We start from the raw sequence: 238,112 nt of genomic DNA on the forward strand, positions 1-238,112 counted from the left end.
CGGAGCCGGGGCCGTTGGGTGCCCGCGCGTGCGGCTCCCCCCGCCCCAACCCCAGCCTTTTGTGTCCCAGCCGAGCCCGGAGCCCGGAGCCCCCGGAGCCCGGAGGAGCCCGGAGCCCGGGCGGGGGGCGGGCCCACGGCGGGAGACCCGCCCCCAACGCCCGCTTCACTGCCCTCCGGCCACAAAGCCTGCCTGCCCCCTGCCCCCTCCGCATTCATTCAGTCATTCATTCAATCCCCCCCCCCTTCTAGATCCCCCCCCCCCACACACCTTCTAGTCATCCCATCCCGCCCGGACTACTGCATCAGCCTTCTCTCCGATCTCCCATCCTCGTGTCTCTCCCCACTTCAATCCATGCTTCCTGCTGCTGCCCGGATTGTCTTTGTCCAGAAACGCTCTGGGCGTGTTACTCCCCTCCTCAAAAATCTCCAGTGGCTACCAATCAATCTGCGCATCAGGCAGAAACTCCTCACCCTGGGCTTCAGGGCTGTCCATCCCCTGGCCCCCTCCTACCTCCCGTCCCTTCCGTCCTTCTCCAGCCCAGCCCGCACCCTCCGCTCCTCTGCCACCACTAACCTCCTCCCCGTGCCTCGCTGTCGCCTGTCCCGCCGTCGACCCCCGGCCCACGTCATCCCCCTGGCCCGGAATGCCCTCCCTCTACCCATCCGCCAAGCTAGCTCTCTTCCTCCCTTCAAGGCCCTGCTGAGAGCTCACCTCCTCCAGGAGGCCTTCCCACACTGAGCCCCTTCCCTCCTCTCCCCCCCCGTCCCCCTCTCCATCCCCCCATCTTACCTCCTTCCCCTCCCCACTGCACCTGTATATATGTATCTATGTTTGTACATATTTATTACTCTATTAATTCATTTATTTTACTTGTACATATCTATTCTATTTATTTTATTTTGTTAATGTGTTTGGTTTTGTTCTCTGTCGCCCCCTTCTAGACTGTGAGCCCACTGTTGGGTAGGGACCGTCTCTAGATGTTGCCAACTTGGACTTCCCAAGCGCTTAGTCCGGTGCTCTGCACACAGTACTCTACTGGTACATATCTATTCTATTTATTTTATTTTGTTAATATGTTTGGTTTTGTTCTCTGTCTCCCCCTTCTAGACTGTGAGCCCACTGTTGGGTAGGGACCGTCTCTATATGTTGCCAATTTGTACCTCCCAAGCGCTTAGTACAGTGCTCTACACACGGTAAGCGCTCAATAAATACGATTGAATGAATGAATGAATGAATGGATGCTTCTCCCCGCCCCATTCATTCATTCACTCGTATTTATTGAGCGCTTACTGTGTGCTACGCGCTTGGGAAGTACAAGTCGGCAACATATAGAGACGGTCCCTACCCAACAACGGGCTCACAGTCTATGCCTCTCCCCGCTCCTCTGCCCCTTCCAGCTACTTCTCCCCGCCCCATTCATTCATTCACTCGTATTTATTGAGCGCTTACTGTATGCAGAGCACTGTACTAAGAGCTTGGGAAGTACAGATGATTTCCCCGGTCCTCTGCCTGCTCTAGATGATTTTCCCAGTCCTCTGCCCGCTCCAGCCGCTTCTCCCCGCTCCCTGCCCCATCCAGATGCCTCTCTCCACCCTCTTCCCGCTCTAGATGACTTTCCCGGTCCTCTGCCCGCTCTAGATGACTTTCCCGGTCCTCTGCCCGCTCCAGATGATTTTCCCGGTCCTCTGCCCGCTCCAGCAGCTTCTCCCCGCTCCCTGCCCCATCCAGATGCCTCTCCCCGCCCTCTGCCCGCTCTAGATGACTTTCCATGATTTTCCCGGTTCTCTGCCCGCTCCAACTGCTTCTCTCTGCCCTCTGCCCGCTCTAGATGACTTTCCCGGTCCTCTGCCCACTCCAGACGACTTTCCCGGTCCTCTGCCCACTCCGGATGACTTTCCCCGTCCTCTGCCCACTCCAGATGACTTTCCCCATCCTCTGCCCACTCCAGATGATTTTTCCGGTCCTCTGCCCGCTCCAGCTGCTTCTCCCCGCCCCCTGCCCCTTCCAAATTCTTCTCCCCTCCCCCCGCCCCATCCAGATGCCTCTCCCCTCCCTCTGCCCGCTCTAGATGACTTTCCCGGTCCTCTGCCCACTCCAGGTGATTTTCCCGGTCCTCTGCCCGCTCCAGATGCCTCTCCCTGCCCCCTCCAGATGATTTTCCCAGCCCCCTGACAGCTCCAGTGGATTCTCCCCACCCCCTGCCCGCTCCAACTGCTTCTCCCCATCCCTTGCCCACTCCAGATGATTTTCCCTGTCCTCTGCCCGCTCCAGATACTTTTCCCTACCTCCTGCCCCCTCCAGATGATTTTCCCAGCCCCCTGCCGCTCCAGTGGATTCTCCCCATCCTCTGCCTGCTCCACCTGATTTTCCCGGGGCCCTGCCTGCTCCAGATGATTCTCCCCACTCCTTGTCACTGCTGTCCTCTGCTCTGTGGGTGACAAGTGGGTATTAAACCAGGAGTCGACGTGGCCGAGGGGAAAGAGCGCCAGGCCTGAGCCAGGAGACGTGGTTCAAGTCCTGGCTACCCCCCGACCGGCTGGGTGACCTCGGCCAAGGCTCACATCCACCCTGGACTTCGGTGTCCTCTGCTGACAAATGATGCTCAGAATCCCCGTCTCTGCCTTTCCGTCCCAGCAAAGCAGAGCAGACACAGTCCCTGGACCACAGAGTGCTCACTTTCCAAGGCCCAGGAAGAGCAGTTGTTATTTTATCCCCAATTTAGAGACGGGGGAAAGTTAGAGTTTGCCCTTGGTCAGGAGCAGGCCTCCTGACCCCAGTTCTGTGCTCTCACTACCAAGCCACACTGCCATCATTTTCCCCTCCCTGGTGTGGGGTGGAGGGAGGCTGGAGGAAGGGAGAGCACTGAAAATGACAAGTTAAATGATGCCCACTTGGAGGCTGCCTTGGCCCATGAAACACAGCAGTGGCGGAGGGTTTTGATGCTGGCAGGGTGAGACACAACAGGAAAAGACTTGGAGGGGAAAAAAAAATCCTGCCCCTCACAACTAACACTGGCTTGTTCTGCCATGGTGGAAATATTCGTAGAGAAGCAACGTGGCTCAGTGGAAAGAGCTCTGGCTTTGGAGTCAGAGGTCGTGGGTTCAAACCCCAGCTCCGCCAAATGTCAGCTGTGTGACTGTGGGCAAGTCACTTCACTTCTCTGGGCCTCAGTTACCTCATCTGTAAAATGGGGATTAAGACTGTGAGCCCCCTGTGGGACAACCTGATCACCTTGTAACCCCCGCTCCCAGCTCTTAGAACACTGCTTTGCACATAGTAAGTGCTTAATAAATGCCATTATTATATTATTATTCGTAGCAATTAAAGGGAATCACCTTGGACACTTATTTAACATTGGCCCAACTTAGTTTTCCCACTTGAGAACCTAATGGAGCTGTGACTTCCCTAGCCAGGCTCAAAGCCCTTTGGCGAGCAAAGCCTCGCCTTTCCCATCTGTCCTCCCTGCCTGCGTATTAGACCCAGGCTCCTATTTCAACCAGAAGAACTCGGGCCTTTCCCCCAACTCACGTTAGCTTCATTTTCCAGCCCTCCGTCTCCACAGCTGATGGAAGATTTCCTTTCCTCCTGGGGGCACTGGGGAGTTGGTGTCTCGCTGCAGATTAAAGAAATGCCACGTTGGTTTTCTCTCCATTCTTGGGCTCTGCGCCCCTAGCAGTCCCCCCTCCCCAAAGCCGGGCCCTTCGCCCTTTCAGCAAAGGCTTGTGTCACGACCATGAGTGATCGACCATTGTCTCTTACCTTCTCAAGGGAGGCAGTGTGGCCTAGGGTGAAGAGCACAGATGGGGAGGGAGAGTGGCTGGGCGACCTTAGCCAACTCATTTAGCCTCTTTCTTCTCTTACACGACCTCACAACCAGTGGGCATTCAATAAAAGCTATTACCACTCCTACTACTGCCACTATTCTTTGGGCCTCAGTTTCCTCATCTGTAAAATGAAGATAAGATCCTTGCCCTCTCTCTCAGTCAACAGTATTTATTGAAGCCTTCCTGGCTGCAGAGTGGTCATTCATTCATTCAATCATCTTTATTAAGTTCTTACTGTGTGCAGAGCACTGTACGAAGTGCTAGGGAAAGTACACTACAATAATAAATAGTGACAATCCCTGCTCACAACAAGCTCACAGTATCGTGACGGGGGGCGGCAGCAGACCTCAGTACAAATAGACATCAATAAAAATAAATAAAATTACAGATATATACATAAATGCAGTGGGGCTGGGGGTGGGAGAGCAAAGGGAGCAAGTCAGGGCAACACAGAAGAGAGTGGGAGATGAGCAAAAGTGCGACTTCATCTGGGAAGGTTTCTTGGAGGAGATGTGCCTTCAATAAGGCTTTGAAGGCGGGGAGAGTAATTGTCTGGCAGATTTGAGGAGGGAGGGCATCCCAGGCCAGAGGCAGGACTTGGGCCAGGGGTCGGCGGCAAGATAGGAGAGAGCAAGCTACAGTGAGAAGGTTAGCCCCAGGCGAATGAAGTATGTGGGCTGGGTTATAGAAGGAGAGACGCAAGGCTTGAGGTAGGAGGGGGCAAGGTGATGGAGGGCTTGAAAGGCAATGGTGAGGAGTTTTTGTTTGTTATGGAGGTGCATAGTCAATCACTGGAGACTTTTGAGGAGGTGGGGTGACATATCCTGAACGTTTCTGTAGGAAGATGACCCAGGCAGTGGAGTGAAATATGGACTGGAGTAGGGAGAGGCAGGAGGTTGGGAGGTCAGCAAGGAGGCTGATGCAGTAATCTTGGTGGGACTAAGCCCTTGGAAGAGCACAATAAAATAAAGTCGCTAGCCATGACCCCTGTCCACAAGGAGCTTGACTGTGCACCCTGTGTGGGACAGGGACTGTGTCCAATCTGATCATCTTGTATTCAGCACGAGCTCAGAACTCTGCTGGCACAGAGGAAGTGGTCCATCACTCTTGGAACTCCCTGATGAAGCTAACGGCCCGTTTTTCCCAGCAGAGAAGCAGGCAGAGAGCCATCTCCTATAGACCACTTATTCCTACTTAGCCCCAAACCCGCTAAACCTGAAATTATCCTTTCACCCCCTTCTCCCCACAAAGCTAAGCAATTGAAAGAGCCCCCCACAAACCATGCCTGTGAACTGCAGGTGGGCAGGCATAAGTCCTGGCTCTTTTATTGGTGAGTTTCTAATGACCAAAACGGAACTGGAACTTTGTTAGCAGAACGGAGAGAGTCTAAGGGGTATTATGCCATTTTCAGAGAGGGGAGTTGGGGGAAGGGGCTGTCTCGGTGCTGGAGGAAGAAATTGGTTTTCGCCATCCCATGTTCTCTCCCTGGATGACTTTCTCCCAGCCTCGGGCAAGCTCCTGGGCCTTCGTGTTCCTCCTTTCTGGGCCTCTTTCTCCCACACTGCCCCTCTCAGTGTAATTCATTCAATCGTATTTACTGAGCGCTTACTGTGGAAGGGAGAACAAGGTGTAACCACACGCTTCTAGACTGTAAGCTCATTGCACGCAGGGAACTTGAGTGTTAACTCTGTTGGACTATACTCTCCCAAGTGCTTCATACAGTGCACTGCACATAGTAAGCGCTCGATAAATACCATCAATTGATCCATCCATCGATAGACTGGACTGGCCGGCCTACCTGTCCATGCAGCATTAGCCCGGGCAGAAGCAGCGTGGCTCAGTGGAAAGAGCAAGGGTATTGGAGTCAGAGGTCATGGGTTCAAATTCCAGCCCTGCCAATTGTCAGCTGTGCGACTTTGGGCAAGTCGCTTCACTCTCTGCGCTTCAGTTACCTCATCTGTAAAAGGGGGATTAAGACTGTGAGCCCCCCGTGGGACAACCTGATCACCTTGTAACCTCCCCAGTGCTTAGAACAGTGTTTTGCACATAGTAAGCTCTTGATAAATGCCATCATCATCATCATCATCATCACCATTCCCCGCAGCTGCTTTATACTGGAGTGTAGGTGTCAGAAGAATGTGTGCAGCAAAGTCTCTAGCTGGCTTTGTTTTTCAGGCCTGGCATAGCCATCTGGAAACTGCGCATTGTTCTGGAGCGAGAAAAACCTCGAGTTCCTTTCGTGGTGCGCTCAATGCGGACCATTCCAATAGCGAGTTTCCGGTGGAGATTTCCTGGAACTGACACCTTTTGGAATCCCAAGGGCCACCAACCTTGGGACGGCAGAATTATTTCATTACGATGCTCCCTGGGGGACCTGGCTTCATCACGGGACGGACAAGCACGTTTCCTCTCGGAAATGTCCCCTCCCCGTTTGTCTGCATTCCGTAGACCATAACAACCCCCCGGCTGCACCTTCATCCTGCAAATACCTAAAGGGAGCATTGGGTTTGGGGTGGACGTTTGGGGTCCAAACACTTGAGGATGACAGGATGGGGCCAAAGTCTCGCTCCCTCCGGCCTCCCTGCCTTCCTTCTAGGTGGGTGGAGGCCTTTTTGGAGCCACTCGGCTCTGGGGCTGTGAGGGGCCCTTGATGCCCAGAGCGGCTTGCCCCCTTCCACCAAGCCCAGGGAGAGCCACCCTTCCCTGGTGGCGGGGAGACACGGGGACCGTTGTGAGCCAGTTCTCACTGGCGAGTAGGGACAGTGAGCAGGAAGGCCACGGCAGTGTCGTGGGGAGGAACTTGAGGCCCAGTGCCCCCGAGGCCTTCAAAAAGCACTGTGGCCTAGAGAGAAGCAGTGTGGTCTAGTGACCTTGTGAGAAGTAGCTTGGGCATCGACCTGGGAATTAATCCTGGCTCTGCCACGTTTTGGCCGTGTGACCTTAAGCAAATCACTTAGTTTTTCTGGGCCTCAGTTACCTCATCATCATCATCAATCGTATTTATTGAGCGCTTACTATGTGCAGAGCACTGTACTAAGCGCTTGGGAAGTACAAATTAGCAACATATAGAGACAGTCCCTACCCAACAGTGGGCTCACAGTCTAAAAGACTACCTCATCTATAAAATGGGGATTAAATCCTCCTCCCTCCTACTTGGACTGAGAGCCTCATGTGGGACAGGGACTGTGTCCGACCTGATTAACTTCCATCTATCCCGGCATTGTACCTGGTAAAACAAGTACCACAATTATCATTCACCTAATTGTTTAATGCTCTTCATTTTGGATCATGGATAATTGTATTTTTAATTGTTCCCGTTGCCTATACTTTATTCCTGTTTACTTGTGTGACTGACTCCTATACTTGGATTGTGAATCCTTAGAGCACACAGTCTGCTTCCAAATGATCTTCTAATACCATTAAGCATCCACTGGATGCAATGGACTGTACTACATGCTTAGATAATAATAATAATAATGATGGTATTTGTTAAGTGCTTATTATGTGCAAAGCACTGTTCTAAGTGCTGGGGGATACAAGGTGATCAGGTTGTCCCACGTGGGGCTCACAGTCTTAATTCCCATTTTGCAGATGAGGGAACTGAGGCACAGAGAAGTTAAGTGGCTTGCTCAAAGTCATGCATCTGACAATTGACAACTGACTACAAAGCCCAGGCTCTTTCCACTGAGCCACGCTGTTTCTTAGATCTCTCCTAGCATTCAGTGTAGCACTGGGCACAGTATAAATTGCACTCAGTTCTCCTTTAATGTAGGGCTACATTCACTGCTCATGTTTAAGAAAACTCATATCACACAATCCAGTGGTGGTGGTGGTGGTGGTCACCATCTATCCAGACAGACAGGGGCGGTCAGAAAAACATACCCCAATTCCCCAGCAGCGTCTCTCCACAACACGGGGTGAACACCCGTGCTCTGGAAGAACCCCGGTAATAATCGGGACAACAGCAAGCCCAGGGTTTGAGATTTTCAGAACTACCAGGCTCCTTCCTCAGCTGGGCACTTGCAGGCACAAAGAACCAATCAATCAATCGTATTTATTGAGCACTTACTGTGTGCAGAGCACTGTACTAAGCGCTTGGGAAGTACAAGTTGGCAACATATAGAGACAGTCCCTACCCAACAGTGCGCTCACAGTGGTCCAGAGTGAAGGGAGTGGCTTCTGGGGGAAGAGGAGCAGGAGGAAGAGGAAGGAAATAGAGCAAAGAGAAGGACGAGGATGAGGAGGAAGGGGAAAATAAAGGCCAAAAGGACCCAAAGTTCTATTGACCTAAATGGAGCCTAAACAGTCTCACTACCAGGAGACACACATGCATCTTCAGTGTCTCAGTTAAGATACTTCTCTTTGTTGAGAAAAAAAAATTGAGCCAACTTAAAATCACTTTTGGATACTTGCTATGAATCGATTGTAAGCTCCTTGAGGGCAGGGAAGCTGTGGACTTTTTTCCGTCAACCTCTCCCCAAAACCCAGTACAGTGCAGATTACCCAGGAGGAAGCAATAAATACCATTGGTTGGTTGATCGATGGCCAGTCTCACAGACCGACTGATGGCAAGCTTTGCAAAGTGAAGATGAATCAATGGTTAGGGATTACAGAAGCTGCCCTTGCCTGACCCAATCTCTGGGATCTGGTCTTCAAAAGTGTAAACAAGGGATTTGTTTACACACGAGATCATGTTTTTGCAGAAAACGTGAACACATGACCATACTTCCGTGACCTAGCAACACATTCATGGTCACATTAATACACCAATAAAACATGAGAAGCAGCATGGCTCAGTGGAAAAGAGCATGGGCTTTGGAGTCAGAGGTCATGGATTCAAATTCCGGCTCGGCCACTTGTCAGCTGTGTGATTTGGGGCAAGTCACTTAACTTCTCTGTGTTTCAGTTCCCTCAACTGTAAAATGGGGATTAAGACTGTGAGCCCCACCCCGTGGGACAAACTGATCACCTTGTATCCCCCCAGCGCTTAGAACAGTGCTTTGCACATAGGAAGCGCTTAATAAATGCCATCATCATTATTATTATGACAGCCCATCTTAGGATAGTACACCAGTACACATTATCACAGTAATAACCTTCCTCCAGGAGGCCTTCCCAGACTGAGCCCCTTCCTTCCTCTCCCCCTCGTCCCCCTCTCCATCCCCCCCATCTTACCTCCTTCCCTTCCCCACAGCACCTGTATATATGTATATATGTTTGTACATATTTATTACTCTATTTATTTATTTATTTATTTATTTTACTTGTACATATCTATTCTATTTATTTTATTTTGTTAGTATGTTTGGTTTTGTCTCCCCCTTTTAGACTGTTGGGTAGGGACTGTCTCTATATGTTGCCAATTTGTACTTCCCAAGCGCTTAGTACAGTGCTCTGCACACAGTAAGCGCTCAATAAATACGATTGATGATGGTGATGATAATAACAATAATAATGATGATGATAATAATAACAATGTAGTATTCATTAAGCACTTACTCTGTGCCAAGCACTGTACTAAACTACAGTAGATACAGGATTGGCAGACCAGAAACGGTCCCTGTCCCACAGGGGGTTCACAGTCTAGGTAGAAGGGAGAGTGGATAGTTAATCCTCATTTTACTGATGAGGAAACGGAGGCACCAGGAAGCAAAGTGACTTGCCCAAGGTCACACAGTAAGCAAATCGCAGGACCGGAATCAAACCTGGGTCTCCTGGGTCTCTCTGACTTCCACTAGGACATGCTGCTTCTCCAGAAGTTCTTCTGATGCTAAAAACCTTCCTGGCATATAGCAGTTGGTCTGTACCAATAAACAGTTCACAAACAGTGCATGTGTGTGTGAGTGTGTATATGTAAACACGAGGGGGTGGCATGTATGCCCATAAACACTGTGCACCCATTGTTGTGTGTGCAAATAGGAGCATTAGCTGCAAGTCCTCACTGGAGTGGAATCTCACCAGTCGGCAGCGGGACAAAATCCTCCTTTGGCCAAGTCTGCCTCATCCCATGGGCCTGGCCCGCTCCCCCCAGGCCTCCCCGTCTCCCGCAGGGCAAGTGGAGGAGACAGAGAGAAGGGACAGGTGAGGGCAACTGCCTCGGGACAAGGACTGAACCCAAAAAAGACAACACACTCCCCAGTAGGCCTGAGGCCAGGAGGGACATGGGAAAAAGGGTCACCAACCCAGCCCAGCCGTCGCCCGTCTCCTTAGATCAGTTCGGGTTCAGTCTCTGGGCTCTCAACCAGGTCAATCCGTCAGTCAAACACCCAAACAAATTCCTTCTGAGTGTGGAATATTTCAACTAAGCACTTGGAAAGACCGACAGAAGAAAGATGATAATAACAATAATAATAATAATAACGGTATTTATTAAGTGCTTACTATGTGCCGAGCACTGTTCCAAGCGATGGGGTGGATGCAAGGTAATCAGATTTTCCCACGCGGGGCTCACGTTTTAATCCCCATTTTACAGATAACTGAGGCACGGAGAAGTTAAGTGGCTTGCCCAAGGTCACACAGCAGACGAGTGGCGGAGGCAGGATTAGAACTCATGACCTCTGACTCCCAAGCTAGTGCTCTTTCCACGAAGCCACACGGCTTCTCTTGCAAAACCTGCCCTAGAGGAACATAGAGTCTCATGGGGGAGATAGAACAGATACAATTAGTAATAATAATAATGGCATCTCTTAAGCTCTTACTATGTGCAAAGCACTCTTCTAATCGCAGGAGGGGATACAAGGTGATCAGGTTGTCCCACGTGGGGCTCACAGTCTTAATCCCCATTTTACAGATGAGGTAACTGAGGCTCAGAGAAGTTAAATGACTTCCCCAAGGTCACCCAGCTGACACGTGGCGGAGCCGGGATTAGAACCCATGACCTCTGACTCCCAAGCCCGGGCTCTTTCCACTGAGCCACGCTAGGGAGGGAGCAGAAGGAAGATTCAGGAAACAACGGGTAATCAGTCCATCCATCGTGTTTACTAGGATTGCACGAGGGTGTCAAGATGGAAGAGATGCATAAATAGGAGAAGTAGCATGGCCTAGTGGATAGAGCACGGGTCTGGAAATCAGAAAGACCTGGGTTCAAATCCCGGAATTGTCACTTGTCTGCTGTGTGACGTTGGGCAAGTCGCCACTTCTCTATGCCTCAGTTACCTCATCTGTCAGATGGGCATTAAGACTGTTAGCCCTAAATAATAATAATAATGATGGCATTTGTTAAGTGCTTACTATGCGTGAAGCACTGTTCTAAGCGCTGGGGTGGATACAAGGTGATCAGGTGGTACACGGATCGAGTCCAACCTGATTAACTTGTATCTATCATAGCGCTTAGTGCAGGGTCTATCACATAGTAAGCGCTTAACAAATACTATGAACGACAACAACGGGTATTTTCTCTCTGGGTCTCTGCTGTCCCTGTCCTCCCTTAACCCCCGGACTCAAATGGGGGTTTCACAACCACCGGGAGCCATCTACCCGTCTTGGCTCCGACCCAGGAAACAGCCGTCAGCGCTAGACGCGCGCTGTAAACACCACCGGTCGGGGCCCACTCCCGGTTCCCGGCTCCGGCCAAGTCCTGTTTTCTTAGGAAAGCTTCTCTGACGTCGGTGGTGGGGCTGGGGGAGGGGGCTGCAGGCAGCTGGGAGGAAGCGATAACACAGGGAATCAGAGGGGAAGGGGTGGCCGCTCGCTCAGACTCCCGCTCCCCGTTCTCTAGACTGCAGTCGCTCCGTCCGTTCTTTCAGGGCGAGGGATTTTTCAGGCTCTGGAAACAGTTGCTCAGCAGGTTTCTGCTTGCCAGAGACCTAGTTTTCCATACCTGTTTGGGCATATGTGGAAGCCGGAGAGGCTGGTGGCAGGGAAAGGAGGAAAGGACACCTCTGGCCGTCGGCCTTCCGCGGGAATTTCCCCCTCTGGATTCAGAGCTCACGTCTGTTCCCCAGACACTCCCTGCTCCAGAGGCTCCGCCAGCCCCGAGAGCGGCACAGGAGGGTGGGGAAAGGATGCTGTTCCTGCCTTAAGGGGGGCCCCGCTCCTGTTCTTACTTGGTCCTCTCTCAGTGGCCACCAGACAGAAATCCGTTGCCTCGCTATGTTGCTAAAGCTCAAGGTGAGTCGAGCTAGTGAGGTCGATCAATCATTTTATGTTATGTTACAACAATTATGTTGCCAATTTGTACTTCCCAAGCGCTTAGTACAGTGCTCTGCACACAGTAAGCGCTCAATAAATACAATTGATGATGATGATTTTTACTGAACACTGTACTAAGCACTTGGAGAGTACAACAGAGTTAAAATGCCAGAGCCCTCGGCATTTTAACGGTTTGATTTGAACCCGGGTCTCAAAGCGTCTCAGACCCCTGAAGGTCGAACTGACTGGAGGCTTGCTCACTTCCCAGCGGGACCCCCATCCCTGCACAGCCTGGCTCCTCAATGTTGGCATCTAATGGTGCTTGTGACCCACAACCCTCCCAGCCTACCTTTTCCCTGTGCTTTACCAGCCGACCTGTCAACTGACGGAAAGCAGTCTTCACAGCATGGCCTAGAGGCCAGAGTGAGGCCCTGGGGGGCAGGAGACCCAGGTTCAAATCCCGCTTCCGTGACTTGCCTGCTGTGCGACTTCGGGCCAGTCACTTCACTTCTTTGTGCTGCAGTTACCTCATCTGAAAAATGGGGATAAGATTCCCGTTCTCCCTTCCCCTTAGACTAGGAGCCTCATGTGGGAGACGGATTGAGTTCACCCTGATTAGCTTGTGTAATAATAATAATAATAATAATGATGGCATTTATTAAGCGCTTACTATGTGCAAAGCACTGTTCTAAGCGCTGGGGGGATACAAGGTCATGAGGTTGTCCCACGTGGGGCTCACAGTCTTCATCCCCATTTTACAGATGGGGGAACTGAGGTCCAGAGAAGTGAAGTGACTTGCCCAAAGTCACACAGCTGACAAGTGGCAGAGCCGGGATTTGAACCCATGACCTCTGACTCCAAAGCCCGGGCTCTTTCCCACTGAGCCACGCTGCTTCTCCACGCTGCTTGCATCTACCCTAATGTTTAGTGCAGTGCTTGGGCTATCGCGAGCAATGAACAAATTCCATTACAACTGACTTGCTGATTGATTGAAAAACTTGCCCCCCTCCCCTTATCGTCCTGGAGTTGAAGTGTTGGCTCTCCCACTGAGACCACTTCTTCTGAGAATCTGCTCTGTGTCAGTGGAGGGAAGTCCACTCCCTTGCATTCCTTCAGTGTAAACAAGCCTAGCACATGGCCAGTTTTCTCTTTAACTTTCTTCCCAGTTTCATAAACACCAGAAAGCAAACGTTCTGTGTGCGGCAAAATCAAATAAGAAGAAACGGTCTAAATCATTTGGCCCTCCCGCCACAGACAGTCAGGGGTTAGAAATGAGAACTCTCAGACATACAAAGTTAAACAAAAACATTTCTCACCCAGGCCAGGAGCAGGGCAATCTCTTCATGAAATGCAACTGTTTCTAACGTTCAGAGTCAGGAAAAAAAAATCCTGACCCATAGCAGTGAGCAAAGTTGATAGAAGACTTCACCTCTCAAACATAGGTTAGGTCAACTCTCTTGACATGTCTCAGAGCAAAGATACAAAATACCACCCACATCCATCCATTCTGACTCCTTCCTTCCTCTCTTCTCACCTTCCACTTTTTAGATGACTAATATCTCGGGCAACTGGCTTTCATTTCTTGCCCGATGGTGAAAAGGTTTTTTTTTAGGGTTAATGCAACAAACTCCTACTTATCTACATAATTATCTTCTGTCCTTAAATTCCGTTGTCTCCACCTGGTAGAACTTCATTGTCTTTAATTAAGTTGAACTTTACTATCCCTAATTGAGTCCTATGAATTCCTTGTGAAAGAGGACTAGGAGGGAAAATGTGGCCAGCCAGCCAGAAGCTGAGGCCCAACTGAGAATGGAATTGTTCCGGGGTCTCTCCCTCTTTGTCCTAATTTCTTCACAAGAATGAAATTTAATTTTATAATTTTGGGCTGCTCAATCAGCTTCAGGCATCATTTATTGGTCTTGAATCTGACTGTCCTTATAAAACTAAGTGTAAATGACCAACACATGACCCAGATGGCTGGCTGAAGTCAATATCTTTGGAGCGGGTCTTGGAGATTGTTTCCAAATTGACAAAACTCAAGATTCACAAGTCCTTCTGAACTCTATGTTGGCCCTACCTAAGCTCAAGGAGGCTTTCTTTGGGGTTAATAATAATAATAATGGCATTTATTAAGCGCTTACTATGTGCAAAGCACTGTTCTAAGCGCTGGGGAGGTTACAAGGAGATCAGGTTGTCCCACGGGGGGCTCACAGTCTTAATTCCCATTTTACAGATGAGGGAACTGGGGCACAGAGAAGTTAAGTGACTTGCCCAAAGTCACACAGCTGACAATTGGTGGTCGGCATTCGAACCCATGACCCCTGACTCCAAAGCCCGTGCTCTTTCCACTGAGCCACGCTGCTTCTCTGCTTCACGCTGCTGTATGCTGTGTGACCTTGGGCAAGTCACTTAACTTTTCTGTGCCTCATCTATCTCATCTGTAAAATGTGGATTAAGATGGTGAGCCTCATGTGGGACCGAACTGTGTCCAAACCCACTTTGCTTGTATCTACCCAGCACGGCTCAGTGGAAAGGGCTCGGACTTTGGAGTCAGAGGTCACGGGTTCAAATCCCGACTCCACCAATTGTCAGCTGTGTGACCTTGGGAAAGTCATTTCACTTCTCTGTGCCTCAGTTACCTCATCTGTAAAATGGGGATGAAGACTGTGAGCCGCCCGTGGGACAACCTGATTACCTTGTAACCTCCCCAGCGCTTAGAACAGTGCTTTGCACATAGTAAGCGCTTAATGAATGCCATTATTATTATTATTATTATTATTATTATTATTATTATTATCATTATTATTACCCCAGTGTTTAGTTCAGTGCCTGGAACATAGTAAGCGCTTAACAAATAATAGTCATCATCATCATCCAGACTCACTAAATATCAGTTGCTCTTCCTGGTCCCCCTCTCCCCCTCGTCCCCCTCTCCACCCCACCATATTACCTCCTTCCCTTCCCCACAGCACCTGTATATATGTATATATGTTTGTACATATTTGTTACTTTATTTATTTATTTCTTTATTTTGCTTGTGCATATCTATTCTATTTATTTTATTTTGTTAGTATGTTTGGTTTTGTTCTCTGTCTCCCCCTTTTAGACTGTGAGCCCACTGTTGGGTAGGGACTGTCTCTATATGTTGCCAACTTGGACTTCCCAAGCGCTTAGTACAGTGCTCTGCAAACAGTAAGTGCTCAATAAATACGATTGATGATGATGATGATGGTCCTGTTAGCCCAGAGGACCAGCCAAGAAAAGCTCTCAGAGGGAGGATATACACAGTCCCCCCGGGGCTGCCAGGGAGGAGCGCCCATTCAAATGGAAGGTCCTTGTGGGCAGAGAACAGGCCACTTCTCTGTCTCATACTTCCCCAGTGCTTAATAAGTGCTTTGCACCTAGTTGGCATTCAGTTAAATACTATTTCTACCCCAACCCCCATCACTACTACTAGAGAAGCAGCGTGGCTCAGTGGAAAGAGCACAGGCTTTGGAGTCAGAGATCACGAGTTCAAATCCCCAATCTGCCAATTGTCAGCTGTGTGACCTTGGGCAAGGCACTTAACTTCCCTGTACCTCAGTCCCCTCATCTGGAAAATAGGGGTTAAGACTGTGAGCCCCATGTGGAACATGGGCAGTGGCCAACTGAATTAGCTTGGGTATACCCCATGCTTAGTATAGTGCCTGACACACAGTAAGTGCTTAACAACACACACAAAAAAAACAAGCAAAACTCTAAGAAGGCCACCTGGTCCAATAAGAAGGAACTTCATCATCATCATCAATCGTATTTATTGAGCGCTTACTGTGTGCAGAGCACTGTACTAAAAGCACTTGGGAAGTACAAATTGGCAACATATAGAGACAGTCCCTACCCAACAGTGGGCTCACAGTCTAAAAGGGGGAGAACTTCATGAAAATATCAACCATTAAGTTCTGAAATTGGTTGCAAAAATCCCATTCGCTGGAGATATTCAAGCACATTATCTCAGCGTACTCTCTAGGATCCTGAGATGAGGTTCTCGTTGAAGAAAAGAGAAGTGTCTGTCTAATCTCCAGAGGTGCTGGTGACTGAAACGTTTCTGCTATTGTACGATGAAATGCAAGGGTCTCTTAATAAAAGTCCAGTCAGCTAGATTTCCTGAAGCCCGTATTTAAACTTTAAACTATGGAACAAAAAGACATTTGGTTCTGAAATATGTGTTATTTAGGGAGAGGACTCTCGTTTAAAAATAACAAATGACAACCACTTTGCTTCTGCAAGAAGGGAGTTACATCCCTTGGTAAAAGGCAGTGTAGAAAGTTCTTCTGCTGATGATGAACAAAGGGAGAGATTTAGGTCTCATGCTATTCTTTCCCTCTCCTAGCTCACGCGTTCTCCTTTCAGCTCCCGTTCCTTTGTTGAGTTTGAATAGCTGCCTTCCAGGTGGGTTAGGTTTAGTTGGAGGGGGAAAGTTACTTATGGAAAGTACTTGGTTGAACATACATCACATTGAAAATGCTTTACAATACATTCAATGCATTGGCCTGGATTGCCCTCTTTCCTCACATCCGTCAAAATAGCTCTCTTTCCCTCTTCAAAGCCCTACTGAGAGCTCACCTCCTCCAGGAGGCCTTCCAGACTGAGCCCCCCTTTTCCTCTGCTCCTCCTCCCCTCCCAATCGCCCCTACTCCCTCCCTATGCTCTACCCCCTTCCCCGCCCCACAGCACTTGTGTATATTTGTAATTATTTATTACTATATTTTATTAATGATGTGTATACACCCCCTCATCTTATCTCCTTCCCTTCCCCACAGCACCTGTATATATGTATATATGTTTGTGCATTTTTATTACTCTATTTATTTATTTTCCTTGTACATATCTATTCTATTTATTTTATTTTGTTAGTATGGTTTTGTTCTCTGTCTCCCCCTTTTAGACTGTGAGCCCACTGTTGGGTAGGGACTGTCTCTATATGTTGCCAACTTGTACTTCCCAAGCGCTTAGTACAGTGCTCTGCACACAGTAAGCACTCAATAAATGATTGATTGATTGATTGATTGAACTATAATTCTATTTATCTACTTTGATGCTATTGACGCCTGTCTACTTGTTTTGTTTTGTTGTCTGTCTCTCCCTTCTAGACTGTGAGCCCGTTGTTGGGTAGGGCTTGTCTCTATCTGTTGCTGAATTGTACTTTCCAAGTGCTTAGTACAGGGCTCTGCACACAGTAAGCGCTCAATAAATACGACTGAATGAATGAATGACAACGTGATCACCTTGTAACCTCCCCAGCGCTTAGAACAGTGCTTTGCACATAGTAAGCTCTTAATATATGCCATTATTATTATTATTATTATTATATTTTCCAATGAAAGCCAATGCGGTTAGAGGCTGGGATGGTCTGGCCGCCTGTCCGAAAAGAATGGGATTGATACCTCCATTTTGGTATTGAAATAGTATCAACATGGAAATTAAAAAATGAAGGTGCTATTTCTTTAACTGCATTTATTAGGCACTTTGTTCCAGGCATTGTAATAATGATAATAATAATTAAGTGCTTACTATGTGCCAAGTACTGTTCTATGCACTGGAGTAGATACAAATTAATCAGGTTGGACACAGTCCTTGTCCCACATTGGGCTCACACTCTTAATCCCCACTGCTGTACTAAGCGATGGGGTAGATAGAAAGAAGGTAATCAGGCTGGGCATGGTCCGTGTCCCACAAGGGCCTCACAGTCTTAATCCCCATCATTTTACAGACGAGGTAACTGAGGCACTGAGAGGTGAAATGATTCGCCCTAGGTCACCTAGCAGGCAAGTGGCGGATCTCCATCTCCATCTCCATCTTCCCCTCTCCATCTCCCCAACTTACCTCCTTCCCTTCCCCACAGCACCCGTATATATGTATATATGTTTGTACATATTTGTTACTCTATTTATTTATTTATTTTACTTGTACATAGCTATTCTATTTATTTTATTTTGTTAGTATGTTTGGTTTTGTTCTCTGTCTCCCCCTTTTAGACTGTGAGCCCACTGTTGGGTAGGGACTGTCTCTATATGTTGCCAACTTGTACTTCCCAAGTGTTTAGTACAGTGCTCTGCACACAGTAAGCGCTCAATAAATACGATTGATGATGATGATGATGATGATCTGGGTTTGGAGCCCCGGTGCTTCGACGCCCAGGCTCGTGCTCTAACCATTAGGCCACGCTGCTTCAGGAGTGTGTCTATCAACTCGGTTATATTATACTTTCCCGAGCGCTTGATGTAGTCCTCCTCACACAATAAGCACTCGATAAATATGATTGATTGATTGAGCATGAAGACTTTCCTTCCTCGGGTCAATTTCCACCCCATCCCTTGTGGACACTCTTCCAGGGATCTGGACTGAAGCAGCAGGAACATGTAGGTTCCCCTATTCCCCTCTTCCTGACCCTTATCACACTCCTCCACGCTGATCATTGACAGGGGAGGATCCCAGAAAATTGTCCATGGCGGCCAGCCAGCCGGCCCCATTTCGAATGACTTTTTTCCTCTGGTTTACGAGACTGGGTGGAGAAATAATGCCGAGGCACGGCTAGGGCCCTATCCTCCGCCCTCTGTTAATCAAAGCCAAGGACCTCAGCAATAGCCATGTGAGACTTCCCAGCAGGGCGGGGAGGGGAGTGGGCAGCTTCTGGATCAACGTGAGGATTTCGAAGCCTGAACCCCAAGATGAGAGTTGGGGTGATTCATGAAGCAGGCCCTTTACTCTCCAAAATGTCTGGAGATGGGGGTCTCTGAAAAGATTCCCCTGCAATTGAAACAGCAATATCGATTTTCTTTCCAAACTCTCCCCAGTTACAATGGACGAGCCAGATCTAACAGTCCTGAAAACCTCATGAGCAAGTATGTATGACCCCTACATGGGCATCTCACACATTTGTGAGAGAAGCAGCGTGAGCCCGGTGGAAAGAACCTGGGCCTGCACCCTGATCCTGGCTCCGCTACTTGCCAGCTGTGTGATTTTGGGCGAGTCTCTTAAATACCATTACTATTATTAATAATAAAAATAATTATTATTATATTTTCTCATGGTGTCAGTTTCCTTACCTGAAAAAAACCCCATCCATCAATCACTGATATTTACTGAGTGCTTACTGTGGGCAGAGCATTGGAAGGGAACGGTACTATAGATCTGATAGATATGTTCCTTGCCCATAAGGAGCTTACAGACTAGAGAGGGAGACAGACGTTATAAGAAATTATAATGTCATTTTTTTAATAGTATTTGTTAAATACTTACTACGTGCCAGGCACTGTACTAAGTAATAGATACAAGTTAATCAGGTTGGACACAGTCCCTGTACCTCAGAGGGCTCACAATCTTAATCCCCATTTTATAGATGAGGAAACTGAGGCAAAGAGAAGTGAAATGACTTGCTCAAGGCCACCCAGCAAAGCGGCAGAGCCAGGATTAGAACCAAGATCCTTCTGACTCCTAGGCTCATGCTCTATCCTCTAGGCCACACTGCTTTTCAGCATAGATATGGACATGTACGGGCTGAGGGTGGAACAGGATGCCCCATGTGGGACGGGGACTGCGTCCAGACTGCCTATATTTCATCTACCAGTAAGCGCTTAATAAATACCATTCCTACTACTGCTACTGTTATTGCAGAGAGTCGTTCAGTGCTTGGCACGGAGCAAGCGTTTCACAAAGACCACAGTTATTATTTTCTGTACTTATTTGGGGGTCTGTAGTTGTTCAGAAAGTCCGACTCCTTTTATATTAGCTTCCTGCTCACTGTGAGCCTCTGAAATCACCTGAGACTCTGGTCTACAGGAAAAGATTTAGAGGTGGAACTTGGCTTTGACAGGGCCTCAAAAAAGCAGACTGAAGAGACCCGTGGGCCCGCGTGCTCTGCTTTCTTCAGCCGGTGAGCCGCAGGCGGGGGTCTTTCTGGACCGGCCGCCCAAGAACATCACTGAGCAGCCTCTCCCTGGACAGCAGCCACACGGCGTCCGAGCATAGCCCAGCTTGGCAGGCGTGATCTCCGCAGCTCTCGGCCCCCAGGAGGGGCAACCCCAACTCACCACGGTGCGGGGGCCTTCAGCAGACCCGGGCTCTGGCCCTGATGAGGTGAAGCCATCCGGGCCGGGCCGAGAGGGTCGCCGAGACTCTTAGGCTGTTCCCCGTTCCCCGGCCCGGCCGACCGAACCCTCCCTTGCCTTGAGCTTGGGAGGGACCGAGCCCGGCTTATGCCCTGCCCCATTCAAGACTCCACACCTCACGCTGGCAGAGGCGACCCGAAGCTGCGTCGGATTACACTTTTTGCTGACCGGGAGACGCTTTCTGACCCGGCACTTGGCAAAAATGTCACAACAGCCTTCGACCGTGACCCGGAACTGCCATCTGCCTCGGGTGGCTGGGGCCGGAGGGGACGGCGGGTGGGCAGCTCTGAACCGGAGTGTCAGCTCTCAGCAAGCCTACAAAGGCCGAGGGCACGCATCAGCCCCGTGCTCCGGAGACGCGTCCCCAAATCCCTCGACCTAGAAGGTCACCACCCATAGATGCCCAGAAACCAAAACAGAACCAAGGAGGTCAGCGTGCACCTTGGGAGAGGGTCAAGGTTCAACAATATAAGCGACAAGTTTGTACATATTTATTACTCCATTATACTTGTACATATCTATTCTATTTATTTTATTTTGTTAATATGTTTGGTTTTGTTCTCTGTCTCCCCCTTCTAGACTGTGAGCCCACTGTTAGGTAGGGACTATCTCTAGATGTTGCCAACTTGTACTTCCCAAGCGCTTGGTACAGTGCTCTGCACACAGTAAGTGCTCAATAAATACGATTGATTGATTGGTCTCCAAAGATTCTCTGGGGTCATGAGGTCAGAAACGACCTCAGAAAACGTGCCAGATACCGACACAGCTTTGTTTGACGTCACCCTCGGGATCGGTTGACTCGGCGGGGCTCCCCCCGCCCCTCTTAGGGAGGCCCTGAGACACGGTCAGGCAGAGGCATGGGAGACCTAGCTCCCAGCACACGCTGCCAGCCTGGGATTCGGGATGAGGATGGACGGCAGCAGTTGGGAATGGAGAATGGGAACGGGTCCGTGCAAGCCTGGAGGGATGAGGGGAAGTGCACATAGCCATACTAAAGGCATAATGGTGCGTGCACTTGAACCGTATGGGCTAGCCGCAGACTTGTCGGGACAACTCCACAGCTCAGCCTGCTGCAGTCAGGAAAATGGTGTTCTTCTCGAGAGGAGTCTGAAGGACCATCAGGCTGCCAAGGGAGAGCTTTCTAAACAACGATGGCCACTGGAAGCAGAAAAATCACTGGCCCAGCAATGGCAGGTTTTTTAAAATTGTACTAATTAAGCTCTTACTGTGCGTCAAGCACTGTTGTAAGCAGGGCACGGTTCCTGTCCTGCATGGGGCACACAGCAAGCATTTAGTGGAGCCAGGATTAGAACCCAGGTCGGAGGACTCCAAGATCCAGGCTCTTTCCACTAGGCCAAGCTGTTTTCACATGCAACTGGCGGGTCATCAACTGTAGCTCGTACAATGAACTTTGCCTTCTTACTCATGTCAATGGCCAGGCTCTCCAGGACCGTAGGGGGTACTCTGAATGGGAAGGGTGCATGAAGGCACACACGTCTGCCCACACAACCACACGCATTCTCAACAGTCATTTATTCATTCAATCGTATTTATTGCGTGCTTACTGTGTGCAGAGCACTGAACTAAAAGCTTGAGAGAGTACAATAAAGCAATAATCAGACATATTCCCTCCCTTTAATGAGCTTACGGTTTAGTTAAGGCCCTACTGAGAGCTAAGGCCCTACTGAGAGCTCACCTCCTCCAGGAGGCCTTCCCAGACTGAGCCTCTTCCTTCCTCTCCCCCTCGTCCCCCTCTCCATCCCCCCATCTTACCTCCTTCCCTTCCCCACAGCACCTGTATATATGTATATATGTTTGTACATATTTATTACTCTATTTATTTATTTTACTTGTACATATCTATTCTATTTATTTTATTTTGTTAGTGTGTTTGGTTTTATTCTCTGTCTCCCCCTTTTAGATTGTGAGCCCACTGTTGGGTAGGGACTGTCCTTATATGTTGCCAACTTGTACTTCCCAAGCGCTTAGTACAGTGCTCTGCACAAAGTAAGCGCTCAATAAATACGATTGATTGATTGATTGATTGTGAAGGAGGCAGGCATTAAAATAAATAATATGAATTGCCCACCCAGTTGCGGGAGTGACTGCTGTGTCCACAGATTGCCTCCCCCTGCCAAAACACACACACACACACGCACTCACACTTATTCTCTCTCTCTTTCTCTCTCTCATTCCTTTTCTTCATGCTGCAGGAGCAGACAGCACCGACAAGCCTCTGATTCCCTGATGGAGTTTTCCTTTACTCCTCTTATCTGAAAGAGGGCTGGGACTGTGGTGACTACAGTTTTGGCAGTTGTTATCTGGAATCCATCTCTTCCCAGGCCCAATTTTTTTTTTATGGCATTTGGTAAGTGCTTACTATGCGCCAGGTAAAGTACTATGCGCTGGGGGACATACAAACTAATCAGGTTGGTTACAGTCCATGTCCCTCATGGGGTTCATAGTCTTAATCCCCTTTTTACAGAAAAGGTAACTGAGGCCTAGAGAAGAGAAGGCACTTGTCCCAAACCTAGTTCCTTCTCACTCCCAGAGCCATGCTCTATCCACTAGGCAACACTGCTTCCCAATTTGCAAGTTCCTTCTGGGGTCCGGACCAGTTAATCCCCATTCACCTTCCTTTCCCCCGCCTCCTCGGGGGAACCGCCTCTCTGCCATCTGCTCCGTTCAGGTCAGACGCCTCGCTCCTCACCCCAGCCGTGAGCTGCTGGGAGCTCCTTCATTCATGAATCACTAAATAGGATCCGACTCGTCAAACTTCCCTGCCACCTCAGGCCTCCCACCTCTAAGTACGATTTGATGCGTCGGCACAAGTGGCGTGTTGTTCTCTACCTCCGACTTGCCTGTGGACCCGTGACTCGGGCTCCCGGGCTTCCCTCAGGTTTTCGGCTCCTGCGATTCGGCCTGTTTCTGCCAGGCGGTCGTTCAGGCCAGGGCTGGGGGCTGGGACTCTAGGAGGTATTTTAGGAGATGCGAGTCGAGAGGGATCTGCTCCAAGGACTCCCTGTGCCCAGGCTTCATTTAGTAAGGGGCAAGGGCCATTTATTAGCCTAATATAGGCTAAGATCTTCATACAGGGACAGTCCGAAACAAGGCGGGGCTTCTGCAAAACTTCAATCAATCAATCGTATTTATTGAGCGCTTACTGTGTGCAGAGCACTGTACTAAGCGCTTGGGAAGTACAAGTTGGCAACATATAGAGACAGTCCCTACCCAACAGTGGGCTCACAGTCTAAAACAGTCTAAAACTTCAAAGAGGCTCCCCAAGAATACCCAGGAATTGTGATGAGGAGACACACGCACGCTCTCTTTCCTGTATATGGAGCCTCCAAGAGCCCTGAAACCTTCTCTCCTCCCACCACATGACAAAGCTTCCTGGAAGGCGGTGGACACCCCCCCGCCCACCCATGGTGCAGGGGTTTCAAAGCCCCCTCTCTCATCCCGCTCCTTGGAGTCTAGTTCTGGGGCTGAGCCGGCTGCCACTCCGCCACTGCCCGTGTTCTCGTTGGGAAGCATCTCCCTGGGAAAACGCTGAGCAGAATAATTATCAGTAAGTCCCGGCAACAGCCCGGGACCAGGCACACTGTTCCCCCTCCATTTCACAGACAAGCCCACTGAAGTCCAGAGATATAAAGTGATCTTCCCACACACCAAGTCATCGTCAGAAAACGTAAAAAATCCAGGACCGGTATTTCCAGTCTCTTGCTTGGTCAGTGGAGCGTCCCTGCTTTGTTTCTCACTTTGGCTGTATGTTTTGGTTTCACGTCCACAATTTTCATGTCAACAAGTTCAAAGAAACACAGTCTCATGTCCGAACACGGCTGGAAGGCCCACCCAATTTCACTCCACCAATCACTGCAGAGGCTCAGAGTTTGTTTTTGAAAAGCGCTCCCTAATGCCAAGAGCCACTGGAAGATGAGAGAGTTAGAACTGAAAACTGTAAGGAAATCCTATTAATCCTTCCCATCTGGGAATTACCGTGTCAGTAACCACTTCAGAGCCATGGGTTACTCCGGTCTGTCTCACTCAAAAATGGTCCCCGAGAGGATGGGGGCACTGCAGGATTGGCTACTGGGCCGGGACCCAGACCTATTCTGGTCGATGGCCACGGACCGCACCCGGACCCTAAACAACCGATCCCCAATATGTACTGTTGGGAAGCAGCGTGGCTCAGTGGAAAGAGCCCGGGCTTCGGAGTCAGAGGTCGTGGGTTCAAATTCCGGCTCTGCCAATTGTCAGCTGTGTGACTTGGGGCAAGTCACTTCACTTCTCTGGGCCTCAGTTACCTCATCTGTAAAATGGGGATTAAGACTGTGAGCCCCCTGCGGGACAACCTGATCACCTTGTAACCTCCCCAGCGCTTAGAACAGTGCTTTGCACGTAGTAAGTGCTTAATAAATGCTATTATTACTATTATTATTATTATTATTATTATTATTAATGTACTGTTAGTCCCTGGAGGTAGGACAGGGTGGGAGAGTGCAAATGGCGTGGGGCAATCCTTCACCAGTCCGCAGAAACAACACAAACGTATCTCCTCCTGAAGGTGGGATATTTCTCCTTTAGTGACATCTTCTTTGAGTACCAGAGGTCACCATGCATGCATGCACGCACGCACACACACACACACACACACACACACACACACACACACACAGAGACACGTGGCCCAGATACAGCCAAGTCCATTGCTTCCCACTGCTTCCATAGATGCCAGCTCCATGAAAAGCAGCATGGCTCAGTGGAAAGAGTCAGAGGTCACGGGTTCAAATCCCGGCTCCGCCACTTGTCAGCTGTGTGACTTCGGGCAAGTCACTTAACTTCTCTGTGCCTCAGTTACCTCATCTGTAAAATGGGGATTAAGACTGTGAGCCCCACGTGGGACAACCTGATTACCTTGTAACCTCCCCAGCGCTTAGAACAGTGCTTTGCACATAGTAAGCACTTAATAAAGGCCATTATTATTATTATTTATCTATTGCCACCATTTCCCCCCAGAAATCCAGGAAGAATTTTGCTGCTGGAGCTGAAAACACAGAACTCAGCTGGAACAGTGCCAAAGAACAATCCCCTTGGATATAAAAGACACGGTACATCAATTTGGACAGACTTGATCATTTATCTCGACACCAGGGGTTTGTTCCTGCTTTTCCCCTGTCTTTTTCAAGAAAGCGGAAAAGAATCTTTTCACACCATAAGTGGCTCTGAATGTCCCACCCCGTGATGGTAGACGGAATGGTTGAGGGCACAGTGGTGCCTTGGTGGCCACAGCCACTGAGGTCTCAGGGACACTTAGGTCTGAGGCTGCGGGCTGCGCCCATTCTCCATACTGGGGAGATGATGTGCAAAGCACTGTTCTAAGCGCTGGGGAGGATACAAGGTGATCAGGTTGTTCCACATGGGGCTCAAAGTCTTAATCCCCATTTTACAGATGAAGTAACTGAGGCCCAGAGAAGTTAAGTGACTTGCCCAAAGTCACACGGCAGACAAGTGGCGGAGCCGGGATTTGAACCCATGACCTCTGACTCATCATCATCATCATCATCATCATCAATCGTATTTATTGAGCGCTTACTATGTGCAGAGCACTGTACTAAGCGCTTGGGAAGTACAAATTGGCAACATATAGAGACAGTCCCTACCCAACAGTGGGCTCACAGTCTAAAAGGGGGAGACAGAGAACAAAACCAAACATACTAACAAAATAAAATAAATAGAATAGATATGTGCAAATAAATTAGAGTAAAAAAATGTACAAACATATATATATATATATATATATATACATATATATCATCTCTGTATGTTGCCAACTTGTACCTCCCAAGTGCTTAGTGCAGTGCTCTGCACACAGTAAGCGCTCAATAAATACGACTGAACGAATGGGAATAAATACCATTGATTGATTGAATCCTGGCTCTACCACTAGCCAGCTGTCTCACCTTGTCTGATACATATATACATATATACAAACATATATACATATATACAGGTATATATCCCAAGCCTGTGCTCTTTCCATTGAGCCACGCAGCTTAGTTGTCAGTAATCCAGTCATTAACCCAACCAACCACTAACTCTAACCCCTAGCTCCAACCCTCCCCTTGCTTGGCTCTAGCGAAGCATCACAGGAGCTAAGGTTAAAGGCAGATTCAGTTTGGGTTTTGGAAGCACTGCCAGCTGAACTTTGCTGGGGAATTCCATTTCCGGTTTTGTCGCTCCACTCGGAGAAGACATCCGTTTGATCCTTAACCTGAAGCACGTCTCTCTCTAGAGATGGAAGTTTCTGAAGGGTTCGACGTGCCAGATGAGGGTAGAAGGAACATTTCCCTCCACCTCAAGACTCCACCTCCACCTCGATACGATCGGCTTCAAGCCACTCCACCAAATCTCTCCTTTTTCCCTCTCCACCCTCTCCACCTGCTCCTCTCCCTCCCTCTCTTTGTTCCTCCCAAGCCAGCCTTCTAGTTGTACATCGCTCTCGACTCTTCACCAACCTCAGTGGAAAAGAGCCCGGGCTTTGGAGTCAGAGGCCAAGGGTTCAAATCCCGGCTCTGCCAATTGTCAGCTGTGTGACTTTGGGCAAGTCACTTCACTTCTCTGGGACTCAAGTACCTCATCTGTAAAATGGGGATTAAGACTGGGAGCCCCCCTTGGGACAACCTGATTACCTTGTAACCCCAGTGCTTAGAACAGTGCTTTGCACATAGTAAGTGCTTAATAAATGCTATTATCAATATTATTATACCACTCTCCCCATCTTCAAAGTTCTTTTAAAATCCCACCTCCTCTTAGCAACCCTTCCCAACAATGTGAGTCACATCAACCATCGGCCACCTCTAGCACTTAAAGTCAAATATAGTGTGGCCTAGTGCAGAGAGCAGGAGACCGGGAGTCAGAGGACCTGGTTTTCAGAGCATCAGAAATGCGGCCCCAGTGTCGGGGGGACGGTCACAGAGTCACTGTCCATCTTACCTGCCCCTTCTGCTTCCCCGGCCATTCTGAGGCAAGCAGCAGGAGGGAAGAAAAAGTGACAGAGAACTGTTGCACTCAGGGGTTCTCCTCCCTCAATGTCTCTGTTCCCCAACCTGTAATTTATTTTCATTTCTGTCTTCCTTTCTGGATTGCAAGCTCTTTGTGGGCAGCAATCATGTCTAGCAACTTTATTGTATTGCACTTTCCTAAGCGCTTAGTACAGTGCTCTGCACACAGTAACCACTGTGAGCCCGTTGTTGGGTAGTGGCCATCTCTGTGTGTTGCCAACTTGTACTTCCCAAGTGCTTAGTGCAGTGCTCTGCACACAGTAAGCACTCAATAAATCATCAATCGTATTGATTAAATTGATGATTGATTAAATACGATTGAATGAATGGGAATAAATACCACTGATTGATTGAATCCCGGCTCTACAACTAGCCAGCTGTATCACCTTGTCTGATGCAGAGAAGCAGGGTGGCCTAGTAGATAGAGCACAGGCCTGGGCGTCAGAAAGACCTGGGTTCTAATCCCAGCTCTGCCTCTTGTCTGCTGTGTGAACTTGGGCAAGTCACTTCACTTCTCTGTGCCTCAGTTACCTCATTTGTAAATGGGGATTAAGACTGTGAGCCCCATGTGGGACATGGACTTGTATCTACGCCAGCACTTAAGTATAGGACCTGACACATAGTAAGCACTTAACAAAAACCGAACAGAAAAACAAGCAACACATACACGCACACTTTAGAGTGTAGGCTTGTTGTGGGCAGGAACGTGCCTGGTGCTCTTGATATACTTTCCCAGTGGATGCTCAATAAAAAATTAAATTTTACTAATCCAGGCAAGAGGAGGTGGGTAGGAGAGAAGAAAGGAAATTGAGAGCAATTATCAGTCCTTTCTGCATGGGGAAACAGAATCGAGAGTGAACAAATTGAGACAAGAGATTTCTGGGTGGAAAAACCCACTTCTTCCAGCTCTGGCAAGCGTTTCCTGAAATACTGAAAAGGCGAGCTCCGGCTAGGGGCCGTCTATCCCAAGCTTTTCCTTCTGCCGCCCCTGGGAGCAAACATTACCTAACGGGCCGATGCTCACCCAGAAACCAGGAGATGTTTCTTTGGCTTTCTCTGAGCATTATGAGGCCTGACATTTTCATAAAAGAATCAGAATTTAAAACTCACTCGGAGCCCTTAGGTCGTCATTCAGAGGGAGGACTGGGGATCTCAGAAAGGCTTTAGCTATACCAACGCAGAGTAGAAAATGTGTGTCTGGGCTCCCCGGGGGATTTATCCTCTCTTTGGAGGATTTTCAGAGGTATTATCATCCATTTCCTGAAACGGAGAAAATCTCGTTCATTTCTCTTCCAACCATCCCTCGTCCCACAGAGCTGCAGAAAACCTCAGGATTTTTGTCCCTGGAAATGCCTCCCGCACCCAGGAATCCCATGACCTCTCCTCGTTCCCGAGCAGATGGGGTACCGGGAACACCGTGGCTCGCTGATGTGATTTTCAGGGCTGGGGTGGGGCCTGTCTCTCTGAGGAAGGAGATGGAGAGAACGACCAGCTAAGTCCAGAGTTGCTTGTGTCCCACATCCAGAACCACAAATCCACGTAATCTCACGGCCCCCGTGAAAGACACAGTGAGTCAGCCTCCTCAGGGTTGAGGCCGGGGCTTTTGCAATGTGGCAGCAGAGAGCTGACATCACCTCTCCAACGCAGCACAGTGAGTCCTGCTCTTTTTACTTTTTTTACTGGCATTTTTTAAGCACTTACTATGTCCCAGGCACTGTTCTAAGACCTTTGGTAGAAAGAAGCTAATCAGGTTGGACGCTGTCTCTGTCCCACGTGAGGCTCCCAGTCTTAATCCCCATTTTACAGATGAGGTAACTGAGGTCCAGAGAAGTGAAGCCAGTTGGCCAAGGTCACACAGCAGACAAGTGGCAGAGCTGGCATTAGGACCCAGGTCCTTGGGTTGTTTTTTGTTTTTTATGATACATGTTAAGCACTAAGTGCCAGGCACTGTACTGAGCGCTGGGATAGATAGAAGCTGATCAGGTTGGACAGAGTCCCTGTCCCACTTGGGGATCACAGCCTTAAATCCCATTTTTCAGATGAGATAACTGAGGCCCAGAGAAGTGAAGTGACTTGTCCAAGGTCACACGGCAGAGAAGTGGTGGAGCAGGGATGAGGGGCTGGGTCCGTCTGATTCCCAGTCCTGTGCTCTATCCACTAGGCCATGCTGCTTCTCTACAGCTGGGGGTTGTTTGTGAAGGCAATGAGGAGGCGTCACGCCCTCTGTTCACAGAGAAGCAGCGTGGCTCAATGGAAAGAGCCCGGGCTTTGGAGTCAGAGGTCATGGGTTCAAATCCCGGCTCTGCCAATTGTCAGCTGTGTGACTTTGGGCAAGTCACTTAACTTCTCTGTGTCTCAGTTACCTCATCTGTAAAATGGGGATGAAGACTGTGAGCCCCCCTTGAGACAATCTGATCACCTTGTAACCTCCCCAGCGCTTAGAACAGTGCTTTGCACATAGTAAGCGCTTAACAAATGCCATCATTATTATTATTATTATTATGGGCAAGCCTCGCTTCCTTTCTCCCGGAATGGCAAAAGGTGGATACCGTGTCTCCTAAATTTCCTGAAATTTTCCAACTCAATAAGGAGTATTGAAATCTCGAGAAATGAATGAGATTTTCTCCGTTTCAGGAAATGGATGATAATACATCTGAAAACGTCAGCATCAGCAGCAGAAGCAGCAAGGGCGGCATTCACCGCGCCAGGGCAGAAGCGAATCTTGGAGACTCTCGGAGCCGTTTTCCACGTCCACGGGAAATGGAATCGGGTGGGAGGGAGCAGCAGCAGGCCGGCGGGCCGCGGGACCACTTCCTCTGCTTCTGCAGAGGCTGAAGTAGCATCGGGTCAGGGGTCCGTGTCGCATCAGGTACTGCGGAGTGCAAGCACAGCAGCACCGCCAGGTCCGCCGGGCACACACCGACCGGCCATACCCACTGATAAAAATTCCACTCCGTGGGACCATCCGGGGATACACAGCGCAACTGTGTGTGCACGGGCCACATGTATCTAGAGTTGTCTGGTCCTTAAAGCGATGGAAAGATCATTAGGCTACGGATCTAAAATTGTGATCTTAAAATGGCTCGTTTGTTTTCCTAAAAACGTAATGAAAACAACACGAGGGATGCTGTGCGGAAGGAGACCCGGCTGGGAGGGGAGGAGACTTATGTACTTGCACTTAATAATAATAATAATGGCATTTATTAAGCGTTTACTATGTGCAAAGCACTGTTCTAAGCGCTGGGGAAGTTACAAGGTGATCAGGTTGTCCCACGGGGGGCTCAGAGGCTTTAACCCCCATTTTACAGATGAGGTAACTGAGGCCCAGAGAAGTGAAGTGACTTGCCCAAAGTCACACAGCTGACAATTGGTGGAGCTGGGATTTGAACCCATGACCTTTGATTCCAAAGCCCGGGCTCTTTCCACTGAGCCACGCTGCTTCGCATGTATGGATGTATCATATTCACTTATGTGTGTATCTATAAATTATATATTATAAATTATTTATATTAACGTCTCCCTCTCTAGACTGAAAGCTCACTGTGGGCAACTCTGTTGCATTGCATTCTTCCAAGAGCTTACTACACTGCTCTGCACTTGTACTTCCCAAGCGCTTAGTACAGTGCTCTGCACACAGTAAGCGCTCAATACATACAATTGAATGAATGAATGCACAAAGTTAAGTGCTTAACAAATACCGATGATGATGATGACGAGACTGATCCCCAGACCCCGCAAGTCATGAACCCTGGGAGGGTCCGGGCTCGAGTGGCAATGGCCTCCCTGGGCATCAAATCTGAGTCTGGGCCTGCAGGCAGAACTGGGGTGCGGGGGAGCATCAGCCAGCCGCCACTCGAGCCGACGAAGGAGCTACCACATTTGAGGAGCAGAGTGGCTCAGTGGAAAAAGCCCGGGCTTTGGAGTCAGAGGTCATGGGTTCGAATCCCGACTCCCCCACATGTCTGCTGTGTGACCTTGGGTAAGTCACTTAACTTCTCTGAGCCTCTGTTACCTCGTCTGTAAAATGGGGATTAAGACTGTGAGCCCCACGTGGGACAACTTGATCACCTTGTAACCCCCTCCCCCAGCGCTTAGAACAGTGCTCTGCACATAGTAAGCACTTAACAAATACCATCATTATTATTATTACTATTATTTGAACCGGCCTGCCTCCGGCCATGCCCCCTCTGCGGCCCGGGGGCTCAGGACGGGATGTGTCTCAGGACAGACCGGCATTGCTGCCCCCATGCCTGGGCAGCTACGGTGGCACAGGCCCAGAGGAAGGGGCCGGCTTGGTCTGGGTAACCACCGGGCAGAAGCAGCAGAAGGGAGATGCTGGCGGAGGTACCACCTCTCTCCCTTTCTCCATCTTCTCCTCTCTCTCTAACTCAGAAAAGATGTGTTGACTATTTGCCAAAATTTAAAAAAAAGTAGAACTGGATTATTTTTTCAAAGCCAATATTACCGGCAGTTTCTCATAAAACAAGCAAACGGAAAAATCTCTAGTAAGAATTGATAGTTCAATTACCATTGCAATTCCAAGACTTCACGGCTGGTCCATTCCTCCCGCTGTCGATCTGTGCTTCCCTCCACGCGCCACTATCCACATTCTCTATATGTTGCCAACTTGTACTTCCCAAGCGCTTAGTACAGTGCTCTGCACACAGTAAGCACTCAATAAATACGATTGATGATGATGATGATGATTTTGGCCACGTTTACCCTGATCTTATATAATTTCCAGGCCCTGCTCCCTTGACACTCCACGGCATTACTGGTGCCATTCAAAGTTCGTTTGACTATCACACTCCTCAGGCGCGCTCGTCTCCTGAGAAGCAGCATGGCTTAGCGGAAACAGCCCGGGCTTGGGAGTCAGAGGACGTGGGTTCTAATCCTGGCTCTGCCACTCCTCAGCTGTGTGACTTTGGGCAAGTCACTTCACTTCTCTGTGCCTCAGTTACCTCATCAGTAAAATGGGGATTATGACTGTGAGCCCCATTTTACAGATGAGAGAACTGAGGCACAGCAGTCTCGCATTTCCTCTTTAATCATCATAATAATTATTATACTTGTTAAGTGCTTACTATGTGCCAAACATTGCTCTAAGCACTGGGGTAGAGACGAGGTAATCAGGCTGTCCCACATGGGGCTGACTGAATCCCCTCCTTCCTCTCCCCGTCCTCCCCCTCCCCATCCCCCCCCACCTTACCTCCTTCCCCTCCCCACAGCACCTGTATATATGTATATATGTTTGTACAGATTTATTACTCTATTTATTTGTTTATTTTACTTGTACATATTTATTCTATTTATTTTATTTTGTTAATATGCTTTGTTTTGTTGTCTGTCTCCCCCTTCTAGACTGTGAGCCCGCTGTTGGGTAGGGACCGTCTCTCTGTGTTGCCAACTTGTACTTCCCAAGCCCTTAGTACAGTGCTCTGCACACAGTAAGCGCTCAATAAATACCATTGAATGAATGAATGTGGGACAACCTAATTACCTTGTATCCATCCCAGTGCTTAGAACAGTGCTTGGCACATAGTAAGCGCTTAACAAATACCGGCATTATTATTATTATTATCATAAGCCACCCTGCACAGGATTTTGGAAAAGGATTCTCCCTTTCCCGAGGTTCCAGAGGGGCAATTTCCACCTCAAATGCAAAGCTGTCTACAGGAAAGGCCTGGGAAATGCTGAACCATGCAGAAAGAATGTGAAAACAGTGGGAACAGGACAAGCCATCTTTTTTCAGGTGAGGTATGTGAGGATCGACTTGTTTTGTAGAGAAGCCACTGGGGTCAGAAAGGGAGCTCACTGTCCCCCCGGGTCAGCAGGGAACTCACTGCTCAGTGGCTCAGTGGAAAGGGGTCGGGCTTTGGAGTCAGAGGTCATGGGTTCAAATCCCGGCTCCGCCAATCGTCAGCTGACTTTGGGAAAGTCACTTGACTTCTCTGGGCCTCAGTTACCTCATCTGTAAAATGGGGATTAAGACTGTGAGCCCTCCGTGGGACAACCTGATCACCTTGTAACCTCCCCAGCGCTTAGAACAGTGCTTGGCACATAGTAAGCGCTTAATAAATGCCATAAAAAAAAAACTCAATGCACAGTGCTACGGTCCCCCCTGGGGGAGACCTGTGGGTCACCAGGCTTCAGGCTTGAGAAAAGGAAACCTCAAAATCACCAGGTGTTCGATAACTCACCCCTAGTTTCATGGAGAGAGTTCACAGAGCCGGCCCTGAATTTACCGTGCTCAGACAGAGCTCAGGCACAGGATCAGAGGGCACATTTTCTACATCCAGGATGAGAGATGGGAAATTCTGGTCTCACAGCCCTGGGAGTAACAAACAAAAGCTACATGGGAATTCTTAAAGCAAGAAAGACTAAAATGAGAAAATCAGAAGCCAGCGGGGTGATGAGCTGAAGCTGCTCAACATGTCGATGGGGAAATTGCTGCAAATCTCTATTGGGATAGGCATCTCCAAAGGGGTGCAAATCTCCACAGGGGTACAATCTCCAACAGAATGCAAATTTCCATTGGGAGGCAAAACTCCCATAGAATACGCGACTCCACAGGGATATAAATCGCCATATAGATTCAGGGTCTTACAAAGGTATCATCAGCCCATCTTATTCAATTTCCACTTCACACAATGAACAGGAAACGGGAAATCGCACACACACAACCTCAAGGGAGTACTGGTGGGAAAGCCCAAACCCCTAAAAATAACTATTTTTTATCACAGACATCTATCAAACTTCCATAAATTGTGTAAGATGATAAGCTCCTAGTGAGAAACCCATTTCTCACAGCTGTTTAAAATACAGAGCCGCCAGTGGACTTGGGGAAGGCATTTGAATATTTGAACCTGCATATATGTATATATGTTTGTGCATATTTATTACTCTATTTATTTATTTTACTTGTACATATCGATTCTATTAATTTTATTTTGTTAACGTGTTTGGTTTTGTTCTCTGTCTCCCCCTTCTAGACTGTGAGCCCACTGTTGGGTAGGGACTGTCTCTATATGTTGCCAACTTGTATTTCCCAAGCGCTTAGTACAGTGCTCTGCACACAGTAAGCGCTCAATAAATATGATTGATTGATTTGAATAGCATGTCGTCTCAAAATGTTGCTCTGGCTTCATCCTCTGTGAAATGGGGACGAAAGACTGCTCTCCCACCCTCTTATTCTCCGAGCCTCAGGGTCCAATCTGATTATCCTGTATCTACCCCGGTGCTTGGCACAGTGCTCCGCACATAATAAGCACTTAATCAATCCTATAAAAATGAGACAGCAGACAGAGCTCAGAAACATGGCTCTCCCCAGCCCACTGCTCTGGAAGAGGAAAAAAAAAAAGCACAGCCTGGGGTGGGGGAAGCCAAGGCAGATGGGGCATATCACTACCAAAGCAAGTCTTCTTTCCAGTGGAAAAAGGCCTCGTCTCCAAGGGAGGCATCTGCCGGCGCTCCTGTCGGAACTGAAGGGTCAGACGCGTCACAGACAGAGGAAGTGAACTCTTGAGTGGAGCAGGATGAGGAAAAGGACGTTTGACGAGAAACTAGGAGACTGTTGGAACTGCAACAAGAAAAGCAGAAAGCGAAAGAGCTGCCCTGGCAGAAGGGATCAGAGCAGAGCTATCCAGAGGGGGTTGTTAAGCTCTTCCCAAATCCCAGAATACCTAGAACTTCCCGTCTCATCAGTCCCACATGAGCCCCTCCCATGAAACAGGCTCAGAGGTTCCCTCAATCAATCAATCAATCAATCGTATTTATTGAGCGCTTACTGTGTGCAGAGCACTGTACTAAGAGCTTGGGAAGTCCAAGTTGGCAACATATAGAGACAGTCCCTACCCAACAGTGGGCTCACAGTCTAAAAGAGGGAGACAGAGAACAAAACCAAACATACTAACAAAATAAAATAAATAGAATAGATATGTACAAGTAAAATAGAGTAATAAATATGTACAAACATATATACAGGTGCCGTGGGAAAGGGAAGGAGGTAAGATGGGGGGATGGAGAGGGGGACGAAGGGGAGAGGAAGGAAGGGGCTCAGTGTGGGAAGGCCTCCTGGAGGAGGTGAGCTCTCAGTAGGGCCTGGAAGGGAGGAAGAGAGCTAGCTTGGCGGATGGGCAGAGGGAGGGCATTCCAGGCCCGGGGAATGACGTGGGCCGGGGGTCGATGGCGGGACAGGCGAGAACGACGGTGACGTCCTTCTGGTGGAGACTTGGGATGAAAGTCTACACCCGGAACCTCTTGCCCCATGACCTCCAGGGCAGGGAGGCCGGGCCTGAACACCCATGAGTTCAGAAAGACTCACTGGCGAGGGAAGTAAATAAGCACTTTACCAGCAAGAGGCCATAAGGCCTGCGCTGATAAGACAGGTTGAGTTCATAAATCAGCAAAAAAGCCGGGCTGTCATGAATGTACCCATGGTGATCGGGGACTGATAAGCCCAGCAGTCACCTAGTCTATTGCTCTCTGACAGGGGTGAGAGCTGGCTGCCAACCTCATTTTTTAGTGATACTTGTTAAGCTCTTCTATGTCAAGCACTGTACTTGGCACTGGAGTGGATACAAGATAGGCAGGTGGGAGATAGCCCCTGTCCTACACAGGGCTCACTGTCTAAGCAGGAGGTGAGTAGGACTGAATCCCGATTTTACAGAAGAAGAAACTGAGGCAGAGACAAGTTAGGTGACTGGGCCTAGGTCACACAGCAGGTAAGGGGCCAAGCTGAAATCAGGACCTAGAATCTCTGACTGCTGGGCTCATGTTCTTTCCACTAGACCCTGCTGCTTCAGCAGCCCTATCCAAAAGGCCAGACGTAGGAATAGCACTTTCCCCTCTCCCACATCATCATCAATCGTACTTATTGAGCGCTTACTATGTGCAGAGCACTGTACTAAGCGCTTGGGAAGCACAAATTGGCAACATACAGAGACAGTCCCTACCCAACAGTGGGCTCACAGTCTAAAAGGGGGAGACAGAGAACAAAACCAAACACACTAACAAAATAAAATAGAGTAGATATGTACAAGTAAAATAAATAGAGTAATAAATATGTACAAACATATATACATATATACATATATGCATCTCTACTTGATCATTTAGTGGGCAGTCAGACAACACTGGGACTTCGAGGAAGGACCATTTAGGGATGCGCATAGCACAACACGGTCTAGGAATTGGTCACGGCAATTGGTCCTCTCCATGGATCTGGCTGGGCCAGGCATGGATATTGTCCACACGACTCTTGTCCCAGAGTCTTGGGCTTTCCCCCAGCTTGGTGGCAGGGAGCGCTAAGAAAGTCCAGACCAATCAGAATGGGAACGTCGGAGGCAATATTTCCGGGCGCCCTTTCTACGACAAGAGCCCCCCATGACGAGGTTTTGGAACGTAGTCAGCTGACCAGCTTGGAGGTTTTTTGTTTTTTTTAATGGCATTTATTAGGCACTTACTATGTGCATTGCACTGTTCTAAGCGCTGCGGAGGTTACAAGGTGATCAGGTTGTCCCACGGGGGGCTCACAGTCTTAATCCCCATTTTACAGATGAGGTAATGGGCTCACAGTCTTAATCCCCATTTTACAGATGAGGTAACTGCAGCACAGAGAAGTTAAGTGACTGGCCCAAAGTCACACACCTGAGAATTGGCGGAGCCGGCATTTGAACCCATGACCTCTGACTCCAAAGCCCAGGCTCTTTCCACTGAGCCACGCTGCTTCTCTACGAGGTTCTGCTCATAGTCACACAGCTCCACTGGGCAGAACACGTGAGGAGGATGGGCAGCACAGGATTCCCCAACACAGCCGCACGCGCAAGCCGGTAGGCAGAAGAAGCGGGAGACGATAAATACGCAGCGAACAATCCAAAGACCCAGAAACACTCAATCTCCAACATGGAGCCGCCGCAGAGGGTAGTGGGGTGATATAGCAGGGGTCAGTGGGATGACCCACAGAAGTCGGGCCAGTCTAGACTACCTCCTAGGGCCCCACAAAGCTTCAGGCGCCAGGAGGAAGGCTGGAATCAGAGACGGGCCACGTACATGGAGCGACCATCATCCACTCTTCTGTGCCTACCATCGGTCGGCCACAATAAAGGTTTGGAAGGAGGCAGAGATTCGGGCAGCCAGGCTCCCTTCCACTCACCAACACGGATAATTGTGACCTCCTCCTAACAGAGGAACACACTTTGAACTCTGGTCAGGAATGACGTGGAGCCAATTGGATCAATCAGTGCTATTTATCTCTAGACTGTATGCTTGTTGTGAGGAATGAATGTGTCCACCAACTCTGTTGTGTGGTACTCTCCCAAGCACTTAGTACCATCAGTCGGTGGTATTTATCGAGTGCTTACTATGTGCAGAGCGCTAAGCTAAGCGCTTGGGAGAGTACAATACAGCAGAATTAGCAGACACGTTCCCTGCCCATAACGAACAGCACAGTGCTCTGAACATAAGTGCTCAATAAATACCATTGATTGATTATTGAGCACTTACTCTGTGCAGAGCACTGTACTGATTGCTTGGGAGAGTACAAGAGTTGGTACACACAATCCCTGCTCACAACCAGCTTACAGTCTAGAGGGGGAGACAGATATTAATATAAATAAATAAGGATAAGTGCTGTGGGGCTGAAGGTGGAGTGAATATCGAGGGCCCAAAGGGTACAGATGTAAGTGCCTAGATCAATCGTATTTATTGAGCGCTTACTGTGTGCAGAGCACTGTACTAAGCACTTGGGAAGTACAAGTTGGCAACATATAGAGACAGTCCCTACCCAACAGTGGGCTCACAGTCTAAAAATGATACAGAAGGGAGAGGGAAAAAGGGAAAGAGGACTTAAATGGAGGAGATGTGACCTTAATAGGACTTTGTAGGTGGGGAGAGTGGTGATCTGGCATAAATGGAAGGGAAGGGAATTCCAGGTCAGAGGGAGGATGTAAGAAGGGGGTTGGCCGCAAGATAGACGAGATGGGGTACAGTAGGTTGGTGTCAGAGGAGCAAAGCATGCGGAGTGGGCTGTAGTAGAACAGTGAGCTAAGGCAAGTTGGGGGGCGAGTGATTGAGGACTTTACAGCTGATGGTCAGGAGTTTCTGCTTGATGCTGAGGTAGATGGGCAGCGACTGGGGGCTTTTGAGGAGTGGGAAGACATGGACCGAAAGATTTTTTTGGAAAAAATGATCTGGGCAGCAGAGTGAAGTAAGGACTGGAGTGGGGAGAGAGAGGGGGCAGGGAGGTCAGCAAGAAGGCAGATGCAGTGATCAAGGTGGGATAGGATAAGTGCTTGGATCAGCATATCAGCAATTGGGATAGAGACGAAAGAGTGGATTTTAGCGATATGTGTGGGTAGGGAACAGATCTACCAACTCTGTGCTACCTACTCTCCCAAGTGCTTAGTACTGTGCTCTGCACACACTAAGTGCTCAGTAAATACCAATGATGATGATGAGACAGAACTGATTGATAGGATTTGGTGACAGATGGACTATCTGGGCTGTACGAGAACTATGAGTTGAGGATAACGCCAAGGTTATGGGCTTGTGATAAGGCACTGTCATTACTCTTACTGGTTCCCCACATAACAGAACGTCTCTTAGGTTTGAAGTCACGAACATGGAAGCAATCTGATGGCGAATGGAGTATGGTCACGAACTAGCTGGTTTTCAAGCCCCAGCTCCAGTCACCCAGCACAATCAAAGAGAACAAAACCCCACTAAAGTAATTACACACGGGGAACTTTGGACTTAGTGAAACGTTCATCTGAGGTCCAGGAAGAGCAGCAAACATTAACTCGTTTCTGGTGTCGGCCAAGTGAGGAAGCTACGTGGTCACCCGGCGCTTTATTTTCCTGGCTCATGATCAGGCCGGTTTACAAGAGGTGTGAGTTGATGTGGGAGGGTTCGTTGTTCCTGCAGTGTTTGCATTTTTTGGTGCCGGACTGGAGAGGGGTGGGAGCTTAGTGGTTCTGGATCGGATAGGGGTGGGAGTTTACTATTGGGAAACAACAAAGACCAGGTGAAGTCAAATCTCAGTGACACTTGTTCACCCTCTGCGCATTTGCTCTCAATTAGTCCCTGGAAGGAGGACCTCGTAGCTCAGTGGAAAGAGCCCGGGCTTGGGAGTCAGAGGTCCTGGGTTCTAATCCCGGCTCCGCCGCTTGTCAGCTGGGTGACTTTGGGCAAGTCACTTCACTTCTCTGGAGAAGCAGCGTGGCTCAGTGGAAAGAGCCCAGGCTTTGGAGTCAGAGGTCATGGGTTCAAATCCTGGCTCCGCCTCTTGTCAGCTGGGTGACTTTGGGCAAGTCACTTCACTTCTCTGGGCCTCAGTTCCCTCATCTGTAAAATGGGGATGAAGACCGTGAACCTCCCGTGGGACTACCTGATCACCTTGTAACCTCCCCAGCGCTGAGAACAGTGCTTGGCACATAGTAAGCGCTTAATAAATGCCATCATTATTATTTTTTGGCCCACGTCATCCCCCGGGCCTGGAATGCCCTCCCTCTGCCCATCCGCCAAGCTAGCTCTCTTCCTCCCTTCAAGGCCCTATTGAGAACTCACCTCCTCCAGGAGGCCTTCCCACACTCAGCCCCTTCCTTCCTCTCCCCCTCGTCCCCCTTTCCCTCCCCATTTTACCTCCTGCCCTTCCCCACAGCACCTGTATATATGTATATGTTTGTACATATTTATTACTCTATTTATTATTTATTTTACTTGTACATATCTATTCTATTTATTTTATTTTGTTAGTATGTTTGGTTTTGTTCTCTGTCTCCCCCTTTTAGACTGTGAGCCCACTGTTGGGTAGGGACTGTCTCTATATGTTGCAAACTTGTACTTCCCAAGTGCTTAGTATAGTGCTCTGCACACAGTAAGCGCTCAAAAAATACGATTGATGCTGCTGCTGCTGATGATGATGGAAGCAGTGCAGGGCCGCATAAACGAAAGCCATGTTCCAAGAGGTCTTTGAAGATTTACACACCTCTCTTCACTCCACGTGGTCCTAACTGAATAATTCTTCCAAGATCGCCAATCAGTCAATCCGATGGCTGCGTAGCAGAATATCGAAAAATAAACCCATGAACCCCAAATAAGAGGAAGGAGCATGGCCTAGTGGAAAGAACATGGGCGTCAGAGGACCTGGGTTTTAATCCCAGCTTCGCCACCTGTCTGCTGTGTTACCTTAGTCATGTCAATTGATCAATCAATCAGTCGCACTTCCTTGGGAATATGATGTAACAGCGTGGGTAGGCAGCTTCCCTGCCACAACCAGCTTACAGAGTCACTTAATTTCTCTGTGCCTCAGTTACCCCAACTGTAAAATGGGGATTAAGGATGTGAGCCCCATTTGAGACACGAACTGTGCCCAACCTGATTTTTCTTGTATAATAATAATAATAATTGGCATTTGTTAAGCGCTTACTATGTGCAAAGCACTGTTCTAAGTGCTGGGAAGGATACAGGGTGATCAGGTGGTCCCATGTGGGGCTCACAGTCTTAATCCCCATTTTACAGATGTGGTAACTGAGGCCCAGAGAAGTTAAGTGACTTGCCCAAGATCACACAGCAGACATGTGGTGGAGTCGGAATTCGAACCCATGACCTCTGACTCCAAAGCCCGTGCTCTTTCCACTGAGCCACGCTGCTTCTCTAGTATCTTCCCGCAGAGCTTAGTACAGTGCCTGGCACATAGTAAGCACTTAAAAAATGCCTTTAAAAGAAAAAAAAACCAACAACTCGCAAGACTGAGCAGGAGAGCACTTTCCTGAGAAACAACAAAAGTAAAGAGCTTTTTCAAAGGAGGTCTTTTTCTCTCTCGCTAATCTAGAGAAAGGCCTACGAATTGGTTGAGCGTGATGAAACTGCAACTCATTCCAAGAGAGAGCTTTAATAGATCAAACAGTCAGGATCCTCTGTATTGCAGCCAAGTGCGTAATGTTGCAGCTTGAGAAACCGGTCGGTGCTGGGGGAAGGGTCTTCCTGCCTTTGGATTCCGAGTTAGGGCTGTGAGTTATAAATCAAAACATGGACTGCAGATTGCTTCTGGGAGATTTTCCCCCAAAGTCAAGAAACGGAGCAATGGATCCTTACTCTTTTACTATGCTGGGCCCCTCCCTTGTGCGGATAAAAAAAATCCACGTTCATGAGTGACTGGGATTTTCTCAGATTTCTACAAGATGGGGGAATCTTGGGGCCTACTGGAAAGTTGACGGGCCTGAGGGACAGAGGACCTGGGTCCTAATCCCGGCTCCACGACTTGCCTGCCGTGTGACCTCGGCACTTTGCTTCTCTGTGCCTCAGTCACCTCATCCGTAAAATGGGGATTAAGACTGTGAACCCCATGTGGGACATGGACTCTGTCCAACCTAATTATCTTGTTACTTATCTTATTATTCCAGTGCTTAGTGCAGTGCTTGGCACCTAGTAAGTATTTAACAAATACCATTAAAAAAAAAACCTCTGGCTGGTTTGTCCTCCGCAGAGGTATCCATCCCAATCACTGGTCCCCCTGTTTGGAAAGTACTGCTCACTTTCCTGAATCTGGAAGCAAGAGGTACTTTGGGAAGCCCCAGATGCCAACCACCATCTTGGGGAAGAGGAAGGAGGGGTATCAATAAATCAATCAGTGGTATTTGTTGAGCACTTACTGCATACAAAGCACTGCAATAAGCACCTAGGTGAGTAAAATACAATTGGCAGGTATGATTCCTACCCTCTAGATGCTTACAATCTATCGGGGAAGACAGACATTAAAATAAGTTACTGCAAGGTGATGCAGCAAAGTATAAGGGTATGTAGATAGGTGTTGCGAGGGAGGCAGCTGGGTGAATATCCAAGTGCTTGGGGGTGGGACCCAAGTGCATAGGCAATACAGAAAGATGAATAGGGTGGGGAGGTGAAAGATTAGCCATGGAAGGCTTCCTGGAGGAGATGAGGATTGAGTAGGGGTTTGACGATGGGAAGAGTGGTGCTCTGTTAGATACGAAGTGGGAGGGAGTTCCGGGCAGGAGGGAATACGTGAGCAAGGGGTTGACGGTGCGAGATGGAGGCCTGGTAAGTAGGCTGGGTTTAGAAGAACAGAGTGTATGAGCTAGATTGTAATAGGAGAGGAGCAAGGCTAGAAGTGTGAATCCGATCCTTTTTATACTCGCCATTCCTGGGATAAAAACATAATCTTTATAAGGCTCTGCCACTTGACCCTATCTGATGCAGAGGAAGCTAATCCTTAAGGCTCATAAAGAGCAACTTACTCTGCAGCCAATTTTTTCAAGACTCCCATTTCCAGATGCTGTTTTTTTGAAATCAGTCACTGGCCGAGACAGGAAAGTCTACTAATCCTTTCCATTTTACTTTCAGAATTCTTGAAACCGTTTCCAGTACTTTCAAGACAACCCACCCAAGGTGGAATATTTGCAGCTTTAGCAGAGCACGTGCCGTGCACTACACAAACTTCCCCCAGTGTAACAATCTGGGCAGATTGAATTGAGGTCAATAATTCAATAAAGATTGAATACCTGTTGTCCACTGTCCATCATCTCTGTAGAAGTCTGAACTGCATCCAAGTAGCCCTAGTAGTGATAATGACGGTATTTGTCAAGCGCTTACTATGTGTCAGGCACTGTTCTAAGCGCTAGTAGTGGCAGTCTTTTCCGAGCACCTACTGAAGACAGCAATGTCCCGTGCTAAGCATTTGGGAAGTATAGCCCTTTAACAGGTACCGGGCCGCTTCATCCCACACTTGGCTCTCACTCTCCAGGAATGTGCTCATTCAATATGCTGAGTCCTCTGGTCGATAAATTCTCAGGCTGACGGGCCAGACTTTTTGCTAAATCTTAATAGTGTGAACAATGTTAATCAGCAAATACCCCAAGTCATGAATGGAAACTCTCTGGCACGAGAATCGATGCTTACAAAGTAGTTAAGTACAGCGGCACGGTGTACGCTTTCAACACGACTTTATTTTTTTCCCCCGCATTCTTCCTTTTCGGGTCTTTTGATTAAAAAAAAAATGCACTGCCGAATATCCGAGGCCCTGGTGAACCATGAAACACGAAGCTGGTTCTCCCCAGCAGAATCAGGCCCAACTTCTGAGAACTCCAGAGGATCTTGAGTGGCTTGGGCAGGGACAGATGGGACTGGGGGACATGGAGGAGGAAGAGGAGAAGGTTGAAAAGGAGGAGAAGGGTGCAGAAGGTGAGGCTACAGACTTGTGGCCCGGGGTTCCCCGCAGCACGGGTTTCGAGGGCCCCTTCCAATAGTGCCTGTGGGCCACGAGATGACACATCGGCCCCCGGCGCCGGAGCCTCCCAACGTAAGCCGGGTGCACAGTAGACAGTTTTCTCTAGCGTAAAATCCCATGGGGAAGAGACAACTGCTCCAAAACAAAACCTTAGTTATGTCGGGTCGGTCCTCGGACCGGCAGCAAGCATCATTCAAGCCTCATACCACCGTTGTTGTTTCGCAAGAAAGCCACTCCGGATCCCTGGCGTGTGCAGAAGGCCGCATTAGCTTGAATAATCTCCAACCAGGTTTCTTTTGAAAAAAGCTATGAAAAGGAACATTTCCCACATGGCTTCCCCGGTCCTGAATGAATTGGGTTTGCTGCCCCAGCTATTTGAAAAGTCTGCTAATCTGCACTGGGCTTTCTAGTCATTAGTGGGAATTAAAGTTCTACTTGGAGTCCAGAGAATTCCATCTCTCTATGGGAATTATGCCCCAGAGCAACTTTTATTTCACGCTTTTCCAAGGCCATCGCTTGCCACATACAAACAGAAGATGCAAAAAGGCAGAAAAGCGATGAGCAGAGCTGAAGGCCAAGTCCACGGGAGGATTTCCTGGCTCCTCCGTGGCTCGGCATGCCTGAGAAGGGCTGCCTTCAAAAAGCAGCATTCCAGGGATAAACTATCTGGGGGTGGTTGGGGGCAGGGAAGGATGAGGATTTTAGGTTTGGGGCTGAAACTTCACAGTTTAAAAATGTGCGCAGTTCCATTTGCTAGCAACATTCTTGCCGGACACTAGTTCTTGAGGTTCTCTAATTCTGGTCCTCTGGCTTGGCAAGGAAGTGACCCGTTCAGACAAGCACAACTCTTAGAAGAGGGTAACGGGCATAACGCATGGTCTCTGCATTTAAACAAAATATTAAGATTTGTCTTCATCGGATTCACTGAGAAATCAGGTATTCCCCGGTTCTAGTTTAACTCGTTTTTACTGCTCCTGGGACTCCACCTAACAGCAGGGGCCTCATTTGTTTTTTCCACAGATTCCCTCAGCGGCTGCGACGGTACCGGGCACACAGACGGAGTTCAATAAATATTATTGCCACTGCCGCTGCTGGGTGAAACCCAGTGGACCATGAAGGGGCCTATCACGCGATTACGCAGATGAAATCTGATGTCAAAACTGTTCAGTGGGCACTCCGAGGGGAAGTGCACATTTATTTTTAAACGCGTGCCCGTCTTGTTTTTTCAGGTGGTGACCCTGAGGTGTGGATTTTAGAAAATAAACATTTCCAGTACTGGGAACCAAAGAGCAGGCAGACTCCAAAATGGTGGCCCTACTCCGTCCCAGGCCTTGGAGGGAATGCAGTTGGCGGGGCCCCCGCGGCAAACGCTAGCACTGCCGCCCCCCGGGACGGCTACAGCTGTTCCGCAGGGCTCGCCCCGAGGTGAGCCGAGTGCCGGCACGTTGCAGTGCAGGATGCCGGCTGCTGGGAAGGAGCTGAGGCCCAGGGGAGAGATAGGGAAGATGCTAGTCAGGGGCCGGGAACGCATCCGCTTATTCTCTCACACTGTACTCTCCCAAGCGCTTAGAACAGTGCTCTGCACATAGTAAGAGCTCAATAAATACTATTGACTGACTGAAGAACAGGTCCCGGTGCTCTTCTTGGGTCTGTTGAATCCCCACTGGCAAGTTCACAAATTGGGCTCCAGGGCAGCTCAGCGGAAACTTCTTTGCCTGTCTGACCATCAGTCCCACTGTGGAACAGCTCTTCCTTTAAGCCTGTTCTCTAGCTTCCTAAAGCCAGGTGAATCCTTCCGTGGCGAGGCCGGATGATGCGCCAATCCTTCTTCCCTCCCAAGGGCTCAACAGGAGGACCAAGAGGAAACGAAGACCCCCGGGGGCAGGGCTGCTCCGACATCACCACAACCTCACATGAAATGGCGCTTGGCCTGCCCGCCGATGTGGATTTTCTTGGAAGTGAGCAGTTGTGCCAACCCACTCAGAAACACCAGGAAGATGGTCATGCACATGACGATGACATAGTGGCTGATGCTGGAAGAAGGCAGAGAGAATCCTTGGCTCAGATCAGGTGGCAAGTGGGGCGGACAGGGGCTTGGCAAAACCCAATATGACCTCCTCCCCATGCCCGGCCTCCTACTCTCCGGGCATTGGAAGTCCAAACCCCACTGTGGGCAGGAGCCCAATCCATGGAGCCTAGGTCCTCCTGTCCCCAAATCCTCAAATCCTCAGCCTCCCTCAGGGCTGGGAGAAGACCGCAGGTGATGACACTTGGTAACACTGAGGACAACTTGAAAAGGAAAAAGTTGTCAACTGCCCCGGGACTGACGAGGATTCACACAGAGCGGCCCCAAAACATGATCTCTGTCGGAACATTTTCATTTGTTGTTCCGGATATGGTGTTTTGAAAGGTTTTTCACCGTTGGCAGTACACTCAGCGCCCCAGAACTCAGGGACTGAACTCCCGATGAACCCCATGCTAAGGACAACTTCCGCTATGGTCCACGTGCCTACGTGTACACACCTGCCCGCTTCTTCCGCCATCACATATGGTCTATCCAGACCGACACACGTGACAGGAAGAAAGTCCCTTAATTCTGCCATCATGTTCTAACTGAATGGGTAAGGATTAAGGCGGAACTGCACGTTCTTGAATTTTCCGAGTTTGAAATATTGAATTTTTCCAAGTCTCTCATTCCCCCTCATAGAGTACGTGCCTCGAAGCAAAGGCAATGTCTTATACATCTTCTGTGACTTTGCCAGGGCTTAGTTTAGTGCTTGCTAAAGGTGAGCAGTTAACAAATGTCAGGGATGACAATCTCTATCAAAGAGACATGGACCACATAACTTTCCTGAAAAAAAAAGTGTGTTTATGTGTGTGTATCTTTGTGAGTGTGTGAATACATGTGCACACACCCATTCAAAGCAAGACAATGTCACCGAGGACTCCACGCTCAGAAATTATTCAGAGCAACAACTCATGAATACAGACTACTAGAAGCTGAGAAAGGGCAGAGGATCACCATGCTTGATCACCATCACCATGCAGAGAAGCAGCGTGGCTCAGTGGAAAGAGCCCGGGCTTGGAGTCAGGGGTCAGGGGTTCAAATCCCAGCTCTGCCAATTGTCAGCTGTGTGACTTTGGGCAAGTCACTTAACTTCTCTGGGCCTATGTTACCTCATCTGTAAAATGGGGATTAAGACTGTGAATCCCCTGTGGGACAGCCTGATCACCTTGTAACCTCCCCAGCACTTACAACAGTGCTTTGCACATAGTAAGCACTTAATAAATGCCATTATTATTATTATTATTGCTGACAGGAAAATGTCCAAAATATAATAAAGCTTGGAAAACAGCTTCCCTTCTGCTGGTGCTCAAAACTGTCCCTTCCAGACTTGGGCAGAATTGCTACATTGCTTAAGCGATGTGTGAGCTGTGAGCCCACTTTTAGACTGTGAGCCCACTGTTGGGTAGGGACTGTCTCTATATGTTGCCAACTTGTACTTCCCAAGCACTTAGTACAGTGCTCTGCACACAGTAAGCGCTCAATAAATACGATTGATTGATTGATTGATTGAATCTGTCCCCCTTAAGCACTTTAATACTCATCCTGCCCCCAGCTCCAGCATTTATATACACTACTCCATCCCTTTCCCTATCTGAAACTGAATGTCTATCACAGCCCACTAGATTGCATGCTCCATGTGGGCAGGGATTGTGTTTACCAACTGTACTGTGGTGGACTCTCCCAAGTGCTTGGTACAGTGCTCAGCATCCAGTAAGCAGTCAATAAATGCCACTGACTGAGTGATGCTCCCTCTCTGGCCCTGTGGCCAGAGACCACAATCTGAGACCCAATCCTTGTGCCACCAACGATCTGCGGGAAGGGGCAGGCCGACCTCAGCCTTTAGGACAGCGAGCCACAAAACCAAAACCCTTAGATGAAATGCTTCTTTCTGAGTGATTATGAACAACAGTGTGGCCTAGTGGAAAAAGCACGGGCCCAGAAATCAGAGGATCTGGGCCCTACTCCTGGCTCTGCCACTTCCCTGCTTTGTGAGCTTGGGTAATCACTTAACTTTCCTGTGCCTCAGTTTCCTCAACTGTAAAAGGGTAGACTGTTAGCCCCATGTGGAACAGGGCCTGTGTCCAACCTGATTAATCTGTATCTACACCAGCACTTAGAACAGTGCTTGACACACAGAAAGTGCTTAATAATTACCACACCAAAAAAGAACAAAGCAAAGCAGAGAACAAAAGGACAGGGTGGCAGACACCCTGTAGCATCGATCCTTTCCAGATTGAAAAATACTATTCGCCCAAAGAGGAAGCCACTGCAGTGGTCAAAATACAAATCATCCTAGCCCATATCAACACAATCTAGCCAACAGGCTGAAGGACATAAGCACTTTCTCCTGCAATGCCAGTGGACAGACTGCTTGCAATAAAAATGTTTACAAAGGCATAACCATTCAAAGAAGGAAATAAAAACAGAATTCTCCAAGCACAAGGTCTAGAATTAGAAGAAATCTTTACATTGAATTCCACGTTTTTCCCAGTTTGTTTTTCACCCTTCACGTCTGGCTAGTCCTAGTTTTTACTGATCTAAGACTGCTGAGCAGCTGCACGGCTGTTGGGTTACAAAATGGAAATTCAAAGCAGGAGCAGGAAGGACTTAGAAAGCGTGCAAGCGAAGACGACTTAGACCAAATGAAATCCAACAAAAGGAGGAAGCCCAGTTGGTAAAAGGGTGGCGGAAAGAGCGGGCCCACGAGTTACGTAAGGAGGAGGGAGGGGAGCCATTCCCGGAGGAAACAGCTCGGACTCGGCCGGGGTACATGGGATTCTGGAGGGCGGCCAAAGGTGTGCCTGCCGCCGGGAAAGCAGCCCCACGACCAGCTGGGCCACGGCTGCCTTTGCCCAGGTTCCCGGCCTCGACCCCTCCTCCCAGTGCCAGCTTCATCCCTGGCACTGAAATCTCTCTGGGTTTCAGCGGGGCCCTTTTCAGGTGGAAGGGTTGGATGGGGGCTGATCAGGGAGGGGCTTAGCTTCAACAGCAGCAGGGGTCGCAGCCGCCCCCAGCGTCTAGGTGGAAAGGCAACTGGGGAGGGTGGCATGGGTCGATGGCCTTTCTGGGAGAAAATTCACCTTCAGGAAAAAGGAAAGTCCCTAAAGGACAATCCAAGGATTTTCTAATGGAGATCATGAACAAGGGGGGCTTGAATCTGGCCAAAGATCAAGGGCGGGCCACCTTAGGGACCCAGCATATCATACCTGGTCCCGATATCCAGCCAGCTTCCATAGTCCTTGACCAAGAAAAAAAAGTGCTGAAAAAGAAAAACCAAAATGCTCCGTTCAGAAATATGGTAACAGGTCGCGTCTAAGGCTATAAACAGCAATGTTTTGGAGTCACCGGCCATGGAGGTGTCTAATTCTTTAAGGGAAATGAGGGTGAGATCTTTCGGCCAATGCTGATTTGAACTGGGACAGCATGGCAGACTAGGAGCCGAAAATAGAATTCCTGCTCCATCAAGCCCCCACCCACCAAAAGGATGTTCATTGTTGAGCCGGCAATGGACGAGAACTAGCCCGTTTCAAAAGGCAGGCCCTTGAGGACTTGGGGGAGAAAGGCGTCCACCCGGCCGGGGGCCAACAAAAAGCATGGCCTTCTCCCCACTGGTTGATGACACCCCTGCCCGAGGTGGAGCATCGGATCTTGAGAAGAAGTCACCGGCCTGAAAGGGCCCGGGGATCCCCAAGAAGAGAACTGTGCCATCCACTCTCACGGACATGTCCAGACCTCAAAAGAGGTGTTCCCATGCGGCCCCTCCGACTAGTCAGGCAGTCAGTTAATCCGTCGTATTTACTGAGCGCTTACTGTGTGCAGAGCACTTTACAAAGCACAATATAACAGTCACACTGCTACCAGGTGAGGAGGTGATTCTCAAAAGGGGCCCCGAGTCCCTCAGGCTTATGAGAAGGGTCACCGGCAGAGTAGGTCACAGACACAATGAGGCAGTATTTCCTGAAAATCCTCAAGGATGATGTTCCTTAATGACTCCACTTCAGAGTTTCCTCTTATCAGGGTAGCTGCTTTCCAGGCTCGTGGCCCAGAGCAGAAAACCCAGGGAATCAAAGCTTTTGTCCTGAAGCAATCATGAAGGTGAACAAAATCTACTCAGGAGAGGGCTGTCTGCTGTATTGTGCCGGACAACGTGTAAGGTAGAAAGAGATCCTGGTCAACCTCTTTGCCTCACTGCATGTCCACTGCTGTTCTCTTAAGAAGGTGGCACAGTAGCCCCCCAGTGTCATTACTCGTGCCTCACCTTGGATACTGGTTCCAGGCAGATTAAGTGGCATCCTTTCCCTGTATTCTGGATCCATCGTGGCTGGAGGATCCCGCCATGAGAGGGCCTCCCACCCACCCCAGCCCAGTGGGGGAACGGTCCCACACCCGCCCTTTGGGAAGGCCCTGGGGCCGTGAAAAGCACCCTCAAGGCCCCAGACCAGTATACTTAGTAAGAACAGGTCATCCAAGTTCCTCGAACCAATTCTGGCAGTGTATAAAATGGCATTTTTCTGATTCAAGCAATTTTTAACCACCAACTAGCAGCTTTCCATACGGGGTTCTTTTCCGCTACTGTATACACACAAAGAACATAATTGTGCTCTCAAAATATCCTCAGTACAGAATGACTGCTTGCCTTCGCCACCTCATACAGAAAAGTCTTCCAAAACATTAGAATGCAAGCTCCACTTCCCTATTTGTCTTGTTCTCTACTCAGGCATTACAGAAAACATAGAAGAGACATGGCAGTTCTTTTGCATTCTGGTGAATTTAAACTAGTCCGTTCCTTTAATGCAGTGCCTCATATGTTCGATTTGAAATATGCTTTCAGTTTGACAGAGAAGACAGTCAAAATTTTAAGAAGCATTCATTGCATGGGGCCTGGTGAGAAAACAAGCTATTTTTAACATATACACCCATATACATATATGTCCCCCTCTCCACCGTCGTCCCCCTCTCCATCCCCTCCTTCTTACCTCCTTCCCTTCCCCACAGCACCTGTATATATGTATACATGTTTGTACATATTTATTACTCTATTTACTTATTTATTTATTTTATTTGTACATATCTATTCTATTTATTTTATTTTGTTAGTATGTTTGGTTTTGTTCTCTGTCTCCCCCTTTTAGACTGTGAGCCCACTGTTGGGTAGGGACTGTCTCTATGTTGCCAATTTGTGCTTCCCAAGCGCTTAGTACAGTGCTCTGCACATAGTAAGCGCTCAATAAATACAATTGATTGATTGATTGATTGTGTGTATATATATATATTATACACACATATGTGTTTTATATGTTATACATACATATATACATATTACACATACACATATTCTAATTATTCTAATATTGGGCTTCTACTGAAAACATCTAAAAGCCTTATTAAGGTCTAAAATGTTTTCCTACTACTTGGGATTAACTGGGCTCCACCACAGTTTTGTCCCCCTTGTTTAGAACAATCACATGACAATTGCTTACCAGGGCCATAATGTCTGAAATCACCAGGACAACGAGGAAGAGGCTGCAACAGAGGAGAAAACATTTATGTCATGCGCTGTGGTGGCAGAACCAGTGACCAGGTACCCCAAAACCACCGTCCCCCTCCCTGCCCCGTCCCGTCCCGTCACTGGTCCACCTGGGAAAGCAGAACCAGGCCATGCCCCACCGCTGGCATACTTGCTCTCAAAGCGTGCCTCCCGCCGAGAGGGCATTATACACGTGCTTTGGTTTGAAGAAGTGAAGAGGGACAGTTCTGGGAAAGGACTGATGGAAATTTTAATGGTGAAAGCAGGATTGTCAGGTGGGGGCACCCGCACTGGGATCTTAGAAAGGATATATCTCCAATCGTCGGCTCTGCTGAAAATTCTGAAATATTTCTGGGGTGAACGCTCGAAGAGCAGAACCTTGGAATAAGTCTGCACGGGCAGAGATAATAATAATAATAATAATGGCATTTATTAAGCACTTACTATGTGCAAAGCACTGTTCTAACTGCTGGGGAGGTTACAAGGTGATCAGGTTGTCCCACGTGGGGCTCACAGTCTCAATCCCCATTTTACAGATGAGGTAACTGAGGCCCAGAGAAGTTAAGTGACTTGCCCAAAGTCACACAGCTGTCAATTGGCGGAGCTGGGGTTTGAACCCATGACCTCTGACTCCAAAGCCCAGGCTCTTCTCCACTGAGCCACGCTGCTTCTCCAGAGATGGGCCCATAATGCAGGGAAAACTAGGGACACTGATCTGTAACAATCAGTCGTAGTCATCGAGGGCTTACTGTGTACAAAGCACTGTTATAATCAATCAATCGTATTTATTGAGTGCTTACTGTGTGCAGAGCACTGTACTAAGCACTTGGGAAGTACAAGTTGGCAACATATAGAGACAGTCCCTACCCAACAGTGGGCTCACAGTCTAAAAGACTGTTTTAAGTTAGTAGAAATGATCCCTGCCCACAAGGAGCTTACAGACTAGAAGGGGAGACGGGCATTACTATAAATAAATTGATTACGAATACGTACACAAACACCATGGGGCTGAGGGAGGGATAATAATAATTATGGCATTTGTTAAGCGCTTACCATGTGCAAAGCACTGTTCTAAGCGCTGGGGAGGTTACAAGGTGATCAGGTTGTCCCACGTGGGGCTCACAGCCTTGGTCCCCATTTTACAGATGAGGTAACTGAGGCACAGAGAAGTTAAGTGACTTGCCCAAAGTCACACAGCTGACAATTGGTGGAGCCGGGGTATGAACCCATGACCTCTGACTCCAAAGCCCGTGCTCTTTTCCACACGGAGCGCAAAATCAGGGTGACACAGGAGGGAGTGGGAGAAGAGGAAATGAGGGTTTAGTCAGAGAAGGCCACTTGGAGGAGAAATGCCTTCAACAGGCCCTGAACCTTACCTGTAACCTTCCATTCCAGCCCTCCCACGCCTCTGGAGAGTAACTCCCTCTCGCTTTCACTCTCCTCTGCACCTTTCTGCTCCCCCCTTCACACCTGGGAGGGAGGCTGAGGCCTTTCATCCCAGGGACTGGGACATTTGGGGAACAGCGGCCTTGGAGGCGGAAAGCACGGCTAGAGAGGGGAGGGGAGTGGATGTAGCCGGGGACCTACTGGTAAAACACTGCACCATGGGGGAACCTCCAGCTTCCTGGTTTGGGTATAGGGGAGAGAGGGGAAAAAAGGGACAGACCCATTTAGATTTGAGGTTGGACTGTTAGTTGTTTCTGGGTTTCTCTTGCCCTCCTTATTACAGGCAACTTGGGGCAGAGCCTGTCTGCAATTTATTTCTTCTCTGTATGTTCCCACCTGCCTGGTAAAAGTGCTATGCACTGAGTGAGCGCTCACCAGTGTTAGTAATAAATAACAGATTAAACCTGCCTTCTCCTTCTCAGGCCCTCAGATGCCTTCCTCTCTGGAGTCACAATCCCATTTAAATGCTAGAATACTGATCCCCTAAAGAAAAAGTACAAGTTGACTGCCCGCAACTCATTTGTTAAATAACACCAAGGGGTATGGACCGAGAGTCTCTTCAGTATGTTCTAGACCAAACTAAGCCTCACTGAAAAATGCCTTTCAAAATAAAAATTTGGCATCTTATGATAGGGTGGTGATGAGACCACTGCTTAAGAATTTCCAATTCACGGGTAACACACAATAATGTGATGCAGAACCGTGGACTAGCTTCACCTCATCAAGTACAGAATGTAAATTAATGCTAATATTCATTATTTCTTTCAGCTTGGGATCCTAACAATGCAGCTTCAAGAATAACAATATTCTACAGAGCAGCTTAAAATTCCCTCAAGTGTCTGTCTTTCCTGCAGCAGGCTGAACAGCCCCTGTGCTGATGAGGTTATTTTCCCGGTCAAAGACAAAGAGTTGAGCTGACAGAGCCTCGGTTTCTGAGATGAACCACTCCAGACATCGCCCGAGGCTCTGACATAAAACTCGCAATTCCACGTGCCAGATGCAGGAAACTGAAAGAGACTGCACAAAGTAAGTGCTCAATAAAAACAACTGATTGACTGATTGATTGATTAACCTAGGAAGTTCAGGGAAGCAGCATGGCCCAAAGGTTAAAGCAAGGGCCTGCGAGCCAGAGGACCTGGGTTCTAATCCCGGCTTCATCACTTCCCTGCTGGGTGATCCTGGGCAAGTCATTTCACTTATCTATGCCTCAGTTTCCTCAACTTCAAAATGGGGTTTGAATACCTGTTCTCCCTCCTACTTAGACTGTGAGCGATCTAAGTTGTATCTTTCCCAGTGCTTAGAACAGCACATGACACAGTGAGTGCTTAACAAATACCATAAAAAAAAGAGTTCTCTTATGGTGCAAAAGGTGTTTGAAAGCAATTTGTACAGCCGGAGTCGCATTAATACAACTTCTCCTTTATCTTCTTCTGATCCATGTGGAGTAAATCATGCTAGCTCAGAGCAGCTATTACAATGAATTATTGACTGCCACTTAATGAACCCCAGGAATAGCTGCTCCTTTGCTGTGCAAGTCACTTTGCAACAAGACTTTAAATGTTCAGCTTCATTCTTTAAACTATGACCACGATTCAATGTAGATAACCTAGAGCTGCTGGGATTCCCAGTTGACTTATTTTTCTCCAGCGAGGAAACAGGCCTGCAGCCAAGCAGAGAGGGGCGTTTTGGAATATGAGCCTAATTGGGAGGCTTTCTTTCTCTAGTTCTCTCTCTCTCTCTGTCTTTCTCCTCCAGCACTGTGAGGTGGCTCACTGGCAGGGCCCGACCCAAGAACTGAGACACGTGCTCTGGGCACTGCATGGGGCAAGGCGTGGCTGTCTGTCTCAGCCCACTGCAAAGGGCAGGCCCCAGTGTGGGAGGGATGAGGTCTCGGAGGAGGCTTTTACTGCTGACCAGCACGGTAGCCGCTGAAAGGAAAACAGCAGCTGCAGGTCTTCCCAACCTGGCTCCCCAAGCTCATTCCCGTTCATCCGGGACGCAGCCCGGCCCCGATGCCCAATGCTTCGCTCGGGGGGGAGCGCATTTTATTCCGGGAGACCCTCGGTCATGGACGGAGGGGATTCCTGTTTCAGGACCCTCCTGACACTGAGGGTACCATTGGAGGGGGCCAGCAATCCTGTGAAATGCTGTGAAATGTTTCCTTTGGCAAAATGCAGGGCCCCGACAACGCTGGCCTTACCTTTTAGAGGATAACCGTGTGGTGACTTGAACGGCCTCAAAAGCACACATCACGAGGACAAAGGGAATTAAAATCTGTTCACAAAACAAAGAGGGCTCTGGGTAAATGTCTAAGCCATCCGGACATTCAGAAGCCAGTTAAAAACATATACCAGATTGATTTACGAGAACATCATCTAATTGTTTAACCCAATGTTACATTACATTGCATCAGAGCACACGGAGGAATAATACAAAGTTGTCCAGGGAAGGGGGTGGTTCGGCTAATCCATTTGGTATCCTGAACACGAGGCACCAAATCTATTCCGGTCACTTAAACGCAGCACAGTTCCACCAAGCGCCACAGATAAAAATTAGTTCTTAAACTTCTCTCGCTTCCTTCAGTCATCCCACTTAAAATGCTTGTCCAAACAGTATCACGACAAAGATCATTCCAAGGCAGGGCAGCACAAGCCATAATTCCCAGGCCGAAGAGACGGGAACGGTGGGGAGACCAAGAGACGCTTTGAATGAAACCAGTTTAACGAGACAGATCCAGCAAACCAAAAGCTTAGCTAGTTAGCCCAGGGTCTTTCTGGCTTTGACCTTGCTACAGTCCCCTCGATAAATATAACTGCTCCATTACAAGTCGAACTAGGTTTCCTACATAGATTTTTTTCAAAAATAATGGGAAAGAAGACACGCGAAGCGATTAGCGGCTCATGTAATTACTTTCTTATAGATTTTACTAAGCCCCTGCCAGACGTTAACTCTAAAAAGCCTTTGACACTCAGTTTAAAGCAAAAGTGGAAGAAAAAAGAAAATTACAGAGTCTATTAGTACTGCCGGAGCAATTAAATTCTCAGAACAATTCTGTTAATGTACAGTGGGACATTAGAGTTTCAAGGCCGACCACATTAGTTGGGACGGTTATTTGAAAACTTCCCAACTTATTTTAATCTCAGCGGTTAGCAGAGTTAAAATAAGAAAACTTCCACAGGGAAATCATTGGGGAATTAAAAAAATATTTTCCAACTTTCTCCAACTGAGATAAGGCTTTTGAAAATTTGAGGATTTTTCTGGCAGTTTTTCCACACCAGTCTCTATTAGTCATGCATTAAAACATAGATTTGAAGCCTTAGGGCTCTGAAAAAAAACTAAAAAAAAATAACAATAGTTAAAATTTTTTAAAGCTTTGCTCTAGAGGAAGCCTGCAAAACACTTGGGCTTCCTAGAATTCAGAGGGATTGGACAAGGATGTTTAAAGAAAAGCGGGCGACAAGACTTAGTTCTCCTCCAGAAAAAACAGCCAGCATTAATCTCGACATAGGCAACAAGATTAAGGTGATTCTGTGCTTGCAGTTCCAGGTGTCATTTGTTTGCTCAGCAGTAAATGGTCAAAAACCGACGTAGAGGTTGCTACGCAGGGAGTCACAGCAAAGAAAAGTGTGCATTACTCAGAAACTGCAACCAAGAGAGGCTGGTTTCAGCACACGCAAGGCAGGGGTAAGGCACGCGTGTGTGTGTCCCGGAGGGATGGGGGCAACCATCCCAAATAATCCGCTAGCGCCGTGAGGAAGCCAGCTGACCACTTACTACCCACTGTCGGGAATTTGGGCTCAATCAGCATCCTGCCTCTCACTGTCCAGGAGAGAGATGCTCGGAAGACTATGGGAGAGCACTGGCTACCCAAGAAGCCATTTGGAAACCCCAGTTCCCCAGCATGGCCTAGTGGAAAGATCACAGGCCTGGAAGCCAGGAGACTTGGATTCTAAACCCGACTCCACCACTGTCCTGCTGTGCATGACCTTAACACCTCTGGACCTTAATTTCCTCGTCTGCAAAATGAGGATTCAAATAACAATGATAACGGTATTTGTTTCGTGATTACTATGAGCCAGGCACTGAACTAAGCGCTGGGGTGGATTGAAGCAAATCAGGTTGGACACAGCCCCTACCCCACGTGGGGATCACTGTCTCAATCACCATTTTACAGATGAGGGAACCGAGGCCTAGAGAAGTGAAGTGACTTGCCCAGGATCACCCAGCAGACAAGTGGCGGAGCTGGGATTAGAACCCATGACCTCTTGACTCCCAGGCTGGTGCTCTATCCATTATGCCATGCTGCTTCTCAATACCTGTTCTCCCTTCTCTCTAGACTATGCGCCCCGAGTGGGACAGAGATGGTGTCTGATATGAATGTACTGTATATTCCTCAGCACAGCCCTGGTCAGCTCTCTGTTTGGCTTTCCTGCTTTTTTCCCCTTTCAAGCCCTGCCCATGGCTCTCCCAACGCCCTCTGCCTCTCCTACTGCGGTTTTCCTCCTCCAGTCCTCCCACTCCATCTGCTCCGGGCCTCATCCGGCCTCATCCTCCTGCCACCCTGTCTACTTGCATCTCTGGACCCTCCCCTCGTCACGTACCTCTCCCATCCTGCTCCCTCCTACACTGACCCCTTTCATTTGGTCCAGTCGTGCATGACATTTATGAAGCAGAAAATGTGTCCAGAATTACAAGAGGACTACTAGGTGCCCGAATGACTCGAGAAAGATGAATTGGTCTCCTTGGAGCACCTTGAAAGAGTTCCATTAGTAGAGGTGATGACGAACCTTCCACATCATCAGGGCTCCCATCAGAAAAGGGCTAAACACAGTCAGGAAGCAATAAACAGAAGCCGGATCAAAACTGAGGAAACGGGAAACAAAAACAAAAAAGGAAGACGGGGTATGAGAAGGCACCCTGTATTTACGGAAGTGCTTTCCACCAGAAAACACACTTCCCTCTGCACAATGCATTTCAATGATTTCACTACATAAAACCACATTTTAAGTCAAAAAGGCCCAACTACATCGGTGTCAAAACATCACATATCTGTCCTAACTTTCCCAACCTCCTTTTATTAGGCCTCATCTCAGAGCATTAAAACAGCCCACTCCACTCCTGATTGCTTTGCCTAAGCTTTCTTCATTGGGCATTATTTCCAAATAAAATGTTTAGACCATGTCCAATCTGATGGTCATCTTATCTACTGTGGCGCTTAGCAGAGAGTAAGTGCCTAGTCCGTACCACAGTTCCCGTATGGCCTCAATTTTTCTGGCCAGGGCTAGTAGGAACATCAATCAGCTAAGTTACCTGTTAATAGAAGCTATGTTTCCAGTCCCAAAAAAGGCCGTCACGATGAAGAAAACCTAAATCTGGCTAAGGAAATGTCCAAGCAAGTTAGCAATTAAAAACCCCCCACAAAAATGGTATGAACTTTTTTTTCCTCTAAAATGGTTCACTCACCAAAGCTGTCCTGCTGTTTCTATTGCTTGCTGGTAAAATGGAAAACAACATTCGAATGCTTCAGTTCACCTGTTCTGACCTGCCATGAAATGCTCTCGGAAAGAGGCGCCAAGCACGTGCTTGTGAGAGCTGCCTGGCTTCCTACAGAGGAGCCGTGCACTTCTCATCTGCACTTTTCCGGGCTACTTAAGTGGGTGATTACAAGGTTGGAGGAGCAAACAGGCGGCCCCAGGGTTAGGGGAGGAATAAGCCTGGCAGCTGGGAGACGAGGAGTGGAGGGTTGGTTACCAGTGCTGGGAACGCAGAGACGTGGGTGCCGGCTCTAAATCGCTTCCACGTAAACAGAGCACTGCGATAGGGCCACCGAACCTCTCGGGGTCTGTGGGGGGAGCGGCGGCTCCATTCTTCCGACTGGGCTACCTCGAGCAGCCGCTACGGCTGCCATCCGTTTTTCTCCTCTGTTTCTACTTGCCCCGCCGCAACCAGGAGCCAGGCATGCGGCTGTCCATCGTTCTGCTGCCACAGTGAGGATGGAGGGCAGAGTGAGGGCATGAGGCAGCACTGGGAGAAAGAATGGCGTGGAAAGGCTAGAGCGTCATCATTCTGCTGGGAAGGAGGGTCCTGTTCTGATCAAGGATGGAGGCCGAGGACCGGTCCCTCCCAGCAGGGATAGGCCACAGCTTTGCTTGGTACCGCCGTCATTGGCGTTTCTCTTCAGTGTTACTATCGGTGGTGTCAGATGATCACTCAGTGGCATTAACTGAGCATTTACTGTGTGCAGAGCACCATATTAAGCACTTGGGAGAGTACAAAACAACAGAGTTGGCAGACACATTCCCTGTTCACAAGGAGCTTACGGTCTAGAGGGTGTCTTCTTTTAATATGAATGACAACTTTATAAAGTTATACTTTATGAAGTATATTTATTTTAGTGAGTTTGCCAGGTTGCTTCTTTCTCAGAGATTATCTCCTCTGCCTCATCTCCTCCTTTGAGATGGCTAGTCCCCTGTGGGCTAGGCAGTGTCTGATCCACCATTCTTGTACCTCTCCTGGAACTCTAGAAATAACAACAATAATACTAATGAAGACCTGCTCCCTGCCCTCGAAGAGCTTGCAACCTGATCTGGGACTGCATTCTGGGACTTTTTTATGGTATTAAGAGCTTACTATGTGTCTGACACTATTCTAAGCGCTGGGGTAGGTACAGACGAATTAGGTTGGACGTAGTCTCTGTCTCGCACGGGGCTCACAACCTAAGAAGGGGGGAGAACAGGAGAAACGAGGCAGAGAAGTGAAGTGACTCGTCCAAGGCCACACAGCAAGCAGCTAGCAGAGCTGGGATTGGAACCCAGGTCCTCTGACTCTCGGGCCCGTGCTCTTTCCCCTAGGCCATGCTACTTCTCAGCATGGTCCATACTTCTCATGGACATGTACTGGAGAGTCCTCGCAGAAGGCTGGGAGACAACCCCACACTTCCTACTGTCCCCAGAGCCCACAGTGACGCTACCGAAGATGCTAAAAGGGAAGGGAAAATAGGGCAGATTGGGAAGCAGTTCCAAATCATGGTTTTCCAGGCAAAAAAATGTCAGCATGATTCCCCCTCCCTACAATCCTAGGGGGGCATGTCTGCACTGCTGACCAGAACATTTCATGCCGGGAAGCAGAGAACAAAAGACGGCTAAAATGAGATAGAGTACCTAGTGGGGCAGAGAGCTCAGCTACAAGAATTCATCAGTTCTGTTAGGTCTCTCCCCTCTGCTTCCTTTAATTGGATGGGGTTAAGAAGGAAAGACCGAGGCTAAATCAAAGCAACCCGAGAGGGATCTCTTTGCTCAAAGTTACCTGGCTGATGTTCAGCTGGGAACAGCCAAACCAGAGGCAGGGCCAGGCTGAAACTGGCAGAGGCACTGGGCATTGTAAGGACTCTAAAGCAGGGCTCCCCTCTCAGGATCGCACCTGGAGAGTTACCAGTCCTCTACCGGCCTCGGTTATGGCAGGGAGAGTCAAGCAGAGGCCTACCCATTCCATATCTAGCTTGGGCAGTGGCTAGCGAGTGGAAGGCAAAACTCTCCTGTGCTGGGCAGCAGTGGCATGGGAGAGAGTCGAGGGAGGAGATTCAAGCTGACTGTGAGGAAAAAGGCAACGGTAAACCACTTCTGGATTTTTACCAAGAAAATTCTTACACTACCAGAACGATTGCAGATGGCAAGTGGGGCGTTCTGGGAGAGCTGTGTCCATGGAGTTGCTAGGGGTCGGAGACGACTTGACTGCATAAGATGAGACAAGAGAGCAGGGCCACCTGTGTTCCCGAGGACTGCGTAAGCCAGAGTCTGAGTGTGGCTCCGGCCAGGGAAGCAGTGGAGATGGAGGCATTGGCCAGGTCTGAGTGGGCGGCTGGTGGGGCCCGTGGCACATGCCACGGTGGGCAGAGAGCTATGTTGGCTGCCTTCTGTGGGCAAGGCACTGAACTGGGTACCTTCTATGGGTACAGCACTGTGCCTGGTGACTTCTGTGGGCAGAGTGCCCGCCCGCTGGCCATGTTTTGTGAGGAGTACAAGACAGCGAGGGAGGAAGGGAAGGCTGCCTGGGTCTGGAGTGAGGCCCTTAATAATAATAATGATGAAGGCATTTATTAAGCGCTTACTATGTACAAAGCACTGTTCTAAGCGCTGGGGAGGTTACAAGGTAATCAGGTTGTCCTATGTGGGGCTCACAGTCTTAATCCCCATTTTACAGATGAGGTAACTGAGGCACTCACACAGCTGAAAAGTGGCGGAGCTGGGACTTGAACCCATGACCTCTAACTCCAAAGCCCGTGCTCTTTCCACTGAGCCACGCTGCTTCTCACACCACGGCTGCATCCACAGCCCCCTCCAGCCTGGCTCTGGCATACCCCTGCTGCTGCCCTCATCACCCAACGCTGATTCCAGTAGGGCTGGAATCCTCAACTGGGATTGGAATGCTTTTCTGAGGCCCCAGGTAAAGGTTGGAAGAACAGGTACATGAAGGTGTTTTCACCCTAAACTGAAGGGGAAAAGGAATGTAAAATGAAAATGATAAAGCAGTAAAGAGCCTGGAGAGCAGTGCGGAGGAAAGAGCCCAGGCCCGGGGATCCGAAGAACTGGGTTCTCATCCCAGCTCTGCTACTTAACTTATCTGGGTCTCAGTTTCTTCATCTGTGAAAAGGGGATGCAATATCTGTTCTCCCTCCTATTTAGGCTGTGAGTCCCATGTGGCAGAGGGACTGTGCTGGACCTGATTATCTTGCATCTAAAAGATAAGCTATTAAATGTTTAATCTGAAATTTGTGACTGTAGCCCTACTCAAATTAGACTGCTGGGCACAGAGTAAACATTTAACAAATACCACAATTATTATTATTATTACTATTATTCTTCAAGAGGGTTAAGATGAGCAAATGTAAAATGGTTTCCTTAGCAGTCCTGTAATCTGGCAGAAAACTGACTGGGAAGGGAAATGGCAAAGCTTATAATAATAATAATAATAACAATAATAATAATAATAATAATAATAATAATGGCATTTATTAAGCGTTTACTATGTGCAAAGCACTGTTCTAAGCGCTGGACACTGTTTTAAGTGCTGGGCACTGTTCTAAGCCAGCCCTCTTGACTGTACACTCCTTGTGGGCAGGGAACGTGTCTACCAAACCCATTCTATAATACTCCCCCAAGCACTTAGTACAGTGTTCTGTAAACCATAAGAGCTCAATCAATACAACTGACTGATCAGTGCTCCCCCCACAATGATTCCGGTGCTCCCCATCCTAAGCCTCAGGAATGGTGTGCCATCTTCTTCTGAGAAAGCTAAACTGTCCACCTTCTCTCTGAATCTCACAAAAGGATACGAAGAAAAAGGACCTGCGGATGTCGTCCAAGTGGAGTTGTCGAAACTGAGTTAGATCAGTATTATGGGAGAAACGGATGCTAGTGAGCTGGGAAAACAGCACAAGAAAAAGCAACACACAATGGCAGGGGGATTACTTTGATAGCAATAAGTAACTTTACTGTAAAGAATTCTCACCCCATCCACCATAAAATCCGTTGCTTAAAAGGTACTTAATTTATCTATATTTTGATGGTCTCTACCAAAGAAGCAGCGTTCATTTTCCATGGTGTCCTGAAACCAGGACAATAGAGTAGAGGATCTCTAGCATATTAACCTTTGACTATCCCCTCTATATTCTGAAACATATTCGTTCCCTGATTCGGCTCCCTGGCCATGGGTAGGCATGACGGCGCTAAGTATAGCGCAGAGTTAAAAATCTCTCGGTTTCTATGTTTTGCTCTCAATCTGCAACCACTCCACTGGGGAGAAACCATTTTTCTTTCAGTTAAAAAAATCAACACTTTTTTTTTTTCCAGAAAGAAAACTGATGGTGAAATGTAATTCTTCCATAGTGGTTTTGCATCACAAGCCACTATCAAAACTGCAAGTTCACCACGACCAGTTACTTCTTCAGCTCCATTCCAAAGTGATTCTCATTAGGTGGGTTTTCTAGCTGCTCCAGGACAGATAAGGAGGGACTGTTTTTTAGCAATGAAATTAAGGCAAAATGGTCTTGCAATCTAAAGAATCAATTATATTATTTGATTCTCAGTTTCAACCTTAAAATAATACTGAAATAATGTTATGCCTACAAGTGCTGGTTGCATTATATGTTTTACCTAACATTAATCTTATAATTAATCTTACAAAGAGGAAGTCTCATATTAACCATTTCATATATGTAGTAGGTACATGTGTACGTATATAATGTTTATACATAGTATCAATCAATGGTATTTAGTGAGTGTCATTTGAATAGCACTGTGCTAAGCCCTTGGAAAAGTACAATGCAACAGAGTCGGTACTCACGATCCCTCTCCACAATGAGTTTTACAATCTACTGGGAGGAGCTTACCTAATTTACGTAAAATCTGGCCACAAAAATATTTGATCTGAAATTTGTGACTGTAGCCCTCCCTAGTCAAATTACAGTCATCAGTCAATGAACTTTGGAAAAATCATCCATTCTCCTTTTTCTTTTCTCCTCAAATAAATGACTATTAACCTTTGTCTCTTAACTGGTAGGTACATGTGCTGTCTAGGTCTCTCCTGCCCAGTTCATCATAGAGGAGGTGAAAAAACAGGAATATTCGGAACACTGGGCCCTCCTGTTTGATGAGGGATTTTTTTTTTTTTTTTGGCCCATGATCTTGATTCAGTCATAAGATTCTAGTTAGGGAAAATGTGTTTCCCTTTTGTGTTAGAGCAGTTATCTATGCTGGGATCATCCCAGGACTAAATAAAACTGCTTTAATGTATGGTAAAATGTATGTACAAATTGGATTTCATCTTTACCAAATGCCTAACATCAGAAACACTAAGGGATTCATAGCCAATTAATGGTATCTGATAGGATCCATCACTGAATCGATTAAAGGCTTTTTGAATTGGGAGGTACTTAAAAATTTAAACATTCTAAATCTCTGTAAATAACTGCAAATCTTGGAAGTTAAAGATGTTTCAACTGTCAAAGGGCAGAGAACAAAAGAACTTCTAAAATTTCAGATCAACTCGGAGGAAAATTTGCTGGAGAGGTACCTTCTGTTTGCAGGAAACTCCAGAAAGTTGTAACGTTTCTTGTTCCACATGTATCCAAACAAACATCAAACAAGATAGCACTAGTGGAAAGAGAGCTTCATACCTAAAGCAAAAAGAGAATACCACACAGCTCAAAGAATAATACCAATGTTGTTCAGGCACACTATTGCTCAAAATGGTGCTAAATATTTAGGTCACCGAATCATTTATTTTAATTTCCCTTTTAAATTATTTAGGAGAAAGTCAAAAAGGTTTGAGTAGAATCAACTTTGTTGTATTGTTCTCTCCTAAGCACTTAGTACAGGGCTCTGCATAGTAAGGGCTCAATAAATACCGCTGATAGAAGGACTGACTCAAACTCATGGCCGCCAAGGACAAGGAAATAATCTCTCAGCTCAAAATTTTCTCTGAAAATGAAGTGTGCTATTTCACATTTTTTTTCCTATTCAGACCACATTTACTTTCCCATCAAATCAATCTGGTAAAACCGCACATTAGTGTTCTTATTTCAGTGTGGACTGTGAGCATCAGTTAATATTTAATGAGTGCTTACTGTGTGCAGAACACTGTATTAATGGCAGTATTTACTAAGAACTTACTATGTGCCAAGCGCTGTACTCAATACTGGGGTAGATACAGGATAATTAGATGCCATGTGGAGCTTACAGTCTAAGTAGGAGGGAGAACAGGAATTAACCTCCATTTTGCAGATGAGGGAACTGAGGCGCAGAGAAGTTCAGTGACTTGCCCAAGGTCCCACAGCAGGTACGTGGAGGAGCCGGGATTAGAACCCAGGTTCTCTCACTCCAAGGCCCATGCTCTTTCCACCTGGCCATGCTGCACTGAGAGTTTGGGAAGGTACCATACAACAGAGTTGTATCTATTCTATTTTGTACATATCTATTCTATTTATTCTATTTTGTTAGTATGTTTGGTTTTGTTCTCTGTCTCCCCCTTTTAGACTGTGAGCCCACTGTTGGGTAGGGACTGTCTCTATATGTTGCCAAATTTTACTTCCCAAGCGCTTAGTACAGTGCTCTGCACACAGTAAGCGCTCAATACGATTGATTGATTGGTAGATGCGATCCTTACCCCCCGAGGAACTTACAGTCTACAGTATCCGTTTTCTTATAAGCAACTGGAGGACAGAGATCATCGTCTCTGGGACTCAGAAGGTCATGGGCTCTAATCCCAGCTCTGCCACTTGTCTGCTGTGTGGCCTTGGGCAAGTCACTTCATTTCTCTGTGCATCAGTTACCTCATCTGTAAAATGGGGAGTAAGACTGTGAGCCCTATATAGGGACAGGGGCTATGTCCAACCTAATTTGCTTGTATCCACTCCAGTGCTTAGTAAAGTGCCTGGCACATAGTAAGTGCTTAACAAATGCCATTATTATTACTTACAGTTTACTGAGTGCTTAGTGCAGTCCTCCACACACAGAGGACACTCAATAAATATTACCTATTGATCGACTGTATTATTAACATATTAACATATTTTGTTAATATGTTTGGTTTTGTTTTCTGTCTCCCCCTTTTAGACTGTGAGCCCACTGTTGGGTAGGGACCGTCTCTATATGTTGCCAACTTGTACTTCCCAAGCGCTTAGTACAGTGCTCTGCACACAGTAAGCGCTCAATAAATACAATTGATTGATTGATTGATTGATTGACTGATTGGTGAACTAGAAAAGATGAAGAAAACTTAAGGCACATAGTCCACCATTCATGACATCTAGTTCAGGAAACAAGCATCAGCTTTTTCAGAAAGATGCAAAAGGACTCCTCAATTCAATCCCTTGCAAATAGCATCAAGCATCTCTCTATCTTTTTTGTTCTGCTGTCAAGAATGCAACCATCTTTTCAGTTACAAAATGAAAATACTTTTCATAACATAAAATAATCCCCAAAGTGTGTTTTATAATAACGAACCACAGCTACATGAACACTAGTAAAATATGATCACTGCATGAATATGCCAAAGCCTCCAATGAACCCTTTCAGAGACAGAGCTAAAAAATAAAATACGATGCTATATCCTGGTCCTTTTATTGTTCTACGCTTGGAACTCCCGAAGTTTTCAATGGGATATTGCTGAATGGGCACCAAGATGGCATTTAATAATAATAACTTGCATAAAGGGAAAGACAGGCACTGTGACATGAAGCTCAGAGTCTCCCACAGGAACAACAACAACAACAAGAGCCCCGGCCCTTAGACTTTGGGAAGGAGACCATGAGCAGAGGAACTGATTAAAGGGTTAGTCGTTTGTGCGGAGCTACTCATACTTTCTTGTGCCTGCCAGTCTTGTGCCCAGTGGGGCACAGCGTGTAGTGATTGAGTAAGTGTGCTGGGGTGCAGCCTGTTCCAAGTGCACGTTGTGGTCTCAGCCAACATTAGGCAACTAAAGGAAAGACCAGAACTAGACTCTAGGTCTTCTGTTTTCCAAAGGCCTATTCTTTCCACTGGACACACAGCCAGGCTAGGAGTTACAGGTAGAAACAACCAAAAAGGATGAGACTGATTACAATGCAAAAACCGCGGAAAATAATTCCTGTCATCATTGATCCATCATCCCTAGCAACTGCATTTACTGAGCACCTACTGTGAGCATGGTCCAGTTCTAGACAATTTGGAACATACAAAAGAAGTAAAAAAAGTGCTCCCTGCCCACCGGTAGTTTATAATCTAATGGGAAAAACAAGTAGACATACTGGCCAAATATACGAGGAAGAGTAAGTACATAGATACAATGAATAAAAACAAAAGTAGGCAATTCAATAAATAAATGAGTAAATATTTCTTTTCAGTATTTGACAGATCCAGAAGGAGAAGGTTAAAAGACTCTTCAGAGCCAGCTATCATCAAAGCAAGGAGATAAAAAGGAGTTACCCTGTGCTGAGCAGCAGGTAAGTTGACATCAAGGAGAGAAGTATGCTGAGCAGTCTTTGGAAGAGAATCGTGGGACTCAGTAACGGCACAACCAAAGAAGAAGCTGCAACATACCAAAGGAGAACAGGTGTCAACATGTTACCTCGTGCTATGGACACGGTCGTGGGACACGCGGAACCACGTGTCAGTGGCCCAGTCATGGGATGGGCCTGATTCCACATCATTGCCACGGGTGGGGGAAACAAGTCACCAAATGTCATTGCCGTTGCCAATGATGATGATGGCATTTGTTAAGCGCTTACTATGTGCAAAGCACTGTTCTAAGCGCAGGGGGGGATACAGGGTGATCAGGTTGTCCCACGTGGGGCTCACAGTCATAATCCCCATTTCACAGATGAGGTAACTGAGGCTCAGAGAAGTTGAGTGACTTGCCCAAGGTCACACAGCAGACGTGGGGGCGGAGCCAGGATTCAAACCCATGACCTCTGACTCCCAAGCCCGTGCTCTTTCCACTGAGCCACGCTGCTTCTCTGGAACTTTGGTTACTATTTGAACAATTTAGCCCTTCAACGCAAATAGTGTACACAGGCTCATGATGGCCCTCACCACTGCTGCAAGAAAATTTACGTCATAGGTCACTACTTTCCCTAAAAATAAACATTCAGCACTTAGCCACATTTGTGTTTCTAAAAATCGGTGGATTTGAGTGGAATGGGATTTCATCCTTTGCCTTTTTTGGCAGATGAAATTGCCAAATTGCCAAATCAAACTGAACAACATTAAAAGAAATTCAATGGCTTGGTGCATTTACAGGCCTTCCCCTTCGATGATGAGACTTTGACTTCATCTGAAGTGGGATGTTAACCTGATGACCAAGACGGCTTAGCTGCTTAGCCCACTTGGCTCTGCCTTCCGAGTTGGCCCCTTCCGGGGAAAAGGGACTCAACTAAAGTGGCTCTAGTTGAGTGACTCAACTAAACATGGGGGCTGTCAGTCCTTGACTAACTCCTCATTTGCCCTACTCCCTCTCAATTGTGCATCACCTTCGCACTTTGTTCTGTACCCTTCAAGCATTTGATAGTCACCCCGCCCTCAACCCCCCACAGCATTTAAGTACATAGCCATAATTTATTTTAACATCCGTCTTAGACTCAGTTCTTCATGAGCAGGGAATGTGTCAACTCTGCTGTATTATACTCTCCCAAGTGCCTGGCATAGTGCTTTGCACACAGTAAATGTTCAATAATTACCACTGATCGACTGGATTGTCAGTCTCCCTGCAGTGACCAAGAAAGACAGTATCAGGGATGAAAAATTAACCCAGCATATATAATCAAGAACTGCAGTCTCTGAATCACATAGGGATTACAAAGCCTGCCTATCCATCATTTATCATCATCATCATCATTTGTATCGGTTGAGTGCCTACTGTATGCTGAGCACTGTACTAAGTACTCCATTTAATTTGGGAGAACGGCAGGCACAGATCATAGACACCCAAAGGAAATACGGGTGAACATTCAGAAGGGTTTTGAAAGTTGTTCTTTTTTTTTTTTAAGGATTTAATCAGATTAAGTCAGCATGAACTAAGTGGGTGAGTTGAGCATCAGTTCACTTTATGCTTAATTAATCTAGCAAAAATCTTCACGACAATCCCACTCAACTGCCATATTGCTGCATATGCTTCCTCATCCCTCATAAAGTGCCTCGTTCGGCTCTGTACGTGCGGAGTGGAATAAATGCTGCCAATAATGATGAACTCTGCCAACCGCCCACCATCCCGTTGGAGGCTTAAATGTGGGAATGACCGTTCACCCGTGTGGAAGCTGTTCTGGCCTTCACGGAGCGGCAGCTGCATTTAACCTGGATATAAATACTCTCCCGACTCACAGGCAGAAATGTGTGAGCTATCTTTAGAGACGACTGCATGGAGCAAGTCACGTAGCATCTGGGCTTCATTTCACACATCTGTTAACGGAATTTGCAATAATAATCTGTTCTATCATGTGTGTTGTGGAGAGTAGAGGCGATGACAAAATGAAAAAGGTCATTTCAACTCCAAAACTGTGGGGGTCAGAAGGATAGGAGAAATGAAAGGAGGTTTGGGGGCTGGCCGTAAGACTCCTCAGGAGACACGACTCCGTGCCAGATGGCTTCCCTCGGCCAACGGGCCAGCTACTGTCCCAAAATCTAAACGGTCAAGTGGCGGGTGAGCCTCCTCCTCTCAGGCAGCGGACTGAGGCCAGGCCCGCTGGGGAGCTGGAGAGTGGGGTGTACTGTGGAAGTTAGATGGGGTTGTTTGGAGGTAGGCGTGCGCTGGGAACTCAGGTTGGGAGGATGGACGGGAGCTGGACAAGCAGGTTGGTGGGGGTGGGAGAGACCTGCTTCTCCGGTTGGAATGTGGAGCAAGTACATAAGCAGGGATTTAGAACTGAGTGTGGGAGATGAGTTGGAGGAAGGATTTACTCCCCTCAGCTCTGGTGCTACTGGGCCCCTTGCCCCTCAGGTTCTTTTTTTTTCTCTTTTTTTTTCCTTGGTATCTGTTAAGCGCTTACTATGTGCCAGACACCATACTAAACAGTGGGCTAGGTACAAGCTAATCAGGTTGGATACACCCACACTCTCGGAGCTCAGTCTTAATTCCCGTTTTACAGATGAGGTAACTGAAGCACAGAGAAGTGAAGTGACTTGCCTAAGGTCACCCAGCAGACAAATGCTTAGAACAGTGCTTGGCACATAGTAAGCGCTTAACAAATGCCAATTATTATTATTATTATTATTAAATGGCGGAGCCAGCCTTAGAACCCAGGTCCTTCCAACTCCCAGGTCTGTGCTCTATCCTCTAAGCCACGCTGCTTCTCAGGTTTGACTGGTCTCATTTCCAGGCAGGCTAGGAAATGGGAGAGGGAACGCCTCCGGGTGTGTTATGGGATTCAAGCTTTCCGAGAGATCCCTAGCGCTGTCAGCTCTTGGATTGTCTCTTCAGGACTGGAACTGCCAGGCCACTCAGTCATAAAGTTTGGGGTCAGGCAGCATTGGCACTGGGTGAAAAAACCCACTGCCAACTGCTGCCACGGCTTACCCCTCCCACCCAACCCACTGTCCTTCCCGCCCCTGCAGTTTCCGCGCCACAAATATCCCACGACTGCAAAGAGTAGATATAACATGAGCTTTCCACTTCTTTTCTACTGCTACTGTTTCCTTTTCCTGAAGCCTCTCCCAGGCCTTCAGGGAAACAAGTTATGGAGGAAGAGGAGGGAGGACTAAGGTGATAAAAGGCTCTAAATTCCCCTCCACAGACTGGTCCCTGTTCTCCTCAGAACTAAGCAAAAAAAAAACCAACTCCAAAAAACAAATTCCTGCAAATGAGACAAAGCTCAATTTAAATTCTAGTTCTTGTAGTCTAGAGGTGAATGTTGCTAGAAGCCTTCAGTGACTGCACGTTTACTCCAAAAACAAATTCCTGCACTGCTGAATTCCAATACTGTGTGTAAAAGAAACACTTCAAACCCTTTAACTGGTTTCAGAAGTGGGGAGTCCACAGGGAGGTGGCTAAAGAATGTTCACGTGCATCGAGGGTTGAAGACAGAATTGAACTTTGTTTCCCATTCCCCACGGTAATTGAAATGTAGAACTTACAAATTCATGTGAAAGTCAAACCCAACAACCGCTGTTCAGATTCAGATTTTTGTTTTCCCGTGGAACCGCCCCGGGGATTTAACAGATGCTGAATGTCCTCCGCTATTATGAGACCACAAATATTTTCTGAGATGATCCTTAGCAACACACATGCAGATTCCCAAAGAAATCACATTTTCTCTTTTAAGTTCCAGCAAGAACTGAAAACTGCAGCTGCTGGCCATGGAATTTCCCTTTCTCAAGCCCATCTACTTTTCCTTTAATGACATTTGGTGTGTGAACAACTGGCTAAAAAGCAAGTCCGAAAGGAAATTTCAGTTTTAATCCAAGGGCACCTCACCCTGGAATTTCTCCCTGTGGAAGAGGCTTCTTACCTAGGATAAGCCAGCTACCGACTTGGTTCAGGAGGGGCAAACCCTGTTTCAGGAGCAGACTGCTATGGGTACTGCTCACAATGTAGGTAGACAGCCCGGTACTCAGCACCTGGAAACAAATCAACCAAAAAATTACAACAAACAGTTGGGAACCCTGAAGCTAGTTCTGTCCGTACAACTGTGACTCATAAATGCTTAGCACGGTGCTCTGCTCCCGGTAAGTGCTCAAAAAATAGCATCGCTGATGATGATTTACCTAAACGTCTAGCCCAAATTGTGGAGTTAAACCAGCAGGCCCTACAATACCTTAGCCAAAGGTCTTGTCTGGGTGAACAGGGGCCAGATCTAGTTTTCCAAAGGAATTCTCCTAGTGAAAATTCTGCTTTTTGGCCTGAACCTGCAAGGGGCAAAGCTGGCATTCTGCGTCCTGAAGACTGAACCAACCTTTTTGGGGGGCCTGTTTTCTCCAGCCCCATTCCCCAACTCCACATCCTTCCAGGACTGCTGTGGATACTCTGCTCTTCAGTAGGCCCTCAGATTGACAGCCATGCTGCACTCACCCCACTGATGTGCTGCGGGTGAAGGAGTCGGGGTGATTCCCTGGTCCCAGGCCGGCCGGCACTGAGGCGAAGGGGAAGAGGGGCACGCACGTGCAGAGCCGACTGGCATTCCACATAGCAACTATTAGTGGGTTGGGCGAGTGAAGACCCAGACGGGGTTAATAATAATAATAATGATGATGATGGTATTTGTTAAGCGCTTACTGTGTGCAAAGCACTGTTCTAAGCACTGGGGGGATACAAGGTGATCAGGTTGTCCCACGTAGCGCTCACAGTCTTAATCCCCAATTTACAGATGAGGGAACTGAGGCACAGAGAAGTGAAGTGACTTGCCCAAGATCACACAGCTGACAATTGGCGGAGCGGGGATTTGAACCCATGACCCATTAACCTTCGGTTAATCTCACCGAAGGAGACATGGGGTCGGAATAAGCTTACTATGTCGCCCTTAAATTCTACCATGCTGGGTGGTGATGGGGCCCAGTTCCAGGACTTAGGTTTTCCTACCCACTTCCATACCCTCCAGGGCAAGGGAATGATGCAGAGTCTTGGAAGGCCCGAACAGACTCAACAACTCCGTCCAACACTAGTCCGAGCTTTGAAATCAGGTGATGAGCATTTTTCTATTTTAGAAGAATCAATCAACCACAGGATAGCTTTTTGTGTGCAGAGCACTGTTCTAAGTGCTCGGGAAAGTACAAAATAACAGAGTTGGGAGACACATTCCCTGTCTGCAAAGAGCTTACAGTACACAGGAGAAGAAAACTAAATGGTATAAAACAAAACCTTCAATTCTAAGAGGCCAAAGTCAAAAGGCTTTCTTTCCTCTGACACTCTGCATCTCATAAAATTCAACAGGGGAAGGGCTTCCTGTCCTACATTCCTGAATTCCCATGTCGATCCAGAAACCCTGGATGCAGTGGTGATTGAGGAAGCAACGTGGCTTAGAGGAAAGAGCACGGGCTTTGGAGTCAGAGGTCGTGGGTTCAAATCCCAGCTCCGCCACTTGTCATCTGTGTGACTTTGGGCAAGTCACTTCACTTCTCTGGGCCTCAGTTCCCTCATCTGGAAAATGGGGATGAAGACTGTGAGCCCCTCGTGGGACAACCTGATTACCTTGTATCTACCCCAGTGCTTAGAACAGTGCTTTGCACATAGTAAGCACTTAACAAATGCCAACATTGTTATTATTATTATTGAGGAAGTATGAGGATGTGCAACAGAGAGACCCTGCCCAAAACTACAATTCAATTTTCCACCAACTAGTAACTAGCACTCCCCACTTCTAGACTGTAAGCCCGGTATGGGCAGGGATGGTCTCTCTTTATTGCTGAATTGTACTTTCAGAAAGCGCTAAATAAATAAGATTGAATGAATGAATGAACTCTGTTATCAACAGTCCAATCACCTTGAAATATCAATCATGGCCAAAAGAAGTATGTGATAATCCAAAAATCACCGTAGCGCCTTGGCAAATAGGCTTTGACTAAAGATCAATGGGATGCTGTGTGAGTTGATATGCTCAGAAAGACTACGGGTTGGGGTAGAAAGCTGAAGTTTTGAGGTGATAGCTGGGTAAAGGGCTGGGGAGGGGGGAAGGTGGGCGTCGGGTGGATGGTTATGACCTGGGGAGATGAGAAATTAATCGGGGAAAGGTGATTTCAGGATGGTTTTGTAGATGGGGAGAGCTGTGGTTTGCCAGATTTCGAGAGGGGTAGAGTTCCAATCCAGAGAAAAAGCATGATCAAGGGGCCAGAGGCAAGAGGGCCCTTCTGCCAGCAAAGGAGGCACAGTGAGCTTAACCTGAGATAATGAAGAGTGTGACCTCTAGGGTGTGGGTGACAAGAGTAGATAAGAGGGAGGGAGCTGAAGGAGAACCAAAAGGAAGAAGGATTAAATTAGGGTATTTAAATATTCAAAGAAGTATGTTCTACTGTTCTCATAGCCCTAGGATCCAGTCGGTTGAGTTCCCACATTGCATTTAAATCAGGCTACTAGAGAGAAACATCTGAGAAAATAAAAAAAAGCCATACAAATTTCAGGGTATAAAAACATTTTATAAAATCCATGGTTTTCAGAAACCACATAAATATTCTATGGTCCCTAGCTACAGCACAAGGTACCTCCTCCCGGAACTACTGTCCTCAGGAAAGAAGACTGCTTATTTTAATGATTAATAGCACAACATTCAGAGCGAAACACTGAATTAGTAGCTGGCTCAAAGCAATTTCCAAATGGTCTCTCCATGGGTCCCAAAAGAGTTGGGCACGGGCAAGCAAGAGTTCTCATCCCTAATGTCCACTGCTGCTAAGATAAGCACTCAAGACCAAATGAGTAGTGAGTAGACCACAGGGAGAACCTATGTCTTCTAACTCCCACAACCGCCTTTTTCTTTTAGACATGCTTTGCACACGGCAAAGTGAAAGCACACCCCTGGATTACTGTATTTCTCACTCTCAAGGCATTTGCCCCCTTTCTGAAAAAAGGAAGCTGTCCAAACAAAAGCAACAGAAAAAAAGAGAGAAAGAACAAAAGAGCTAAACAAGCTAAGTCGGAGGCTCTGTCTCCAAAATTAATGATAGGAATTTCTAATCCTGATCTAACATCAGTGATCGCCTTTATTCTTGGAATGTCCCTGCGATACAGAAAGAGGAAGGGAGTGTCTCCCACTCTAGACAGTGAGCTCCTTGGGGGCAGGGAACATATCTACCAACTTGGTTATATTGTATTCTCCCAAGCATTTAGTACGGTGCTCTGCACAAAGTAAGCACTCACTGATCCTATCATATCATATCACTGTTGGCATTACTATTATTGTTATTGGCATTGGTATTACTAGATACCAACCAGCTTACTGGGTCACCAAGTGCACTGCTCTCAAGAGAGTCATTTTTCAGAAAGCATGCATTTAACATTAACTATTTGTCCAAGCTTGAATTCAGACAATGGATGAAAAATAATACTTAAATCAGTAGCTCCGAACAATATTTTTATTGGATCTGATGAAGAAAAAAATCACCTACTAGAATTTCAAAAGAATTTTTTCCTAGAGACAAAGGACAATGAGAGTCAGACTTTTGCTCACACACCATTTATCATTCAACAGAGCTATTCAAAGTGTGACTTTTTTCTTTTAAGGATGAACATGGAATAGCGAAACTAAACCAAATATTTGAACAGCTGTCATTTCCTTTCATATCAATCAATGATATTTACTGAGCACTTACTATTTGCACAGCACTGTACTAAGTGCTTGGGAGAGTACAATCTAAGAATTGGTAGACATGTTCCTTACCCACAACTAGCTTATAGTCTAGAGGGGGAGACAGGCATTAATGTAAAAAAAAAATTACAGGTGGGTACATAAATGCCATGAGGCTGACAGAGGGGTGAATATCAAGTGCTTAAAGGGAAAGGCTTTGGGGTTTTCCGAGCAGATTCGGGGAGGAAATTTAAGCAACTGGAGATATTATCAGTGTGTGCGGGCGGGTGTGGCTGATTAAACTGATGTGGAACTGAGATGCCTCATGTGCAGGTAAAGACTGCTACTTGCTGCACTGTTGCCATTCTTGCACAAGGCGCCCAGTTCTGCTTTTGATCCTCCTCCTTAAGGTCACGATCTTTTGGAAGGAAGTTTCTGCTCCAAGGCAGTTGCATGCTCCCCCTTCCATCCCTCCACCTCCCCTACCCCTTTCTGACTTCTGCTGGACAGGCTGACCTTTTTGCTGTTGCTGATCCACTGTCCACTCCTCTTCCACACGACTTGGCACTATTAGCTACTGGAGGACACTGCTTATGGGTGGCTGGAGGATTTTTGGTTATTTTTTATTTTTTCGGTGGTCCTTACTAAGTACCAATTACTGTACTAAGGTCTTTGGTAGGTTGGACAGTCCCTGTTTCAGATGGGGCTCACGATTTACCTAAGAGGGAGTGGGATTTAATCTCCATTTACAGAGAGACTTGCCCAAGGACACACAGCAGATGAATGCAGAGCCTGGATTAGAACCCAGGACCTCTGACTCCCTGGGCCATGCTCTTTCCACTAGGCTATGCTCCTTCCTTGGGTACGGACTGTCTCTATGTGTTGCCGACTTGTACTTCCCAAGCACTTAGTACAGTGCTCTGCACACAGTAAGCGCTCAATAAATACAATTGATTGATTGATTGATTCCTAGGTAATCTGTTTTCCCTTTGTCAGACATTAGAAGCAACTAATAGGGTTATATAAGCCAGAAATTAGAGTTCTGTTAGAGAAAAGAAAAATCCTATACGGGCAGCCTCAAAGCAGGGGAGCCAGCATCTGGGAATCTGATGGCCATAGTGGACTTTAGCACCCAGATGGGTATTAATGCCACAATATAGAAAGGAGTCCCCAAACCAACTGGGGATAGGAAGTTCAGCAGTCTTCTCCTGCTAAGTGAACGCAATATTTACCGGCACCAACTCCCACCTGCCAAATCAAAGACTCATGAATGTGCTACAGGCCCAATCGATGCTCTCTCACAGGTTACGTCCCTGTGGGAACAATGAGGCCTTTGGGAGGTGCCAAAAGCAGGAATGACCACTCCGAGGTACTTGAAACTCTTGTGGGCCCTAGAGTCAATGCATCAAAAACCATCTAAATGATCAGATGCCAAGGAGCTTCACGACAGAAATCTAGTAGGCCTGTCGGAGAAGGGAATCCCATTTATAAATATCATTGAGCATTAAACGCCTACTGTTCGCAAAGAACTATACTGAACACCGGTAAAAGAAATACAAGATGGAGAATTAGGCCTGGTCCTAGGCTTCCAAGGTACTCCCAATATACAAATAAGGGGAGGAGAAGAGTTGGCGATGGATCCGTAAGAAAAGAGAGAACAATAAAAACACAAAAGCAACACATTAGACAAAGACAATGATAACTGCAAAAAGTGCAATACTGTGGCTACAGAAGCATAGTTTCACTATCACGATGATCTAGTTAAAATCTATAACTGGGCACATCTTTCCTTGACAATCTTCCTCATAGCTAGGGGTCTGCCCTGCTGCACCCTCCTCTTTCCCCCTCATAATCTTGCCCACGTACTTACCAAAAATTCTTCAGCCTGAAAAACAATGCTAAAGTGCTTTACAAATACAAAAATGACACATTCTAGAATCAGCAAGTTATTGCCTGTAGACTATAAAATCCCTGTGCGGTCAGCGAAAGAGGATTTCTGAAAAGCAATGTTTGAAATCGGCCAAAATGATCGAGACACGGAGCCTGAAAACAAGGTATCAGAAAGCTCCCTGTCATTTATGTTTGATTACGCTTCTATAACAGAAGAAAAGAAATGTTCCGCTGCGCTGACACCTCCTATCCTAAGCATATTCTGCACATATCCAGTCTTTCTTCACGTTGAGTCTGGAAAAAAGAACTAGGTTAGCTAGACTCAAGTTATTTTTCAAATTCAAACCAGAAAAGAAAAAGGAAAAAGGAAAAAGAGAATTCCTTGAGGGTAGAAATTTCAATTCAATCTTCATCAGCATGCATGCCAGCGAGGACTTTAGTAGTCCTGGGACAAAGGAATTGAGGGAACAATGTGGTTCAGCTACTGAAATCCCCACACCAAATGTGTATGCACGGGTGACAAAGAGATTTATGCCCTTGGATGCTTCATTAGGTATATAGATACAATTTTCTGTCTTCCAAAAATATATGTTTCTAGAGAGTGTCCTGGAATAATAATCCCATGTTACAAGATAGGAACTGACCTGACAAAAGTGCAATGACAAATCCTCGTGGACATATTTATTCCTGCTTTTCCAAAGAGATGCCACAGATAACAGGGATATTAAGGCAACTGAGAGTCCGGCTCCTGTGCTGTTGGAAAGAGAGACATATTTTGAAACTCTATTCCTTAACCTACCAGCAATTTATTTCAGTGCCTGACTTCCCGAATTAACTGTAAACTCCCTGAAGGCAGGGACCATGTCTACTAATTCTGTTGTACTCTCCCAAGGACTCAGTACTGCGGAAAAACACTCAATAAATACTATCGATTGATTTTTAAAAAAAGTTCTCTGGGGACTCAAAGAAAAATGGAAAACAACATTACTTTTTATGCATTTTTTTTGTCTCAAATGTCTATCTTGAGCCACCCTCAAAATAGGTCTACTCATAAAGCTGCTTCTTCATAAAAACTGTGATTTTCCTCCATTTTTTCCTTCTTTGTGAATTTTTTTGGAACTCAGGTTTGTCAGAATGAACTCTAAGGATAGCAACCTAGAATTCTTACTTCTTTTCTAATTACTTGACTACCCCACTGTCAACTGTACAGGTTGGTGTGTTTATGCTTGCAGTATAGTTCAGCATTATATGTTATGGGGAATTGTTGCCTAAGAGACCCAATACATTTTACAGACCTTCTCATCCTTTAAAAATTACTATGTGGAGGGGATAGGATGTCCAGTCCTGAGTGGGGTCAGCTTCTAGAGCCAGGAGAGGGCAAAGGTGAGGAGACGGGACAGCCGGGGAGCAGCTTGAGTCGTGGAAGTTAGGCAGGAGGGCCGCATCCGAAGCTCAGCTCAGGTCTGAGGGGAGTTTTGTGGGACAAAGTGGAGTTGAGGGCACCATGAGGTCTGAAATGGAACTAGCCCTGGGTGAAACTTGCAAAATGAGAGTCCCGTGCATTCTGAAATTGCTTTCCCCTAACACAAAAAGCCTAATGAGCAATAATTGGTTAGCAATAACAGGAATGAGGCCCTGTGGCTCTCCCCAGCACAATCACACTTCCCTCACACACTTAGCCCAATCAGCGCTCCCACCTGAGCCCAAGTCGGGGGTGAGGGAGATGCTAGAGGGGCAGCTACTTGTTCCTTTCCCCTCAGTGCACCGCTCTCGCTCTCTCCTGCTCCACGGCCATCGCCCCGACTCCCAGACAACTCATGGGAGTGACAGAGAGGAGATTCTGATGACGCCAGACGAGACCTTTCCCCTCTCTTCCCCACAACCACATGCCGGTGGCAGCCGACACCTCTGCCTGACCCCGAGTGGCGTCGTATTCTTTCGAGTTTGTCAGATTCTTTGGTGATCCTCACAAAAACTGCGTCACGCAGGCTGCATTTAAACACAATCAGGTTGGCATCACCAAAGCTCTCTGGAATAGGCCCAGGCTGGCAAGTGAGCAATCCAGGCCATAAAACTCCCTTCTGCGGGGTAGAACCAAGGGGATTTTTTGCTAGCTTCATGACTTCGCTACCTTGTCTTAGGCCCAGGACGGCAGCAGGAATTTTTCATCAGAATCTCAGGTTAAAGGTCCAGGGAAGGGCAGGCCAAGTGACTTAGCCTATCTGGACTTACCCCAGAGGCTTTTCTATTGTCTAGCCCAACTGAGGACAATAATGCTGGACTCTCAATGACCTGGAATTCCTTCCCCTTCATTAAAACAAAACAAAACAAAAAAACCCACCCACACTGCTTTTTACTGCCCTGGAAATTTTGCAAAGATGGCAGAGTGATTAAGGGAAGGGAGGTGCTCTCTATGAATAATTCATCAGGAAATATTTGCACTCTCAAGCATCACATCACAGTCTGAAAGAGTGAGACTTGAAATACCGTCCATATTGAAAGGAGATTTTCGGGTTTCTGTGGCCTTTTTTGGTTTGGGGATTTTTTTTTAATATATTCTGGGTCGCGCTACCATCCATTAGAGAAAGAACTGTTTAGCGGCCATATGACAAGTCACTCCCGAGGGTTACCCACCCTACCAAGCTACCTCGGCATGGGACTAAAAGAGACGCCGGAGTCAACTGGTTTAAATGGAGGAGTGGGGGACTGCTCACTCATCTGAGTTGCTCTGTGATCTTTCATTCCAGGTGCTCTAGGTGAGTACTTCTATACACATATACACATTCAGTTCCAATCTGTCTGGCAGCACCAAACGGGAAAGAAACTATAATTTACAGAAAAAAAAATGAGGCTCTTACACTAGGAACACAGCTGGCTCTCGTCCTACAACAGGCATCAGGGGAAACACTGCCAGAAGCAGACAGAAAAAAGCCCAGCTCAGTGAGGCTTTCTGAAACAAAAGAAAGAAAATAATTTCTATGGATTCGTCCCTTGGAAGCCAAAGTGGATGTGCAGGCCATGGGGGTTCAGCTGATTTACCCCAGTTCTGTTGGGCTCTTCCCCGACACTGTGGCTCAAATTTATCCTTTTCACACAAAATTCATTACTGCAAGCATTTCAGAAAATAGAACAACAAGGCTCGAATGAACCTTTAGGGATTGTCGATTAGAAATCTGGGCAAAGATGAAATCAATGCCAACCAGGAGTCAAAAGCAATAACTACTTTGGAAACAGATGCTGGGGTTAAATGTAATGTGATTTTGAATTTTCATTCCTTCTTCCTATGCTTTCCAATCCCTTTATGTTCAGAGTGGGAGCCTGGTAACTGGGAGTCTACGACAATAATTTTATTTAAGAAGTAATGGAAAACATCCTGGGCTGGGAGTCAGGAGACATAGGTTCTAGTCCCATCCACCACTGACCTGACGTCCGACCTTGAACGACTCAGCTCCTCTTTCTATGCTCTGCCTTTGTCATCTGAAAAACTCGTCACCTCTGAGAATGTGGTCAGGAATAATCAGGCGATAAAAAAGCGATTTGGAAATACAATGATTCAAGGTAATCTTAGTCACAGCAGTAGTAGTAGTAAAGTACTACTTTGCTCTATTCATTTTACATATAGCAGAACTTCCCCCATGTGAACTGAGAGCCTTCTAGACTGTGAGCCCACTGTTGGGAAGGGACTGTCCCTATGTGTTGCCGACTTGTACTTCCCAAGCGCTTAGTACAGTGCTCTGCACACAGTAAGTGCTCAATAAATACGATTGATTGATTGAGAGGTGTTGTGTCTTTAGATATTATAATAACTATGACGGCATTTGTTAAGTGCTTACTATAAGTCAAGCACCAGGGTAGATACAGGCCAAGCAGGTTGGACGCAGTCCTTGTCCCACAAAGGGCTCACAGTCTTAATCCCCATTTTACAGATGAAGTAACTGAGGCACAGAGAAGTGAAGTGACTTGCCCGAGGTTATACAGTGCCAAGTGGTGGAGCTGGGATTAGAATCCAGGTCCTTCTGACTCTCACGCCTGTACTCTATCCATTAGGTCATGCTGCTTCCCAATATGCCTCGGTATGGCTTGCCATACCACTCCCAACCCAGACTATCCCATCAGCAAGTTCTATCTAGATCCTCCCACTGTCAGCTGGGAATACCGTGAACACAATCAAGCGTCACCCTTGAAGGAGAGCTTTTCACGGCTGGGTGTTCATTGGTGAGGTGAAACACACACCAAGCAGGGTTCCAAAGGGATGCATCCTGAAATCCCTGTAATTCAATCTCTTTGTCACTAATCTGGAATCGATAACGAGATGATAGTTGACAGGGACAAGGGATTGTGAATATAGCCACCAGACTGTCCATGGATACTAAATCGCTAAAACATCCAAATGGAAATCGCATTTAAGGTAGCCCAAAGAATTAGATAAATGGACCAGCCAAAACAAGGTGGAATTCCAAGTGGATTAAGTGTAAATCAATATGGTTACAAAATAACCCCACCGCCAAAATGATACAGAATAAGGAAAGACTGGCAAGATGTAAAGATTAGATGTGCCCTGGAGATTTGGCTCACTTTAAATGGATAGGAGCCAGTAGCATACCACCATCTTTAAGAGTCGCCAACAGGATGCTGGGATACGGGAATAAGAGCAGTAAAACAAGAACAACCATCCTTTCATCATACTCTCTGTTGACTGGGAACAGTTACATGCTACTACTAGCCCTGACCTATTTCTAATTTTGATTATGGCATCTTAAAGAAGCCAGGAGGAACTAGAGTGCCGAGAAAAACAACAAAATAACTCAAGGAATGGAAAATCAATTCTATGAAGAAAGTTTTGAGGAACCAGGGATTGGTAGAGCAAAGAATAAGGGATTATTCAGTGACTGCCTTCACAAATTGAAAGTGGACACTGACCAGCTATTCTTCATGCCCACGATGGCCCAAGCAAAGGGCAGTGCTCTCAAATTAAAAGGACAATTTGATTGGACTGCCAGAGGTGATTTGAACCCTGAACAAAGTGGACCTTTTTTTAAGGGTAAGAGTCACATGTCCTGGGTGGTTTGTCATTCACAGGCATCGGGAACCAGGTGACCTCTAAGTTCTGGCCAGCAACTTTATGCTTCTAGAAACCAAGGCACAGAGAGGGCTAGGTGACCAGCCCTGGGACTCACATCTCGTGACATCTAGTCCGATATTCTCTTCCCTCCTTGCCTGACTCTTTCGAATTGGTTTTATATATATGTATATAAATATATCTCTGCGTGTGTGTAAGTTTGTGTGCATGTGTATACATATAAATAGATACATACGTATCCACATGTAACACATATATCATCTAGTGAGTAACATGAAGTTGTTTTTTCAACATAGAAAATGACATGCCGGTAACCCTTGCATAATCAAATAATTCACTGAAAAGGAGTGAACTGAAGGTCACAAGAATTACTGGAGATGTTGGATGAAGAGCAAACCCTGTGTTGACAAAGAGCTTTCCAATTCAGTCACACCAGTATTTTTGACGTAAACTGAGGCCAGGGCCAGGTTCACTAGTCTTCTCTAGACAGGAAACTCCTCTGCGACAGCGGAAAACGTCAGACGTCATTAACCTTTAGTGGAAGAAAAGGTATTGCAAACTGATGGTCAATTCTTCGTTGATACGATACCTGTGCTCGAGTCCAGAGTTGGGTAAAAATGGGCCAGGCAGCAAGTGCAATCAAACCGACTGTAAGCATAGAGCGGTAGAAAAAGCCGAGAACCTAGCAAGACACGCCACAGAAGAAATGAGAAAACAGGTCATTTAATACTAGTCACATATATTTGACGATTTTAAAATTTGGCAATAGGGCTTCACTTACTAATAATTCAATTCCAAGGGCAAAGACTATTAGAAATCCAACAGAATGACTCACAGGGAAGGTCAACAGTGATGTGATAAGGTCTTGAATAACATGGAATCTGTTTAAAAAGATTACATACAATATTTAGAGAATAAATTAGATCACATCACATCATGAAAGCTATGGTCTAAAATCAGAAATCTGATAAGAAACCAAAAACTCAACTAATACCTGGTTTTAAAAATCTAATAATTCTAGCTGAATTTTTCCACAGCTGGCTTCAGTCCACCTGGAACTTTCTGCATAAACAGACAAAGATTTCTACCTGACTTGGGATAGTCATCAATCAGTTAATTAAAATGAGTGTGAAGCATGCTCATCCGATTCTTGAAGCTGTAGTTCACTCTATTTTACAAATGTTACCGGAGTTTTGCTACAAGATAGGTCTCAAGAGAGGCCTACAGATCCTTGAGACTTGCAGGTGGATATACACTGTAGTCTAATCTGAATGTGAACAATGGCATGCGTTTTAGATAAAAATGAAACAAAATGGACAAAAATCCACCATAAAGAGGCACCCACTCCAGATAAGCCAGGCAAACAACGGTGAATTTTAGTCACCAGCTAGGGATCAGGCTCAACCACTGTTTTCTATAGGAAGTGTTCACAAATACACTGGTTTCATTACAATGCAACTGATGCCTATTTGTAAGTAGGTTCCCATCATCTGGTCTACCAGTGCTCCCCAAACAAAGGCGAAAGCGGATGGATGCTAATATGGCTGCCAGCATGGCATATGAGTAACTGCAGTCAGCAGTCAGTCGGTCTGTGTGTAAATCCATGTCCACAATGAACAAGCCCTAGACAAAGGCACAGAGCTGATTTTACTAAACCAAGTTTCAATGAGGAAAAAAAAAGGAGAATCCCATGGTCTGACCACTAAAAATATATTCACGGAATAGGCTAGTTTGTGAAGTGTATTTTGGTAGGTACTTTGACTCCAACTATATGCTTTACTTTCTGACTAAACCTGCTTTACACAGACACTGACCCATTAAAAAGGGATGTGAGAAGGGCAGAGGATACTTCTGGCCTGAGCCTAGGGCTGGACCAGTTCTTCCACCATGAACAATTTCCTAAGGGAGCGAGCAAAAACAACAGGATAGCCCTTCTCCACAATGCCCATGTGGAATGAGGTCGTTTCCTCAATAATAACTAGCTACCAGGCACTGTACTGAGCGCTGGGGTGGATATATGAAAACTGGGTTGGACACAGTCCCTGTTCCACATGGAGTTCACAGTCTTAATCCCCATTTTACAGACCAGGTAACTAAGGCACAGAGAAGTGAGGTAACTTGCCCAAGGCTAAACAGCAGACAAGTGGCAGAGCCAGCATTAGAACCCAGGTCCTTTGGGGAAGGGGCACATTGAGAAGCAGCGTAGCTCAGTGGAAAGAGCACGGGCTTTGGAGTCAGAGGTCATGGGTTCGAATACCGGCTCCGCCACAAGTCTGCTGTGTGACTTTGGGCAAGTCACAACTTCTCTGAGCCTCAGTTACCTCATCTGTAAAAACGGGGATTAAGACTGTGAGCCCCACGTGGGACAACCTGATCACACTGTATCCCCCCCAGCGCTTAGAACAGTGCTTTGCACATAGTAAGCACTTAACAAATGCCATCATCATCATCAATCAATCATATTTATTGAGTGCTTACTGTGTACAGAGCACTGTACTAAGCGCTTGGGAAGTACAAGTGTATCATCATCATTGATTTGGAAGGGGAAGGATGGGCAGCTGTGTGTTCCTGTGGTCTAGGGAGGTGGTTATTTGGTATTTATCCCTGCTGTCTCAGCAGGTTGAGCCTCACCATCTATCTCCATGTCTAAATAATAATTATGGTATTTGTTAAGTGCCTACTATGTGCCAAGCACTGTTCTAAGCGCTGGATGCTCCCAGCACCCAACACGATGCTGTGCTAGGCTCAACTGAGCTTGGAATTTCTGAGCGTGGGTTTCAATACTGGCTAAGCAGGAGAGGTATCAGGATGCTGGGCAGATTGCTCTCCTAGGGCCCAGAGTTACTCCCCAGAAATGAGGTAGGTATTTTTTGGAGGGAGCGGGATTACCTCTTCTGGATCATTGGAGCAATGTGGCCTAGTGGGAAAGAGCAGGAGACTAGGTGTTAGAAGAGCTGGTTTCCAATTTGTGTTCTGCCAGTTGCTCACTGTGTGACCTCAGGCAAGTCACTTAATCAATCAATCAATCGTATTTATTGAGCGCTTACTGTGTGCAGAGCACTGTACTAAGCACTTGGGAAGCACAAGTTGGCAACACATAGAGACGGTCCCTACCCAACAGTGGGCTCACAGTCTAGAAGGGGGAGACAGAGAACAAAACATATTAACAAAATAAAATAAACAGAATAGATATGTACAAGTAAAATAAAGAGTAATAAATATGTACAAACATATATATATATATATATATACTTAACTTCTCGGTGCCACAGATTCCTCATCTGTAAAACAGGGAATCAATGTCTAATCTCCTTCCTCCTTAGACTGGAAGCCGCATCTGGAATAAGGACTGCGCCTGATTCAATTAACCTGTACCTACCCCAGGGCTCAGAAGAGTTTTTGACACATAGTAAGCGGTTTACAGGTACCATAATAACCATCATCATCTCCATCATCACTATGGGACTGATAGAGTGCTAGGCTGACCCCACTTTGCATGCTTTGCAGCAATGCTGGAACAGTGCTCTAGCCTAGATGGCTAATAAATAGGAGAAAAAAGGGTAGTATTGAAGGAGGGTGCCCGACATTTCACTTACTCTCTCAGAACTGCATACCATATTGGCACTGGTAACAAGCAGTATATGTAATAAGTCCAGGGACGGGATTGAATCAGCAGGAAAAACGCTATTGAAACTCCAAGAGCTGCAAAGCCCCATGGCAGAAGCACAGTTGATTTCTGCAAAGCAAACGAGCTGTAAAAACCCTTACTATGTAAATCGATCTTGTAAACTCAGACCAAAAACTGCATTTCCTGCCTGTTAGAATATAGATTCATGGGAAGGTTTTGACTCTGGGATCACTGTGTTTAGGGTTCAGAAATTACTGGGGTTTATCTGTACCGGCTCAGGAGACAGTCGCCAATTAAGACTGAAGGAGCCAACCAATATTGCCTGCCTGCATTACCCAAATTTATCTCAATGAAAGCCCATTCTAAAAAGCTCTCATCACAATCCTTATATCCTAAATCTACACCTCAGAATTCTCACATGAATCAATAGTTATTAAAAGAATAGTGAATTATTCACAAGCATCTTCTTTTAATGGGGTATTACTTGCTTTCAGAGCTGGTTAACCCTCCCAGCTCACCCAGCAGTTGGTTTCTCTTCGCTGCCAGGACAATTATAAAATTTACAAGGTGGCTGGCCCACCTTCCCACAAAAGCTTTCCTAGTCATAGGAAAGCAGCTAAACCAATCTATAGGATTTCCCAAGAAACAAAGACAAACACAATGAATACAAAAATCTAGCATTCTTTTTCCGTTCATTGCAGGTCTATGAAAAGGAATTAAATGCAGAGACCTTAGAAGTGGAAAACATGTGGGTCCTGAAAAGCCTGGTAAGAATGAGCTATCTGTCCCTCAGCTCTTGCCCCACTGGCACAATTGGATCCCTGGACTGTGGTCCTTCATAAATCCTGTTGATGTTTTTAATTTAACTGCTTATTTTTTTTTTTTGCTATGCTCTCTCTTGTGCCTAATACAGTATTCTACACACAGCAGGAGCTCAGTAAATACTGATGATGACGACGGTGTACTTACCTTAGTTCTTGCCACAACACTTGTTATCAGATTGGAGTGAAATTTGATTATTATCAAAGTAGCAAAAGACGTCCAACCGACAAACCCCATTACAACACTAACACCCAAGAAGAGTCTGTCGTAAGTGTGGTAATAGTTTAAGCCTTCCAATGCCAAGTCAATCAGCACCTTGCAAAGTGAGATCTACGGAGTGAAAAAGACATGCAAGCTTGTTACTGAAGGCACAGTCAAAAAGGGGTAATCCAAAACAGTTGAAAATAGTACAAATCAAGTTTATACAAACGATGCACTTGGGAAAGTACATTACAATAGAGTTGATAGACACAATCCCTGTCTTCACGGAGCTTATGGTCTAGAGGGGAGGCAGATATCCAGGTAAATTTTAGATGGGGGAAATGGCACAGTGAAGGATACAGATATAAGTGCTGAGGAACTGAGGGTTTGGGAATATCAAGTGCTTAAGGGCAATTGATTTGTTGATGCAGAGGGGAGGTACTACAGGAAATAATGATTAAGGGAAAATAATTTGGGGGAGAGGAGAAAAGAAATGCAAAGCTTATTGTACTCTCCCAAGCACTTAGTGCAGTGCTCTGCACAGAGTAAGCACTCAGTAAATACAACTGATTGATAATAGTAGTCAAAAGAATTCATTGAACATGGTAGAGAAGGAGCATCTGGTATTCCCTAGTTGTTCAGTACAACCTTGTACTGAAGCACTTGGCAGCACTTTATTGTTTTTGATGCCCCAATAAGAGATTATGATGAACAATGAAATATCTAAAATATAATAAAATTTGACCCTGTAAAGCCCACCGTCCTATAAAGTGCTTGAGACTCTAAATTAAAAAAAGAAGAGTGAATGTTCCCTTATGAGAACAATGCCTGATGACAGTTAATCATTCAATGGCAGTAGTCTCAGAATTTTTTGGGACCTGAATTTCATTTTTCTTTTTCCCATATTAAGTGAAGATTAACTTAACCATGTATTACACACAAGCAATCACATCAAATGATTTGAGAAAATGACCTGTTTCAAAATGCAATGCCCATTACTCATTAGAAATAAATGCAGAGAAGTTCGATGTTTTGAAGACAAAGTAGGATTGTTCCATTTTAAAGTTCACACAAGTTAACAAAAGAAAACCAACTACTATAGGAAAGAAAAGGTGAAAAAAAGGAAAAATGAAATTGAAATATGAATTTGTCAAGATAAACTTACAGCTTCATTATACTTCTCCTGCTTCATGTAAGATTTTGCTTTTCTCAAAATGTCCAACTGTTTGGAATCAGAAAGTGACCTATACAAAACAAGAAAGCTTATATTACATTCCCTTACTTACATTCCCCTTCTGTAACATTTTCTTTGTTTCGTTTTTGAAGAAGGTCAAAGGTCAGATAATTTGGGCTTGCAATTTTAAAAAAAGTTCTAGTCTATTCGTTTTACCAATACTCCCCCCCCCGCCCCCCAAGTCCCGAAAATACTATTGGATTACCAGATATTCACCACTCTAATTGAATCACCATCTACAGATGTCACTCATTAGCTACCAGATCAAAATTCAGCTACCAACTGAATTCTGCCAAATTGTTTTCCCTTGGTGGTCCACTTAGGCAAAGTACTGGCATAACAAAGGTTAACAGGAAAACAATATTAAAAAAGAGTCCCCTATGCCATAAATAAACAGCATGATTATGTAAATGTGTAGTGTCCTCTCTGGAGGAGACAACCTATGCAAAAAATTTCCGGTTATGACCACTTTTCGTTTTGTCAGAGAAGCCTCTAGCTCAAGGTCAACTTCTCTAAGGAGGGACATTATAATTTTCTGATAGTCTCAAGAAACACTGAAATAGAAGTCTTTATTATATGGTTTTTTCCCTGTTAGATGACCCAAGAAGCAAAAGGTTTCAACAACCTTTTCTCTAAGATTAAAGTACGGTTTATGTACGTATTTTAAAATTATATATTATAAATTATTTATTTAATGTCTGTCTCCCCACTCTACACTGGGAGCTTGTGATGGGCAGGAAATGTGTCCCTAATTCCGTTGCACAGTACAGTGCTCTGCACACAGTAAGCACTCAATAAATACCATTGATTGATCATTGGTTTGAGAAATCCTGTTTCAACAAGGCAACAGTTCTCTGACAGAATATCCCAGTACTAATAATCGTGGTATTCGTTAAGCACCCATTCTGTGCCAAGCAGGGTTCTAAGTGCTGGAGGAGAAATGGATGGTCAGGTCGTAAACATTCCCTGTTCCATGTGGGGCTCACAATCTATGTAGGAAGGAGAACAAGTCTTGAATCCCCATTTTAAAAATGAGGAAACTGAGGTCCAGAAAAGTTAAGTGATTTACCCAAAGTCACACAGAAAAGCAGTGTATCATAGTGGAAAGAGCACATGTCTGGGAGTCAGAGGATCCTGGGTTCTAACCCTGGCTTCCTCATTTGCCTGCTCTGTGACTTTGGGCAAATCATTTTATTTCTCTGGACCTCCATTACTTCACCTGTAAAATGGGGATTAAATCCTACTCCCTCCTACTTATGTGAGCCCTATGTGAGACAGGGACTGTGTCCAACCTGATTATCTTGTATCTAACCCAGTGCTTAGAACAGTGCTTGACACACAGAATAATAATAATAATTATAACCACATTAATACCCATTTAGTAGTAGTAGTGAAGCAGGGATTAGCCATGTCTTTTGGCTCCAGGACCCATGCTTTTTCCAGTAGGCCACGCTGTATCTCCTTACACAACATTTGCTGCTAAAACATGATACACAATCTCCTCCTAGCCGATCCCTGGAAAATTCACCAAAGCACCCTTGAAGGGGAAATTGAGCAAACACCAGAGCTTGGCAGTTTTCACCTCCTGCACACGAAGGCATAATGAGACACAAGACAGAATTTTGGTCATTTTCCTTCTTTCAAGGCAGAATTTGAATCTTGAGAGAAGGAAAGGAACAAAAACCAGAAAATAAAACACTTAATACTTTAGCTGAATAGATAGCACTTAAACTAACCAAAATTCTTCGGGAAATACCCCAGCACAGGCATTTGGAAGGAAAAAAGGGAGATGAAAGAATGGGTATTAGAATGGAGATAAACACAAGCTCAGTTTAACTTTTTATACTCTCAAAATTTCTGAAAGCTATAGGAAGGCTCAGGAGCGGCAATCACTTCAATTGTTTGAATTCGTGGGGAAGGGTGTGAGTGTAGCTGTAAACCCTATGTTCAAGGCAAACCACCATACCTAGGTGAAAGATAGAGGGGAAGTGGCTGTGGAGGGAGAACACTGATTTGCCATGTCTTGCAGTGAGACGACGGGTTCATAAATTCCTGGATTGCTCTGTTATCGGACCCAAAAATCATTCTCTCACAGATGACACAGATATGCACATTTGCAGCTCCTCATTTAAAAAAAAAATCAAGCCGAAAAAATGTAGGAGGATTTTACACAATACTGGAGGACAATGGAGACGTTTTACAAATGAGTAACTTGGGAGGAGGCCATACTTTGAATATAGCCTAACACCCAGAACAAATCGTAGAAGAACAAAAGGATAAACCCCCAGTCAGAAGCAAAAAGAGGGACAGCAAACAACTTTACACTTTTGCAGTAAATAATCAGGTCTAGCACTGCAGTATTGCAGATTTGGGGCACTTAGTATCTAATCTAGAAAACATTTGCACAGTTGCCTCAGCATAAAACCTGCTCAGTTAACTCATTAATAATGTCACACGCTAAAGTCAAAGAACTTCTTGCAAGAATGAACATTCATTTACTTTCTAAGTTTATATAAAAAGCTGAGCCTCTAAGAGCAGACGGCTATTCCATCAACCATAGCAAATTCAGTCTACCCGGATTCGAGCTCCTCTACTTAGGAATTAAGCCCCAACAGTCGTCACTACGTGTTGATCGCTTTAGCCACAGACAGATTTGTAAATAAAATTCTGATGGGAGTTTTACATGTATAGCACCCCTGCCCATCTACTCATTTGCTGCTCTTTGTGGCATTGGGGGAACAAGACAGGAAGGGCCAAGGGGGTCAACGTGGCACCGCACAAACCCCTAGAACTATAATCATCTCCTCCGTATAGCTTCATAGTCCCAAAGTCTCCACGATATTTACGCCAGAAGATGCCATCATCAAGGTTTCCACTCACCTGGTGCTTTTATATTTACTGGTTACCTATTCAGGGTACATGTCTGTACACTATTAACACATGTGCTACTCTTTAAAGAAAATCAGGTCTCCTTGACACTTGACAGTGACCACGTAGACTGAGAGTTGCTATTCAGACAGTAGAAATGAAATTGTAATTCCTTCGGAGTTATTAGCCAGAAACATCCATTACTTCCTTCTTGAGGTACCCCACCACAGAACAAGCAACACTAAGTTACTGTTCAAGGACAACACTTTCAACCTTTAAAAGTTTCACACCATCTATCAGGAACTGGAAGGGATTTTCAATATTATAATGGGTTCTGAAGGACTTTACGGGACTCTCTCTATTTCAAAACCCCGCTGGAGACTCTCTTCGACCCGGGGACTGACTAAAAGAATCCTGCTGACGATTAGGGGAGTGAGCTAGATCTCTTCCAGCACGAGGATCCCTAGATGCTATGATTAGGAACTGGAAGGGATTTTCAATATTATAATGGGTTCTGAAGGACTTTACGGGACTCTATTTCAAAACCCTGCTGGAGACTCTCTTCGACCCGGGGACTGACTAAAAGAATCCTGCTGACGATTAGGGGAGTGAGCTAGGATCTCTTCCAGCACGAGGATCCCTAGATGCTATGATTATTCTTCAAAGTGCAAAAGTGATATTGGTGCCTTAACTCCAAGAGTTTCACTCAATATCCACAGAATCTGCAAGAAAAAGTGGGTCAGTGGGCCATACTTTGCTTGGAAATAGTCCCTTAGGAGATGTTAGCTTGCCTTGACTATTCCTGACAAATTGTGTTTACACCGTACCGTTTCATTTTACATAAAGAACAATATTGGACAGCCCTCCGAAGAAGCCCAGGATGAAATTAAACTCCTGTACCTGCCTGCAGGGGCCAAGTCTGGCTGCTTAAGGATTCCAATCACTAATGGACACTCGTTGTGTTTGCCAGCACAGTTCTGTTTAGACAGCACACAGAAAAGGCCTGAAGAAAACGAAAAAGTAGAAGACGACCCTCTCTGAAGGACATGTGGTCTGCAAGCACACAGACTGGATCACCTTATAATCATTTGTCCGCAGACTCACATTTGTAGAGAAGCAGCGTGGCCTAGTGGCAAGAGCCTGGACTTGGGAGTCAGAGGTCGTGGGTTCTAATCCCGCTTCCGCCACTTGTCCGCTGTGTGACTTTGGGCAAGCCACTTGACTTCTCTGTGCCTCATCTGGATAATGGGGATGAAGACTGTGAGCCCCACATGGGACAACCTGATGACCTTGTATCTACCCCAGTGCTTAGAACACTGCTTGGCACATGGTAAGCGCTTAACAAATACCATCATTATTATTATTCATTCATTCATTCATTCAATCGTATTTATTGATTGCTTATTGTGTGCAGAGCACTGTACTACGCGCTTGGGAAGTACAAGTTGGCAACATATAGAGACGGTCCCTACCCAACAGCGGGCTCACAGTCTAGAAGGGGGAGACAGACAACAAAACATATTAACAAAATAAAATAAATAGAATAGTAAATATGTACAAGTAAAATAGAGTAATAAATCTGTACCAACATATATATAAGTGCTGTGGGGAAGGGAAGGAGGTAGGGCAGGGGGGAGGGGGAGGAGGAGAGGAGGGAGGGAGCTCAGTCTGGGAAGGTCTCCTGGAGGAGCTCTCAGTAGGGCTTTGAAGGGAGGAAGAGAGCTAGCTTGGCGGATGGGCAGAAGGAGGGCATGCTAGGCCAAGGGGAGGACGTGGGCCGGGGGTCGACGGTGGGACAGGCGAGAAGGAGGCACAGTGAGGAGGTTAGCAGCAGAGGAGCAGAGGGTGTGGGCTGGGCTGGAGAAGGAAAGAAGGGAGGAGAGGTAGGAGGGGGCGAGGTGATGCAGAGCCTTGAAGCTGAGAGTGAGGAGCTTTTGCCTGATGCATAGGTTGACTGGTAGCCACTGGAGATTTCTGAGGAGGGGAGTAACGTGCCCAGAGCGTTTCTGCACTAAGATGATCCGAGCAGCGGCGTGAAGTATAGATTGAAGTGGGGAGAGACAGAAGGATGGAAGATCAGACAGGAAGCTGATGCAGTAATCCAGTCAGGATAGGACAGGATTATTATTTGTACGCTCACACAATGGCTTTTCCAGATTGACTGAGAAACCTCACCACTAACAAACCTTAATTCATCGAGTAGAGAGAGTGACAACTAATAATGAAAGATAGGAGATTTCAGAAGCAAATTTTCTTGTGTCACAAGAGAAGTCCACATGATTGGGCCTATTTATTGTGTGTGAGATGGTAAGCGGTGTCATTCTGTACTACTGACATTGAAGATTGGTCAAGACTTCCTTGTGCTACATACTGTTCCCAAGTCTCCTTAAATGAATTAGTCAATTTAATTCCTGCTGTAACTTCTGCAGTCTCAATCTCTCTCACGGCGGTGGAGTTTCTCGTTAGCCCCACTGCACGGCTAGAAAGGAAATAGTCAAGGCTTGCCTCTCATTCACTCTTCCATCACAGACGGTACCTGTCTCCAATAGAAGCAGCCTAAAGAGGGCATATTAAAAGGAGTGGGTGACCTTGCTAGCTTCAAATGTGGCATTTCTACTGACCCAAAGTAAACAATACCAAATTAGATGAGAGTCGAATCCATATGGTCATCCACTAACCCAAAAGCAAAGTACTTAAAACAGGCGTAATGAGAGAAGCTGAAAATCTCTGTACGTTGTTCTAGGAATTTCACTTGATTTTCTGGGGGCTTTTAAAACCAAGTTTTATTCCTGAAAAATGTAACTCTAACATTTCATTATGTGTCCTTAAATCTGAAAACTGTCAAGGACGGATGCATCTGACTATGAGATGCCATCAAGTAAGAAGTCTCTTTAATTACTCTAAATCTACTAGAAGCTTAATTGCTTTCCCCAGTGCGCACACACACACCCCCCTCCCCCCATCTTCTGGGACTCTGTTTCCACAATTTTCCATGATTCCTGCTCAGCTGATTCTTTTCCTACCTCTCTGGCCACTCTACCTCAGGCTCCTTTGCTGGCTCTTCTCTCACCTCTCACCCCTTAGCTGTGGGTGTCCTATGAGGCACTCATTTGGGTCCCCTGTATTTCTCACTTTATAATGATTGTGGTATTTATTCAGCATCTATTAGGTGACAAGCACTGTACTAATTGCTAGGGTAGATAAAAGGTATTCCAGTCTATATACTCACTGTCACCAGGAGTTCCTCTGCTTCACTGGCTTCATGCAGGTGACTCTCAAATCTACCTCACCCATCCTGACTTCCCACCTGCCTTATAACCTCCCATTTCCTCTTGCCTCAAAGATATCTCCACATAAAAAGTAGCAGGGTGGTCTAACAGAAAGAGCATGAGGCTGGAAGTCAAAGGACCTGGACTCCTCCAATCCCGGCTCTGCCAATTTCCTGCTGTTGTGACCCTGGGCCAGTCATTTCACTTCTCTGGGGCTCTAGTTTCCTCATCTGCAAAATGGGGACTCAATACTGTGAGATGGTAAGCGGTGTCATTCTGCACTATTGGCATTGAAGACTGGTCAAGACTTGCTTGTGCCACATATTGTTCCCAAGTCTCCTTAAATGAATTAGCCAATTTAATTCCACCTACTTAGGCTGTGAGCCCTATGTGGGACAGGGACTCTGTTCCAGGTGATTAACTTCCATCTACCCGAACAGTGCTTGACACTTAATAAGCGCTTAACAAATATTATTATTATAACTGTGACAAATTAGTTTCACCACATATTTTACATGTAAAGAGGAAGCATAATGCCAGATGGAGTCAGCTGGGGATCAGAGGAAGGAAAGAGACCCCACAGGAGCAGGGCTAGAAGCCCTGGAGAAATGTTTAGCCTTGGCTGGCCAAGAGCCTCACTGGAGCCTTCCTGGAGACTGTGATAACATTAAGGAAAATATTGTAGGGGGAAAACTAATTTTAATTTTCTATTTATAACGAAAGAGAAAAAATGTATTTCCTTTCGCATACAGAGGGTGGGCTCCTACTGGCTATATGAAAAGATTAACTAAATGTTTGAATTTGGACATATTCAAGCACTTGAAACCTATGATCTCAAAAGAGGAACTTTATATTGGAGATTTCAAACACCCTCTTTTGGACCACATGCTTTTTTCCAAATTTATTCTACTCAACTTTTTATTTTAATAAGAACTAAACAAGGAAAACTTTCCACTATGTTCTTTTACACGGGTGGGAAAAAAAGACAAGGGAAAAGTGACATTTGACAGACTTGAAAAACTTGAGAATATCAGGACATTTTGGAGATGTCAAAAAAAGTGACAATCAGGATTTTGAAAACATGGCTAAGCGGGGGTATCATATCTCTAATCGGTCCTTTCCTCAAATCAGGTAGAAAGGATTTTCAATGGGAAACACCTACACTCGATCTACTCTGTCTGATTTGCAATTAAGGGACTAAGAAAAGTCCATCTGCGCTTTGAAGAGCAGCGCTTCCAATTCATCACCTCCCACACATCTTCCCGCTCCCGTGACTCCGTAAACACTGCAAGACACGTCAGAGCAGCAACAGTCTCCAGCACAATGGATTCCCTTCAGCCCCAGCTGGAGACAACCTGGCGCTCTCTACTGCAGTGGCTCCTCCCTGGCTCTGCAACAGTTATGACTGCAGTTAGCCAGTTCATGACATGCCCTAACACCATGGTCAGTGGCGGGTGGGTGGGTAGGTGTGTCTGTGTGATCTCTGACTGAGGCCATGATGGTGAGCTCCTCTTTCTTTTTTTTCTTAAACGGTATTTGTTAATCGCTTTCTATATGCCAGGTACTGTATGACGCACTGGGGTAGATACAAGATAATCAGGTTGGACACAATCCGTGACCCACGTGGGTCTCCTCTAGAACTACAACAAGATAATCAGGTTGGACCCAATCCGTGATCCACATGGGTCTCCTCTAAAAGTGCCTTGTGGGCAGGGATCACATCTACCAACTCTATTGTACTGTTCTCTCCTAAGAGCTTTGTACAATGCTCTGCACACAGTAAGCACTCAATAAATATCATTAACTGATGAATTGATTCAGGGACTGGTAGGAGCTGCTGGAGGCAGCCACCTTTAAGACCTATGACTCCTCCTCTCGCTTTGTTCCCAGCACGTTCTCACCAAGTCTCCCTCCAAAATCACAGAGGGGCCTCCTCACTCCCAATCCCACCCACCAATTTAGGGCAGGGATAACTGGGGTGCAAATCAAGAGACTATGGTTCTTGTCCCCACTCTGCCAGTGGCAGTGATGACTGTTGGGCAAGTCACCGGGCCCTGATTCCCAAGATTTTGGTGCCTGCTCCTCACTACCTCACAGCGGGGCTAAAGGGCTTTGAGATTTTTGGAAGAAATATGTTACATAAAAAGGAGGTAGCATTTTCACTCAGAGGTACCTACAGAAACCTTTACAGACTGCGAGGTACTGGTACATGAACATCTTCGGGTCAAAATTCCCGAATTCCCTCCAAAAGAGGCAGTCCATGTGCTCACCCCTCTTTTGTTTCAATCTCACATCAACAGAACAGAAACTTCCATTCTGCATCTGAAATGACTTACTGCTCTAATGAAGTCAACTCCTTATGGGAGGGTGGAATTGTTTTACCGCTCAACTAAGAAACAAGAAAAATAAAGCATATTTCTGTGCCCACTGTATTCCTCTCAAGTGCCTTGTCGTTTCCAAAAATAAATCACATAGATATCCTATAATCCTTCCAGGCAGCCTTAGTTCCATACTTTTTAAACTATGAGAACTGAATATCGACACAATGCATTGTTTTCCTTTTTTAAAGATCTAGGAAACAAAAAGAAGTAGAAAAATACTAAAAAGATGGATGATTTTCAGTTGAATACCCAACAAAGGAAGATGCAATTTTCATTGCTTCTAACTTCTCCTTAAAAACCCTCAAGGTTTCCTAGTGTTGAAAGGATTTTTTTACCTTTGAGGCAATAAAGTGAGAGGTTTCCCGCAGAAAAATGGCAATAAACTAACCATAAGCTTATAGAATCAGACTGTGAATAGCAGAAGGCCAACATGTCTTAAGGAAAAACAAAAACACTTTCAGCTTGCTCCAGTAATCTTTTTCAAGAAGATCAAATTTATCAAAGTACCTTTTTTACTGTGGGTAACTTGCTATTATAAAGAATAAAACTTGAATCCACTTCATAAATTTAGTCATTTGTGTTTCCTTCACCCTCAGAAACCACTTCCGACATGTGAAGCAGACCAAGGCAAGTTTCTGTGCCATCAACACAGTTTTCGTCAATAACGCTGCTTTAAAAATTTCAAGATCTGTGCTTTTCTCCACTACCTTCAATTTCAGTGGTTAAAAGGAACTTGTTTTCTAACCTCTTTCAAAATCCTAGTGAGCGGTTGCAATTTTCTCCCTATATTTGCCTGAATAACCTGTTGGATGGTGGTGTTTAATTTTCCCCTTTGCCCGAAGATTGCAAGTTCACTCTGCCCTTTCAGTCTCTGCTTAGTCACTCATCTCCACCTACTGGTTAAAGTGCTACAAAATGAACCTCTGGATTTTGCCAATGTTTCAAAAATGTAATATTCCCCTAGCAGTAACATTATTACCACAAATCCTTTCCTCAATTACCTTGAAGGTAAATTTTCCCAAGTCAAATGATTCACAATAAATTAGTTTTGATCATTTGATAAAACTTAAAATGTCCTAAATTACAATTTGGACAAGTCACTTAATCTCTTGGTGCCTCATCTGTAAAATGGGGATTAAGACTGTGAGCCCCACGTGGGACAACCTTAATTACCTTGTATCTCCCCAGAGCTTAGAACAGTGCTTGGCACACAGTAAGCACTTAACAAATACCAACATTATTATTATACTGCTTTCTGCTGTATCTTTGTTCTTTCTCCTGCTTCCCCAGCTAAAAACCATTTTTATCTGTTGTCTCCCCCACTCGATTGTAAGCTCTTTGAGGGCAGAGAATGTGTGTCTTGCTTGTACAGTGATGCACACTCAGGAGGTACTCAACAAACACCAGTGATTTATGTCAGTTAATTATCTGAATGTAGTGGGACAGCATTGTCTCTACAGACGCTTTATTAAGGTAGCTAGCAAATTAAGAGCAGGGTTGTTAATCATTAAAGTTTTAAAATTTTTAGCTCTATACATTTAAGGAATCTTAAAAATTTATTTTACCCAAAGGGAGAATCAATTCAATCTCTCACAGGGGAAAACGTACGTTCTTTTCAGATGATCAAGATGTATACACTGCCAATTGCCAGGGATCATTAACAACCATTTTCCCTCTTGAAAGTGACAAAATGCAAAAGCGTAGAGGTATGTGTATGCAATTGAACATATGCGCACCTACACACATATACTTTTATGTCAATCAGTGACATTTGTTGAATACCTTATAGAGTGCTAGGACTGCAAGCGTTTGGAATAGTAAAGCATTTGAAGGATACATATTCCCTGCTCTTAGCTTACAATTTAATGTGGGAGAAAGATTTAATTCCCGATAGTGAAAGCCGCAAGACCAAGCATAAACTGGAAGCAGTAAGAACAAATATGGGCAAAACAGCTGAAAAATATACACAGAAATATACGTAGAATATGAATGCTGAGAATGCTGAGGATACATTAAAGGACACTGGCCAGCTGGCCAGCTCTGTTTCCACAAACACTTAACTACAAATATGAATAAAACAACATGAAACATTAGGTGTTACCTTGCAATGATCTACCTGGTAGATTGTAATCCACAGCGCCCTATTGATCCCTGTAGTCTGTATGCTCCTTGAGGGCAGGGATCATGTCTACCAACTCCACTGCGCTGTACTTTACCAAGAGCTTAGTACAGTGCTTTGCAAACAGTAAGTGCTCAAAAAATACCACTGAATGATTGATTCATCTTTTATTCAAGATTAACTGGTCGATTCTGTGAGCCTGTTGTTGGGTAGGGACCGTCTCTATATGTTGCCGACTTGTACTTCCCAAGTGTTTAGTACAGTGCTCTGCAAACAGTAAGTGCTCAATAAATACGATTGAATGAATGAATGAATGATTCATGCCGGCTTTTACTGGGAGCAAGTTCCCTCAAAGGGCTATCCGTGAAGCAATATCTTTAACTCTTTTGTACCAAACCATGCACGGCTGGATAAATGTACTAAGGAAGACTGAAGGAGAAGAAGTTATTCTTGCCTTACTGAGGTGGCCAATTGTGCCTGGAGGAAGCAAGGCCCTGCTCAATTTGAGGAATAAACCGGAGCAAGCCTACATTAGTACAGACTGCGTATCAGCCTTCCATTAACCCCAGGCTTGCGTTTAAAAATGCATTTTCCACGTCACGAAGAATACGGAGGCATCCTTATCATTTCATCTAAATTGTGAAATTCTGTCCCAGAAATCTACTACAGTCCCACCACTGTACCATAGGTTCCCTCAGGGGCCGCCTCAGGGAGGCAGGAGTCCCAGAGAGAAGCCACGGTGGAAAAGGACAGTCTCACATTCCATTCAAAGGGGCCATAATGGTGAGGAATTCTGCTGCTACAAGACCGACTCTTTGTGCAAAACTGTAGGCTCATTTGACCTCCTGCTTAGCCAGAACAGTCACAGGTAAGTATTTTAGCCAAAGGTGGGCAATTTGGGAAAAATATAAAAATGCTTTGGTATTGGGGCTAACCTGGTGCTGCAAGTGGGCTCTCGTTTCCTCCATTCCGACTCCCTTCTGCATATTTGCACTCTTTTATTCACCCCTCCCTCAGCACCACAGCACTTATGTACCTATCCACAGTTTATTTACTTATATTGTCTGTCTCCCCTTCTAGACTGTGAAGCTCACTGTGGGCAGGGAATATGTCTACCAACTCCGCTCTACCGTACTCTCCCAAGTGCTTAGTACAGTGATCTGCTCACAGTAAGCACTCAATAAATACAACTGACTGATTAATTGATTGAGTCAAGCTTACCCTGATTTGTAGTTACTCTTGTTCACTTTAAATGTCTGGACTTCCGAGGCCAGGCTGAAGCATGCTAAGTGCATATAATAATAATAATGATGATGGCATTTATTAAGCGCTTACTATGTGCAAAGCACTGTTCTAAGTGCTGAATATCCCTCAGAATACTCAAAATGAGATAGAGAATAACCCAGAATGCTTGGAAATTGAACCCCTCCACACCTCCATATCCCACTCTTTACTTATCTACTTATCCCCAAGATGGAGAATCAATCAATCAATCAATCGTATTTATTGAGCGCTTACTGTGTGCAGAGCACTGTACCAAGCGCTTGGGAAGTACAACTTGGTCACATATAGAGACAGTCCCTACCCAACAGTGGGCTCACAGTGTAAAAGGGGGAGATAGAGAACAAAACCAAACAGTAACAAAATAAAATAAATAGAATAGATAGGTACAAGTAAAATAAATAAATCCCCTCGGCCCACTCTGCTTTTACAGGGGGTAACTACATGGTGGGTGGAAGTCTGTGTCTTCCAAAGCCCACGATTTCCAGAAAGCTTGCTCTCCTGTCTTTCATCAAGAAGCAGAAAATTCACTTACTTAAATGGTGTGAACAGAAATGATAATGTGGTTTCTTTCTTCTGCATCATTTTCACCTGAAAGTCAAGAATGAGAACAGGATCGTGACACACTGAATGAGAAGGGAATTTCCTTAAGTTCATCTGGAAACACTAGAGGTTTCCATGCATTCACCTTTTAATATTGGAAAAGTATTTCAAAGGGAACTACATCATTTAGGTGCAAATTAGGTCTAAGTTGGACTTGCTTGGACTTGAACATATAATCTTTGTATCTCCTAACAATGCATTTAACTGAGTGTTCACTTATTGTAATTCTTGACCAAAACATACAGATCCATGAACTGTGCTAGGACAGTATCTCTGAAACTCAATTCAGCTGTTTAAAGGTCCACCCTCTAGTATGGGACAAGAAGCTGATTTCCTTCACTGAGGTTTGGGAGACCCCGAATCACCATGGACAGGGCTAAAGGCTATAAAGGGATGAGGACTGGTCAGTTTGACATTTCTGGAAATCTATCTGGTGGGAGAAGAATTCTTTCCCACCACTTTCTACTGTGTTCTGTACACAGGAAGTGCTTAATTAATACTGTAACGACTCTTAATACTAGACGTAGGAGTATGGGGGAGGTAAGGGGGGCAGGAGAAGGCCTCCTACAATAGAGAGGCTGGTGGGATTCTGCATTGATTTTTGGAAATCACATAGCTGGGCTGCCTGCCAGCCACTAAATGCCCCAACGTGGATAATGGAGGCCAAGGTTCCATAAACCGTGCTCTCCCGTCCATCCTGATCCCCTAAACCTCCATCTCAGCCTCATAATGAAACCCACACAAAACTGCTAAGTGGTAAAAAGAAACAAAATACACATTTCTGAATATTCACTGGGCATACATTGCTCCTTCTTCTAGCCCTATGCAAGAGATCTGCTTTTCTGAGATGGAAAAAAGACAGCTGGCAAGTTCTGCCAGAGCTTTCAAATGCATGAATACATTGTTAGTATCATCAGGATCCAAACACTGAGAGGGAGTGCTTTGTGTCAGACTGGAGCCTCTCTCTTCCTGTCGACCGAAACCCTTCTTCTCGCCACCAAAAATAAAAGCATTACTGATTTGTGGATGATTTACTCAGACAAGATGACTGTTCAGTCCCTGTATCCCAAAAGGCATTTTGGAGAACTTTCCACTAACTTGGTTTGGGATTAACTGGATAATCCCAAGGATAGAAATGAATGGTGTGTGTTTCTTGGGGGATCATCTCCCTAGATGTCATCCTGGAGAAGAGTATTTTCCTGGAGGCGAGAAAGTAGCTGCTATTATGACCACTTAAATATAGCTTTCAGCTCTTGTCAAGGTTTTTTTTCATATGGTTTAGCTATTTTAAAATATTCTGAAGAGACATCCCAGAACAGAGAAGCAGGATGGATTGTGGAAGGAGTACGGGCCAGGGAATCAGAGGATGTGGGTTCTAATCCCAGCTCCATCACTTGTCTGCTGTGTGACCTTGCACAAGTCCCTTCACTTCTCTATGGCTCAGTTCCCTCATTGGTAAAATGGGGATTAAAGCTGTGAGCTCTATGTGGTACATGGACTGTTTCCACTTGACTTAACTCTTCTATCCCAACACTCAGTACAATGCCTGGCACGCAGTAAGCACTTAAAATACCATAAAAAAAGAAAAAACTGCAAATGAAAACATATAACCACCTACAAAAGAAAAGAGAAATAGATAAGGAAAAAGGAAGGGAAGATGGGAGAAAACAAAGGAGAGTGCGGTGTGGTGAAAGCACTTGGCAAAAGTAAAGAGAAAAAGCATTTTCTGAAGGAGCAGGTGGAGAAAAAAATATTCTGAGTTCAGAAAGCAATGACAGTGAGGCTTTTTTATGGTATCTGTTAAGCACTTACTGTGCACCAAGCACTCTACTTAGGGCTGGGGTAGATACAAGGTTGGACACAGTCCATGTCCCATGTGGAGCTCACAGTCGCACTCCCCATTTTACAGATGAGGTAACTGAGGCACAGAGAAGTGAAGTGACTTGACCAAGGTATGACCTGGCAGTCACTCCCGCTGCCGGAGCCAGAGACCTGCGGCTGCCGAACACACACTGGGAACCCCGATGTTCAGGGCTCGAGGCGTCCTCGCTGGAAAGCACACTGAAACAGGGTTTTGCTAGAGTCTACTCATTACAGGGATCAAATTGGGAGAATGACATTACCCGTTTTCAAGCCTAGTATAAAGCAACTAATTAAAAGTAAACTTAAAAGGGTATTCTTTACATTAACGTGCTCACTGCTTTCATCATCATCATCATCAATCGTATTTATTGAGCGCTTACTATGTGCAGAGCACTGTACTAAGCGCTTGGGAAGTACAAATTGGCAACATATAGAGACAGTCCCTACCCAACAGTGGGCTCACAGTCTAAAAGGGGGAGACAGAGAACAAAACCAAACATACTAACAAAATAAAATAAATAGAATAGATATGTACAAGTAAAATAAATAAATAAATAAATAAATAGAGTGATAAATATGTACAAACATATATATATATATATATACAGGTTCTATGGGGAAAGGAAGGAGGTAAGAAGCGGGGGGATGGAGAACGGGACGAGGGGGAGAGGAAGGAAGGGGCTCAGTCTGGGAAGGCCTCCTGGAGGAGGGAAGGCCTCCTGGAGGCCTTTCGCTTACAGTGCTTTACAACTGCAGTATTTTTCATTTGTATTTACCTTATATTGTTCAAGGATCTGAACAGCGTTTGTAAACATACTCTCTGCCTTGAAATGATCACTGCTGTTGAGATACTCCAACGGCAAAATGCCCTGAAAATATAAGACATCATTATCTATTAACAATACTCCGGTTTATCTGCACAATCTCATATTACAAAGCATTACTGGGGGTGGGGGGCGCACAGCGATGATAATTTCTGGAAAAGCACCATTGTAAAAAATTGCCATGAACTCTTTCTCTATGGCACTCCACAGACCAAACATAATCCTTGAATCCTCTAGACCCCCTCTAGACTGTAAGCTTGTCGTGGGCAGGGAATGTATGTTACACTGTACTCTCCTGAATGCTTAGTACAGTGCTCTGCACACAGTAAGTGCTCAATAAATTTGATTGCCTGATCTTCCCTCACCTGCACACTAAACTGGGCAAAGCGAGCCTAACAAACAAAGTCTCAACTCTCAAGAAGCTCACATTATAAAAGTGACAACAAACTGAAAGGAAAGCAAATCAGCAGCTCAACACCAGCCAATAATCCAATGGTATTTATTGAGCACCCACTGACTGCAGAGCATTGCATTCAGCAAGATGAGATGGATGTTCCCCACCTTCAATGAGCTCTCAATCTAATGGGGGAGATCGACGGGAAACAACGTATTCTGACTAGCTACACCAGTGGATGGGAAACCCAGCTTGGGAGTTAGCTTGGAGGCAGGGGGCCTCTAACAATGCATTTTTCAGCGAGCAGCTGGGAAGCTGTTATTCTGACTTAAAATGAAAGTGAGGCGGTCCGGGAATCGCAGCTCAGCCACCACCATTACTGTGTTTGCAAGAACTTCCAAAAAGGAACACCAACGTGCATAGGGATGCAGTAATCTCAATTTGCAACAACTTACTTTCATGCAAGTAGAGATCGGAAAATTGCAATTCTTACCACAGAATTCAGGGGAAAAGGGACTCCTATAAGGGCGGCCATCAGTGGTGCCAGGTCAGCCTATGGAAACAGAAAATTAGCATCCTGGACTGCACCGAATGCAGTTAGCAAAGGGTAGAAGAGGACTAATTCTAATAGAACAAATACATTTTGGAAACCAAACTGTGATTGTTCTGGAGGACCTCCCTAGAAAAGCAGTGTGGTCTGATAGAGAAGGGGTGTGGCTTAGTGGAAAGAGCCCGGGCTTGGGAATCAGAGGTTGTGGGTTCTAATCCCGGCTCCGCCACTTGTCAGCTGTGTGACTTTGGAAAAGTCACTTCACTTCTCTGTGCCTCAGTTACCTCATCCATAAAATGGAGGTTAAGACTGTGAGCCCCACATGGGACAAGCTGATTACCTTGTATCTACTTCAGTGTTTAGAATAGTGCTTGGCACATAGAAAGCACCTAAAAAATACCATTATTACTATTATTGTTATTATTATTATTATATCCAGACCAATAATCGCATCGGACTTGTGTGGAATCCTCATTACAATCGTTTACTGCTGATCCAAAAAAAGGGCTCTCTATCTCTTGGACTTTAAATTTGGAAAGAACAAGATATGTTTGGGAATGTGTGGGTGTCACCAGATAAAAGTGAATGGAAGAACAAAGAGCCAGCAAAGGAGACTGAGAAGACTGAGAAGGGGCAGACAGAGGTAGAGGAAGAGAACTGAGTCAGTGATACCAAGGCCGCAGAGCTTCTAAGGGGGAGTTCATTCATTTGTATATATTGAGGGCTTACTTTGTGCAGAGCACTGTACTAAGTGCTTGGGAGAGTACAATATAACAATAAACACATATATTCCCCACCCAAAATGAGCTTAGAGTCGTTGCTCAAGGCATATGATAGGTTGCAGATGTGACAGGAATGCTTTGTTCTCAACATATAAAAAAACCTCATTGATGACTCCCGGGCAGCCCCGAGGCACAGAAGATTGCATTAATGCACCCTCTCACCATGTAGATAGGGAGCACCTCGACAGAAGATTCCTGGATAAGAAAGTGAGAATGAGTCAGGTTGCTTGCTGTCCAGGGTGGCTCCCACGGCCAAGAAGAAAAAGGAGTGAAAAGAGATGACTTCAGAGCTTTTCGGGAGGCCTCCAGACTGTAAACTCCTTGTGGGCAGGAACTGTGTCCCTTATATCGTACTCTCACTACCACTTAGTACAATGTTCTGCACACAGTAAGCGCTCAATGAATACAGTCCACTGACTGACTTAGATCCTGGCCTCATCAGGCTTGAACAAGATGGTCACGCAAGGGCAGCATGGATGGGGAGGAAGCAGGTCTATGGGCTGCTCCGGTCTCAAACTGAGGGAATGTACCCATTGATCCTCTGTTGGCACAAATCTGAATTTAAAGAGAAGGATTTGAAACAGGACCTATTCAAGAGTGCAGGCAAACAGGAGCAAAGAGGGAGAGGGGAAGGGACTATTGAACCATCTGTGCAGCAAAAACTGCTTTCAGAAAAACTGTTTCAGAAAAGTAAAATGATAATAATGGTGTTTCAATACTGAGATATTCTGAATTACATTTTTGTGCACATACGTTAAATATGGTTCCTAATTCTCTGAATGTTATCTTTGCATCCTATTCAGCAAAAGGGCACCACATACTGACAGTCCTCAATCCTACTGACCCGCATGCTAAATGTTTATCTGAGATAAATATAGCTGTTGCCATTATCTATTGCTTAATGTCAACAGGCCATAATCGCTACATTTTATTCAAGTCTATCAAAATACTTCAAAGGGAAGGAAAGTCCTTGGGAAAACAGCTGTGTAATTTAGCAAAAAAGAAGGTACAAGGAAAGTCACTAGGACATAATGAAAGGAAGAGAAAGGGGAACAGGAAGGAGGGAGGGAAGGAAGGAGATGGGGGAGGAGGGAGTTAGGGAGGAAATCAGAATCAGAGGAGTCAGACACAAGATCTGGGGAATGGGAAGGGAAAAGTGAAAGAACAGCCCACCAAATGTGAGAAAGTGGAGGCTGCTTGGGAGAGTAACAAGAAACGGTGAGTGGGAGTAAGAGGGTAGCTGGTGGTGGGCAGAGAATTTCAGGACACTAAGTCCCCAGGGCACTGAAATCTTCAAAAGGCTTTCTATGCTGGCTGGAGAGAGACAGTGGACTCGATAAAGTCAATAAAACTAGCACTTGCTCTAGTTACCTAATATCTTTTCTCATTATCCTTAAATGTCAGTTCATAAACAAATATTTCTGACTTTGGTCATCCATTCATTTCCACAGAATTTTGATGTTATTCCTATTTTGGAACTCCCCTCCCACCTCCAGTCTGCATTTACAATGAACCCTCCCCTCTCCACCTTATTATCTGAACCTTCTTCTGAAAGGTCTGGAGCTCAGGGCAATTTAAAAAAAACCTGTTTGGAATGCAGAAGAGATTTTTAAAATCTCCCCCATGCTCCACAGGTCCAGGGAAGCTGATCCAGTCTCAGAAGCAACAGTAGCGGCAACAGGAGCATTTATTGAGCGCCTATTGTAGGCAGAGCACTGCACTAGGCACTTGGGACCACATTAATGAAGAAACAGATGGTTTCTGATGGACCAGTGAATAAGATCCTCCATCAAGAATGAGGAAAAGTTGAAAACGGCAAATAAGTTTTAAGAAAATTGCATTTTTCTGTTAGCTAAAATTCCAGTCAGTAAATATTAGGCTACTGCACGAGAATTGTTTTTATAGTTTTATGATGTACTCACTATTTTCATTTTCACCAGCCTTTTAGCTCATTAATGACGACTGAAAGCTTCCGCTGAATATGGCTCTTTTTTATAAAATGATTTTTGACTAAAAAATGGCACTATCAAAGATCATTTCCTTTATTTATAAGAATAATAGAAATTACAGTATTTGTTAAGCGCTTATTATGTACCAAGCACTGTTCTAAGCTCTGGGGTAGATATAAGGTAATCAGGTTGTCCCACATGGGGCTCATAATCTTAATCCCCATTTTACAGATGAGGTCGCTGAGGCACAGAGAAGTGAACCGACTTGCCCAAGGTCACTCAGCAGACACGTGGTGGAGCCAGGATTAGAACCCATCTCCTCTGACTCCCAAGCTTATGCTCTTTTCACTTAAACCATGCTGCCTCTTTATTTATGAACTAGGTTCCACGATGTCAGTGCCTGAATTCTCTTCTTTCTATTCCATCTTATCAAATAAGCCTAGATTTGCTAGGCCAAAATAATTTATTACAGTACAAGGAAGACATTTAGGTCAAATTTTCTTTTTTGCTGAAAAGTATTTTTTCATTACCATCATCCCATTCTTAACAGAAGCCTGGCTAGTCTTTCAATACTGAGATATTCTGAATTACATTTTTGTGCACTTACGTTAAATATGGTTCCTAATTCTCCGAATGTTATCTTTGCATCCTATTCAAAGAGGAAGGGTGAATTACTGGAGAGCTGAATTTCATACCTGATTGATATCCAGCCTTTTCCAGTTCTCCAGTTTCCATTCTGTAAGGAACAACAGAGCACATGAGAACAGGAATACCTTAAGAGTAACATAATGGGTAGCTTATAAATCATCCATCCTTATATAAAACTTGAAATGCTACTTGTTGGCTGAGATAGTATATGCCTTTGCTTCTGGTTTCAAATCAATTCTGGGGGCAGTCAGATAACAAAATATTGTTTTCCAGGGTATCAGATGACAATCTCTAAAGTTAATTCCCATCTTTTCTCCTGGGTTTACCATATTTGTTTAGGGCCTTTCCTCCAAAGAACTCAAGGGGCCGTGTGTAGAACTCAAAAGGTTTATATTGAACTTTCAGCTGCTCTGAATATTTGAAATCAGGATGCCAGACAAGGATAAATCAATCAATCTTATTTATACAACTCTTACTGTGCGCAAAGCACTGTACTAAGCACTTGAGAGAGTACAATATAACAGAGTTGGGACACTTTCCTTGCCCACGATGAACTCAGTCCAGAAGGATGAGAAGGAAAAGAGTAGGTTGTACTGCACAGGGCAAGGAAGCAGATGGAAACGGTGCAATAACAATGCTAATCACAAGGAATCACAAGATTTCATTCCCTTCTTTGGAACCACTGATCAGCAAGACCACCTCTCGTCTGTTCTGCCAGGACACTGGCATGGAGCTGCCCAATGTTTCTGGGTTAGATTAGCAGTTCACGCAGAAGTGAGAGGGAGTAGGGGAAATGAGGAAATGAGACCTTAGCTGGAGGAGGACTCTTGGAGGAGATTTGATTCTAACAAGTCTCTGAAGATGGGTAGAAAGAAGGTCAGTCGTATATGAAGGGGAAGGGAGTTCCAGGTCAGAGGATGTGGGCAAGGGGTCGTGGCAAGAAAGGTGAGAACGAGGTACAGTGAGTATGCCGGTGTTAGAGGATCGAAGTGTGCCACCTGAGTGATAGTAGGAAATTAGCAAGGTAGGATAAGAGGGGCAAGGTGATTGAGTACACCGTAGGGCCACTAAGCCTAATGTAAAGATTCAAATGTAATGCAAAAAATGTAATGTAAAACGTAAAGCTGATGGTAAGGAGTTTCTGGGGGAGTGGGGAAACGTTAACTGAACTACTGGGTTCACGGCCTTCGGCAACAAAATGTGAGAGTTCCAAGTGTCACTTAAGACTGCCAGAACAACTATTCCATTAAACCCGAATTTGGGATATTTGCATATCTTACACAAATGTTACCTGTTAATCAATTTCAAAGTTACTTTCATACCTTTTAAAAAAGTATCATCAAACTGTTGCTGGTCCATTCGTTGTGGATAGCTGACTCCAGCTCCCCAAACAATTAGGGGCGTTAGCGTTTCTGAGGGATGACCAGCCCCATGGGACCCTGTAAATATGGATATCAAAGGTTAACAGAAGAAAAAGAAATAGGTTCATTCACAAATGAAAGATCCTGAATGGTTCTTGGACAGCTTGAAAGAGGTCTGTACGATGCGGCCATGTACACTGAGAATCCTACAGTATTGCAGATGGGTTAGCAAGAGACCCATATCTTCATATCCATTAGCCTGTCTACTTGTTTTGTCGCCTGTCTACTTGTTTTGCTCTGTTGTCTGTCTCTCCCTTCTAGACTGTGAGCCCGTTTTTGGGTAGGGACCACCTCTATATGTTGATGATTTCTACTTCCCAAGCGCTTAGTACAGTGCTCTGCACACAGTAAGCACTCAATAAATACGATTGAATGAATGAATGAATATCCATGTAGGCCTAGCCCTTACCCAGCTATGTGACTGTTACATTGCTAAATTCTACTCTCCCGAGCACTTAGTACAGTGCTCTGTACACAGTAAGCACTCAATAAATACAACTGACTGACTGATGAGTTCCACTGCAGGGAGATGAAAGAGCCAAAATGGGCAAGGGGAAAGTAAGGGAGAAGAACATGCCCCGCTCTCTTCCCAACTGCTCGTGGAGGTAGTTGTCATCGGGCAAGTTTTGCCACTGGTGACTGTAGTGCTTTTGGATAAAGTTCACGGCCTTGGACCCGAACACCACATAGGCCGTCACAAACACACCACTGAATCGAAGAAAGAGCCCACATTCCAAATTCCAGGCCCCGGCATAATCAGCCTGTTGACCAAGGAACATAATAATCAGTCAATCATATTTATTGAGCACTTACTGTGCCCAGAGCACTGTACTAAGCGCTTGGGAGAGTAAAATATAACAGAGTTGGTAGACATGCTCCCTGCCCTCAATGAATTTACAGTCTAGAGGGGAAGACAGATATTAATATAAACCAATAAAGGATATGTATGTAAGCGCTGAGGGGCTGAATAAAAGGAGTCAAACCAAGGGCAAGGGGGACACAGAAGGGAGGGGAGAAGATAACAAACAGTGTCCAAAGAGTTAGGGTCATATCGGCAGTCTCTGGACACGGACTGGGACCTGGGGTACTCCTCTACAGTCCATCTCTTCTAGACCGCGGGGGTTGTGTTTTCATCACTTCAAAAAACTCTTTCAAGAAACCCCCAAATGCTATTCAAAAAGACTTGAAAGTATTCTCCCTCCTTCACTTAGAAAGGCATTTCCTTCAGGAAAACAGTTTTCCCGTACTTCTGAAAGTGACAATCCGCCATACCGAGTCTAAACAATTATACCTTGCAAATTAACTACTGTATTTCATGACAAAAAGAGATCTAGTGTGCCTCACCCCAATCTGTCATTCCGTGGTCAGAAGTGATAACAAAAGCCGTTTTCCCATCATTTCCATAAAAGCCTTCAAGGAGGGTCACAATTTCTTTGATTCCATCATCAACTTTTTTGATGTTATCTTTATATTCTCTGTCAAGATGGGAAAAAAGTTTTGCTGAATACGATTACTCACTCGGGGAAATCACATATTTGTTTTGTTCAGTGTAGACTTAGTGGCTCTTAGCCAGCACTACCTGAAATTGAGAGTGAACAAATTCCACCTTCCTTCTATTTTAAAATCTACATTCCCATTCAGCTGGTGGAAAAATGTAATTTCCTCATCAGTCTGGAAATGAGGCTAGAAAGAACTAGTTGAGGAGGTTCTTCCCTAGCAAATGACTCTCAGTCTCGAGAGCTCAATCAGGCCATTGGAGATAGACAGCACTGACCCACATTTCTCATGCCAGAGCCCACACCACTTCTGCCTAACCTCTCAGTAACACCACACTGCTATCTTACGGTGGAAGGAACGTTGACTTTTAAATCAATCATTTTTGGCTCAAATCGATCAATCTATCCTGTATGCAGTGCACTGTATGAAGCACTTGAGAGAGGACAATATAGCAATGTAACACATTCCCTGCCCACAACGAGCTTACAGTCTAGAGGGGAGCTTACAGCCTCCAGCCACTGGTGTCCTATGAAAAGGGAAGATAGCGGTGGTTGGAAACACGGCACCTGGGCCATGGACCTCAGCTTCACCTAGGCCTCCTTTAGTCCCTTTTCTGTGCCAGGGAGTCATGTCTCAGTTTGGGAAGGGGGCAGAAAGAAGGAGAAGGGAAGGAGACTTTTTCCTCCACCTACCCATAAAACCACTGAACACAGAGGGTGTTCCTCTACATTGCTTCCTCTACCCTGCAGGGACGAGTGTTCCTTCTAACAGTCAAAGCACCAAACTGTGCAAGGCCCAGAAAGTGAGATCAATCAATCAATCAATCAATCAAAGGTATTTACTGAGTGCTTACTGTGTGCAGAGCACTGTACTAAACGCTTGGGAGAGTACAGTGCAACAGAGTCATTAGATGCTTTCCCTCCTCACAACGAGCTTACAGTCTAGAGGGATTCTGGGCTACATTACAACCCTGGCTCTACACTTGGCTTTCCTCAGAATGACAACCAGTAACAGTTTCACCGCAATGCTTACAAATATAAAATATCGTTAGTCGAAAATTGGCGATATTTGCCAAAATGGTCAAATAAAATATAATTCAGAATTAAAATTACCTTGACGCTGGTCGGTGAGCATGCCCATTTGTGTCTATTCCTAGCAGGTGCAAGAATAGAACTATTTTCCCCTCATTTAACTTAGAAAACAAAGACTGGTTACTTCTGGCAGAGTGGAAGAAGTCCTATATAAAACCAGTCAGAAAAATAAAAACAATTTAGAATTTCAGAGTACACTTATAATATGCCCTTTCAAAATTACTGACGGTAAACTTCACAGGCAATTTAATGAAGAAAAACCATACTCTATATCTTTACGCTTCTTTGACTCTGTTATCTATCAATGCTTTCTTCTATTCGTACCTGGCTAACAGCCTAGATCTCTGCAGTTGACTGTAAATCACTTCAAAGAAGCACCCAGGGAATATACATAAAACTTCCTAAAGCAAGGATGTGGTGGTGTGGAAAAAAACGATTAGCTACTGAAAAAGGATGCTGGAAACTTTTTCAACAGTTACTGTGTTTTAAAAGATTTTCCACAAAGGGCTGCTCAAGTTGAGCAAGTACAGTTAGTTATCCTTCACAGCGGAAGATGTGAAGCTTTGACAGTGAAGTTCACCTCTGAGTGTATGTGTGGGTGAAAAGGCCAAGATAGAAACTACAGTTTCGGTCATATGTTGCAGAAAAAAATGGCTGTCCCTTGTTGTGTGCTTTTGTTTAATGTCTGCAGCGCCTGGAGATGTAGGATCCAACCAGCACTGACTTTACAGATGGAAAATAAGTCTGGGTCACTGATGTGGAGTGATTTGGTTAGAAAGGGGAGTTTCCTGGGCTGGCATTCAAAATCACCAAAGGCTACAAACGAGGCAGGCCTAGTGGAAAGAGTACAGAGTTGGGAATTGGAAGACCTGGGATTTAGTTCCTCCCTGCCATTTGCCTGTTTGGTAATCTTGGGCAGGTCACTCAGGAGAAGCAGCATGGCCTAGTGGCCAGAGCACGAGCTGGGGAGTCAGAGGTCATGGGTTCTAATCCTAGCTCCGCCACTTGTCTGCTGTGTGACTTTGGGCAAGTCGCTTCACTTCTCTGGGCCTCAGTTACTTCATCTAGAAAATGGGGATTAAAACTGTGAGCCCCCCGTGGGACAATCTGATCACCTTGTATCTCCCCGCAGCCCTTAGAACAGTGCTTTGCACATAGTAAGTGCTTCACAAATACCATCATTATTATTATCTGTAGAATCATCATCATCATCAATCGTATTTATTGAGCGCTTACTGTGTGCAGAGCACTGTACTAAGCACTTGGGAAGTACAAGTTAGCAACATATAGAGACAGTCCCTATCCAACAGTGGGCTCACAGTGTAGAATGGGGATTGAGACTGTGAGTCCCATGTGGGACAGGGATTGTGTCCAACCTGGTTACCTTGTATCTACCTCAGTGCTTAGTACAGTGCCTGGCACATAGTAAGTGCTTAACAAATACCATAATTATTATCAGTATCAACTTTTTAGTGCCTAAGTTTCCTCATCCTTAGAAGGGGATGAAGATGCCTGCTCTCTCTCCCTCTTAAGATTGAGAGCCCTGTGTGGAACAAGGACTGCGACCAATATGACTCTCTTGATTCTACCCTGGCGCTTGGCACATAGTAAATACTTCATAAAAACCAACTTTATCAAACAGAAGTTAACAAAGGATTTGGATATCTTCTGATGGATGACAACTAGGAAACATTTTTTTGGAAGAAAGGCAGCATCTGAAGTAATACTAAATGATGGAATGTGAGGCTAAATTTATAAAGAATATTAAAACTAAAAACAACAAACTATAAACTGCAACTGACCGATGAGTGAGACTACCTCAGGGTCTGAGATCACCGAGGGAAGCTGAAGTCAATAATTCTTTCTGGCTATGAAGAGCTACTTGGAACACTGAACAAGTATCTTATTAAGCAATAACAATGATATATTCAACAGATAATGCATATTTACAAAACCAGAAGCCTCGCAATAGCTTGACGAGTTAGGAAAAAAACCCACCCCCGAATGGAAAAATCCAAAAGCAATTTATTCATACTGCCCAAGTGTTTAATACAGTGCAACACTCCAAATGAGAGCTCAATAGATGCTACATTCCCGAAGAATGTACGTGCACATTTATTTTATTTTGTCTATTTATTTTATTTTGTTAGTATGTTTGGTTTTGTTCTCTGTCTCCCCCTTTTAGACTGTGAGCCCACTGTTGGGTAGGGACTGTCTCTATATGTTGCCAATTTGTACTTCCCAAGCGCTTAGTACAGTGCTCTGCACATAGTAAGCGCTCAATAAATACAATTGATGATGATGATGATGATATTCTACAGCTTCCCCTATATGTAATGTATTTTAATGTCTTTCTCCCCCACTTGACTGTCAGCTCCTTGTGGGCAGGTATCGTGTCTACCAACTCTGTTGTATGTAATCTCCCAAGCGCTTATTCCATTGGCCTGCACCTACTAAGCACCTGATAAATACCACTGACTGAGTTGTGTGACAATGCAGGCTTTCGTTATGGAACTTGGCTAGAACATGATTAGGAAATTAGGGAACATTTTTCCAACAGCACAAGCACACCCACTTAAGTGAGCAGTGCTGGAATGAGTGAGTGCTAAGGGAAAAGGTTTCCTTAACTGGGGTTTTGCAAGAACCCACCCCTTGTGTTTTAGAAGTGGGTGTATCTGAGACCTTAAGGTCTCAGACATTTTCAATAATTGCAGAGCCTTGCAATAAGGTTGAGAAGAAAAATATTCTATTTAAGTGAAGAAAACTTTCATTGGGAATTTGAGATGACAAGAGTTGCAGAAATGGACAGCCACATTTTAAAACTGAACTTTATAAACATCTTTAAATTATATATAATAAATTATTTATTTGTATAAATGTCTGTCTCCCCTTCTAGACTCTGAGCTCATTGTGGGCAGAGAATGTGCTCTGTTGTATTGTACTCTCCCAAACGCTCAGTACAGTGCTCTGAACATAGTAAGCAGTCAATAAACACCATTGGTAGAACCTTGAACAGAACCTTTCAAGCATTTGTACTTTATCCCTCAAACTTTAGTTACTTTTGCTAGAAAAAAAAAAGCATTGCATTGTGAGTTTGTGGGAGACCCAGAAGTATCTGCTTAAACTGCACAGAGAACTCTGGGAATTTCTGGTGAACACACACCGGCACAAGTTTGTGGCCATAAGTTCTAGAAAAGCCTTCTCATGAATCAATCAAATTTACTGAGTGCTTACTCTGTACTGTACTACACACTTGAGAGAGAATGATATAAGAGATTTGGAAGACGTTCCCTGTCCACAACAAGCCTACAGTTTAAAGAAATGCATCATATCATCATACAGTAATAAATGGGCATGACTAAGTATTGTTTCTCTTGAAACTGGTACTCATTTTCTGAAAAACTACTTTGATGTCTAAATCATTCCGTAAAAACTTTAGACTTTCTATTAAAAATGATTTGCCTCGCTAGTTTATTCTCCCACAATTCGATGAACACGTCAGTTGCCCCAACCCTTAAACTATGACTATTGATGAACCTCGTCTGCTGATGGCTCAGGACATGAGAAGACAGGGTTCTTCGGTGAATGATTCTAGTTTTCTCCATGACATGTATTTAAGTAGAATGCTGGGCAGGGCGGGTGTCTCAACTTTTCAGGAGAGAAGCTTGGAATTTTTTGATGCACCATCACTGTTTAATTATTTACCTTTATCATTTTAAGGTGTTTGTTCCCACAGTGTTTCTTCAACGTGGGAACTGCAATTTCAGCTGATTATCATCATCATCATCAATCGTATTTATTGAGCGCTTACTATGTGCAGAGCACTGTACTAAGCGCTTGGGAAGTACAAATTGGCAACATATAGAGACAGTCCCTACCCAACAGTGGGCTCACAGTCTAAAAGGGGGAGACAGACAACAAAACCAAACATACTAACAAAATAAAATAAATAGGATAGATAATCAATCAATCGTATTTATTGAGGGCTTACTATGTGCAGAGCACTGTACTAAGCACTTGGGAAGTACAAACTGGCAACACATAGAGCCAGTCCCTACCCAACAGTGGGCTCACAGTCTAAAAGGGGGAGACAGAGAACAAAACCAAACATACCAACAAAATAAAATAAGTCACACTTGCCCAAAGTCACACAGCTGACAATTGGCAGAAACCGCTGCTCCCTCAGCAATGAAACTGACCTAATCCCTCTCGGGGGTTTATGAACCCCAGGGAATCCCAGACTGGGGAAATCCCGGAAGGCATGACTTCCCTCCTCCAACGGCCGTCTTCCCTCGGCTAGGAGAACCACCATATCGGAAATAGAAAACTAATCTCCGCAGCATCCCTAATCCTTCCGGCCCAGGAGCGAACGTCCAGGGGGCCGGGGCTCATACCTGGATTTCCTGTTTCATCGCCGTCACGGCTCAATTTCGGGCAGCTCCTGATTCTCACACCTGCTCGGTGGGGAGGAGGGGGGGTAGCACCCAACACCCCCAAAACAGACCGGTTCCCCGAAGCCTTGTCAACCCTCCACATGCCCCCACCCCCAGACACGAACTGGCGTCTCAACAATAATAATAATGATAACTGTGGTATTTGTTAAGCTCTTACTATGTCAGGCACTGGGGTGGATACAAGTGAATCGGGTTGGACACGTTCCCTGCCCCACGTGGGGCTCACAGTCCCAACCCCCACTCTAGAGCCGAGGGGCCTGAGGCCCAGAGAAGCGCAGTGACCTACCCGAGGTCACACAGCACATGGGATTAAAACCCATGTGCTTCCGATTCCCAGGCCCCGCTGCCTCCCGGTTGCTTCCCGACAATTGAGGCCGGTGTCACAGGGAGGCCGCACTAGAGACAGACAGGATTTGGGCAAGGAATCATGGCTGGAGTTCGACTCCGCTCCTCCACCGCTAATCTCCTCACTGTACCTCGTTCTCGCCTGTCCCGCCGTCGACCCCCAGCCCACGTCATCCCCCGGGCCTGGAATGCCCCCAATCCCTCTGCCCCTCCGCCAAGCTAGCTCTCTTCCTCCCTTCAAGGCCCTGCTGAGAGCTCACCTCCTCCAGGAGGCCTTCCCAGACTGAGCCCCTTCCTTCCTCTCCCCCTCGTCCCCCTCTCCATCCCCCCATCTTACCTCCTTCCCTTCCCCACAGCACCTGCATATATGTATATATGGTTGTACGTATTTATTACTCTATTTATTTATTTATTTATTTTACTTGTACATTTCTATCCTATTTATTTTATTTTGTTGGTATGCTTGGTTCTGTTCTCTGTCTCCCCCTTTTAGACTGTGAGCCCACTGTTGGGTAGGGACTGTCTCTATGTGTTGCCAATTTGTACTTCCCAAGCGCTTAGTACAGTGCTCTGCACATAGTAAGCACTCAATGAATAACGGCCCACCCGGATATCCAGCCGTAGCTATTGGCCAAATACAAAGCTCGGTGGAAATGATCTAATCTGCCCTGAAAGTGAATATTTCTGATAAGGTTCTCTGTTGTGAGCCTAAACACGTGTTTACCTTTACTTGGTCAAAAACCCAGGTGTCCAGCCTCGTGGCATCTTGTGCTCCAAAGTCCTCTTTCTCAGCTGGGTAGGAATGTGTATAGACGTGGCCTCCGCTAGCACCTGAAAGGACAAGGGGAGCTTTCTTTTAATTAACTGAAACCCAGAAAAAATAGGAGGCAAATCTAAAATCTCAGCTTCCTCTCTGTCTAATTAACTTTTTTGTTTGCACTAGCCTTTATTTTTGATTTCTGGCTGAGCTCTTCCCCATTACTTGAGACATTTCCTTGTTTTGGATATGCCTTCCAGGCCCTCAATACTATTTTCCTTCCTGCTTCCCCTATGTCTTATTTGTGCTGTTTTGCTTCTGATCCCTTTCCATCTGTTCTCTCTCCCTTCAGCTTGGCCTCATCTCCTTTCCCTCTGTTTCCCTTCAATTTCCCCATTCCCCATCTGTTGTACTGTCTGACCCACAATCTCAGCTCCTCCACCTCTTTCTCTGAGGGCCTTTCCTGCTGAAATATTTAGTTCCAGTGCTGGTTGAATGACCATCTCTCCTCCGCACTTGCACAAATAGTGTGTATACATTCTTTCTGCCCTCGTTCACTGCTGCCCCTGCAAGCATAATGCCTACAGTGACTAGATTGAGTGAAAAAAGTTACTTTGATTTTTCTAGAACTGAGTCATGAGGGCTTCCTGAAGCTGTGGAAGGAATGCTGCTTTTCTTCCACTCTACATTTTGAGGGAGTGTGATGTAATCTACTGATTAGAAAAACCAGTCTTGGCCTAGGATTGGAGTACAGACAGACAGGTAATCAAAGGAATATCCCCCAGGGTCACTTTGAACTAGGATAATTATTCCTCCACTAGGAGCAATAATTATGAGTTATAATTATTTCTCAAACATCTGTCTATGAATTGTCCCTCATCTTAGAAGCTGCTTCAAATTGATCAAACTTTAAAAATGTTCAAAACAGAAAACCATGCATGTCTATGAACATATACAAGCATAACAAACCACGAATACACTCAGTTCACCTAGAACCTGGTGGCTGCATTTTCTTTGTTTTGGTATTTGTTAAGAGCTGTACTAAGCACTGGGATAGATATAAGCTAATCAGTTTAAGCACAGTCCATGTCCCACATGGGGCTCACAGTCTTAATCCCCATTTTAAAGATGAAGCAAACTGAGGCATAGAGGAGATAAGTGACTTGCCCAAGGTCACAGAGCAGACAAATAGCAGAGCCGGCATCAGAACCCATGACTTCTGACTCCAAGGCCCGGGCTCTATCCACTATGCCATGTTGCTTCTCTACATCAATATATACCACTGACTGACTGACAAACACTGGGGAAAATAATAACAATAATGATAATGTTGGTATTTGTTAAGCGCTTACTCTGTGCCAAGCACTGTTCTAAGCGCGGGGATAGATACAAGGTTATCAGGTTGTCCCACCTGGGACTCACAGTCTTGATCCCCATTTTACAGATGAGGTAACTGAGGCAAAGAGAAGTTAGGTGACTTGCCCAAAGTCACAAAGCTGACAAGTGGTGGAGTCGAGATTAGAACCCACAACCTCTGACTCCCAAGCCCGGGCTCTTTCCACTAACCCACTCTGAAAGTAAAATACAGTTAGTTGGTGGACCCGATCCCTGCCCACAAAGAGCTTAAGATCTGTCACCCTGCCAAATGAGCAGGCTGGGAGAGCAGAGGTTGGGGAAGGGAACGTATGATAATGCCAAGGCTCAGAGCAAATTGAGCTGAGCTGAATGGGAGCTGGCTCAGAGCTGCTGGCAAAGCCAAGAGGCTGAAAAGGATGTGAGATGAGGCTCATTAGTGACTAAGATCGCTAACACAGAAGCTGAAGAACATTTACGTAAAAGGGGCCTCTGAGCAGGAGGCAGGGGAATAAACAATGGATCCCAAGCAGAAAAAGGCCCACAAGGGTGGGTAGAAAGAATGAAAGAGAGACAAGCCCTCGGGTTCTTTCCAAGATTCAGCCCATCGGAGATTTAGAAGAAGGGCTCTCCTCTTCAGCTTCTTGCTGCACAAAGAAGCCAAAGATAGAAGGCTGAAAGCTAAAGTATTTGGTCAAACAAAGCCTCAAAGAGGGCATCGAGCTTCAACTTTATCGGAACACCCATTTCCGGATGAGTATGAAATATACCCTGGAAAGTTAGGTGAAATGCTTAGTAGTTGGGTGATCAGAACTTCAAAGGACAAACAGGCATAAATCCATATGTGCTTTTGAAGCACAATTAGCACTTCAAATGTTTATTAGCTATTTGTATGTGAGGAACCAAAATCTATAATAGACCAAACTGGGAATTGCTCAGGAGTAAATATCACAGCTTCCAAAGGTTCTCACTCCTTCTCACTCCAACTGCTGAAATTAATAAAAAGTCAATACAAAGATAAGCCTGGGGATGGAATTTCTCACTACTGCAGCCAATGTTCCTGAATCACATACTCCAGTTCTACTTTGAGGTAAGCATCTGATCTCATAAACAAAAGAAAATTCAATTATTTCTCCTCGAGGCAGAGGAGGTTTCTATTCTGAGGTAAAGTGATATTGCTTCCAACTGACCCGTGAAATATTGTGAGGGATAGAAGTGAATTCCCCCTGGCCCGGAAGCCTGGGATCTATGTCTTCCCAAAGTGGGTTCCCGGAGTGTGTCACCACTCCCACATCCCGTAACGGCCTAGGCGGTGAACCGTGTGGATACACTCGCAACTGACCCAGCACAGAGACACCATCCTATGCTCCGGTTCCAACCCCAAATCGAGGCCTAGAGATAGCCTGCGGCAGTCTACCAATTCCCAGGGACCCCCAGCCCTCGGCACCAGCTGACAAATACATCCCTAATTTATTATTATTATTATGGTATTTGTTAAGTGCTTACTATTTGCCAAGGACGTTCTAAGTGCTAGCATAGATACTAGACAATCAGGTTGTGCCACGTGGAGCTCACAGTCTTAATTCCCATTTTACAGATGGGGGAACTGAGGCCCAGAGACGTGAAGCGACTTGTCCTAGGTCACAAAGCAGACAAGAGACAGAGCCGGGATTAGAACCCATAACCTTCTGATTCCTAGGCCCAGGCTCTATTCATGCTGCTTCCCTAATGATGTTTCCTATCCAGCGCTGGAAGAAAGGAAGAATAGAGGGTGAAAGGGGCAACTGGCTCAGACTCCCGGGCTTGCGGGAGTATATATGTATATGTATATATGTATATATGTTTGTACATATTTATTACTCTATTTATTTATTTATTTATTTTGTACATATCTATTCTATTTATTTTATTTTGTTAGTACGTTTGGTTTTGTTCTCTGTCTCCCCCTTTTAGACTGCGAGCCCACTGTTGAGTAGGGACTGTCTCTATATGTTGCCAACTTGTACTTCCCAAGCGCTTAGTATAGTGCTCTGCATACAGTAAGCGCTCAATAAATACGATTGATTGATTGATTGATTGGCGGCAGCAAGAGCAACTATGATTGGTCCCTCTTAGGGACACCGGGACCTGGGGAAAACAGCGGGAGACTGGCTAGGAATCAGAACACCTGGGCTCCAGACCGAACCCTGCCACTGGCTGGCTGTGGCACCTTGGGCAAGTCCCTTAACCTCTCAGTGCTTCAGCTGCCTCTTCTGTAAGATGGGGGATAACTCCGGCAACAACCTGCCTCACAAGTACACTGTATGGAAGAAAATGAAGTAAAACACTATACCAATTTAAGGTGGTATAATTATTACTGTGTGGGCAGCCTTATCCATCAATCAATAGTATTTACTGAGTACTTTCTGTGTGCAAAGCACCAGACTACGTGCTTGAGAGAGACCAATACAACAGAGTTGGCAGACCTGATATCTGCCACCGAGGAGCTTAGAATCTAAGCATGAGGGCATCGGGAAAGCTAGCACTGCCTCTCAATCAGCAAAGCCACTGGAGCCCCCTCCTCAGAAATCCTACTCCGAAGAAGCTCAAGCAAAGAGGTGAGGTCTGCAGTCTCCCCGCATCAGCATGGACAGGTACTGTTTGGGTGCGGGAGCAGCAGGGGGGAAATGCTGCAAGACAATTTTCCGACACGATCCTCCAGATGGCTTTACAGTCCGGGAATCCCATTATGACATTCTGCTTTTCAGCCCTTTGCCGAGTAGCTACTTAACGTCACACAGGGTATTCAAAGTCAGCAAGCTCCATAGCTGCTCTCTGCCAGGTTTACTTATTTGCCCTCCCTTATCTCCCAGATCTGTGAAGGAGATAAGGAAGGAGGAAAACAGGTAGGAAAAGCATTTGGACAGACAACTTTAGCCTTCAAAATTCAAGATGTTATTACTGTGGATCAATACTGTCCTCTGCATCGGGGCTGAATGGACTGGCAAATCATTAAATCCCCAGTGAGGGCTCAAGTGCTGGAGGAGCAAGCAATTTCCCACTGTGTAAAGACCAAGGACTTGAGCAACTTAATCATGGATTTTCTAAGCCACGTCTCTAGTCGAGATCTGTAGTGCTGTTTGGGGGAGTGCAGCCACGGTGCAAATGATAGAAGAGGCATTCTGAAAGTTCTGTCTTCAGCACCCTGACAGCCAATCAATCAGTCACTGCATTTACTGAGCGCTTACGATGTGTTAAACACTGCACTGAGTGCTTGCGATAACAGAGTTGGTATACAGATTCCCTGCCCACGATGAACTTACAGTCGAGAGGCCAACAATCCAATCCCCATGAACGTTCTCCTCACCACTACTTAAAGAAACCACGTTGGGATTCCGCAAAGGACCACCCCAATCGCTGCCTCCTGGGGAGTAAAGACCCCCTGGAAGCAGTCAGAGACCCTTTTTAAACGAGGACTAGAGGAAGAGATACAGACAGAGAAGTTGTCTTCACTGTGAACATGTGCAGTAGTGCCTGGCCAAGTACAAATTGAAGACAAGGACTCAATATTTCTATTGGTTTTCTCAGATTAATCTGGTTTTCCAAACTATTAAAACCCTTGGAATTAGCCAAATTCATGACAGTTATCTACCTGAGAGAAAAACAAAATTTCTATATGACGGGAAGGTAGGTAAACAGAGAGTGGGACTGAATCTGTGCTTTGTTTTATGGTATCTGTTAAGCACTTACCGCTTGTCAAAAACTATTCAAAACACTGGGGTAGGTACAAGTTCATTCATTCATTTGGCCACTTTGGCAGTAGCAGTGATGGTCCGCACTGAATCCAACACACTGTCTCCCCCAGATTTCCCCCTTTCCACCCAGGGGCACACAATTGAGACAACTGGTAAGGAGAATGGGGGCAGTGAATGGTCCCAGGACAGAATATCTTGGAGACCGCAGCAGCACTAGGCCCCACTGTGCCCTCACCCATTCTGTAATCCATCACTGAGGCTGATGTTCAGCATGGCTTACATGAGGGTCTCTGCCACTTTCTTGTGAGAGCCAAGGGAAAATGGAAATGGGAAACAGGACAAAAATCCTAAATTCTAATCTTCTGAAATCAAGTCAAGACATAAGGAAGCCCCAGCTTCTTGAGCAAAGTCAACATGAAACATCCAATTCAAAGGCTCTTTCACTGAGTAAAAAGGCAAATAACACCCTCTTACCTTTGGCAAACATCGGTAAAATATCTGGGCTTCCCCAGCTCCAAGTGTATTTGCTTTCGTTGAAAAGTGAATCAAATTCCACAGGGTTTTCCTTCCATCCTGCAAGTCGTTAAAAGAAAATTTAGAATAGTACTAATAAAATTCCTTACATCTGATTGCCTGCCTACCTTCGCATCAGACAGAAATTCCTTTCAAGCACTCATTCAGCCTACCCCCGTCTCATGCCGTTGATTTCCCACTATAACCCAGGCCACACATTTCATTCCTTTACTCTTCCTCAATCTCATCTATCTCATCACCGAACCTCTGCCTTCCCCATTAGACCATAAGTCCCATGTGGGACAAGGACTCTGTTCATCCTTATTATCTTATATCTGTCCAAGGGCTTGACATACGGTAAGAGTTTAAATACCACAGTTATTATTGATATTATTATTATTATTTTCGTTATCTTCTAACTGTGCCTCAGTCTCAAATATCCCACCTCCAACTCATCACTCAAACTGTTTCCCCTGTCTGGAACCCTTTCCCCTCCCAAATCCAAAAGACCACAGCAGTCCCTATCTTCAAAGTCCTAAGACTTTGTCCTAAGGCAAAGTCCTCCTAAAAACCTCACCTCCTCCAAGAAGACTTTTTAATTAATTCACAAGCCCAGTCAAGTCAACCAAACAGACATCCTTAGCACTTATGTGTTTAATTCCTATCCTCCGTACACATATACATCTGTGTATATACACTTATAGATCCAATTATTCAGCAGTGTCCTCCTGAAACACGTACTGCTTCCTCTATATCCCTGTTCCTCCTTCTGCTCCCACTATTTATACATTATTTTTGTCTACCCGCCTCTTCCATTAGAGTGTAATCCCCCTGAAAACCACAATATGTCTTTTACTTCAGGTGTACCCTCCCTACAGCTTAGTAGACTATAATGCTTTGTTGTCGCTCAACAAACACCACTGACCGACTGATTACAAATTTCTAACAGCATTGTTCTAGCAAAAATGAAATATCTCAGGGAATAGCTGAGGAAAGAAAGAATCGATCCATCAACAGTACTAAGCACCTTCAGTGTGAACATGTGCAGTAGTGCCTGGCCAAGTACAAATGGAAGACAAGGACTCAATATTTCTATTGGTTTTCTCAGATTAATCTGGTTTTCCAAACTATTAAAACCCTTGGAATTAGCCAAATTCATGACAGTTATCTACCTGAGAGAAAAACAGTTATCTACCTGAGAGAAAAACAAAATCTGCATTTGGGAGGGTAGAATAAAATCAGTGGGCATGATCCCTTACCTCTAGGAACCTACAGTCTAGCTGGGGAAACAGGCACTAAAATATACTATAGATAGGGAGAAGCAACAGAGTTTAAAGATATGTATGTAAGTGTTCCAGGGAGGGGGCATGGGGAGCAGAGAAGAGAGGGGGAAAGGAGATGAAAAACCCAAGTGCTTAGGTGGTGCTGAAGTAGCACTTGGTAGTGGGGAGATCAATTCATCAATCGATCAATCAATTAACGTGCCCAAGGTCACACAGAAGACACATGCAGAGCTGGGGGTGGAACATGGGTCTTCTGTCTCCCGGGCCCATTTTCTTTTCACTAGGCTACATGTCTATTCAACTACTTAGAGCCTCAGTGATCTCATTTTCCTCCCCTTTGACTTTCTCCCTACAGTACATTATTCTCCTTCCTTTTTTTACACCAGTACTTGGCAAGAAAATGAATTTTTCCCTTTAGACAAGAAGCACACGCAGACTGCCGTGGCAGGGGGCACTGTATTTCTACATAGTACTTAATGGTGATTAAATACCCAGACAAATGGAGATTGGAAGCTAAAAGAAACTCTACAATTTGCCACCCTTTAATCCCATGAGCTGACTAGTAGAGTGCTTTGGACTGTATTAAAAATGATAAACTTTATAAACATGAAAACAGATCTTCACTACCCAATTTCTCTTACAATGAAATTATGAATACGCAATGCATCATTCTAAAGGAAACATCACATTTTTAAAGAAAAATGGCTCAAAACCTAAAAATACCATAATTTCTTAATTTATAAAACTTGTGAAAATCCATCCAAGAACTTCTGTCTACAGAATTTAAATGAGTGTTTTTGGACGATAAAGTTCATTTCAAAAATATTTCTTACGTGAACAGACACACCTTTTGCAACGGCACTGACGTCTTCGTAAAATCCAGCTATGAGTGCAACATGTCCAGGCCTAGACTCTGTAGGCACGCGTGTGTGGGATACCCCCCAGCTGCCTTTATTCATCATGATATTCCTGAGAATGCAATAAAGTAATTTACCGAGATATACAGTGAAGTCTCCAAGAGATTTTAGGTAAAAAAAACAAAGCACGATAGAGTACCAAAAAAAAACCAATTTAAGCTTTATCATTTGAATCTCCCTGAGGTTCCTGCACAGAGTCCAATCCTGTTCATCCTCAATGGTTATTTATTGAGTGCTTACTATGTGCGGGGCAATGTATTAAGTGTTGGGGACAGCACAACACAACACAGCTGGCAGACACGCTCCCTGGCTACAGTGAGCACACGATTCCATTCCTCAACAACCTCTCTTAACGTTCATTCCAGAAGGGTGAGCTGGGGTCCATTTTCTAGCTTATCTGGTCTGAAGTTATTAATAATCATAATAATAATAAATGATTCACACTACAGGATTAGAACTCCAGAATTTCTTACCTGATATACGGGGCTCTAGAAAGCCCATCTTCATCCAGCTCGAAAAGGGAATCGGCTCGTAGTCCGTCAGCAACAAATAAAACTAGTCGTTTTGCCGGTGGTGGCAATGGAGTGAACTGAGGTGCCATACCGTGAACCAGAGGAGAGGTGAAGTAAATGTCAAAGATGGAGGCAAAGAACACCAAATGTACCAGCAGACCTGCTACAAAGAACGCACGTGTATCCATGGTGACAGTCGATGTTCCAGGCAGACTGCTGACAGAGGAAAAGAGAGAAAACGGGTGGTTCTGAAAGCACTCATTTACAGCATAAAGCGTTTAGATGGTACCATCACTGTCACTGTCTAAAAAGAAAAAAAAATTACCTTGAATAGGAAGAGGATTAACATTCTTCCAAAGTGCTTTCACAATACTAATGTGGTCTTGTCCTCACCACAGCTCTGTGAGGAAAAAAGATGCAGGTGTTAATATTCCAATTATAGCCAAGAGAGGTGAAGTAAACTAATTGGTTTCGGTGATACAGCCGGCGGCTGGAAGCCGTGCTCTTTCCCCTCCATCATGCCGTCTCCAATGGAAAAGTTTTAAAATGCTCAATTTCACTGGTTGTAACATCAATACACTGTGCAATCATGATAGCAAATGTGTCAATAAAATTAATTAATATGACATCAGTCCCAAGAAAGGTCATGATCGCCTCAAGGATTAGCACAATTCAGTGGCATAAATAAGGAATAACTGCACTCAAGTACTTTTTGTTTTTCCAAAGTGCCTGCACAACAGTTAACTATTTTTATTCTCACATCCCTGGATAAATTAGGTGAAGTGGATAAAGCCCTGGCCTGGGAGCCAGAAGGGCCTGGGTTCTAATCCCGGCTCTGTCACTTGTCTGCTGTGTGACCTTGGGCAAGTCACTTCACTTCTCTGGGCCTCAGTGACCTCATCTGAAAAATGGAGATTGAGAGCCCAATATGGGACAGGGATTTTGTCCAACCCAATTTGCTTGTATCCACCTCAGTGCTTAGTACAGTGCCTAGCACACAGTAAGCACATAAATACCATAATTATCATTATTATTAAATTAATGCATGTCTCCCCCTCTAGACTGTTAGCTCATTATGGGCAGGGAACACATCTGCTAATTCTGTTGCACTGTAATCTCCCAAGAGATTAGTACAAAAATTCTGTAAGGGCTCAATAAATATCATTATTTGACTGACTGATCACTGCAAGGAAGAGAGAATTAGGCATTACTATCTCCAGTAAAGAGGGGGAACTGAGGATCAGAGAGGTTAAATGATCTGCCCAGGCACTTATCCTATACCACCTTGATTACTGCATCAGCCTGCCCACACTTCATTCTGCTGCCATTTAGATCATTTTTCTAAAACACGCCATTCAGTCCTTATCTCCCCACTCCTCAGAAACCTCCAATGGTTGTCTGTCCACCTCCGCATCAAACAGAAACTCCTTACCATGGGCTTAAAGGTACTCAATCAGCTCGCCCAATGTATCTCGCCTCGCTGAACCCAACCCACAGTTTGCTCCTCTAACCCCAACCTGCGCCTCTTGTCTATCTCAATCAACCAATGGTGTTTACTGTGCACTTACTGTGTTCACGGCACTTTAGTAAGCATTTGGGAGAGTATTGTTAGACAAGTTCCCAATCCACATTGAGCTTGAGTCACCACTGATCACTTGCCTACATCCTGTCCACAAGTTTTGTTTTGTTGTCTGTCTCCCCCTTCTAGACTGTGAGCCCGTTGTTGGGTAGGGACCGTCTCTAGACGTTGCCAACTTGGACTTCCCAAGCGCTTAGTACAGTGCTCTGCACGCAGGAAGCGCTCAATAAATGCGACAGTGAATGAATGAATGCCTCTGGCTTGGAACAACCTCCCCTTTCATAGCCAATAGACCATCACTCTCCCCACCTTCAAAGCCTTCCTAAAATCACATCTCCTCCAGGAGGCCTTCCCTGTCTAAGCCCTCTTTTGCCCTACCCACCCGCCCCTCTGCACTGCCTATGCATTGGATCCGTGTCCCTTAAACTCTTGATATTCAACCCACCCTCAGTCCCACAGCACTTATGTGCAGATCTTTATATTCTGCCATTTCCCCTGGCTGTAATTTACTTTACTACCTTCCCCTCCCTCTAGACTGTAAGAGCCTTGAGAGTAAGGATAGTGTCTCTACCGTATTGTACTTTCCCAATGAGCACTCAATGAATACCACCGGTTCGCTGATTGTCCAAGGTGATTCAAGAGGACAGCGAGAGACCCGGGGAGAGAACCCAGTTCTCCTAACCACCAGACCCGTGCTCTTGCCACTAGGCCGCACTGCCTCTCAAGATGTGCCAGAGGTTCAAAGCATCCCGTACCAGTTACCCTACAGACCAAAAAAAGGAGAAAATGAGCTCCTCAGATAAGTAGTATTTTCAGCAATTTTATGACCGAATGGGAACTGAATTAATAATGTCATAAAAAAAATCAATTAGACATGACCCTGAGGCAGCTATCATCAGGACCACACTGGTGGATAGGGCTAATTCCAGGCCAATTCAAAAATAATAATAGCAATAATAATAGCATTTGGAAAGTGCTTACTGGGTTTCAAGCACCATTCTAAGCACTGTGGTAGATGTAAGTTAAATAAATCAATCCCTCCCAGCCCCACAGCACTTATGTACATTTTTGTAGTTTATTTACATTAATGTCTGTTGCCCCATCTAGACTGTAAGCTCATTGTGGGCAGGGAATGTATTTATCTAATGTGTTTACTGTAATATTGCACTCTCCCAAGCGCTTAGAACACTGTTCTGCCCACAATAAGCACTCAATAAATACAACCGACTGACTTACTGACTTTGTCCCACATGGGGCTCAGATTTCATGGAAAGGCCTCAACATTGGCCATGTTTCCAATGACTTCTCCATTTCCCCTTGTTCCAGAAGCACATATTATTAACCTGGCCAACTTCCAGGAAGGGAAAGGGCTCTAATGAATGTATTATAAATGCACCACTTAGTTCAAAGCTAAATTGAAAACAATTTGCTGGTGTAGGTGGATGCTAATTTAGTCGGCTACAAACACTCTCAGTCATTTTCTAATTTCTCTTCATTACTCAGAATGATCAGTTGTGAGGAATACCAGACACCAGTAGGGAATGCTACGACTCTTTAGGTGGCTCAATTTCAGGAGGAACCCAAGAATATTTATTTAGAGTACGGAGCTTCTTGAAATGGTGAAAGGTTGGCTTTTACAAAGAGATGGGAGGAGGGGATGAATTTTAATCATCATCATCATCATCAATCGTATTTATTGAGTGCTTACTATGTGCAGAGCACTGTACTAAGCGCTTGGGAAGTACAAATTGGCAACATATAGAGACAGTCCCTACCCAACAGTGGGCTCACAGTCTAAAAGAGGGAGACAGAGACAGAGAACAAAACCAAACATACTAACAAAGTAAAATAAATTTAATAAATTTAATAAAATTTAACAAAGTAAAATAAATTTAATAAATTTAATCCAATCAAAAAATGTACTGAGTGACTAAAATTGAAGGTTTCATGTTTATACTTGCTCAAGTGCATTTATCAAAGATGACCACCGTTTTCTAAACAATGTCCAGCCTTGGTTTCACTAGACACCTCTCTGGCCATTCTTCGGTTTCTTTTGCTAGCTCTTTCCTCTTCTCGCCCTTCAATTTTGGGTGTCCCGCTAAGCTCTGATCTTCTCACTTTGCACTTTTTCTCAGAGCGCTCATGAGCTCATCGGGCTCCAACCACCTTCACCTGGCATTTCTGCTTACCTCTCCAGGGATGGATCGCCCGTATCCTAACTCAGTGTAGTAAAGACTGAACTCCTCTTCCAGACTAAACCTATATTTCTCCTCCATTTCCCAACCCAGTCAAAAACACCACCATCCACCCTGCCCCAGAAGTTCTTCAGCTCTGCTGTCATCCTTGTTTCTTCTGTTTTTCACCTTCCCCATTCAGGCAGCCTCTAATTCCTCCTGGAGCCTGATCCAAACTGTCATCACTTTCTGGCTCGACTACTGCATTAGTCTCCATATTGAATTACTTGTCCCTCTTCCTCCCTTCTTCAGGTTATCCTACATGCTCTTGCTGCCTGGATCAGCTCTCTAAAAACCCATCTGAATAAACCCCCTAGATCTGCCACTGGCCTGCTGATTTTCCTTGGGCAAATTGCTTAAACTCTCTGGGCCTCAGTTTTTTCAAATTCACAATGGGGCAACAGATATCCACTCTACCTCACGGAGAGATGATTTTGGAAAAAGTTGGAGCAGTGCCAGGATGAAAGCTATTTATGTGCACAATAATAATAATAATAAAATAATGGTATTTGTTAAATGCTTACTGTGTGCCGGGCACTGTAAAAGCCCCCAGATGAGTTAGGGTTTTCTGTAGTGTTTGTTCACCAGGGACAAGATCCCAATCAGACAAGAGGCCTATCATGAGCACAAAGAGAAAATAATTTTCCCTGGGTCTTGGAGATTGAGGGGAAGTTGCAGGGAAGCAGTGTGGCTTAGTGGAAGAGCACGGGCTTGGGAGTCAGAGGTCATCAGTTCTCATTCTGGCTTTGCCACATATCGGCTGTGTGACTTTGGACAAGTCACTTAACCTCTCTGTACCTCAGTGACCTCATCTGTAAAATGGGGATTAAGACTGGGAGCCCCACGTGGGACAACCTGATCACCTTGTACCTACCCCAGTGCTTGGCACATGGTAGGCACTTCATAAATACCATCATCATTATTATTATTGTTAAGTTGGGACTATTTTAGAAGCACACTTTTAAAGATATAATTAAGTCTTGATTTGGTCTGGAGGGGCTGGAGAGAGAGAGAGAGGGAGAAGTCCATAAAGGGAGAGTCCTGCAAAGGTAGGAAATCCTGGCTTCCGGAGCCCAAGGGGTCTATGCCCAGACTTGCCATGACAAAAGCCCCAGGGCAGTGGTGTCTGCATCTGGTCTAGGAATCATAGAATATGGGCCTGGGAGTTGGAAGGACCTGAGTACTAATTCTGGATCTGCCACTTTTCTATGTGACTTTGGGCAAGTCAACTAGTTGTGGGCAGGGAAAGTATCTGTTTATTGTTATACTGTACTCTTCCAAGCGCTCAGTACAGTGCTCTGCTCACAGTAAGCGCTCAATAAATACAACTGAGTGAGCTTCTTTCTTTGTGCCTCAGTTACCTCATCTGTAAAATGGGGGTTAAGACTGTGAGCCTTATGTGGGGCAGGGACTGTGTCCAACCCGAATTGCTTGTATCCAACCCAGCACTTAGTATAATGGCACAAAGTAAGCGCTTATAAATACCATTATTATTATGATCTAGTCAGATTAGATGGGGCTTTCGCCCCCTCGGGCCTGCCTGGGTACACAGGCCCAGCTGCTCCCACTGGCTGCAGAGATGAGTATGGACATAATAATAATGGTATTTGTTAAGCACTTACTATGTGCCAGGGACTATACTAAGCACTGGGGTGGATATAAGCAAATTGGGTTGGACACAGTCCCTGTCCCACATGGGGCTTACAGTCTCAATCCCCATTTTACAGATGAGGTCACCGAAGCCCAGAGAAGTGAAGTGACTTGCCCAAGGCCACATAACAGACAAGTGGTGGAGCTGGGATTAGAACCCAAGACCTTCTGGCTCCCATGGGGTTCTGACGTGGAGTTTTAGCACCACGAGAACACAACCTGCTAAGGTCCAGAAAGGTTCGGGGGTTTGTCCGAGATGACAGAGCAGCGGGTCCTCACACTACGCCACTGGCCCCGCTGCAGCCGCACAGGATTGGGTGCTGGAGCATGACCTGAACCCCAAACCCCATCCCAGCTACAGGAAAAGCCAGCTTGTTCTTGGGGAAGCAGCATGGCATAGTGGCTAGAGCACAAGTGTGGGAGTCGGAAGGTCATGGGTTCTAATCCTGGCTCTGCCACTTGTCTTCTCTGTGACCTTGAGCAAGTCACTTCACTGGGCTTCAGTTCCCTCATCTGTAAAATGGGGATTGAGACTGTGAGTCCCGCATAGGACAGGGGCTGTGTCCAACCTGATTTGCTTGTATCCACCCCAGCACTTAGTACAGTACTCGGCACACAATAAGTGTGTAATATTATTATTATTGTTATTATTATTAATAAAAGCTGAGCCTGCTCCCGCATGGCCCAGAGGGAAACAAGTCTCTCCCTGGGCCAAAGGAGGCCACAGCCAGAAAGGGAGAAGAGGGAAGGGGAGGAAAGGCACCACCCTGGCATGAAGAGAGAGACAGAGACACAGAGAGAGACAACAGCGAGACAGACTATAATTTTATTTATATTGATGTCTGTTTGTTTGTATTGATGTCTGTCTCTCCTGCCGCTACCCCCTCCCCCTAGACTGAGAGCTCACTGTGGGCAGGGATTGTCTATCTTCATTGCTGTATTGTACTTTTCCAAGTGCTTAGTACAGGCTCTGCACACAGTAAGCACTCAAAAAATATGTTACAGAGAAACAGACACTGAAAGACATGACTGAGAGATTGAGATGACACTGAGAGAGATGACTGATAATAATTAAAATTATAATAATGATATTTGTCAAGTGCTTACTATGTGCCAAGCACTGTTCTAAGCGCTGGGGTAGATACAAGGTAATCAGGTTGTCCCACGTGGGGCTCACTGTCTTAATCCCCATTTTACAAATGAGGGAACTGAGGCCCAGAGAAGGGAAGTGGCTTGCCTAAAGTCACACAGCAAACATACGGTGGAGCCGGGATTAGAACTCACGAACTCTGACTCCCAAGCCAGGGCTCTTGCCACTAGGCCACACTGCTTCAACTGAGAGAGATGATTGAGAGACACAGCAGAGAAAGATGACAGGGAGACGATTCAGAGAGAGAGGACTAACAGAAACAGAGAGACTGAGACGACAGAGAGATGACACAGCAACAGAGAGAGGACTGAGAGAGACTGAGAAACACTGAGATAAATTGAGAGATGACAGATTGAGAGAGAGGAGAGACAGACGACAGAGAGATGACAGAGACAGAGGAAGGACTGAGAGAGATTGAGAAACACTGAGAGAGATGACAGAGAGACTGAGGAGGGAGACAGAGGGACTGAGAGAAATTGAGAGATGACTCAGATAAGAGATTGGGAGAGAAGATAGACTGAGAGACAGGAGACAGAGAAGACTCAGAGAGAGAGGACTGAGACAGACACTGAGAAATTGAGAGAGATGACAGAGAGACTGAAAGGAGAGACACTCAGAGAAACAGAGAGACTGAGTGGAGAGAGACAGAGAAATTGAAAGAGATGACAGACAGAGGAGAGACACGGAAAGACAGAGAGATGACAGAGAGACTGAGATGACACAGTGACAGAGGACTGAGAGAGCTTGAGACAGATTCAGAGATATTGAGAGATGACTAAGAGACTGTGCGAGATGACAGAGACTGACAGAAATTGAGACAGAAACTGAGACGCCTTAGAGAGATTTAGAGAAGCAGAGTGGCTCAGTGGAAAGAGCCCGGGCTTTGGAGTCAGAGGTCATGGGTTCAAATCCCAGCTCTGCCAATTGTCAGCTGTGTGACTTTGGGCAAGTAACTTAACTTCTCTGTGCCTCAGTTACCTCATCTGTAAAATGGGGATAAAGACTGTGAGCCCCCCGGGACAACCTGATCACCTTGTAACCTCCCCAGCGCTTAGAACAGTGCTTTGCACATTGTAAGCGCTTAATAAATGCCATTATTATTATTATTATTTAGAGGAGACTGAGATGGAGATTGAGAGGAGAGAGACTGAGACGACTGAGAGAGACAACTCAGAGAGGATCGAGAGAGACTGAGAAACACTGAGAAAAATTGAGACGCCTGAGAGAAACCGAGAGACATTCATTCATTCAATGGTATTTATTGAGCGCTTACTGTGTGAAGAGCACTTGTACTAAGCGCTTGGGAAGTACAGAGAAGCAGTGTTGCTCAGTGGAAAGAGCCTGGGATTTGGAGTCAGAGGTCATGGGTTCAAACCCCGACTCCACCAATTGTCAGCTGTGTGACTTTGGGCAAGTCACTTAACTTCTCTGGGCCTCAGTTCCCACACCTGTAAGATGAGGATTAAGACTGTGACCCCCCTTGGGACAAGCTGATCACCTTGTAACCTCCCCAGTGCTTAGAACAGTGCTGTACACATAGTAAGCGCTTAATAAATGCCATCATTATTATTATTATTACAAAACAGCAACTGATAGAGACAATCCCTACCCAACAACAGGCTCACAGTCTAGAAGGGGGGAGACACACAGCAAAACAAAACAAGGAGATAGGTGTCAATACCATCAGAATAGAGAAATAGAATTATAGCTCTATACCCATCATTAATAATAATGATGACATTTACTATGTGCTTACCATGTGCCAAGCACTGTTCTAGCACTGGGGAGGTTACAAGGTGATCAGGTTGCCCCACGGGGGGCTCACAGCCTTCATCCCCATTTTCCAGATGAGGAAACTGAGGCCCAGAGAAGTGAAGTGACTTGCCCAAAGTCACCCAGCTGACGACTGGAGGCTGACAAGACAATAATTAATTAGAGTAATAAACATGTACAAATAGACACAAGTGCTGTAGGAAGGGGGTAGGGCAGAGGGAGGTGATGGGGAAGGGAGGAGGAAGAGAGGAAAAAGGGGTGAGAGTCTCTCAGACAGAGAGACTAAGAGAAATGGAGAGAGACGATGAGACAGAGAGACTAAGAGAAATGGACAGAGATGACTGAGAGACAGAGACTAAGACAAATGGACAGACGACTGAGAGACACAGAGAGACTAAGAGAAATGGAGAGAGATGACAGAGAGACAGAGTCAGAGAAATGGAGAGAGACGGCAGACTACAAGAAATGGAGAGAGATGACAGAGAGGCAGAGAGACTACGAGAAATGGAGAGAGACGACTGAGAGAGGCAGAACGACTAAGAGAAATGGACAGAGACGACTGAGAGGCAGAAAGACTATGAGAAATGGAGAGAGACGACTGAGAGGCAGAAAGACTACGAGAAATGGAGAGAGACGACAGAGACACAGGGAGACTAAGAGAAATGGACAGAGATGACTGAGAGACACAGAGAGACTAAGAGAAATGGAGAGAGATGACAGAGAGACAGAGTCAGAGAAATGGAGAGAGACGGCAGACTACGAGAAATGGAGAGAGATGACAGAGAGGCAGAGAGACTACGAGAAATGGAGAGAGACAACTGAGAGAGACAGAAAGACTACGAGAAATGGAGAGAGACGACTGAGAGGCAGAAAGACTACGAGAAATGGACAGAGATGACTGAGAGGCAGAAAGACTACGAGAAATGGAGAGATGACAGAGAGGCAGAGAGACTAAGGGAAATGGAGAGGGATGACAGAGAGACTAAGAGAAATGGAGAGAGATGACAGAGACACTGAGAGACTAAGAGAAATAGAGAGAGATGACTGAGAGACAGAGAGACAGAGAAATGGAGAGAGACGACTGAGAGAGATAGAGACTAAGAGAAATGGAGAGAGACGACTGAGAGAGGCAGAAAGACTACGAGAAATGGAGAGAGATGACTGAGGCAGAAAGACTACGAGAAATGGAGAGAGACGACTGAGGCAGAAAGACTACGAGAAATGGAGAGAGACGACTGAGGCAGAAAGACTATGAGAAATGGAGAGAGACGACTGAGAGACACAGAGAGGCTAAGAGAAATGGAGAGAGATGACTGAGAGAGGCAGAGAGACTAAGAGTACGGACAGAAATGACTGAGAGAGACACAGAGAGACTAAGAGAAATGGAGACGAGGGAGAGAGACAGAGAGGCTAAGAGAAATGGACAGAGATGACTGAGACACAGAGAGACTAAGAGAAATGGAGAGAGATGACAGAGACAGAGAGACGACCGAGACACAGAGAGACTAAGAGAAATGGAGAGAGATGACAGAGACAGAGAGATGAGAGACTGAGAGAATAAGAGAAATGGAGGGAGACGACTGAGACAGAGAGACTAAGAGAAATGGACAGAGACGACGGAGACAGAGAGACTAAGAGAAATGGAGAGAGATGACAAAGAGAGGCAAAGGGACTACGAGAAATAGAGAGACGACTGAGAGAGACAGAGAGACTAGGAGAATGGAGAGAGACGACTGAGGGAGACAGAGAGACTAAGAGAAATGGACAGAGACGACTGACACAGACTAAGAGAAATGAAGACGACTGAGAGACACAGACTAAGAGAAATGGAGAGACGACTGAGAGACACAGAGAGACTAAATGAAGTGGACAAAGAGGACTAAGGGAGACAGAGAGACTAAGTGAAATGGACAGAGACGACTGAGAGGGACTAAGAGAAATGGAGAGAGACGACTGAGAGACACAGACTAAGAGAAATGGAGAGATGACTGAGAGACACAGAGAGACTAAGAGAAATGGACAGAGACGACTGAGAGGGACTAAGAGAAATGGAGAGAGACGACTGAGAGACACAGACTAAGAGAAATGGAGAGACGACTGAGAGACACAGAGAGACTAAGAGAAATGGAGAGAGATGACTGAGAGAGACTAAGAGAAATGGAGAGAGACGACTGAGAGACTAAGAGAAATGGAGAGAGACGACTGAGAGACACAGAGAGACTAAGAGAAATGGACAGAGACGACTGAGAGACACAGAGAGACTAAGAGAAATGGACAGAGACGACTGAGAGACACAGAGAGACTAAGTGAAGTGGACAGAGAGGACTGAGAGACACAGAGAGACTAAGTGAAGTGGACAGAGAGGACTGAGAAAGACTAAGAGAAATGGGGAAAGACGACTGAGAGACACAGACTAAGAGAAATGGAGAGAGACGACTGAGAGACACAGAGAGACTAAGTGAAGTGGACAGTGAGGACTGAGGGAGACAGAGAGACTGAGTGAAATGGACAGAGACGACTGAGAGACACAGACAGACTAAGAGAAATGGACAGAGACGACTAAGAGACACAGAGAGACTAAGAGAAGTGGACAGTGAGGACTGAGGGAGACAGAGAGACTGAGTGAAATGGACAGAGACGACTGAGAGACACAGAGAGATAAAGAGAAATGGAGAGAGATGACTGAGAGACACAGAGAGACTAAGTGAAGTGGACAGTGAGGACTGAGGGAGACAGAGAGACTGAGTGAAATGGACAGAGACGACTGAGAGACAGAGACTAAGAGAAATGGAGAGACGACTGAGAGACACAGAGAGACTAAGAGAAATGGACAGAGATGACTGAGAGAGACTAAGAGAAATGGACAGAGACGACTGAGAGACAGAGACTAAGAGAAATGGAGAGAGACGACTGAGAGACACAGAGAGACTAAGTGAAGTGGACAGTGAGGACTGAGGGAGACAGAGAGACTAAGTGAAATGGACAGAGACGACTGAGAGACACAGAGAGACTAAGAGATATGGAGAGAGACGACTGAGAGACACAGAGAGACTAAGAGAAATGGAGAGAGAGGACTGAGGGAGACAGAGAGACTAAGAGAAATGGAGAGAGACGACTGAGAGACACAGACTAAGAGAAATGGACAGACGACTGAGAGACACAGAGAGACTATGAGAAATGGACAGAGACGACTGAGAGACACAGAGAGATTAAGTGAAGTGGACAGAGAGGACTGAGAGAGACTAAGAGAAATGGGGAAAGACGACTGAGAGACACAGACTAAGAGAAATGGACAGAGACGACTGAGAGACACAGAGAGACTAAGTGAAGTGGACAGTGAGGACTGAGGGAGACAGACAAAGTGAAATGGACAGAGACGACTGAGAGACACAGAGAGACTAAGAGAAATGGAGAGAGACGACTGAGAGACACAGAGAGATTAAGTGAAGTGGACAGAGAGGACTGAGGGAGACAGAGAGACTAAGTGAAATGGACAGAGACGACTGAGAGACACAGACTAAGAGAAATGGACAGACGACTGAGAGACAGAGACTAAGAGAAATGGAGAGACGACTGAGAGACACAGAGAGACTAAGAGAAATGGACAGAGACGACTGAGAGACAGAGACTAAGAGAAATGGACAGAGACGACTGAGAGACACAGACTAAGAGAAATGGAGAAAGACGACAGAGAGACACAGAGAGACTAAGAGAAGTGGACAGTGAGGACTGAGGGAGACAGACAAAGTGAAATGGACAGAGACGACTGAGAGACACAGAGAGACTAAGAGAAATGGAGAGAGACGACTGAGAGACACAGAGAGATTAAGTGAAGTAGACAGAGAGGACTGAGGGAGACAGAGAGACTAAGTGAAATGGACAGAGACGACTGAGAGACACAGACTAAGAGAAATGGACAGACGACTGAGAGACAGAGACTAAGAGAAATGGAGAGACGACTGAGAGACACAGAGAGACTAAGAGAAATGGACAGAGACGACTGAGAGACAGAGACTAAGAGAAATGGGGAAAGACGACTGAGAGACACAGACTAAGAGAAATGGAGAAAGACGACAGAGAGACACAGAGAGACTAAGAGAAGTGGACAGTGAGGACTGAGGGAGACAGACAAAGTGAAATGGACAGAGACGACTGAGAGACACAGAGAGACTAAGAGAAATGGAGAGAGACGACTGAGAGACACAGAGAGATTAAGTGAAGTGGACAGAGAGGACTGAGGGAGACAGAGAGACTAAGTGAAATGGACAGAGACGACTGAGAGACACAGACTAAGAGAAATGGACAGACGACTGAGAGACAGAGACTAAGAGAAATGGAGAGAGACGACTGAGAGACACAGAGAGACTAAGAGAAATGGGGAAAGACGACTGAGAGACACAGACTAAGAGAAATGGAGAGAGACGACTGAGAGACACAGAGAGACTAAGTGAAGTGGACAGTGAGGACTGAGGGAGACAGAGAGACTGAGTGAAATGGACAGAGACGACTGAGAGACACAGAGAGACTAAGAGAAATGGAGAGAGACGACTGAGAGACACAGAGAGATTAAGTGAAGTGGGCAGAGAGGACTGAGGGAGACAGAGAGACTGAGTGAAATGGACAGAGACGACTGAGAGACACAGAGAGACTAAGAGAAATGGACAGAGACGACTGAGAGACACAGAGAGACTAAGTGAAATGGACAGAGACGAGGGAGAGAGACAGAGAGATGAGCGAGAGACAGAAAGACTGAGAGACATGGTCAGAGACGATGGAGAGAGACAGAGAGACACGGAGAGAGACGAGGCCGTCGGGCCAGCGTTGCGACTGCGCCTGCGCCGACGCCCAGGGCTCGGCCGCTCCGCACCGGCTCCGCACCGACCCGCCGCCGCCACAGGGAAGCCCCAGGCGGGGCCGGAGGGGAAGGAAGAAGGGCCCGGGGGAGAAAGGGCCGGGACTCACCGGGCCCCTCACCGGCCGCCACCGCGCGCCGCGGTCCTCCCTCAGGGGCGGCTCCGCGCCCTCGGCGGGAACAGGCGCCACCCCACAATCCCCCGCGCGCCCACAGCCCCCGCGCCATCTCCGGGGCGGCGAAGTCTCGCGAGAGCGGGGGCCCGGCTGAGGCGGGGAGCGGCCGCCTCGCCCGGCAAGATGGCGGCGGCGGGGGCCGGCGGCGGCGTCGGCGGCGGCGTGAACCCTTTCCTCAGCGACTCGGACGACGACGACGACGACGAGGAGGCGGCGGGGGCGGGGGCGGCGGCTGTGGGGCGGCGGGCGAGGGGCTCCCCGGCCCCGGTCCGGGTGGCGGTGGACGCCATCGCGGCGCAGCTGCTGCGGGACCAGTACGTGCTGACGGCGCTGGAGCTGCACACGGAGCTGCTGGAGAGCGGCCGCGAGCTGCCCCGCCTCCGGGACTATTTCTCCAACCCGGGAAACTTCGAGCGGCAGACCGGGATCGGGATCGGGATCGGGAGCGGGACCGGCCCTCAGGGGCCCCCGCCCCTCCCGGCCCCCGGGCCCCCGCACCCTCTCGGCCGGGACCCCGCCGCCATCGCCGCCGTCACCACCACCACCACCGCCGGACACCTCAGTAAGTAACCGCCGACACCAATCATTCCCTACCCGTAGGTATATTCGTCCGTATTGATTATGGTTGTACATATTTATTACTCTATTTATTTTACTTGTACATTTCTATCGTACTTATTTTATTTTGTTGGTATGTTTGGTTCTGTTCTCTGTCTCCCCCTTTTAGACTGTGAGCCCACTGTTGGGTAGGGACTGTCTCTATTCGTCCGTATTGATTATGGTTGTACATATTTATTACTCTATTTATTTATTTATTTTACTTGTACATTTCTATCCTACTTATTTTATTTTGTTGGTATGTTTGGTTCTGTTCTCTGTCTCCCCCTTTTAGACTGTGAGCCCACTGTTGGGTAGGGACTGTCTCTATGTGATGCCAGTTTGTACTTCCCAAGCGCTTAGTACGGTGCTCTGCACATAGTAAGCGCTCAATAAATGCGATTGATTGATTGATTGATTAAGCGCTCTGTGCAAAAAACACTGTTCTAAGCGCTGGGGAGGATCCCACCTCCAGCAGTCATCTTTTAGACTGTGAGCCCACTGTTGGGTAGGGGCTGTCTCTATGTGTTGCCAACTTGTACTTCCCAAGCGCTTAGTCCAGTGCTCTGCACACAGTAAGCGCTCAATAAATACGATTGGTGATGATGATGATGGTTCACTACCTGTAGATATGTTTGTACGTATTGATTACTTAAGCGCTATGTGCAAAAAACACTGTTCTAAGCGCTGGGGAGGATCCCACCTCCAGCAATCATCTAATCGGCGCTTAGAACAGTGCTATGCACATAGTAAGCGCTTAACAAATGCCATCATTATTATTATTATCATTATTATTATCTTTTTGGGTAGGGACTGTCTCTATATGTTGCCAACTTGTACTTCCCAAGCGCTTAGTACAGTGCTCTGCACACAGTAAGCGCTCAATAAATACGATTGGTGATGATGATCTCTGGTGGTGATTGGTGATGATGTCTCCCCCTTTTAGACTGTGAGCCCACTGTTGGGTAGGGACTGTATGTGATGCCAATTTGTACTTCCCAAGCGCTTAGTACAGTGCTCTGCACATAGTAAGCGCTCAATAAATACGATTGATTGATTGATTGATTGATGATGATTCACTACCTGTAGATATGTTTGTACGTATTGATTACTTAAGTGCTATGTGCAAAAAGCACTGCTCTAAGCACTGGGGAGGATCCCCTCCCCATCCCCCCTGCCTTAGCTCCTTCCCCTCCCCACAGCACCTATATATATGTATATTTGTTTGTATGTATTTATTACTCTATTTTATTTGTACATATTCTATTTGTTTTGTTTCATTAATGTGTTTTGTTGTCTGTCTCTATTCTATCTAGAATCTATTCTATTTATTTTATTTTGTTAGTGTGTTTGGTTTTGTTCTCTGTCTCCCCCTTTTAGACTGTGAGCCCACTGTTGGGTAGGGACAGTGCTCTGCACACAGTAAGCGCTCGATAAATACAATTGGTGATGATGATGTCTCCCCCTTCTAGACTGTGAGCCCGCTGTTGGGTAGGGACCGTCTCTAGATGTTGCCAGCTTGTACTTCCCAAGCGCTTAGTCCAGTGCTCTGCACACAGTAAGCGCTCAATAAATACGATTGAATGAATTGATTACTTTATTTATTTGTACATTTTTATTTTGTTAATACGTTTCGTTTTGTTCTCCATCTCCCCCTTCTAGACTGTGAGCCCGCTGTTGGGTAGGGACCGTCTCTATATGTTGCCAGCTTGTACTTCCCAAGCGCTTAGTACAGTGCTCTGCGCACAGTAAGCGCTCAATAAATACGATTGAATGAATGAATTACTTTATTTGTACATTTTTATTTTGTTAATACGTTTTGTTTTGTTCTCCGTCTCCCCCTTCTAGGCTGTGAGCCCGCTGTTGGCAATTTGTACTTCCCAAGCGCTTAGTACAGTGCTCTGCACATAGTAAGCGCTCAATAAATATGATTGATTGATGATGATGATGTTGGGTAGGGACCGCCTCTGGGTGTTGCCACCTTGGACTTCCCAAGCGCTTAGAAGAACAACAAAACAAAACGTATTAACAAAATAAAATAAATAGAATATGTATAAGTAAATAGAATAATACATGCAAACATATATACAGGTGCTCTGCACACAGTAAACACTCAATAAATACGATTGATTGATTGATAGTACAGTGCTCTGCACACAGTAAGCGCTCAGTAAATACGATTGATTGATTCTCCGTCTCCCCCTTCTAGACTGTGAACCCACTGTTAGACCGTCTCTATATAATAATAATAATGTCATCAAGCGCTTACTATGTGCAGAGCACCTGTATATATGTTTGCATGTATCATTCTATTTACTTATTTTTCTTATTTTGTTAATACGTTTTGTTTTGTTCTCCACCTCCCCCTTCTAGACTGTGAGCCCACTGTTGGGACCGTCTATATGTTGCCAACTTGGACTTCCCAAGCGCTTAGTGCAGTGCTCTGCACACAGTAAGCGCTCAAATGCAATTGATTGATTGATTCTCCGTCTCCCCCTTCTAGACTGTGAGCCCACTGTTGGACCGTCTCTATATAATAATAATAATAATAGTAGGAATGTCATTTATTAAGCGCTGTGTGCAGAACCCCTGTATATATGTTTGCATGTATTATTCTATTTTTACTTGTACATATTCTGTTTATTTTATTTTGTTAATACGTTTTGTTTTCTTCTCCGTCTCCCCCTTCTAGACTGTGAGCCCACTGTTGGGTAGGGACCGTCGCTGGATGTTGCCAACTTGGACTTCCCAAGCGCTTAGAAGAAGAACAAAACAAAACGTATTAACAAAATAAAATAAATAGAATATGTACAAGTAAAATAAATAAGTAAATAGAATAATACATGCAAACATATATACAGGTGCTCTGCACACAGTAAGCGCTCAATAAACACGATTGATTGATAGTACAGTGCTTTGCACACAGTAAGCGCTCAATAAATATGATTGATTGATTGATTCTCCCCCTTCTAGACTGTGAGCCCACTGTTGGACCGTCTCTATGTAATAATAATAATAGTAATAATGTCATTTATTAAGCGCTTTGTGCAGAGCACCTGTATATATGTTTGCATGTATTATTCTATTTTTACTTGTACATATTCTATTTATTTTTTTTTGTTAATATGTTTTGTTTTGTTCTCCATCTCCCCCTTCTAGACTGTGAGCCCACTGTTAGGTAGGGACTGTCTCTAGATGTTGCCAACTTGTACTTCCCAAGTGCTTACTACAGTGCTCTGCACACAGTAACTGCTCAGTAAATACGATTGATTGATTGATTCTCCATCTCCCCCTTCTAGACTGTGAGCCCACTGTTGGATCGTCTCTATATAGAAATAATAATGTCATTTATTAAGAGCTTACTATGTGCAGAGCACCTGTATATATGTTTGCATGTATTATTCTATTTTTACTTGTACATATTCTATTTTATTTTATTTTGTTAATACATTTTGTTTTGTTCTCCGTCTCCCCCTTCTAGACTGAGCCCACTGTTGGGTAGGGACCATCTCTATATAATAATAATGATAATGTCATTGATTAAGCACTCAATTGGATTGATTGAGAGCTTACTGTGTGCAGAACACTGGACTAACTAAGCGCTTGGAAAGAACAATTCGACAACAGACGGTAGTCATCGTCATCATGGTATTGGTTAAGCGCTTACTATGTGCTGAGCACATATAATCCCTCCTCTGCCACTTGTCTGCTGGGTGACCTTGGGCAAGTCACTTAATAATGATGGCACTGGTTAAGTGCTTACTATGTGCCAAGCTCTGTTCTAAGCGCTGGGGGAGGTTACAAAGTGATCAGGCATGTGGGGCTCACAGTCTTCATCCCCATTTTACAGATGAGGTAACTGAGGCACAGAGAAGTGAAGTGACTTGCCCAAGGTCACACAGCTGACAATTGGTGGAGCCGGGATTTGAGCCTATGACCTCCGACTCCCAAGCCCGGGCTCTTTCCACTGAGCCACGCTGCTTCCCTTAACTTCTCTGGGCTTCAGTTCCCTCATCTGTAAAATGGGGATGAAGACTGTGAGCTCCACAGGGGACAACCTGATTACCCTATGTCTACCCCAGCGCTTAGAACAGTGCTTGACACATAGTAAGCACCTAACAAATACCATCATCATCATCACTGCCCCACAGCACCTGTATGTATGTATATATGTTTGTACATATTTATTACTCTATTTATTTTACTTGTACATATCTATTCTATTTATTTTATTTTGTTAGTATGTTTGGTTTTGTTCTCTGTCTCCCCCTTTTAGACTGTGAGCCCACTGTTGGGTAGGGACTGTCTCTATATGTTGCCAACTTGTACTTCCCAAGCGCTTAGTACAGTCCTCTGCACACAGTAAGCGCTCAATAAATATGATTGATAATGATGATGATGATGATCACTGTTCATTCATTGCCATATTTATTGAGCACTTACTATGTGCAGAGCACTGGACTAAGCACTTGGAAAGTGCAATTCGCCACCAGATAGAGAGGGTCCCTACCCAACAACGGGCTCACAGTCTAGAAGGGGTAGGCAGACAACAAAACAAAACGAGTAGACAGGCATCAGTAGCATCTGTTCTTGCTGTTCTGAGTGCTGGGGTAGATACAAGGTCATTAGGTTGTCCCTTCTTAATTCCCATTTTACAGATGAGGTAACTGAGGCACAGAGAAATTAAGTGGCTTGCCCAAGGCCACACAGCAGGCAAGGGGTGGAGCCAGGATTAGAACCCACGACCTCTGACTCCCAAGCCTGGGCTCTTACCACTAAGCCTCGCTGCTTCTCAGTACCAATTAAGATGCTGGGCACTGGGTTAAGTGCTGGCTATTATTTATTTACGGTGGTATTTGTTAAGCGCTTACTATGTGCCAAGCACTGTTCTAAGCATTGTGGGGGCGGGGGGGGGGGGGGTTGCAAGGTGATCAGGTTGTCCCACGTGGGGCTCACAGTCTTCACCCCCATTTTACAGATGAGATCACTGAGGCACAGAGAAGTGGTGACTCACCCAAAGTCACACAGGTGACAAGTGGGGGAGCCGGGATTAGAACCCATGACCTCTGACTCCCAAGCTCGGGCTCTTGCCACTGAGCCGCTGCTGCTGTCAGGTTGCCCAGCATGGGACTCGCAGGCTTCACCCCCAACTGACAGATGAGGGAACCAAGGCCCAGAAAAGTGAAGTGACTTGCCCAGGATCATACAGCAGACAAGTGGTGGAGCCGGGATTAGAACCCATGACCCTCTGAAGCCCAGGCCTTGCCTTTGTCCACTATGCTGTGCTGGGAAGGCGGTCACCACCTGGCTAGGATTGTCGGGGCGACCCTGATCCGGGCCAGGCCCTACAAGGGATTTTGCTGCATTCGGGAAACGCCGCGTGGCTTAGTGGAAAGAGCATGGTCTTGGGATTCAGAGGATGTGGGTTCTAATCCCGACTCCTCCACTTGCCTGCCGTGTGGCCTTGGGCAAGCCACTTCACTTCTGTATGCCTCAGTGACCCCATCTGTAAAATGGGGATCAAGACGGCGAGCCCCACTTGGGACGGCCTGATTACCTTGTAGCTACGCCAGCCCTTAGAGCAGTGCTTGGCACATAGTAAGCGCTTGACAAATGCCATAATTATTATTAGTTATTATTCGAGATTTGCCTCTGTTGGAGCGAGGACTCTTCACTTGGGAGGTTTTCGGACAACTCAACTTCCGTGAGTCCCAAAACGGGTTTGGCCAGTCGGGGGAGGGTAAAAAGCGCTGGAAGGGAATCGGAGGGAGGGACCCTTAGGAAGCCTGAGGCAGGCGGGGCCCCCTCCCCACCACCGCCTTACAGGCTGGGGGGTGAAATAATAGTAATAATAATAATTGGCATTTGTTAAGCGCTTACTATGTGCAAAGCACTGTTCTAAGCGCTGGGGAGGATACAGGGTGATCAGGTTGTCCCACGTAAGAAGCAACAGACGCACAACGAAGCGAATGGAAACGTGGGAAGACGAGGGACGGTCCCTCTAGACTTTAAGCTCCTGGTGGGCAGGGAGTGTGTCTGTTGTAGAATGATAGTAATAACGGTGGTGTTTAGTGAGCGCTTCCTGTTTGTCAAGCACTGTTCTAAGCTCTGGGGTACATATAGCATCATCAGCTTGGACACAATCCCTGGCCCACATTGGGCTCACAGCTTTAATCCCCTTTTTACAGATGAGATAAGTGAGGCACAGAGAAGGGAAGTGACTCGTCCAAGGTCACATAGCGGACAGGTGGCAGAGCCAGGATTGGAACCCAAGTCGTTCTAACTCCCAGGCTCGTCCCCTATCCATAAGGCTATGTTGCTTCCCTATATATTGTTACATTGTAACAATGTTGCCAACTTGTACTTCCCAAGCGCTTAGTACAGTGCTCTGCACACAGTAAGCACTCAATAAATACGATTGATTGATTGTACTCTCCCAGGCGCTTAGTACAGTGCTCTGCGTCCAGTAAGCGTTCGATAAATACGATGGATTGACTGGAAACACGGTTATGGAGGCTGACCCTTGAGCTGGAGTGATGAGAAACAGTCAGTTGTATTTAAGGTCATATCTCTTCCAGGAGCCTTCCCCGATTAAGCCTTCTTTCCCCCGACTCGCCCTCCAATCAATCAATCCCCACAGTAAAGATCTAATAAGTGCCTTTGATGATGATGATATTTGAGTGCCACCACGTGCAGGCTACTGAACTGAACATTTGGAAGAGTACAATCTAGGTGTCCCCTGCCCCCAAGAAATTTACAGTCTATTAGGGGAGGCAGACAATAAAACAATTTACGCATTGGAGGAAGAAAATCATTGAACGGTAGGCATTGAGCGCTTACTTTGTGCAGAGCACTGTACTAAGTGTTTGGGAGCATTCAGTACAACAAAGTTGGTAAGCATGTTCCCCGCCAACCAGGAGCTTACAGTCTGGGAGAGGAAAGAGAAAAAAGGGACATGTACTTGGGTCTGTAGAAAAGTGCTGTAGGAGGTTGTGAGTTTATTCAAGTGCTGAAGTGACCGTTGGGATGCTATTACCAGGGGAAAGTAGAAATTAATTGCTAAAATCCGCCCCTTCCTCTCCATCCAAACTGCTCCCGTGACGATCTGAGGAGCGTTTAACCTGTCCCACCTTGACTACTGCATCTGCCTCCTCACTGACCTCCCGGCCTCCTGTCTCTCCCCACTCACAATCCGTACTTCACTCGGCTGCGGGAATCATTTATCAGCAGAAGCGTTCAGTTCGTGTCTCCCCACTCCTCAAGAGCCTCCAGTGGCTGCCCATCCACCTCCATAGCCAACAGAAACTCCTTACATTGTCTTGAAAGCTCTGTCAGCCCACCCCATCCTACCTCGCCCCACTAATCTCCTGTGACAGCCCAGCCCACACATTCCGCTCCTCTAACGCCGGTTTACAGTTTCTCGAACTCGTCGATCTTGCCACTGACCCCTTTCCTGTAACTCCCTTCTCTTACAAAAATGCCAGACCACCACTCTCTTTATCTTGTTTCTGCCCCAGCGCTTAGAACGGTGCCTGGCACATAGTAAGTGCTTAACAAACACCATAATTACTATTATTAATTATTCTCACTCAGGTCACATGTCCTCCAAGAGGCCTTTGTCTTTGCACTTCAATCTGTGACCCTTGGATCCTCGACATTTGCCCCAATCCCAACCCCACTTAGAGTTCTATCGGTAGATCTCCCTCCAGCTTTGAGTTTATAGTGCCAAAGGGCAAAACACTTGTAAAGATAAAATATGAAAGACTTTTCAGCACTTTATCGTACTGTGCTTACAACCAGAGGCCTGAACTCTCCCCAACCCATCGCGCAGGTACCATAATCAGTCCGTCACAGTCAGAAGTGGTCAGACAGGGTGCTTGTGTTGGAGGGGCAACAGCTAGGTGGTCTGCGATGCAGGGTGGAATTGGACTTCCATATATGCAGGGCTCTACCGATTACTACTGCTCACAGCTTTTTCTTCATGCAAGCCTCTGTGGTTTTGAGACTTAATTTAAGGGGACATTCAGGTATTCTTTGTCCAGTTGAGATAAAATCGGTTTGTTCTGCACCGTCCTTGCTGGGGTGAGGGCAGAAGAGCCTCAATAAACAGTCGGCGCCCAATAAATACCATTGACTGGTGGGCTAATCTTCGGAACTGTAGGAATCATTTTTTAAATGTGTTTTCCCTTTACAATTATGTTGATCAAAGACTAGTCTTTGGGCATTAGTGATAGGCCCGTGACCAAGATGGCACGTGTTCTTAGCTTTCCTTCCAAAAGGCCTGAAGCCAGGGAGGATGATTGAGAGCCTCAACTACTGCCCTGTCCTCAGTATTGGGCAGACAGACCCCTCCCCCTCTGAAAGCCACATTAACCCTTTCAGGCCCCTGGGGTTCTACTGGGGCAGTGCCTTTTTTTAACAACACCCTCGTGACCTGAAAGAGCTGATGTAGCTTCCAGAGGTAGACCCGATTTTTGCCCAGACAGTAGGTGAAGCCCTGCCATAATCTGCTTGCCGTCACTCAGCGAGCTTAAGATTTCAAAACTTTTACTGGGGTTTACGCTTACCTGAGAGTGGATGTTGAAATATCTAGATTTGTTGGCTTTGTTCTAGGTGGGGCTTTTTCCCAACACCCCAAGTGCTGTCACCTCGGCAGCTGTCTGTCTGTCTGTCTCTCTGTCGGACCTGCATTCAGTTGGACACTCCTTTATTCAGCTATAACAGTGCTGAAATGAGTGTTTTTCATCAATTAATACATCGTTCATGTTTATTGAGTGCTTGCTGCATGTAGAGTACCGTACTAAGCACTTGGGAGAATACATTATAAAAGAATTGGTAGACATGTTCCCTGCCCACAACGAGCTTACTGTCTAGAGGGGGTGACGGATATTAATACGAATAAATTATAAATGTAGGTGTAAGTGCTGTGGGACAGGGGAAGGGATGAATAAAGGGTACAAATCCAGGTTAAAAAAGTTACAAAGGGTACACATTCCAGAGCGGGAATGGTAAATATCGTCATCCCGTTCTCATTCTCCTTTTCCTTGGTGTTAAACTAAGTACGCTATTGGAGGTGAGTGCCTTGTTAGGTGTCACTTTCTAAATGTCTATAAACCGTCAGACCGGCTTGAACCTTCTCATCCCTCGTAGGCAACGTTTCCAGGCTAGAGACTGGCCACTGTCTCACCCACTGACCTACCTACCCATTCAGGGCCAAGATTTGGACCTTTAAACCCAGGAGTCCAGTTGTCCACTTTGGGGAAAAGATCAGTGAGAGTGACAGAATTTGAAAGAGAGAACGGATAGGAATTCTGGACCCAGGGGGCAATGACTGGGAGAGGGGAGAGGGGTGGGGAAGGGTAAACTGCGAAGAATTAAAAGAATAGGAGAGGGGATAATGGTGAGGGACCAGAGCTTCCCAGAACATTGTAAGCTATGTGAGGGCAGGGACCACCACGCCTTTGACTTGAATCGATTTATGGCAAACTGTGTGTGATGTAGAAATGGTGCCCAGTGAAAAGTACTGGAAAAAAAGGTAGGTGTATATAAAGTGGAGGAGCAAAAGAAGCGTGAGAAAGGGGAAATGAAGAGAGGCACAGAGAGGACAAGGTGGGGCAGAGAGAATAGCCCTCAGAAAGAGGAACAGGTAGTAAAGATGGGAAAATGGAGAGGAAAAGGAGGGGGTTGATAGAGGTGGGGGAAAAAAAAGGAACAGGAGGACCAAGATCTACCCTGGTGAGAAGCTCACTGGCACACATGCCAGTCAAAAATGGTCCATTATGCTTTGTGCTTAGTCCCCTCAGACCCCCAGACGTCTTGTGGCCTGGGGGGTACCCAACCCGAGACCATTTTCAATGTTTCTGAGTGCCTGGAAACTCTTGCCGTCCTGTTTGGGCTTCTGAGAGTTCCTCCAGTCATATTCTCCCCCCTCTCCCCCACCCCCAACAATAAAAATGGGACCTTGCAAGTTAGTTACTTTAATCTCTCTTGCAGTTGCAACACTTCCAGGAGTTTGCCCCTGAACATTTTCAAAGAACTGCTTAAGGAACCTTAGGAATGTGATTGTTTTATCCTTGAAAGGACTTTATTTTCACACCTTTCCATAGTGCCAAAGGAAATTAATGTTTGTTGAAGGCGTAGTCAGATCTTTCACTGGGACTTGAGACTTGAGCTCTTGTTTTTTATGGAAACCGTAAATATGGCTGCAGGTTTTGTAAGATGTCAGGCCTAGCGTTCTGGCTGTATCCATCTTGAAGGATTAAGGCTGATTCACCCTTAGACCAAAAACTCCTTGTGGGTGGGGAAGTTATCTACAATACAATAGAATTGGTATACACAGTCTACACCCACAAGGGACCTACAGTCCAGAGCGGAAGGCAGACTTGAAAAGAAATTACAGCTAGGGGAAATGGCAGGGTATTAGGGGATAGATGGATGGATGCATGCATGCTGTGGGGCTGAGGGTGGGGTGGGGTGGGGTGCCTCAAGGAGACAGTGGCTATTCAGGGGCCAGAGGATTGTTGCATCTCACGACTCCAAAAAATCATTCTTTAAAACTTTGAGGGTCAGGAATCTTCAATGAGATGTTCTCAAAATCAATCAATCAATCAATTATATTTATTGAGAGCTTACTATGTTCAGAGCACTATACTAAGCGCTTGGGAAGTACAAATTGGCAACATATAGTACAAATTGGCAACATATGGCATCATTGGCATGAAATTGGCATCATTTCAAAACCATGAAATTGATGGAAAAATGAATATGGAATTGTTGTTCACCAAATCCCACAATATCCAGACCAAGGTGGTAGTTTCAAGACCATGAGGATGGATGACCAGGAGGCCAAGTCTTTTAACGTTCCTCCTAGCAACCGTCGGTCCCACTGTTGGAACCAGGCTACTGGACCAAGTACAGCCCATCTAATGCCGTGTGAGCCAATGTGGGGTGTGCGTCCACTTGCGTCTCCCTCATCTCCACACAGACACTCAGAGTGGGGGAGGAACTGTGGTACTGCGGAGTGTGCATTGATGGAGTGGTATGTCTCCTGGACTCACCCCAGGACCTCGGGCTGAGTGTAAGCTTCTCTGGGAGTTTTGAAAGACTAAATAAAACTCACGAATGGAAGGCAGCCGGGCAACTTGAAGACCGCTTTCTATTTTAGAAACAAGACCACAATATATGTGATCCCAAGATCCTACTGTGGTCAAAAATAACACGTATTTTCATCTCTGTCCGCCCCCTTCTTTCTTGGCAGGAATATGGGTTCCTATCTTTTTTTGGTAGACATCCTTTTCAAGAGTAAATTTGTTGTTGTCGGTACCTTTTTTTATGGTATTTAAGCACTTGCTATATGCCAGGCACTGTACAAAGAGCTGGGTTAGGTACAAGCTAATCAGGTTGGACACAGTCCATGCCCTACACGGGGCTCACAGTATTAATTCTTATTTTCCCCTTGAAGTAACTGAGACCCAGAGAAGTTGTGACTTGCCCAAAGTTACACAGCAAACAAATGACCGGTGCTAGGATTAGAACCCGGGTCCTTCTGGCCCCCAGGCCTGTCTTCTATCCACTAGGCCACACTGATTGCGTGCCCTTTGGTTACACAAGTAAAGTGCCAGTTCCACTAATAAATAGTAATAACATCTAGTCCAGCTGTATGTCCTGAAGAACTGCTTAGGGGCTGGGGCCCAAGACTGTGTTAACATATACCCTGTAGCTCTGTGACTGATGCTATTAAAAAACCCTGCCTGTGGTTGGAGGGTGTTTGCCTTTCAGTAGGAAATACAGTTCTCAGGACCTAATAAAAACATTTCTTAGCCGTTTTTCTTAACTCCGATTATAAATCGTGGCCAAATGGAATGGCATTGCCCTTGTAAATTTGGCCATTTCTTGCCGGTGACTTTGTCATACTCATCTTAAAATTCTTCTTCCCATTCATCATCCTCTTTTGAAAATTGGCTTTCCGGTGAATTTAAGGTTTGGAAAAGCTAGCCCTCGCAACTGCAGTTGTGTTACCCTACTGGATAATGTAGGGGAAAAGTTTAACATTGGGCTTCTAAAAGCTGAGCACTTGCAGCCCTTCAGTGTCAGACATCTGGCTGCCTTAGCAGGGCAGAAGTGTATGCGTTTCTACTCAGGACTTTTCGATAGCACGAATTCTTATGATCACATCTTGAGTGAGAGCTCTTCTTTATGTGGAAATTTCGAGTCACGAAAGCCTCTGTACCGTGAAGCAGGAAAGCAAACCAGGACACTTGAGGTTGAAAAAGGTTTCCCACCTTCAAGTCTGACAAGTGTAAATAAGAGCCATTATTTCTTTTTTTTAATTGTGTTAGTTAAAGGCTCACTGTCTTCCGGGCCCTCATCTAAGCGCTGGGGTAGATACAAGGTAATCAGGTTGGACACGGTCCGTGTCCCACAGGGGGGCTTGCAGTCGTAATCCCCATTTTCCAGATGAGGTAACTGAGGCCCAGAGAAGTGAAACGATTTGTCCAAGGTCACACAGCAGACAAGTGGCAGGCCCGGGACTAGAACCCAGGTCCTTCTGACTGCCAGCCCTGTGCTTCTCGAGGCCATGCTGCTTCTCACCATTTGACTGAAGATCAGAAGAAACTCTGGGTTCTTACTCATCCAGGCAATAGCCCACCACCATGTTTAGCCAAGTGCTCAGTGCTCGCTGAGGTGCTGTGAAGAACAGCATTTTTCATATTGACACAGGTTTCTGGATCTTCAGTTTAACATATCTTGCACTGTGGTATCACAATTCTCAGCTGCTCTAGGACTCAGTCTCACCTTCACCACAATCTGCCGAGAGACTTCTGAATGCCATTCTTGTGTTCAGCCTAGAGGACTGACTCACTCCAGTTTTGTCTCCTGGGAGACAGAATGGTGAGAGAAGTTTTTACCAGGAGTAAGATGGCTGTTGCCACCAAATTTTTATCTGCCTCCACAACCGTGTGCAAACTCATGCATGCATAACCAGTCCAAGAATGTGGAAGTTTCTAGGTCTGATGTATCCTGGTGAGATTCCAGGACTATTCCTTATAGCTGTGCTCCTTCAAAGCCCTCCAAAAGTCACTCCTCCAGCTTTACCAAATTAATTTCCACAACCCCAGGTAGAATTAACCAGCAGCGTCCCTTGGCACTTATTTTTGGATTACCATCCTTAGCATTTAGGAATATTTTGCTCTCCCTACCTTGCCAACTTCAAAACATTATTGTTATAAGAGAAGCAGCATGGCTTAGTGGAAAGAGTACAGGCTTGGGAGTCAGGTGTCGTGGGTTCTAATCCTGGCTCTGCCACTTGTCAGCTGTGTGACTTTGGGCAAGTCACTTTACTTCTCTGTGCCTCAGATACCTCATCTGTAAAATGGGAATCAAGACTGTGAGCCCCATGTGGGACAACCTGATTACCTTGTATCCATCCCAGTGCTTAGAACAGTGCTTGGCACGTAATAAGCGCTTAGCAAATACCATTGTTTTTATTATTATTATTAAGGTCACATCTCTTCCAAGAGACGTTCCCCGATTAAGCTTTCTTTTCCCTGTCTTGCTGTCTCTTCTGTGTCGCCTGTGCACTTGAGTCTGTGACCTCTGAACATTTGTTATTCACCCCACAGCACTTACGAATGCATCTTTAAATTATATTATATAAATTATTAATATTTATGTCTTTCTCCTCCTCTAGACTGTAAGCTCGTTTGTGGCAGGGAACGTGTCTGCTAATTCTGTTGTACTCTCCAAAGCACTTTGTACAGTGCTTTGCACATAGTGCTCAATAAATTCCATTGATTGAATGATTGCCTACTGATTTATCTGTTAATTTTCCTATGCTCTATACTGCTACCACTTCCAGTGGTGTTCCATCCTACCCCCACTATCGTAAGTAGCATGTGTCTGCCTGTCTCTCCCACTAGATTGCAGGCCCGTTGAAATTCCGTACTTCTGCAGTACTCTTCCAACTGCTTACTACAGTGCTGTGTATACAGTAGGCAATCAGTAGATACCACTGACTGATGATGAACCCCCCCCAAGATTGAGAAACTAATACCTAGATGTGGGACCTTTTCCTAGGTATCACTTTAAACACCCCTAGTTTTGTTTTTGGTTTTTACTTGACACCAGAAATCTCCGGGAAGTTTACCTTTAGTACCAGTTTTTTTAGCAGCCAAGTGGGAGCTGTCAAATATATATCTACAAATGATCTAAGAAGCATAAATGCATTTCAAACTCTTTTTTTTTTTGTCTGTTGTAACAAAAGTCAGCTCTTGGGCAGGTGTGGATGAGTTTTTTTCTCTTTGAAACTTCTCCTGTGCTGCCCCAAAATGATTTCCCCATGACCCAGCCTTGCTGTGGGACATTTTTTTTCGTACGTTGGTGACAGTGCGTGACCAGGCCAGCGTCTTCCCCACTGTTCCTTGCCCCCCCCCACCGCCAGGACTGTTAGTGGACCCTGGGACTGCAAGAGGGGAAGGGAATGAAGGTGGCAGCAGTCCATCACTGGTCCTCCCCCTGACCATTCCCCCTTCCATCCTCCCCTCTCCCTTCTTCTGGAATGGCCACAGCCAGGGAAGGGGCCAGCTCTCTTGTGTGTAACTATGTTTAGAGTAATAATAGTTATGGTATATGTTAAGCGCTTACTGAGTGCCAGGCACTATTCTAAGCAGTGGTGTAGATAAAAGATAATCCGGTTGGACACAGTCCCTCTCCCACATAGGGCTCACATTTTTAATCCCCATTTTACAGATGAGGTAACTGAGGCACAGAGAAGTTAAGTGCCCAAGGTCACACAGCAGACAAAGTGGTGGAGCCTGGATTAGAACCAATGACCTTCTGACTCCCAGAAGGTCTCCCGTGCTCTGTCCACTAGGCCACACTGCTTCCCCAAAATAATAGTGATGTTGAGTAAGGTAGGTGAAGGGAAACAGGGATGGGGGTGGACTTGGAGGTTTGAGGATTGGGGAGGCCCAAGGGAGCCAATAAATCTATCGGTTTGTATTCTTTCAAATGATTAGAATACTGTTCTGCACATAGCACTCAAGTACCACTGATTGATTGAAATCGGGGAACGATTGGAGCGGGAGGAGAAAGTAGTGGGCAGAGCCTGACAGGGCAGGGATATGAGTGTGATCACAAGGCAGAATGCCCAGGGAGGGTCACCTCATCCATCTTCCCTTCATCAAAGCCCCGTTCTCCTAGGGGATGTAACGGAGCCAGGGTCCTAAAGGAAGCTGATGAAAGAAAGTCTGACTGATGTTGGAAAGTTGAAACTGCAGTTGGTTTACAGATCTCGGAAGAGCTGCTGTTCACGGACTGCTTGCAACTCTGTTAGCTGGCCCTGTGGGAGAAAACAGTCAATGAGTGCTCTCCTATTGCCTTTCTGGTGAAGTTGACTATAAATAGCTTTCATTTTCATTTGCTAAACACTCTGTTTTTCTCACCTTGTAATGCAGGTTCAAACAATGAATTTGACTCCTGTTTCATCTTCATGTTTATTGTAGATAGAACTGGAAGCATCAGTACTCTGGATTCCTTAGACTTTGCAAGATACTCAGATGATGGAAACAGGGAGACCGATGAGAGAGTGGCTGGTGAGTAGGACTGTGGAGACAAGCTGACTTTCTGAGCACTAGCAGTCACCACACGGCTTCAGAAAATTGTTTCCAGCATAGATGTGGGCATATATACTACCTAGAGGTATCAATAAGATCTAAAGATATAGCTATCTCTAGATAGTATATACATGTACACACCATTTACATTTGACAGTTTTTCTCTAACTATGCTTAGAATGAAATTTTTCCCCTGATGGTGTATCGGGTACACACCATTTACATGTGACAGTTTTTCTTTAACTATGCTTACAATGAAATTTTTCCCCTGATGGTGTATCGGGGCCACTGAATTATTCTGTTTCACATTCTGGATAGTTTCAGTGTTACTGTGAAGTGACAGAAGAAGGAAGGGTAACAAGAATTGCTCTAAGATTAATGCTGTAGTTATTGGCATCTGACCTACTCTCCACTATGTGTGGCATTTAGGTTGGGTAGGAATAGGAAATGTGGAGGGTCGATCCACAGATGATCGAGTTGGCAATAGCACTTGTGTTCTAGTGTGCATAATAAAAAAAGATTGCCCCCCACCGATTTCTTGGTTCAATGCTTTTTAAGTGGTTAATACAGACTGTTCTGATCTAGACACTCCTGTTAATTTCAAATGGAGAAAGAGGAGAAAAAGACCTCACCGAGGCAATAGTATCCAACCCTCTTCTGCTAGCTGTCCTTCAGTCACATGCATGGAAGTAAATGGTAGAACGGATATTTGCAAATTTGCTCTCAAAACAACTCTGTTAGAACATCAGCTCCTTGTTGTTCACACAGTTGTCACCAGTTTGTGGCCCAAACATCCAGTAGTGGTGCTGGGAGGGGCTTCTAAATAAATGTCTGAAGATGACCAAAAAATTAATCACATTATATCAAGTGTACTTGTCCTGTCATCTGGTACTGAATCCTATATATACTTCATTAAATCTGAAGAGGAAACAAAGAACAAAGTCCATTTGACTTGGCTTCCTTGAACCTGTCTTGGACAGAAGAGTTCATGGATGACACAGGTATGTAGCCGACCTGCCCAGCAGGTAAGCCGAGGGAATTGTCCTTCAGCACTTACATTATCTGCTGTTATTGATCAAGTGCACTGGAGAGTACTAAGTGGACATCCCTAGAATCGGTTATGTTTCCACACCACTCAAAGGTCCAAGCTGTGAGGTTGCTCTTTTTTTCCTCCAGTTAGTGAAGGCTTTTTCCAAAGCAGAGCGCTGTCTGGAAAAAATCTCTCCAGGGCTCCGCTTTCGGGCATTGACTTTTTGGGTCACTACGGTCTTCCCCCAAACACTACTTTTAGATAAACCACTTTTTAGCTGTTGGGCCTCAATCCATTACTTTACCTCATTGACCTCTCTTTTTTTGCTATTGTTTGTTTTCCCTTCGGAGCAAGATATTCTTTAGGACACCTTCAAATAAATGGTTTTTGATATTTTCAGAATCATACATCATCAATCCGTAACTTTTTTGAATGGTGCACTGGTATTTGAACTAGCGGAATGTGTGTGGCGCATCACCCGTATTTTCGATCACGGACCGAGGCAGTGCCCCTTGACAGGACTTCCGATACTTTCCTAAAATAGAACACGTGTCATCAGTGCCAGACAGCTAGGATGCTGATACTGATACTCTCACTCTTATGACTGGTATTTTTCTCTAAATTCACAAGCTCATTTTCCCTTGCTAAAACTCTAGATTTTGTTTTTTGGGTAGGAAGCGGACACTCTCCCTAGGTTATCTTGAACTAGGAAATAAATGTAGGTACTTGTATCCAGGGCTCTCTAAAAATGAGGAGCCACCAAAGCAGGCTCCAGGGGTGAACTTTGCCTCAGCCCTGGTTTCTCAGTTATTTCCAGCTGCCAGCAATGCCCCCCCGCCCCAGCCCACCCACACTCCTGTCCCCATCGCCTTGACACACACACACACACACACACGCACACATATTAAAAGACTGAAATCGAGGACAGAAGCAGCCCTTCAGTCACAGAAGAGAGTAAGCCAAAGAGCTGGTGGCCCTATCCCTTCTTCCATGGCCATTTCTATTGGCAGGGTTGAAATCATGGAATGCGTCCTTTAGGAGATGGCATGTGAATTCAGTTAGCCGGCAGTGATGTGCTCCCTGTTTCCGGCTGACTTCCCACACGGACTCCCCCAGTATTTTAGGTCAGTCAATGCCAATGGCCTTGGTGACAGTGGTAGCATCCTCAGCCATTTGACTTAGTTTACCTGTTTGTGTGTGGGGGGGATGGGTGTGGGGAAAAGTTCCATTGAAACTAGAAGCTTTGCACAGCTGTGTAGGGTCAGTGGTAAACAGGATTTAGCATATGCAGCTAGGGCAGCAAGAATTTACCTGCAGAATCCAGCATTTTCCATAGGAAGTGCTCTTGGCATGCATGGTTTCCATGCTGACCTTACAAGGAAACTTTGGGCAGAACACCAGCTTCCTGCACCCCGGGTGTCAGTCACTTACTTGGTGTCAGTCACTTGGGAGCCCAGATGATGACCATTTCATTCATTCAGTTGTATTTATTGAGTGCTTACTGTGTGCAGAGCACTGTACTAAGTGCTTGGGAAGTACAAGTTGGCAACATACAGAGGTGGTCCCTACCCAACAACAGGATCACAGTCTAGAAGGGGGAGACAGACAACAAAACATGTGGACAGGTGTTAAGTCGTCAGAACAAATAGAATTAAAGCTAGATGTACACCATTAACAAAATAGATAGAATAGTAAATATGTACAAGTAAAATAGAGTAATAAATTTGTACAAACATATATGCAGGTGCTGTGGGGAGGGGAAGGAGGTAGGGCAGGGGGGGTGGGGAGGAGGAGAGGAAAAAGGGGACTCAGTCTGGGAAGGTGTCTTGGAGGAGGTGAGCTCTCAGTAGGGCTTTGAAGGGAGGAAGAGAGCTAGTTAGGACTCAGAGGCAGCACCCACAAGTGGCTAGCTCATTTTAATAAAGGCAACTGGAAACTAGAACCATTCATTGTAATTTCCCATTACAGTTGCCTCATTTTGCTTAATCATTAGGTCACTAAAAAAATGGTCACGTCGAAAGAAGCATTTGAAATGAAGATTGGCTTTCTGAATAGTTCAGACCATAAGCCACAAGTAAAACACTAATCATGAAGGATTTCCCAAACCCAGTGAGCACCTGAACTTGAATTGGTCTGTGTGTTTTTTCTTTTATAATAGTAATAACCTGAGCTGATCAGATAGGAAATCTTTTATTTCTTGGCTATTAACTTAATTTCTTGGCCAACTCAGTTTTGAATGGCTCTTTGATGCCCTGGTTTCCAGAAGAAATGGAGAGTGAGAGATTATAAACTGTGTTTTACCCTAATGCAGTTACTTTGTGAATAAAATTTATTCATGTACAAAACCTACTTTCTATTCCTAAAATGGAATGCGTGAACAGCTGCTGGATGTATTTCACTAAAATCAAAGCATCTACGAACCAAATTCGTGATGAAGCAGCCAGAGCTGAGCCGTGCCCTCCCCAATGCTCCCACTCCCCTTAAGACTCCACTCCGTGGACAGCGCAGTTTCACTAGGTTCCATGCTGTGTAAGGAGCCTTGGGCCATGATTCCTAGCCACAGGACTATAATCAATCAATCGTATTTATTGAGCGCTTATTGTGTGCAGAGCACTGTACTAAGCGCTTGGGAAGTACAAGTTGGCAACATATAGAGACAGTCCCTACCCAACAGTGGGCACTCCATTGACACGGGATGGAAGCTGATCTGGCAGGGTGATGAGGACACAGAGAGGAAACAATCTCGGGTTTCCTGCAGCTATTTCCCAAGCACTCAGAACTAGATGTTTACTGGACTGGAAGAGAAAAGGGGAAAGCTTAATCAGATCCAAATCACTCCCCCCGCCCCAGGTAGGAAAACTTCTCTATGAAACCCACCTGCCCTATCTATAACTTTATACACAGAGCTTTTTAAATATAAGGGCCAAGTTCTATGCTCTCACAGACTGACAGTTCAGGGCAGGATCTGAATACTTCTGCAGCCCCACAGTGAGAGAAATGGCTTGTTCACGCCTGCAGTGGAACACCCCTCTTTCTACCTCCTAGCTTGGTTGGCTCTCATTCCTGGGCTGCAACTCCAGAAAATGAACTTCCCCCTCAGTCCTTGACCCCAGCTCCTCCTTTAATCAGAAAGTCTTAACCCAGAAATAATGCCTCCATTACATGGAATGCCCTCCCCCTTCAAATCTGCCAAACCATGCCCCTTCCCTCCCCCAGAACCAGGGTAAAGCCTAAAAAGCCACCTCCTCCAAGAGGTAGTCCCTGATGAGTTATTCCCTCCCCAGTCAGGGTACCTCATTAACACCAACATAGGCCTTCAGGTATGACTGTTTATTTGTTATGGTTTGCCCTTTTGGCTTTCATTTATAACTGTGCTTTTTCCCCTATTGGGTATTGGGCATTCTAGGTCCTCTTGTCTCCCCCGTTTTCTTTGTAAGCTCCTACAGGGCAAGGGCCAAGTATTTGATTTCTCTAGTGTGCTCCCAAGTCTCGGGTAAGGTGATCTGCTGTCAGTAGGCATTCAAGAGATGCTGTCGGAGAAGCTGGTGTCAATGGGACAGCATGTTGGCTGCCCTGCTTGACATGGAACTGCTAACCTAAACAGTGCCCCTCTAGAACTCTCCTTTTTCCCCATTAATTACCTATTACATACCTCTGCTCTATGAAAAGTGTCAAGGATCCCAAGAATTGGTACTGTACTTGATCCTGGTTTGAATTCAAATATATACTGCCACTTTTGCAGGTCGAGCGGATTTTGCCCCATTAGCCCAATGAGCAGAGGAGTGACCTAACTACTCGCAGGTAACAGGGTTCCCAGTCCCCTGGAGGGGAATTATTAGGGAAAAAAATAAATATGTGAGAGTTGGCTGAATTACAGTTATAATTACAATCATTTCCATGGCTCAGTGAATACACTCATCCCCAGTGAAAAAGAGAAAGGAAATCCAATTTATAATTAGCAAACACGGCAGCTGGAGGCTGAGAGGTATTGAGATGAGAACGAAGGCAGAGAGAGACGGACAGAATTGAGCCCAATACAAAGTCCAAGGCATCTGACAATTGGAATTTGTGTTTGATGAGCTAAGCCAGCATTTGTCGAGTCCTGGACTTGACCTGGTTCTGGCTGGAGGGGGTAATGTATGTGTAGGTTTTCAGTGTAAACCTTATATATTTTTACCAGCATAAGTACTGCTGTAAAAATGGTCTGGGCCATTCTTCATTACCCCAATTTTCCTTTTCTATAGCATTTTTTTTTTTACTGTTAGAAAAATACTGTAAAAAGAGAGTTTTGGCAGAGGAGGGGATTAGAAAGAAGTATTATGAAAACCACTTTTAGGGTTACAAATCTCCTCTTTAAGCATTTCATCATAGGGTAGGCATTTCCTTTAAGTGTAATAGAGGCCAGCTCCTTAATTCCATCAGTTACATGGGTGCTGTCGAGAACGTGCCTGATGGGATTCCTTTCATCTGAAGCAAAGACAACCGTCCCTCATTAACCCTGAGATGCTGAGTAGCTACTCACACGTACCTGCCTGACTGCCCCAATGGGCCTTTCTCCTTGGAAATGTATACCACCTTTAGAGAAACATGCAGCAGAGTAAACCAGTTTTGATGGGGCCTATCTGATCAAAGCAGAGTTTTAGCCACATCCCTGCCTTTGGGAAAAACATTACTTCTTGCAGTCTGACATGGGTTGCCTGGCTTTCTGTGCCTTGATGTACAGTGTTTCACCCTTATTTCATTTCAACATACTCCAACTGGATTTCCAAGTTTTCGCCAGTTTGTTTCTCCCAGTCTTTTTTTCCTACATTTCTCTCACTCCAGGGTAGGGCACTCCTGATCTGCAACTTCTGTAATGGGTCGTTTTGAATGTCCAAGAAATCTGAAAAGGGGGAAATGGTACCATCTTTTAGTCAAAACAGTAGTAGATACAGTTTGAACCCAGACCAGCAAATGACTTGTAGTTTCTAGATCCGAAAAATTAGTGTATAAATCTGTAGTGTCTGTTGACCGAGCAAAATAGAGCTTCTCGGCTTACGATTCTAAGATCCCAAGGTTCTAGGAATCTATTTTTTTTAACTTTGTTGCACAGAAAAATTTGCAGATCAGCATTGCTGACTACCAAAGAACAAAAAGAGCATTCTATCTCATCAAACCTTTTGCTGTGCTTTTGTATGACTGCAGTTAAATTCTGTGCATCAAACAAGTTTCTCATGTAGTAGATGTGATGCCGTTTACATTTTTGGTTTTTGATGGATAAAGGCAAACTGAGTGAATCCTTTTTTTTTCATATCTATTTTCAGGAACAAAAGTAGCTAAGTCACACATTTTCTCTTTCTCTAAACGAATCGGTCATGGAAATCAGGTTGGGGCTAATCGTTCAAACTCGACTCCAAAGATAATGTGCCGAATTGGCAGTTCAACATTGCATTTCTTTCCGGGAGCTGCCGTCAGCCAGCAGTGTTTATGGAGTTACCCACTGGGTGTTCAGGATTATAAAGGAAGAGCAAGGCGTGATGTCTGGGTCTAACTTTCAAAGAGTTTCCAGACCCCAAGTCACAGAATTACTATTCTTGCAGATGCCATCTACTGAATAATAGTGGCAGTAATGATGAATAATAGCATAACAGCTGAGCCAGTTTCCTCCTAGGGAGGTAACTTGAAAAACCTGGAAGAGGGCTGACTCATAAGGCTGAGGAGGAGGGTGGGGACGACAGGTGGAGAGAGCTGGCCCAGCCAAGCTTGGGAGAGGAGAAGCCGGGCGGCTGTCACCTTTGGCTCTGATGCCCGGGACTGAGACCGTCCTCAGCATCTTCTCCACCCCAACTCTCCTCTCCCTTTCCAGTCCCCCTGCCCAGGGTTGCCCCGGGCCAGTTGTAGCCCCAACCCTCCAGTAGCTCCTCTTGGGATGCAGCGGGCTAGGGGGCTTCTTCCCAAAACTCCGCTGACCTTGCTGCGTTCGCCGAGCGGGCATTCACAGTGAAATCCCAGTAGAGTGCACGGTCAGTGAAAGGAAAAAGCTTTGAGTTGTACCTGAATTCTCTTAGGTTTTTTTTTGTTTGGTTGGTTTTTTCCTTCCCCAGCCACTTTTGTTTGCAATCAATTTGGCTTGGATTTCATGCCTCGAATGAATAAAGTTGTTTGGTTTGAAAAAGGGCAAAATTCTTACAAATAGTCTGGTACTGAAACATAGGGAAGTCATGGAATTTCCTAAGTAAAGCTTTTTTGGGATTTTTTGACATGTCCTTTTATTTCATTAATAAGCAGATTATCTCAGGAGAAGCTTTCCTTAAGTACATTCCAAGCATTATCTCCGGAAATACTTGCATTGGAAAAATAACTAGTTGGGCTCATTTTTTTCTGATATAATGTGTTAGCTTGTTGGAGTTTTACTTATTGTTCAAATCTGACTCTCTGAAATGACAAAGTGGGGGTGATGTCAGGGAGAAGCTCTGGGTGAATTATACTTTAGTTTATGAGGAAAAGATTCAGTGTCTTAGAATTGCCTTAAAAACCACGTTTCCTTGTCAGACAGCTTGAATTTTTTAATTGATTTCATCACAAGGTGTAGTAAAAACAATGGAAAATGTTCACCAGTTTGCTTTCAAACCAACTCTGCTGCATGCGTTCATAAATTCCATAAAAATTGCATGCTTTCTGTTTTCGATACAAACTGTATATTTTTTTTTCATACCCATCCTTGCTTTTTATTTTTTACTTTTGTTTCCCTTTTCTTGGTTGGATGCCTGTGTGTGTTTAATCCAAATCCCTGTCCAGTCCTGGAGTTTGAACTACGGAAAGCCAAGGAGACCATTCAGGCCCTCCGAGCCAATCTGACACAGGCTGCAGGTGGTGTACATAAACCTTTTCTTGAGACTTTCTTCTTTGACAATGTAGATGTAGCTGAGAGCTCTTTGTAGAAGAGACAGTCTAAGTCTTATTTGTTCCTTTCTTCTTTCCCCCCCAGAAAATGAAGTTCCTTTACAGGAACGAAAAAATTACAAATCGAGTCCTGAAATTCAGGTAGGTGAGTGAACAGAGAGGTGGCCAGGTGTGTCTCCACCTAGGCCAGGAGCAGACAGGTTCAGCAAGGGGGAAACTTACAGCCTTTCTTTTGTTTTCCTCTCCAGGAGCTAATCAAACCTCTTGAAAAAAGAGCTCTAAACTTCCTAGTGAATGAGTTTTTATTGAAGAATAATTACAAGCTCACATCAATAACTTTTTCAGACGAAAACGATGACCAGGTAAAGTTGGAATCCCATATCTCTGAATTTATTGACCTATCTATCTCGTTACTGGTTCTTCAGTTTATTCCCTGAGGAGATGAAAGGATTGTTCCCGAGAGCAGGATTTGAAGGCTTTTTGTTCCTCCCGTTCCCCTGGGAGGTGTGGCATCCCCAACGTTTTTCTTGGGGTGAGAGGAGAGTTTGGGAGCCCTTCCAGATCTCAGGCCCCACCAAGTAGAATTATACAGAACCTAGCCTTAATGGCTCACGGCTTGCCGTCCCCCAACCTACTCTGGAGCCGTGTGCGTTCGCAGGCACACCTGGCTTGATTTGGATGCTGGAGGGGCATTTGAGCTGGCCAGGTTTGACTTCTGGGCTAGGCATATCCTGGGAAGGTCCTCCTTGTAGCCCAGTAGGATAATCGATGGCTGAATGAAGCAACCAACACATCTTCAGACTGGAGATGACTGGCCCTGTGGGCAAGGCCTGACCGAAGCAGAATGTGGGGCAGGGATTGTGTCCAACCCGATTTGTTCATATCCACCCTAGTGCTTAGTACAGTGCCTGGCATGTAGAAAGCACTTAACAAATGCCATAATAATAATAATTCACAGTGGGTATCCTCAGACTGTGGGGTGGTCATGCAGCCTACAGCCTGCCCTCTAAGGTACCAAGACTGTAAGGGGGGCTTATTTGATGGACTGATGAATCATTTGTTCTGCAGATCCTTCCATTTTCTTCCTCCTCAGCAGAAATTGGACCCTTTGGCCTGTTCTGGAAATGGTGAGACCTACCAGGGCCCCTTTGGACCTGGGCTAGATCAAACCAGAACCTTCCCGGGATTAAGGATACACTCCGGGGATACACTGGAAAACCCTTTCCTGGACCAGGTCACTGGGAGGACAGGGAAGTGGCAGCCAATGTCAGGAAACGCGCTGCCTCTGAGATAACCTCTCCCAAGTACCAAGTGGCTGCCTGCATCCAAAATACTGCGTGCAGGAATCCCTCTCTGATCTGCACTGGCCTGGTCCTGGCTGGATTGCTGGGCATAGTTCCCGCCTCCACACTTAATGGCATGCCCCATAGGTGATAAATGGTTTAGAAAATCAGCTCCAGAAGGCAGGATTAGAGGAATAAGGTGTGTCTTCTCCAAGCTGAAATACCTCAGCCCTTTCAGGCTCTGGGCTAGAAGGTGAGCGTGGGGTTTGCAGCAGTTGTTTGGTCCAAAGGACTGTCTTGGTCACTGCCTCCAATCGAGGCCACCTGCCTTGGGAAGAACCACCATCTGAAGGCTCCAGAGTGAGAGAGAACAAGGTTTTCCAATAAGATCTTTTACCTCGGTGTTCAGGGTCTGCCTGGAAACTCAGGCCTGTTCAGTCTCCAGTATGTGAAGATGGACTCTTTAAATATTTACAGCCATGTTTTATTAAGCAGGAGAGTCTTGCCAGTAATACCATGCAATTAGTGGCATGGGAAACTGTCACCGAATCCCCCTTCAAACAAGTTTTAAGCAGCTGACACAAGAAATGGGAAAAAAAATGCTGACTGGGGAAACATTGAGTACTGTTCAGAAAACTCTCTGGGGAAGTGGGTAGCAGTGGGGACAAGAAAATGATCATTGGTTACTTTGCTAACTCATTCTAATATGGCTGTTGGGAAATCATTTCATCTTAATCATATAAGAGTGGATATCCTCCTAGTTTACTCTGGAATTACTAAACTCCATGGAGGCAGCCCTGATTGCTAAGATTCTGGTAAAGCCAAGCGGCTGTGTGTTAATCGTGTCTGAACTGCACTTTTAGAATTGGATAGCATCCATTTCTCTGTTATCTCAGCTAGGTATCCTGATACCCAGGCCTCAGAGGCAGTGGGCCGAGACAGGCAGCGTTCCAGAGCCGGAGAGGTGGCCCGGCCCACGTAGCCCTGAGCTGGCAGGGAAGAAGCTGGAGTTCTCAGTCAGATTGGGGCTGGGAGAGGGGAGGCCCCGCTGCGAGCAGCCTTCTCAAACAGCCCCGTGCTTCCACTCCGACAAGCACTGGGGCAGCAGCCAAAGCAACCGTCACCAATACTTACTAGTTCTCTTCCTTCACCTTGTGTGTCTACCCCGACGACTGACCAAGAAACGCTGCATTCCACCCACCTCTGCGGCTTGGCATTTGAAGAGCAATAGACCAAATACTCATGTCACATGCCTTCCCCTGTATATAATAATGGTAGCATTTATTAAGCGCTTACTATGTGCAAAGCACTGTTCTAAGCGCTGGGGAGGTTAACAAGGTGATCAGGTTGTCCCACGGGGGGCTCACAGTCTTCATCCCCATTTTACAGATGAGGTAACCGAGGCCCAGAGAAGTTAAGTGACTTGCCCAAAGTCACACAGCTGATAAGTGGTGGAGCCGGGATTTGAACCCATGACCTCTGACTCCTAAGCCCGGGCTTTTTCCACTGAGCCACGCTGCACTGTATATGCTTAGGTTGCTTCCTAGCAAACCCTCCCCCCTCCCCAAATGTGCGCAAATGCACATTCACCCACACCCTTGCATACATACACACAAGCAGTGAGGGTGAAATATGCCAGTAATAATTGTGGTATTCGTTACGCATTTTCTCTGTGCTGACCGTTGTGCTAAGTGCTAGGGTAGATACAAGATCATCAGGCCTGGCACAGTCCCTGTCTCGCATGGGAGGAGGAGTGAGAACAGGTATTTAATCCTCATGTTACAGATGAAGAAACTGAGGCACAGAGAGTTGTCACTTGCCCAAGGTGGGAAACACACACCTACTGATATGTCCCGAAGAACAAAGAAACACACCCAGGAATCCAGACACACCAGAATACCTGCAAACGTCCCATGCACACACATCTGTCTCTGCCAGGGCAGCCGAGAGAGCCGGAGGAGGGGCCGGTGAGAGAACAGTAGTGAGAACATGGGAAGAATGTCAATAATGAGAAACTGGGAAAAAAAGGATGGTATTGAGAATTAATTAACCACTGGTATTGAGCGCTTACTGTGTTTAGAGCACTATATTAAGCACGTGGGAATGTGCAGCAGAGTTGGTAGACGTACCTACCCACAGGAGGCTTAGTAGATATGAGATAGTCATATTGGACACAATCCCAGTCCCACCTGGGGTTCACGATCATAAGAGACTAGGCGGGTAGTAATCTTATCCCCATTTTACAGGTGGGAACACTGAAGCACAGAGCAGGTAAGTAACTTGGCAGAGGTCACATAGCAGATCAGTGTCAGAGCTAGAATCCTGGTTTCCTAATGCTCATTCCTGTGCCCTGAAAAGATTGAGTATTTCTACGAGACCTTTTTGAAGCAAAGAACTGTGCCGCAGTGAACCAGATACTTAAAATATATAGAATGAAAATTGGCACTTAAAACCTTTCCACAGTTTGACTTTAAAATTAGCTTGATACTTAGAAATATGATACATTTGATAACTAGACTAAAAATTTGTTGTGGGCAGGAATGTGTCTGTTAAATATTGTACTCTCCCAAGCTCTTCGTAAAGTGCTCTGTACCCTTTAAACTCTCAATAAGTACAGTTGATTGCTAAAATGAAAACCCAAAATCGAAAGGTTCTTTGCTTTTCTGCTCATTGGTTCCCTCTTTCATTCATTTTCTTCCAAACTCAAATACGAATTATTTTCTGAAACATTGTGAGGCATAATTTCTTTTTCTCATTTCTGCCATCCATATTTTAAGGAAATAACTGTTGTAGGAACTGAGGTCTTTAAAAAACCCTTCTCTGGAGTTTGGACTGATGCCGCTGGATTAGAGTAGACCAAATGTGGCCCGATGGGTGCTGTGGCATGTGGGGACCATGGGCTGCTTCTCTGATGGCTTGGGGCCAATGACATGTGTCCACCTCTTGAACTGCCCTCTCTGAACTGTAACACTTGGGAAACCTCAAGAGGTTTCCAAATCAGTCAGTCGGTTGTATTTATTGAGTGCTGACTGTGTGCAGAGCACTGTATAAAGCTCTGGAGAGAGTACAGTATAAAAATAAACGGACACATTCCCTGCCCACAACAAGCTTACAGACTAAAGAGGATGCCAACAGAGGTCCGTCCAGGCCTGCTCTAGACTTGTGCCCACTTCCCCTGTCCATGTGGCTTTATGTTGGGTGCGTGACTGGAGGATTGTCACCGGGCTTTACCCAACACAGTCCTCATTTGCCTCGTATTTGACCGATAATGAAATTTGAGGGAAAATTGGTGTGGGGAAAGGGAGAATTATACTTTTGGGACTAAAAGGAAATTGAGATGCCCTAGGGCTGACATAAATCTCAAAGATGCCGGAGACTTATAATTGCTATTTGCTGTTTTGGATATTTTCAAGGATTTTGAATTGTGGGATGATGTAGGATTGAACATTCCTAAGCCTCCAGACTTGCTCCAACTCTACCGTGACTTTGGAAATCATCAAGTATCTGTGAAAGATCTCGTAGATGTGGCAAGTGGGGTGGAAGAAGACGAATTGGAGGCCGTTACTCCAGGTCTGGGCAGCGGCGGCATCCCTGTGTTGGAATCCCCTCAGTCTGTAGAGGTAAGAAGTGACTGCCAAACTCCCGGGCCTGCACAGAGTGCTTCCCACCTGTAATTTATGAGCACATGCTGACTCTTCCCTCATTTTTTTATGTTTTAGAATTGTTTGCTAGTGCAGAAATTAGAAGATAAAATTAGCTTACTAAACAATGAGAAATGGTCTTTGATGGAACAAATCAGAAGACTTGAGAGGTATGTATTATCTCAGTTATTTCAGGGAACTTTTCGTGGGGTTTTCAGGAGCCTTCCTAGTAAAAGTGTCATCATCAAGAGCTTATTGAGTTCTTTTTGAGGGCAGAGCACTGTCCTAAACATGTACAAACCCACATGTATAGTTCTTGCCCTCAAGGAGCTTACAATTAAACTGGAACCAGACAGGCAGACACAGATTATGTAGACTGCAGGTAAGAGGAGCAAATGAGGAAATAGCTGGTAGTATATGTAGGTGGTTCCATTGAGAACAAATTGAAATAAATTGACATTAAATCTGTACCATTACCATAACAATCACCTTTCGACCACAGATTAGCAGATGTAGTACGTTTAGGTTTCTGCTTAACCAAAAGGTTAATCTTTGGGTTCCTTTTTTCTTCAAAAGGAAACATCTCTATTTTTGTTCCATATTTCTTTCCAGTACTGTAAGTAATAGTAGGAGTTTTCCTAGGCATTAATTTACTTTTGCCTGTTCCCTAAAAATTTCAAGAATTGACTTCAGTGGAATAACCAACCAGAAATGGTGTTTTCTCTGAAAGAGGCTTTGGAAACCACTTTTTTAAGAGCTGCCATTGATTTCTGCCAGTGGGTGCCGGAATGTAGTAGTGTCAGTGGTATGGAGCGGTGCCTCTGTGCCACCGCCGCCTCCTACACCCTTCATCCTCCTATCCTACTTCACATTCCATCCCTGGTGGCCACATGGGCTGTTAGTTACAGCCCAGGTTTTCCTGGACCTCCTCTTGCTGGGCCTGCAAACCCAGACCCAAACATTCAGTGCTGGTCTGCACCCCTGCTGCTAGGAGGCCTGTCTGCATCATCATCATCATCAATCGTATTTATTGAGCACTTACTATGTGTAGAGCACTGTACTAAGCGCTTGGGAAGTACAAATTGGCAACATGTAGAGACAGTCCCTACCCAACAGTGGGCTCACAGTCTAAAAGGGGGAGACAGAGAACAAAACCAAGCATACTAACAAAATAAAATAAATAGAATAGATATGTACAAGTAAAATAAATAAATAAATAGAGTAATAAATATGTACAAACATATATACATATATCTGCAGTCTGTTGGAAGATGGATTACCAAGGGCTCGATGTCCAGCGTCACCGTGGAGGGGGCCTAGAGGTAGGGGCCCACCTCTCGGGATGACCGCCACCACTGTCACCCCAGATTCTCAGCCCCCAGAGCAGCAGAAAGTGGGTGACGGGGGAGAACCTCAAGAAAACAGAGAACCCTGGCTGGCAGGAGCCTGCCAACTCTCTTTGTCTGACGGCTTGAGGCGAGGATGGGGTTGGAATCACCATAGCACTCACAGCAAACGGGCCTCACGGAACTTGTTCAGATTTGGATATATTCAGCTCTGCCGTAGCCCGTAGTATCACTGCACCCTTTGCCTAGAATGCTCTTCCAACAACGCACGCTTAATCGTCTAGACCCCGGCGCATTGTCGGAGGGCACGAAGTCAAGATTGCAAGTTTTTCTGAACGTGGAGATTGTCAAAAACTTAGCCCCTGTGTTAGAGGAGCACTGAGTTTTGTCATCTTTAATTTGTAATTAAATTAGTTGTAATCTCTACTGATTTATTGTCAGTTTAAATCGATCAGTCAGTGGCATTTATTGAGCGGTTACAGTTAAGGACTTTAAGTTTTTCTTTGCGCATCATGGCTCAGTGGATAGAGCCGGGCCCTGGGAGTCAGAAGGTCATGGGTTCTAATCCCGGCTCTGCCACTTGACTGCTTTGTGGCCTTGGGCAAGTCACTTTGCTTCTCTGGGCCTCAGTTGCCTCATTTGTAAAATGGGGATTGAGACTGTGAGGCTGATGTGCGAGAGGGACTGTGTTCAAACCAATTTGCCCGTATCCACCCCAGTGCTTAGAACAGTACCTGGCACACAGTAAGCGCTTAACAAATACCACAATTATTATATCCCCCAAGCACCTAATACCACATTGTGACCAGGATAGGTACTTAGTAAATCATTTTACATTCATTCATTCAATCGTATTTATTGAGCGCCTACTGTGTGCAGAGCACTGTACTAACATGATGCCTCTTGGTGGATTAGCACCCTGTAATTATATTTTGATAGAAGTATAGAAATAGAAGAATATTTTAGTAATAGTAATTCCAGGAAGCCTTCCCAGACTAAGCACCTCCTTTCCTCAGCTCTCCCTCCCCTCCACGTCACCCTAACTCACTCCCTTTGCTCTACCCCTCCTCTCCCCGCCCCACAGCATTTGTGTATATATGTACATATCTGTAATTCTTTTTATTTATATTGATGCCTGTTTACTTGTTTGGAGGTCTGTCTCCGTACTTCTAGACTGTAAGCCCTGTGTGGGCAGGGATTTCTCTCTTTATTGCTGAATTGTACTTTCCAAGCACTTAGTACAGTGCTCTGCACACAGTAAGCGCTCAATAAAGACGATTGAATGAATGAATGAAAGAAGGTAACTCTACTCCATCGATACAGGACATAATTAAAAATTGCTCTAAGAAGGCATAGAATTTGAGTTGAAATGATAGGTATGGAAGAGTGCGCCCAAATAATCATAAATCCTTTTCCTCCATGTCTCAGTGCTGATCATTCCACTCTTAAGACTGGTAAAACCGTACATTATACATTGGGCTTTTGAGGTTGAATTTGTAGCCAGCCACAAGATTTGTCACAACTGTGCCTTTGTAAGTTAGGTTGCCCACTGTTTGGAGTGGTGTGTGATGCCTCTGAAAATGTCTGTCTTTTTCTTTTAGTGAAATGGATTTCCTCAAAAGTGAAAGTGTTCCTCTTCCAATGGCTTATGACTCAGTTCCACACTCAGTGGACCAAGTGCATCTCAAAGTCTCCGAAGAAAATGGACAGAACCTAGATGTGAAGAATTCAGGGAGTAGAAGTAAAACTGGGAAAACTGAGGATATTCATCTTTCTGTACCTGAAGAAGCTAATTCTGGTTCACCTAAAGAGGAAGCTCGAAATTCTCTTCCCCAGAAAGAAAGGGAAAAAATGCCATCTTGTTCTCCGTCGCACAAGGAACCAGTTCACTTTAATAAACCCAATAGGTCAGTATAAAAACTGTTATTGAAATGCTGCTTTCAGAACTGCAACACAGACTGGGAGTGTGTTTCCATAGAAAACTTCCACGTCACTTTTAATAATCGGTTTTGTCCATAGTTGCAGATTTTCACTTGGACAGAGTTCCAGGGGCTTGCAGGCCCAGATTTCTAAGGGTGGGCCAGCTTGGCCACTCGCTCTCTAGCCTTCTTTCCCTATTCTTAATTCCGCTGCAGGGACTAGTAACTTAGCCATTGTTAAAATCAAGTCCAGTGTCAAGCCCATTCAGGCATGATTTTCATGAGCCCAATCTCCCAAGTCAGGCGAGTTTTCAGCCTAACCATTAGGGTGAAAACAATTCGCTATCTATTTCACTGTTCTTCAATCAATCAATCAACTCATAGTATTTATTGAGCCCTTACTGTGGGCAGAGCACTGTACTAAGCCCCTGGGATAGTACAGTATAATGTAATTGGTAGGCACAATCCCTGCCCACAATGACTGATTGATTGGAGAAAGACGTTAAGACAAATTACAGATAGGGAAAATGGGAGAGTGTATGTGGACATATGTGCCGAGGGTGGAAATTCTACACCCTCTCTGCTTATTCAGTCAGTCAGTCATATTTACTGAGCGCTTACTGTGTGCAGAGCACTGTACTAAGCCCTTGGGAAGTACAAGTCGGCAACATGTAGAGACGGTCCTTACCCAACAACGGGCTCACAGTCTAGGAGGGAGAGACAGACAACGAAACAGAACTTATTGATGGGAAAGTCTGTTGGGTGAGAGGTTTCCAGGGTGATTCACTGTATAAGAAGCTCCATATTTTACCCCTTCAGCCATTTGGCCCAGAGCACATTAACAAATAATTAAAAGCCATGTTCCTCATGTTCTTCTGTGGACAAGTTAGCCATCTAATGTCCATTTGTTAAATGCCAGTTGCCCTCAAAACCCACTGTCGTCAAGAGAAAGGTCAGATCAGTTTAGCCCTCTCCACTGGAGACAAAGAAGCCAGCTATGGCGATTACAGCCACCTAGTGATTTCAGCTATTTCATCCGCAAAGAGGGATCTGTTTTGGTTTATGGAAACATCCGTGATGAACTTTTAGATGTTTAATTTCAACCATCCTGTCCTGGCCTTTTACCTGACATTGGTCACCGTATCAGTGGAGACTAGGGGCTGCTCCTTATCTCTTCAGACCAGTAGGCATGTGGACAGGGAGTCCAGAAAGTCTGCCCGAGGAAGGAGAGGAGAGAGCCTTCCAAAGTGGCTCTGGGCAGTGGGAGCTCAGGATTGAATATGTGGAGAAGATCAACAAGGAGGGCAATTTTTAGATCCAAAGGGAGTTCTTGGGAAAGGGCTTCGTGACTTCATTTCTGGGATAACCAGCTTTCTAACAGCTTCCACCTTGCTCCTGTTTCTATTTTCTACTTTAGCAGCTCAAAATCGAGACAGTCTTCATGTGGGATTTGATTTTTTGGGCTTTTATCACCTTGTAAGGAAAATGTCGTGAGGGGGTTTGGTCTCGTTTCTAGTGTTTCTCTTTATTTCTTATTGAAAACGGGGCCTTGTGGTAAAAGTATGGGCCTGAGAGACAGAGGACCTGGGTTCTAATCCTAGCTCCAACACTAGTCTGCCGTGTGACCTTGGGCAAGTCACTTCACTGTGCTTCATCTGTAAAATGTGAGCCCCACTTGGGACATGCAGTGTGTCCAACCTGATGATATTATATCTACCCTAGTACTTAGTACAGTGATTGGATGAATGGCACATGGTAAGCACTTAGCAGATATAATTTTTTTACAGCTCTTTTCTTTCATTTTGACTTCCACTGAACAGTGTATTCCCACATTCCTAGAGAATAGTTTTCCACATGCTGTTCTGTGAAAATGTATGTTTCTGCAGAAATGCCCTGGGGAAAGTAATGGATTAAGTCATTTAAGGAGTTCAATATGTTCTGTGCCAAGAATGAAAGTTTGTTCCCTCTCCCATTTATTAAGAAATGAGTCTTTATGTCTGCTTCTTAAAAACTGCTGTTCCTTTCTTTGAGAAAAGTACATATTTTAAAAACATGTTCTATTTGGGGATATCCTACCATTTCCCGATGAGTGTTCTGTCTTCATGGGCTAGACTCTCTACATGTATAATGAGTGTTAATATTAGAAACCATCGCATGGCAAGTGAAGCATAACAGGGAGAGGTGGCAGTTAGTGTTTAGGAAGTGAAAGGCCGATCTGAGAATAGAAGATGGTGTGGAAGGACAGTGGGTGGGAGGTGATGGATGAAAAAGGTGGCGACAGAGGAATGGACCCACGAAAACGAATGAGGTCAAGAAGCAGCACAGATGGCCCACGTGAGACTGGCCCCAGTGGCCACAGAGGGCCACCCATTCTGAGTGGCTGTTGTTGGGGGGAAAGGTTAAGGATGGGCCTGGTTCACCTGGCTCACATGGGGGCCCACTCCTAGATGAGAGAGCTGGAATGCCCACGGAATTTGGGCCTCTAGGCTGGATCAGAAAGGAGGGAGAGCTGGGCGCCGTCCTCGATGACAGGATGCTGAGGTACGGAGGACGGACAAACTCAAGTCTCACGCAAGAGACAGAGCACCCAAAGGCCCAAATTCTCTGGTGAACCAACCAAGGCATGAAGACTTCCCTTTTGGTGAGGTGAATGAATGAGAGGGGAATTCTCCTTCTTTCCCCCTTAGTGTCCTCTTGGCAGCCTGCCTGATTGCCACAGGAGGTCAGGGCAAGGCCGAGACAAGATGAGGAGCCGGCTAGCCCGTTCTTAGGGTGATTAGTTGTAAGCCAACCCATCAGTGAGGGGTATGGTCTCATTCACTTGGCATCGGCTGTAGCTACCTTCTGGTTACGGCAGTCCACAAGCATGAGAAGTGCAGGGAGGCCGTGGCGAGAGGTTGCGGGGACTCCTCGCATGTTCTTTCCTTTGGAGTAAGTGGAGAACAAGCCTCCCTTCCTCTCGCTCTATCCGAAACACCCTGTGGCAGGTAGTCTTCTGGGCTTGTCATGAAGCCATTCATGAAGCCATTCGAATATCATTAGAACTAGAGATCAATCCATCAGTCTTCTCTAGAGAGCACTGTTGGGACAGTAAAATAGAGCTTGTTAGTTAGACCTGATCCCTACCCTCTGGGAGTTTACAATCTAGTGGGGATACACTAAATTTGTAGAAGAAGAAGAAGAAGGAAAGTGCAGCAGTCTCCCAGCTGTAAAATGGGAGGAAGTTCCAGGCAGAAAGGAAAGGCACCTGCAAAAAGGTCACTGATGTAAGATATAAAAAGGAGATAGAGTGAGTAGGTTGGCTTGAGGAGAGTGAAGTGTGACAACTGGGTTGTAGTCAGAGAGAAATGTGGATAAGTACTGGGGAGAGAGCTGATGGAGTGCCTATCAGCTAACGGTGAAGAGTTTCTGCTTGATGTGGAGAGCAATGTATAAGCATTGGAGGATTTTGAGGGATGAGGAGTTGTATGCAGGTTATGCTTTAGAAGTTCTGGGCAGCAGAGTGATATATGGACTGGAAGGGGGAGAAACTGGAGTCAGGGAAGTTTGGGAGGAAGCTGGCGCAGTAGACAGTTGAGGATATAACGAGTTTGAACCAGTGAGCCTTGTAAAAGAGGCTTCTGGAAAATTGCCTTTATCACATTTTCTTTTAAGATGTTCAATCATTAATTTTTTGCTTTTGTTTCCCCCCACCCAATAATCCACAGGAAGTTGTCACCTGCTTTCCACCAAGCACTGCTCTCTTTTTGTCGGATGTCAGCCGAAAGTCGTTTGGGATCAGAGGTGAATTTTCTCCTTATCTTTCAAACTCTTTCATCCACTCCCGCTACCATCCTTTCCTCAGCAAGGGGAGCCAAAAGATGTTCTTCCAATCTGGCATTTTAAAAGGGGAGGATTAGATGTGAAGTTAAACACTGTGTGTAATGATATTATAAGAACTTCTTCCTGATTCTTCAAACTTATGTAAATTGAATCCTTGGGGGAGGCAGGGGCTGTGAGTTTGTAGTGAACAAACTGAAATGAATATAATAAATTCACTGGAATTCTTGAATAGAATTGCTCTACTTGGAAATGGAGTCCAAACAGGCGTACTCCATGCTACAGCTGGGAAGTGGGAACCGGTGGGGCAAGGAGTTAGCGGGCTGTGGCTGCCGTGATTGGAAGTAATGTCAGGCACAGAGGACTTGTGTGTGCTGGGATATGGTGTCAACAGTAATGCAGGCAGGGTATATCTCTGAGCTGCCCGGATGGAAGGGATGGTTGTAACCTAGGTTGTAACAGCACTATTGGATTTCTAGGTGTCCCGGATTGCAGACAGTGAAAAAAGTGTCATGTTAATGTTGGGACGTTGCCTTCCACACATCGTTCCTAATGTGCTGCTTGCAAAGAGAGAGGTGAGGACGGTCTAAACAAAACAAAACATTTTCTGTCCTGTAATGCCATCATGGTGCCATCTGTCTTCATTTTTGACATGTAGTGTTGTATTTTGTGAAAGTCTGTTACTTGCAATCATATTCTTACTTTTGTGCATGCATCTCTGCTCCTAGAGAATGGTTTCCCACCTGTGTCAGGTGAGTTATGTAAAACTGCATGGTACCCACACCTTCCTTCCTCGGCTTAAGACCTCATTAGCTTTTGCAGCATTAACTCTTACTGTAGGTCCATCTATGTGCCGTAAACCACCTTTTTTACATCGTGTCGGCTAACGTTTACCATATTTTATATGAGCTACTTGTGTCAAAGAAACTTAAATCATTTTTTCTGTTGGAAAAATAACAAGAATTAATCATAGCGTTGCCTGAAAGGTACGTAAGTATTTTATTAGCATGTCTGCTTTAGACCCATTTAGCAAGAAAATACAGTGGTAGAATAGTCCATTGTTCATAGCTGAGATAATAAACTGTTTTGTTTCTTACGTTTAACCCAAAAGTGGAAAATACTTGAAGCATTCCGATTTGTGATTACACCTCTAAATGTTTCTATATGCTGTAAATTCAACTCATTTTTTAATATTTGTGTCATCTGTTTCCAGCTTTAAAAAGCTGAAAGAAATAGTGCCACTCTAACTCCAAATTGGTTAAACCTAGGACGGCAGAAAATTTGAATGTTAAAATAGGAGAAATCTTTGTGTGAAAGTTTGCTGCCAATTCAACTTCCATCAAGTTTTAAAAATTCAGCTTTAAGCTGTTTTCACAATAAAACTTGAGTCAAATCATGTGTCATATCTAACATAGATAACTGCATCCCGTTGCTGGTTACACTTTTCTAGGGGACCTACAGTATGTGAAGTACATAATGCATTTGGCATAAATCCATTTAAGGCTTTTTCAACCAATGCCCTGTTACCCAGAAATTTGTACTGATCCTCAAGTCTTTAAATGCACCAACTTCCATATATCTTTTGCATCTGTGGGGAGTGACTCAAAAGTTAACTATCTATTTCTGTTTCGAAGGTGCTTGCTAAACAGTAAGTTCAGAAAATGTTTTTGAACAGTAAAGGATCAGTTTTAATTTCCAGTTGTTTTGCAGTTCTGCCTGGCAGAATGGTTCTTACGTTAATTTTCCTTTCATAGCTTGTTACCATTCGCACACTGTATTAATGTTTGGCGATTCAATCTACTCTTTTATTCTTTTTAAAAAAATCTAAAGAAAAAAATGTGGATAAGATTTTGGCAATTTTGCTTTTCCTCAGTTTTAAGACATATGCCAGTAAAGTCGATTGATTGAACTGCATGAAGGCCTTAAATATTATGAGGTTTCTGTTCAGATGCTTAGGTTAATTTTTCACAAAATCTAATTTGAGAAGTTGCTTGATTGTTTCCCTGCCTGAGTTATTTCCGAAAGCAAAAACCGTACACCTGACTTTCTGAGCAGTTGGTGAACTTTTTCAGTTTAGTATAGTGTATGGGTTTTCTTGAACCCTATCAAAAATTCCCAAATGATTATGTTGTAAGAAATAACATTTTTGCGGCCTTTAGGTGTTTGAAAGTATGGAGGAGAGGGTTGTATTCTTGAATGTTTTGAACTGTACTTTGGGGGGAAAACTTTTTTAAATTTAACCCTGGCAATTAAAAGCATTGCACCTGTTAATTTTTCTGGGCCCCCAAACCGGGACTGTCCAACAGAGTGGACATGGAGGTTCAGATTTTCCTTCAGGGAGCTTCTTGCTCTGCACACAGTTAAGCGCTCCATAAATACCATCGATCGATTGTTGTTTGTAGGTGTCACCATCAGCAGGGATTTTGTTTTTGGACTATATTTCCCAGAACCGCACCAGTGTACGTAGTCTGAGCCATCAGCATTTTTTAAGGTCAGATGGGTCACCGCCAAATTTTCCCCTGGCACTAGGGTGCATATCCAGGAGCAGCCTGTGCCAGCTGTTAGGAGAAGAGTGTGAATGGTGAAGGAGTCGGCACCCCCAACGGGGCCATCCTGGGCCTAGGAGGTTTGGGGCGCTGCTCACAGCCACCAAACCCACGGTGTTTTACTGTTTGCTGTCCTGAAAAGGCTAAGTCTTCAGCCCAGACGAGGAGGGAATTCTAAGGAGGAGAAATGGCATTTCAACTATCCACTTGTTTGGTTTCCTCCTGCAAGTAGAGAAGCAGCGTGTCTCAGTGGAAAGAGCCCGGGCTTTGGAGTCAGAGGTCATGGGTTCAAATCCCAGCTCCGCCAGTTGTCAGCTGTGTGACTTTGGGCAAGTCACTTCACTTCTCTGGGTTGGGAGTGGGGCCCGTGTTCCCGTGCTCAGAGTGGAGGGAGCCTTCAAAAGGACCCTCCTTGAGCCCCTACAGAATTGTAAACGGTGCTTCGCCATCATACGGGTCCTGTAAAGCCCTGATCGAAGAAGGGAGCGAGAGAGGATGGGTGAAATATGGCCCTCCCCTAGCTCAGGGACTACAGCCAACTAAGAGGTCCAAGGGAAAGCCTATTTCCATCTCTGAGCCATTCACAGGGGACCATCATCATCATCAATTGTATTTAATGAGCGCTTACTGTGTGCAGAGCACTGTACTAAGCGCTTGGGAAGTACAAATTGGCAACATATAGAGACAGTCCCTACCCAACAGTGGGCTCACAGTCTAAAGTTGCAGGGACCAGTTCTCCCTGCAACTCCAGACCCTGGCCAGGATTCAGAAAAATAAGCTTCCCTGTAGCCTCGTCCAGGGTGGACCTTTCTACATCTGGAGAAACCTACATAGGAGATGCAGAGTGAATATCAAATCCTAATGCACAGAGTTCATTTTGAGAGCGTGGGATTGTTTTAACATGTCTAAAGTTAGAAGAAAGCTACAGAAGCCACGTAGAGAGCGTAATAGTCATCATGGGTTTTCATATCAGTGCTTCTAGAAAAACCAGTGGCTAGTTGCTGGTAGCACGGGGAGGCCAGTGGTACGGATGAGATCAGTGCTTCATGAATGTCAGTGGAGATTTAGAAGGCAGCCTACCCTTTTCACTTGATTGTAAGGAGGATTGTAAGGATTGTAAGGAGCGCAAACATTACGGTGTAATGTTGTTATTTACGTTTTTTGCATCCTTTTGAAAGGCGCTCTATCCACCCCCAGAGGGCAGCAGAAGTTTCGATAGGTTTTTCACCCTCAACTTTTTACTTCAGTATAGTTTATATATTCTATCATTCTGCTGCAGCGACTAGAAAAACAAAAACTTGTGATTAGTATGGTTATAGTAGAGTGTGATAGAGCTGCTGAAAATATTCCACTTACCTCTTAATTTGAAAACAAATTTGGGGGAAATTGATTGAGTAAAGTTTTATTCTCAGAACAAAGCCACGTTCGTAAATTTTAATTTTTTGAAGAATCCCTGCTGCATATGAAGAGCGGAATATCAAATAATTGCATCATTAAAAAGTAAGCATTTCTAAAGAACTCCTGTTTTGTTCAGTTGGATTCCAACAGTGATCAAAGCTCACTGCTTCAGTTTAAGAAAAACAGATTCACCCCCAAATGAGTGATAAACACAAAGAAGAGATTTCTGGTTCTCCGGGGAGTAGAGCAGAGATGAATGTATTTGAAGTGCTGTGAAATTTAGAAGAAAAATCCTGAACCATCTCTGAGAAGCGGTGCCATGTATCTCCTATAATGACTTTTGGATTACCAGCAATCTCAAAGTACCACCCCAAGGGTCTTCCTTTGGGACCTGGGCTTCTGTCTCACTTCCTGGGATCTAGTCAGGTCTATAACACAAAACAATACCTTAGTGTCCTCAGGGCCAGTGCCCTTCCCAATCACTGACTTCCCTTTCCTGTGTTTGGGGAGACATGGATGCAAGGTATCTTCCATTCTATGTCACGCCCCTCCACCCTCACCAGGAAATTACATCGTTTTTGAAGGACAAATTCCAAAAAGTCCTCTTTGCTTTGGGACATGAACCAAGCACCAGGCTAGGAGATCCACTTTCAGTTACCCTCCATATGCCTGTTATTCTTCTTCATATTTTGATTATTATTATTATGTTAGTCACATAATATAATATTATTATGGCATTTGTTAAGCACTTACTATGTGCCAGGCACCGTACTAAATGCTGGGGTGGATACAAGCAAATTGGGTTGGACACAGTCCCTGTCTCACATGGGATTCAAAGTCTCAATCCCCATTTTCCAGATGAGGGAACTGAGGCACGGAGAAGTGAAGTGACTTGCCCAAGTTGACCCAGCAGACAAGTGGTGGAGCAGGGATTAGAACCCATGACCATTTTACTCCCAGGCCTGTGCTCTATCCACTGCGCCATGCTGCTTCTCCTGTATTTAAGTACTGAAAACCGTTCAAGTTAATGAGGTCAGGCACAGTCCCTGGCCCACAGGGGCCTCACAATCGAAATAGGAGGAAACCGAGGCACAGAGAAGTTAAGAGGCTTGCCCAAAGTTACCCAGCAGGCAACCAGCAGAGTCAGGATTAGAACCCAGGACCTTTGACTACTCTTTCCATCAGGCTGCGCTTCTCCTCTATTAGTCCCAAACTGAGTCTGGGCTTAAAACAAACCCCTCCTCCCTTAACAGTTCCAACCCAAGCTGCGGATGGGCCTCAGGTTCAGGGCAGGAAAGGCATTTCCAGGTCTAGGCCCTCCTTCGCAGGCAAGCTGGGGCAACATGTTTTCAGGGACCCTTAGCTCCCAAGGTCCCTCCCTCAGACAGTGCCCTCAAAGCTTCTAATGGCGTTATGAGTGGGGAAGTCGGTCGCACAAGCAAGCGTAGGCCCCGACCTGAGGGCCCATCGAGACGTTCGGGAAAAATCAGCGCCATTTCCCACCCCTCCGAATCATCCAGAGCCAGGAGTGATAATGGTAATGGCCAAACTTGTGTATTTTATGTGAACAGGCAGGTGGGCACCCCATCCCACGCTCCATACAAAGAATGACTACGGGAGCGGCAGTCCATCTTGGAACCTGGACCTTGGCTGGCTGGCCGATCCAGTATAATCCCGGGCACCCTGAGCCGCCCTGCCCAGGACTAACACAACGGGCCTCTGCCTCCTGCCTCCAGCAGTACCCTCTGCAGCCCCCACGTTCCTTTCTCGTGGGCATCGAACAGCTCTGTATCACCGCATGAGGCTGGCAGAGCCGGGGAGTCTCGCTCTCTTCACTGAGAAAAGTTTGGACCTCCTTTCTTGAAGGGTCCCGGTGACATTTCAGAAACCTGGCTACCAGGAAAACTGACTTTGCAGCTCTAAGCCCAGCCTCTGTCTGTTCAGGATTCCTTCACCCACCCTGCATGAGCATCTTGAGTATTGAATGCCCCTAGCTCAGAATTAGTAGGGGTTCCACCCACTTGGGCCTCTGTAACGTTTCCCCCGGCGGCCCTTCAGGCCGGAGTATTTGCCAGTCGGCTCATCCAAAGCTCAATCCAACCGGCCAACTCCATTTCAACCTCTGCTGTTCCGCTCCGCATCCAAATCTCTCGTCCAGATCTCTCTCTCTATCTCTATTTCTGCTTCTCTTTGCTTCCGTCTGCAAACGACCCCTGTCAGCGAAAAGAATAAGTAGGATATGGACACTGGCCCCCACTCCACTGTTTAATTAATTTATTTAATTTAAAAGCTGCTTCAGAGAGGAAGAGATATTCTGCACAGTGCACACTAGCATTCTTCCACATCATCAAAGATGTTTATCCTACCAGTACTCTACACTCAACGTCAAGAGGAAACCAAGTTTCTACTTGGGCCGAGCCTAAAATTTCCACCTGGAAGACAAACGTGCATTTCTTTCCGTCCCCTTTACTGGAATGAGTAGTCTCCAGGAGGACATGGCAACGTGTTTGCTAGGAGTCAGCAGGCTTAAATCCCCAGGGGCGAGGCTAGGACTCGGTCAGGGACCGAGCAGCCCCAAGGGTCCACAGGTGGGTTTCCAGATCAGCCGTCCTGGTGGAAAGCCAGCCCTCTTGCCGTTAGAGCCACCTCCGGGATGCAGCTTCCCGTAGGAATCGAAGAGCAGTCGTTTTGAGCCAGTGGGAGAGCCTCTGGAGATCCCCCGCCTGCATTGCCATTCTTTGAATAGGCAAATAAGTGATTCCTTTAGAAGTGAGGGTGTCACCTTGTATTCTTCTGGGTGTGCAGAAGAATACACTGTCAACATCATCCAGGAAATGAAAGGCCAACAAAACCTAAGGTTTTTCCTGCAGTTAAAAGGGACTTTTTAGTTTGCTCTTCCTTTTTCATGGATAGCATCGAAGAGATTCTTTGACCTGGGGCTTTTACTTTTTCAGAGGATAAATTTCATAATTAGCCCAGATGCTAAAGATTTACTTAGCTTTTGCCTTTGGGTTTGTAGAATTCCATGATGTATATGCTGCATATATGATATAAAAGGTAGTAGGAAATTCTTGATTTTGCCCATTACCTCCATTACTTTAAAAGTGTCTAAGTATTTTCTTCTTCAAACTAAAAGCAAGATGACCAACCTGTACCTAGGACCCTAGTAATGAGCAACGCTATATGGCTTTACATTATGGATTCTGAATCATTTAAAGGGCACCAAGAGGTCTGACTGCCTTAGATGATTGATTGATTGATGAAAATGTGCTGCTTTCAGCTGGTGGCGTTAGATTCTTTGGGTCAGTTTTTCCATTCGACAGTTGGATAATATATATAGTTGTCCTTCGAATCCAAAGTAGATTCATTCATTCATTCACTCGTATTTATTGAGCCTACTGTGTGCAGAGCACTGTACTAAGTGCTTGGAAAGTGCAATTCAACAACAGAGACAGTCCCTGCTTACAGCGGGCTTCCCAGTCTAGAAGGAAGACATCAAAACAAGTAAACAGGCATCAATGTAAATAAATAGAATTCTAGCTATATATACACATCAGAACAAGTAATCAGGCATTAATAAAAATAAATAGAATTATAGATATGTACATATATTCACAAGTACCCTGGGGCAGGGAGGAGGGGGAGAGCAAAGGGGGCGAGCCAGGACGATGGGGAGGGGAGGGGGAGCTGAGAAAAAGGGGGGCTTAGTCTGGGAAGGCTTTCTGGGGGTGAGCCTTCACTAGGGCTTTGAAGGCGGGTGGTGGGGAGTGTGAAGTAGATGATGTTGGTAATGAAATTCACTAAAAGTGTGATGAGGGGTGGCCTGGGGCCTGAAAAAGCAATGCAGAGCCCTCAGACCCAGCCACATGTGATGAGAAATACTTCTAGATTTTTTTTTCCATTCTCTGTGCAGGTTCTGGCTTTTCTGGATTATATGTATATAATGGTATTTGGTAAGTGCTCATTATACGTTAGGTACTGTGCTGAGCACTGGGATAGATACAAGATAATTGAGTTGGACATAAACCCTGTCCCACGTAGGCCTCAGTCTTTACCCCCATATTATAAACGAGGTAACTGAGGCACAGAGAAATTAAGTGACTCACCCGAGGTCATACAGCAGACAGGTGGTGGAACCGGGAGTAGAACCCAGGTCCCTCTGTCTGACATTCAGGCCAGCATTTTTTTCACAAGGCTATGCTGATTGGGTTCAACTTCTCTGGGGTTGGGAAGTGGTGCTCTCTTTTGGTGATCACAGCTTCTCTTAGGTGTGAGAGGTTACGACAGCGCTATTTTCCCCCGTCTCCTGCTACTACGCATGCTTCCACTCTTTTCAGACTCTGTAGTATCCCATTTACTCCCACGCCTCTCTTCTTTTTTCCTTCCCTCGAGGGAAATGAGCTGCCCTTGATTCAGTGTGTCATGTCACTTCACCTCACTCCTTTCCTCATCCCACAACTCTGCCCCATGTTCCAGTGAGTTGGACAAGCCCATCCTTGTAGTTATGGTCAGTCCCCACAACCCCGAGTCCTGTTTGGGGAAAACGGTTTCCCAGACCATTTTCGTTTGACCCCAAAGGTGGAGCATCCAAAGCCCAGTGGCTCGTACGTTCTTGTTCTTTGGGGTCCATGAAATGCAAAGTTTGATCCAATATCAAGTATGCAACATGAGGCTGGTTGGAGCAAGGTAGAGCACGAGTTAAGAATGCCAGGTCAGAGAACTCTGAAATATAGAGGGTTCTTTCCTCTTCCTCTTCACAGAAGTGCTAGTGGAGCCCCTAGGGAAGTCAGGGACAGCAGGTCCTGCCCCCGAAGCTGAGTTTTGCCCAAAAGGGCAAAATATTCACTTGAAAGCCTGACTTCTCCTAAGATCCTGCCTTTCTTAATGGCCCCCAAAACAGAAAGGAATTCTTCCAGTATTTGGGTTCAGCCTTCTAAATGGCCGATATGGAGAGTGAAAATAGTCAGTCAGTCAATATCCATCACTCTGCATTACCTTCCAGTCTTTTCTAAAAGAATATTTGTAGATGTTTAATGGTATTTCTAATGTTCAAAGTAGTAAGAATGAAACTTGGAAATTCTTCCCCATTGCTTCTAAAATGGCTTTGGGAAATCTAAACTGTCCTTTTCCACCAAAGTTTGAAGGCACACCCTTAGCCTAGAATAGTAATGACATACAATACCTTTTCTGTACTAAACACTATACCAAGTCCTGGGAGAGGAGATGCAAGATAATCAGGTTTGACCCAGTCCCATGTGGGGCTCAGAGTTTAAGAGGGAGAGGAAGTAAGGATCTTATTCCCATTTTGCAGATGAGGAAACTGAGTCACAAAAAGGTTAAGTGAGTTGCCCATGGTCGTACGGCAGACTAATAGTAGCAAAGCTGGGTTAAAAGTCTGGGGTCCTGATTCCCAATCCTGTCCACTAGGCCACGCTTCCTCCCTGTATTTCAGTGAACGGGTTTAAAATATTTAGGGGTCCAGAGAAAGGACTCCTCTCCGCTTTCTCTGGGAATGTGTGCCTCATTCTGAGGAGGCAGCAGCTTCAAGGAGAAGCTACCTTCTGCTGCTGTGAGTCACCTCTTGTGGGGCTTTGTTTACGTTTTAAATAGTGGTTTGATTCCCCAGAGATTATTCCAACCTCAAAGCAGCATGGCTCAGTGGAAAGAGGCCGGGTTTTGGAGTCAGAGGTCATGGGTTCAAATCCCGGTTCCGCCAATTGTCAGCTGTGTGACTTTGGGCAAGTCACTTAACTTCTCTGTGCCTCAGCTACCTCATCTGTAAAATGGGGATGAAGACTGTGAGCCCCCCGCGGGACAACCTGATCACCTTGTAACCTCCCCAGCGCTTAGAACAGTGCTTTGCACATAGTAAGCGCTTAATAAATGCCATTTAAAAAAAAAAAAAACTGTTTTTCTGAGAAGCAGCATGATCTAGTGGAAAAAGCACAAACCTGGGAGTCAGAGGGCCTGGGTTCCAATCCCAGCTCCACCAGTTGTCTGCTGAGTGACCTTGAGCAAGTCACTTCACTTCTTGGTGCCTCAGTTCCGTCATCTGTAAAACGGGGATTAAGAGTATGAGCCCCATGTGGGACAGGGACTGTGTCCAATCCGATTATCTGGTGTCTACCCCAGTGTTTAGAACAGTCCCTGGCACATAGTAAGTGATTAACAAATGCCATTTTAAAAATAATAAAAATCATAACTGTGATATTAGTTAAACCTTTCCTATGTGCCGAGCACCGTATTAAATGTTGGGCTGGCTACACTGTAATCAGGTTGCCTGAAGGTGATCTTGGTGAAAAACTGACTTCTTTTTTGGATTATTTTATTGGGACCAATAAAGTCTACAAGTGTGAGTCTTATGAGCCCGGGCGGGAGAGGGAAAAGGGGCTGAAAGGAGCAATTGTCCTGGACCCCATGCCAGTGAGGCCCCAGTTCAGCTCAGTTCAATCAGTCAGTAGTATTTATTGATCACTCACTGTGTGCAGAGCATTGCAGTCAGTGCTCAGGAGAGAAGAGTAGAGTTAGTACACACGATCCCTGCCCTCAGGGAGTTAACAGTCTAGCAGGATAGGTGGACAGTAAAGGAAATTCAACTTAGGGAGAAGCAATAAAGATACTAACAGAAATGCTATGGGGTGGGTGAGGGTATCTAAGTTTAGGACTCAGCATTCTGGGGTCGGGCAGCCCGGTTGGAGAGAAGCAATAGGGAATGAGGGAAAAGGGCTCCAGAAGGGAAGCCACTGAGGCTACCGCTGCTGCCCAGTGCACGGCTACCCTGACTCCTGCTTGCAGGGGGCTTTCTTCTACCCCCTCCCCCAAAAGCCCCCTCTCTTCTTTGAGGAAACCTCCTGCGGCCGCCACCACCAACACAGGTAGGTGGCTTGCAGGGAGAGATCCCTCCCCTCCACCTGCCCCAGGGTGGGAACCCCCAAGAGGTTGGGGGAGTGGGGGAGAATGCCTGCCCCAAGCCATATCTTGCTTCCTTGACCGCCATTAGCTGCCATGGAGCATTTCTCTCTGCAACCGTAACACCCGCTTGCTTTTGGGGCATTTGGCTTCTAATGGGACTAAGGGAGGTTCCAAAGAGAATCTGATGGTCATTTATTCCCCTTCAAATACCTTTCATCACCATAATTGACTGTGGTAACTTATCAAGTGAAGTAGAGAGTGACAGAAAACTTGGAATTTTAAACTTGATAGGCTAACACTTCAAGGAACAGAAGAAGAGGAACATTTTATCCATTGAATCTTTGACTTGAATTGCTCGAGTTGGACTCCCAGAGATACGCCACTTGCTAAAGCTGATGCAATTCGTCAAGTGTGAGACGCCAAAGCATTTCATTCCATTTGGAATTTGTACATTGCTTCCGGATGATCCAACATCCTTGTGAAAGACGTTCCCTTCGAGCAGTTGTCTGTCGTCTCTTTCTGTCTTTGCCTAGTAGTCTAGCTAATTCCGCGTCTGTCTTCCCCAAAAAACTGTGGGTGTAACCCAGTTGGGGGCCAACGCAGATGCTCACGAGTGGCCCAGAATCCATGGAGAGGGGAAAGGGCAGCCTCCAGCCAGCCAGGCTGTTGGAATAGAGCGCGTTTCCAAGGTCTTCGAAGTTCCGAGAGAGCGGCTACCATGTACACTGTAAATTGCTCCACGCTTGGGTGTGGGCCTCCGCTCTTCCTCATGACAGTTTTCTGTTTGGGGTTTTCTGCAAAGCATATTTTACTTTGATTTTTATCTCCTCTCGCTCCCCTCTCCTCCGCCCCATTTCCAATTTCTCTAGGAATTGATCCCGCTCATCCTGTGTACAGCCTGCCTGCATCCTGAGCCCAAGGAGAGGGATCAGCTCCTACACATCCTGTTCAATTTGATCAAGCGGCCAGATGATGAACAGAGGTGTGTGCCAGACCCCTGAGAAAAGAGCAGCTCGGGCCTGTTGATTCCCTCATCACTTCGTTTCGCGGCGGGACTTGGGTTTTAACTTGATTGATCTCTTTTTATCTTTATCAGTGGTAACTTTCACATTCTCTGTAATAATAATAATTATGATTCGTGTCAAGTGCTTACTATGTGCCAAGCACCATTCTAAGCACTGGGATAGATACAAGTTAATTGGTTTGGACATGGTCCCTGCCTCACATGGGACTCACAATCTTAATCTCCATTTTACAGCTGAGGTAACAGGCCCAGAGAAGTGAAGTGACTTGCCCAAGGAGACAAGTGGTGGAGCTGGAATTAGAACCCAGGTCCTTCTGACTCTCTGGGACTTTCCGTTTGTTCTGCTTTGGTTTTATAATTCCCCAAATGCATTACGGACCCATTAAACTACAATATAGTCTTTTGGTTCCCTTTTTCTTGAAAGCAAACTGAAATATGCTAAGGATTTAAGCAAATATTTAGGAAATGCATCATCAGAAAACTGGCAGGTTAAGGTGGTATGTGCAGTGTAAGAACCAACTTTTTTTAAAAAAAACTGTATCCTAATAGGATTACTCTGTTCACTCCAGTTGGTGTTGATGACATCATCATCATTAAAAACCATGCAAGAAACCCCACTCCTCCTCTGAGATAGAGATAGAGAAATGTCGAAAGGAGAGTAAGAATACAAATTCTTCAAAAGGGTGATAACCTTACTTGCCACTTATTTCCTAAGGGCAAGCCCACATTTGTCCACATGTCCAAGACTGAACTCCTTATCTTCCCTCCCAAACCCTGCCCTCTCCCTGACTTTCCCATCACTGTTAAGGCACTACCATCCTTCCCGTCTCACAAGCCCGCAGCCTTGGTGTCATCCTCAACTCCGCTGTCTCGTTCACCCCTCACATCCAATCTGTCACCAAAACCTGCTGGTCTCACCTCCGCAACATTGCCAAGATCCGCCCTTTCCTCTCCATCCAAACCGCTACCCTGCTCGTTCAATCCCTCATCCTATCCCGACTGGATTACTGCATGAGCCTCCTCTCCAATCTCCCATCCTCCTATCTCTCCCAACTTCAGACCGTACTTCACGCCGCTGCCCGGATCATCTTTGTACAGAAACGCTCTGGGCATGTTACTCCCCTCCTCAAAAATCTCCAGTGGCTCCCTGTCAACCGACACATCAGGCAAAAACTCCTCACCCTCGGCTTCAAGGCTGTCCATCACCTCGCCCCCGCCTACCTCACCTCCCTTCTCTCCTTCTCCAGCCCACCCCGCACCCTCCGCTCCTCCGCCGCTAATCTCCTCACTGTACCTCGTTCTCGCCTGTCCCGCCATCGACCCCCGGCCCACGTCATCCCCCTGGCCTGGAGTACCGCCCCTCCGCGCATCCGCCAAGCTAGCTCTCTTCCTCCCTTCAAAGCCCTACTGAGAGCTCACCTCCTCCAGGAGGCCTTCCCAGACTGAGCCCCCTCCTTCCTCCTCCCCCTCCCCCCCACCTTTCCTCCTTCCCCTCCCCACAGCACCTGTGTATATGTATATATGTTTGTATGTATTTATTACTCTAGTTATTTATTTTATTTGTACATATTTATTTTATTTTGTTAATATGTTTTGTTGTCTGTCTCCCCCTTCTAGACTGTGAGCCCGCTGTTGGGTAGGGACTGTCTCTTTATGTTGCCAACTTGTACTTCCCAAGCGCTTAGTACAGTGCTGTGCACACAGTAAGCGCTCAATAAATATGATTGAATGAATGAATTTGTTCTAGCCATCCCGTGGTGTAACAATGTACCATTCGATTTAAGAAATGCAGTGCCCACCCCAGATTAGTAAAATGTAGAGCCGTGTTCCCCATTCATACCAGAACAGTATTGGGGAAGTGATTACTGTGACTTTGAATGCCCTTAACCCAAGGGGCTTGTCCTGCTGAGAAGGGAGTGGTGCTGTCGATTCTAGTTGTGTTGAGCTAGAGGTCATTTGTCTTCCAGACAGATGATACTGACCGGTTGTGTGGCATTTGCCCGTCACGTTGGACCAACTCGCGTAGAAGCTGAGCTCCTACCACAGTGCTGGGAACAGGTAAGTAGCTCAGTGGAGTGTTTCCTTAACAATGAGGGGACCTGCCATGCTGTCTTATTATTGGACTTTGCAAAAAGAATCGTCACAAATAGCCATCTCCGAGATTTCTCATCCTCAAAGGGGAAAAGCCGCTTTTAAATTGACGAGTGTCCCCGTCACGTGAGAATCGCCGTCTTCAAGACGGCTGGGATGTGTTGTAGGGCTCCCGGTGGGAGGACTCCATCAGGCCGTCTCATTCCCGCTCACCTGGAACGATGTCGTTGCGAGCCGGGGGTGCTTAGGAGCTGGACGTGAGGCGAGAGGCGTTTTGGGTTTCCATCTTTGGGCGCCTACTGGAGCACTGGTATATTCTGGTTTGGGAGCCAGGCGAAAAATCTCCATCAGTCAACCCTCTGTAGGGAGCTGAATGGCACACTTGATGCCAGAGCAGCATCTGCTTAGAAATCAGTTTTTGTCAGAGGAAAATACATATTTGGCTTTTTCTAATTTTTATTTGTGTTATTTGTTAAGGCTTAGTATGTGACAGACACTGTATGATCAGATAAACAGGCCAGCTTTTGGCCTTTTTTTGGAATGGTATTTGCCAAGCGCCTACTCTGTAACAAACATCGTATAATCAGATAATGAGGTAGGTCCAGTCCCACATAGAGCTCACAGTCTAAGTGGGAGGGAGAACAGGCAACTTGGCTTATTCTCTTTCCCTGAACCTTAGTCTCCCCACTTGACGCTTTAGGAGGATAAATGCTGTAAGTGAAATGCTAAAGGGATTTTTTTTCAATTGCTCATGCTTCTATTTGTCTACTTTGAAAGTTATGCAAGACAAAATGGCATATAACTTGTACTTCCCAAGTGCTTAGTACAGTGCTCTGCACACAGTAAGCGCCCAATAAATACGATTGATTGATATGTGACCTTGTAAATTCCGGTAGGTGAGGTGTGTCAGTAAGTGAACGTTGAGCCAGGGCATACAGATCAGCCTTCCCAGTTACTCAGCCGGAGCCAGAATTTCCTTTTCAGGAGCAGGGCATCATCAGAGCCAAAGGCAATGGGCGGGGGGAAGGAGAGGGAGCTTCAGCTGTCTTCGTCTCCCTGTTCCTGCGCCGGCTTTGCAGCCCCCAGGGAGCAACACGGGGAGGGGGGCTGTGTGTGCACAACCATCAGGGGTTCTGCCGGGGGCCCGTCGCCAGCTGGGCTCACGTTTCCGACCCCCACTGATTGCATCCGTGCCAGAGAGACCGCTTCCCTCGAGAAATCAGGCCACTCGGCGTGCAAGGAGAGCGCGCGCCGGAATTCAGCCCCATTTGACTGCAACCCAAATTCTGTTGGTGGAAACGGCTAACGGTGTGTATTCCTCCTGTCTCTGTTGCTGTAGATCAATCACAAGTACCCAGAGCGCCGGCTCCTGGTGGCTGAGTCCTGCGGCGCATTAGCCCCCTACCTGCCGGTGAGCTTCGAAATCCTTCCGCCAGCGCCTTCCCCGGGCCGGGAAGCCAGCCGGTGCCTGCCAGCTTGGCTCTACAGCGTTGTCGCCCACTAGCAGGGGGAAAGTTCCCAGAGCTTGCCCCCCGGTAGCCCTGGGCAACCCCATGGTTCTTTTCAGAGAACCTTCCCTCATGCTTTCCTGAGCAGGGCAGAATTAAGCTCCTGCTGACTGACGGCTCTCTTGCTTTGGGGATTAGAAACCCGCCATTAAAGCTTTTCAGTCACTCTTAACAGATGTATCCCCGTCAGTGAAGCTGGATGACTGATGTTGTTCCCATTCACCCAGACTGAGCCCCTTCCTTCCTCTCCCCCTCGTCCCCCTCTCCATCCCCCCCATCTTACCTCCTTCCCTTCCCCACAGCACCTGTATATATGTTTGTACATATTTATTACTCTATTTATTTATTTTACTTGTACATATCTATTCTATTTATTTTATTTTGTTAGTATGTTTGGTTTTGTTCTCTGTCTCCCCCTTTTAGACTGTGAGCCCACTGTTGGGTAGGGACTTTCTCTATTTGTTGCCAATTTGTACTTCCCAAGCGCTTAGTACAGTGCTCTGCACATAGTAAGCGCTCAATAAATACGATTGATGATGATGATTCACCCACTGAAAGTGCACGTGTTGTTTGGGTGGAAATTTGAGGTCCATATTGTCCAGTTTGGGTATTGCTCAAAACCATGACTTTTCCTCCTTTGGTGTGCAGACTCTCCTCCAAATCACAGTACTCAGAGGGAGGAAAGCTCGCTCACGTTTTAGCCGTTTGGTCATGAGCGGGCATCTCCTGGTCTGGGTATTCTTTCTGACTGCCTTGTCCTTTGAGAACCATTCCCCATTCTTCATTATCTTCAGTTGATCGGTCATTCCCTCCAGGCCCACCCCTACCAAAGAGGGGAAAGAAGAAAGAAAAACCCACAGGATTTGAAGGGTTCTGTTTGCTTTGAAACCTGGGGCTCGTTCCGGGAGGAATCTGCCCAGGCAGGTGTTTTGGGATACACCAGGAGCCAAAGGCAGTCGTGGGAAAACTGGAAGTAGTCACCGTTGCCCCTTTGTGTCTGAGGGCCAGAGTCTTGGGTCCCCTCAGCTGCCCGGCTTCCTGCCGAAGGCCCCAGCCAACTCCGGCCAGCGGCCGCACGGACCTGGGCGGCCAGTGAGGGACGAGCCGGGGCTGAAGGAATGGCTTCTGGGTGGCACTGGGGACCACGGGCTGAACACGTGTGATCGGCGTCTCCCCAACCTTTACTGACAACGGCGAGGAACGATGGTCTCTGCTTTCTTTGCAGAAAGAAATCCGTAGCTCCCTGGTCCTGTCCATGCTCCAGCAGATGCTAATGGAAGACAAGGCAGATTTGGTCCGAGAAGCTGTGATTAAAAGCCTGGGCGTTATCATGGGCTACATCGACGATCCAGACAAGTACCAACAGGTATCTTCCTAAGTCTTCCCTCTTAATAGGAGAAGCAGCGTGACTCAGTGGCAAGAGCCCGGGCTTGGGAGTCAAAGGTCGTGGGTTCGAATGCCGGCTCTGTCGCTTATCAGCTGTGTGACTTTGTGCAAGTCATTTCACTTCTCTGTGCCAGTTACCTCATCTGTAAAATGGGGATTAAGACTGTGAGCCCCCCGTGGGACAACCTGATCATCTTGTAACCTCCCCAGTGTTTAGAACAGTGCTTTGCACCTAGTAAGTGCTTAATAAATGCCATCATCATTATTATTATTATTATTAGCATCAAGTGCTTTAGAATCTCTCTTTTCCACATCTCAGAGCTGGAGTTGCTCAATCTTCAACATTGTGAAATTTTGGGGGGGTTAGAACTGTGGCCGTTCTATGTGGTTGTGTGTACCGAATATTTGAGTTGTATGTCAGAAGGTCTCTCCCTTTGGCAGGGTTTTGAGCTGCTCCTCTCAGCACTGAGTGATCCTTCCGAGAGAGTCATCAGTGCCACCCACCAGGTGTTCCTGCCCGCCTATGCTGCCTGGACCACTGAACTTGGAAACTTACACTCTCACCTTATTCCTACACTACTAGGCAAGATTGAAAAGCTTCTCAGGGTAGGTGAGATTTCTACCCTCTAACCATAGCTACTTGGGGCCCTTGTTCCACTGACAGCGCTCTTCACCGTGCCTACAGCGACTGAAAATATTAGTCATAAACCTCCAATGTGTAGTATTACATGATCAGCACGTATTTAAATTAACATTGCCCTGTTCTCATAGATCAGTCAGTCACTTAGAATACGGTTCGCGGCTCATGCGGAATATCTACACCGAGGCTCTTTTGCTTCCAGAAATGCAGAGTAACAGCCAGGAAGAGCAGGAGAAAGTGTTCCGAGGAGGGAGAGTTGAAAGTGAAATTCGTTGTGAAGGAAAGCGCTAGAGCAGTGAAGAGTGTGAGCTGGGAAACAGCAGGTGAAGGTTGCCGATAGGTTAAACGTGGAGGGGTGATGGAGGCCCCTGACACCAATGGCTATAGTTTGAGCTACCCTGATCCTACCAGTACGAATCCAGAGTTAATTCTGTTACAGCTGTACTACCTGTTACATTATCGTTCTGCCCATGCTCCCGCTATTCGTAAATCACGTCTGCCTTCTGTCCACTTCCCACTGTATTAGATTGTCAATTCTGAGAGCAAGAGGTTTGTCTCGCTTCTCTTGTACTCACTCAAGTGCTCCATTCAGTCCTTCACCTCAGCAGGTGCTCAATAAATATCACTGAGGCAGATGGTGCCGCTCAGTTAAATGAGAGGCCCGAGCAGCTTTTTGTCAGCTCCAAGGATTGGTGACACCAATAATGCCCAATCAAGTAATCAGTGATATTTACGTGGGCAAGGAACACGACTGCCAACTCTTGTTTTGCACTCTCCCAGGGCGCTTGCGGTACACTGAGCGTGTGGAAGAGTATAGTAGAGTTGGGAGAGGCACGACCGCTGTCCTCTAGGAGCTTACAGTCTAGTGGAGGAACGTAAGGTTTAGCAGATGCTCAGCCTTAAGCTTCTAAAAGAGTTTCTACAAGGTTCGATTACCCTCTACTTACTCTTAGGTTTGGTCAGCTCAACAGATACCACTTTCCACTTGTCCCTGGAGAGCAAACATCAAATAAATATAGTGGGTATTTTTCAGTGACAAGCATAGTGTTAGTTGAGGTCAGAGATGCTAAAATACTCTCTTGAAAAATCAAGACAAAAGCCTAAGGAAAAGCGATAAAGGAATTTCAGCCTTCAGCAATTGAACTTCCGCTTGTGTTCCAGGAAGGAGAGCCCGGACTGGACGAACACAAACTCCACATGTACCTGTCTGCCTTGCAGTCCCTGATTCCCGCACTCTTTGCTCTGGTGCTCCAGAATGCACCGTTCTCGGGCAAAGCCAAGCTCCACGGTGATGGACCCCATATAGAAGGTATCGGAGCCCTTGTTTCTGGGAGAGGGTTTGTGCCAAATATTCCTCTGCATTTTTAGGTTAAAACAAAAACTTGGTCTGGGAAAAGTGAAGAAATACAATTGGAATTATAATAATTATGATATTGGCTAAGCACTTTGCTATGTGCCTGGAGCGGATACAAGATGAGTCGGACAAAGTCTAAGATGGAGAGAGAGCAGGTTCATAGTCCCCATTTTACAGATGAGGAAACTGAGGCCCAGAGAACTTGTTGACTCGCTCCAGGTCGCACAGCAGGCAAGTGATAGAGCTGGGATTAGATCCCAGGTTCCCCTGGCTCCCGGGCCCAGGCTCTTTCTATCGAGCCACATGGCTTCCTGTGAAGAAACATGCCAGCTCTTAAAGGGTAAAAATGCAGAGTTGTGTGTGGGTTTTGAAAATGTAAAGTTTGCAGGCTCACCTTGGAAGATAAGCCCCTTTTCAGGGACTATGAAAGCTGCTCAAGTCTGAGTTGCTTCATTAATTTGGCCTCCCAAGAACTTTATTCAGATTCTGGAGCCTTCTTCACGATGGCCTGGCTGGTCGTGACAGGCCGGGAATTGCTCTGCCTAGTTCATTCCCCGTCGCCAGCGGGTTAAAGCAGAAACACTCAGAAATCCTGCTTTTGGGCGGTTCGGTTGGCAGAGCGTGGATCTGGGAATCAAGAATCCAGGGCTTACATTGCGGCTCGGCTGCTAAGGGAATACCTGCTGGGGCTGTGCCATGGGACATGAAAATTTCTGAACGGAGACCTGCCTGCGGGGTTCCGGGAGATGGATGGGCCCGCCAGAAATCCTGGGCTGACATGGGTGATGAAAACCACATCTGCTGCCCAGTCTAGGTACTGGACTGTAGTCACTTTGGCCATAAGTGAGCAGGTCCTGCACATCCCAGGGACTAGGACTTTGCTGGGTTGGACGCATGAGGAGAATGGACACCTAACAGTTTTTGTCTAGTGAACTGAAGATGGGAAGCCAAAAGTCAGGAGGACAGAATGTGTTTTTTGGCGGTGGTTTTTGTTCTGGGGTTTTTTTGTAGTATTTTTAAGGTCCTACTATGTGCCAGACACAGTTCTAAGCACTGGGATGTATACAAGCTAATCAGGCTGGACACAGGCCCTGTCCCACATGGGGCTTACCGCCTTAATCTCCATTTTACAGGGGAGTTAGCTGAGGCACAGAGAAGTGAAGTGACTTACCCAAGGTCACACAGCAGACAAGTGGTGGAGCTGGGATTAGAACCCAGGTCCTCTGACTCCTGGGCCCGTGATCTTTCCACTAGGTCATACTCCTCTCCTGTGTTTTAGGGGCGCAGAAAAACAATAGCCTCAAATACTGCTGTATCCCAGCCAAATATGGGGAAGCAGCTGTGGCAGAGAGAGCAGCATGGCACTGTGTAATCAAGAAACCTAGGCTCTTTTTGATCAGAGTCTTCAAGTGGATCACGAGACAGAGAAAAGTGAAAGCGTGCCAGGCATTGCAGATAACAATCCCAACAGCACAAGGGACCATTTGTCTTTGTGTAGTGCGGGCCAAATTGTGGGTTCTGCATTGGCTTCCATAGGTGAATTTCACCATCAGTTATGTTTTCTTTAACAGGTGTGCGTGCGTGCGTGCATACGCACATGTTTAGAACATGGTTTCTAATCATGTTTCTTGCAATGAGGGCTACTTTTATCTGCTTTCCATTTACCTAATGTCATCAGAGTATTCCCACAATTTTGACCAAATTTAGATTTCATAGTCAATTGTATATATTAAGCACTTACCGTGTGCAGAGCACTGTACTAAGCACCTGGGAGAGTACAGTATAACAGAGTTTGTGGACACTTTCTGCCCACAATGAGCTTACATTCTGTATTGTCATATGGATATCAGGTATCCATTCTTATAGCCAGTAAAATCCCAAATAGTAATCCTCAACAAGTTGTGTCCCACCTGATTAGCTTGCATCTAAACCAGTGCTAAGTATAGTACCTGGCCCATAATCAATCAATCAGTCGTATTTATTGAGCGCTTACTGTGTGCAGAGCACTGTACTAAGCGCTTTAAAAAAATGCATGATTTGCAAGCAGCATTAGCTGCATTTTTTTCAGAATGCTGAAAGCTGAGTTTCAAGGTTTTCCTGCATCTGATTTCATTATACAGGCTAACTTTTAGTTCCATTGTTGGCTAGAACTCATTTTTTAAACCTTTCTGAATATCCTCGGTCTTACTTCTGGAATCTTTGGCCCAGGAGTATGTTGGTGAAGGATGGAAAAATAATTTTCCCCCTTTCGAAGAAAGGTAGGTAACATGCCAGGTTGCAAAGTTTGTTCCCTTCTCCTGAAAGTCATCTTTGCTAATATCATTTACAGTAACTAGATTCCCTCGGCCAGTTTCGCCTCTTCAGGACGTGTCCACCATCATTGGGAGCCGTGAGCAGCTAGCCATGCTGCTTCAGCTTTATGAGTACCAGCTGGAGCATGAGGGTACAACAGGCTGGGAAAGTTTACTCTGGGTCGTCAATCAACTGTGAGTTTTCCTGTTTGCCACATCGATTTATATTCCGTCAATGGAGATTTGAGTGCCTGCTGTGTGCAGAAGGCTGTGTTGAGTTCTTGGGAGAATACCACAGAAGGAAGACATATCTTAGAACAGTGCTCAGCACTTAGAACAGTGCTCTGCACATAGTAAGAGTGTAATAAATGCCATTATATATATATATATATATATATATATTATATATATATTATATACATATATACATTATATATATAATATACATATATATATACATTATATATATATAATATATATCTCCCCTGCCTTCAAGGAATCCACAGTCTAATGGGGAAGACAGAACCAAATTATTTACAGATAGCAGGAGCGGAAGGAGAAAAGGATATGGAAGGGCAAGTGAATCACAGTGAAATAAAATCTTTCAGCGTGCCCAAATCAGTGTGCTTAATACACTTAATCAGTGCGATTAATAATTGAAAGACCGGAGTCCCTAAAGTTCACTTGAATTTAAGCCTTCTTGCCACCAAATGTGTTACTAGCAATTCAAAAAGGTGGCAAAGTTGACTGATATTTGTATCCTTGTATTTCCCCTTCTGTATTGACTGTTGACCAGGGAATAGCCATGTAGGTAGACTGTCAGCGAGTCAGAGAGGAGAATCAAGCCTGCCTGATCCACAGATTGGATCGTCAGCCCTGAAATCATCCCAAGTTGGGGCTGTGGGTTGTTACTGTGTAGTGAGTGTGTATCTGAGAGCATTGTGTAGTTTTTCCAAGCTCTCAGAATTGATAAAGATCACGTCTGTCCTACAGAGCTACGTCTAGGCCTGAGTCCTGTATAGGCAAGGTATCTTTTTCTTTCCAAGCGGTACTTTGTGCATGGTTCGATGTGAATATGGAGTATGCAACCAGTGTGTAAAAGTCACTTGTAGAAATGTGATGCCCCTTCCCCCTACTGTCCCTCCCCCTAACCTACTTCCAAGGGGCAGGTTGGACCTTCAGGTGCTTCACTCTGCTGGAAGGCTCAGACTTTGGGGGCTTTTCCAGGGAAAAGGTGGGGAGGGAGCCCAGTGGAGTGCCTAGGCCTCAGAAGGGAAACAGAAAAAAGCTTGAAACCGTTTCTCTTTTCTTCCCTCTCCCCCTCAGGTTACCACAGCTTATAGAAATAGTCAGCAAAATTAATGTTGCTTCTACTGCCTGTGTCCACGAGTTCTCCAGGTTTTTTTGGCGCCTGTGCCGGACGTTTGGGAAAATATTTACAAACACTAAGGTGAAGATCTGCCCTTGTGCTTTCTGCATGCTCTTGTACGAATCTGCAGGTTTAACCCAGACACTCCAGGAAAATAAGCAGAAGGTGTCAGTCAGTCAATCGGTAGTAGTTGTTGAGTGCTTACTGTGGGCAGAGCATTGAAGTAGGCACTTGGGAGAGTACTGTTTGGTAGACATGTTCCCTGCCCACAAGGGGCTTTCAGTCTAGATGGGGAGACAGAAATTAAAATAAATTATGGTTCTGTAATGTAAGTGGTGGGGGCTGAGGGTGGGGTGACATCAAGTGCTTAAAGGATACAAATCCAGGTGCAAGGGTGATGCAGAAGGGAAGATGGCAAAGGGGAAATGAGGACATAGGGAAGGTCCTTCAGGGGAGGTGTGGTTTAATAAGGCTTTGAAGGTGGGGAGAGTGAAGGGCTCTCAGATATGAAGGGAGAGGAAGTTCCAGGCCAGAGGCGGGACATGGGGAAGACGTGGGTCGGTGGTGAGATAGACAAGATTGAGGTACCATGAGTAAGGTGTCATTAAAGCGAGTGGAGTGAGCATGCCAGGTTGTAGTAGGAGATCAGATGCATTATTTTAGGAACTGTGATAACCGGCAGAATAAAGTCCTGTCTTGGCCCGATAACGATAAAGTAAACAGCAAGTGAGTGACATTCTCTTTGCTTTCCCTGCAAAGTCATTCTTAGTGCAAGTTACTGGTCATGGAAATAAACCCATTTCTTCCCCACTGGAGCAGCTGCGGTGCGCACCAGAGGCCTGGAGAGAGAGTGTGGCGTGTTCTCCGACGTACACCATACCCCCCCGCCCCCCCCCCCCCCAACCCCGGTAGACTGTAAGCTTGTTGTGACCAGGGAACGTGTCTATTTATTGTTATATCGTACTCTCCCAAGCTCTTAGTACGGTGCTCTGCACACAGGAAGCGCTCAGTAAATACAATTGACTGACTGACCCTTGCAACCCTCTGCTGATTCCCTCCACCCCAGCACGGGTCAGGGCCAGCCCAGAGATCCAGTGGGCGCTAAGGCTGTGGAGCTGGGTCAGACCGGCATAGAGGTTCTGTGAGGCAGGCAGGGGACCTAGGTTCTAGCCCCGTCTATACCGCTGGCCCGCTGGCAGGATCACGGCAGGTCACTTAACCTCTTTTGGGCCTCACTTCCTCATCTGCAAACTGGTGAAGTTAGAAGAACAAAGGGGATAATGTGCTATTTGTTAAGCACTTACTATGTACCAGGCACTGTTCTGAACACTGGAGTAGCTGCAAGATAATCGGGTTGGACTCAGCCCCTTTCTCACATGGAGCTCACAGTCTTAATCCCCATTTTACAGATGAGGTAACTGGCACAGAGAAGTTAAGTGACTTGCCCAAGGTCACACAGCAGACATCTGTTGGAGCTGGGATTAGAGCCCACGTCCTCTGACTGCCAGGCCCGAGTTCTTTCCACTAGGCCACACTGAAAAGATAAGCGTGGGTTACAGTTTGGTGGAAGAAAGAGGAAGGGTCCTAATTGCATTTTCCTGTCTGTTTTTTGTGGTTTCATTTCTGTCTGCCTGGTGCTTGATGGATGATTTCTTTTCCCTCCCCATGTACTACTACTGTATCCTCTCCCTTATTTAATGCCCCAGTTGTTAATTAGTAATTGACCGTCTTCACTGATGCTATATAAACCCAACTGAAACTGTTAATTAGTGTACTTGCCAGCGATCTGCCCAAAACAGCCTCCCCCTGTGTGTTTTCAGAGGCTATAACTTTAATATCTTCTCTGGCTCGCGTAGGTAAAACCGCAATTTCAGGAAATTTTAAGACTGTCCGAAGAAAACATTGGTGAGTAGTATACAATTGTCTTGAAATCAACTCTGAAATCTTCTACCTAGGAAGAAGTTGTAGTGGTTTTTTTTAAATTTTTATCTGAAATTGTTTTTCAGAAAGTCTTAATTAACAAATGTGCATTATTTTGTCATTGTTTATATTGGAAAGGATTTTTATCTTGGAGCTAGTTACGGTTTGATTGTTGGGAATCCTCTTGGGGCTCTACTATAGTGATGCCTAATAACTCCTTTTCTGGAGAAGATCTGTGGCTCATCCTGTGATATGCAGTAATGAAATTACTCCCAGTTATTTAAAAAAATAAATCATCAAGGGAGTTCATGTTTAATGTTGTTGATGTGGTTTAAAGTCCTTGGGGGTAAAGATGTTAATGTAAATAAAATGTATTTAATTTTAAACCCTCTGTCCCTGACTCTTAGATTCCTCAGCAGGTAATGGGGTATTAACTAAGGCAACAGTCCCCATCTATGCCACAGGAGTCCTAACATGCTATATTCAGGTAAGAGGAGACCCATTTCCCCATTTTCTACCATCCAGTCTAATGCCTGAGGTCACCCTGGACTGTGTTGCGTGTCTCTGTGTACAGACAACTGAGGGAAAAATACTTTTAACTTTTAGAACTATCTGAACCAAGGAAATGCTTAGAAAGAGATGTTGATGTTAAATATTTAGAAGGATTTGGAAAAGGGGGCTGGAGGATCTTCCATTTATCTAACCAAAATTAAAATTACTTTACATTCTGTCTCAGCAATAGGCATGTATTTTAATTTCTCTTGTCAATTCGCTGACGGGGAAAGTAATGGTAACCTCACCGAGCCATTTGAGGAAATAAAGGCCATAGGTCGCTGACGATTCATGTGATTATACGTCATTGGTTGTGTGATTTTTAACCACAGATGTATGTCTGTAGCATGTTTCGTGTCAATCCATGAGCCCCCGCTGACTTTCTGAAGTAAATATCAAGGCATATAGCCTTTGCTATTATTAGAGTGAGACTCGATGGCCGAGCAGCCTTGGTGGATTGTGTTTTCTCCACTCCTTCTAGGCCTCTGGCATTCAAGGACCAACCTGCAGTGCAGGAGCACCTGGGTCCTGGCTGACTGTAAAACCCTAAAGCATCCTTTCCCCTCCCCGCCCCCAGAAAACCATCTCTATTGTACTTGATGAGCTACTGCCCTGTGATGGACTAATATTGATCCAGTGACATTTTGGTTATATTTACTTCTAATACAAACCTGGAGAACTTTTAAACTAATTTAATACCTCAGAGGGGTTTATTTTTTTTCTCTAGTATTAGGAGAGATTGTTGCAATACTTGGTTATGCTGTGAAATATGCAAGACAGGTACATTTCAAAGACTTAAAAAGTCAAGCCTTTTTCTTCATCTTGACTGTCCTGTGACAAGCATTCATCTTCTCAGGTTTGTTAAAGGTTGCTGTTCCGGCTTAGTTACACTTTTAGGCACAGTTACCTTTCTCTCCTTAGGAAGAGGACCGCAAACTCTTAGTTGGATTCTTGGAAGATGTAATGACACTGCTGTCGCTCTCTCATGCTCCCCTTGACAGCCTGAAGGCTTCATTTGTGGAACTCGGGTAAGAAAGTTGCAGTGGTTACATTGTCTTCTGTGTTTCCACCTGGGTAGTGTTGGGAACTTTGCAAAACATTTATTTATTTTGGATATATAGCCCCAATTTTGAGGAAAACGATTCCTTGCAAGCCTCAAATTTAAGCCACATAGCCCTCTGAAGTAAAAGCCAATTCTCTAACATCATTTGCCCATTTCCCTAATGAGAGCCACAGACATTTCAGTGATTATGTGATCTCCTGATGCTTCTGCCCAGCAATTTTCTGATTTGTCAACTGGCTGCTTGTGTTCTGTGGGATCAAAGCCACATCCTCGTATCCATGATGATATGTTTTGGTTGTCTTTGCTCCTGTTCTCTCGTTGAATTTTTTTTAAACCAATCCCTTCAGTGAGACATTTCAGTCTACTATGGTTGTAGAAACTGCTCTTCCAAAATACTTCTTAGTGAGTGCCAACCAAAATTTGGTGGGGGAAATGGGTTGCTCAAAGTATCTGCTGGACATTGAGAATAAATAGTGGGGTCAACAAGTTCCACTCAATAAACAGCGGGATCAGTAAGTGCCACTTTGTGCCTTTATCAATGGCCTGGTGAGGGAATTAAGCATTTGCTTGTTCCATTTGCAGATGACCCTGAGTTGGGCAGGATTGTTAAGTAATATGGAAGCCAGACATAAAATCCAAAGTAAATTTGACAATTTAAAGAAATGGACAATCAGAAACAGGACATTCAGTAGCCGCTGGGTTCAGGAGAGGGGGAAAGGAGGGAATTGAGCCCCTGTCCGAAAGAGAGTGCCACTGTTCAAATGCCAACATCTTACATGGGTGCGTCATTGGGATTCTGACTGGGCTTTGTCACATCCAGTGTTGTGTTTGGATGGATTCTCTGGGGGGTCCAGGGCTCACAGCTGCAGGGAATTTTGGATGGCATGACCACTTTGTAGACCACTTTGAGGCCTTTAGCTTTTGCTGTCAGAGAGAAGCTGTGTTGCCTAGTGGATAGAGCGTGACCTTGGAGTCATTCATTCATTCAGTCGAATCTGTTGAGCGCTTACTGTGTGCAGAGCACTGTACTAAGCACTTGGGAAGTACAAGTTGGAGTCCGAAGGATCTGGGTTCTAATCCCAGCTCCACCACGTGTCTGTCGTCTGACCTTACGCTAGTCATTTAGCTTCTCTGTGCCTCATCTGTAAAATGGGGATTAAGAGGGTGAGCCCCATGTGGGACAGGGACTGTGTCCAACCCAGTTTGCTTGTATCCACCCCAGTGCCTGATACATAGTAAGTACTTAACAAATGCCACAATCATTATCATTATTATTATCAAGAGATCAGATCAGACCTAAGGAAACTTAGGCAATACACTGACCAACACCACAAGAAGTAGTAGAGGAAGTAATGAAACAAATCAAGAAGGCTAGCACATCCTTTGGGAAATGAGTAAACACCCAACAGTGTGGTGTCGAACTTCAGCCTAAACTAAACGTCCACAGAGCTGTTGTGTAGTCCATCCTTCTATGCTACGACCGGCAGATCTGGACCACTCCCAGGTGGCCCATCTCTTCAGTGGTTTCTTCAACAACTCCTCTTCTGACCATACTTAAGTATCGAATGGTAAGACAAGATGACGAACAGTGAAGTTCTGGAGCAGTTTTTGAGAATTAAAAATCTGCTTACCTTACTACAGTTCTGCTGAGTGAGAAAAAGAGCCACAGCAGGAGACCCAAACAGCTGCTGTATGGAGAGCTGAAATAGGGAAACTGATAGCAAGGAGGGCAGAGGTAACATTTTAAGGATACAGTAAAATAAAGCCTAAGACAGATCTGTATCCCATCCAAAAACTGGGAGTCACCTGCTAAGGGTAGACCAGCATGGGGCGGTTCTCTTGAGAAAGGAATGGCTCTCGTTGAGCAAATGCTTCTTAAGGAATGGGAGACAAAAAGGCAAAAGAGAGAACTGCATCAAGCACTGCAAGCGTGAAGTGCGACAGCCCAAGAAACAACAGTCCTTTTGTGTTCACGATATGGCCAGGACTGGGGTCCCGCCAAGGCCTTTAAGCCCCACGTGCACTCACAGGTGAATTTCATTCGCATTGGTGTCTTTTTCAAATAGGAAGGACAGCTGTATATCTTGACCTAACAAATTATTTCTTGACTGATTCAACGAACAGACACCAGAGTGGGCAATTGTGATTGAGTAATCTTCATCCCTCGAAAGATGTTTGAAAATACTTCCCAATTGGTTTGGGCATCCAACTGCATAGAGATAAGAGGCTGAGACACACAGTCTCAGGAGATTCCAGCCAACCCCAATATTGGGCAACGTTAAGAGAAATACCATCATTCTAAACCCTGAGGCTTTTTAGATACTTCGTTGTGGTGTTAAGCATTTACTCTGTGGCAACCACTGTGCCTTAGCATTGGGGTAGATACCTCTGCATTAGATGGGATACAGTCTTCGTCCCCCAATCCAAGATTGAAAGAGAGCAGGACTCTCCTCCCAGTTTTACAGATGAGCAAATGAGGCGGAGGGAGGTTAGGTGACTTGCCCAAAGGCCCACAGAGGCGGGACTGAAAGGAGAACCTGAGCACCCTCCTCCCCGGTTGCATGTTCTTTCCACTAAGCCACACTGTCTTCACATGTCCAGTCTTTAAATGACTCTTCCTAAAACACACAACAGCAAGGATGCCGACTTTTCATTTTGAGCCTTGGGGCAGAGGTGTAGGGGGTGAGACATTGTGGGGGACTGGGGAGGAGCAAACAACGAGAAAGGAAGGTGGAAAAGGAAGAGTGAAGGGGGAGGAGGGAAAAATAGGGAGCAAGGAAGGCAATCTCCCCCTCTACAGCCGCGCCATCTCTACCAGCCCCGGCACTGTCCCATCCCATTCCCCTCCACCCCCCTCCACCCGAAGCCAGTAAGTCAGCCAGAGCCACCGACCGGCCTGCTGGTTTCCCCTCCTGGAAGCTCATGGCAGCTGGCTGCTTCTGTCCACGCCTCCACCTCCAACACGGCAGGGCCTCTGGGAGTTGGCGGGGGAAGGGGGGCCCAAACCTTCTGGTCCACCTTTCCCTGCAGGGCAAACCCGGCCTACCACGAGCTGCTGCTGACCGTCCTGTGGTACGGTGTCGTCCACACCTCGGCTCTCGTCCGGTGCACGGCCGCCCGGATGTTTGAGGTAGGTGAGCAGACTGTCCTCCGAGCCTCGGGCCGAAATGAACAGGCTTTGCTAGGAGATCCGTGACGTTATGCGAAGTAATAATCAGATTGAATAAGCTGTGGTACTGTGTGATGGAGCAGCCAGTTCACTGTTGACAGAGGTCATGACTCTTTCAAAGCCTGCTGTGCCATAGCCCCACGAAAGCCATTTCGAGTGATCTGTTAGTACATTGTGTCTTTCGAAATTTGAATTGTTGAACACTATTTTCCGTTTGCTGTCAATCCCTCCCTATCTAAGCAGTGCTGCCCCATGTGTTATCCACTAGTCACATCCTTTCTCTCGAAGGTTTTCACACACAAACACATCCTATCCCCCAGAGTCCCCTCATTCCTCCTGTCATCGGCTGTCCACTCCACCGCTCGTTCACACATGACATATGGTGTGAAATGCCCTCCTTTAGACCTCTGCCAGGCTGGGCTGTCAATCCTTCCAGGTCACATGTCCATTCTGTTGATTGGCAAGGAGTGGTGCTGAGGCCGCTGTGGGTGTGCCTTCCTGAGCAGACCTCTTTGGGTTTTTTTAGTTTACTAATCAGTCACACCCTTACAGAAAGGCTTGTTTGTCGAATTGAGTTTTATGAGAATTGAGGGTTGGCTCAAGGGGGCCCTTTGTTTTTCAGTACTCCCGCTCATGATAAAAATCTCTCCTAGTTTGGGCTGAACCTTATGGTTCAGTTGTCTCGTTTTCTCTGTAGAACAAATTGGCAGATTCTTTTTAGGGTGCTCCGCCAGGACCCACACAATGAGATCATTGCTTCCTGTGCCCATAAAAGATGGCCCAAATTATTCTTTGTTGAACGGCTCCAAATTAAACCTGTTTAATCAAATCAAATCGGGCATAGTCGATGCGGTGATTTCCTCGTTGAGCCCTGGTGGCTAAACTTTCATAACAGAATGATTTGAAAGAATGGCCCAAAATTACAAATTTGAGCATGTTGTGTTGAGAGAGAGAGAGAGAGAGAGAGAGAGAGAGAGAGAGAATGAGACAAGAGAATGAGAGAATCTTTCTGCAGGAATGGGTAAAGTTCGTGTGTGTGTGTGTGTGTGTGTGTGTGTGTGAGAGAGAGAGAGAGAGAGGGGAGAAGAAAAGAAAAGAAAAAAGAAAAGAAAAGAGCCATGGATCCTCGGATTAACACCAAGCTCGAGATCCTTGTCCTGAAGCCTTCCTTGCACATGCCCAAGGTCAGCCATCACGCTCTTCTTACCGGTTTGGGCCCAGACCAATCCTCCTCAATTAAAACTATTTATTCATTCATTCAGTCGTATCTTTCGAGTGCTTACTGTGCACAGAGCACTGTAGTAATAAGCACTTGGAAGAGTACAATATAACCGACACATTCCCTGCTAACAGTGAGCTTACAGTCTAGAGGGGGAGACAGCAATTAATATAAATAAGTGACAGATAAGTACATTAGTGGTGTGGGGCTGGGATGGGAGGAGAATAAAGAGAGTGTTAGGGCAACGCAGAAAGGAATGGGAGAAGAGGAAATGGGGCTCAGTTTTATTGGAATAGAGTTGTGGTGACAACTTGGTGATATAGAGAAATGCAGAGGTGAAGCCCTGCAAATTTTTTGCAGTTTTAAACCTCATCAAGTATTTATTATGTAGCTTGTAAGAACCAAGAAGCAAAAGCACTGAAATTATTTTTAGCTCCTTTAAAAAGAAAAATCTACATCCTGTTTTAACCAACAGGAACTATCTCACTGCTAAATTGATGTTCCTAAGGGGAGCTCTTAGTTTTCAGACTTCTTCTGGGACCTGAAAACTCTTTTTAATTGTAAAACCATTTTCTAATTCTGTCATGGAACCGGTTAAGTTTTAAGCTACGTCAGAGAACACATTGTCACTGGGGTAATGAAGAAAGGGTGGTGCTTCTTGTGGGTAGAGTGCATGTATTCTCCAATGTGATGAATTGAAAAATGTTTCTAATTCCATTTTCTCCCACGTGTGTGTATGTGTTAGTATTTTCTGGCTTTGTTCTGCTGTTGATTGGCTTTGGTCTTTGATTTATGTATTGTGGTGGTGATGCTCATTTGAAAACTATTTCTGCTTTAAGCAGTTATGGGGTTCTCTCTCTCTTCACTCTCTCTCTCTGGCAGCTTCTGAACGTGGTGGATCTGTGTTCAAAAGATTAAATTGAGGCTATTTAATAATAATTGTGGTGTTATTCTGGGAGACAGCATAGCCCAGTGGAGCGAGCACAGGCCAGAGAGGAGACCCGGGTTCAAATCCCAGCTCCACTACTGGCCTACAGTGGGACCTTGGGCAAGTCATTTAACCTTTCCGGGCTTCAGTTTCCGTATCTGTAAATTGGGGTTAAAATAAATTGTGAGCCCTTTATGGGACAAGGATTGGGTCTGATTTTATAACCTCACATTCTCCCCATGTGATAATGATGAAGATTGATGCGTTGGTATTATTTGATTAATAAAATAGCAGCACTTAGTGTGCCCACTTGGTGCAGTGCACTGTACTAGTTGCTTGAGGAATACAAATAAAAAAAGTGGCACCTTCCCTGCCTACAAGGAGTTTGCACTCTAATGGGGGAGACAAACATTAAACTATTAACATTGTAAAATAAATTGGGCCGGCATAAATTCATTAGTGCTGTTTTAAAAATATTATTATTATCATTTTTGAACACTTAAACTGCGAGCCCCTTGTAGGACAGGGATTATGTCCAATGTGATTATTTGTATCTACCCCAGTGTTTAGTACAGTGTGTGGCAAATAGTGCTGAACAAATACCATTAATGAATAAAAAGCACTTACTCTGTGCTACGCTCTGGGCTAGGTGCAAGTTTCTGAAATCTTACACAGCCCTTGTAACTTATTTGAAATGTAGGCCTTTAAGAAAATGTTTTGAGTGCTTTTTTTAATTAAATATAACCACCTACCCATTGATCTGAACTATTCAATAATTACCATAAAGCACTGTGTGGAATATGCATGTTTAAGAACCAAAGTTTTATGTATGCTTTGTTCAGAGGTCGGGAGAATCTAAACAACTGAGGGTTGTCCCCAGACCAGTTCCATTTCTAGAATTGCTTATCTTCAGTATTATCTAAATTTGTTCTTCTCCTTTAAACGTTAAAAAGGAGCGAGAAGGATAAATAGAACCATTTTAGAATATCTTGCTAATGGTTTAATGGGTTTATCAAATCCCTGCCCTGGTGCCTGGTTCCGGACCGTCGAACGAGAATGCGTTCAGAATCTGATCGTACCTCCGGTCGGGCGAGCATGATTTGGGAGCCGGAGCAAGTCAGTCGAAACTCAGAAATTCCCATACTTGGTTTGTTTCCTGGCTTCCCAGGTGGCCCGTAGATGTAGACAGTCCTAACTAAAGCTGGTAGTGCATGGAATCGATGTTCTAAGTGCTGAATGCCAGGAATATGTGCGTCTGAGCTGCCTGGGGTTTCAGATCGATCGTCCAAATGATGCGGCAGAGGATCTACTTCCAAGCGGCTGCACGGACCTGCCCTGGCAAAGCCGCGGCGCCTCTGGCGATCGGCGCTCTGCTCCCCGCTGCAGCCGGGCCTCGCCTGCAGAGCCCCTGGCCTCCGGCTCCGACAGCCGGGCGGCGTCTAGCACTGTCGCAGTTCAGATTGGGCAGAGCCACTCCACTGTGGCCGGTCGCTTGGAAGAGAACCATCTCCCGGGATTGGATCTCCGCAGATAGATTGGGTCCTTGATGGCTTGAATGCTACAGTCATTTAAGCCTGGAGAGGGGCACAGCAGTTAGCAAATAGCAAGGCCCAAATCCCCACAGCCACAGGACCAAAACGGGCAACTGTCCTGGGCTTAGCCATGGATCGCACTCGGGAGGCTCGCTGGGCCATGGGAGCTTGGGTTTTTTCTCCCCAGGCATTCTGCTGCTATAAAGCCTTATAGTGTGGAAGTGTTTGCTTAGCTTCTAATTTTGGTTTTGCTTTGTGTTTTTCTCTCTCTTCCCCTCCTTCTCCTCCGTGCCCCTTTCCCTTCCCCCCAACACTGTACGCACCCTTTCCATGCATCATCACCTGTGGCCCTCCCCCCCACTCTGGCCCGGCCAATCAGCTGTTGGTGAAGGGGGTGAATGAAACCTTGGTAGCTCAGAGAGTTGTTCCTGCTCTCATTACTCTCTCCAGTGATCCTGAAATGTAAGTCTCCTCCCGGCCATCCTCGTTGGGCATCCCTTTTCAAACTTGGTGGAAAATCCCCATCAGCGCTTGGAAATTGGATTCATTCCACAACCCCGTGCAAAACTGTCATACTGCTTGGGGTGTGCACACTTTTCATTTGCTTTTTCAACAAGAGGTTGGTTTCCTTTCCCCAGTTTGGGGCCTTGATGAATTTTACCACCTAACATTGTGATTTTTGACTTATTACGTATTGGCACCGTTAAAAAAAATACAGCTTCAAAAGCAACTCATTGGACAGCAAGTTGAAATGACCTAAATGACCATTTTGGAATGGTGTTCTAACTTCGGAATCAGATGGTTTGGGCTGCGAATCAGTGCAGTCATGGTGCTTCCTCTCAGTCCAACTCAATTGGTTTGATTGTGCTGATGGACTCCGTCTTCCAAGCTGAGAAGGGATGCTCTGTTAACCCCACTAACAGGCCACGATCCTCACCCGTTAGAGCATGAACCCAAGCCGTAACCCATTGAATATTTGATGTGGGTGTCTAAGGCCGGTGAGACTGCTGCCTGCCCATCCTCAGTCACAGCTAACCCCGTTCTCATTCCAGTTTACAAACCGTTTTTTATTGCATGTTGACGGTTACAGCTGACTCTCCGAGGCATGAGGGAAGCATTAGTTGACAAGCGGGTTGCTCCGGCCCTTGTTACCTTGTCCAGTGATCCTGAATTGTGAGTGTCCCAGACTGCGACCTAAATTATCCTATCTGTCTTTCTTGAGCATTCTTCCTGGTCTGCTTTTTATAAAGTTTGTCTCTGCTAGAGACTAGTACAGCACGCTCATCTCTAATGTGTATTTTTGCTTTCATCTACGTTGTCGCCAAGGAGCCTGAATATCACCTGTCTCTTTCCACTCTAAAATAGCTCCGTCAGGATCGCCACAATCCCCGCTTTTGGCACCATCATGGAAACGGTTACTCAAAGAGAGGTAGGCATTCTCGTCCATGCTCGCAAAATCACGCTGCTTGCCCTGAACCAATAGAATGCCATAGGGGTGATTTTTTTTTTTTAATGGGGAAAAAAATGAAACTGCTTCCGCGACTGGGAAGAAATTATTTCTCGTTTTCCTTCCTCTGGTGAGACGATGTATAAAAAGGCATGATATTTTACAAAGCTTGCAGTTTTTGCCAACATTTCAACATGTTCTGAAATCCCAAAATAAAAATGTTTTTTGAGGAAATGTGAGTAACAGACAAGTCAGCATTGACTCATTCACATATTCAGAAAGTGGATAAATGAAGAGCTTCTCTAGAAACCGCAGTGTGGGCCGTGATTTATTTCCATATTTTCTAAATTCTGTAGTGCTGTTTTCGATCATTTTTCTATCGATGGCTTTTGTTATTAGAGAAGACTGGTAATCAAGTCAGAAACCAGGCCTGAAAGATCGTGATGAGTTGAAAGCAGCTTGTTTTCCTCCCTAATCAGCTTTTTCAGCCTTCTGCTAAATGAATGACAGAAATCGTTTTTGTGTCTGGTCACTGCGTGGTGCTGCTCTTGCCATTCAACACTGTGTTTGTTATTTATGACGCCGAGCAGCCTAGAGCCAAGCTAGATGGTCTTCCGACCACATCTGTAGTCTAGATCCATGGATCGGGGCTGGGTGGGGGCTAGGCGAGAGGTAATTTAGCTCATCGGTAGTACTATGTCACTATCTTTGCATAAATGCCATTGTTTTTAGTTACTGGAAAGGGTGAAAATGCAGTTGGCTTCTTTCTTGGAAGATCCCCAGTACCAAGATCAACACTCTTTGCATACAGAGATCATAAAAACATTTGGAAGAGTTGGCCCTAATGCAGAGCCCAGATTCAGAGATGAATGTAAGTTGCCTCGCTATATTATTTCTGTCCCGAACGGCATCACGAACTCGAGATTGGAATTGAGGTGAAGTCAAATGCTCTGTGAAGCCTGGACGAGGCGGGTACAGTGAATACCAGCAGACAAAAGGGGAGTGGTGGGGGACAGAGGAGGAGCGGTACCGGTGACAGTCTCCATGTGCTGCCACCAGGCTTCTGATCAAGTCAATCCTGAATCGACCCTAAGGGGCATATAAGAGTGTTTCAGGCTATTTTCTCAAGCATTTTAAGACGCTATTCAGTTTCAAACAAGTTCTTTCCTTCAGTCTACTTACTGGGCCATGCGGGTTAAGATTGACACATTTCTGTCAGCAGTAAGATGCTGACTTCCAAAAGCTTACATCATCATAAAACATTAACCTTCCAGACAAAATATGGTACAGCCTTCCGTTTATTGTCACTGAGTTGGGAAATACTCCCCTGGAAAACTACTCTGAGCCGTTGAGTTGATGGAATTAAAGTATAAATATTAGGTATGCGAGTAGTTCGTAGCCAAAATGGACAATATCATTTAACTTGCTATTCATTTTATTTCAAGGAAGAAAGTAAACTCTGAAAAAGTTGGCGGGAGTCTAAAGGGCAGCCAATATTCCTTGCCACCTCTTGATTTCTGCTCACAGGTGGCTGTATCAATCCACACTGACTAATAATAATAATTATGGTGTTTGTTAAGCGCTTACTCTGTGCCAACCACTGTTCTAAGCGCTGGGGTAGATACAGGGTGATTATGTTGTCCCACGTGGGGGTCACACTTTTAATCCCCATTTTACAAATGAGGTAACTGAGGCCCAGAGAAGTTAAGTGACTTGCCCAAGGTCACACAGCAGACAAGTGGCGGAGGAGGGATTAGAACCCACGTCCTCTGACTCCCCCAAGTCTGTGCTGTTTCCACAAAGACTAGAATTTCCATCCTTATTCTTTTACTCTAGATCTGTCTTTTGCAAGTGTGAACTCTCCCAAGCCATCGGTACAGGCTCAGTTAAAACAGATGAAAGGAACAAGCTTTGTCTTCCCATATTGTAGTTTGGGGCCACAGGGGAAAGCCATTCCTTCCTCTTGGTTTCCCGTCCTGCTTTTCACCACTGAAAACCGAGTTCTTCAGCGAGGAACTCACTGCGTTGTCAGGAAGCCTCCTGAAAGGTGTGCTTTCCCAGGCCACACTTTATAGAAGTAGGTTATCAAGGTCTTCTACTATGAAACTGCTAGAAAAAGAGGGAAACGACGCTATCTAACCCAATTAACTGGCTTTAAATCTTATCTCTGTTTCAGTTGTCATCCCTCACTTGCACAAGTTAGCCTTGGCCAACAACCTGCAGTCCGTGGACTCCAAAAGACTGGATATTGCTACTCATCTCTTTGAAGCCTACAGTGCGCTTTCCTGTTGTTGTATCCTTTTTCAAACAAAAACATGTCTTTCTTCAGTGACCTCTAGAGGGTTAGAGGGCCTTTGGTTTGAAGGAGTGGAAAGTCTCTTTTTCCCCAAGGGTAACTAAGATAATATTAATAAGCACACAGGGATTTGTTTAGCCTTGGGCCTGTTGCACTCCTTTCCTTATCCGGAGTTTTAGCCGCCTCCTGTAGTGATGAGAAGTCTTTCACTTAGGGTGCTAGGAAACATAAAGCAGATCCTTACCTGCCCCAAACATCATGCAGATAGACAGAGGACAAGAGGGGACTACCTCATTTTCCAATTTTCATTCCAAAAATACCTTCGTCTTTGAATTTGAATTTTGATGTTGTCGAATTGTACTTTCCAAGCGCTTAGTACAGTGCTCTGCACACAGTAAGCACTCAATAAATACGATCGAATGATTGAATGAATGATTTTTTAAAAACCTAAGGGACCTCCGTTTAGCTCAGCAATTCCAAGTTGAATTTCCAGGTTGGTTTTCAAATGACACAGTGAAAAGATCCTCCTTTTCCTGGTAGTCGTGGTGGCGTGTCCTGCAAGTGTGAACATTTTGATGGCTGATGTGTCCTTGCTGGTGTCTCATTTGTACTCTTGGATCGTTGGCATTTTGAGGTGCAGAAATAAGGACACTTTGAGAATGAGTGTAATGAAGAACTAGAATCCTGGAAAGTATTTATTTTTATCCCAATTTTGACTGATCTGGAGGCAGTATGGCTTAGTGGGAAGAGCATGAGTTAGAATACTCAGGTTCAAGCGCTTAGAACAGTGCTTTGCATGTAGTAAGCGCTTAACAAATGCCATCATTATTATTATTATTATTCAAATCCTAGCCCTACCACTAGTCTAATGTGTGACCTTCGGCCTCCGGGCCTTAGTTTCTAAATCTGTATTATGGGAATAAAGTTGATTGTGAGCTTTGTGTTGAACAGGGACTAAGTTTGATCTCGTAACATTGTTTCTACCACCGTCCTTAGTGCATGGTGAGCGCTTAGCAAATGACATAATTATTACATATTGCCATAGAGGGAAACAGTTGACCGCCTCTTTCCACTTCTTTCTTCCGTAACTGCTTTTCTGCCAGTTATTTCAGAAGATTTAATGGTTAATCACTTCTTGCCCGGGCTCCGATGTCTGCGAACGGACATGGAGCACCTCTCTCCGGAACATGAGGTGAGTGAGCTGTCTGTCTTGAGAGAGCAGGTGGCGGTGGGTGAGCACCTAGGTCTTTGTGGCCAGCTCTAGAAACAAAAATATGAAATCTAGCCCCAAAGATCGTTTTTAATGCCGCTTCTCGAGTTGCACAAATTACATGTTGCGGTATGACTTTTTTTTTTTTTCCAAATTCAAATTCCAGCAAAATTTGCCCTCTGAAAACACTCATTCTAAAGAGTTGAGGCAAGACATGGTAGGAATAGGAGGGAAGGACTCATGGGACCGACTGCCAAGCCACCCAGTTTCATTTACAGGGGCCTCTTCCACCTAGTCACCTGGTCTTCCCCAGTCACCGTTGCCCCTTTCTGGGCTCTCACTCTCCCTAATCCTCCTTGCCCCTGGGAGCAGGATGGGCCTGAGCATTTAATCCTCTAATGATAGTTTAAAATCTGACCTCTTCTTCCCATAATTTAGAAAGTATCATTTTCTACCGATACACTCGACTGCCAGCTCCTCTAGACTGTAAGCTCCTTGTGGGCAGGGAACGTGTCTACCAACTCTATTGTGTTGTACTCTCCCAAGCGCTTAGTACAGTGCTGTGCACACAGCTGTCAACAAATACCATTGATTATCGTTTCGTAAATGATCCCAGATGGCACTAGCCTGGCCCTCTATCGCCCTTCAAATCCACCTTTTTTCCACACTCCTGTCACCATTTGGAACCAGCATTTTGCAATTCATCTGCCTGTCTCCCCCGTAGATTGTAAGCGTCTCGAGCAGACACCATACGTTTCACTTTTAACTCCACTCTCCCATTGCCTTTGGGCAGAGCAACCAATCAGTCGATCAGTGGTATTTACTGAGCACTTAATGCGTGCAGAGCACTCTACTAGAGAAGCAGCGTGGCTCAGTGGAAAGAGCATGGGCTTTGGAGTCAGAGGTCATGGGTTTGAATCCCAACTCCGCCACATGTCTGCTGTGTGATCTTGGGCAAGTCACTTAACTTCTCTGAGCCTCAGTTACCTCATCTGTAAAATGGGGATTAAGATTGTGAGCCCCACGTGGGACAACCTGATCACCCTGTAACCTCCCCAGCGCTTAGAACTGTGCTTTGCACATAGTAAGCGCTTAACAAATGCCAATTATTATTATTATTATTATTATTATTATTACTAAGCACTTGGGGGAGTACAGTACAACAGAATTAGTAGACACATTCCCTGCCCATATTGTGCTTAGAGTCTAGAGGAAGAGAAGGACGTTAATATGAATAGCTGAAACTAAAAGCTCCTTGAGGACAGGGATCGTGTCTACCAACTGTGTGTGTGGTACTCTCCCAAGCTCTTTGTACAGTACACCGCACCCAGTAAGCGCTTAATAAATAGCAATGATAGAGACTGTTTGACCAGAAACCAAAAGCAAAGAGCTCATAGGAAATGATTTAAGGATTCAGTAAAAACAAAGCCTTGGACAGTGCTGGGAATCGGTTGCTGCAGATGGGTCAGCGTGGCACCCTGCCATCAGGGAAGGGGCAGAAACTCCTCCGTAGTGATTGTGAAACAAGGAGGCAGAAGCAAAAACGGCACCAAGCACTGTGAGCCACCAACATGGCAGCTCACCGAGGGTCAGCCTGCCTGTGTGTGCTCAGTGTGGCCGACACTGGGCTCCCACAGGGGCCTCTTGAGCCACACGTGCACTTCTTGGTCAGCAGCACATTTTCTAAGACTGAAGGACATCTGTTTTTACATGTGTATGTATGTATACTGCTACTAAGTTAAGTTCTCTGATTCAGTATAGGCATAGAACGAATGACTGAATATGTAATGAATAAATGAATGACCCTAATTTAGTAGCCATATGGAGCAGCTTACTGACCTGGGTGAATCTGTCTGGCCCAAAACACCCGGAAAGTAGCCCCTTCTGTGAACACGGGGTCATTATTAATGACTGTATTACTGCAAAATGTAAGTTGGAGAGCAGTAAATAGATGTGGTACTTCAGGGTGGTGTATTTTTTCAGAAGATGACTTAAGTGATCTAAAGTCTCCCGTACCCTCCATGCAGTTCAGCGGAGCTGCTAGTTTTCTGGGAGATGAGCAGAGTGATTCTGAATCATCCGTTGTGGACACTTAAGCGGGTCCGCCAGCCGGATTGCTTTGTATTTTATCAGTCGCGTTGGAAAGGGAGAGTGGTTTTAACCAGGCTTGGCTATAGCTGGGTTTTCATGATCAATAATCGGGCCCTGGGGAAGGAGTTGGCAGTGAAGGAAAGTCCTTGGCTGTGGGCCTGCATAGGGGAAGCGGGGCGAAGCTTCAGGTAATTAGCTGTTGGCCGTCGGCCCTCACCGAAACCGACTCCGTGGATTGCAGCCCTGCGTGTGAAAGGTAATCCCGATTCAGTCAGCCAGGCTCATCGAGCAGGTGCAGGGCCAGAGACCGAGGGCCTGGGACCAGAACCTTGCGGAACGACTTTATCAAACTGGATTTCATTCCAGCTTGTTTTCGGTTTTATCTGTGTTTCCGAGTAGAAGTTGAATCAGGTTTACAATGTTGTTAGAACACTTTTCCGCGCTTGAAGAATTCTAGGGAGGGTGATTCAAATCATCATCCATGCCCAGGACTTCCGCCCTTTCCCCATATTCAGTAATGCAGATTGTGGCTGGAACTGCTTCTCCGCAGTCTCATTTTAGTACGTGTACATTTCTGAAAAAGGTAACCTTTCCATCTGTGTTGGCTAGTTGTCGTTTTCTTTGGGGAAGAGCCCAGAGATGCCTTCCGAGGGCCGCCTTTTTACACTGCAGCATCCTCATCCCCTCCCTTGTTGCTCAACTCCTGACCCTGGGCAGGACACTGGGTGCTTGGGAAACCTCAGGGAAATGGGCCTGCCCTTGATTAGCCTGTAGTCTAAAGGGAATGACAGTCTTGCAGAAGGCCACAACTCCCAATATCTGCCCAGGGAACAAGTGTTGCCTGGGCCTCTGTGGGTCTGTATGTTAGGAAGTGTGGCAGGTACAGAGTTGGTTTAACTTTGCATTTTGGACCAAATCTTATGAACAAAATGTAAACTCCTTCCTTTTTTGTGAACTCATCTCAAGTGCATTCATTTGTAAGCCATATTCATTTATGTTGTTTTAATCAGGTGATTTTAAGTTCCATGATAAAGGAGTGTGAACTGAAGGTAGAGAACAAGACTGTCCAAGAACCGCCTGGGTAAGATTTCCATCACTTTCCAGAGTTTCAGAATACTTCTCCATCAAAAATAGGTGTGCCCAGCGGATTCTTCCCACTGTCGGGTGTTTAAAGGAAAGGTCGAGAACTCGGTCTGGACAGCTCCCTGGGATCCATCGCGCTGTTATGCACTCTGTGCCCCAGTGGGTGGGCAGGGACAAGAGGATTCAGAGAGTGGGTGGGTGGGTGGTGCCAGCAAGTCCCCCAAGCACTGGGATCGGTTTCTGTTTGCGGGGTCTCAGTCCCAGCTCATCCGTGTTCCTCTTGTCGGTGGTTAGAGTTCTACCAGGTTGGTAGTCGGGGGAGTGATCTGCTCACATGCTCCTCCCCACTTGAGAAATTCCTGAACAAAAGACCCCCGAGTATCAGGTGGAAAGAGTGGATCAAGGCTCTGTGGTACGAGGGTGGGGTCCGTCAGAATATGAGTCCCCGGAAAAACCTGGACCAATCCACCCCCTCTTCGGAATCTATTAAACTTGGAAAGTCCTGAGCCCTTGCCCTGAGGGACTGACTAGTCGAAATCGGGATCATAAAATAGGTTCGGGCAAAGATCAAGTCTGCCTTGGATTTTCTACCTTTTAAAACCGTGAGCCTTGTGTGGTCCAAACATCTTCCAGATCTCAGATTCTCCCTCATTAGAGCTAATTGCCCCTTCAGCCCCCAAGGGTGGGCGGTGCTCTTGTGGAAAACTGGTGACAAGCAGTTGAAGCAGGCTCCTTTCGCCCCGGTTCAGGGAGGTGTCTGTGCTCAATAAATGCAATTGAATGAATCCTCAGGCCCTGACCTGGAGGCAGTCTGCCGGGACCTGGGTTTTCTGGTATTAGAGTCCGAATCCACGGACGGCAGAGCTTTGCCGTCAGCTTGAAAAAAACCTGAATGAAAACTGATGAGTGCTCAGTAGTTCAGGGAAAAAAATTTGAGAGTTCCTTCTTTCCCAGCCTGAATGCAAAAATAAAGGTGCCAAAGCATACGCACATCCTTTTTAGTGCAATTTCGTCGGGAGCGCCTGGGCCGTACAAGATTGGAAAGGAGAAGTGTCTCTGCAGCTTTTCCTATTGCTTCCTTCTAGAGCCTTCCTTTTTTACAGTTCTGTTTTTGGTTGTCAGCCTTCAGAAAACTCCTCCTTGAGGGCAAAAGGGTGCTCCGTGTCGCAGCTCTGCTCTCCCCGAGGGTTCATAACTTTCCATGATGAAAAGATTTCGGAGGAGAAATTGCTTCTTCTGCTACTAATGATTGTATTGCCATTCCAGTGGTGTCTGTTGAAAACTTGATTCCATTCCCAAACTCATTTCCCAATAAACTTTGCCCTGGCATGCAAGTGTGAAATGAAAAGTTTGCCCAGAGCCTCTCCCTGACTTGCAGAAACCATTGCATCCCTTGTATGGGGCAGGGAGATGGCGACCTCGTCTGCTTCAGGTCGATTAAAATTTTTCCACAAGAACGAGGTGACAAACCATTTCGCAACTCCGCGAGAAGAGCAGAGCTGCTATAGGGAACTGGAATAATGATCATCAAGCGTTTATCGCCTAGATTGCCAGCCCTTTAAAGAAGGCTTTTGCTCAAATGCCTCCATCCCTTTGCTCAAAGGGCCCAAATATAAGACTGCCTTTGGTATGGCACCTGCAGAGGGTGTAGGGGGCTGATCCATTTTGACTGGGATGGAGGAAGACTGCGGAAAGAGCACAATTACTCCAGCTTTTTAGCCGAGCGTTCCTTGGAGACTTTGCTGCCACTTTTCATCTGCAGATTATCCTCCTGGTGCCTGTTTTTGTTTCTAAGAATAACACAGTGACGTTTCATTTGGAGAAATGGAATTTCTTAAAATCAGGTGTTGCGCTCCCCAGGCCTGTAAGGGCTCTGACCTTTCCGAGTGCATCTTCAAAAGTCAGGAAGCACTGGAAGGTGACGTTCTGCACTCTGGAGTCGGCAGTGTGTGGGTTTGCCTCAAAGTGCTGGGTGTTGCTCAATCTCTCAACAAAAGAGGCTCTTGTCAAATCGTTTTGACCATTAGAGCGGATGTCAGAGAACTGCAATGCTTTTGATGGTTGTGCCCATGGAAACATTGATGGGACTCACCCAAGTCCAAAAGCCAAATGACATGGTCCTCTGCGTTGACACACCCTTGCTCTTTGTGATAGGGTGTGGACACTGCCATATACTTGCAGGGCAACCCTGACAAACACGTTTCCTCCTACGGGGCGGCACTAGGATTTCAGCTGCCCCGGGCTAGCTGGTGCTTGACGGCACAAATACCTACCCAGGTAGCCCCTCTCCTTCCGCTGCCCATTTCATGGAGCAAGCCCAGAAAGCAGTGATGCCAAGGCCCAGCGCTCCCCTGGGCTCGCTCGATCCCAGGAGCCGAGGGGTTGGGGAGCTGCCCACCCCAGAGACACAAGCATCTCTTTGCACGGGGATGGGGTGTTGCACCGCCAGCCAAGCGGTAGGGCATCCTCCATTTGATTCCGAGCAGTCGTCCACCAACATCCTTGTGCGTAGAGCGGCACCTCGGCAGCCAGACTGGCACGGTCACGTACCCCATGTGTGATGGCTGTCTTGGCCAGGGGCAGCACCTTCAGGTTGGAGCATGATGGTGTTCTCCCTGCACCCAAAAAGTTACATGAGGTCCACGGTCTTCACGGGCAGGACGCAGAATCCACTGCCTTATCTCAGGGCTCAACAGGTACCCCTGATTTACTGGTCAGGCACAAGTGCAAATCGCAGTTGATGCGTTCCCGGCTAATCCTGTGAAGCCAGCAGGAGCAGCAGTTCCCACGAGTCTGGGCCTGTCAGACATAATGCCTGCCATGGCTTATCGCCCCAACAAGATTTAACCTCTCAGCCCTCCAAGGGGCACTTGGGTCGCCTGACCGATTGGTTACAGTTTAGATTTCTCCATCCTCCCGAGCTTGAACCATTCTTCCTACGTCGGTAACCCAAGAGTTCCCCAACCAGAGTCCGGTCAAGGTGATGGGAGAGGAAGTCCGCGTGGGCGGGGTATGCAGCACTCCAGGTGGGCCCGTGGATTAGTCTGAAGCATCCCAGAAAAACTTCCCGTCTGCACAACTTCAGCGTCACCCTCATTTTTTGTTCATCGGAGCTGAATTGAGACAAAGTACCGGTCTCAAGCCCACCAGTGGCACGAGTTACTGAGTTAGACTTCGTGGGTGGAGTGAAAGCACAGTTCCTGCGAAAAGTTCTCTAAGCTCCCAGCCCGTCTGTCCCGTGCCCACACCGCCCTTGTTTTCCAAGAGAACGTAGTCAACCCCGGACCCTTGCCAACGCGAACCGTGCGGTTTCACGCCTGGTGAAGTTAGGCCCCTACCCGACAGGGGCCCACCAAAACACAGTGTCGCGTAAACGGAGAAAATGCCCAGGGCTTGCTCGCATTCCGATGTCTCACGTGAATTTGAAAACTCTCTTCTAGCTCAATGTCAATTGCTGCAAGTCTGGTGAGCGAGGATACAAAGACCAAGTTTCTGAATAAAATGGGTCAGCTGACCACATCGGGTGCCATGCTGGCCAACGTGTTTCAGAGGAAGAAGTGACGGACGGCGTGGGAAGGCGGCGGCCCCTGGGAAACCCTGAGACGGAGACCTTCCGTGCTGGAAGTACTTGCCTTTCTAGTCCCCGTTTTACGTTCTGGCAGTTTGATTTTATTCTAACCTCCAAAGATATTTGCACTGCTTCTGACTCTTGCTGTGTGTGTTCATATTGGGGTTATTACTGTGGTTGCTAGAAAACTGAATTCTTAGTCTGTACCAAGTCTCTCCGTTCTGTGTTCTTGTCTTTCAGCATCATTTTTTTATATAGTGAAAAGTATTTTTTTTATTTCTGATATGGGATATCAGCAAATATCTGTAATATACATTGAGCTATTACGATGGTACTTAAGAGAATGTAAATTTCAAGTCCTGGTCATGAAGTAATAAAAGTGGAGATTACTTATGTATTTAAATTATGAAAGGATAATGCAGACTTTTTATTGTTTCTCAGCTGACTAGAAAGAGCCACCAGCATTACTCTGTGCCTTTTGGATTCGAGTTTGGGGATGCCGTAGTAATCGTGTGCATTCCACTCCATTCAGCCAGCATTCCCTCTGATGCCGTAGGGAATATGAAGCCGAGAGGAGGGGAGGGAGGGGAGGGCGGGAAGCATCTTGGAGCTTTATTTAGCACTGCTTTTCCAGTGCCAGACCAAGCACTCCAAGCGTGCGGAGGTGAATTTGTCCAGATGCTGCTGGGCTCCCATGAAACGGAGAAAGAACATGATCTGGAGCAGAGCAGAGGCAAGTTGGTGACGGCCTCATGTGCCTCAATCGAGCCAAAATGGGGCAGAAACTCTCCTCAAGCGGTCAAAATTGGCTTTCCTTCATGCAAAACCATTTTCTTTCATCATTCCCAAATAGTATTTACTTAAATGATGTTATTTTGAGTGGTAGATTGAATCAGCTGTTCTAAAAAACTAGTAGGTGCTTGGAAATCTTTTCCTTTTTTCAGAGAAGAGTGTGTCCAAACGCTTCCCATTAAGGGGCCAGTTCGTCGGCCTTGAATTTTTGACTTTTGCCCGCAGGGTATCGGCTATTGGTGCTGGGCATGGCTGGTCTTTGGCCGGTGCCCAGGGGACCATGAGGGCGGTCAGTATACAGACCGTTGGGATTTGGTGTGTGAGAGAGGATATCTGATTAGTTTGGGAGAGTTCCTTTCACCTTCTCCCATTAAAGGGGTGTGTGGCATCCTGCTGTTGAAACCCAGCTCAAATAGAGTGCGCGCACTACTCCACGGATGGGCAGCGCAGGATTGTTCCATGAATTGGTCCTGATACCCTCTGAGCACCCTTAAGTAGCACCCCCACTTCATAAGACAGGTAGGTGACTCACTACAGTTCACATTCCACCTTCGGAACAATTCGACCACAGGCCAAGGTATTTTCCAAACTCACGATGAAAATCCTTCTCTCAGTGAAATGTCAGAAAATTAGATCGCACACAGGGTTCCAGGCATTCTTGAGGAATTGGAAGTGGCTAATTTCATGTCAGAAATGTCGATCTCTTATAAATAAAGGGTTTTGCATACTTGCTTTGTACTTTTCTAATGCAACAGTATTCTATCCCAAAGTGGGAAGCGGAGAAAAACACAAACACCCATTGCATGAAAGAGTCTCGAAACTTTGCTTCAGTTTGAAAATTTAATTTATTGATAAATTACTTCCTTGGCTTAAGTTAAATGAAAAGGGAATTTGTTGCTGCTATAAGAACAATGTTAATTTATGGAATGATAGTTAGTTCAACAAACTGTAAAACATTGAAAGAATAAATGTATATTTGTGCCAAAATGCACTTATGGAATGAACAGACTTCCTTTATCCCTGGTAATTGAAATCCATTGTGGTTTTTTTTCTTTTTGTGGGTGCTTCCTTTTAATTAGTTAATCAGGTTTCATTATAACATGTGCTAGAGGCAAAATTCCAAATTTCATAGCGTAGATAACATTTCAAGTTTCTTTGTCCCTTGTGGGCTTACCTGAGTAGATTTGAGTCAATGAAGCATGTTGGCACAGGTTATTTGCTTTGTATTAAAAAGCTACATCTGTTAGAAGCTTCCTCTCTCTCTGTGAGAAAGAAGCAACTTTCTGTAAGACAAAGCAGAAAGCTCATCCGGAGCAATGCCACCTGACTGGACCAAGGACCCCCCATCATTGAAGCTCAACCTTGTAGATTCACGGGGGAAGATTTCAGTGCTCCAGGCCTGGGGGACAGGGAGAGGTAGAGGGGGTTTTTTTGGGGGGGGTTGTGTGTGTGTGAGAGAGAAGGGAGAGGGAAGGAGGGTGCCCTGATTATGGAGGCCCAAGCAAGCTAACACTTAACGAACTCATTCATCCCAGCCAGTCAGAAGCCCTACTCCTGATGCCAGTAATTCATCTCACCGAGTTTTCCCAGAAAGCCTCCAGCTTCAGCCAATCTGACTGTCCTTCCCAAATCTTCACCAGTGGAGGTAACCCTTTGTAGAAACAGCGAGCCCCACCTTTCATTGTGAAAATCAACGAGATCCACATGTCCATCTTGGCATTCTTTCTCCACCTCCGCTTTTTGCATCATTGGCTTCATGAGCCAGACTTCCTCTGATGAGTGGAACTCACCCAGTGAGGAAGCGAGTAGATGATCTAACAGCAGTCATTCCTTAGAACTCAGAGTAACATGGATGTAGAGTAGGGCTTGAGCGATCCACCTCTCCAGGGTGTCCGCTTTCCCAGTGACAGACTGGCAATGTAGTGCACAAGATGGCCCAGGCTTGGCCAAATACTAGACAAGAAGAAGACACGTATCTCCCCAGATGATCTTTGGATTTCAAGACAACCTGCCCTTGATCGGTATTGGAACTGCCAGGGCACATCGTTCTCTAGAAACAAGCTCTGGTTGATCTTGAACTGTGGCTGAGGATTAAATTCCTTATTGGCTGTTCCTTATCGCAAGTGCATAGGGGCGACACCAAGGGGTTTTATCATCTGTATTTCTGTAAAGTATATAAAGAAATTTTCTAATGCGCATCGTTTCTGAAACTCTGCCGAATAATTTGTTGAACCTGATGTAAGAGCAGAGTGTCAACTTTTTGTAAGAAGGTCTTAGTACATAACTCTTTTTGTGTGAAGTGACATTTCTGATCCCACTGAAGGATCCTTGTTTGTATAGTTTACTTTTGCCCATTTTGGAAAATGGGGAAGGGGAATCAAATTCAGACCCATGGAACAAAGATCTGGCCCAATTCAAACACTTCTTTCTCTTCGTCCCAGTTCCTCCCCTAACTGACTGTAAGACTGACATCGTCGGGTTTTTAAATGTCAAGTAAACTGTTCCTGCGGGGCATCTCGTTGCTACTGTTCCTTAGGGTCAAGCTCTAAGCCTTCTCAGTTCTCAATTTTAGGTTTGTGTCTGTCCGAAGAACCCCCAAAGCTGTCTCTGCATTGTTGGCCACCTTCTCTATGACCCTAAATCATGAATATTAAACTCATCGCTGTGTGTATTCCCACCCCTTACCAATCACCATGGTTTTGCCTCTTGTAGTATTCCTCCCCAGAACCTCAGCTCAACCCATTTAGAGATTTGTTTCGCAGGGTGATTTGACACAACAAAAATGTGGTTTTGTTACATGGTTGCTTCTTGGAGGAAGGTGACTCGCCTTAAATAACTTTTAATTAAAGGGGGAAGGGAACCAGTGGACCCAGGCTTAAGAAAATAATTGCATTTGTTGGCGCTTACTATATGCCATGCACTATATTAATTACTGGGGTACATGCAAGATAATTAGGTCAGACAAGGTTCCTGAACCTCCTGGGGCTCACAGTCTAATTTGGAGGGAAATGCAGAGTGGCATGGTGGAAAGAGCACAGGCCTGAGAGTCAGAGACCCGGAGTCTAATCCCAGCTCTGCCAATTGGTTGCTGTGTGACCTTGGGCAAGTCCCTTCACTTCTCTGTGCCTTAGTTTCCTCAACCACAGAATGAGGGTTCAATACCATTTTTCCCATCTACTTAGACTGTGCAACCTAACTGGAATCTTCCCCAGGGCTTTTAACAGTGCTTGACATAGTAAGCGCCTATCAAACACCGTAAGAATAGCAATAATCATAATAATAGGTATTGACTCCCCATTTTACAGATGGGGAAACTCAGGCCCCATGAAGTGACTTGCCCAAAGTTACAAAGTGTGGCTTAGGGGCTAGAGCACAGGCCTAGGAGTCAGAAGGACCTGGGTTCTAACCCTGGCTTTGCCACTTTCTTGGGCAAGTCACTTCATTTCTCTTTGCCAGATTGGGCTCCCAATCTAGTGGGGAGAGAAACAGGTATTCCCCATGAGGAAATTGAGGCACAGAGAAGTGAAGTGACTTGCCCAGGGTCACAGAGCAGGCAAATGGCCGAACTGGGATTAGAATTCAGATCTCCCGCCTGCCAGTCTTGAGCTCTTTCCACTAGCCCAAGCTGCTTCTCTACCACAGCAGACTCACGTTGTGGGAAGAACATTTCCTAATCTAATCCTTCCCGTCACCTATCCAACAGTGCAATGGAGGCAGTTGTTCTATCAGAAAGAACGGTACGTGCAACAAAGTACATTCATGGGTGAGTCAGCAGTCAATCAGTGGTATTTATTGAGCACTTACTACTGAAGCCAGCACTAGATGGACTGTTATTTTAATTTTTAACCTTCCTGTTGAAGGTTGCAGTGGAGAGCAGGGTGGCTAATTGGGTGAAAAATAAAAAACATCTGTCTGTTAAATTTCAACGTGAAGAATGTCACCTTCAAATAGGCTAAAGATTCCTAACTAAATTTACAACTTTCTCACCCGGTGTCCTCAGTTCTAGTCTAGGTGTTGCAAAATGATCTTCCCTTCGTCATCCTAAGTCTTACAAAGAAACCCCAGAACTCTGAGATGTAGAGTAATGCCTCTCGAAGTCTGGTATACTACGTGAACGACATTCTTAAGAACCAGCAGTCGCTGCTCTTCGGGAAGAGTTCATGACAGAAATAGTTAACCAACACTCCCATTAAAACATTTTCTGACACCCTTTCCCGTTTGAAAGCTGAAAATACACATGCAGAAGTGGGGTGAGGTGGGGATTTCCAGGATGAGGAATGCATCATCCCTAATGTATGCATCACTCCTGATTCCTGAAGTTATATTAGATACCATTTTCCCATTGAAACGAAAATTACACTTGTTAGCTGAAGATCACAAATTTAATCAGAATAGAGAGGTGCTGCATCTATTTTTATTTCTCCTCAGTTGAGTCATCTCTCATAGAGCTGGGCATGTGGGAGTTTCTTTGTTTTGTTTTATGGTATTTGTTAAGCGCTTATTGTGTCCCAGGCGCTGCACTAAGCACTGAGGTAGATATGAGCTAGTCAAGTGGGACACAGCCCATGTCCCACATGGGGCTCACCATCTTAATCATCATCATCATCATCAATCGTATTTATTGAGTGCTTACTGTGTGCAGAGCACTGTACTAAGCGCTTGGGAAGTACAAATTGGCAACATATAGAGACAGTCCCTACCCAACAGCGGGCTCACAGTATAAAAGGGGGAGATGAGCTTGGGAGGAACCTAATCCCCATTTTACAGATGAGACAACTAAAGCACAGAGAAGTTAAATGACTTGCCCAAGGTCACACAGCTGGCAAGTGGTGGCAGTGGGATTAGAACACAGGTCCTTGCTCTATCCTCTAGGCCTGTGCCCTATCCACTACCCTACACTGTGTGTGTTTGTGTGTGTGCGCATGTAAGTCCAACTTCTGGGGGGTTTTGATGTTTAGTCTTTCAGGTATCCATCGTTGTTAACTTTGGACCGTTGCACCATTCTGAGTGCTCCCAAGCCATGCCTCAGGGGCTTTCCAAGCAGAAGTTTTAAATCCCCGAATCTTTTTTGAAAATAGAAAGGGTAACATTGGAGATATGCCAGGACTAAGCCCTGGTATTTCTCATGAAGTGCCACAACGAAAGTACCCTTCACCCATCCATCACCAACTCCGGGCAGCAAATTCGCATTTCCCCTTGCGGCGGTAGACCTGGCTCTAAGGGCCCACAAAAGTCTCCAATGTTCACTCCGCACGAGTTCTTGTCCTTTCTTCTTCATATGCTGCAGCTACCTCCTCCTCCCTGCCCTCCAGCCTCTTTCCCTTCACTCATCATCATCATCATCAATCGTATTTACTGAGCGCTTACTGTGTGCAGAGCACTGTACTAAGTGCTTGGGAAGTACAAGTTGGCAACATATAGAGACAGTCCCTGCCCAACAGTGGGCTCACAGTCTAAAAGGGGGAGACAGAGAACAAAACCAAACATACTAACAAAATAAAATAAATAGAATAGATATGTACAAGTAAAATAAATATTTATTTATTATTATTATTTTTATTTATTTATTTATTTATTTATTTATTTGTGCATGAGTACTCCCTACCCGCGCATCTCTCCGTTCCTCAAAACCCTCCCGTGGCTACCCGTTCCCCTCCGCACCGATCAATAGTTTTTATTGAGAGCCTACTGGATGTAGAACCGGGTACTGAGCGTTTAGGAGAGTCCAACTAATTTAGTAGATATGATCCCTGCCCTCAAGGAGCTGACAGTCTAAACTACTGATCACTGCCCTCAAGGCCCCCCAGCTCTTTCCTGCTTAGTTACTGACTTTCTTTAGCACCGAGAAGCAGTATGGCCTAGTGGAAAGAGCACGGGCGTGGGAGTCGGAAGATCTAGATTCTAATCCTGTCTCTGCCAATAGTTTGCTGGGCGACCTTGGGCAAGTCACTTAACTTCTCTGTGCCTCAGTTTCCTCAACTGTAAAATGGGGGTTCATTACCTGTTCTCCTTCCTACTTGAGACTATGAGCCCCCATGCGGGAAAGAGGCTGTCTGACCGATTAACTCGTACCTACCTTAGCACTTAGCATGCTGTTTGACACATAGTAAGCGCTGAACAAGTACCATAAAACAAACACTGCTCACAGGCTAGGCTCCTCCCAAGCTCATCTCTTACCTGTCCAGTGCTCGGACCTGACCCACCTACAGCTCTTGGAAGCTCATGTTGTTTCCCTGGGCTAGAGTTCGTTCCCTCCCCTCTTCGCCCAGCCTGCCAGACTTGATGATGGCATTTATTAAGCGCTTACTATGTTCTAAGCACTGGGGAGGTTACAAGGTGATCAGGTTGTCCCACGGGGGGCTCACAGTCTTCATCCCCATTTTACAGGTGAGGGAACTGAGGCACAGAGACTTCAGTCCTCCTCCTCTTCCTCCCCTTCAGGCTTGGCCCCTCTGCGCGGCCTGGGCGTTGTTGTTCATAGTCTCTAATGACAGCGCAAAGTACGTATGTTCTCATGTACTTATCTTTAAATTATTAAAGATAATTTAATATCCATCTCCCCATCTCGACTGTAAGTTCGCTTTGGCTGGGGAAGATATCTACCAACTCTGTTGTATTCTCCCAGGCACTTAATGCAGCGCTCTACACACATTAAGCACTCAATAAATACAATTGATTAATTTCTCTGTGCCTCAATTTCCTCAACTGTAGAATGGGGATTCAATACTTAGACTGTGAGCTCCACGAGGAACAGGGACTGTATCTGATCCAACTAGCTTGTATCTACCCCAGTGCTTTAAAAAGTGCATTTTTAAAATTCTATTTGTTAAGCACTTCCTATGTGCCAGGCACTGTTCTAAGCACTTGGGTAGATACACGGTAATCAAGTTGGACACAGTCTATGTCCCACAAGGGGTTCAGAGTCTTAATCTTTTAGACTGTGAGCCCACTGTTGGGTAGGGACTGTCTCTATATGTTGCCAACTTGTACTTCCCAAGCGCTTAGTACAGTGCTCTGCACACAGTAAGCGCTCAGTAAATACGATTGATTGATTGATTAATCCCTGTTTTATAGATGAGGTGACAGAGGCCCAGAGAAAGGAAGTGACTTTCCCAAGGTCACACAGGAGATAAGTGGTGGAGTCGGGATTAGAACCCGTGTCCTTGAGACTCCCGGGCCCATGTTCTATCCATTAATAATAATAATGATGGCATTTGTGCTAAGCGCTTAGTACAGTGCTCTGCACACAGTAAGCGCTCAAAAAATACGATTGAATGAATGAGTGAATGCCAGGCACTCTACTAAGCGCTGGGGTAGATACCAGCAAATCAGTTTGGACGCAGTCTCTGTCCCATGTGGGGCTCACAGTCTCAATCCCCATTTTACAGATGAGGTAAAACTGAGGCATGGAGAAGGTAAGTGACTTGCCTAAGGTCACACAGCAGACACGTGGCAGAGTCGGGATTAGAACCAATGACCTTCTGACTCCCGGATCTGTGCTCTATCCACTAATAATAATATATTATATTTTTTTGATGGCATTTGTTAAGCGCTTACTATGAGCAGAGCACTGTTCTAAGCGCTGGGGGGTTACATGGTGATCAAATTGCCCCACGTGGGGCTCACAGTCTTAATCCCCATTTTACAGGTGAGGTAACTGAGGCTCGGAGAAGTTAAGTGACTTGCCCAAGGTCACTCAGCAGACATGTGGCAGAGTCGGGATTCAAACCCATGACCTCTGACTCCAAAGCCCGTGCTCTTCCCGCTGAGCCACGCTGCTTCCCTAATTATTATTCTAATTATTACATTCTCTAATTGTTATACTGGACTCCCCCCAAGCACTTAGTACAGTGCTCTGCACACAGTAAGTGCTCAGTCGATACGATTGATAAATGTACGGTTGTCAGCTGTGTGACTTTGGGCAAGTCACTTCATGTCTCTGTGCCTCGGTGACCTCATCTGTAAAATGGGGATTAATCAATCCATCATATTTATTGAGCGCTTACTATGTGCAGAGCACTGTACTAAGCGCTTGGGAAGTACAAATTGGCAACATATAGAGACAGTCCCTACCCAACATCGGGCTCACAGTCTAAAAGACTAAAAGATTAAGACTGGGAGCCCCCCGTGGGGCTACCTGATCACCTTGTAACCTCTCCGGCGGTTAGAACAGTGCTTTGCACATAGTAAGTGTTTAATAAATGCCATCATTATTATTATTATTAATACAACACACACATTCCCTGCGCATGCTTCCTAGGTGCCAAGGAATGGGTCCCTCCCCAACTCTCCAACCCCACTGGCCCAGCTTCCTTCTGCCATGCCAGGGCTCAGCCTCAGGTGGGGGATGTGCCCCTTTTCTCCCCTCACCATCTTGCTGGTTCCTGGGGGACCGCCCCACCTGGAGCCAGGACTTCTTGCTGCTGCTGCTGCTGTCGCTGCTGCGGCCTTTGGCTCTCCTGAGATCCTGCTTTCCCGTCCTCCCTCTGCCCCTACCCTCATCAGACTCCAGGGAGCGAGGGGTTGGACAGGGCCGGGGCCTGGGCCAGGAAAGGGGAGGAGGGGAGGAGGCAGCGGGAAGAGCCCCCAGATGCTGAGCGCTTCCCGTAGCCAGGGCGGCTGGGGGATCCGCAGAGAGGGAACCGAAGTCCATCCGCAATGCCTGACAGGGCTGATCCAGCAGCCCAGACCCCTGCCTCTGATAAGGCAACAGATCGCTTGGGAGGAATGCGGCAGCTCAGGGAGGAAAAACAGCCAGCATCGCTCAGGGGCCGTTCACCAGCACTCTCCTTCTACCTTTTTCATTCTCTTCTTCCACTACACTCTTCACTCCCGGCACGCGAACTTCCTCACCGGGCCTTGACTCCTAAATCATGCACAGCTCATGCTCTCTCTCCTGTCTGGTCCACTCATTTCAAATCAGCTAGACCGTGAGTCCCTACCCAACTTCAAAGCCCTTCTGAAATCCCACCTCCGCCAAGAAGCATTCCCTGTTTAATCCCCATTTCCCTAGACCATGTCACCCTATCATCATCCATCCTTAGGTCTATTGCAATTTGTTCATTCAATTGTTCATTTTTTTCTTCGCTTTTGCAATCATCAGGTTCTATGTCTTCCCACCTGGTCCCATTGTATCAAGCAATCAATGGTATTTATTGACTGCTAACTATGTCTAAAGCATTGAACTGAGCTCTTGGGGGAGCACAATACAACAAAATTAGTAGATATCATCAATCATCAATCGTATTTATTGAGCGCTTACTATGTGCAGAGCACTGTACTAAGCGCTTGGGAAGTACAAATTGGCAACATATAGAGACAGTCCCTACCCAACAGTGGGCTCACAGTCTAAAAGATGTCTGAAAGCTTGTTATGTCCCCTGTCCACAACAAGCTTAGATCAATTTTAGTCTATATGACTTCCCCGTTAGATTACAAACTCCTTGTGGGCAGTAACTGTGTCTATAATTCTGCCTGTATTCTCCCAACCACCCAGTAAGGGCTCTGCACACTGATGAATAAAGACACATTTAACCACATATTCCCTCTCCACCACTTGACTGCACACATTTCTATAGTCATGTACCCAAACACACAGATATGTACTCAGACCCCAGATCCTCCCTCAGACACACCACACACTGATAAAAAAAGATACTGGACAGACTCAACACACACACACGCACACACACACACACATTCATCCATGCATTCAGAATTTTCCTCACATTAATGCTCACATGTCCTCACCTGCTCAGACTACACATAGAAATACCTCATAGGCTCCAGGGAGCTAGGTGTACAGGCAAAGACATTCAGGAATATCCTGAAAGTTATACAGAATTGAAGTTAGGGCGCACAGATGGGGTTATATCCTCAAGCGCACAGAAATAGACACCTAGATGTCACATGGGAAGGAAAAGGGACAGAGAGGGGTACAGAATCAGTGGAGGGAAGCAATTCAGAGAACACAAAGAGAAAAAATGAGGAAGAGGAAACAAAATGGGAGAGAGAATGAGAACCGGTGAAGACAGGGTATTTCCTCTAGTAATTATATATAACTAGGTTCTGCTCCCTTAATAAAATTTTATTGCACGTAGGGAGAGATTGCCAGAGGATTTTCAGATCACGTGGTCCTTCATTTTGGTTCATCCTTCCCCCCCTCTGCCCAATTTCTTTAATTTGAACCCCACAGATTTGGCATTCACAATAATTTGTATACGTCTTGCTATTATAGCCGGTAATCGTATTTGAGAGCTTACCCTGTGCAGAGCATCGAACTAATCACTTGGGAGAATACATCGGAGCTGGTAGACACTTTCTAGGAGCTTACAGTCTAGAGAAGGGGACAGACATTAATATAAATAAATAAATTATGGGTATGTACGTAGGTGCTGTGGGGCTGAAGATGAGGTGAATAAAGCATGTGAATCCAAGTGCAAGGGTGACACAGAAGGGAGTGGGAAAAGAGGAAATGAGGGCTTAGTCAGAGAAGGCCTCTTGGAGGAGATATGTTTTTTAATAAGGTTTTAAGTATTACAACGTTTAATATAAACCCAGGACACATGGTTCTGCTGGAATATATCCACTTCCACTATAATTTTGTCTAGCACACAGTGGCAGAATTAGGGGATGCTCTCCCGGCAACGTGGGCTTGTCTAGATGAAGAAACAGCTGCTGATAGCAGCACTTACCATCATCATCATCATCAATCGTATTTATTGAGCGCTTACTGTGTGCAGAGCACTGTACTAAGCGCTTGGGAAGTACAAGCTGGTAACATATAGAAGTACAACCGCAGGAGTTTTCTGTAATGTGTGGTGTTGCAAGAATACAATCCCACTTTTTCCTACAGCAGAAGTGGCTGTACTTTGCTTGGCACATAGTAAGCGCTTAATGAATACCATCATTACTATTATTATTACTTACTGTGAAGACAGAGCAAAAATGGCAGCTGCAGGGAAACCAGGGGACAGAGGACAGGGAGCTAGAAGGTCCAGGAAAAGGTGGGTGGATGAGGTTGGAGGTAGAGAGGAAATTGCAAAAGAAGAAGAGGAGAAAGGAAGCTGGAAAGGAGGAGCCCATGGGGGGCTCACACTCTTCATCCCCACTTTCCAGATGAGGTAACTGAGGCACAGAGAAGTGAAGTGACTTTCCCAAGATCACACAGCACACAGGTGGTGGAGTGGGATTAGAACCCACGCCCTCTGATGCCCAATCTCGGGCTCTTTCCACTAAGCCATGCTGCTTCTGAGGGAGGGATGAATAAAGGGATTTGCAAATCAGGGTGACACAGAAGGGAGTGAGAGATGAAGAAAGGAAGCCTTAGTTAGGGAAGGCCTCCTAAAGCAGATGTGCTTTCTATAAGGCTTTGAAGAGAAGCAGAGTAATTGTCGGGTATGAAGAGGGCGGATTTTTCCAGGCCGGAGGCAGGACATGGGCGAGAGATCGGCAGCAAGATAGATGAGATAGAGGTACAGTAAGTAGGTTGGCACTAGAGTGAGGGGGGCTGGCTGGGTTGTAATAATAATCATCATCATCATCATCATCAATCGTATTTATTGAGCGCTTACTATGTGCAGAGCACTGTACTAAGCGCTTGGGAAGTACAAATAGGCAACATATAGAGACAGTCCCTACCCAACAGTGGGCTCACAGTCTAAAAGATAAAGTATTTCTGCACGGACTTCCCAGATCTCACGTGTCACAAAGATTATGTCCCCCGTGCTACGCGGTGATTCTGGGAGCTTTTAGTAGATAATAATAATAATAATAATGACAGCATTTGTTAAGTGCTTACTATATGCAAAGCACAGTTCTAAGCACTGGGGGGATACAAGGTGATTAGGTTGTCCCACGTGGGGCTCACAGTCGTAATCCCCATTTGACAGATGAGGGAACTGGGGCTCAGAGAAGTTAAGTGACTTGCCCAAGGTCACACAGCCGACATGTGGTGGAGGCAGGATTCGAACCCATGACCTTTGACTCCAAAGCCCGGGCTCTTTCCATTGAGCCACGCTTCAATAGTCGACACTTGTTAAGCGCTTATTATGTGCAAAGCACAGTTCTAAGCGCTGGGGGGATACAAGGTGATCAGGTTGTCCCATGTGAGGCTCACAGTCATCATTCCCATTTTTCAGATGAGGTAACTGAGACTCCGAGAAGTTAAGTGACTTGCCCAAGGTCACACAGCAGACATGTGGCGGAGCCGGGATTCGAACCCATGACCCCTGACTCCAAAGCCCGTGCCCTGTCCACTGAGCCACGCTGCTTCTCCAATCTAAAGAGATTGTTGTTGTAGTAGGAGGGCAGTGAGATGAAGTTAGGATCGGGTGAGATGATCACTGACTGCTTTGAAGCCAGTCGTAAGGAGTTTCTGTTGGATGAGGAGTTGGATGGGCTGGAGGGTTCTTAAGGAGCGGGGAAATGGGGACTGAACATTTTTGCAGAAAAATGATCCTAGCAGCGGACTGGAGTGGGGATAAACTGGAGGCAGGGAGGTCAGTGAGGAGGTTGTGAGGAGCAGGAACAACAGCCAGATATCTAAACCGCCGAATGGAAGCTGAAAGCAAGGAGACCTGGGGAACTGTTTTAAGGACACAGTAAAACAAACTCTCAGATAATAATAATGATGGCATTTATTAAGCGCTTACTATGTGCAAAGCACTGTTCTAAGCTCTGGGGAGGTTACAAGGTGATCAGGTTGTCCCACGGGGGGCTCACAGGCTTCATCCCCGTTTTACAGATGAGGGAACTGAGGCCCAGAGAAGTGAAGTGACTTGCCCAAAGTCACACTGCTGACAATTGGCGGCGCCGGGATTAGATTCAGATGATGTTGCATCCCCGCTGAAAACGGGAAGTCTGTTGCTGAGGATGAACCAGCAGGGCGTATTGCTAGCAAGAAAGCAGGGGCTCTTTTCCAGTAAAATAATAATAATAATAATAATAATAATAATAATAATGTTTGTTAAGGGGTTACTATGAACCAAACAGTGGGAAAAATAAAAGAGGCTTGGAAAGAGTTCCTCTCCCAGGCTCACAGTCTAGTGGCATAGTGAGGAAGCAGCATGGCTTAATGGATAGAGCACAGACCTGGGAGACAGGAGGTCGTGGGTTCGAGTCCTGCCTCTGCCTCTTGTCTGCTGTGTAGACTTGGCCAAGTCACTTCACTTCTCTGGGCCTCAGTTACCTCATCTGTAAAATGAGGATTGAGACTGTGAGCCCCATATGGGACGGGGACTGTGTCCAACCCGATTTGCTGGTATCCACCCCAGTGCTTAGTACAGTGCCTGGCACCTATGGGGCTCTGTGGAAAGAGCCCGGGCTTGGGAGTCGGAGGTCATGGGTTCAAATCCCAGCTCTGCCACTTGTCAGCTGTGTGACCGCGTGACTTTTGGCGGAGCTGTGGGGGTGGGGCCTGTAGGGACAGGGCCGAGCTGCGGGAGCAGGGTTAATAATAATAATAATAATAATAATAATAATAGTGATGGCATTTAGTAAGTGCTTACTATGTGCAAAGCACTGTTCTAAGTGCTGGGGGAGGGGGGAACAACGTAATCAGGTTGTCCCACGGGGGACTCACAGGGTTCATCCCCATTTTACGGATGAGGAAACTGAGGCCCGGAGAAGCAAAGTGACTTGCCCAAAGTCACACAGCTGACAATTGGTGGGGTCGGGATTTGAACTCGTGACCTCCGAGCTCTTTCCATTGAGCCACGCTACTTCTCCAGTAGGTACAGCGTGGCTCAGTGGAAAGAGCCTGGGCTTTGGAGTCAGAGGTCAGGGGTTCAAATCCCAGCTCTGCCAAGTGTCAGCTGTGTGACTTTGGGCAAGTCACTTCATTTCTCCGGGCCTCAGTTCCCTCATCTGAAAAATGGAGATTAAGACTGTGAGCCCTCCGTGGGACAACCTGATCACCTTGTCACCTCCCCAGCACTTAGAACAGTGCTTTGCACATAGTAAGAGCTTAATGAATGCCATCATTATTACTACAGTGTGGTTCAGTGGAAAGAGCCCGGGCTTTGGAGTCAGAGGTCACGGGTTCGAACCCGGCTCCGCCACTTGTCAGCTGGGTGACTTTGGGCAAGCCACTTCACTTCTCTGGGCCTCAGTTCCCTCATCTGGAAAATGGGGATGAAGACTGTGAGCCCCCCGTGGGACCACCTGATCACCTTGTAACCTCCCCAGTGCTTAGAACAGTGCTTTGCACATAGTAAGCGCTTAATAAATGCCATTGTTATTATTATTATTATTATTGTTAGGTAGCGGAGTCGGAGCGCGGAGCTGCGCTCTGGGGGCGTGTCCCGAAGGGGGCGTGTCGGAGCGCGGAGCGGAGCGCGGAGGCGCGCTGTGGGGGCGTGGCCCGAAGGGGGCGTGCCGGAGTGGGGAGCCGCGCTGTGGGGGCGTGGCCCGAAGGGGGCGTGTCGGAGCGCGGAGCGGAGCGCGGAGGCGCGCTGTGGGGGCGTGTCCCGAAGGGGGCGTGAGGGAGCGTGTCCCGAAGGGGGCGTGTGGGAGCGCGGAGCGGAGCGCGGTGGGGGCGTGGCCTGAAGGGGGCGTGTCGGAGCAAGGAGCCGCGATGTAGGGGCGTGTCCCGAAGGGGGCGTGTGGGAGCGCGGAGCGGAGCGCGGTGGGGGCGTGGCCCGAAGGGGGGTCCCTCCCCCTTAGACTGTGAGCCCACTGTTGGGTAGGGACTGTCTCTATGTGATGCCAATTTGTACTTCCCAAGCGCTTAGTACAGTGCTCTGCACATAGTAAGCGCTCAATAAATACGATTGATTGATTGAGTGTCGGGGCGCGGAGAGGAGCGCGGTGGGGGCGTGGCCCGAAGGGGGCGTGTCGGAGCGCGGAGAGGAGCGCGGTGGGGGCGTGGCCCGAAGGGAGCGCGGAGCGGAGCGCGGAGGCGCGCTGTGGGGGCGTGTCCCGAAGGGGGCGCGTCGAAGCGCGGAGCCGCGCGGTGGGGGCGTGGCCTGAAGGGGCGTGTCGGAGCGCGGAGCAGAGCGCGGTGGGGGCGTGGCCTGAAGGGGCGTGTCGGAGCGCGGTGACTCGCTGTGGGGGCGGGGCCCGAGGGGGGCGGAGCGCGGAGGCGCGCTGTGGGGGCGTGGCCCGAAGGGGGCGTGTCGGAGCCCGGAGTGGAGTGCGGTGGGGGCGTGGCCCGAAGGGGGCGTGTCGGAGGGCGGGGCCGCGCGGTGGGGGCGTGGCCTGAAGGGAGCGCGGAGCGGAGAGCGGTGGGGGCGTGTCCCGAAGGGGGCGTGTGGGAGCGCGGAGGCGCGCTGTGGGGGCGTGGCCAGAAAGGGGCGTGTTGCAGCGCGGGGCCGCGCGGTGGGGGCGTGTCCCGAAGGGGGCGTGTGGGAGCGCGGAGCGGAGCGCGGAGGCGCGCGGTGGGGGCGTGGCCCGAAGGGGGCGTATGGGAGCGCGGAGCCGCGCAGTGGGGACGTGGCCCGAAGGGGGCGTATGGGAGCGCGGAGCCGCGCGGTGGGGGGCGTGGCCCGAAGGGGGCGTATGGGAGCGCGGAGCCGCGCAGTGGGGGCGTGGCCTGAAGGGGGCGTGCCGGAGTGGGGAGCGGCGCGGTGGGGGCGTGGCCCGAAGGGGGCGTGTCGGAGGGCGGAGCCGCACACTGGGGGCGTGGCCCGAAGGGGGCGTGTGGGAGCGCGGAGCGGAGCGCGGTGGGGGCGTGGCCTGAAGGGGGCGTGTCGGAGCAAGGAGCCGCGATGTAGGGGCGTGTCCCGAAGGGGGCGTGTGGGAGCGCGGAGCGGAGCGCGGTGGGGGCGTGGCCCGAAGGGGGCGTGTCGGAGCGCGGAGCGGAGCGAGGTGGGGGCGTGTCCCGAAGGGGGCGCGTCGGAGCGCGGAGCGGAGCGCGGTGGGGGCGTGGCCCGAAGGGGGCGTGTCGGAGCGCGGAGCGGAGCGCGGTGGGGGCGTGTCCCGAAGGGGGCGCGTCGGAGCGCGGAGCGGAGCGCGGTGGGGGCGTGTCCCGAAGGGGGCGTGCGGGAGCGCGGAGCGGAGCGCGGAGGCGCGCGGTGGGGGCGTGTCCCGTAGGGGGCGTGTCCCGAAGGGAGCGCGGAGCGGAGGGGTCCGGGCGCGCGGAGGACGGACGGACGGAGAGTGAGTGAGTGAGTGAGTGAGTGAGTGTCTGGGCGGAGCACAAGGCGGGCGTCGGTGCCCCCCGGCTCCCCGCTCCGTCCTGTCCGGGCCATGGCCCCGCCGGACCCCCGGACCCCGCGCCTCGCCCTGCTGCTGCTGCTGCTGCTGCCGCCGCTGCTCCTCGCCCACCTGCCGCCGGTAAGACCCGCCGCGCCCACCCGGGCACCCACCAGGGCACCAGAAATTAAGAAGAAGAATTTTATAAGCCAATCAATCAATCAATCGTATTTATTGAGCGCTTACTATGTGCAGAGCACTGGACTAAGCGCTTGGGAAGTACAAGTTGGCATCATCTAGAGACGGTCCCTACCCAACAGCGGGCTCACAGTCTAGAAGGGGGAGACAGAGAACAGAACCAAACATACCAACAAAATAAAATAAATAGGATAGAAATGTACGAGTAAAATAAATAAATAAGTAAATAAATAGAGTAACAAATATGTACAACCATCTATACAGGTGCTGTGGGGAAGGGAAGGAGGTAAGACGGGGGGATGGAGAGGGGGACGAGGGGGAGAGGAAGGAAGGGGCTCAGTCTGGGAAGGCCTCCTGGAGGAGGGGAGCTCTCAGCAGGGCCTTGAAGGGAGGAAGACCTCTCTTCAAAATAAGTATTTTGTTTTGTTAGTATGTTTGGTTTTGTTCTCTGTCTCCCCCTTCTAGACCGTGAGCCCGCTGTGGGTAGGGACCGTCTGTATGTGCTGCCGACTTGTACTTCCCAAGAGCTTAGTACAGTGCTCAGCACACAGTAAGCGCTCAATAAATACGATTGAATGAATGAATAGTAGGGATGGCACTTATTAAGCGCTTACTATGTGCAAAGCACTGTTCTAAGCGCTGGGGAGGTTACAAGGTGATCCCGGTTGTCCCACGTGGGACTCACAGGCTTAGGACCGTCTCTCTATGTTACCAACTTGGACTTCCCGAGCGCTTGGTCCAGTGCTCTGCACACAGTGAGCGCTCAATAGATGCGATTGAATGAATGAATAATAATAATGATGGCATTTATTAAACGCTTACTATGTGCAAAGCACTGTTCTAAGCGCTGGGGACGTTACAAGGTGATCCCGGTTGTCCCACGTGGGGCTCACAGTCTTAGGACCGTCTCTATATGTTGCCAACTTGGACTTTCCAAGCGCTTAGTCCAGTGCTCTGCACACAGTAAGCGCTCAATAAATACGATTGAATGAATGAATAATAATAATGATCAATCAATCAATCAATCAATCAATCGTATTTATTGAGCGCTTACTATGTGCAGAGCACTGTACTAAGCGCTTGGGAAGTACAAATTGGCATCACATAGAGACAGTCCCTACCCGATAGTGGGCTCACAGTCTAAAAGGGGGAGACAGAGAACAGAACCAAACATACCAACAAAATAAAATAAGTAGGATAGAAATGTACAAGTAAAATAAATAAATAAATAAACAGAGTAATAATGATGGCATTTATTAAACGCTTACTATGCGCAAAGCACTGTTCTAAGCGCTGGGGAGGTTACAAGGTGATCCGGTTGTCCCACGTGGGGCTCACAGTCTCTATATGTTGCCAACTTGTACGTATCTCTTCTATTTATTTTATTTTGTTAGTATGTTTGGTTTTGTCTCCCCCTTTTAGACTGTGAGCCCACTGTTGGGTAGGGACTGTCTCTAGATGTTGCCAATTTGTACTTCCCAAGCGCTTAGTCCAGTGCTCTGCACACAGTAAGCGCTCAATAAATACGATTGATGATGATGTTCTTCCCAACCGCTTAGTACAGTGCTCTGCACACAGTAAGCGCTCAATAAATACAATTGAATGAATGGATGATAATGATGGCACGTATTAAGCGCTTACTATGTACACAGCACTGTTCTACTGTTCAGCTGTGATCCGGTTGTCCCACGTGGGGCTCACAGTCTTCATCCCCATTTTCCAGATGAGGGAACTGAGGCCCAGAGAAGTGAAGTGGCTTGCCCAAAGTCACCCAGCTGACGAGGGGTGGAGTCGGTTTCGAACCCGCGACCTGTGACTCCAAAGCCCGGGCTCTTTCCACTGAGCCACGCTGCTTCTCTTGAAGTCGCATTGATTTCTACCCATGGCCCTTTATCGGTTTTCAGCTCTGCCTCCCCCCTCCCCCCCCCACCCCGTCTGGACTGGGAGCTCGTGGTGGGCAGGGGTTGTCACTCTTTATTGCTGTATCGTCATCATCATCATGTGGTATTTAATAATGATGGCATTTATTAAGCGCTTACTATGTGCAAAGCACTGTTCTAAGACTGAGCCCCCTCCTTCCTCTCCCCCTCCTCCCCATCCCCCTGCCTTACCTCCTTCCCCACCCCACAGCACCTGTATATATGTATATAATAATAATGATGGCATTTATTAAGCGCTTACTATGTGCAAAGCACTGTTCTAAGCGCTGGGAAGATTACAAGATGATCAAGTTGTCCCACGGGGGGGGCCTCAGAGTCTTAATCCCCATTTTACAGATGAGGTCACTGAGGCACAGAGTTGTTAAATGACTTGCCCACAGTCACACGGCTGACAAGTGGCGGAGTCTGAATTTGAACCCATGACCTCTGACTCCAAAGCCCGTGCTTTTTCCACTGAGC

General features: G+C 46.1%; 2 protein-coding genes across 6 annotated transcripts; one reads left to right on the forward strand and one right to left on the reverse strand.

Moving 5' to 3' along the window:
• Positions 1 to 42,990: 42,990 nt before the first annotated feature.
• Positions 42,991 to 137,883, reverse strand: PIGN (phosphatidylinositol glycan anchor biosynthesis class N). 3 transcript variants are annotated; one of them, XM_038770330.1, is made up of 30 exons: positions 137,797 to 137,883; positions 124,774 to 124,848; positions 124,410 to 124,696; positions 123,867 to 123,988; positions 121,698 to 121,796; positions 116,104 to 116,210; positions 110,602 to 110,726; positions 109,337 to 109,467; positions 107,894 to 108,010; positions 106,619 to 106,659; positions 103,136 to 103,195; positions 102,201 to 102,293; positions 99,494 to 99,549; positions 86,972 to 87,050; positions 85,753 to 85,935; positions 84,752 to 84,891; positions 81,937 to 82,036; positions 81,745 to 81,837; positions 78,934 to 79,025; positions 76,720 to 76,828; positions 70,424 to 70,532; positions 66,411 to 66,513; positions 63,520 to 63,622; positions 61,781 to 61,867; positions 57,760 to 57,815; positions 57,237 to 57,312; positions 54,650 to 54,723; positions 50,957 to 50,999; positions 48,683 to 48,735; positions 42,991 to 45,441 (listed from the first exon to the last, which is right to left on the reverse strand). In XM_038770330.1, exons 2-30 carry the CDS (start codon positions 124,795 to 124,797, stop codon positions 45,318 to 45,320), a joined length of 2,886 nt encoding a protein of 961 aa, XP_038626258.1. In that variant the 5' UTR covers positions 124,798 to 124,848; positions 137,797 to 137,883; the 3' UTR covers positions 42,991 to 45,317. The 3 variants fall into 3 exon arrangements, with proteins under 3 accessions (XP_038626258.1, XP_038626259.1, XP_038626260.1); XM_038770331.1 differs by lacking the exon at positions 137,797 to 137,883 and having other exon boundaries at positions 124,410 to 124,664; positions 124,774 to 124,853; XM_038770332.1 differs by lacking the exon at positions 137,797 to 137,883 and having other exon boundaries at positions 124,410 to 124,661; positions 124,774 to 124,849.
• Positions 137,884 to 137,985: 102 nt separating this feature from the next.
• Positions 137,986 to 220,373, forward strand: RELCH (RAB11 binding and LisH domain, coiled-coil and HEAT repeat containing). 3 transcript variants are annotated; one of them, XM_038770534.1, is made up of 29 exons: positions 137,986 to 138,424; positions 153,963 to 154,052; positions 161,881 to 161,952; positions 162,071 to 162,126; positions 162,234 to 162,347; positions 166,682 to 166,888; positions 166,988 to 167,079; positions 169,857 to 170,162; positions 173,882 to 173,957; positions 174,473 to 174,568; positions 185,719 to 185,831; positions 187,841 to 187,931; positions 189,304 to 189,375; positions 190,698 to 190,838; positions 191,300 to 191,464; positions 192,660 to 192,807; positions 195,182 to 195,338; positions 196,470 to 196,593; positions 198,369 to 198,417; positions 198,840 to 198,919; positions 199,906 to 200,012; positions 203,078 to 203,177; positions 207,275 to 207,357; positions 208,261 to 208,324; positions 209,075 to 209,213; positions 210,519 to 210,635; positions 211,742 to 211,830; positions 214,950 to 215,020; positions 218,463 to 220,373. In XM_038770534.1, exons 1-29 carry the CDS (start codon positions 137,986 to 137,988, stop codon positions 218,581 to 218,583), a joined length of 3,579 nt encoding a protein of 1,192 aa, XP_038626462.1. In that variant the 3' UTR covers positions 218,584 to 220,373. The 3 variants fall into 3 exon arrangements, with proteins under 3 accessions (XP_038626462.1, XP_038626464.1, XP_038626465.1); XM_038770536.1 differs by lacking the exon at positions 207,275 to 207,357 and adding an exon at positions 207,986 to 208,068; XM_038770537.1 differs by lacking the exon at positions 161,881 to 161,952.
• Positions 220,374 to 238,112: the final 17,739 nt, after the last annotated feature.

This window comes from Tachyglossus aculeatus, chromosome X3, assembly GCF_015852505.1.
Source record: "Tachyglossus aculeatus isolate mTacAcu1 chromosome X3, mTacAcu1.pri, whole genome shotgun sequence".
NCBI classification, from domain to species: Eukaryota; Metazoa; Chordata; class Mammalia; order Monotremata; family Tachyglossidae; genus Tachyglossus; species Tachyglossus aculeatus.

Bases quoted from the DNA above. Each gene is read 5' to 3' on its own strand.
- PIGN (XM_038770330.1), bottom strand. From the start codon at position 124,797: ATGTTAATCCTCTTCCTATTCAAG. The intron at 109,468-110,601 runs GTAATTTTAATT...CCATCTTGACAG, and splicing joins GCTCACCGACCAGCGTCAAG to AGAATATAAAGATAACATCA. The intron at 87,051-99,493 runs GTAAGTGAATTT...TGTTTTGTATAG, and splicing joins TTTCTGTTCACACCATTTAA to GTCACTTTCTGATTCCAAAC.
- RELCH (XM_038770534.1), top strand. From the start codon at position 137,986: ATGGCGGCGGCGGGGGCCGGCGGCGGCGTCGGCGGCGGCGTGAACCCT. The intron at 154,053-161,880 runs GTGAGTAGGACT...ATCCCTGTCCAG, and splicing joins GACCGATGAGAGAGTGGCTG to TCCTGGAGTTTGAACTACGG. The intron at 174,569-185,718 runs GTGAGGACGGTC...CAATTTCTCTAG, and splicing joins TGCTGCTTGCAAAGAGAGAG to GAATTGATCCCGCTCATCCT.